This window comes from Mus caroli, unplaced genomic scaffold (assembly GCF_978045245.1).
Source record: "Mus caroli unplaced genomic scaffold, Mus_caroli_1 scaffold_3, whole genome shotgun sequence".
Classification (NCBI taxonomy): Eukaryota; Metazoa; Chordata; class Mammalia; order Rodentia; family Muridae; genus Mus; species Mus caroli.
In genome coordinates, this window is record NW_028227258.1 from 83,623,943 (window position 1) to 83,912,300 (window position 288,358).

Here is a 288,358-nt window from a genome sequence, read left to right on the forward strand (position 1 = left end):
ATTTCAAATTAATGCAGTCACCATTACATCTAACAAGCAATGAAAAGGAGCCATTTCTGTGGTTTTGTAAATATCAGTCACACACACACTGAATGGAGGATTCAATTTCTATGGCAGGTTGACACATTTCCTTGCTATTTCACAAGAGATTAATTGTGAAAATGATGACAGGATATAAGAAGTTTCCATTTTGCAGATCCCTTTATTGTTGCCTCCAATCTGAAACTCTGAAATGACTGAAGGAAACATCAGAGCACAGCACGACATATAGGCATAGGTAATAACTTCCTAAATCAGTGTCACAAAAAAGAAGGCCAACTGGCAAGTAAGACCTACTGTACTAAAGTAATGAAGGAAACTCTCAGTGCAGTTACAAGGCAGCTTGTAGAATTAGAAAAAAGTCTTTGCTGGCTACACATTCAACAGATAATTAATATCTTTTTGTTTGTTTGAAAGAAAGAGACAGGGAGATATACAGAGAGACCAAGATAGAGAAAGAGATAGAGAGAACACAAAGTTTTGTGGCAGGGAGGTGGAGGGGATTTGGGAGGTGCAACAGGAGGAGGAAACATAAAAATATATGATTTTCTTCAGTAAAAGTAATTTAAAATGTTCTACGAAGGGCTGGGGTGATATCTCAGTGGCTACAGTGCTTGCTGCGAAAGCCTGAGGCCTCAGTTTGATCCTATTTCAAAAGGATTCACTGTTGAATGCTACCAGACATTAAACACTAATAGCTCTCAAATTATTCTTTAAAATGGAAGAGAAAGGACTGATTCCAAATTAATTTTAGGAAGCCAGTATTATATGGATACCAAAGTAAGATAAAGACACAACCAAAGGTATATTAAAGCCCACTCTCCCTGATGAACTTAGACACAGGAATTCTCAACAAAATACTTGCAAACTGAACTCAAGAATGTTCATTCACCATGATCACATTGACATCATTCTGGAGGTGCAAAGTTCTTTCAGTATGCAATAAATCAGTGCTACATATTCATCACATAGTAGACTCAAGGACAAATCACATGGCTATTTCAATCTATTCAGACAAAAGCCTTTGATACAATTTAAGATCCTTTCTTGATAAAAGTCTGAGGAGAGGTGAGCAGTGCAAAGAGCATGCCTTAGGCCAATAAAGGGTTACAAGACAGCCCTACAGCAAACATCATGAGAACAACTTAACTCTTCCCACTAAGATCAGGAATAAGACAAGGTTGTCCATTCTCTCCATTTCTATAGTGCTTGAAGTTAGTTAGAGCAGTCATACAAGAAAAAGGGTAAAAAAGAATACAAGTAGGGAAAGAGGAAGTTTAGGCATCCTGTTTACAGATAATATGGTTCCATACATAAGATACACCATAGATTCCATCAAAAATTTTGATAAACATGCTTAGTAATGTGGCAGGATACATAACTAACATACAAATAATAGCAACCTTCCTATTTACCAAAGACAAACACACTGAGCAAGAAATCAGGGAAACAATAATCTCAAAATAAACCCATTTACAATAGCCTAAAATAAAAATCTGGAATAAATGTAACCTAAGAGTTTATGGACCCTTGAGGAACTGGTACCAAGCTGGAGGAAATAAGTCACTTAGTTTGAAAGTCACATCTGACACCTGTTGTGGGTTGCCCTGGTGCTGTTTGTATTCTGATGTTAAGTCTGATTTCTCAAGAGGGGTTGGCCTGATGAGGAGTAGATCCCATACTCAGGTGATTTCATGTGAACCTTCTCCCCATTTTGATTGGTCAAATAAAGGATAGAGCCTGCGACTGGGCAGTGGAAGGGAAAGGTGGGGCTGGAGATTTTAGACAGTGGGGGAAGAACAGGGAATGAAAGAGGAAAAGGATGGAGGAGGAGGAGGTGGAAGGAAGATGGAGTAGAACCACATGGTCCAGAGAAGTTGCAAGTAGCAAGGGACTTCATAGCTGGGAAATAGAGTAGTGTGGTGGTAAATCTGCCTGATCTAGGCATGCAGCTTATAAATCTTTAACTGAGTTGTATGTTTTTTCATGGGCTTATGAGGGTTGGAGTTTCATTACAACAGACACCAGTTTTCTGCATTTTCTTGCATGCTTCTCAGCAGCCCAGAAAGTAAATAACTCCTATGCACTCTCTGATGCTTTGCCTAAACACATGAGGCCAAGGGACCATGAACACAAGACCCTCTCTCTGAAACTAGGAGCCAAATTAAATCCTTCCTTAAGTTTTGTGCTTTAGTAATAGACATTCAAAGGTAGTTAGCACACAGTAAACTGGGCAAGTAGCATTTATATAGACAAAAACATAGTGGCATATTTAGGTTGGTGGATCAGATTTGGGCATTTTTTCGTTCTCATTAATTTATTTATTAACTTATTTATTTATGTTATTTATTAATTTATTTATATTATTTATTATTATTTTTTTATTTTTATTAGGTATTTTCTTCATTTACATTTTCAATGCTATCCCAAAAGTCCCCCATCCCCTCCCCTCCCCACTTCTTGGCCCTGGTGTTCCCCTGTACTGAGGCATATAAAGTTTGCAAGACCAATGGGCCTCTCTTTCCACTGATGGCCGACTAGGCTGTCTTCTGATACATATGCAGCTAGAGACGCGAGCTCCGGGGGGGGGGTGTACATTTTTCTTGTGTAGATATGATCTGATTAGTTAGCAGGCTTTGGTTGTTTGTAGCTGAGTTACTCTGATTGGTTGAGGCTTAGTTGCTTGTTATAAGAATGCACTCATGTTAGGATTCAGTTACACATATGATAAGTTGGGTTGGTGTTTTCTATGTACATAGATGATTTTTGACCAAATTGAAATGGATACATGTAATGGCCATATGACCTATCAGCTGTAGTCTTAGACATCCATTCTAGAGCAATGAAGACAAATGAACAAATAGAAATTTATCATAAGCATTTACACTAATTTGACTTATGATCTCTAAACATCTGTCAATGGCTAAATGATTAAACTGGTTTTCATTTGTACAATGGAATACTACGTAGGAATTAAAGGGAAGAGATTATTGTTGTAGTGCACATTTTAGATGAATAACCAAAGAATTCTGTTTAGTTAGATAATAAAATACTACAAACTATATGTGTGCATTTACTTATATTACATCTTTTATATGCATGTGTGTATGTATGTGTACACATGCTTATGTATGTGCATGCCAGTTTGTGCAGGTTAGTGGTCAATGTTGGATGTCTTCCTTAATTGCTTTCTAATACATATTTTGAGACAGGATTTCACATTGAATGTGGAGCTCACCAATTTAGCTATACTTAGTGGCAGCACGTTTTGGTGATCCACCTGTCTTTGCTTCCCAGGCTGTGGGATTGCATGCTTGTGTCATCACACCTGGGTGTGTGTATGCGTGCAAGAGTTCTGAACTCAGATCTTTAGGCTTGTGTCACAGGACCTTTTCCCAAATTAGCCATCTCCCAAAAGAGGGCTTCTAATTACCTTTCTGAATAACAGAATCAGCGAGAAAAGGGCTGTTGTCATAGCAGGTTAGGGATGACCGTGTCAGTGTGGATATGCAGGTCCAGTCTCTTTTGAAGTGATGCTGAAACTGTTCTGTTCCATGATTGTGGTAGTTATAGATAACTATCCACATAAGCTGCGAAGAATATACAGATGGAAGTGTATTTATAGAGACACAAAGACAAAGTTGCATATCTTAAGTCTTGTTGAAGTCTTAATAGACTCTCTGGACTGTATCAGGCTTGGCTTCCATGTGGCTGTTGTGTCTTACTATATTACTATGGTAAAGTGGGAGGTTTCTGGGTAAGGGAAGATGGGTTTCCTTGATTTTTCTAATGCAGTTACAGCATCCTGTTAATATATAATTATTTCACAATAGAACTACAAAAAACCTCATGTATTATTTCTGTCAGAGAGTACATTCTGTTGAATTCTCTAATATTAAGTAATTACTATTTTGAAGTTGTGATTATAAAATTCACTCATTTGATTTCAAAGAGATGTAATCATTATGCATAAAATGTTACATGCTAAAATATTCTGTTTATTTCTGTATTCCTCTACTTATCTACTTATTTGAGACAAGGACTTACCATGTAGCTTAGAATTTATGATTCTTCAACCTTGCTGAATGATGAGATTACAGGTATATGTCACCATGCACTGCTAGAAATTTTGTTTTTTAGATATTTTCTTTGTTTGCATTTCAATTGTTTTCCACTTTCCAGGTTTTCCTTTTGAAAACCCCTATCACATCCCCCTCCCCTGCCTCTATGAGGGTGCTCCCCTACCCATCCACCCACTCCCATCTTCTTGCCTGGGATTCCCCTACACTGGGGCATCAAACACCCTCAGGCACAAGGGCCTCTTCCTCTCACTGATGTCCTCTGTCACATATGCAACTACCCCTATGGGTCTCTCCATTTATATTCTTTGGTTGATGGTCCAGTTCCTGGGAGCTCTGTGGGTCTGGCCTGTTGATACTGTTGCCCCCTCCATGGGGCAGCTCCTTCTCCAATTCTTCCATTGGGGACTCCTCCCCATTCCCGTGTTCAGTCCAGTGGTTGGCTATGGGCATCTGCTTCTGTATTTGTCTGGCTGTGGCAGAGTATCTCAGGAGATAGCCTATCTGGTTTCCATCAGTAAGCACTTCCCAGATTCCACAACAGCATCTGGGTTTGTGGCTGTATATGGGATGGATCCCCAGGTGAGGCAGTCTTTGGATGACCTGTCCTTCAGTCTCTGCTCCACACTTTGTCTTCATATTTCCTCCTGTGAGTATTTTGTTCACCCTTCTAAGAAGCCCTGAAGCAGCCACATTTTTGTCTTCCTTCTTCTTGGGCTTCATATGGACTGTGAATTGAATCTTAGGTATTCTGAACTTTTAGACTAATATCCACTTATCAGTGAGTACATACTGTGTGTGTTCTTTTGTGACTGAGTCTCACTCAGGATGATATTTTCAAGTTCCATCCATTCACCTGAGAATTTCATGAAGTCATTGTTTTTAATAGCTGAGTAGTATTCCATTGTGTAAATGTACCCCATTTTCTGTATCCATTCCTCTGTTGAGCAACATCTGGGTTCTTTCCAACTTCTGGCTATTATAAATAAGGCTACCATGAACATAGTGGAGCATGTGCTCCTGTTATATGTTAGAGCATCTTTTAGGTATATAGCTAGGAGTAGTATAGCTGTGTCCTCAGGTAGTACTATGTCCAATTTTCTGAGGAACCTCCAGACTGATTTCCAGAGGGGTTGTGCCAGCTTGTAATCTCACCAGCAATGGAGGAGTATTCCTCTTTCTCCACATCCTTGCCAGCATCTGCTGTCACCTGAGTTTTTGATCTTAGCCATTCTGACTGGTGTGAGATGGAATCTCAGTTTTCAGGATTTTAAATGTATCATGGAGACCCTGGAACTTTTTCAACAGTAGTTTCTTTGTCACACATGAATAATGGCATATAGTTATTTCCCTTCTACTTTTTCCTAGAAGTTCAAGCTGCCAGATATCTCAAATACCATAAATGAAAAACAAAATACAAATGTAACAACCCATATATAGACTTAGGAACCCATGTGAATTTTTAGTGCATTATTTTTGAAAACATTAACTTGCTACTGTGTATTATACTGTGTATAAAGCTTTGTTTTAGTAGTATTGGTATTACCACCCCAGAAAACACCCAATTCTTTAAAACAGACTTAAATCAGTATCATGACAACAGCCAGACTATGACCTTGAATGCCACCATGTATTTTGAGAAGAGATCATTCCTTAATATCTCTGTCTTTTGTGGGTAAGGATTACTGCAGTGCCAAATCTATCAGCCTGGAAGCAATTAAGACCTTTGAACAATTTACAGATATCTCCAGGTTTTCTCTACTCTCGTTTTAGTCTTTACTTATTTTTAGAATAAGTATACAAGATATTAGATAACATTATGGTATTTTTCAGTAAAGCGAGGATTTTATTATATTTTATTTAGATTTGTCCTTTTCCCACTGCCAGCTACCCCTTACTTCACTTCTAACTTATTGCCCAAACTCTTTGCTTCTTTCTTGTCCCATACAACCTTTGTATGTGCTCTCTCCTTTCTTTTTACCTATTTTTACCTTCTCTTGGTCTCCTTTCCAGTTATATGTATATCTGTGTGTATGTGTGTGTGTGTGTGTATACATATAGTGTCTAGCCATTGAAATTTCTATGTTAATTTAGAAAAATGTATCATTTTAGAACTTGTACATTTTAGTGCACTGAATTTGACAATAGAACTGAGTTTTTAAAGTTCCAGCCTTATGATCTTGGATTATTTATATTATTTTCTTTAGTATTCTCATATGTGCGATGGGTCTTATAATATTATCTGCACTTTTTTCTCTTTCTTTTGAGTCAGAGACTTCCCCAGTTGGCTTTCAATCTCTTGAGTACTTGGAACTACACCACCATGTGTGTATGAGGGTTAGAATTGTTTAATGCAAATGTGAAATAAAACTCCAAAGTATACAGGTCTATTCAAGCAGGATATGCTATTGGCCTTTAGTGAACACTATAATTTAGTTCATATGTATTCTTTTTTTTTTTTATTTATTTTTTTAATTTAACACAAGAAAATGGTTTTAATAATGAAGCACAAGCAGAGAGCTTTTGGATTACAAGATGAGCAGAAACCAGGTCGTGATAACACTGAGTAAATTCTTAGGCAAAACCATGCTTAAAAATCTACCTCTGAACATTAATGCTAAAAAAAAAAAAACACCAAAAACCAAAAAAACAATGTATCTATTTTGACAACTTGAACCTGTTTTCTTATTTTAAAATGTGAGTTTTATTTTTTTTTCTCTTTTTTCCTTTTTTTTTCTGTATTGTTTATTGCTAAGATTTTTTTTTAATATTTTTATTACATATTTTCCTCAATTACATTTCCAATACTATCCCAAAAGTCCCCCATAGCGCCCCCCACTTCCCTACCCACCCATTCCCATTCTTTTGGCCCTGGCATTCCCCTATATTGGGGCATATAAAGTTTGCAAGTCCAATGGGCCTCTCTTTCCATTGATGGCCGACTAGGCCATCTTTCGATACATATGCAGCTAGAGACAAGAGCTCCAGGGTTCTGGTTAGTACATCATGTTAATCCTCAACATGTACATGAAACATCTTCATTAATATGGAGAATCAACTTTCATTTTTCTTTTTAAATCTGTGTACATCCAAAATTTGACAGATATGAGGCACTTAAAATATATTGAGTAAATGAAAGAATGAATTACAGGAAGAAGAATGGCCAAAGATAGAGAATTAGTCTATTTTAATTTAATTGGCATTGGGTTAAAAGAGTTAGAGCAGAAACAGAATTACAGCATCTCCTAGATGAAATAAAATAATTCTAGAAAATGATCGTCAGTACTTTTTATGGCTTCATTTTACTGATGTTGGCACAGCTGTGAACACCCATCATGACCTTCTGTCCATAAACCATGAGTGACTCTTATTGCTCCCATTTCTTAGACAATAAGATCTCATTCTTTTACCCGGCACTAAGCACTTCAAATTTAGCTTGTCATTTTACAGTTCTTTTCTGTTGGATATTTCCCATATGTGCCCGCTGCTGTCTTTGGTCAGTCTTTTGCTTCCTCTCTCAGGTACAAGCTTTGTCTCCATGATGAAATACACTCTGCAGTCTTTCTTCCTTCAACAGGTCTGTCTGTTCATTAGGCCTTTGTCTTAAAGGAGCCTCTGCAGGTGACCCTGTAAGGAGAGGGTGATTTCTTCTCCTCACGAATTCACCTTGTTTGCTTTTTAATAATGACCTTTGCCATTTTCTGTCTAACTTACAAACCTTTTGTCACTAGATTCTAGATTTAGGACTGATTTATCTTTGTATTTTTTAAGCTACCTGCTTTTAAAATATATAACAGTTTGGTTAATTTTTCTAAATTAACCTAGAAATTTCAATGGCTAGACACTATATGTATACACACACACACACACACAGAGAAAGAGAGAGAGAGAGAGAGAGAGAGAGAGAGAGAGAGAGAGAGAGAGAGAGAGAGAGAGAGAGAGAGAGAGAACTGGAAAGGAGACCAAGAGAAGGTAAAAATAGGTAAAAAGAAAGGAGAGAGCACATCCAAAGGTTGTATGGGACAAGAAAGAACTGAATCCATATGGATTTACACCCTTCACTTGTGAGAGGAGTGGATTTGTTAATTGTTATGCACAATAAGGAAAATGCAGGTGTTCCTGATTTTAGCATGCTCGTCATCATTCTGGTTCACTGACTTTGGCAAAAGTACCTTTGGAATTCTTTTGGGAAATGATAATTTCTTCAGCAAATGGTGCTGCAACTCTGGGTATCATGAAAGAAAACAAAAAGAAATAAGAAAGAAGAGAATTTAATAATTGATCCTTTGTTTTTAAGTGTAAGTGCTGAAAGTACGCTTTTAGAAGGGAAGATAGGAGGCCATCTTTCTGTTCTTCAGCTGTCGAAGGAGATATTAGACTTCACATAGAAATTGTATGTTGTGAGAGAAAGGCAATGGTACATCAGACCAGTGTTAACTAAAATTAAACTTTTGTTTTTCAAATCAGTGATAAGACTACAGAAGCGATGATCCAGAGAAATTGGAGAAAGTAGACATGCATCATTATCTAATATAGGACTTTCATTTAGTAGCTAGAAAACAGAAAATGGATACACTCTTTGAATAGATATTTCAAAACATTTATGAAAATGAGCTCAAATTTTAGTCACAGGGAAAAGCAAATTAAAAGTATCAAGAAACACCATTCTCTGTTAAATGTACACTATACAGTAGAGAACATAAGCTAGGTATGGCTATATTGGTCTGTAATTCCAGTTCTTGGGAGTTGGAAGCAGAGAGTAAAAGATATAAGCTCATCTTTGGCCACATATACAGCTGGAATCCAGCAGGACTGCAAAAAACTCGTTTACAACAGTAACAACAGCAACAACAACAACAACAAAACAGACAGGCCAAAACAAAGAAAAATAAAAAAAAAAAAAAGAAATACACATGTTCTCATTGATAGGAGAATGTAATGTAACACAGCCCACTGGAAGGTTTATCATGTCTTGACAGCTAAATGTACACTTGTCGTGTGACCTAGCAATTTTACTTGTAGGTGTCTGTGCAATGTAGGTGAAAACAAGAGCCCATGTAGGGGCTTCCATATGAATGCTGATGATAGCTTTGTTCATAATAGCTCCAAGCTGAAAACAATCTAAATGTGCACATTCGGCTGATAAATTGGTGAGGAAAATGAAGCATACCTTCACAGTGAAATATTATTTGTCAAATGAAAGGAGCGAAGAAATACTGCATGTAACAAACAGTGTTTATGAATCACAAAAACATCCTACACGAAAGACTACTTATGAAATTGCTCAATCCACAGACTTTTGGTGTGGGATTAGATGACAGAGAGAGATCACTTGCTGCTTGCTGCTGGGAGAGGAGATCTTCCACAAATGATAAATGAGCATGCTAAGACTTTGGGACGGGTGAGAACAATGCTTTAAAGCAAAGTTGCAATGTTGTTTTAAAAACTACACCATTTTATTAAAACCCATTGGCTAGTACACTGGTAATGAGTGAATTGTATGATATAAAAATGACACTTCTGGGAGGGAAAGGAAAGAAAACACAAAGGTGTAGAGATTGTTCATTTTCATTTAGTATTCACATGAAAAGTCTCTAAGGAAATAAAATTTAAGTCTAGACCTAAAACATGCTGAGGTATTAGGGCAATGAGTGCTTAATCAGGGACAGAACACAAAGAACATCTAAAAAGTACTAAATACTGAGTTTTGAATAAATGGATAATTAATTATGTTAGATTTACAAACATTAAAAAAAGTAAAAGAATTCGCTACCTATAGAAAACATTATGATTCAAATTACTTTCTGGTTTACAAATTATTGTTCTGTTGATTCTCAACCTGCTTTTCTTTCTTTCTTTCTTTCTTTCTTTTTTGTCATTTAGCTCTTTATTTTATTTATTTTTTAAATATTTTTTATTATGTATTTTCCTCAATTACATTTCCAATGCTATCCCAAAAGTCCCCCATTACCCCCCCCCCCACTCCCCTACCTACCCATTCCCACTTTTTGGCCCTGGCGTTCCCCTGTACTGGGGCATATAAAGTTTGCATGTCCAATGGGCCTCTCTTTCCAGTGATGGCTGACTAGGCCATCTTTTGATACATAAGCAGCTAGAGTCAAGAGCTCTGGGGTACTGTCAACCTGCTTTTCTATAGATTGTATTCACTGTGGTTTTGGTTTATTTACATCTAGGGCAATGCTATTATCTAGTCCTTCCAGTATAAAGCCAAAGTAAATTTCATGATCCCATCCAAGACACATTCTGTAATCAATTCTTTCTTACCTGACTTGTTCTACAAACCCTTCACCAATCTGAATGGGAATGACTTTTGTCTAATAGAGACAGATCCTTGCTGTATAACCCAGGCTGCCCTCTAGCTCATGATCTTCCTGCTTCAGCCTCCTGATGGCAATTACTTGGATTTGACTTGCTCCTTGTTGAAATGTGACTGTGATAATGGGGTATTTGTGTGGTGCCCCAATGTAGGGGAATGCCAGGGCAGGAAGGGGTGGGTGGGGGAGCACACTCATAGAGGCAGGGGAGGGGGGATGGGATAGGGGATTTCTGAAGGGGAGACCTGGAAAGGGGAAAACATTTGAAATGTAAATAAAGAAAATATCCAATAATAAAAAAGAAACAACAATAAAAAAAATCAGTAAAGAGTGGTATCCGGGGGTAGTCTTGTGGAAATAAGTTTGAACAATTTGTGTTGTCTTTCTCTCTCTCTCTCTCTCTCTCTCTCTTTTTAAAAAAATTTTTATTAGATATTTTCTTCATTTACATTTCAAATGCTATCCCCTTTCCTAGTTTCCTCTCCAAAAGTCCCCTATACCCTCCCCAACCCAACCCTGCTCCCCAACCCACCCACTCCTGCTTCCTGGTCCTGGCATTCCCCTGTACTGAGGGCATATGATCTCTGCAAGATCAAGGGCCTCTCCTCCCATTGATGGCCGACTAAGTGACCAGTCAGTGACTGTAGTGCTGAATGCTGGGTCCACAGAACCTGAAATCCTGTTTGTAGGGCCTCTTTCTTATCCAGGTTCCTCTTCTTGGATTCCCTAAAACTCAAATGGACTCAGAGCATTTTGAATGGAATGGCTGTGTAGAGTGTAGACTAGAGACAATACTCATACATGACAGAGAAAACAACTTCTGGCGAAGTTAAAGAGACTTCTAGAGCTGGGTAGGGTAGCTCACAACATGACCTTTCACAAAACCAGTACTGGGGAAACATTAGCCTCTAAATTTCCTTAGATGCCCTGTCTCTAATTTGAAGCTTGAGATTTGGAGTCTTTTTTTTTTCCCCTTAAGAGAGACAACACACCTAGTCCTAGTCGGCCATCAATGGGAGAAGAGGCCCTTGGTCTTGCAGAGATTATATGCCCCAGTACAGGGGAATGCCAGGGCCAGGAAGCAGGAGTGGGTGGGTTGGGGAACAGGGCAGGTGGGTGGGGGTATAGGGGACTTTTGGAGAGGAAACTAGGAAAGGAGATAGCATTTGAAATGTAAATGAAGAAAATATCTAATAAAAAAGAGAGAGAGAGAGACAACACAAATTGTGCAAGCTTATTTCCACAAGACTACCCCTGGATACCACTCCTTACTGATTTGTCTTGTTGTTGTTGTTGTTGTTGTTCTTTCTTTCTTTTTTATTGGATATTTTCTTTATTTACATTTCAAATGTTTTCCCCTTTCCAGGTCTCCCCTTCAGAATCCCCCTATCCCACCCCTCTCCCCTGCCTCTATGAGGATGCTCCCCCATCCCCCCACCCACCCCTGCCCTGGCATTCCCCTACATTGGGGCACCAAATACCCTCAGGCCCAAGGGTCTTTCCTCCCACTGATGTCCAACAAGGCCATCCTCTGCCACATATGCAGCCAGCACCATGGGACCTTCCAAGTGTATTCTTTAGTTGATGGTTCAGTCCCCGAGAGCTCCGGGGGTCTGGCCTGTTGACACTGCTGCTCCCTCCATGAGGCTGCAACCCCCCTCAGCTCCTTCAGTCCCTTCTCCAACTCTTCCATCAGGGACCCCACACTCAGTCCAATGGTTGTCTCTGACACCTCTGTATTTTTCAGGCTCTGGTAGAACCTCTCAGGAGACAGCTATATCAGGCTTCATCAGCAAACACTTCCGGCATCCTTTTAGCTTTCTGGGACTCTCTTGTCTTCTGTTTCCTTATGCAATTCACCTAGATTCTTCCATTTCTTGATATTTTCTTCTTTTTATCATCAGAGGCAATGTACCTCACTTCTCTTTCATTTTTGATGCTTCAACTGGGATTTGCTTCAATTAGCTTCTTTTCTCTCAAAGATGGTTCCCATGAGAAGGGTATTCTCATGCCAAGTCCTCAAAGAAAAACCTCTTGGTTCTACTATCACTTTTTAAGCCCAGTGAGCACATACATTCTAGCATATCTCTAAGAAGATATAGATTTAATATGTATAGGTCCTCCTGAAAAGGGAGGACTCTTACAGTCTCTTTTACTGTCTGCTCTTACAGTCTAGTTATGTTATGTTTCATTTTCTTAAGTGAAATTTAAATGATATCAATTCTTTTCTTCATGATTACAAATTTTGTATTAATGCTCATATGTAGATGTTTAGAGCTATACATACAATTTGTATTTCCTCTTGAATTTTATTTGGATATGGATTACTTTGAATAGGGTCAGCTTTGGCCCACTGTCCTCTTGTCTGTGAAACTATAGATAAACTAAAGATGAAGGCTTTTTATTCATGCTCCCTTTGTGTCCTGCAGACAATTTCAGATTGTAATGAAAGCTATGGGTTATTTCCTTTCATTTATTTACAAACATACAACATGTCTTTACACTATTAGGGAATTAGTATACCCTTTGGAGCCTACTCTTGAGCCTCCAGTACCATGGCTGTCCTTTAGCCTTGTAGCACAGTCACTGTAGCACAGAATATCAGCAATATGTTCTGAATCATACATTTGAAAATTTATTTTTATTCTCTATACCTTCACTATTCTTGCCACATCCTTTGAGTTCTTTTCAAAAGATGTTCTCTATACCTGCAGACTTCTGACTACTTTATTCTTGAATTATTACCATTGTTGAGAGGACTCTAAATAGAGGTTGCTGAAATCTCCTATGCAGGTTTTTTGAAATAATAAATAAAAAGAGCAATGTGACTTTTCTCTTTTAAAACCCATTAAGGGTTGAAGAAGTCATCAGGACGTGAAATGGATATCTCAGAAATTGATGTACTACAACTGGAGCTGTTATATTAATGAAAGTAAGATTATCATAGAAATGAATCATATAACCATAAACTTGTAACACACAGTGGGATCCATTAGTGTGCTAGAGGAAATGATGGGATGTTATTGAAGAGAATTAATGGACAGAAAGTGTGTGTCAAACATTCAGCTGGATTTAAAAAAAAAAAAAAAACTTGGCGGTTTTAAAATAAAAGTGATCCCTGTATCTTAAAAGTCCTCATCTGTTGTTGAAGATGATAATTCATTGATTACATTAGCTAGCACAAGTTGAAATTCATTACCATAAGCTCATTCATTTTCATTTACATTTTAATGCGTGTGAAATTTCTCCTAGTCCATAGGTGTGTATTTTTTGCCTGAGTCTGTCTTGGCAGCCGAAGAATCATCAAATTCGTTCCTCTGAAAGTAATTTAATTACCTCAAAAATTAGTTTGGTATAGAAATTGGACATAAGACATAAGATAAAAATGTTTAAAAGTTCAACATTTATGTCTCTCATCATGAATTGAAGCATCCAGTGCCAGAAATACTTTACATCTAATCAAGTTGTTGGCCAAAAGTGTCCCCATGGGAACCCTCAAACAACCCATTCCTGAGAGAAGTGGATACAAGCCCTCATCCCTAACTCAGAAGCTATCTTCAACTGATAACCGCTCACAAACAAGAAATTAGTTTTCTCCAACAGAGTCTCACTGGAGACGCAAACCATTCTTAAAGGCAGGCCTCATGCCCTGCAGCAGTAGATGGTCAACAGAAAATGAACTCAGTGGCATCTTTCGAGGTTCTTTGTCTCTTGATGTTTTGTCAGAATATTTCTTGTTGTTATCTTAAAAGTCCTTTGTGAATATATTATGATTTCTGGCCTTCTGCTTTTATGGGGCCCGATGTGCATGAAGGTATACCTTTGTGTCTCTATGCATTTCTCATGCTTTCTCTTTGGTTCTCTCTCTCTCTCTCTCTCTCTCTCTCTCTCTCTCTCTCTCTCTTTGCTTCTGTTCATTTGTTTGTTTTGTCCTATTCTGGTTTGTTTGTGTTTTAACTTATTTTATTATTATTCTTTAGAGCTGCCTATTTTCTAATAAAAGACAGAAATGGGGGATTTGGCTGGGAAGGAAGGAAAGGAGGACTTGGAGAAGTTGAGGAATCAGAATCTATTGTATGAAAAAAATCTATCTTTAATAAAAGAAAAATAGAAAAATAAAAGGTTTACATTTAGACCCAAGAGGTGTAGTTCCTGCTTGTTACCCTAGTATTCTGGAGGCTGGGGAAAGTAAACTAGCGCATGAGGAACAAAGGGAAGTCTAGGCTAGCTTGGTTTAGAGATCAATACCCTAACTCAAAAACCAAAACAAGCAAACAATGACTACAAAAATACAAAAATGAAATTCATCTGCCATTTCAGTGATTGCAGTTGGACTAGAACCACAGCTTCTTTTCTTCATTGAAGGTGAAATATTTCTTCAGATAATTATGTCCCACCTCATAAGTATCTCAGGTTGAAACCAGTGGTGAGCTGTTATAGAGATGAAGGGTTATTGGCCACCATGTAAAAACACTGGTGTAGAGTGCACTTAGCATTTTACAAATTCTATGCATATGTGTGTGCTTGATTGTATGCATGGGTACCTCATGCATGTAAAAGCCAGGGAAATTAAAGGAGGATTTGTAGGATCTACTGGAATTAGAAGCAGAGGGTATTATTTTTATTATCTGTGACTCAAACTAGAGTCTTCTGCAAGGTCAGTAAGTGCTCTTACCCAGTCATTTCTTCTAGCCTTCACTTAAGTTTTTGCCCCTTCTTAGAATTGGGAACAAAACACCCATGGAAGGAGTTACAGAGACAAACTTTGGAGCTGAGACGAAAGGATGGACCATCTAGAGACTGCCATACTTGGGGATCCATCCCATAATTAGCCTCCAAACGCTGTCACCATTGCATACACTAGCAAGATTTTGCTGAAAGGACCCTGATATAGCTGTCTCTTGTGAGACTATGCCGGGACCTAGTAAACACGGAAGTGGATGCTCACAGTCAGCTATCGGATGGAACACAGGGCCCCCAATGGAGGAGCTAGAGAAAGTACCCAAGGAGCTCAAGGGGTCTGCTACCCTATAGGTGGAACAACAATATGAACTAACCAATACCCTGGAGCTCTTGACTCTAGCTGCATATGTGTCAGAAGATGGCCTAGTCAGCCATCAGTGGAAAGAGAGCCCCATTGGTCTTGCAAAGTTTATATGCCTAAGTACAGGGGAACGCCAGGGCCAAGAAGTGGGATTGGGTGGGTAGGGGAGTGTGGGGGGGGGTATGAGGGACTTTTGGGATAGCATTGGAAATGTAATTGAGGAAAATACCTAATTAAAAAAAAAAAAAAGCTCTGAGAAGTCTTAGGTAGGAGTGCTTATTTTGCCCAACTGTAACCAGGAAATTTAAATGAAGAAATTCTCATAACATTTGAGAAGCAATAATATATCATATGACTTCATGCTGTTTCCTTGTATTCTGAAAACCAGAAAAGCTTATATATAAAGATCACCAATCATATAACTGAGCCATTGAAATTAATTAGTAAACATGAATCAGTTAATTAGTATCAAAATGTAAATTAATAAATGAAGACAAATAACTACTTGGGAAATTTTTCCTTTCAATAGATACAACTGTGATGTCTAGAAATAGAAGCTGTACATTTAATAAACGATCAGCAAGGTTTTATTAAATCCTCACATCATACATGGCGTTCAGCAAGTGGTACAGGGTCCTAATATCTTGGGCAGATGGCTTGACTTACAAAAAACAGCAATGCAATGGCCCGTTCCCTGTATAGCTCACGAGTCAGCACTGCAGTGCCTTTTACAATGCTTATGTTCAATAAACACTGGCAGACATATAAAGAAACCTAATTGAATGATAATCATCGTAATGATGATGACAAAGACCATGCACTGAACATTTTCTTTCTGGCAGAAATTAGGGCATTTCAAATTGATTACTTTACAACTTTTGAACAATTCTGACAGATAATAAATTAACAACTGATATTTATGTTAACACACACTCTGCATATTATAGTAACGGTATTGTAAACTCCTTTGTCTTTGCTCGAGGGCGAGGTGAACTAGGTAAAAGAGTTACGAAATTTGTTCAGGGATGACCATTGAGCTGAAGTACAGAGACAGAACAGTCCAGTGGCTTGTATAAAAATCAAAGGAAGTCAACGGTAAAATTGTAAAAGATGTCCGGAATTATATGTCTATGAAACCTACTGCCCTGTATTTCACGTGCTGTGGGCCGTTCATTTCCATGAGATGAGAGTCTTTTTTCATGTTATATCAGACCTTAGGGTTTTGTTTTTTGTTTTGTGTTTTGAGTGTATGTCATTTATGATGACCGCGGCTTGATTATGACTGCAGGGAGGAAGGTTCATACTCCTCCATCATACAAGAGAAGATAGGAGTGTGACATTAGCCACACTCACAGAGAGAGAGAGAGAGAAAGAATACACTGCACCAACTCTTTTCAAATTCGAACAAAATGTTCTTTTCCTGTCAAAAGCCCCTGCTCCTAACAGAAGTAAATGGGCTCTGAGCTGCTGAAGTCACTATCTCTGCCCTGTTCTCAGCCGCTGCTTTTATGTTGGAAAAATGGAAGGAAAAGAAGACTCTGTGCCTGAAAAGTCGCGGTTGGTCTCTCTGTTTTTCAAATATGACCAAAGTGAGGTAAGCAAAGTAGGGTTGCATTCTGTGAGGATGTGACAAATTATAACCGGGAGTGAGAGAGCCCTCCAGGGAGGTGTGCAGTGAAGTTGTCAACACTCTTTAAGAGGCCCAGCTGGAGGCTGCATAGACCCTGTGATCTCTGGCCTCCGATTGCCTTTTTTCCCCCTCCTTCCTTCCTGAAGCGCTAACATCAACCACAGGTGGTAAGTGACAGCCAATTATGTTCTCACTTTCAAAATTAATAGCATTAAGCAGCCCGAAAGTCTCACAGCCTTGGCCTGTGTCTGTTAACTATTAGGTCATTGCGGAGCTCAGCCTTTCCCACCAGGAACACATTAAATTTGGCTGTCCTCAAGGTGGGGTACCTGGAGAGTCAGCAACCTGCTGTGTGAAGAGTTCTTTTGCTGGGGTCATCTGCTTCCCAGGCCCGCTGGGGCTTCTGAGAATGGGCACAGGCCCATGTGACTACTGGCACAGAGCTGTGCTCACTTTCTTTGTTTCTGCCTTGGGATTCCTGAGACTGAAAGCGTAAATAGTATATTTAATTGGCTACAGGATCCCTGATGCCCAAAGGTATTTTACTTAATAAAATTGAAATATTTGTCTACAGCTTTAAATTTACATGGCAGTCAATCTTCCTACTTCTCGCAGCTGTTGACAGACGACCTGCACACGATTTCAAGACAGGGATTTGCAAGTGTGTTAGGATTACTGCAGTAAGTTTCTGATGAGCAGTGGTCTCAAGGCTTTGCCAGATCTGAGCCTGCCCATACTGAACACTTAAGGCAGATTCAGTGTCCTAGGTTATGTATTTTTAGAACGCTGGACATTTCCCACTTTTGTGTTATATAAATTCCATGTAAAGCAGGAAGTCCGCAGCAGCACGTGGAGGATAAGAGTCATCATTTGGCTGCAATAACTTTTCATTATATTTTCTCTTCTTTAATTAAAAAAAAATACAGTTCTGTAACTGTCAGGAGGAATTCTACGTTTTAGAAAACTGGCACTGAAGATGGAACCTTGAATCCCATGCATGCTGGGTAAGTATCATCTATGACTAAGCTACATAACCATATATATTATTTATTTAATTTTTTTCTTATTGTAATATAATTGCATAATTTGCTCTTCACTTTTCTACTTCCAAACCCTCCTATACACCCTTGTTTGGTCTCTTTCAACTTCGTGCCTACTTTTTCATTAATTGTTACATATATATGCATAATGTATCTAGGAATTTACATATACATTATGTTATATATATATATATATATATATATATGTAAATTCCCAAATACATTAACACACCCCGTACCATCTGTATAATGTTACTTGTGTGTATGTTTTCAGGCCTGACCATTTGGTGTTGAGTAGCTAATTGGTGTGCTCCTCCCTGGGGAAGACTGTCTCTCTTGCTTTTCAGCATTCTTTAGTGGCCTGTGGTTCTTTGTGTAGGGCTGAGACCCTGTGGTCTCATCCTCATCTGCTTTAGCGTGTCTACTGTGGTCCTTGTTCAGATCCTGTATAGACAGGCAGTCATGTTGGAGAGACTTTAGGGACATATTTCTAGGGCATATTTACTAGGAGACATGGTATCAGAACAAGTTCTCTGCTCTCTGATCCTCTGGCTCTTAATAATCTGTCTGCCCCTCCTCAGCAATGTTGGTTGAACCTTAGGTGCAGGACTTGTGTTATAGATGTATCCACTGGGACTGGGCTCCACAGTTCTGCCTTTCAGTTGCTTGTGGTTTTCAGTAATGGTTTTGGTCTGTTGCCAAGAGACTTATTTTTTGATGAGGGCTGAGGACTACACTTATTTGTGGTTATAAAGACAAATATTTAGAAAATAGTTAGGGATTATGGTAGTTTAGTAAAGTGGCACTTGCAGGTTCTCTTCCAAGATATATGACTCACAGCCAGCTTTTAAGCATTATCTTTTTGGTACATAAAAATAATAATCTTTTTCTGAGAAAGGACTTTTATTCCTTGTGGAAAAATCATTCAATATTCTTGGATAATTTAAAGAATATAGTTTATCCTGTGGAAAAACTCTTTTATATTCCAGTTTTTTAGCATGTTTATGTTCATTGATGAAGGGTTCTTAAGTCACTTGTCATGAAGGTTGTAGGGAAGCACAATTGTCATTCAGTAGATTGCCAAGAACCCCATGTTCCTACACAGTGTTCCATTGTCTGTTTTTGTGTGAAGAATTTGGCCTTTTTGCCTGGTCTGATTGATCTGAGCTCATCTCATTTCTTACTTCTCAATTACAGCCCAGCTGAGCTCTTCTTCCTCCTCCTCTTCTTGTCCTTGTCCTCTCCCTCTTTCTCTTCCCCTTCCTCCTTCTGCTCCTCTTCCTTCTCCTCCTCCCTCCTTTGGAGTGAAACAGCTAGATGCTGTGTCAGGAGTGCAGTGAACAGGTGATTTGCAAGGAGAGACTTAGGTATGCTCTGCCTTGTAACATCCCACTATTTTAACAATGCTTTGATTTAGATTATGATGTCAGAAACCCTGCCTGCCACTAAATTAACTGGAAGGATCTGGATAAAAGCCTGCTTGGACAGGGCTGTTGATTCCTGGCAAAGAGCTGAATAAAGTTTATTATAGATTTTTGTAAAATTTATTGATGTGTTATGGTATTGATGTTGATATGATAAGGTAAAAATGTTTTTGTTTGATAGTTGAATTGTCTTCTTTGAGAATCAGGAGCCACGGTGATGTTGGACAGATAACTCCCTAAAATAGCTAACCAGAAGAGTAGTGTTTTCATTTAAGTTTACTGATTAGTTTAGTTTAGCTTGTTTTCATATGCCAAAATCTTTTATGGTGAAAGCCACTTGAGCCAATCATCAGAATAAGGGACAGATCTTAGTTTAAAGGCAATCCCCTTAGTTGCTGATGCTAGTTTTAATGATTATACTTTTCTGAAACTTGGTAACATTTGTGATCTGAGCACACTATTCAGTAACTATCTATGATCTGTTTTTTGTTTTCTTAATAAGTTTTATAAAGTATAAATAAGGCCAGAGACCCAACTAATATATGAGCAGTAGCTAGTGAGAAAAACTCCTGCTGGCTTGTCTTGTTTCCTATTTCATCATGAAATGACCTTGCAAACCTTTACCTTTCAAATGTTTTGAAATTATAATTATATTCCTTTGTTTTTTTTTTCCTACTTGTTCCTAACCTTTATGAGAGCAGGGCCTCTAGTTGATTTTATAAGCTACACTCGGCACTTGTAATTCAATTCTTGTTATCCTTCATAACAAAGCAGTTATAAATAATCTTTTTACAGAAGATGTTTGCTTTTAGAAGTCACACATCATTTTCCTCAATTTTACAGCTTCCAAGCCTTCTATAGGTATCTAAAATATTCTCGGTTTTCTAGATTCTGATGATGAGTTGTAAACTGTAAGGTTTGTAATTTATCATCACTGGGCATCACTCAACGTATGGTAACATGAATGAATGAATGAATGAATGAATGAATGAATGAGTTAGCCTTGTGTTTTCCAGGGGCTAGAGGCAAAGTCGATTAAAAAACAATGTACCCCTTGACTGTCAGTACCACATTGACTTCATTTCTCCTGTTCTCAATCCTAAGTTTTGTTTTTGAAGCAGGAATCACTATCTCCCTACACCATCTACTAACAGGATCTAGCTCTTTCACTAAAACACTTAAATCCCAACTAATTGATGTTATTTCCCTGTTACTATGACAGTCATTGTTTGGGATAGGCTTAACATTCCTGTGGCAATATGTTAAGACCCTGACCTGTACCTGCTTTGGTCATATTTATCATATCTATGTCTGGAAGGTACCAGCTTTTATTTGTTACTTATACTTTACTTATTACTAGCTTTTCATTCATGAAGGTCATTTGCTTCAAATGAGCCCTCATAGCCATTTCTACTGCATCTGCCACCGTTTATCTTTACCATGACAACCTCACCTGGACCACAGCTCAGATAGAGATGCTTTGTAGCAATCCTGTTTTATTTGCCTCTTTTACCCCTTCTATTTACTTGTCTGTCACAATTCTAAATATATTTTTATTGCGTCATCTTCTCTGTGGTTGCTCTGAGAGACTATTTTTTTTAAATGGCATTACATAACTTTGTTGACTCCTTTTAAAGTTCACGATAACAATAATAACATTCACCTCTATATGTCTCCTGAACAGGAGTTTCTCTCTGGGCATTGGATTTTGTGACTCTTGGCTTTTAAATTTCTCTCTGATATCTTTCTCCTCCTTCCTTCTTTATATTATTTTCCCATCTATGAAACCTATACATATGCTCATCTATCAACTATGAGTTAAACATTCTCCTTGTCTCAAATAAAGCACACCCGGCCCATCCCTTGGGAGTGCCTGTGTTCACTGTGTGGATCCTGATCTCCCATTTCATCTCTGTTCCCTGGATCACCTCCATCCCAGTCTCACGTTTTGGAAACTCGTCTGGAACTCGCTCCCTTTCTCAATGCTGGATGATGCCAGCATTTCCTTACACATTACAGAATCAATCTTTGCATCTAGCTATTTATTGCTTATCTCTCCTATGTCTTTTTATTCTGGGGCTCTGCATGAGGAAGCAACAGCATAGGCTCCACTAGAAGCAAAAACATCAGAATTATTCCAGAAGAATTGATGAGCTACATGGGATTTTCATTGAAAGTACCTCACAATTTAATTGTTTGTAAACTCTATGTACAGCACTTATATTTTAACAACATTTGCAGACTTTTACTCTACTTTAGTGAGCGTCATTAAACATTTGCCAGCACACTACTGCTAATGTGCATCTTGTGTGCACCACAGTTAGGGAAGGAAGGCTTACTAAGCCTGTTCACAGTTCTCCTTGTCATCCTCACACCCTCTTCCCTCTTCTCAGACGTCCTAAATAACATAATCACTCAATCTGTTTAGAATGCTTGGTTACTCCTTTCCTTTTCTTCTACATCCAATCTAGTCTTGTCATCTTTACTTCAAATATAAATTACTCTCCATTTTCCCTGCTATCATTTTCATCCAGGTCACCATTACTCACTGCCTCTACCGGTGTAAACTTTGGAAACTAGACCCCATGCTTTTAGTTTTGTCGCTCTGCATTTTCATCTCACACTATTGATACTATGCAGTGATTTTTCAAAATTATAAATTAGATCATGTCACCTGCTTGCTTGAAGCACACCGACAACTGATGCCTTATTTAGCTAGGTGCTACAGGACCACAGGATATTCCTCTGGGTAGGATTTATTTTTCAGAACTGTTTCAGGTGTGCAGCATAATTTTGCTGTAGGTACAGGGCTCCCACATTCTCTTTGTCCACACTCATGCACATCTTCCTCAAGTGCACATTCCATGCCACAGTGATATAAACAACTCAGTTCATAAAATACACAGACATTACATCAACACTGAGCCTACACTTTACATCAGGATTCCTATTGGTGCAGGGATTCTATTGGTCTGGGTGCTTGACAAGGATATATAACTCACTAAGTTTGCCTCCTTGCACTCACTACTACACACCTCCCACATCTCTATTTATGGTGCCATTATCAGCACTGAATACTATTTTACCATCTGTGTGTACCAGCGTTTATCTATTTATTCACTTACTAGAGAATATCTTGGTTTCTACCAAGTTTGGGCAAATATGAACCATAGTCATAACAACATAGTGGCCATATCTTGTACTGAGAATTCAAAGAACAATAGGAATAAAATCACTATGGCTTCTGTGCTCTTCCTTAAAAGTGAATAAAATTCACAGGGGAAGACTGAGGAAAATGTGGGTAGATCACACACATGTGTAGGAAGGGAGGAGTCTTATCTTCCCAACTACCATTCTAAACAAGTATTTATGTATGTCCAAGCCATATTGCCTTGCCACATAATTGTAATTTTCTGCTCTGCATTCCAAGGGTTGTGGTCTGACAGGTTCTTCAGACATACTCGTTTTGGAAGCTTGGAACCCTGTAAGGTGATGTTAAGAAGTGGTGGGGATTGATGTGAGGTGACTAGGTCCTTGAATGGTAATGGAAAGTGTACTGTACATAGCTTTTGACACCTCAGTGCATAAAGATTTGATCTTATTTCAAAATTGGCTCTTTATTTTCTGTTGCTATAATGTAACACTAGAGGATGGGCTGTTTGTAGGTTCATTTAGGTCACATTTGTGGAGCTCCAGATGTATGGCCACATCATAGCATGACAGATGACCTTAGGGTAGGAGCATGGGTAAAGGGAAGTACAGCAAGGCAGGAAGATCGAGCCTGGGAATTTGCAAGTTCTCTTTCTGGGACAATTCACTCATGGGAGCTAATCAGGGTCCCACAAGAAGTACATTAATGTCTTCTGTGGGAAGTTGCCTTGGTGATTTAATTATCTCACACTAACTTTACTTCTTAATTTCTAATATCTATAAGTATCTTCACAATCCAATCAAGATTCCAATACAGGAAACTTTGGGGAACATATTTGAACTAACCTTACTTCTTAATTTCTAACATCTATAAGTATCTTCATAATGCAATCAAGATTCTAACACAGGAGACTCTGGGGAACATATTTGAACCATATCCACACTACAGCAGATAACTGAGACATTTAGCTTACATTTCAGGTTTACATGTCATAGTGTACAGTTGCTGGAATATATGTGAAGCATAGTGTAGTTTTGTATAAAATCATCAAATGATATCATTTTTTATTTCTACCACCAACTATTGGCAGTTCTTGTTGCCTTATATCTTCAGCTCTTGGTATTATTGGGGTTCCAGGCATTTTAGTAGGTGTGCATTTGCTTCTCCTTCTTTTGCTTTCATTTTGTGTGTGTGTGTATAAAACTTTTAAAAACTTCATGTTCCGAGCCGGAGGACAGAGACCTGCCCTGTAGAGAGCGCCATCTTGGCTCCGGGACTCCGCCGAACTTAGTCTACAGGTTAGAGTGAGGACCACAGAGGCAGACAGCTTCTGGGACAGGCGGGAGCCACAGAGCCGCTGAGGCAGCACCCTTTTGGGGCCGCAGACATCCGGCACCCTCCCAGTCGGAGGACAGTGACCTGCCCTGCAGGGAGCGCCATCTTGGCTCCGGGACTCCGCCAAGCTTAGTCTCTACAGGTCAGAGTGGGGACCACGGGGGCAGACGGCTTCTGGGACAGGCGGGAGCCACAGAACCGCTGAGGCAGCACCCTTTTGGGGCTGCAGACATCCGACACCCTCCCAGCCGGAGAACAGTGACCTGCCCTGCAGGGAGCGCCATCTTGGCTCCGGGACTCCGCCGAACTTAGTCTGTACAGGTCTGCTGACAGAGGATACTCAGAATCCCCAGAAGAACAACCTCTGAACAGAGACAACTATAACAACTCCAGAGATTACCAGATGGCGAGAGGTAAAGGTAAGAATCTTACCAACAGAAACCAAGACCACTCACCATCATCAGGACCCAGCACTCCCACTTCGCCCAGTCCAGGGCACCCCAACACACCTGAAAAACTAGACCTGGATTTAAAAGCATATCTCATGATGATGGTAGAGGACATCAAGAAGGACTTTAAAGAACTACAGGAGAACATGGCTAAAGAGTTACAAGTCCTTAAAGAAAAACAGGAAAACACAACCAAACTGGTAGAAGTCCTTAAAGAGAAACAGGAAAACACATCCAATCAGATGTGGGAAATGAACAAAACCATACTAGACCTAAAAAGGGAAGTAGACACAATAAAGAAAACCCAAAATGAGGCAACACTGGAGATAGAAACCCTAGGAAAGAAATCTGGAACCATAGATGCAAGCATCAGCAAGAGAATACAAGAGATGGAAGAGAGAATCTCAGGTGCAGAAGATTCCATAGAGAACATGGGCACAACAATCAAGGAAAATGGAAAATGCAAAAAGATCCTAACTCAAAACATCCAGGAAATACAGGACACAATGAGAAGACCAAACCTACGGATAATAGGAGTGGATGAGAATGAAGATTTTCAACTCAAAGGACCAGCAAACATCTTCAACAAAATTATAGAAGAAAACTTCCCAAATCTAAAGAAAGAGATGCCCATGAACATACAAGAAGCCTACAGAACTCCAAATAGGCTGGACCAGAAAAGAAATACCTCCCGACACATAATAATCAGAACAACAAATGCACTAAATAAAGATAGAATACTAAAAGCAGTAAGAGAAAAAGGCCAAGTAACATATAAAGGCAAGCCTATCAGAATTACACCAGATTTTTCACCAGAGACTATGAAAGCCAGAAGATCCTGGACAGATGTTATACAGACACTAAAAGAACACAAATTCCAGCCCAGGCTACTATACCCAGCCAAACTCTCAATTAACATAGATGGAGAAACCAAAGTATTCCACGACAAAACCAAATTCACACATTATCTCTCCACGAATCCAGCCCTTCAAAGGATAATAACAGAAAAAAACCAATACAAGGACAGGAACCACGCCCTAGAAACAACAAGAAGGTAATCCCTCAACAAACCTAAAAGAAGACAGCCACAAGAACAGAATGCCAACTTTAACAACAAAAATAACAGGAAACAACAATTACTTTTCCTTAATATCTCTTAATATCAATGGACTCAACTCCCCGATAAAAAGACATAGACTAACAAACTGGCTACACAAACAAGACCCAACATTTTGCTGCTTACAAGAAACTCATCTCAGAGAAAAAGATAGACACTACCTCAGAATGAAAGGCTGGAAAACAATTTTCCAAGCAAATGGTCTGAAGAAACAAGCTGGAGTAGCCATTCTAATATCAGATAAGATTGACTTCCAACCCAAAGTCATCAAAAAAGACAGGGAGGGGCACTTCATACTCATCAAAGGTAAAATCCTCCAAGAGGAACTATCAGTTCTGAATATCTATGCTCCAAATACAAAGGCAGCCTCATTCATTAAAGAAACTTTAGTAAATCTCAAAGCACACATTGCACCTCATACAATAATAGTGGGAGACTTCAACACACCACTTTCACCAATGGACAGATCATGGAAACAGAAACTAAACAGGGACACAGTGAAACTAACAGAAGTTATGGATCAAATGGATCTGGCAGATATCTACAGAACATTTTACCATAAAACAAAAGGATACACCTTCTTCTCAGCACCTCATGGTACCTTCTCCAAAATTGACCACGTAATTGGGCACAAAACAGGACTCAACAGATACAAAAACATTGAAATTGTCCCATGCATCCTATCAGATCACCATGGACTAAGGCTGATCTTCAATAACAAAATAAATAATAGAAAGCCAACCTTCACGTGGAAACTGAACAACACTCTTCTCAATGATACCTTGGTCAAGGAAGGAATAAAGAAAGAAATTAAGGACTTTTTAGAGTTCAATGAAAATGAAGCCACAACATACCCAAACTTATGGGACGCAATGAAAGCATTTCTAAGAGGAAAACTCATAGCTCTGAGTGCCTCCAAAAGGAAACTAGAAAGAGCACACATTAGCAGCTTGACAACACACCTAAAAGCACTAGAACAAAAGGAAGCAAATTCACCCAAGAGGAGTAGACGGCAGGAAATAATCAAACTCAGGGGTGAAATCAACCAAGTGGAAACAAGAAAAACTATTCAAAGAATCAACCAATCAAGGAGCTGGTTCTTTGAGAAAATCAACAAGATAGATAAACCCTTAGCCAGACTCACTAGAGGGCACAGGGAAAGCATCATAATTAACAAAATCAGAAATGAAAAAGGAGACATAACAACAGATCCTGAAGACATCCAAAACACCATCAGATCCTTCTACCAAAGGCTATACTCAACAAAACTGGAGAACCTGGATGAAATGGAGAAGTTCCTAGACAGATACCAGGTACCAAAGTTGAATCAAGATCAGGTTAATGATCTAAACAGCCCTATATCCCCCAAAGAAATAGAAGCAGTCATTAATAGTCACCCAACCAAAAAAAGCCCAGGACCAGATGGGTTTAGTGCAGAGTTCTATCAGACCTTCAAAGAAGATCTAATCCCAGTTCTTCACAAACTATTCCACAAAATAGAAACAGAAGGTACTCTACCCAACTCATTCTATGAAGCCACAATTACTCTGATACCTAAACCACAAAAAGACCCAACAAAGATAGAAAACTTCAGACCAATATCCCTTATGAATATTGATGCAAAAATCCTCAATAAAATTCTTGCTAACCGAATCCAAGAACACATCAAAACAATCATCCATCCTGACCAAGTAGGTTTCATCCCAGGGATGCAGGGATGGTTCAATATATGGAAATCCATCAACGTAATCCAGTATATAAACAAACTCAAAGACAAAAACCACATGGTCATCTCGTTAGATGCGGAAAAAGCATTTGACAAGATCCAACACCCATTCATGATAAAAGTCTTGGAAAGATCAGGAATTCAAGGCCCATACCTAAACATGATAAAAGCAATCTACAGCAAACCAGTAGCCAACATCAAAGTAAATGGTGAGAAGCTTGAAGCAATCCCTCTAAAATCAGGGACTAGACAAGGCTGTCCACTTTCTCCATACCTATTCAACATTGTACTTGAAGTCCTAGCCAGAGCAATTCGACAACAAAAGGAGATCAAAGGGATACAAATTGGAAAAGATGAAGTCAAAATATCACTTTTTGCAGATGATATGATAGTATATATAAGTGACCCTAAAAATTCCACCAGAGAACTCCTAAGCCTGATAAACAGCTTCGGTGAAGTAGCTGGATATAAAATTAACTCAAACAAATCAATGGCCTTTCTCTACACAAAGAATAAACAGGCTGAGAAAGAAATTAGGGAAACAACACCCTTCTCAATAGTCACAAATAATATAAAATATCTTGGCGTGACTCTAACTAAGGAAGTGAAAGATCTGTATAATAAAAACTTCAAGTCTCTGAAGAAAGAAATTATAGAAGATCTCAGAAGATGGAAAGATCTCCCATGCTCATGGATTGGCAGGATCAACATTGTAAAAATGGCTATCTTGCCAAAAGCAATCTACAGATTCAATGCAATCCCCATCAAAATTCCAAATCAATTCTTCAACGAATTAGAAAGTGCAATCTGCAAATTCATCTGGAATAACAAAAAACCTAGGATAGCAAAAACTCTTCTCAAGGATAAAAGAACCTCTGGTGGAATCACCATGCCGGACCTAAAGCTCTACTACAGAGCAATTGTGATAAAAACTGCATGGTACTGGTATAGTGACAGACAAATAGACCAATGGAATAGAATTGAAGACCCAGAAATGAACCCACACACCTACGGTCACTTGATCTTCGACAAGGGAGCTAAAACCATCCAGTGGAAGAAAGACAGCATTTTCAACAAATGGTGCTGGCACAACTGGTTGTTAACATGTAGAAGAATGCGAATCGATCCATTCCTATCTCCTTGTACTAAGGTCAAGTCTAAGTGGATCAAGGAACTTCACATAAAACCAGAGACACTGAAACTTATAGAGGAGAAAGTGGGGAAAAGCCTTGAAGATATGGGCACGGGGGAAAAATTCCTGAATAGAACAGTAATGGCTTGTGCTGTAAGATCGAGAATTGACAAGTGGGACCTCATGAAACTACAAAGCTTCTGCAAGGCTAAAGACACCATCAATAAGACAAAAAAACCACCAACAGATTGGGAAAGGATCTTCACCTATCCTAAATCAGATAAGGGACTAATATCCAATATATATAAAGAACTCAAGAAGGTGGACTCCAGAAAGTCAAATAACCCCATTAAAAAATGGGGCTCAGAACTGAACAAAGAATTCTCGCCTGAGGAATACCGAATGGCAGAGAAACACCTGAAAAAATGTTCAACATCCTTAATCATCAGGGAAATGCAAATCAAAACAACCCTGAGATTCCACCTCACACCAGTCAGAATGGCTAAGATCAAAAATTCAGGTGACAGCAGTTGCTGGCGAGGATGTGGAGAAAGAGGAACACTCCTCCATTGTTGGTGGGATTGCAAGCTTGTACAACCACTCTGGAAATCAGTCTGGCGGTTCCTCAGAAAATTGGACATAGTACTACTGGAGGATCCAGCAATACCTCTCCTGGGCATATATCCAGAAGATGTCCCAACCGGTAAAAAGGACACATGTTCCACTATGTTCATAGCAGCCCTATTTATAATAGCCAGAAGCTGGAAAGAACCCAGATGTCCCTCAACAGAGGAATGGATACAGAAATTATGGTACATTTACACAATGGAGTACTACTCAGCTATTAAAAAGAATGAATTTATGAAATTCCTAGCCAAATGGATGGACCTGGAGGGCATCATCTTGAGTGAAGTAACACAATCACAAAAGAACTCACACAATATGTATTCACTGATAAGTGGATATTAGCCCAAAACTTAGGATACCCAAGATTTAAGATACAATTTGCTAAACGCATGAAACTCAAGAAGAATGAAGACCAAAGTGTGGACACTGTGCACCTTCTCAGAATTGGGAACAAAACACCCAGGGAAGGAATTACAGAGACAAAGTTCGTAGCGGTGATGAGAGGATGGACCATTTAGAGACTGCCGTATCCAGGGATCCATCCCATAATCAACTTCTAAACGCTGACACCATTGCATACACTAGCAAGATTTTGCTGAAAGGACCCAAATATAGCTGTCTCTTGTGAGACGATGCTGGGGCCTAGCAAACACAGGAGTGGATGTTCACAGTCAGCTATTGGATGTATCACAGGGCTCCCAATGGAGAAGCTAGAGAAAGTACCCAAGGAGCTAAAGGGATCTGCAACCCTATTGTTGGAACAACATGATGTACTAACTAGAACCCCGGAGCTCTTTTCTCTAGCTGCATATGTATCGAAAGATGGCCTAGTCAGCCATCAATGGAAAGAGAGGCCCATTGGACTTGCAAACTTTATATGCCCCAATATAGGGGAATGCCAGGGCCAAAAGAATGGGAATGGGTGGGTAGGGAAGTTGGGGGTGCTATGGGGGACTTTTGGGATAGCATTGGAAACGTAATTGAGGAAAATATGTAATAAAAATAAAAAAAAAAAAAAACTTCATGTTCCTTTTAACATCTAATCTCTTGTTCAGTGACTCAGTTTTAATCAGGTTTTCCTATTGTTGAATGTGAAAGTTGTTTGTATGTTTTGGTCTGTTCTAGTCATTGAACATGACTTTTTTCCAATCTAGGGCCACAGACTTTTTCCCTCACCATAGTATAATGATAATAATATAAAGAACATTTTGTTTTAGAACTTGTGACATATTTATATGAATTGATAAACAATGTACTCTTTTTAATGTTTCCCTCAAAGAAAGTAATTCATTCTATTGATCTTGAACGGAATAATGGAATACATTAATTTACTATTTTACACAATCTTGACAGCAGACAATTTTTTAATTTAATTCTTATATTTTGTTTTTGTTTCAGACATGCTAAAGGGAAAATTTGTCAGAAGTTAGATTAGAGCACCTTGTATTTTTAGAGTCATGTGTTCCCTTGTAGAAATAGGAACAGGTATCACTATAGAAATGACTTGGGAACATTACAGGGAAGGGAAGGGCACCTCCTTGTCCTGTGGTGTGTGTGTGTGTGTGTGTGTGTGTGTGTGTGTGTGTGTGTGTGTGTGTGAAATGGTAAAATCCTTGCAAGTTTCTGCTGTCCTTGAATTCATGGGTTGCTGATCAGAAGAATGAGGTCTAATGCCTCTGACTATTATAGCCTTCACAATCTTGTAAGGAAAAGATTTGTTCAAATACACAGAGCCTCTCAGCATTCTTCATTTTACTCATCGTGCCCTCCCTAGTGAAACGCAACTCCAGACAGCCCTGTCAAGACCTCTCCCCTTGATAATATTCACAGAATATTCAGTAGAAAAAAATGGAAGAATTTTTTTCTTTCACTTTTGTGTATCTGGCCCCTTATTTTCCATCTACCAGATTAAACATGACCTTCTTAGAGTGAGCCTTCCCCAGAGTCCCACCCTCTATCTAAGGTTCCCCACTCCCACAATATAATCAATCCATCACTTGGTTTCCTTAGGTTTATCACTTACAAAATTCTGAAGTGGTTTTACTTGCTTACCTGTGCTTTGTTTATTTCCCATTCCTTGCCCCACATGGTGTGGCATGAGCTTTGTGAGGACAGTGACTCAGTTGTCTTTACATAAGTGTCTCCCACCTTGTTTGTAAGAGTGTATGTATGGAGTGCAGTGGGACCAGTTGTCCCAGTGAATGTTCAATGTTTGGGCATACCAAATGGCATCAGGCTGAGGGTCCTTAAGAAAGACATTTCCTGAAGAAGTAACGTTTGTGAATAAGTCTTTTGAGGCAGTTCCATGTCTGGGATAGATGGAGGTTTCTGATGAGGCAGGGGTTTTGGATGTAATTAGTCATGATAAATGCATACTTACCACTAATTACAGAGATTGCTTCTTAAGCACAGCTGACTTCCCATTATTTTCTTTTCATCCTTGAATAGGCTGCTCATTTCTCCTCTTCTCACCCCACACATTATTTCCTGTTTCTCCCAAAGCTGTTTGCAGAGTGGAAAATAACATCTTTGCTTCCTATTTCATTTATCTTTCCCAAGACATATTTAAAAATTCTACTCATTGTGGAGAGTTCGCTTACTAGCCCATATAGGGTTCACAGGTCAAAAATATAAGAATATGAAAATTAAAAATGTTCCAGATTAACAATTTACCTATAAACCACAATTATCTTGTATATATTCTTTTATCAAGGCAGCATTTTTGCTTTTAGTGCAGGGAACAGAACCCAGGGTTTTGCACATACTAGGTAAATGCTCTTCCACTGAGCAACATTCCTGGCTTGAGACAAGAATTGCACTGTGTGAGTGGGATAGGTATGTATGACCAAGTGTTCATTCACTTGGGGACTTCTAGTGAAGAGGCTTTAATATGGTGAATAACAGCTTTGGAAACAACTGGAAAGGCCAGGGCTATTGAACATCATGCATGACAGTTTGAAACACAAGCCATGAAGCCATAGAACTAGAAATAAACAGGAAATTTTCTTGACTTTGGTCCTGGATGTTATTTTTGGATGTGTTATCATAAACACAGGGAACAAAAGAATCAAAAATAGAAGGTGAGCTAAAAGTTTCTGCACCACAAAGGTAACACTCAACAAAGTGAAAAGGCCACTTACAGAGTGAGAAAAAAATCATTGTAAAACACATACAAGGTTGGGATGGAGGTGGAATATGATCTCTAAATGTTTGTGTTGGAATCTTTGCTTTCAGGGCAGTGGTGTGGAAGTGTTGGTAACTAAGTCTTGAAGCCTAGACAAATGGTCATGTGCATTATAATGTCTTTGTTAGGGCAGAGTGCTATTCTTATGGAGTGAGGGAGCTCTTGAGAAAGGGAGTTATCAGGAAAGAAAGTACTTGACTACTGGACCCTTTTGTGGCTGTCTCATTCACCTTGTTATGACTGTTTTTGCATGTGTTCTAGCTATTTGATGCCATCCACAGGAAGTCCTCACTACAGTCCAGCAGGGCCAGTGCCACATTCTTCAAGCTCCAGAACTGTGAGCCTCATAAATTTCTTCTTTTTTTCACCATCCAGATTTTTGTTATTTTGTTATTCAACAGAAAATAAAACACTATCTCTATATTATAAAGAATTAATATTTAAGCATACTATGAGCTCCTATAACTTGATGGCAGAAAGTCAAAGTAACCTTATAAAAATGGATATTTACAAATAAGATATTGCAGTGGTGGAGGTCTATGAATAGATGCCCAATGTCTACTGATTATCAAGAAGATGCAAACAACACAGTGGTAAAATATCAACTCATTCTTGGTAGCGGGCTATGTTTATGAAACCAAAAGGTAAATGTTGGTAAAGATGTGCTAGTGAAGGAAGTAGGATGTTATTGGTAGGAACTTCAGCTGTTTCTACAACTATGAGAAATAGTACAAAGAGTAACCAAAAACTTTAAAAAGGCAAAGTATTTGATCCACACATCTATCTCCAAGGTACAATAGAAGTAAAACAAAACCTTGAGCAAATATGTGCAATCCCTTGTTAATGAAGCATTATTCACAACAACCAAGATATAGAAGCAACCTAAATATCCTTTGACTGATGGGAAAGGAAACGAAGTATATTTATATGGTGGGTCATTATTTACCTAGACAAAGAAAGATATCCCAACACTTATAACAACACAGAGGAACCTAGAGGACACTGGGATAACAGAAATGAAACGGACAGAGACAAATTCTACATAATGAACCTAAAGTAGTCCAACTTACCAAAGCAGGGGGACGATGCTGGTTTCCAGGAGCAGAGGGCAGTAGAGATAGGGAGGTGTGATCAAAGGGCTTGCTTTGGTTAGACAAGAGAAGTAAGCAATTGTGCAGTAAGCTCACTATTCAACATGATGCCTTTCGATAACAAAATGTCTTTAAAATTTGATGAGATGAGAGACTCTGTGCTAAGCAGTCTTTCTTATCATGCCAATAATATACAAATAAGATAGGAAGCAACCTTTGGAGGTGGTAGACAGGCTTATGGCAGAAGGTAATCATGGTGCTTATCTTGAAACTGAAACTTATCCAGGTGCTTGTCCTCTTTTCTGAGATGGAGTTTTATATAACCCAGGATGTCCCTGAACATGCTATACGTGGCTGAAGATAACCTTGAACTCTTGGTCCTCCTGCCTCACCTCCTCAAGAGGAGAATTCCACGGGGGAGGGGACCAACATACTTTTCCTCACACCCCAATAAAGCACTTTAAAACAGTGCTTCACTAATATGGAATTTGCTTATCTTCATCGATAGGTGTCATTGCTGTTTTATAACAAATAGCAAAGAGCTATTTGAGTGGTGTTCTCAGGTGATTAAAAAAAAGAAAAAGAGTGGAGCTTTAAACTAAAATCTCTCTGTAAAACCCTCTACAGCTTGTCGAACAATATAAGGGATGTGAGCCCTATACATAGTTATTTGAAGTAATTACTCATTCACCGGCTTCTGACTGAAGGTTTAGGCAATTTTATTTTAAAAAAATAAAACTTGTATACAACACAAATGGGTCCAATGTTTTCAATTCTTTGCCTGTTCTTTGGCCTCTAGATTCATGGGTCCTCTGAGAGCCTATAGCACACACAGCCTGTTGCATTAGTGGGTCTGCCATTCAGACTGCATCTGGCAAGTGCTTCTGCCAAAGGGAATTTCAACACATGGGGGTTGCTGCAGGCTGTTAAGCTACCTATTTGTAAGAGCTTTCTGAAGTCATTTTCGTTTCATCCACATTGCCAGAGGCGGCTAATCCTTTAGTTTCTGTATTGTTTTTCTAGTCTTAGAATGACACTTTCACACAATGCCTGCCCAAAATATAGCAATCTCCTGTGATTTTTACTCTGATTCTTTCTTGGTGATGTTGCAAGAGAAGCTGGCACATGGGAAGCCTACCTACTAACATAGGAGCTGGTTTAGGTGGAGTTTGTTTCAACTAAATGGCCCAGAGTCTTTTAAGACTCGTTACATCATCTGTAGCTGTTTGCTCCAGTTTCGTGAGAAAAACTGAACTCAAGTCGATCTTTTAAGAAAAGAGTATTTTACTGCACATAACTTAATTGCATGCATGCTCTCTCTTACCCATGTGTCCAATGGTGTATGTGTAGAGGATAGAGGAGAAATTTGAGAAGTTAGTTTTTCCTTTTACTGTGTAGGGTAGAATACAGGTTTCTTTACTTCAGTAGTTGCCTTTACCAGCTGAGCCATCTCTCTAGCCCTCATCTTTAGTCATTTTTCTATATATCCACTAAGCACCCATCAACATTTCAATTTTCTTTACTTCTTTCCTCTATTCTAGATGCTTCATTCTATAAATGATAAATCCTGAGCTTTCTTTTTCAGTTCAAGGTGTCTGTGGCCTCTTAGAGCACACACTATGTAGTCAAGTAGACACTTCAAATGATGTTGACATAATGGGAGATTGGGTTATACAACATATTTATGATTATTGTGAGAATGTCTACTTTGCTGCAAGAAGAAAGGACCACCAGTATCCTACAGAGAACTGCTTCCCAAACTTTCTTGGATGTCTGAGTTACCTGAGGAGCTTGTTAAAGCACTGGCTTTAAGAGAGGTAGGGCAGGGCTGGAACTCAGTGTGCTAATGAGCCCCTGGACTGTGTTCACTGCTGTTACCCATGCTGAAGCAACCAATCACTGTAAACCTGTCAGACAGCTATTAATAGCTTAACTGGCCTTCCATCAGTGATTTGCTAGCCACCTCCAGACAACACATTTTTGTGTCTACTCAGCATGGGGCACACAGCATGGGTACTCCTCTGAGAAACAACTCAATTGTAAGTTATTGCCTTCAGTTTAGAAGACCTGTCCTTGTGGCTTCTGATTTAGGGCTCATCATTGATATCGCCATTCATTTTCTCTGTGTCATCCTCTTAATACAAATGGTACATCTCTCCTGTCAGCAGGCACTCAAGTCTGGCATTCTACATTATTGTCAGCTGTTTTGAAGGACTTTCCAAAATAAAACTTGTGAGTGTCTGACATAGCTCATGTTTTAGGTCAGATGATTCTTGAAATATCCTGCTAGATGTAAAAAAAATGTCCACAGGTATTTGAGAGTAATGTCAATGTGAACAAAGGGACTCATAGAGGCAAGTCTCATATTCAGGGCAGTTCCTACTCCTTGGGATGGATGTGCCCAATCTGTAGCTATCTTCAGAGCTTAGTGTGAAGAACTGGGAGAAAGTGCAGGGGAAGGAGTTAGCTTGGCTATAGGAAAAGAGCTCACAAAGAAAGTAACAGAATACTTGAATTATAAATACTTACATTACTGTTACCTTAAAGCGAACCAAGTACCACATAATTTGGGCATATACAATTTCCAATTAGGCAAAAGAATGCTTTTTATGATGAGTTATGAACCAATTGGAAGTCTGAGTTCTATCACTAGCCCCATCCATAATTTAGGCTATTTACTAACCCCTTACATTTTAATTTTTTTATTAAAAATATTTTCATGTGTATGAGTGTTTTGCCTGCCTGCTTGCATGTCTAAACATCACACACATTCCATGCCCAATGAGGCCAATAGAGGGTGGCAAATCCCTGGGACTGGAGTTATAGAGGCTTGTGAGTCATATTGTGGGTTCTGGGAGTGAAATCAGTGTTCTCTGGTAGGAAGGCCAGTGCTCTTAACCACTGAACCATTTATAATTCATTGTTAATAGAAGAACAAAAGCTCCCATCATGAAACTCCAGTGAGGCTTTTCCTAGCTTTAAAAAATAATTGAGTATTTTCTTACTCCTATCAATCCTTTTTTCACAGCTATCTACTAGTTAGACAGTTTTAATCTTTCCTTGTTTTGATTTTTATTACACTTTCATAATCTTTTCTTTCCTTAATTTACTTATCTTGTACTTAGGTTATAATATTTCCTTTTGAAAACATTTCATCATCCCATAGCATTTAATCAGTACTTCCTCCTTTTGTTTTTGATATAAAATTCATGAGATTGGATAATGAGTGTGTGTGTGTGTGTGTGTGTGTGTGTGCCTGTGTGTTGTGGCACAGGAGATGGATTCCTGGGCCTCATGCATGCCAGACAAGCTCTATATCATTGAACCACACCCCCGTGCTTCTTTTTGTGTTTAATGAGTTTAGATGAATTGTCTTGCATCCTCAGGAACAAGCACGTTTTTGCACAGTGAATGTAGAGGACAAAGCTGTAGTTTTCTCAGACTTACTATTTGAGGGCTTTCTCTAATGCCAGAACCAAATATAGAAAATATGGCCTTTCTCTGTGTACATGCCCTCAACCTGAGAACCCATCATTAGACTTGTTCGATTTGGACCCTTTCCAGCAGACATCTGCCTGCTGTGAATTCCTGTGGTTTGAAAGGAGACTGTTGCTGACATTTCTGTCATGCTCCAAGTCTTATACTGCCCCCTCAACATGCTCTTCCTCTGCAGACCTTCCAGTCTTACTAATTACTTCACTCAGAAGATAAGTGAAGCTTGGGAGGCTCTTAAAGTCACCGTAATTCCCCATGTCTCATGACTTTTGAAGGCTGTAAATTTATGCAGGTTTGGAATTTCTTGTTTATATTCTAGATACTCTGTTAATATTTTGTTTTTAATGATGCTTATTTATTTATTTATTTTGGTATGTGCCTCTGTGAGTGAGTGTGTGTGTGTGTGTGTATGTGCCTATGGAGGCCAGAAGAAGGAGATAAATCCCTGAAGATGAAGTTCCAGCTATTGTGAACCTTCTGATGTGAATGCTGGGAAATAAACTCTTGATCTTCAAGGCCAGCAAGGACTCTCAACTGTTCAATCATCTCCTGATCCCTTCCGTACTTACCAAAGCACAGAGTTATTTAGTATCTCTGTGATGTGTTGAAGTTCAATTTAGCTTCTATTAGATTCCAGCTACTCTGAAACATAGAGAATGTCGTTATATTGCTTAGATTTTTATGGCACAAAATCAAGAAAAAATGGTATATCATAGAAGCAAAATTTTAAAGGTTGATGGAAAAAAATGTAAAAATCCAAGAATATGCAGAATTAAGTGTACTCCTCCGGAGACTTTGCTTTACTGCCCAGCTTTCAGTGCATTGCTCAGGCTGTTGTGACTCTTCAATATTACCTAAATTGTAAAAATTTATCCCTTTATCTGAATTAGCATATGTAAATATGCAAATTTATGTATAAGTGTATACATATCTGTGATATAACTATATTTGTAAACTGTGTATTGTGGGGCAAGTTGTAGAAGAAGCAGTGTGCTTCATACTTCCAATCTTGTTTTAAACTAAGTATAATGGCATCTTTCAAATAGTCCCCCATTTCTTGCCAGGGAAAATAAGCAAGACCAAATGAACTGACCCATCTGGAAAAGGGAAAATACAGTTAGCATTTAGGAAGCATTACTTGCTTTGAAATAGGAATCAATGCACCAGCTTTTCAGAAGGCTTTATGAATCTAAACCTCATGCAAGGATGCATTTCAACTTGTTGAATATTCTTCCAATATGAGATAGATCAGCCAGTGTTGATAGAGGATGGCGACTCTATGGTATACATTACACAGGGATGAGAAAACATCACCCAAATTGTGTATTACTTTTGCAAACTGTACTGGCTGGTTTTGTGTGTCAACTTGACACAGCTGGAGTTATCACAGAGAAAGGAGCTTCAGTTGAGGAAATGCCTCCATGAGATCCAGCTGTAAGGCATTTTCTCAATTAGTGCTCAAGGGGGAAGGGCCCCTTTTGGGTGGGACCATCTCTGGTGTGGTAGTCTTGGTTCTAAAAGAGAGCAGGCTGAGCAAGCCAGGGGAAGCAAGCCAGTAAAGAACATCCCTCCATGGCTTCTGCATCAGCTCCTGCTTTCTGACCTGCTTGAGTTCCAGTTCTGACTTCCTTGGTGATGAACAGCAGTATAGAAATGTAAGCTGAATAAACCCTTTCCTCCCCAACTTGCCTCTTGGCCATGATGTTTGTGCAGTAGAAACCCTGACTAAGACACAAACCATGAATTTAAATGCAATATCTATATCTATATCTACATCTACATCTTTATCATCTAAATCTATATCTATATATCATATCTATAAATGGGAGCAGTTTAAGTGGGGACAGAGAGGGATTGGACAGAGGAGGGAATCAGAAAGGGACAATTAACACTAAGGATGTCTAAAAAAGCTAAGTTGAAACCTTCTACCTTATAATCTTCATATATATGTTTATAATACAATACACACATTTAAGAAAAAACATGGAATTCCCTTATACAGGGTCAATGTCCCTCCCAAAAGTCTTATGTTGTCAAATGAAAAGCCTTAGAGCCTGGTAAGCAGTACTTCTTGAGTTGTTGGTCAGGGTTGTCCTGGAGATCTCCAAACAATATAGGCTGATGGTTGCTCATCAGAATTTGGCAGCAATATCCTACTGCTAGAGACACTTTGGCCACAGGATATGGAGAAATCAAACTGGTACTGACATGAACTTTTCCTCCCTGCTGGATAACTTGCATAGTCTTAGAAAGTGCTGTTAAATGTGCTTTGGGACAAATGTCATCAAGAGTCTTACCCAGCTGTGAACTGTGAACTCAGTGAATTGCAATAAGAACGTGCCTGATAAGCCAAGCCTACTGCACAAACATTGTGTAACCAACCACTTTCTGATTGAATTTAAGAAGCACTCCACAAAGTTTGGAGCTGAGACGAAAGGACAGACCATCTAGAGACTGCCATATCCGGGGATCCACCCCATAATCAGCCTCCAAAAGCTGACACCATTGCATACACTAGCAAGATTTTGCTGAAAGGACCCTGATGTAGCTATCTCTTGTGAGACTATGCCAAGGCCTAGCAAACACAGAAGTGGATGCTCACAGCTAGCTATTGGATGGACCACAGGGCCCCCAATGGAGGAGCTAGAGAAAGTGCCCAAGGAGCTAAAGGGGTCTGCAACCCTATAGGTGGAACAACATTATGAACTAACCAGTACTCCCCGGAGCTCGTGTCTCTATCTGCATATGTATCAGAAGATGGCCTAGTTGGCCAACAGAGGAAAAAGAGGCCCGTTTGTCTTGCAAACTTTATATGCCTCAGTACAGGGGAACACCAGGGCCAAGAAGTGGGAGTGGGTGGGTGGGGGAGTGGGTTGGGGAGCATGTGGGGGACTTTTGGGATAGCATTGTAAATGTAAATGAAATAAATACCTAATAAAAAAAAGAAAAAAAAAAAAAGCACTCCACAGGAGTGAACTCATAAACCAGGCCAGGTCCTGTGGCTAGAGAGATCATGGGCTCTAGGGGTGAGCCTACTAATATTCTTTTGTCAAACTCAATATTAAACTACCCTCTGAATCTGTTTTTTTTTTCCCATTGTTCTCTTTACTTCTTTTTTCTTTATACTGGATATTTTCTTTATTTACATTTCAAATGATTTCCCCTTTAGAAACCTCCTATCCCTTCCCTCTCACCCTGCCTCTATGAGGGTGCTCCTCCACCTACACACCCACTACTGTTTTCCTACCCTGGTATTCCCTTACACTGGGGCATCGAACACCGTCAGACCCAAGAGCATCTTCTCCCACTGATGCCAACAAAGACATCCTCTGCAACATATGCTATCAGAGCTAGGTGTATTCTTTGGTTGGTGGACCAGTCCTCGGGAGCTCTGAGAGAGATGGTCTGGCCTGTTGAAACTGTTCAGCTGAAAATTCTCTCAGCTCCTTCAGCCCCTTCTCCAACTCCTCCATCGGGGACTCTGTACTCAGTCCAGTGGTTGGTTGCAAGCATCTGCCTCTGTATTTCTCAGGTTTGGACAAGCCTCTCAGGAGACAGCCATATTGGAACCCTGTCAGCAAGCACTTAACAGCAAACAGAATATCTTCAGGGTTTGGTATATGGGATAGCTAATATCCACTTATTAGTGAGTTCATACTATGTGTGTTTTTTGAGATTGGGTTACCTTACTCAGGATGATATTTTCAAGTTCCATCTATTTGCCTGTGAATTTCATGAAGTCCTTGTTTTTACTAGCTGAATAAATTGTGTAAATGTGCCACATTGTCAGTATCCATTTCTCTGTTAAGGGACATCTGGGTGGTTTCCAGCTTCTGGCTATTTTAAATATGGCTGCTATGAACACAGTGGAGCATTTATCCTCATTGCATGTTGGAGCATCTTCTGTGTATATGCCCAGGAGTGGTATAGCTGGATCCTCAAGTAGTACTTACTATGTTTAATTTTTTGAGGAACTGCCAGACTGATGTCCAGAGGGGTTGTACCACCTTGTAATCCCACCAGCAATGGAGGAGTGTTCCTCTTTCTCCACATCCTCGCCAGCATCTGCTGTCATCTGAATTTTTGATCTTAGCCATTCTGACTGGTGTGAGGTAGAATCCCAGGGTTGTTGTGATATGCATTTCCCTGATGACTAAGGATGTTGAAAATCTCTTTAGATGCTTCTTGGCCATTCAGTTTCCTCAGTTGAGAATTCTCTGTTTAGCTCTGTTCCCCATTTTTAATAGAGTTATTTGATTCTTTGGAGTGTAACTTCTTGAGTTCTTTTTATATATTGGATATTAGTCCTCTATCAGACTTGGGATTGGTAAAGATCTTTTCCCAATATGTTGGTTGCTGTTTTGTTCAATTGATAATGTCCTTTGCCTTACAGAAGCTTTGCAATTTTATGAGGTCTCATTTGTAGATTCTTGATCTTAGAGCATAAACCATTAGTGTTCTGTTCAGGAACTTTCTCCCTCTGCCATGTGTTCAAGGTTTTTCCACATTATTTTTTCTTCTATTAGATTCAGTGTATCTGCCTTTATGTGGAGTTCCTTGAGCTTTCTTGGGGGAGGTAAGAATGGATCAATTTGCATTTTTCTACTTGTTTCTACACCAATTGAACCAGCATCATTTGTTTAAAATGCTGTCTTTTTTTCCACTTGATGGTTTTAGCTCCTGTGTCAAAAATCAAGTGACCATAGTGTGTGGGTTCATTTCTGGGTCTTCAATTCTATTCCATTGATCTACCTGTCTGTCACTGTACCAGTACCATGCAGTTTTTATCACTATTGCTCTGTATAGTACAGCTTGAGGTCAGGGATGGTGATTCAGCCAGAAGTTCACTTAATGTTGAGAATAGTTTTCAATATACTGGGCTTTTTGCTATTCCAAATGATTTTGAGAATTGCTTTTTCTAACTCTCCGAAGAATTGAGTTGGAATTTTGATGGGGATTGCATTGAATCTGTAGATTGCTTTCAGCAAGATGGCCAATTTTACTATATTAATCCTGCCAATCCACGAGCATGGGAGATCTTTCCATCTTCTGAGCTCTTCTTTGATTTCTTTCTTCAGAGACATAAAGTTCTTATCATACAGATCTTTCACTTCCTTAGTTAGAGTCATACCAATTTTATATTATTTGTGACTATTGTGAAGGGTGTTATTTCCTCAATTTCTTCCTCAGCTTGTTTATCCTTTGTGTATAGGAAGACCACTGGTTTGTTTGAATTAATTTTATATCCAGTCACTTTGCTGAAGTTGTTTATCAGGTTTAGGAGTTCACTAGTAGAATTTTTGGGGTCACTTAAGTATACTACAATATCATCTGCAAATAATGATATTTTGACTTCTTCCTTTTTAATTTGTATCCCTTTGACTTACATTTGTTGTCTAATTGCTCTAGCTAGAACTTCAAGAACTATATTGAACAGACAGGGAGGCAGTGGGCAGCCTTGCCTAGTGCCTGATTTTAGTGGGATTGCTTCAAGTTTCTCTACATTTAGTTTGATGTTGGCTACTGGTTTGCTTTATATTGCTTTCACAATGTTTAGGTATGGGTCTTGAATTCCTGATCTTTCCAAGACTTTTAACATGAAGGGATGCAGAATTTTGAAAAATGCTTTTTCAGCATCTAATGAAATGATCATGTGTTTTTTTTTTGTTTGTTTGTTTTTTGTTTTTTTAACCTTTGAGTTTGTTTATGTGGTGGATTACATCCATGGATTTCCATATATTGAACCATGGCCGTATCCCTGGGATGCAGCCTACTTGATTGTGGTGAATGATTGTTTTGTTGTGTTCTTGGATTTGGTTTGTGAGAATTTTATTGAGTTTTTCTGCATTGATATTCATAAGGGAAACTGGTCTGAAGTTCTCTTTCTTTGGTGGGAGTTTGTGTGGTTTTGATATCAGAGTAACTGTGGCTTCTTAGAACGAATTGGGTAGTGTTCCTTCTGTTTGTATTTCATGGATTATTTTGAAGAGTATTGATATTAGGTCTTCTTTGACAGTCTGGTCGAATTATGTACTAAAGCCATCTGGTGCTGGGCTTTTTTTTTTTTTTTTTTTTTTTTGATGGCAGAATTTAATGACTGCTTCTATTTCTTTAGGGGTTATGGGACTAATTAGATGATTTATCTGATCCCGATTTAACTTTGGTATTTATTATCTGTCTAGAAAATTGTCCATTTAATCCAGATTTTCTAGTTTTGTTGAATATAGGCTTATAAATATATGATTTTTTTTGAATTTCCACAGTTTCGCTTATAACTCCCTTTAATTTCTGATTTTGTTTGGTCTCTGTGCCCTCTGATTAGTCTGGCTAAGGGCTTATCTCTGTTGTTGATTTTCTCAAAGAACCAGCTCCTGGTTTTCTTTATTCTTTGTATAGTTCTTTTGTTTATACTTGGTTGATTTCAGCCCTGAGTTTGATTATTTCTTGCCATCTACTCCTCTTAGGCATATTTGTTTCTTGTTGTTCTAGAGCTTTCAGGTGTGTTGTTAAACTGCTAGTTTATGCTCTCTCAAGTTTTTTTTTTTTTTTGATTTTTTAATTTTTATTTTTTGGAGGCACTCAGATCTATCAGTTTTCCTTTTAGCACTGCTTTCATTATCTCCCACAATTTGGGGTATGTTGTGCTTTAATTTTCATTAAAATTTAAAAGTCTTTAATTTCTTTCTTTATTTCTTCCTTGACCAAGTTATCATCGAGGAGGGAGTTGTCAAGCTTCCATATGTATGTGGGCTTTCTGTTGTTTTTGTTGTTATTGAAGACCAGACTCAATCTGTGGTGATCTGATAAGATGCATGGGATTATTTCAATCTTCTTGTATCTGTTGAGGCCTGTTTTGTGACCAATTATATAGTCAATTTTGGAGAAGGTACCATGAGGTGCTGAGAAGAAGGCATATCATTTTGTTTTAGGATGAAATGTTCAATAGACATTTATTAAACCAATTTGGTACATAACTTTTGTTAGTTTCACTGTGTCTGTTTAGTTTCTGTTTCTCTGATCTGTCCATTGATAAGATTAGGGTATTTAAGTCTCCCACTATTATTATGTGAGGTACAAAGTGTGCTTTGAGCTTTAGTAAATTTTCTTTTATGAATGTGGATGCCCTTGCATTTGGAGCATAGATGTTCAGAATTGAGAGTTCTTCTTGGCAAATTTTTCCTTTGACCAGTATGAAGTGTCCTTTCTTATGTTTTTGATAACTTTTGGTTAATAGTCGATTTTATTTGATATTACAATTGCTTGTTTCTTGGAATTATTTGCCTGGAAAAATTGTTTTTCCAGCCCCTCTCTCTGAGGTTGTGTCTGTCTTTGACACTGAGTTGTGTTTCCTGCATGTAGCAAAATGCTGGATCGTGTTTTCATATCCAGTCTGTTAGTCTATGTCTTTTAATTGGGGAACTTTGTCCATTGATGTTATGGGATATTAAGGAATAGTGATTGTTGCTTCCTGTTATTTTTGTTGTTAGAGGTGGAACTATGTTTATGTGGCTATCTTCTTTTGGGTTTGTTGAAAGATTACTTTCTTTCTTTTTCTAGGGTGTAATTTCCCTTCTTGAGTTGGCATTTTTCCTCTATAATCCTTTGTAGGGCTGGATATGAGGAAAATATTGTGTAAATTTGGTTTTGTCATGGAATGTCTTGGTTTCTCCCTGTATGATAATTGAGAGTTTTGCTGGGTATAGTAGCCTGTGCTTGCATTGTCTTCTCCTAAGGTCTGTATGACATCTGCCCAGGGTCTTCTAGCTTTCATAGTCTCTGGTGAGATGGCTGGTATAATCCTTATAGGTTTGCTTCTAAATTTACTTGTCCTTTTTCCCTTCCTACTTTTAATATTATTTCTTTGTTTTGTGCATTTGGTGTTTTGACTATTATGTGACAGGAGGAATTTCTTTTCTGGTCCAATCTATTTGGAGTTCTGTAGCCTTTTTGTATGTTCATGTGCATCTCTTTCTTTAGGTTAGGGAAGGTTTCTTCTATAATTTTGCTGAAGATATTTGCTGGCCCTTTAAGTTAGTAATCTTTACTCTCTTCTATACCTATTATCCTTAGGTTTGGTCTTCATATTTTGTCCTGGATCTCCTGGATGTTTTGGGTTAGGAGCTTTTTGCATTTTGCATTTTCTTTGACTGTTGTGTCAATGTTTTCTATGGTATCTTCTGGACCTGAGATTCTCTCTTCTATCTCTTGTATTCTGTTGGTGATGTTTGCATCTATGACTCCTGATCTTTTTCTTAGGTTTTCTATCTACAGTGTTGTCTCTCTTTGTTATTTCTTTATTTTTTCTATTTCCATTTTTAGATCCTGGATTTATTTTTCAGTTCCTTCACCTGTTTGGTTTTGTTTTCCTATAATTCTTTAAGGGATTTTTGTGTTTCCTCTTAAAGGGCTTCTACGTCTTTACCTGTGTTCTTATTTTTTCTTTAAGGTAGTTATTTATTTCCTTCTTAAAGTCCTCTATCATCATCATGAGATGCATTTTTAAATCAGACTCTTGCTTTTCTGATGTGTTGGGGTATCCACACCTCCCCCCACCCCCGTGGGAGAACTGTGTTCTAAGGATGTCAAGTAGCCTTGGTTTCTGTTTCTTATGTTCTTGCTCTTACCTCTCATCATCTGGTTATCTCTGGCGATAGATCATCCTGCCGTCTCTGACTGTGGCTTGTCCTTCCTACATGCTTGTGTGTCAGTACTCTTGGGAGATCAGTTCTCTCTGGGAGGAATTTCGGTATGGGGAAAGGTGGCACATGGCCAAGTCTGGGGTGCAGACAGAAACCAGAAGGATCCTGGAACAGGATCCTTGCTTCCTGTGTCCTGAGGGCTCTGGGAAGGTCCCTCTGAGCAGAATTGGTGGTCTTACCTGTGCTCACAGGCTTGTCTGCACTCCTGGAAGGCCACCTCTCTTGTGGTATTATTTGGGTATAGAGTGCTGTGGTACAGGATCATTTCCTGTCTCAGACAGAAACTGGAATGGAATCTGTGTTTTTATACTCATAGATTAATGCTACTCTCACTCTTTAAAGAATTTCCTTTGTGTAGTGCATGGTAGTTAAAACTTGTCAATGGTACAGAGAATAAATCATAAATGGAACATCAAAACTACATCTGCTCCATATGGAATGGATCTCCAGGTGGGGTAGTCTCTGGATGGCCTTTCCTTCAGTCTCTGCTCCACACTTTGTCTCCATATTGATGCCCCAGTGTAGGGGAATGCCAGGGCGGGAGGACAGGAATGGGTGGGTAGAGGAGCACTCTCATAGAAGCAGGGGGGATGGAATAGGGGGTTTCTGAAGGGGAGATCTGGAAAGGGGTAACCATTTGAAATGTAAGTAAAGAAAACATTCAATTCCCCCTCCCCCCCAAAACAAAATCCAACCAACAAACCAACCAACCAAAACCCACCAAAACTACATCTGCATTGCCTTTTCTGGCATCAATGGGAGGGGAGGCCCTTGGTTTTGTGGAGGCTTTATACCCCAGTGTAAGGGGATGCTAGAGTTGTCAGGTAGAAATAGGGATGGGGGGAGCACCCTCATAGAGGAAAAGGGGAGGGTATGGTACTGGGGAGTTTGTGGAGGGGAAACCAGGAAGGGGGACAATATTTGAAATGTAAATAAATATAATAAACAAACAAATAAACAAACAAAAAATGCCACATCTGCTACCTCCAAGTCTCAGGGAACATCTCAGCAGGGTAGGGAGAGGGAAGATTGAAGAAATTGGGAAAGACTGGGTGAAACAATTCCTGGACTGTGTTCATGACCTCACAGCAGCTATGGCTACTGAAATAAGATCTGTATAAGATCAAACCATGCAACATTTCAGCATGGGTTTGGGTAGGGCTCACTCTTAGCAGAAGAGCAAGTGATAGTAGATGGCTACTAGCAGGAGAGTCAGGTTTTTTTAGGGATATAGCCCATGTCAGGTTGACAAAGCATCAGAGGTAGCTTCATAGCTATGTATAGATGATATCACTAATTGGACCAAATGAGTTAAAAAAAAAAAAAAAAGGAGGACATGAATTTGAGAGGTTGACATGGAGTATCCAGAAGTACATGGATGAGGGACAGTGAAGGTTAAAATGTCAAGAGGGAGGTAGAACCTGCTGAGACCACCTCCAGTACATAGGCATGGCCTCTGGTCAAGTGATAGGGCCACCCACCCATGCACCACAAAGCTTTTAACCCAGAAATATTTCTGTCCAAAGGAAGAACAGGGACAAAAAATGGAACAGAAACTGAAGAAAGGGTCAACCAGTGACTGCCTCACCTAGGGATCTATCATGACTGCAGACACTAAACCCAAAATGTTGCCGTGGTCAAGAGGTGCTTGATGACAGGAACCTAGTGTCACTGTTCCTGGGAAGGTCTGGCTTGGAGCCAACCATCAGACTGAACTCAGGGAACCTCGTGGGGGAGATGGCCGAAGGACTGGAGAAGCAGAGGGGATTGCAACCCCATTGGAAAAACAGCACAGGCTGGTCTGACCACCCAGTTCTCCCAGAGTCTAGACCACCAACCAAGGATTGTACCTGGAGGGAACCATGGCTCCAGATACATATATAGCAGAGGATGGCCTTGCCTGACAGCAGTGGGGGAGGAGGCCCTTGTCCTGGGGAAGTTTGATGCTCCAGCATAGGGGATGCTGGAACGGTGGGGTAGGAGAGTGTGGGTGGGTGAGAGAGCACTCTCATACAGGCAAAGGGGAGGGGGGAGGGTAGATGTGGGTTGGGGGGATGCTGGAGGGGGTATCCAGGAAGTAGGATATCATTTGAGATATAAACAAATGGAATGATTAATAAAAATAATAATGGCATCCCACAATATCCAGGAGTAGGAAAGTACTGAAAAAAACATAGAGTTGCAAACATGGAATCAAAATTTTAAAATGTCCAACATATATTTTATTCATGTATGAAATTCTCAAAAGAGTAATAGTTTTAAAAGGCAACAGAGTTTATCTTCTCTCTCCCCCCCACTTAAATAGTTCCTAAAACAGGCCTTCTTATAATTTAGATTTTGATTCAATACAGACAGAAGAGGTGACATAGGCTTGGAACAGTTCCTTATTTGAAGGGTGGCCTGTGCTTGTATACAGTGTGAAGCTATCTGTCTTCTTCCTCTTCCACACAGGGCTTAACAGTGAGCATCCACACTGGGAGGGCTGTGTTTAAGTAAATGCTAAAGGGACCTTTACTGCAACTTTAGAACACTGTATTAGAATTGATCATTCCAATGATTTTAAGGGCAAGATGCCTGGCAGAGGCCCTGGAAAGCCACAAAAATTATCAGAAAACAAGCAAATCGCACAGATCTGCAGCAGAGAGGCCTGGTCTTCTGCTGAGGAGAGATAAGATTGATTGCTCCAACCTTTCACATGCTTTCTCGGGAAGAGGAATACAAAAGGAGGTGTTTGGGGGAGATTGTGTGCATGTGCAGGTGGGGACTTTCACTGAGAAGGGAAATCAGTGAGAGGACTCTAGGGAGGAGGAAGTGGCAGATGGCATACTGAGTAAACAAGGCCTCTTGTCACTTGTCACAGCCTCTGTGATTATCTCCATGCCTTGCTTGCCATAATTAGAAAAGAAAAAGAAAAAAAGGCTTTTCTCCTTTTTGGAAAAAGTTCTTATTTCTCAAACACCTGCTGTAACAAGCAGGCTGTACTTATTGATTAACATTGCATGGGTTTCCACTTCACTGCTCTTCTGTGAGATTCTTCATTGTAGTTATGTTTGTAAATTGATCACATACTCACTCAAAAACTTGACTCAATCAATCTAAATTGAGCATAATGCTATAGTATATATTTTGATTAAATGGTTATAACAAATGCTTGAGAAATAAAGGGGAGTATGGGAATATATTTTTAAAATACTACGTTTTTCAAAAAAAAAGAAACCCTAAATATTGCAGAATATAGAATCTTAAAGCTATAAAAGGAATCAGCCAGGATTTGTGTGTAGCCAGAGGACTTTGCCCTCTGGAGGAAGAATAATCTATGCACCCTAAAATTGCAATTCCACGAAGCAAGGTGATCATAAAGTTACCTGAATTGAATCAATATCTTAATTTTCAAATACATTATAAATGTCTAGGAGATATATGTTTAGGGAAATTATTTTAAAGACATATTTGTAATGCAGTCCCAAAGACATATATCAGAGTTGTCACATAAATTGTTAGATGGAAAAGTGATGATTAAATCTAGTCCAGACACTTCTTTCCATTAAATAAAGTAGGAAACATCAATTCTCGAAGTGCATTTACTTCTGTTACTTAGGAAAACTGCTGAGAAGCACATCACATAGCAGATAACAACCTGAGCCTGAGATTCTCTTGGACTTTGGGCTAAATTACAGCCTGGTCATTGCACAGCTCAGTGACTTTGTGCAAGTTCCTAAGCTGCACAGGCAACCCCCATGTTCTCTGAAAAACTGGCACAGAAGCAATTGAAGCCTCATGAAGCTTAACTGGGCTAATGCATGTGATGTATTTTATATGATACCTGGCCATACTAGCTCTTAAATAATTGCTTTGTTCTTAATATAATATTTAATAGTCTTATGGGCAGTTTACTTGCTATGCAGCATAACTTTTGTATCTTCCAAAATTGAAGCTTTACACATGGGAGATAAATTGTGTATTTCTTTTATTTTTTGAGCTTCTAATTGTATCATTTTCTCCTTCCCTTTCCTCCCTCAGAACCCTTCCATATAAATTTCTTTGCTTTCAAATTCAGGCCTCTTGTTTCACTAGTTGTTGTTACATATCTATATACATATATATTTCTAAATATATAAATACACCCTGTTCCATCTATAAATTGTTACTTGTTTGTATATTTTTAAGGATGGATATTCGGTATTGAATAACCAATTGGGTTATTCCTGGGGAGGACTATTTCTTCAACTCTCAATATTCCTTAGTGACCTGTAGTTCTTTATGTAGGATTGAGGCCTTGTGCTCTTTTCTCTCATCTATTTGGGAATGTTTATTATTGTTTTATTTGTTTAGCATGTGTTTAATCAGTCCTGTTAGTGATTCTTTCTTGGGTTAGTGTTTGACTTTCTTAGAAAGACTGTGGTGGCTTGAGTATATTTGTCCCAGGGAATGGCACTATTCTTGTTGGAGTAGGCGTGGCCTTGTTTGAGGAAGTGTGTCACTGTGGGTGTGGACTTCAAGATCCTCTTCCTAGCTGCCTATGACACAGATTTTTTCTGTTGGCCTTTACAATAAGATGTAGAAGCCTTAACTCCTCCAGCACCATGCTTGCCTAGACACTGCCATACTTCCCACCATAATGATAATGGAGTAAGCCTCTGAACCTGTAAGTCAGGCTGAATGAAATGATTTACTTCATAAGAGATTCACTTGTCATGGTGCTCTTCACAGAAATAAAAACCCTAGCAAAGACAGAAGTTGGAGCAAGACATTAATTTATGGATATAGCAGATTTTCCTAAGGAATCATTTTGTTGCTACATTTCTTTAGCAGAATACTATTATATTTCCCCCTAGATCCATGACCTCTCTAGCGTCAGGTTGTAAGCCACCTGGGAAGTACAGATATGGTGTGGGGTAAAGTGGGCATAGGAGAAAGGGGGGGGGGGAGAGCCCACGTCCAGCCAGAGCTCCTATGCGCTGGGCAGGCAGATGCAGGAGGGCTGCCAGATGCTCTCCACTCAGCCTGGGTGGGCATCTAAGCCACTGATCCCATTTGGGGTGGACAAGGGGCAGCCCCTGATACCAGGAGCCCCGGGGCAACACCCTTGGTCCCGGAGTTATAGGAGAGAGAGCAGAGGGAGAGAGGTTCCCACGTAGGTGAGAGTCCTAAGTCCAGTCCATGGCTGGAGCATAGGAAGGCCTTCCGTTGGGAGATTAGAAACGGCTCATTAGGAGAAAGCCTATCCCATTGTCCAAGCACAGTGGGCCTTGATGAACAGAGACAGTCTATGGTTTTAGAGCTTTATTGTAGAAAGTCAGGGAGAAAGAGAGAAGTTAAAAGAGAGAGAGACCATCCATGACCAAGAGGAGAGAAGGGGGAAAAGGAGAGAGAGAAGAAAGGCTAGAGTAAGAGGTTATAGAGAGAGAGTGAGGAGAGAGAGTAAGAGAGTGAGAGGAGAGAGTGAGGTGGGGCCAAACAGCCCCTCTTATCTTACTGTTGCTAGGTAACTGGGAGGAGTCTAGCCTAAAGGTCAGAAGCTTGGGACATTGCGTACATGACTACTACCCACAGCTTCTCCTGTGGGGCTGTGGGGGTGGTAACTTCGACAGGAGCAAGGAATCCAGGAGACATGAGGGAACACCTTCCGTCCCATGTAGGTGAATTATCACCACTGAGTTCTACCTGGGTTCCACCTGGGTTCCACCTTTCAACTTGACTGGAGACCAGACTGTCTGTGCATAGCCCAATGCCCCACAGTATGGGTTCCATTTCATGGAGTGAGCCTTAATTCCAATCAGGTAGTAATTGATTACATCTATAACTATTGTACCAGTATACCTTGCAGGCAAGTCACCATTATGGATGTCAGAATATGTAGTGTGTTTGGCACTAACCTTTTTCTTCTGATAACGTTCAGAGTATCTTTAAGTACCATGAACACTAGTCAGTAGGGGTGAAGGTTACAAGTAGGCAACAGCTTGTTGTCTCCAGGTTTCATGAGTTATGTAGGTGTTGTCTTTAGCAAAAGGGATTTGCTATCAGTTTGTGCAGACCAAGCAATAGCCTTGGCAATAGCATCGGTTTTGGAGGGGTTTCCATAGTGTCTCTTTGGCCAACAACTCTATTAGATGTAACTCATTTTCTGCACTGGAGGTCTCATTTAGTTTTGAGAGAAGTCCAGTTGTGGTTTTGTCTTCTCAGTTATTTGGTGATACTATTAGGCTTTCTTTCTTAAATATATATATTTTAAAGTTTTTACAGTATTAAATTTCCATACAAGCCCCAATGGCTCTTAGTTTTAGTTAAGTCTCTCCATACTTCCTTCCTCCGCACCCCCTTTTCTCTCCTATATTTGTTCCTCTTATTCCTCCCTACCATCATACCATTCATCCATGTTTTATGAAGATGCCATGACCAGAGCAACTCTTATGAAGGAAAGCATTTAATTTGGGCATGGCAGCATGTAGGCAGACATAGTGCTCAGAGTTATACATCTGATTGGCAAACAGCAGGAAGAGAGAGTGACACTGGGCCTGGTTGGAATTCTCAGACCCCAAAGCCTACTTCTAGTGATATATTTCCTCCAACAAAGCCACACTTAGCAACAAGGCCATACCTCCTATCAGTACTGCTCTATAAGGCATCTTCAGAAAAGGGAGGACTTCAAAGGATATCAACCTCCTTGATATATTAAGTTGCAGTAAGACTGGGCACATCACCTATTAAAGTTAGATGAGATTTCTAAGTAGCGGACAAGGTCCCAAAAGTAGGCAAAAAAGTCAGAGACAGCCCCTGCTCTTGCTGTTAGAAGTTCTACTTGAAGACCAAGCTATACATCTGTAACATACACATGGGCCTAGGTCTGACTCATACATTCTCCCTGGTTGATGATTCAGTCTCTGTAAGCTCCTATTGGCCAGTGTTAGTTCTGTATATTTTCTTGTGGTGTCTTTGACCCTTATGGCTCCTACTATCCTTCCTCCCCATCTTCTACAGGATTCCTCAAGCTCCATCTAATGTTTAGCCATGGCTTTCTGCATCTGTTTCCATCAGTTCCTTAGTAAAGACTCTCTGATGATGGTTGTGCTAGGCTCCTGTTTGCAAATATAGCAGAATATCCATTAATAGTGTCTCTGTCTTGGCATAGGTCTCAAGCTGGACCAGTCATTGGTTGGTTACCCCTTCAATTTCTGCTCAATATTTACCACTGCATATCATGTATGCAGCACACATTGTAGGTCAAAGGTTTTGTGGCTGAGTTGATGTCCCAATCCATCTATTGAATGTCTTTCCTTGTTACATAAGGTGACTGATTCAGGCTCCATATTCCACACTGCTAACAGTCTCAGCTAAGGTTGTCCTTTGATTCTGGGATGTTCCATTGCCCTAGGTTTCTACTTTGTCCCAGATATGCCCTCCCCTCCATTACAGTTGTCTCTTCTAGTACTCTTTTTTTCTCCCCAACCTGATCTTTCCTGTTCCCATCTCCAGTCTCTTCAACATCTACTTCCCTCCCCCATCCACCCACCATACCTATTCTATTTGCTCTTCTCGTTGAGATTCATCGATCTTTCCTTGAGTCCTCCTTGTTACTTAGCTTCTTTGGGTCTGTAGATTGGAGCATGTGTATCCTTTACTTAGCAGCTAATATTCACTTATAAGTGAGTAATACCATGTTTGTCTTTTTGGGTTTGGGTTGCCTCACTCAGACTTAGTTCCATCCATTTGTCTGCAAATTTCATGATGTCATTGTTTTTAATACCTGAGTAATACTCCACTGTGTAGATGTACAACATTTTCTTTAACCATTTATCAGTTGATGGACATCTAGGTTGTTTCCATTTTCTGGCTATTATGAATAAATTTTCTATGAACAAAATTAAGCAAATGTCCTTTTGGTATGGTGGAGCATCCTTTGGGTATATGCCCAGCAGTGGTATAGCAAAGGTCTTGAGGTAGATCTGTTCCCAATTAACTGGGAAACTGTCAAATTGATTTCCAAAGTGTCTGTACATGCTGTCTATTTTTATGTCAATACCATGTGGTTTTCATTACTATTCTTTTATAGTACAGTTTGAAATTTGGAATGATGATGCCTTGAGATATTCTCTTATTATACAGATTGTAGTAGAAATTTTGAGTTTTGTTTTTCCATATTTTGTTGAGTATTGTTCTTTCAAGCTCTGTAAAAACATGTTTGGGATTTTGATGAGAATTGCACTGAATCTGTAGATTGGCTTTGGAAAGATAGCCAGTTATTTTTTATGTTACTCCTACTGATCCATGAACAGGATGGATATTTCTATCTTCTGATATGTTCTTCATAGACTTGAAGTTAATGTCATACAAGTTTTTTACTTGCTTAGAGTAAATAGCAACATATTTTATTTTATTTGTGGCTATTATGAAGGGTGTCATTTCCCTAATTTATTTCTTAGCTCATTTATCATGTTATATAGAAGGGATACTGATTTTTGATTTTTAGTTCATTTTGTACTCAACCATTTTGCAGAAGGTGTTTTTCAGCTACAGGAATTCCCTTGGTGGATCTGGCATAGCTGCATGAGGAGAGGTATGACATAATTCTTGCACCTGGAGCATTGCCAGGCTGATGATACCCAGCATTCCTTGATGACTGCTGTTGGCCTGAAACTGGTCTGCTGTCTCTACTATTTTACTTCCAATTTTTCCTTTTGAGGAATATACTTCCACCATTACTCAGAGTTAATCATTCCATAATAAATGAAACAAATGAGGTTCTCAGGAATGAGGAATAGAGGTGGTCATGAGACTGTGGAGGAAGAGGAAAAGACCCTCCACTTGGCCTTTAGGGCCATGGGAAAGAATCTAGACAATATAACCACAGTGCCCATAAAAGCCTACATGGTTCTTTGTCAAAATAGTTAATTGCCAGACTTGGCCTTGAATTTGGAATTATGAGGACATACATAGACTCTGGTCTAATGGCTGCTGTGTTAATTTTTCAGGGTGAACATGAGGACATCAAGAATAGAGTTAAAATAGTCCCAAGGAGAAAAGATATGGATAAAAAAGAAGGAATCTATGAAAAATAAGCAAAAGATAGATGAGGGTTTTTAAATTTTTTTTTTAATAGAAGGTAGGCTTGTATATGATCTAGAAACAAATAGTATTAGAAGAAGAGTACATTAGGCTATAGAATTTCTAGGAAACAAAGCTTAGAGAATTAAAAGTTGTTATATAAGTATACAAAAAGATAGTACTTTCTTCTCTTAGCTACTTGAAGAATTGAAGATGACAATGCCTACTTTACTTGCATAGATTTAAAACCTGTAAGAAATCATTTGAACCTTGGTTGTCTGTCACCTTTCTGTTCTTACATGAAAATGATTACTAAAGACTGCTGTCTGTACTACTAGGAAACAGAAAGACCTGTGCCCAGCTACAAGTCAAGAACAGGCTGTATAAAATCTATAAGGAAATGTGGCTTTGCTTTGTGTTTAGTTTCTGTTTTAAGGAAGCAGGGGGTACAACTAATGATCCAGCATTCATAAAATTTATATATATTTAAGAATTTCTAAAAAATTATAATACTGTTCAAGGCCTTGATGATGCAACTTTAGTAAATAAATCACTGGGTCAGGCTTTCTGAAAAATGAGAAGAAAAAAGAGTGAGAAGGGAGAAGGAAAAGAATAAAAAGGGAGAATGAAGACTGAGAAGAAAGAATGATGAGAATAATTTGGCAAGGAAAGAGCACTTCAACTACCTAAGACTTCAAGTACCAGATTAAATACATACAAAAAGAGAGAACAGCCATGTCTTCTTCCTAATTTTAGTGGAATTACTTTAAGTTTCTACTCATGTTGATGTTTTTTATTTACTTGCTGTATTAACTTTATTATGTTCAGTAATGTGTCTTGTATTCCTGATCTGTCCAAGATTTTTATAGTAAAGGGGTTTTGGACTTTTTCAAAGGCTTTTTTTTTTTTTTTGCATCTAATTAGATGATCATGTGGGTTTTGTCTTTCTGATTTTTTTTTTAATATGTTGGATTGCACTGAGTAATTTCTGTTTGTTTATATGGTGGATTACAGTGATAGATTTTCATATGTTGAATTCTTCCTGCATCTCTAGGATGAAGCACACTTGATCATGATGGGTGATCTTTTGGATGAGTTCCTGGATTTGGCTTGTGAGTATTTAACTGAGTATTTTTGCATCAATGTTCATGAGGGAAATTGGTCTAACATTTTCCATCTTTATTGAGTCTTTGCTTGTTTTAGGTATTAGGGTGACTGTAGACTCATAAAGTGAATTTGACAGTGTTGATTCTGTTTTTATTTTGTGGATTAATTTGAGGAGTATTGGTATTAGCTTATCTTCGAAAGTCTGTCAGAGTTCTGGACTAATCTGGCCCAGAGACTTTTAATAACTGTTAAGCTATTTCCTTCATGGTTATTGGACTATTTGGATTGTGCATCTGATCTTGATTAGCTTTCACAAGTGATATCTATGAAGAAAATTGTCCATTTCTTTTAAAATATCCAATTTTGTTTAGTACAGGTTTGTTAAGTAATACATAAAGATTTTTTGGTTTTCCTCAGTATGTCTTGTTACTTTTCCCACTTTATTTCTGATTTTGTTATTTTGTATATTCTCTTTCTGCATTTTAGTCAGTTTGGCTAAGAGTGTGTTGATTTTCTCAACAAACCAGCTCTTAGTTTCATTGATTCTTTGCATTGTTCTCTTTGTTTCTATTTTATTGATTTTAGCCCTAAGCTTGATTATTTCCTGCCATCTACTCCTCTTTGGTGTATTTGTTCCTTTTTGTTCTACAGCTTTCAGATATACTGTTAAGTTAATAGTAGGGACTCTTTCTAACTTCTTTTGAAGATGCTTAATGTTGTGAACTTTCCTATTAGTACTACTTTAATTGTGTACCATAAGTTTGGGTGTGTTGTGCATTCATTTTCATTGAATTCTAAAAAGTCTTTAATTTTGTTCTTTCTTTCTTCCTTGTCCCAGTGGTCATTGATTAAAAAGTTGTTCAGTATATATGAGTATGTAGGCTTTTTGTTGCTTCTGTTATTGTTGAAGTTTAGCTGTAACCTATGATCGTCTGATAAGATATAGGGGATTGCTTCAATTTTCTTGTGTGTATTGAAACTTGCTTTGTGACTGAGTATATGGTCAGTTTTGGAGAAGGTTCTGAGATGGTATTTTTTTTTTTATGTTTTGGTGAAATGTTCTATAGATATATGTTAGATCCATTTGAGTCATAATATCTGTTAGTCCCATTCTTTTTTTGTTTATTTTATTTTCTGTCTTGATGACATCTCCATTGGTGAGACTGGAGTATTGAAGTCTCCCACTATTAATGTGTGGAGTTCCATAAATGATTTAAGCTTTAATAATGTTTCCTTTACAAATATGCATGTACTTGCCTTTAGAGCATAAATATTCAAAATTGGAATGCCATCTTGGTGTTTTCCTTTGATCCTAACTAAGACAGAAGTTGGTACCATTGACTGGGGTATTGCTGTGATAGGCCTGACCATGCTTTTATTTGAAAGAATGTGGATTTTTGGACTTTGGATTTGGAACTCAGTGGAATGCTTTAAATGGGATTTAATAGGTCTTCCTAGTAGGAATATGGAAGACTTTGTTGCTGGGAGTAATTTGAACTGTGTTGACCTGGCCCAAGAGATTTCAAAGGAGAAGAATTTCAGTATGTGGCATAAAGACTGTTTCTGTGGTATTTTGGTGAAGAATGTGGCTACTTTTTGCCCTAGTCTGAAAAGTCTGCCTGAGGCTAAGGTGAAGAGACTTGGATTAATTGCATTAACTGCATTGACAAAGGAAGTTTCAAAAAAGCCCAGCAGAGACTTTGTTCTCTGGTTAAGTCTCACAAAGAGAAGTTTGAACAAGCATAGCAAGCTTAGAAAAGCAAAATATAAAATATATGGTTCGAGTATTAAAGGCATATCAGGAAGTGAAATGGAGCAAAATCCTGTGTTCTAGGAAATAACAGATTCAAGGAGTGGAACCTTGGGGCAAGATCCAACCCAGCTGAATTTAGATCCAGGCATGGTGGTGCACACCTTTAATCCCATGAGAGAGGCATGCTGATCTCTGCATTCAAGGTCAATCTACAGAGCAAGATCCAGGATAGCCAAGCTTAGGCAGTGAAGGATTTAGAAATGTGATAGTACAAGGGGATCATGTTCTAGTTCTTGTAAGCAGCAGAACTCAGCAGCTTCAGCAATGTGGCTCTGGCTCTAGAGTTAAGAATGGAAGGAACTACTGGGACAATTGATGCTGGTGAGCTGGAGCTAAGACATTAGCAATGATTAAGAAGAGACCAGCATCACTGAGTTGAAATCTGGGAGTTGTTTTCTGGGAGCACACAGAAGCTGTGTTCCAGAGATAGCCAAGGTTGTACCTCCTGCCACAGCTGTACTTGGTAATGTGTAAGAGTCACCCAGGTGGTACTGGTTTTGAAGGCATGAAGATGTCATGAAGAACAACTGAGACTTGGCACTGTGAGAGGTCATGGAAGGCCATTGGAGAAGATGTAGCCTCAGCTGTAGTTTATGGCCCAGGACTGAAGGGGTCATGCAAAGGATTTGAGGCTTGGCACCATGAAGAGAACCCATGAGAGGCTATTGGTGAAGCCTAGTTGGAGTGGAATACCCCAGTGTATTGGAGATGTCAGTACCATGGGATGATCACCAAGAACAGCAATCATAGTGGAGTGGATCAACCTGAGCTTAGAGTGTTATAGAGAGCAGAGCCGGAGAAGTGATGCCAGCCCTTAGGAGGAGTCCAAAGGATCAAGTGGAATCCCAGACACTGAAAGAAGAAGCTGAAACATTGAAATTTCCTTGGAGACCCAAAGATGTTAAAGATGCCAGAGCCAGATATATGCTGAGAAAAGCTGCTAACAGGAAGTGGAAGCAGCCAAGGAGAAAACAGTTTGTTGCAGTCAACAAAGATGAAAAAGGAGTGGAGATCTGAAGACTGCTTTGACATCAGCCATGGAGATGCAGAGTTTGGAGTTTGCCTAGCTGGTTTCCTGTCTTTCTTTGGGGATTACAGTTAAGTGATTGAATGAATCTCAGAAGAGACCTTGAACTTTGGACTTCTAATACTGTTGAGACTGCTATAGACTATGAGGACTTTAAAAATTGTACTAAATGCATTTTGCATTATGCTATGTTTAAGCCCCCCCCCCATAAACTCATGTGTTTGAACAAGCCTATGGGGGCCAGGGAGTGGAATGTGATGGCTTGTATATTCTTGGGCCAGGGAGTGGCACAATTTGGAGCTGTGACCTGGTTGGAATAGGTGTGACCTGGTTGGAGTAGGTGTGTCACTGTGGGTGTGGGCTTAAGATCCTCATCCAAGTTGCCTGGAAGTCAGTCTTCCACTAGCAGTCTTTGGGTGAAGAAGTAGAACTCTCAGCTCTGCGTGTGCCATGACAGCCTGGATGCTGCCATGCTCCCACCTTGATGATAATGGACTGAACCTCTGAACTTGTAAGCTAGCTCCAATTAAATGTTGGTGTTTTTTTTTGTTTGTTTGTTTGTTTGTTTGTTTTTTTTATAAGACTTGCCTTGGTCATGGTGTCTGTTCACAGCAGTAAAACCCTAAGAGAGACCTATACTTTGAGATAATGTCAAGCTTTGTTGCTGAGGTATGTTTTTTGTATGCAGAACAATGATGGATCCTGTTTTCACATCCATTCTGCTAGTCCATGTTGTTTTATTGGGCAGTTGAGTCCATTAATATTGAGGGATATTAATGACCAATAGTTGTCAATTCCTGTTATTTTGATGTTGGTGGTGGTGGTTGTGTGTGTGTGTGTGTGTGTGTGATGCTTATGGTTCCCTTCTTTTGATTTTGCTAGTCTGAAATTATTTATTTTTATTTCCTATGTTTCCTTGGGTTTGAGTTTCTATTCTAGAATATTTTGTAGGGCTGGAGTTGTGGATAGATGTTTAATACCTTGTTTTCTCCATTTATAGTGATTGAAAGTTTTGTAGGTTATTATAGTCTTCTGACATTTGTGATCTTTTCGAATCTGTAAGACATCTTTCCATTCCCTTCTGGTTTTAAAAATCTCTATCAAGAGGTTAGGTGCAAGTCTAATAGATATGCCTTTATCTGTTACTTGTCTCTTTTTCCTTGCAGCTTTTAATATTCATTCTTTGTTCTATATATTTATTATTTTAATTATTATGTGGCAGGGGGATTTTCTTTTCTGTTCTAATCTATTTGGTGTTCTGTAAGCTTCTTTTAAGTTTACAGACATCACTATTTTTAGGTTGGGGAAATTTTCTTCTATGATTTTATGGAAAATATTTTTTTGGACCTTTGAGATAGCAAATCTTCTAATTCTTCCATTCCTATGAATTTTAGGTTTTATATGTTCACAGTGCCCCGTATTTTCTGAATGTTTTGTGTCAGGAACTTTTTAGGTTTAACATTGACTTTGACTGATGTATGACTCTTGCCTATTGTATCTTCTATGCCAAAGATACTCTTTTCAAATTTTTATACTCTGCTGGTGATGCTTTTGTCCATAGTTCCTGTTCACTTAGATTTTCTGTCTCCAGAATTCCCTCATTTTGTGTGTTTTTATTGCTTCTATTTTCATTTTCAGATCTTGAACAGTTTTATTTATTTTCTTCACCTCCAATATATTTTCCTGTATTTTAAAAAGGGATTCATTAATATCCACTTTAAATGTCTCTATTACCTTCGTAAGATAGGGTTTAGGCCTAAGTGTTTGGGACTCAGCTGTTTTGTACTATCCAGGGGTTACTGTGGTAGGCTAGCTGGGCTCTCGTGGTTGTTGGTTGTATTGTTATGCTGGCCTCTATTTATCTGGGTTTTGGAGTTATTTTAGGTTTAGGTGCTGGTTTCTGAGGTTTTTACATGGGTGTTAGATTTCTGTGTGTTTCTGTTTCCTCTTTGGCTTGAGTGGCCTAGTTCTAGTGACTAGTAAATCTTCAATTCTACTCAGGTTTCTTTGGTGTGTGTGTGTGTGTGTGTGTGTGTGTTTGTTTGTTTGTTTTGGGCCTGGATGACCTCTGGGGTTTTGGGTGCTAATGTTACCTTTGACATCCTAGAACTCTGGGCTAGCAGAGGCCTTTTGCCAAGGTTATGGGGTGGAACATAAAGCCCAAGAGATGGGGTGATTTTTACAGTTGTTGGATGTGCTCTAAAGGGAGTTGGTGAGCATAGTGAATATGGCAAGGCCTTAACTGGGGTTCCTGGTGCTGGTGTAGCCTCTGAGTAGTTTTTGTTTTCTTTAGTTATTCTATTTATGCTTTTATGTTTTGAATTATTCCCTTCATTTTATTCCATTGTTTGTGTTTTCTTAAATTTCATTAATAGATTAATTTATATCCCCTTAAAGTCCTTGATCATATTCACAATAGGTATTTTGAAGTTCTTGCTTCGGCTATATTACATTTTCCAGGGTGTACTATAGTAGGCTTACTGGGCTTTGGAGACATATTGTGTGGTTACAATTGACTATGCTTTTATGATTGTATCTAAGCAACTGGAGTTGAGATGAGGTAATTTTAGTTGTTAATATCTTAGGTCTTTGTTGGGTGCATGTTCTCTACCTTTGATGCTATTGCTCTTTCTGAAGCTGTGAGTTGCCTAGCATGAAATGTTTCTGAGTTCCTTCCAATTAAGCATGGGGAGTCTCAAGTAGAATGTCTTTATAGTTACTAGAGGCTTATACAAACCAATGGGGACAGGCTAGAAGGGATATTGTAAGGGACCACAAAAGGGAGAAAATCAGGGTCTGCCATAATGATTTGAGGCATCCCAAGGAGTGGAGTCAGAGAGGAAGAACAGGCGGTTGCAGCTGACCACCTGCAAGGATACTAGACTGAGAATGAGACTAGGTAATTAGATAGAAATGGAGTGATTGTAAAACACAGAGGAACAGGAAGTTTGATGTGAAATTGTGTCTTCATTTGCTTAAACGCATGAAACTCAAGAAGAAGGAAGACCAAAGTGTGGACACTTTGCCCCTTCTTAGAATTGGGAACAAAACACCCATGGAAGGAATTACAGAGACAAAATTTGGAGCTGTGACGAAAGGATGGGCCATCTAGTGATTGTCATATCCAGGGATCCATCCCATAATCAGCTTCCAAACACTGACAACATTGTATACACTAGCAAGATTTTGCTGAAAGGACCCAGATATAGCTGTCTCTTATGAGTCTATGCCGGGGCCTAGCAAACACAGAAGTGGATGCTCACAGTCAGCGATTGGATGTATCACAGGGCCTGCAATGGAGGAGCTAGAGAAAGTACCCAAGGAGCTAAAGGGAACTGCAATCCTATAGGTGGAACAAGAATATGAACTAACCAGTACCCAGGAGCTCTTGTCTCTAGCTGCATATGTATCAAAAGATGGCCTAGTCGGCCATCACTGGAAAGAGAGGCCCATTGGACTTGCAAACTTTACATGCCCCAGTACAGGGGAATGCCAGGGCCAAAAAGGGGGAGTGGGTGGATAGGGGAGTGGGGGTGGGTGGGTATGGGGGACTTTTGGGATAGCATTGGAAATGTAAATGAGGAAAGTACCTAATAAAAAATTTTAAAAAGTTGTGTCTTCTAGAAATGTCAGAGAAACAATATCTGTGAAGTATCATTAACATGGGCTAATAAGATCTGAAGAGTAACGACACCAATAGGCACACTAACATTGAAGGAAGAAATGCTAACATTGAAGGAAGAAAGCCCTCAAGGCCTCAATCCCAAAGAACTGTAGAAAAACAGAGAATTGTGGGAGATAGAAAAATAGTCTTCCCCAGGGAAGAGCTCCTCCAGTTGGATGTCCATTACCAAATGGTCAGCCCTGAAAATCATATATATGTATATATATATATATATATATATATATATATATATATATACATATTATACACACATATACATATTATAAGAGCAAATTGTATTTATATATTTACAAATATATGTATATGATAACAATTAAAGAAAATGAGGCCATGAATTTGAGACAAAGTGAGGAGTTATATATGAGAAAGCTTGGAGTAAGGAAGTGAAGGAAGAATAATAATGAAATTAATTTCAAAAGATTTTTAAAACAAAAATATCAAACTTTCAGTTTGTCAGACTCAGCAGCAGATGCTTTAATTTTTATTGCTGTTCTTCAATGTTAAATTACTATAATTTTTGTTTTAAATAAAATTAGTTTTAATTGACTTGTAAAATCATAAAACTGTGTACAGAATTAGGATATAGTATTGTATTAGAGTCACTGAAGGAGGGAAGGGTTTATTTTGCTATAGTCAGTCATGGTGGGAAAGTGCGGTGATTAGAGTGGCTCCAGATCTGGTGGCAAGAATGTGAGTTAGGAAGTATATATACCTGTTGCACCATGCTGCTTCCTCCTTTTATCCATTTCTATTCAGTCTGGGATTTCAGGTTGCTATCATCCACATTCAGGATGGGGTTTCCTTCCTTAGTTAAACCTTTCTGGAAACATATTCACAAATATGTCCACAGGTGTGGTCTCTCCCAAAGTGACTCCAGGTCCCATCAAGTTGATGGGAAAATTAATCATCACAGGTTTCGTGTGATGTTTTCATTTGTGTGCATATTGTGACATGATCAAATTCGAGTAGACACGTTAATGGCCCCAGACTTTATATTTTATGGCACTTAAGAGTAAATTCTGTTTATGCAGGAATCTTGGGTGGTATTTGCTAAGCAATGTGTCCCCATGCCAACTGTTATAAGTGGAAAAGATAAGTAAGGCAGAGTAAAATATTACTGAGGATTATATTACAAAATGGATATGGGTGAAGGAGAAAAGTCTCAAATGAAATTTGCAGTCAAACCAAGAAAATGGAATTTCATGGAATTATAAAATAGTAGGATTAGTACTGTGAAATTAACTTGACCTAAGTGACACATTAGGCTACACATTTGATGGTTTAGGACAAGTCGAATAATTAGTGGGTAATTAATAAGCATCTGTTTTGTGTAAAGCCCTGTAATGGCATTGGAGGGCTATGGAAAAATGCAATGAAGAATTATGATTGGAGAATAACAGTAACTAGTTATGATTATAGACAGCTGGGTTAAGAAAGATATTAAATCCTGGAAGGAAAATGAGAGAATAAAATGTAAAATGTAAAACGATTAATAGAAAGGTCAAATGTGGCTTGCTAAGGGGAAAGCTTCTTATGTAATCGAGGAGAGATAGGAAAGACTGGAGAGTGCCCATAGTATCATAGAGTAGAGACTTAGGTAGAAGTCTTCCTTGTCCTTAAATAATTTCTTCTTGATAAATACATGGCTTAAATTATTTGGAAGAAAGAAATGTACTAAAACTGTCAGCCTAGTGTACAGAAGTCAGTATTCAAATGCTGTGCCAAGAAAACAGCTCCAGGCTGCACATGTTTGTCATAAGAGAACTATTGGACTCATGATTATTGTTCACAGAGCTAGATAACCCACACAATCTGTTTCTTTGAGACAATCCTGGGGACAGTGGCACCAAGAACTATAGCTGCAGACACATTCTGTATCTAAGAGGGGATGCGTGAATGAGAATAAAGACTATGTTGGATATTTTATTTTTAAAATGCCTTAAACAAACACCACACGCTTTTGTCGCTGTGCAGTCTATATTCTAAGAATTATAAATCTCTGATGAAAGCAGAGGAGAAGTTATTTGGACAGAATTGGGGTTCAAATGGGAGTGGGAAGAAGAAACAAAGGAACTGAGGGTCATATGAGCAAAGTGCGCAATGCTGAAGCATGGCAATTTCCTAATAATTATCCACTATTTTGAGCAATGAGTACTAATAAATACTAACAAATCTAAGGGAAGAATGAGCCATTAAGTTGTAGAACAAAGGAAGGCAATCAGTCTCACTTTACCTTAGAACATTTATCTTCTGTCTAAATGATTTTAGGTGCCTCTTTGTAAAGAAGTGTATCAATGCAAATGCTTACATAAGACTAAATTCCATTGAAGTTCAGAAAAAGCTAACACTGTTCACAGTGGATTTACTCTATGCTGTGTTCAAATACAAGACTCCTGCCAAATGCGTTTGCTACCATATGGGCATCTATTAATTACCTCGCTGTAAATGTGTCCACTGTCCGCCTGGGTTTGCTAAAGTTTGCTGTGGGAGCATGACGTTTGCTGCAAATTCTGATGCTCTTAATTTTAAATATGGACCTTTTAGTGATCCAATAAATAGCGTACTGTTGAGCTTGTAGCTATTTGAAAGATAGAAATATTGATTAGGCTAGTAAAGAATTACATATCAACATCGATGAAGGTACTGAATTACATGGTTTATTATAAAGAGCAGAGGAGACTCATTAATGTTTATTTTTCCTTTTTTATTAGACATTTTCTTTATTTACATTTCAAATGTTAGCCCCTTTCCTAGTTTCCCTCTGAAAATACCCTATTCTCTCCCCCTACCCCTGCTCTCTAACCCACCCACTCCTGCTTCCTGACCCTGGCATTCCCCTATACTGGGACATAGAACCTTCAAAGGACCAAGAGCCTCTCCTCCCATTGATGACTGCCTAAACCATCCTCTGCTACATATGCAGCTAGAGCCACAATTCCCTCCATGTGTTTTCTTTGACTGATGGTTTAGTCTCAGGGAGCTCAGGAGTTACTGGTTAGTTCATATTATTATTGTTCCTCCTATGGGCCTGCAAACCCCTTCAGCTCCTTGGGTACTTTCTCTAGCTCCTCCATTGGGGACCCTAATGAGGCAAGCTTACTTTCCCTGTGCAGACAGTTCTGCCCAATTCCAGACCCATCTTTGGAGGAGATGAGTTATGGATATGAAGCATGACAAAGGAAACAGAACAGAACCCAGGATGAAGGGAAAAGAAAGATGCTAAATTGCTTGATTGTTTCTCTTAGTTCATCTTCATCATCATTATGCATCAAAGAAACAACTTAGCAGGACCAAGACTACTGAACCAATATTTATGAAATATTTTCTTCTGGATGGAAAGTGTATCATCATCTCTATTTGTTCCAGTCAGAAATACAGGAGATTTACAGGAAAAAAAAAAAAACCTAAACCCCAGTGATTTGTAGAAAACTCACCATTCTGTTAAAATCAGTATAATCAGCATATACTCATGTTTAGTACTTACAATGTGGTCTCTTGTATTAAGTATAATTAGATAAAATATTTAAAAAATCTAGAAACATTCCTTGTGAACAAAAGTGACTATCTTATTTTCAGCAAAAGAAGAAAATGGTTTTTTTTTTCTTTTTACTTTTTTGGGTACACACATTGCAAATCATTGTAAAGCAGTCAAGAGAATCAAAACATCACTCAACAGCATAGATTATTCTGTTGTTAGCAGCATTCTGAGCAGGCCCCTTAGCAATTTGCCTTATTGACCAATATTCTATTAAAAGTGATCTTTCATGAATCCAGAGATGCTGTTGTTTTTCATATCTCATGATTCTTTCCATGGTTTGGATAGAGTGTTTGCCTGACAAGCTTGAGTCTAAAATCAATTCATGTTCATGTACCTATCTGATTAATAGGAACCTATTCTAAATTAGTGGGCATGATGAAAGCATAGTATATTTGTGTATCGATAGATTGTTTAAATATCCTTACATCAATGGGTATAAGTGTTCCTCAATACACACCTCTGTGAGGAAATGGTAATCATGATAACTACTAGAGTAAATTAGTTTATGTTTAACATTGAATAGCTTGATCCCAATGAGTGTTTTCTGTTGAAGGCTTATATTAAGCAGCTTATTCGACTTGTAGACTGGAACAATGACTCATGCTTGACTGCTTTCTTTAAGACAGTGATGCTCTGAGCTGGAAAGCTCTGAGCTTGGTTTCAAACTCAGTTTTGTAAGAATTGATGCGAAACTTTCTCCAGCTAGTTAGATAACTTCTCTTTGCTTGGTTCTTCAAAACATAATATGATTCTATTAAAGGTGATAGCTTTATTGGTACAAAAAACCAAAACAAAACAAAACATAAAACAAAACAAAACAAAAAAACCAACCCTACACCTATGAAGCACCTGGAAATTAGCCATTATTTCATTTCTTTCCTATTGATTTCCAGTGAGAAAGGTATCTCCCAAATCAGGCCCCATTATTTAGTTGTTTGTTTGTTTGTTCACTTGTTTGTTTATATCTATTTTGGTTTTGTGTTTTTGTGCTTTTAAAAAGTAATTAGTTAACTTTACTCTCTGGCTGTGGTTTCCCTTCTCCACTCCACTTAGTCTTTCCCCCTTCAACCTCCCTTCTCCCTTCTACTCCCTTTTCTTTTCAATAAAGGGGAAGTGATCTTATGGATATCAACCAGCTTTGTCATATCAAGTTGCAGTAAGACTAGGTGCATCCTCTCCTATTGAGGCTGGACAAGGCAGGCCAGTTAGGAGAATGTGTCCCAAAGGCAGGTAACAGAATTAGAGGCAGACCCTGCCCCTGCTGTTAGAAGTCCCTGTTAAAGACCAAGCTACACAACTGTAACGTGTGTGCAGAGGGCCTAGGTTGGCCCCACACATAGTCTTTGGTAGGCAGTTACATCTCTCTGATCCCTATGGGCCCAGATTAGTTGAGTTTTTAGGTTTTCTCAGGTTGTCCTTGACACTCTGGCTCCTACAATCCTTCTTTCCCTGTTCTGCCCGATTTTCCAAGCTCTGCCTAATATTTGGTCTCTTCATCTCTTTCTATCAGTTTCTGAGTGAAGACTCTCTGATGATGATTATATTAGACTCATGTCTGCAAGTATACAAGAATATCCTTAACAGTGTGAGGGGTGGGCTCCATGTCATGGCATGGGACTCAAGCTGGAGCAGTCATTGGGCTTGGTAGTCCCTCAATTTCTGTTCCATGTTTTTTTCATGTATACCTTGTAGTCAGTACAAATTGTAGGTCAAGATTTTGTGGTTGTTTTGGTGTTCCAATCTCTCCAAGTCCTGTCTGATTACAGGAGATGGGGTATTTGGGCTCCATATTATCCATTGCTAGAAATTCTATTATTTATTTTGATTGTTTTCCCATGACTGTCTTGGATACTAAATAGGAACTGATACACAGAAGGTGCTTTGGGCCACCATGGGCCATTAGTTCATCCTTTTCTCCATTTCCAGAGAGTTTTCAACTTTTCATGTTATTTCTGAAATATTGAAAGAAGAATCCTTTCATTGATGCTGTATTTTCTATGTGAATTTATTGTGTTTCTTACTCTAAGTCTTAGTACTTAGACACTGTTTATCTTTCTTTTCTAATTATTCCCTTTTAAATGTTTAATTATATTTTCACAAATATTTATAATTAACACTTTAAAAGTAGGATATTATAGATGAAAAATACTCAGACTTTGCCCCCATGGGAATTCAGATTGTTTCTGGAATGTTAGCACAAGTGTCTTGTACAGAGATCTACTGATGGTGATATTCTTTAGTAAGATAACAGAGTTCTCCTCCAAGAGACACAGTGATGGTGTGCCTATATGGATTTCATTCCATTCTTGCAATCACCATCAATGTCTGTGTTTTCCTATATACCAGCATTTCCATACTAGTTCTCTGTTTTATTTTATTGCACTTGCAATGTTTTCAGGAATCCTACTTTTGATTTCTTCAATTAGAATCTTTAGAATGGGATCTTTAGTTTTTTATAAAATATTTGGTACTATAAAATTCAAAGACATATACCAAAGCCACCACTTAACTGTTTAACTGTCTCAATGTCTTCTCAATATTTCTTTGCATTGTATCCCAAATACATAGATTATGGTAACCTCCAGTTTTATGATAGTTGGAGGTAGGTTCTTTAGGGTTCAATGGAGTTATAATCTGGTAAAACTGATGTAGAAGCAGAAAAAGAGGAGGAGGAAAAGGAAAAACAAAAAGGAGACAAGGAAGGGAAGCGGGGAGAGGTCTCCTTCTCTCTTCTATGTGATATAAGAAATTGTATTTTTATAGACTAGGAAGAGTCTCTAATATAGACTGAGCCAATCAATACTTTGATCTATGAATTCTCCCTCATAGAACTGTGCAAGTAACTTTGTGCTATTTAGATCACCTCAATTATTTATGGGTTAAGTAGACCAATGTACCACACTTAAGTAAAATGCAAGTAGAAATGAAGTTTTGCTTGGGTTCATTGATGATTGCCTGACAATAACCATGCTTTCATGTCCTCACTTTCTTCAGTCTTGAACTCTTTATTATACTTCATCATATGGTCTATGTTCTCTAAGAGCATGCCCATGACTTAATATCTTCCCTCCATGTCATTGTAAACATTTCTCAGGCACACAGAAGCAGAAACATTTAGCCCTGGAGACATTATACATTAGTGTTACAGCAATGTCTACATTTATGTTTCTCTGCTTTATAAGTGATTTGTTTAAACAAGTAAATATTTATTCACTACTATAGCTACTAAACTGATATTGAGTAAATATTATTGAGTGAAACAATGGACTAGTAGATAAATGAAGATCATAAATGTTGAACACTTATTACTAAACCAGAGGTACTAATCAAAGAAAGAACAGTTTTCCAAGAGTAATAGTCTTTCTATGTTACTACTTACAAATTTATTCAGTGTTATTTATTAAATTGTTACTAGGTTGTACAGTTAGATTTATTCTATTAGGCAAAGGGGCAGTGAGTTGAAAGGAAAGAAATATTAATTGTAAATAGTTATTTTCAATAATGCATTTAAATCATTATGGGTATAAAAACATAACTATCCATTCTAAGCATAAGACCTCCCTATAAGTATTAATATGTCGCCTTTTATGTGCCGGAGAATAACAATGGTTTATATAAAACAGTTGAAAACTTTGTGCTTTCAATTATCCTGTGCAAAGGATTGATAATCATAACATAGAGCTGTAACGATGAAATACATTTAGAGTTTAAAAAGTGTGTTTTCAGAGGCACAGTTATCACCAAAGTGACTCTAGCTACAGACATAATATAATTTTAATATTTGTAGTCTTATAATAATGCAGTCAGTGGGCATAGTAATGTATGTCAAAATTGGCTCCCAAACCTAAACATGCCGTGAATTCTACTCTCATTATATAATGTATGTTATGACTAGGACTGTCAATTAAATCTGTCTATTTTATTTCTAATGAAACTGGCAACTCAGTGCCTGCATCTTAAAAGTGAAATGTTTTAGTATTTATATTAGTGACAGTTTATCAAAATTCATATTTAAAATTTTAGCTTTAAAATAATGTTGATTTTGATGATGCCTTAATAAGTTCATCTAAATCTTTGTCATGTCAAAGATGACTATTTACATACCCAGGATTCATATACACTCATATTATACTCTTTATTCAAACACACAATACTATTGCATAGGGAAGGACTTCTAACAATTATAATACTTTTCAAATTGAATAGGTATCAAAATATAATAAAAATGTATAATTTAATTCTTTCAATGTTGAATTCAACAATTGGGTTACTTTTTGCACAGGAGCCTGAACAAATCAGTAGATTCATACTCAGTGCTGTCACTAACAAAGTAGTAACCCTTGTTCTCTCCTCATGCCAATGACTGAGTTAGTGAGGGTATGTGTTCTCATCATGGGATTGACAGAGTGTGGCATAGTACCTGGAAGCTGGAAAATACCCAGAAAGTATTTTCTATGTGAATAAAGAGTGAAGAAATATGTAAGTGAAGAGTAGAGTTCAGTGGAAGAGTGTTGAGAAATTATCACTTTACACTTATGTCAGCTGGATAAGTGTGGCTTTCATCATTATTTATACAATAAGTTTTATATTAGTAACATAGCATTTTAAGCATTTGAGGTGTTATAATATACATTCTATAATTATTCAGTGACCATAGGAATTCTCTATCTGTCTCATCACTCCTTGGTGACTCCCTCTCATAAGTAGGTGTTTTCTCTTCCTCCCAAGTCCCTCACACCCTCTACCTCCCCTGAGTATTTTGTTCTCCCTTTTAAGAAGGAATGAAGCATTCACATTTTAGCATTCCTTCTTCTTGAGCTTCATATGGTCTGTGAATTTTATCTTGGGTATTCCGAGCTTTTGGGCTAATATCCACTTATCAGTGAGTGCATACCATGTGTGTTCTTTTGTGACTGGGTTACCTCACTCAGTATGATATTTTCTTTTCCTTCCTTCCTTCCTTCCTTCCTTCCTTCCTTCCTTCCTTCCTTCCTTCCTTCCTTCCTTCCTTCCTTCCTTCCGGATGATATTTTCTAGTTCCATCTATTTGCCTAAAAATATCATGAAGTCATTGTTTTAATAGCTGAATAAATATACCACATTTTCTGTATCCATCCTCTGTTGAGGAACATCTGGTTGTTTCCAGCTTCTGGATATTATAAATAGGGCTGCTGTGAACATAGTGGAGCATGTGTCCTTGTTATATGTTGGAACATCTTTTGGAGTTCCAGGGGTGGTATAGCTGGGTCCTCAGGTAGTGCTATGTCTAATTTTCTGAGGAACCTCCACACTGATTTCCAGAGTGGTTGTACCAGCTTGCAATCCCACCAACAATGGAAGAGTGTTCCTCTTTCTCCACATCCTTGACAGCATCTGCTGTCACCTGAGTTTTTGATCTTAGCCATTCCGACTGGTATAAAGTGGAGTCCAGAGGTTAGGCAAGACCCCTGGTTGGGGGATGGGGCCACTTACTCATCTCCAAATTCTTAACCCAGAAGGCCTCCTGTCTAAAGGAAATATGGGGACAAAGAGTCAAGCAGAGCCAGAAGGAAAGGCCATTCAGAGACTGACCCACATCGGGATCCATCCCATATATAGACACCATACCCAGACACTATTGCAGACTCCAAGAACTGCTTGCTGACAGGAGCCTGTTACAGCTGTCTCCCGAGAGACTCTGAAAGAGCCTGACAAATAGAGAGGCAGATGCTCCCATCCAATTATTGGACTTAGCAGTGGTCCCCAATGGAGGAGTTAGAGAAAGGACTGAAGGAGCTAAAGGGGTTTGCAACCTCATAAGAAAAACAGCAATATCAACCAACCAGACCACCCCAGAGCTCCAGGGACTAAACCACCAACCAAAGAGTACACATGGAGCAAACCATGGCTCCAGCTGCATATGTAGTAGAGGATGGCATTGTCTGGCTTCAATAGAAAGAGAAACCCTTGGTCCTGTGAAGGCTTGCTGCCACAGTGTAGGGGAATGCCAGGGCAGTGAGGCAGGAGTGGGTGGATGGGTGGGTGGGTGAGAATCCTTATAGAAGCAGGGAGAGGGGTTTGGAAAGGGGATAGCATTTGAAATGTACATATATAAAATATCTAATAAAATATATAAAATAAGTTGTGGGAAAAAACTAAGTATCAACCATCTTGTGCTGATTGTTTAATGATGATGTGTGTTCTGTGTATGTTGACTTGGGGAATAAACCATCTTCAGCCTACAGGGTCAATATCAATCCATTATGGTTTATAGCCATTTTGCTGTGTTGTTGGATTTGTTTTATTAGAACTTTGTAAAGAATTTTTATACCCATGTTGACCAGGGATGTTAGTCTGTAGTTTTCTTTCTCTGTATTATGTTTGACTTTAGTTTCAAATTAATTCTGCCCTTCTAGGATGAATATGATAGAGTTTATTCCATGTAAGCATTTTGGATATTTCTGGAAAATTGGTTTCAGTTCTTTAGAATTTTGATAGACCTGAGGAGACAGCTCAGTCTACAAAGTGCCTGCCACCAAAGTATGAAGATTGAGCTTGGTTCCATGGCACCTTTTTAAAGTAGGGTGGCAGTACATTTGTATAATGATGGGATAGTGGTGTGGAGTCAAGCAGACTCTTATACTCACTGACTATCCAACCTGACTGAATGAATGAACTGCAGGTTTTGTAAAAGACCCACCAAAAATACATAAATAAAACACAAAAAGCAACTGAGGAAAAATACCAGATGTGTACCTCTACTTTATACATCAATACATGAATATATAAATATCACACACACACACACACACACACACACACACACACACTCATAAAACAAAACAAAACAAAACAAAACAAAACAAAACAAAACAAAACAAAACAAAACAAAACAAAACAAAACAAAACACTCCAAATCTGGGCAAATTTCAGCTGTAAGGCATCCAGTGCAGTTTTCATCAAGGTGAGTGAATTTGTTACCGATTCATTTTTCCTATTCAGCATGGAGCCTTAGAATTTCTCATGTTTTTATGTTTCTATTTTGATATCATATATCTGAAATTGTAATCTTTTAGGTTTTTCAAATTGGTGGCTTATAGTTTAAACCACAGTCACACACTTTTTCTTCTGTGGCCTTTCTCGCATCTACTTTTATTCCTTTATCTGATCATGTTTTATTTGTTTGTGCTTGTCTCTCCATCTATGTAAAGGTATTCTTTTGATTGGTTTTTTGTTAAGGAACTAGCTTTCTATCCAGTTGGTCTCTGTGGTTTTTCAGCCCTAGTTTCTTTTGCTCTTCGGTAAACTCTTTTATTTCTTTTATTGAACAATGTTGTGTGTGGTTGGCAGTTATTCTTTTTTCTTTTCTTTTCTTTTTTTTTTTTTAAGAGAAATCTTTTTGGCTTTTAATGCCATCACTGATTCTTATATATTTTTTCTCTTGCTACTGCTTTTTTCCCTGCAGCTCAGAATTGGTACACTGTATTCCTGATTTTATATAATTTAAAATTTTCTTTGTTTTTAATCACTCAGTGATTATGGATGAATGTATTCTCTAATTTCATTGTAGTTGTACAATTTCCACAGTTTCTATAGCTGAAATCTAATTTTCCTGTATAGTTAGAGAGGAAAGAAAGCATGGTATGACTTTGTGTTGCAACAACTTTTGAGATGAGTTTTGTGTGGTGAGAAGAATATGTATGCTCCATCGGAGGGATGAATGCTCTGTAAATGCCTGTGGGCCTATCTGGCCTATGCTTGAACTCCAGTGTTCATTCCTCTATAGATTATTTTGTCTAGATGATATGTCCATCAGTGAAAATGAGATGTTGAACTAACCAGCTGCTATTGTTGCAAGTCTCACTATTTAGAGCTAATAATGTCTGTTTTACATAGACACTTAAACATTTGGTATGTTGTTTTCACAATGGCTGTATCCTTTTGCTGAGTTAATGACTTTGCTATTACATAATGAGTTTTTTTCTATAATACAGTTTTAGCTTTACTTAAAACCTAATTTTTTATATACCCTCTATTTTTGTTTGTTTTGGTTTCCATTTACTTAGATTATATTTTTTATAAACTTACTTTTAATCTCTATGTACAGATAATAGAATAATCAAATAGAATGATAATGTTTTTGTTATCTCTTTTAATTGTGGAAATTAATGTGACATTCATAATCAGTATTAAAAAGGAAGCCTTCAGCCTGCCATATTTTAACTTTTTTGGCTGCTTTGTGTACTGGTTGTTCTTTCTCTCTTGCTCATCATCTTGCTTTAGTGGTTTTCTGTATTAATCAGGTTTGATACTCTTGCATTTCTATTTTATCTCTTGTGCTGATAATGACTGTGTGTGTGTGTGTGTGGTTTCTACACTGTCTTTTACCTTTCAGATGCATAACCCCACAGAGCACTGGCTATAAGGCCAATTGAATGGTGATGAATCCTTTCTGGTGTCCTCATCTTTGTCCTTTGTGTTTGAAAGACAGCTTTGCTAGGTCTAGATTATTGCTTGGATCTGATCCTCTTTTTACTTTGACTGTGTCATTTCATTCTTTCTTGGTCTGTAAAGTTCTGCAACACAGTCTGCCCTTAGTGTAATGGTGGCTTCCAGATCCATAGTCCTTCTTGTTTTCAGTGTTCATTTTATTTTTGTCATAAATTTTTGACAGATTGAATAATACATGAAAGCATCCCTTTGGTTGACTCTAGTTGGAACTTTCTTAAGTTGTTGGACTTGAATGTCTGTGTCTTTTCCAAGATTTGGAGATTTTTTGGCTATTTTGTTGTTGTTGCATAAATTTTTCATACCCTTTCCCCTCTGTTTTCCTGGAACATCTACAATATGAATATTTGCTTGCATAATGGTGTTTGGTCTTTGTAAGCTTTTTCCCACTGTTTTTCTTTTCCTTCATTCCCAATTCCATTAAGTCAAAGGACTGTTTCCAAGCACAGAAATCCCTTGTGTTGCTTGAACTTGTTTGTTGAGGAACTCAATTGTGTTTCCATTTTCTTCTATTTGATATTATATTTTCAACTCCAGAATTTTTCATAAAAATGCTCTCTATATTATTCAGTATGTGTTTATTTTCTCTGATTTTGTTGAACTTTCTGTCTGTATTCTCTTGTATTTCATTGAGTTTCCTTACTTTCATGATCTTGAATTATTTTTCAGGCATTCTATTGGTATTTGAGGGGGGTACTGTTGCTAAAAAATGTATTTCCTTGAGATGTTACATTGTATCCTCTCTATGTTTGCTTCCTGCATACAGATTTGTTAATCTGGAAGCTCATGAACCTCTACCCATGCTGTACCATGTTTTTCATACCAAAGTCTTTCTCCTGGATATGTGATGTGGGTTGGAGTGTTAGTGTCAAGTTACCTTGGCTTTGGTTCCAGGTGGCCACAACAGTATAAACTTTCAGGAAGTCCTTCTGCTCTAACCAGTGTCATCATTAGCTCTTTATTTTTGTTTGTTTTGTCTTCATGTGTGAATGTGTGCATGCAGGGCATGGAGCTCAGGGTTTCATGCATGCCAGGCAAACTTTCTGCTGTTGAGATACATTCCTAGATACAAACCTTGTTGAGTTCTTGTTCACTTGATGACTTTACATGTGATTTGACTTCGTTCCAATGGCTACTCAAAAGGTAAAGGTCAAAAATCAATGTCTATTTACAGGCTACCTATATCAGTATTACAGAAATCTTAAAATCTGTTCAAATTTGTAATTTGACATAGATCTCAGAAAGAATAAACTTTGTGTTATTGATTTAGAATCTTCTTTAAAAGACACTAACTAGGTACCATAACACAGGGATTTTGCCAGATATTGGTCATGTGACAATGACTATAAATCAACTGTCATTCTTTAAGAATTTGCAAGGACAAACTTTATATGCCCCAATATAGGGGAATGCCAGGGCCAAAAGAATGGGAATGGGTGGGTAGGGAAGTGGGGGGCGCTATGGGGGACTTTTGGGATAGCATTGGAAATGTAATTGAGGAAAATATGTAATAAAAATATTAAAAATTAAAAAAAAAAGAATTTGCAAGGAGATAAAACATCTCTCAATGTAGTACCAATGCTGGAACTAGATAGGTATGTGGTCAGACTGAGTGGGCATTTTGAGTACAGTGTGGATCCCTTACAGTCTTCATTGCTTGAGTAGTTGATCTCCCTACATGGATGACTATGGTGGGGATGGAGTATAGAATAAGGAACTGTTGAAAACATGTATAAGGAACTGGCAGAAGCATTCAAAGTAAAAAATAGTGAGAGACATTTGAGTTGATGCTAAAATGACCATGCTTTGTATTCTAGGGATGTGAATATTGTAGGCAGAAAACAAAACAAAATACAAAACACTCCCCACTAGTCCCTAAAACAACAAAACCTAAACCATTAACCTATGAAATTCTAAAAGAGAACTAAGAAACAAAACAAACAAACAAATAAACATATTCTGACTAAAAGTAGGACAGTTGCAGGAACTACAGAAACCATAGGTGTGGAGACTAGACAATTGCAGCTATACAAGTAGGAGATGCTGTGGGACAGAGAAGAAAGCAGCCAGAGAAGCAAACATGGAGAAAGATGGCATTGGAGTCTTTCAGGTAGTGCAATCCATGGGATTATGGGATAGTTGCAAGTGAGAGATCCAGAACAGCTGGATATCTTAGAAAATTCAAGGGTATCTGTCTCAACCAACTGAGTGAATTTCAGCATCAGCTGCTTCTCCACTGAGGTAGATATATAGTTAGGTGATTCAAATAAGTGTGGGTGTTTAGTAAAAGCACTCTAGGACTGTAGGCTAAGGACCGGTCTGTCTTGAGATAGATATGGTAGTACATTATGAGAGATGACATGTCCAGAGTTCCACTCAGAAACAGTCTTCGAAGAACATGACAAGTAACAACGAATTCCCATGATTACTTTGCAATGCTATGATTTAAAATGCAGATCAATATCAACGGCTTGTTGTCATCTCCCCATCGACTGCTTCCTTTCAAGCTCTGGTGTTTGAGTTTGTCATCTAGATATAATTTGACTCATCTTGAGTTCTGGGAATTTTCATGTCTCAATGAGCAACTGATCTGATTCAGAATCGCCTGAAGCAGTGTGGAATCACTTCTAACTTCTCTTTTCTATCAAAGCACTCAATAGGCTATGGGAAAAGACTTTGATGTTTACTTGACAAGTTGAGAAAAATTAACACATTAGAGTTCAGCTAAACTGATTCTTACACAGAATTACCCCCATTCACACTCAACGAAAAAGAACAACTACTATAGCACCGAATATAGATACAACTAAGATGACTTGAGCAATAAGCTTGAGGGAAAAGTAATGCTGAAAATAATCTGTAAAAAAACTCTTTTACAATTATGTTATCATAGCATCAGCTATTTTGGCAAAACTGCATATTGGTGAAAATTAGGGAAGTCACTTTGAAAAACAAAACAGAACTCCATAGCACTCTCTTTTTGTTGGAAGCATTGATTTCTCTTTTGTGCTTTTCTTGAGAGCATATGAGAGTAATATTCTTAAGACCCGCAGAATGGGTTAGCAGATGGCTAACATTTCTCTCCTTAACTACTAATTATGTCAATGACTTGGTGAAGGGTGAATAGGGAAAGATTTTAAACCTTTTTTTCATGTGCCTTTCTACCAATGTAATGTTCAGACTATTCCGTTGTTTGTTTGGGGGTAGAACTATTCCAAATTTTCTGAAAAATCTCCAAATGGATTTCCAAAGTGGGTATACAAGTTTGCACTCCCACCAGCAATGAAGGGATGTTCCCCTTGCTCCACATTCCCTCCAGCATGTGTTATCCTTTGAGTTTTTGATCTTAGCCATGGCAATGGGTATAAGATGGAAGCTCAGGGTTATTTGGATTTGCATTTCCCTGATGGCTAAGGTCTTCGAACATTTTATTCAAGTGCTTCTTGGCCATTTGTGATTCCTCTGCTGAGAATTCTCTTTTTACCTCTGTACTCCATTTTAAATTAGGTTATTTGAGTTGTTGGTGTTTAACTTCTTGAGTTCTTTGTAAATTTTGGATATTAGCCCTCTATCAGTTGTAGGGTTGATGAAGATCCTTTCCCAATCTGTAGGCTGCCATTTTGTACTTTTGAAAGTGGCCTTTGCTTACAGAAGCTTTGCAGTTTCATGAGGTCCCACTTAACAATTGTTGATCTTAGATCCTGAGTCATTGGAAGTCTGTTCAGGAAATTATCTCTTGTACCAATCTATTCAAGGTTATTTCCCACTTTCTCTTCTATGAAATTCACAGCACTGGGGATATGGAACTTGAAGAGGCCACCTCCTGGAGTCAAGTAGAAACACTGGTGGAGTGATAGGGAAACATATCTATCCACAAAACTTTTGACCCCAAATTTATCCTGTCTATAAGAAATGCAGATGTGGGGGATGGAGCAGAGACTGAAGCAATAAGCAGCCTAACTTGAGACCTATTCCATGGGCAAGCACCAATCCCTAAACACTATTAATGGTACTCTGTTATGCTTACAGACAGGAGTCTAGCATGGCTACCATCTGAAAGGCTTCAACTAGCATCTGACTCAGATAGATGTAGACTCCCATAGCCAAACAGTGGATGGAGCTTGGGGACTCTTATGGAAAAACAGGAAGTAGTATTGCTGTCTCTAAGGGAATAAGAATTTCACAGAAAGACCAACAGAGTCAACTAACCTGGACCCTTTGGATTCTCAGAGACTGAACCACCAACCAAAGAACATACACTGGCTGGACATAGTCCTCCCTGCAATTACATAGCAGATGAACAGCTTGGTCTTCATATAGGTCCTGAACAACTGAAGCAGGGGCCATCCCAATAGCTGTTGCCTGCATATGGCATATGTTCTTTTAGCTGGGCTGCCTTGTCTGGCTTCAGTGAAAGATGATGTGTCTAGCTTCACAGAGACTTGGCATGTCAGGGTAGAGGGGTACCCAGTGGGGAGGAGAAGGGGAGGAGAGATGGGGGAAGGATTGTGGGAGGGGCTGACTGAGAGGGGAGTCAGTGAATGGGATGTAAAGTGAATAAGTAAAAAAAAAAGTAAAGAAAAAAGTACTCGTGTTATAAAGTTTGGGAACTGTGGAATGGATTGGTTCTCTTTTTCTGGTTACAGACAAAACCTGACAAACCTTAATATGTTATGTAGATAATATACTACCACCAAAGAAGTAGTAAAGTTTTTTTTTTGATTTTTAATATTTTTATTACATATTTTCCTCAATTACATTTCCAATGCTATCCCAAAAGTCCCCCATAGCGCCCCCCAATTCCCTACCCACCCATTCCCATTCTTTTGGCCCTGGCATTCCCCTATATTGGGGCATATAAAGTTTGCAAGTCCAATGGGCCTCTCTTTCCATTGATGGCCGACTGGGCCATCTTTCGATACATATGCAGCTAGAGACAAGAGCTCCGGGGTTCTGGTCAGTACATCATGTTGTTCCAACAATAGGGTTGCAGATCCCTTTAGCTCCTTGGGTACTTTCTCTAGCTTCTCCATTGGGAGCCCTGTGATACATCCAATAGCTGACTGTGAACATCCACTCCTGTGTTTGCTAGGCCCCGGCATCGTCTCACAAGAGACAGCTATATTTGGGTCCTTTCAGCAAAATCTTGCTAGTGTATGCAATGGTGTCAGCGTTTAGAAGCTGATTATGGGATGGATCCCTGGATACGGCAGTCTCTAAATGGTCCATCCTTTCATCACAGCTACGAACTTTGTCTCTGTAACTCCTTCCCTGGGTGTTTTGTTCCCAATTCTAAGAAGGTGCACAGTGTCCACACTTTGGTCTTCATTCTTCTTGAGTTTCATGCATTTAGCAAATTGTATCTTATATCTTGGGTATCCTAAGTTTTGGGCTAATATCCACTTATCAGTGAATACATATTGTGTGAGTTCTTTTGTGATTGTGTTACTTCACTCAAGATGATGCCCTCCAGGTCCATCCATTTGGCTAGGAATTTCATAAATTCATTCTTTTTAATAGCTGAGTAGTACTCCATTGTGTAAATGTACCATAATTTCTGTATCCATTCCTCTGTTGAGGGACATCTGGGTTCTTTCCAGCTTCTGGCTATTATAAATAGGGCTGCTATGAACATAGTGGAGCATGTGTCCTTTTTACCGGTTGGGACATCTTCTGGATATATACCCAGGAGAGGTATTGCTGGATCCTCCAGTAGTACTATGTCCAATTTTCTGAGGAACCGCCAGACTGATTTCCAGAGTGGTTGTACAAGCTTGCAATCCCACCAACAATGGAGGAGTGTTCCTCTTTCTCCACATCCTCGCCAGCATCTGCTGTCACCTGAATTTTTGATCTTAGCCATTCTGACTGGTGTGAGGTGGAATCTCAGGGTTGTTTTGATTTGCATTTCCCTGATGATTAAGGATGTTGAACATTTTTTCAGGTGTTTCTCTGCCATTCGGTATTCCTCAGGTGAGAATTCTTTGTTCAGTTCTGAGCCCCATTTTTTAATGGGGTTATTTGACTTTCTGGAGTCCACCTTCTTGAGTTCTTTATATATATTGGATATTAGTCCCTTATCTGATTTAGGATAGGTGAAGATCCTTTCCCAATCTGTTGGTGTTTTTTTTGTCTTATTGATGGTGTCTTTAGCCTTGCAGAAGCTTTGTAGTTTCATGAGGTCCCACTTGTCAATTCTCGATCTTACAGCACAAGCCATTACTGTTCTATTCAGGAATTTTTCCCCTGTGCCCATATCTTCAAGGCTTTTCCCCACTTTCTCTTCTATAAGTTTCAGTGTCTCTGGTTTTATGTGAAGTTCCTTGATCCACTTAGACTTGACCTTAGTACAAGGAGATAGGAATGGATCGATTCGCATTCTTCTACATGTTAACAACCAGTTGTGCCAGCACCATTTGTTGAAAATGCTGTCTTTCTTCCACTGGATGGTTTTAGCTCCCTTGTCGAAGATCAAGTGACCATAGGTGTGTGGGTTCATTTCTGGGTCTTCAATTCTATTCCATTGGTCTATTTGTCTGTCACTATACCAGTACCACGCAGTTTTTATCACAATTGCTCTGTAGTAGAGCTTTAGGTCCGGCATGGTGATTCCACCAGAGGTTCTTTTATCCTTGAGAAGAGTTTTTGCTATCCTAGGTTTTTTGTTATTCCAGATGAATTTGCAGATTGCACTTTCTAAGTCGTTGAAGAATTGATTTGGAATTTTGATGGGGATTGCATTGAATCTGTAGATTGCTTTTGGAAAGATAGCCATTTTTACAATGTTGATCCTGCCAATCCATGAGCATGGGAGACCTTTCCATCTTCTGAGATCTTCTATAATTTCTTTCTTCAGAGACTTGAAGTTTTTATTATACAGATCTTTCACTTCCTTAGTTAGAGTCACGCCAAGATATTTTATATTATTTGTGACTATTGAGAAGGGTGTTGTTTCCCTAATTTCTTTCTCGGCCTGTTTATTCTTTGTGTAGAGAAAGGCCATTGATTTATTTGAGTTAATTTTATATCCAGCTACTTCACCGAAGCTGTTTATCAGGCTTAGGAGTTCTCTGGTGGAATTTTTAGGGTCACTTATATATACTATCATATTATCTGCAAAAAGTGATATTTTGACTTAATATTTTCCAATTTGTATCCCTTTGATCTCCTTTTGTTGTCGAATTGCTCTGGCTAGGACTTCAAGTACAATGTTGAATAGGTATGGAGAAAGTGGACAGCCTTGTCTAGTCCCTGATTTTAGAGGGATTGCTTCAAGCTTCTCACCATTTACTTTGATGTTGGCTACTGGTTTGCTGTAGATTGCTTTTATCATGTTAATTATGGGCCTTGAATTCCTGATCTTTCCAAGACTTTTATCATGAATGGGTGTTGGATCTTGTCAAATGCTTTTTCCACATCTAACGAGATGACCATGTGGTTTTTGTCTTTGAGTTTGTTTATATACTGGATTACGTTGATGGATTTCCGTATATTGAACCATCCCTGCATCCCTGGGATGAAACCTACTTGGTCAGGATGGATGATTGTTTTGATGTGTTCTTGGATTCGGTTAGCAAGAACTTTATTGAGTATTTTTGCAGTCTGGCTAAGGGTTTATCTATCTTGTTGATTTTCTCAAAGAACCAGCTCCTTGATTGGTTGATTCTTTGAATAGTTTTTCTTGTTTCCACTTGGTTGATTTCACCCCTGAGTTTGATTATTTCCTGCCGTCTACTCCTCTTGGGTGAATTTGCTTCCTTTTGTTCTAGTGCTTTTAGGTGTGTTGTCAAGCTGCTAATGTGTGCTCTCTCTAGTTTCCTTTTGGAGGCACTCAGAGCTATGAGTTTTCCTCTTAGAAATGCTTTCATTGCGTCCCATAAGTTTGGGTATGTTGTGGCTTCATTTTCATTGAACTCTAAAAAGTCCTTAATTTCTTTCTTTATTCCTTCCTTGACCAAGGTATCATTGAGAAGAGTGTTGTTCAGTTTCCACCTGAAGGTTGGCTTTCTATTATTTATTTTGTTATTGAAGATCAGCCTTAGTCCATGGTGATCTGATAGGATGCATGGGACAATTTCAATATTTTTGTATCTGTTGAGGCCTGTTTTGTGACCAATTATGTGGTCAATTTTGGAGAAGGTACCATGAGGTGCTGAGAAGAAGGTATATCCTTTTGTTTTAGGATAGAATGTTCTGTAGATATCTGCCAGATCCATTTGATTCATTATTTCTCTTAGTTTCTCTGTGTCCCTGTTTAGTTTCTGTTTCCATGATCTGTCCATTGGTGAAAGTTGTGTGTTGAAGTCTCGCACTATTATTGTATGAGGTGCAATGTGTGCTTTGAGATTTACTAAAGTTTCTTTAATGAATGTGGCTGCCTTTGTATTTGGAGCATAGATATTCAGGATTGATAGTTCCTCTTGGAGGATTTTACCTTTGATGAGTATGAAGTGTCCCTCCCTGTCTTTTTTAATGACTTTGGGTTGGAAGTCAATCTTATCAGATATTAGAATGGCTACTCCAGCTTGTTTCTTCATGCCATTTGCTTGGAAAATTGTTTTCCAGCCTTTCATTCTGAGGTAGTGTCTATCCTTTTCTCTGAGATGAGTTTCCTGTAAGCAGCAAAATGTTGGGTCTTTTTTGTGTAGCCAGTTTGTTAGTCTATGTCTTTTTATCGGGGAGTTGAGTCCATTGATATTAAGAGATATTAAGGAAAAGTAATTGTTGTTTCCTGTTATTTTTGTTGTTAAAGTTGTCATTTTGTTCTTGTGGCTGTCTTCTTTTAGGTTTGTTGAGGGATTACCTTCTTGTTGTTTCTAGGGTGTGGTTCCTGTCCTTGTATTGGTTTTTTTCTGTTATTATCCTTTGAAGGGCTGGATTCGTGGAGAGATAATGTGTGAATTTGGTTTTGTCATGGAATCTTTGGTTTCTCCATCTATGTTAATTGAGAGTTTGGCTGGGTATAGTAGCCTGGGCTGGAATTTGTGTTCTTTTAGTGTCTGTATAACATCCATCCAGGATCTTCTGGCTTTCATAGTCTCTGGTGAAAAACCTGGTGTAATTCTGATAGGCTTGCCTTTATATGTTACTTGGCCTTTTTCTCTTACTGCTTTTAGTATTCTATCTTTATTTAGAGCATTTGTTGTTCTGATTATTATGTGTCGGGAGGTATTTCTTTTCTGGTCCAGTCTATTTGGAGTTCTGTAGGCTTCTTGTATGTTCATGGGCATCTCTTTCTTTAGATTTGGGAAGTTTTCTTCTATAATTTTGTTGAAGATGTTTGCTGGTCCTTTGAGTTGAAAATCTTCATTCTCATCCACTCCTATTATCCGTAGGTTTGGTCTTCTCATTGTGTCCTGTATTTCTTGGATGTTTTGAGTTAGGATCTTTTTGCATTTTACATTTTCCTTGATTGTTGTGCCGATGTTCTCTATGGAATCTTCTGCACCTGAGATTCTCTCTTCCATCTCTTGTATTCTGTTGCTGATGCTGGTATCTATGGTTCCAGATTTCTTTCCTAGGGTTTCTATCTCCAGTGTTGCCTCATTTTGGGTTTTCTTTATTGTGTCTACTTCCCTTTTTAGGTCTAGTATGGTTTTGTTCATTTCCATCATCTGTTTGGATGTGTTTTCCTGTTTTTCTTTAAGGACTTCTACCTGTTTGATTGTGTTATTCTGTTTTTCTTTAAGGACTTCTACCTGTTTGATTGTGTTATCCTGTTTTTCTTTAAGGACTTGTAACTCTTTAGCCATGTTCTCCTGTAATTCTTTAAGTGAGTTATTAAAGTCCTTCTTGATGTCCTCTACCATCATCATGAGATATGCTTTTAGATCCGTGTCTAGCTTTTCCGGTGTGTTGGGGTGACCTGGACTGGGCGAAGTGGGGGTGCTGGGTTCTGATGATGGTGAGTGGTCTTGGTTTCTGTTAGTAAGATTATTATGTTTACCTTTCGCCATCTGGTAATCTCTGGGGTTAGTTGTTATCGTTGTCACTGTTTAAAGATTGGAGCAGAAGCTGTGTTCCACTCACCAGCAGTCTCAAAATCCTGTGGCGGGGGTCGTGGGTAGCTGATGGTACCCTGGTGCTGGTCCAGCTGGAAGAGGCCTGTGGTCCTACTCAGGCCGGTTTTCTGCTTCCCTAACTAATGCAGTCTCTGGTCCCGCGTGCAGTTGGATTGGAGCAGAAGCTGTGTTCCACTCACCAGAAGTCTTAAGATCCTGTGGTGGGTGTTGTGGGTAGCTGGCAAGTGTCAGCCGACCCTGCGCCCCAGCTGCCCCGGTGCTTTTCTGACCGGAAGAGGCTTGTGGCCCTATGTAGGCCGGATTTCTCTCTCCCCAACCAGAGCAGTCTCAGGTCCCGCGTGATTGGACTGGAGCAGAAGCTGTGTTCCACTCACCAGCAGTCCCAAAATCCTGTGGTGGGGGTCGTGGGTAGCTGGCGGGTGTCAGGCAACCCTGCGCTCCAGCTACCCAGGTGCTGATCCAGCCGGATGAGGCCTGTGGCCCTACTCAGGCTGGTTTCTGTTTCCCTAACTAATGCAGTCTCAGGTCCCCCGCACAATTGGATTGGAGCAGAAGCTGTGCTCCACTCACCAGAAGTCTTAAGATCCTGTGGCGGGTGTTGTGGGTAGCTGGCGAGTGTCAGGTAGTGTTTGCTTGCTGGAGGAAGTACAGCTTTGATGTACAAAGCCTGGGAGCAGGCTTCCAGAGTTACAGCTCCATCCCAGTTCCCACTCCCTCTCAGCTTTGTATTTGTAGTTTAGATGTGATATCTCAGCTGCCCATTTGTGCTTCCATGGCACCCTACCATGATTGAATCTTATTCCTCTCAAGCCATAAGCCAAAGTAAACTCTTTGTTGGTTATCGTATTTTATCACAGAAACAGAAAAGTACAAATACAATTATATTGACTCAGCAACAATAGTGAAAACCCAGTATTTCTGAAATAGCCAAGGGAGTCTAGTGTCTCTCTACTCTATGAGCGTTCAGAATCTATGTGTTGGTCTTCTATATTACTTTAAAATCCACAGTGGTTTTGAAGAATATTTTCTTCTTTACAGCAAACTTGTGAGTTTTTCTCACCTTCACTTTTTTTGGTCCTCCTCTCCATCCTCTGCTGGAAAATATCCAGGAGCCAGGCGCACATCCATATGTTAACAGACTATTAATATATTCTTGTTAATATCTCACCAACGTGCCATAATTTTTTCTTTTCTAGTGGGATTTTTAAGTCCTTTGTTACAGTGTTAACTAAAAATGTAACCCTTAAATATTCCGTGGCTTGGTTATGCCATCTGGTGACGGGGAACCAGTCAATTGAAAACTTGTATGTTTGATGTGATTGCATGTTGTGCAAGTATCTAACAAATCACAAATCAGGATAAGCTTTTGTTTCCTTTGATCCCTGATTTTCTTGACTTTCCTCTTACATTATAATATATGTGCCTAGACATTAAAAAAGTTTTATATTAATATGAGGTAAGCTAGTATGTCACTTACATGTTTTCATAGTGAAATGTCTCCTACTCTTTTAGCTAAAAACTACAGGTTCTTCTGTGCACAAGTGAGATGAAGTGACTTTCAGCAGACTTGCTAGGATGATGGAAAAATCACAGAATTTCCAGGAGGGGATGCAGAAAGGTATTTTTTTCTCTCTCTTTGCGCTTGAGAAGTGACAGAATAAAAGAATCCTTGAAAAAGACATGCCGGGTAGTTCTCCCTCCCCCCACCCCTGCCACTCCATTCTCAAGCAAGAAAACAATCTGATGTTGCAAAGAGAAGGCAGCCTTTGTGACTCTGACTTGCAAACTGTGCCAGCCAGGCTATCTTTTTGTTCATTTCTCATACTCTGAGCATCTTGAAGTATCCAAGAATATTGAGACAAAGAAGAGTGGTATGATTTAATATGAAGTATTAGGAAAATATTTATGGTAGCTTAATAAATATCTACTAACTAAAGTACTTTTAGTAATGAAATTATTTATTTACTTTACATCCTGACCAAAGTTTCTCCTCTTTCCTCTCCTCCAAGTTGTATCCACCTTCCACCTCATTTACTCCTCCTCAGTTTCTCTTCACAAATGGGGAGGCCTAGCATGATATCAACCAGCCCTGGCATATCAAGTTGCAGTAAAACTAGGCTCATCCTCTGCTATTGAGGCTACATGAGGCAGCCTAGTTAGAGGAAAGGCTCCCAAAGGCAAGCATCAGAGAGAGCCGTTGATCCTGCTATTAGCAGTTCTACTTGAAGACCAAGCTACACAACTATAACATACATGCTTATGTCAGACCCATGTTGGCTCCTTGGTTAGTGGTTCTTTCTCTGTGAGACCCTATGGGGCCAGCTTAGTTAATTCAGTAGGATTTCTTGTGATATTCTTGACCCCTCCCCCAGGCTCCTACAATTCTTCCTCCCCTTTGTCTGCACGATTCACGAAGCTCTACCTAATGTTCTCTGCATCTGTTTCCATCAGTTGCTGGGAAAGCCTCTTTAACGACGATTATGCTAGACGCCTGTCTGCAAGTATAGCAGAGTATCATTAACAGTGTCAGGACTGGAACCAGTCATACTTGTCATTCTGACTCAAATATGTATTGATCATGCTCTTTTTGAAGGACATTGAGGCTATGTCCAATGACATTACATGAACAGAGTTTTTAATTTGAGACAAGGTTCCACTGTGTTCTGCTTGTGTGCATATAATTTGCTTTGCACACCAGGTTAAACTTGAACTCACACTGATCAACCTGCTTCTCCTCCAAAGTGGTAGGAATGTTGGCATGTGTCACCATGCCTGTTATTTAATGTTTTTGTGGGTTTTTTTTTTTTTTGAATTGGCAAGTGTTGTTATAAATGAGATGTCTCTAATATGTTAGATTTGGTGAGGGGAAAGAACACACTAACAGTGTGGAAATGAACAAATGAGAAAGCCCAGTTCTGACACCTCAAGCTGGACCAGTCATTGGTTGGCCCTCCCTTTTCACTCCTTTTTTTACCCCTGCACATCTTGTATGGACAAATTGTACGTCGAAGATTTTGTGGCTGGTTTCCCATCCAAAACCCTCTATTGGACATCTTGTCTGATTACTGGAAATGGCAGGTTCAGGCTCCATATTCCCCATTACTAGGAGTCTGAGCTAGGGTTGCTCTCATAGATTCCTGGGATTTTCCATTGCCCTAGGTTTCTAGCTAGTCCCAGAGATACCCCTCCCCCCATTCCAGTTTTCTCTCCCAGCAAAGTTCTAAGTTGGCATGACTGTGACAATGTGACCATTTGGTGGACTCTCTGCATCCTGCCTTATGTTTTCTGAACAATGCCCATGTGGTCTCTTCATTTATTTCAAGTTTTCATTGACACATTTCAGGCTGGCCATATTTCCCTGCATATCCACTGAGAAATGTAACAGACTGACAGGCTTCACACATCTTTGTTCATTTCCACATTGTTAGTGTGTTCTTTCCCCTCACCAAATCTAACATATTAGAGACATCTCATTTATAACACTTGCCAATTAAAAAAAAACCCCAAAACAAAACAAAACAAAACAAAAAAACCAAAAACATTAAATAACAGGCATGGTGACACATGCCAACATTCCTACCACTTTGGAGGAGAAGCAGATTGATCAGTGTGAGTTCAAGGTTAACCTGGTGTGCAAAGCAAATTATATGCACACAAGCAGTACACACTGGAACCTTGTCTCAAATTAAAAACTCTGTTCATGTAATGTCATTGGACATAGCTTCAATGTCCTTCAAAAAGAGCATGATCAATACATATTTGAGTCAGAATGACAAGTAATAAATGTGATAATGATAATGAGTCTTAACAAAAATTAGCATGTTAATCATATTCAGATGCACGCATTTTTATACTGAATTGACAGCATTATAAAAATTACAATAAATAGCTCCAGTTTTATTTTTTCATTCAGCCTTAAGTTTTATTCCACACACCCACTTAAACATAGTGAGGAACACCTTATTTGGGTCAATCCCAGTGCTCCATCCCTAGGTAAGACATTCTGGGGTAAGGATTAGTGTGGTTTTTTAGAATTGAAAGAGTGAGTACAGATGGTTTTTGGCCATGTTCAGGCATGGCCAAGTATTAGTTTCCTCACTGAAACTTCAACATTAACTCCTAAAGATCACGCTGAATCAGCTTCTGGGTCTGTCATCTATTCTACTTACACTGTGATGACATCTTTGCTTCTTCCAGGCTTTATAGGGCAGCACAGACTCATTTCGTAAATTTCACGCCTTGTTAGTGACACTTGATCCAGATAATGTATAAGCATGGTTGAGTCTAGCCATCTGTCTTGTAAAGAGTCATCCGGGCAGACAAGTTGTCCTTTTTCTTCCCCGGGTCTCATATAATGGCCACCAACATGGTTGTCTCGCTGGGACAGGCTTCTGAACCCTGCAGGACTCATATTCATTTGTGCCATCATTAATTTTTTTTTTGTTTAGTTTAAAACTTAAAAGTATATTTATTGTTAAGATATTAATAAAATAGGTTTTTTTGATATGGATGTAAGCCAGTGATCAACTTTTTTTTTTTTATTACATCTTTTCCTCAATTACATTTCCAATGCTATCCCAAAAGTCTCCCATACCCTCCCCCCTACTTCCCTACCCACCCATTCCCATTTTTTTGGCCCTAGCGTTACCCTGTACTGGGGCATATAAAGTTTGCATGTCCAATGGGCCTCTCTTTCCAGTGATGGCCGACTAGGCCATCTTTTGATACATATGCAGCTAGAGTCAAGAGCTCCGGGCTACTGGTTAGTTCATAATGTTGTTCCACCCATAGAGTTGCGGATCCCTTCAGCTCCTTGGGTACTTTCTCCAGCTCCTTCATTGGGGGCCCTGTGATCCATTCACTAGCTGACTGTAAGCATCCACTTCTGTGTTTGCCAGGCCCCAGCATAGTCTCACAAGAGACAGCTATATCTGGGTCCTTTCAGCAAAATCTTGCTAGTGAACCATCATTAATTTTTAAGTGTAATTTTTCTTCCCTGAGTCCTTTCAAGTATAAAGCTCAGAAGGATATAGGCAGTCCCCCTTTCTAGACTCCTGCTTCCTCCTTTCCTTCTCTTAAGGAAATCAGCAAAACAGAGGATGGGATTTTTGGTTAGGAAGTGTGTTGAAAAGGGAAGGAGAGAGGAGAATCACCTTGCACAGATGCATGTTTCAGAATTGTTACATTGTTGTACGAACTGTAACAATGCTTATTAAAATAACCATTTGGCATATGAAATCATAGACATAAAACATCTTAATTTTAAGTGAGTGAGGAGAAGTCTTTTAAAAAGACAATGTCCTGGAACTTAAGTTCACAAACAGAGGATCATGGAGTCTCCTGCACAGATTTTCAATCCCTAGAAACCTGCGGAAGGGCAATGCAAACTCACTGGGCTTTTGACCTCTCTTCAGCAACAAAGCTTTTCAGGGGCTCTCCAGATGAATCTTTAGAGGAAAAGTTTGCTTATGCCCTAGGGCTGGCCTTTTGTGAATAGGTCATGTGGGCATTGTAAAGAAAAGTGGAGTACAGTTCCTAAGTCCTGACAGGGTGAAAGGAATAAACAGATCTCTTGATGGAGGGTAAGGAGTTGGTGCCAGTATGTTAAAAACAAAGATATTGCTGAAGGAAGCTCTGTGCAAATTCAAGCTGCTATTCTGCTCATGTTACTTTGGAAGATGATATGCACAAAACATGCCGTGGGAACTCAAATAAAGTTAGTTTTGTTGTGTTTCCTAGGAGAGATCATTGTTTTGATTAATTATAAAAATGGCACTCCTATTAGCATTAGCTCTTCTCTCATGGCTGGTGGGGAGAAGCAGACAACTGTGGTGACGTTTGCTTTTCTTCACTTGATTGAACTCATTCTTATGTTTTCTATGGCATTCTATTTGTAATTGGAGTTAAAAAAAAAAAAAGATCCTGGTGCCAAGGACTGAGCAGAGAGCAGAACTGGAAGGCCTTTGGTGACACAGCAGTGGCTGTCAGCATTTTGGGAGTTGTCAATAGATATGCAGAAGCAGATGAGTGATAAAACCTTCTGCAAGCTGTTTGTGGTAAGACCCTCAATATAGAAGAATGCCTTTGAAAATGCGGTGAAGACTGGCCTTCTTTCTTTGAGGAAGTGAAGATATAGCTCAAATGCTCTTGGGTCTTGTGGTAAGTGTCCTTTCTGCATGCTTGGAGTGTAAGAACATTGAATCACTTAACCAACACTGAAGGAGCAGAGATACTTTTAATTTTCTTAATTGTATCAAGAGACATCATATGCTTCTTGTAGCAATTCTTTCAAAGGACATCGTGATGTCTTTTGATGAGGCATTAATGGCCATATTGAGAACCCTACAGCTATTCTAATGGAAGTCTGTGGGGTCTTAAACTGACACAAGATTATTTAATGATAACTAAAATGTGAGCTAACCAGACTTGTTATGAGTTACTTTAGTAAAGAATAGTCTGGAATCACTCTGAATTTGGTGAATGTGAACAATGGTGCATATTGCTATCATCTCATATCAGATGTGCATTAAAAGTAAATGTGTGTGTGTCTGTGTGTGTGTGTAAGTGTGTGTAGTAGGGATTGCGGTTTTTTGTGGAATGCATAATTACAAATACATGATAAGTTATTTCTCTGCCAGTAAAGTAAGCCAATTCAAGCCGTGTGTGTGTGTGTGTGTGTGTGTGTGTGTGTGTGTGTGTGTGTGTGTGTAGGTTTATTGGGGAGCTGCTCTAAAGTGGGCAAGCTCCCTATCCCCAAGGAAGAAGGCCAGGGAAATTGCCATGGGAAGGGAAAGAGAAGAAGAGAAGAGAGTAGGAAGAGAGAGAGAAAGAAACAGTGTTGTAGACGCCTGACTTGCCAGCAAGAAAGATGCCACAACAGGATCCTTCTGCAACACATTTATTGGGAGAGCATTTACTGGGAATGCGAAAGACCCCGAGCCCCAGAACTGGTGCTGCTTATATAGGCCTAGGAGAGGCATGTCTATACCTGATTGGTTATGCTTTCAGTACCTCATTAACATGCCTCAGGCCAGGCAGTGACTCGGCAAAAAACTCTTTTGCACATGCGCACATTGGTTGTTTACCCAAACTTATGGGTGGTGGCCAGCAGTAGCCAGCAGTAGCCAGCGCCATCTTGTAATGGCATATGTGGCTTCCCACAGTGTGTGTACAGAGAGAGAACGAGAGAGAGAGAGAGAGAGAGAGAGAGAGAGAGAGAGAGAGAGAGAGAGAGAGAGAGTTAAAACACTGGATTATATAGGAAAGAGCCTCTGGGGGGAAGGTCAGTGCAGCCCCTGGGCTGGAAAATTCAGGGTTGGGTGTAGTATATGGCAGGTAGAGCCTTAGGGATGCTGGGAGAACTTGGAGACCAAGTCTGCTTTTGTATGTAAAATATGTCTTTTATCCCAGGTTCTGAAACCAAACACCAGATACCTCAGGTAGAAGTATATATTATGATGCCCACAGAATGGACCAGAAGACCAAGATAACGCTTTGTGCTAAAGAATGATTTGCTATTAATAAATCTCCAAGTGACAGTTAGGAAAAACACTCTGTATATGGCCATCAAAGCACTGATAGGAGAGAGATGAAACACAGGCCCAAGAACCTTTAAAGCTGAGGTTCTCTGCTCGGTATAGAGATCCTATCAAGGAACAGATGAAACTATTTTTTTCACATTCAAGCTCCATGGATGGCACTCAGTGCCTGTGGGATTCTCATGTTTGGGGTCAGCACACTGAAGAGAATTCATGAGTGGGGTGAATAGTTGGAACCTAACAGGAGGATTATGCAAGGAGTGATAGGGAAGTCAGTTTGTCTCTGAAGCCAGGATAAGTGAGGCTTACAGAGTAGCATAAGGCAGAACATGAATGTGGTATTGTGTTCTGACAGTGCCTCTTTCCTAAGAGGTTTAGGCAGGGGAATCACTTGAACTCAGAAGTTGAAGGCCAACCTGGGACATATAGGGTCCCAGACTCTGTTCCTTGGAGGAAAGGCTAGGGATTATCCAATATTTAAGTTTTAGAGAATGTTGAACTCTGAGGATGAACTTACTTGTTTTTGCATTGATTTTAGTGTGTGCCTGGGCTGTATATTAATCTTCTGTCCTGTGTCAGTCCTCCTTCACCCTCTGCGAAATACTTGTATAATTGTTTTTTCAATGCAACTAAAACTTCAGGGCTTTCTTTGACTGAAGAATGGTATCCTTATACTTAACTTCTTGATACTCCATTCCAATGAGAAGTTAAGAAAACTAATTCTAAGCAAAAATTAAATTGGGTGTTAATTAGAATCCACTCCCTAAAAGGCAAAACACCACTCCCCCAAAACTCACCACTTGCCATCATTACTCTTTCCAGTTCATCTCTAAAATGCAGAAGTAGAATGTGGTAAGCACACGGGAACATGGTGCACACGTCAGATATCCCTGTGTTCTTATATGAAATGTACTCCTTGAATCCCAGAGATTTCTTCAGCCTCCCGGTGTTTGCTTTAGCTCTCTGTGTGTGGATGCTGTGTCGCTATATGAACTTCTTCCCCAGTCCACCTCACCCTGCCTCTCAACACACTGCACCCTTGTGGAAACTGCCTCTAGGGATTGGAACTCTGAAGTGTCAGCAAGCAAACAGTAAATGCTCTTCATAAATCTCTAAGTCAAGCCCGAGGCAAACTCACACAGAACACAAAAAGATGAATTTTATTTTAAATCATAACAGGGATCAGAAGATAGAACTTGGGATTCGGGGATGATTAAATAGAGGATTCAGTGAAGAGGTTTCACCTCTCTGGAAAATGTAAGGCAAACAGTCCTGTGGCTAACCTGAAACTCTGATGCATTTGCCAAAATAAAATAACAGAGCTGATCATGTACGGCTTTAAGGGGCAACTTGACTGAACAGTCTAGTCGGACACGCAGACAAGACAACTTGGAGTTTAGTGATGAGGTTTTCTGTCTGTCTGTTTGTTTGTTTTTAAGATGAGTTTTAATTTTTTTTTCTTAAATTCCAGAATTAGTAAGGATTCTAAAGCCAGAATTCTTACTAATTCTGGCCTTCAGATTATTATTTCTACCATTTACTTTATAATATGCACAATCACTTTGGTGTACAATATTGAAAACCAGTTTACTATAGACAATCTGTTTCAAAGTCTTAAGGGGTAAATTCAGAAAATGAATGCTATGAAGAGCCACATGATATATTCTATGAGAGGCCAGGAAATCTTAGTGCACAGACAGCTGCCTTATGCCAGTCTCTTTCTTGATCTTATCTGCTCCTCCAACCTTCCTGAAAGGTTCATTAGAACAAGCAACAACTAGTAAAAGCATTAATTAATCTTTACTCCCACATTCATAGCCTTGTGCACAGTTTTATGGTTGAAGCCTGGGCCCACCCACTCGTTCTGGAGATGTGTCTTTACTGAGCATCTATTCTTGAAGTAAGAAGTAGTACACATTGCTGAAAGAACCCATACACAAAACTACAGTTCTTTACATTCTAACTCTCCCCTTTCACATTTCAATGATATGCCTTTTTGTGTGCTGAGGAGAGAAAGTCGGCAGTGTCTAGATCTATATAGAGCAGAGAGGCAATGCGTGCTGAGTGCCAGCTTGCAGACTAGCTCAGGGACAGCTGCTTTGGATTTATAAATGATATGCTGGAAAAAGGTATGAACAGGGCACTAGGAAACACTGTGCTTAGTAACATTCCTGCTTTTCTTCTCATGAGTTAACTTCTTCATCTTGCTGGCAAGAGAGAGAGAGAGAGAGAGAGAGAGAGAGAGAGAGAGACTTGCTTCCTCCCACTCCCTACTGAGATTTGTGGTTGAAATTTAATTACAAATATCAAAAGAAATTCTGGATTTCAAAGATATTTGGCATCTAATGGGCTGCAGATATATGTGTAGCTCTTGCCTGAATTGGTTAAGTAACAAAATCACAGCGATTAGAGTGTACTTGCCCATTAATTATTAATAAAATCATCAGGATGGAGGCAATGTAACAGAACTATGAAAAAAATGTCTTGGCTATTTAGAAAAGGAGTTTTTGTCTGATTTTTGAATAAATGAATTGTTTTTAATCTTTTCCATATACTTCATTAGCGTTATGAATTGGATGAACAAGTTAGCAGACTAGCTTTGGAAGTCACTGTGTTTTGAAGGTTGAAAAGAAGTTTACTTTCAAACCTTTGACTCTTGGATGTGATGAGGCCCCTTCCTTCAGTGTTGATTCAGGTGGGATTTTGTTTAGTTCTGAATTTATTGTTGTTCACATCTAAGGAAGTAGCTAATTGCTGCTTCTCCAAATCTCAGCAAAACTGCCTGTCTAGACAGTAAGGTGCTGGCATCCTTATGCTTACTGAGATACTGTGAGCTTAATGGCCAGATGGGAAATTTTTGAGGCAGTGGCCAGGAAATCAAGATCACAGTGGTAAACGTCAAAGCAGCATGCATCATTGAAGTGCGGGTCTGGAACAGAAAAAGCAGCAGTGTCAGTCAGTAAAGGAGGCTTTCCTTTCAAAGCTTGTTTGACAGTGAGATTCTTGGCTTCTCTGAAGTGGGACAATTTATGATGATATTATTTATCATTAGCCTTCTTAATATCATATACTTGCATATGAAATGTTGCACATCACCCAGACTGGTCATATTTTGTTATGTATTTTTAACAGTAATCATTAGGAATCTGTATTTAGCCTAATAATATTAGTGTAAGGTGTGATGAATTCAAAAGTTAACATGTAACCAACAAATGATTTTCCTCTTCGCATTTTAGTTAGTTTGCTATCACTTGATACTTAAAAATTTCACATTGAAGTGTGTGATGTTTGACGGAGGTGGTGGTTGCAATAAAAGTATGCTGTGTAATCAGCAAAGAGCACTGATCTTGACCTACATATGTTACTTTTAGCCCTTTTATTCTCCCATATCCCATTTTAAGAAATCTTGGCTCAGCCTTCAACATACGTACAAAAGCCAATCATTTCTTTGACTGGTTTAGTTGTGTGTTATTCCACCCCTTGCATAGATAGTATAAGGAATTCCTACTTCCTTACTTGTCTTCATTATCCTTTGACCACCATTGCCTTCAACCAGAATGTACAGATCATCCAGATCTTGACTTCTCTTTTGTCCTTTCATCCTACTTGTCTCTCAGAGACATTAACAAAATAATATCACTACAGTCATAGGTTTACCTAGAACTTTTAAAGTTCTGGTTTGTGTTATAAAGTCAAGGATACATTATTAGGTAAATTCACAACTAATTTTCCTACTGTATTATCATTATTAATGATCTATACTTCTAGTAGTGTTCTTTCATTTATTAACCTATTTTTAAAAATATAGTCAAACCAGCTTCCACTGGATTAGCATTTATGTAATATACCTGTTTGTAAGAAGGAAAATTCTTTTTGGCTATTTCAAGCAAGATGTTTATACTAGCATAAATAATTGTGAATAGTTTTAGTGAAAACACAGGAAGGAATACTGAAGTTAGCCTGTGTTAGTAACTGTAGGAACCATCACTGTCCTTATCCTAGGAGAGCAAAGGACTTGATATTCAAAGGAGAGTCCTATGGATGTGACACTCTGACACTGGGAAAGAGGGCACCACTCAAACAACTAGAAATGCCCCATGGGATTGTTGCTCAGACCTCTAAAGATCCAGCTTCTCCTAGTTCCCAAGTGAGCCACTGAGGGACACATGAGGCTGGTTCAGAGAGAGGTGATAGAGGTGGATGGACTTGTCTGCTCAACTTGGGCCATTGAGAATAACTACAGCAAGATAGGAAGTTAGCCCTTCCTCCCCTCTCTACTGTTCTTATTGTAAAAAGTCACCGGATTCTATGTGCTAGTCTGAAAACCTAGTTTCCCAAGTCTCGTCTTGGGATCACAGAGCACAATATCAGAATTTGGAGAACTCAGATCCAAAAGATAAATAACCACATAAATGAGAGGGAGTAAAGAAACAAGTAATGTGGTCAGCACCAGAGCAAGGGTTACGGATTGAGTTCTGAGGCATATGAAGCAAGCAAGAGTTAGCCTTTCCTTTCCTTCATTAGAAGGAGATTATGCTATTTGAAGAGTCTAGCATGGTAGCTACATTTCTAGCCCAGGGATAGATTCTACCTTCTGAATGGACACATCCCTGATTACTGAAGGTATTTCTTATCTTTTCATATATGGCTTCATTTTATTGCATTGATGTCTCATGCCATCATTTCCCTTACAGGGAATAACTGCATCAACAGTGCTGTCCAAGATATGATCAATGGTGTCAAAGGCCAGAGTATACCCTGGGAGCTATTTTCCCTATGTCCACTGAATTTACTAGTTCCTAAATGTCAGTAAAGTGACAGAAATGATAAGTGCTACTTAGGTTGAATTGAGGGTGAGATTTTCACTAGTTTGCAAGTTTGAGAAAGGTCACAGAAAATAATTTTTCATATGCTCAGTAACATTTGGGTGGGATTTGGCTATTTAAGAAGGCTGGCCTTTGAGATCAGACAGAACATGGGAATGAGTGGAAATGTGCCGAGGTATATGATGGGGTAAAGGCAGTGGAGTTTAAAAGACTTTGGAGCAGATGGAGTGGGGCATGTTGGGTGAGCATGTGATGATCTTTAAGCTGCTTTTGAGAAAAGTGAGTAGAGCCAGCTGATGTAATTTATAGTTATTTACAGAGAGAAGTAGAAGCGAAGCTGTAGGACACCTGGGAGAAGAGAGCATATGGTGTGGTGGGTTGGCTTCAATATGCACACATATTTTGAAAAGCATAAGCTGTTTTATTTGATATCAATTTCTTTATTTAACAAATTTATTCATTCTTCACACTAGATTAATATGCCGTTTTTTAAGAAGCAGTTGATATGATTTCTACTGAGTTAAGAATAAGAGTGTCCCTTCTTTTGGAAGTTGTTTCCATAAGATAAGGTGTCAAACAGGTGGCACATCCTGGAGAAGTGTGATTCTATAAATCCAAGATCACAACTGTCCAGTGTCTTAAACCAACCAAACATAGGAAAGTACAGAGTAGATAGTGCATAGATGAAAGCCACATTTTAAAAGTAACAATTGGATGTGACCTACTGGTGCCTTTGGCGTATTAAAGAAAATCATTTTGCCTAGCTGTGGAACCAGAAGTTAATCAGATCTGAACTTGCCCTGCCCTCCCACTCCTGCTTGGCTTCCTGGAGTTAGGGCTGCACAATTTTCAGTCTTTTCAAGCAGTTCCATACAGTGTAAGGGATCTAGGAATCCTTAAGACCAATGTGTCACACAATGTCAACAATCTCAATCAAGTCAATTTACTATGCATGTGTGTTTGAGGAGTACTGGGGATCCAACCTGGAGCATCCTGAATGCCAGTCTCTCACTGTACTACTGAGCTATAGTCCTATATCCTAGCCCCATTCATCTGTTTTAGCCTCTGTTCCTCATATGAAATAACAAATAATTGAAGGTTTTTTTTTTTTTTTTTTTTTTTTGCCATTTCCAATAAACAACTGATGGTTTGTATAGAAACTTTTCTCTAGGATACGGACTTTGTCTAAGCTTTGGCTGGCTTCACTGGAAGATGACCAGAGCATGATTCAAGACTACCTTACCATCAGTGAAGTATTTATAGGACTGGATGCAAACAGCTAAAATTGGTGAATCTGTATTCACTTCTGAGATCACCTAAGGGAGAATGCTGGCTCTACAAAATGTCAACACAAGACCCCTGTAACTGGATATTATCTCTGAAGAAGTACAATCTGTCTAGTGAGTTTTCAACCACTGCTTATATTTCTATCTTGGACATTCAGGGTGTTAGTGACATACATGGGTTCATACACGGGTACTTGACTTATAAGCTAGAGGGTAGGAACATACAAGTCGTGTGCCTAGTTTTAGCTCCTACGGTTGTCACCTTGGCATCTGGAAATGCAGACTTGTTACTTTCAAGCTGTTACTAACTTTGCAGCTGGCTGTGTTATTTATATGAGATGACAAGACAGACTCTTCAGGACTGAAGGCTTTAATAAATTTATCAATTTACCAACTGTCTCGGGCTAAACTCTCTATGGAGAGTGGTGTTATTAATCCTCTTTTAGATAATTGATTTGTATGAGGATTTATTTTGTGTATCAGGGCAGAGTAATTCATGTTTAGTAGAGGAGCTTGGCAAGGTGGGAGAGCATGGGGCTTTAAAACAGAGACAAAGGTCCACATTTCAGTTCCACTGGGTCTGGAATGCATAGCTTGCAGAGAGAAATGCAGTAGTACCCTAAGAAAGATGTTTTTCCTATTGGAAACTTGAGCATAATAATTACTCAAACATTGTGTTGCAGTCAAACATAGTAAGACACACACCAAGATTGTTGGCATGCAGCAGACACTAATATAACAATTATTTGATACAATAGTTTTCTTCTATCTTCTGAAAACTTAGATTTTTTTCCCCTCAACTTTTTGATTCCCTCAAATCATGGAAAAATAGAGGATGTCAATGTTGGGAGTTATCAATTTCTGCATTTTTCCTTTCATTTTTTCTCACATTCAAACTCCTTTCCCTAGAGAATTGAACATCAGAAATAAACTATAGGACAGTTATAAAATTCCACTGGCATTTAATTCCATGCATATGTTTTCTGCAGTCTTGTGCTGGAAGCTATGCGCATGATCAAAAGAGAATACCCCATAACTCCTATATTGTAGCTCAGGAGTACAGCACAGGTATCATATCTTTGCACAGATGCACAACAAACAAGTCCCCTCCCCATAGCGTTCTGCACATAGGCTGATGTTCAGGTACATGATTAAGTAATCACATCAAGGAACACTGAGCATTCTGAGACTGAGAACAAATTGGAGAGACTGTTAGCTTCCTGATCAAATACCAAAGACATGAGATGTTCAGTCTATAATATTAAATTGCCAAGTTTTAAAGTATTCAAGCTAAGTCATGTATTAATATTTTGCAAGAACGTTTATCTATTGTAAGATGATTCTCCGGGCATTTGTTTTTGCTATTTTTTTAACATGCAAAGAATTATGAGGTGAAGGAATAGGACATAATGTTATTAATACAGAAAGAGAATAGACATCCTTGTATAAGAAAAGATGAATCATACATTATTGAGTGAGGGAGCTGGAAAAGGAGCTGAGAAATGAAAAAGACACTAAAGTCACCTACTATTAAAGCTACAGAAGAGTGGGAAAGCCTTTTTCAGTAGAATAAATCATAACAGGTACCTTTAAAAATAACGATGGCTATTAATTTCAACTCAGAGACCTTTAAGTTAATTACTTAAATCATTGCCACTTTCTTCCATACCCTCTTTTTTTTTCTGAAATTGCTACTGCATTCATTAAAAACATGCCAGAGTCACACAAAGTGGCTGTCAGTCATCACAACTTAGACATGGTGACCTATAACTTCAAGACAGAAGAGGTTCTGAGCAAGAAAGATCAGAATTGGAGAACACATTGCCAGCTGGCTTGGAAACTCTGGGATTGCTGGGCATCTCACTGAGAAACCGAATTAATGTGGTTAGCATACAAGAAGCCCTGGGTTTTGTGCCCAGCATTGAAACACATCTGAAGTGGACATATGCTTACCAGGCAGCCCTGATCAGCAACATGAGCACACAAACTAAGTGTGTGCACAAGTCAAAAAAGCAAAACACCAAACAGGTTCCAGGTTGAGTCAATCCTAGCTTTAAATTCCATTTCTGTCTTTTCATAGGTTTGTGATCCTTGCCAGGTGGTGGCTTATCTTTAAGGCTCACTTTAATTTTTTGGACTTTGTCAGTGTTTGCCTGTTAAATGAAATTGGGCATAAAGCATTGGAAGATGTTAGGTGATCTGTTTGAGCTGTTTCTTATTTTCTTTCCCTAGGATCATACTGAGGAGGTGGTTGGCAAATATTTTAGACAGAAAATTGAATATAAAACTCTTACAATGTGTGAGAACAAATGTCAGAAGTATAGAATATATATATGAATAATAACAAATGTTTAATATACATATAAATATAATTAATAGTAACAACAAAGGCAATAAAAAATACAAAGTCTGATACATGGAAGGAATCAATCACCATTGTTTGCTGTTTTCCTTCATCCATAAAAATGGAGATAGTATTAGATGGCCTTCAAGAACTTTTCTTAGCTCTTAAAATCTGACAATTTAATAGATTCTGTTTCTTCGCATAAGACAGCTGACTTTTGTGTGCACTTTCCTATAGAAGTACTTTGTTTCAACAGAACATTTTGTCTGGTTGTGCATCAAAAGGGGGATATAGATGCTTCTACAAGCATCTGATTTTTATATTTAATAAAGAAAAATATCTCTTTAAATCAAGAGCTCAGTTGAGAGAAAATGAACAGAGAATGTTGCGTGTAATTTTGAAAACCATGCTACGGCCTTTCCTGGGAGCTGTGACCCTGGTGCTGCTGCCCCTACTCTGGTCCCTCCCGTTCCCTTTTCTTCCTCCAGGCTTCTTTAGCTTTGCCAAGCTGGCATCACTGACTTGGCTTCTCTTGCTTACCCACCTTTGTTTCTGGAGCGGTCATGTTACCAGCCCCACCTGAGACCTTTGAATCTGAGGATAAAAAACACACACTCAGCTTTATTACTTTAAAATTTACTGGCTAGCACAATGTTAAGCACAGAATCTCCTGTCCCAAACTTATCAGTTAGCTTGCATCAGCTGGCCTCCATCGACCTCCTTGGCTATCCACCTACACAGAGACCGCTAGTTCTAGTTTCCCTGGGATCTTACATGACTGTTTTGTGCTGCTCCTTCCAAAGGCTGGCCGGAAAACCCACTGCTCTTTCCATGTCTCCTTTTCCTCCTGGTACCCATATGTCCCTTTTGCTCAGCAATTGGCTCCTGGCCTCCTTTATTGACCAATCAAAAACCAATTAGGGACCAGACCACAATATCAGCACCTCTCCCTACAAGAGAGCTGTTCTGGAGAAAATGCAAATAATACTCAGAGGTAGCAAGAAGGTTGGTGTGGGAAGCCACATGTGCCATTGCAGAGTGGCGCTGGCTACCACTGGCCACTGCCCATGATTATGGGTAAATAACCAATGTGCGCATGTGCATAAGAGGTTTTTGCGGGAGTCACTGCCTGGCCCGACGCATATTAATGAGGTACTGGTAGCATAACCAATCAGGTATGGACACGTCACTCCTAGGCCTATATAAGCAGCACCATTTCTGGGCTCAGGGTCTTTCGCCTATGCAATCAATGCTCTCCCAATAAACGTGTGCAGAAGGATCCTATTGTGGCGCCGTTCTTGCTGGTGAGACGGGCGCTCACAGGTTGGGTTGATCCTGAGGAGAGCACATTCTTGAAAATCATGCTTGAAGGCAGAAAGATAATGGCAAAGTGGAGGATCTGGGCTAGAGGAAGAGACTGCATGGAGTATGAGAAAGCAGGGGACGAGAGGGAAATGCAGAAAATAAGATAGAATATGAGCTCAAATCACTAACAGAGTGAAAAGGATGAAGGGCAGTTAGGTAGAAACAGATTTTTTTTTATTTTATATTTTATGTGTTTTTCATTTGTGAGATTTAGTTGTTCTTATTTATGTGGCTTTTCTGTGAATGTTACACATCATGGCCTATTGTCTTTGGTGGAGTCGACAGTCTGATTGGTCCAATTTCTTGTTTGTTTTGGTGTGGAACATGGGACCCAGAACCCTTTGCAGAGCAGGCACACACCCTGCAACTGAAGTATACTCTAGGGCCTGCTTTACTCACGTTTAACTTATATTATGATATCCAGCAAAAAACAGAAGTCATGCAAAAGGCTTTGCAGGGGACTAATTAATATAACTAAAAGTCACTGGTGAAGGTTCCTTTTTTGTTTTTTTTGGTCAAATTGAAGGATCAAGAAACAATGATGTCTTTTAAAGAGGAAAGACAACTATACATACTTATGTATTTGGTTCAGAATTTTAGAAGACATACATTGTTAGGGAACATGTAGATAGTTTTCAGGATGGCCCAGAAATATTAAAAATTTATCCCCCCTCGGGAAATGTACAAATATTTATGCTTATGGCTTTTTAAAAAACAAATTCAAACCAAATGCACATTAAATGATAAAATTAAATCACATTTTAAGTAGTTCGCTACTCTTTGCATGGAAATTTTCTCTATAAAATATAGTTTTAATAGCAATATCTACTCCTTTATATTTGGAAAATAATTTCTTTAGTTATCCACATATTCTGGGTAGCGACTGTTCCCTGGCATAATGAGACAATATTCCTGCTTTCCTATGGTTCTCTTTTCAAAATTCACCACAGTTTAGTTTTAATATAGTCACTAGAGTCTCCTAATGCACAGCCAAGGACAGCATAGTGCTTTTGGTCGAAGTCTGGAATGATGACAGGTGGCCTGTACTTTATGAGTATTAGTTTGGCAGTGTGTAGAGAACATATTGGTGTTTGCAAAAGAAACTTCTGAACTCTGTACAGTCTCACCGAGGAGTCTGATTTCTTCTATAGGAGATTTTAAATCTTAATCTTTTCACTTTAAAATCCCAAGTACTCCAAATAGTCTCTTCGTTGATTCTGTGATCCAGATGAAATTTGGGTCCCCAGAAACTAATCATCTTACATCCTCCTCACTAGGCCTCAGTGGCAATTAGGTGTCCCAGCACTGATCATTTAAATCAGTATTCTAGATGGCCACTGGCATACTGTGAGGGAAGTAGGGGAAGGGAAGACAGACGGACAGGACGAGGTGAAATATCTGTTACTGGCTCAACTGTCAAGCATCATTCCTCAACTTATCCAAATGGTCCTTCCTAATTTTTTATTCTGCCTGAAAATGGTGGTGCCATGTATACAACATCATGTGACTTAATTCTTTATATAGAAATACTCCATATATCTTATAGGTGTATAGTTTTAGAGACATATTCTCAGGCCTTTCCTCCCTTGGCATGTTGATGGTATGCTTGTGAGTTTGAAGCAATAGAATTTATGCTGCCTTGACCCCCCCAGCCCTGGCAAACATTTGCTTCACATATTTCAGATCATCTCATTCTTGAGACAAAATTTATTATTTTTAAATTAATAAAACAATATCATGTAATTGGTAAAGATATGCACTCAATATAAAATCTGAACAGGGATTACTTCCTAGATTTCCCTGGAAAAGGATTAGTCCATGGGGGATTATGCTAAGTGCTTTTGTTTTCTTTAGTTAAATATAGAATGATAGATTTGTTAACTTGCATGGACCACATTTTAGAAAGTCCTCATTCACCCTGTGAAAGCCCCAGGTCAATGGAGGAAACCATTCTTCCTTATCCTGTCTCTAATCTGAGGGTGAGGGAATGAGCTGTCCTTGACCCTTTTCATTTTCTTTTCTACATTTGAGCTGGTATTTGTCTTTGCATAATCTTTATAAGAAATAAACACATGTTTCTCCCTGTAAAAAAAATAACAACAAAAATAGCCCATTAATATCTGCTTGTGCTTTTTGGCTCAGAATTTCTGACTTTTTCTAAACAATGTGTTATTCTAAGATTCTGCTTAGAATAGGAGAAAAGGAGAAAAGGAAAGAAAAGGAGATCAGCTTGGGTAGGGGGAGACAGTCTCTAGGACTTGCCAGAGACCTGGTATGGGGACAGACCCCTGGAAGTCTAAGGAGGTAACGCTAGCTGAGATTCCTAGCAGTGCGGAATATATCCAGTGCCCACTTCTTGTAGCCAGGCAGGACTACCAGTGGAAGGATAAGTACAGCAACCTACTCACAAAGCCTTCAACCCAAAATATGTCCTGCTAGCAAGATGTGCAGGGACAAAGATAGAGCAGAGTCTGAGGGAATGATCAACCAATGACTGCCCCAAATTGAGACCCAACCCATGGGCAAGAACTAATAATCTCTGACACTATTAATGATACTCCATTATGCTTGCAGACAGGAACCTAGCATAACTGTCCTCTGACAAGCTCCACCCAACAGCCAATGGAAAGAGATGCAGAAACTCACATTCAAAACATTGGATTGAGCTTGGGGAGTCTTACAGAATAGTTAGGAGAAAAATTGAGGGACCCAAAGAGGACAGGGACTCCACAGGAAGACCAACAGAGTTAACTAACCTGGACACCTGGGGGCTTCTAGAGATGGAATCACCAACCAAAGAGTGAGCTTGGGCTGGACCTAGGTCCCCTGTACATATGTAGCAGATGAGCAGCTTGGTCTTCATGTAGGTTCCTCAAACTACTGGCACAGTGACTGTCCCTGAGCCTGTTGCCTGCCTGCCTGCCTGTGGATCCAGAACTCCTAAATGGACAGCTTTATTTGGCCTCCGTGGGAGAAGATGTGCCTAGTCCCGCAGCAACTTCATGTGCAGGGTGAGAGAGTATGAGGGATCTAGGAGTGATCAGCATGGGGGGATGGGAGGGTGGAGGAATGTGGGGTGGGGGTTCATGGGGGATTTGACAATGAGAGTGGGGCTTCTTCTAAGGGGAATGGGGGAAGGACTTATGTGAGGTAATACTTGGAAGAGAGGAAGGGCTGATATTGGTTTGTAAAGTGAGAAAAGAAATAAATTTAATTCAAAATTTTAATTGCTCATTTTCATAAATATTTTTGAAGTATGGCAGTTTATCATTTATATACTATGGATAATGATAAAATCAAGATAATCAGCATTTCTATTTCCTTGAACATGTAACATTTCCATTATTTTGGGAGCCTTTGGATACTGCAATTAAAAGAAAAAATATTGACCTTGCCTAGTCTTCTTTTCTATATTTGGTATTCATTTAAATATATATAAATTATACTTAATCATATTTGGTATATATTAACAACTTCTCTTTGTCTCTAGTCTATGACCACAATCCATTGTATAAACAGGCCATATTTAACTCATCTATTCATCCAATTACAATCAAGCTGGTTGATTCCATGTTTTCAGTTGTGAGCAATGCTTCAGGAAGCATAAATGTGTATTTATCTTTTGATATTTTGATGTTTTCTTACACATACACAACATAGTATGTACTGACTAGTTTTGTATCAACTTGACACAGCCTGGATTTATCACAGAGAAAGGAGCTTCAGTTGGGGAAATGCCTCCATGAGATCCAGCTGTAAGGCATTTTCTCAATTAGTGACAAGGGGGAAAGGCCCCTTGTGGGTGGGACCATCCCTGGTCTGGTAGTCTTGAGTTCTATAAGAGAGCAGGCTGAGCAAGCCAGGGGAAGCAGGCCAGTAAGGAACATTCCTCCATGGCCTCTGCATCTGCTCCTGCTTCCTGACCTGCTTGAGTTCCAGTCCTGACTTCCTTTGTTGATGAACAGCAGTGTGGAAATGTAAGCTGAATAAACCCTTTCCTCCCAAACTTGCTTCTTGGTCATGATGTTTGTGCAGGATTAGGAACCCTGACTAAGACATAGTGGGACTGTCAGATCATGTCTTTCTAGTTTTGTGCAGAAGCACTTGTGACTCCAGGCCCGTAGGCAGCAGAAAGAAATGTACAGAGGCTCCATGGAGAAAGTATCCAAGGTCCTAGCTTCTGACAGTGTTAGGCTGTTACCATAGGTCCTGCTGAAGCAAGAAATAGTGCTTTTGTATAGCATCTATAGTATGGGAACTGAGATGCATGAAGGTACCCAGGCCTGCTGAAGTAAGGACTAGTGTTTCAGCCTGGGTCACTGGCAGAGACAGTATAGCATCAGACCCCCTTCTTTATAGTTCTGTAAGTACAATCTAGGCACTGACTTTCTACCTGGCACTCTCTTGTTGGAATAGAGCCTCTGGGCTGGGATATGGTGGCCACCCAGGGTGACTTTACTTCTTTTTTTTTTTTTTTTTTTTTTGGCTTTTCGAGACAGGGTTTCTCTGTATAGCTCTGGCTGTCCTGGAACTCACTTTGTAGACCAGGCTGGCCTCGAACTCAGAAATCCGCCTGCCTCTGCCTCCCGAGTGCTGGAATTAAAGGCTTGTGCCACCACGCCCGGCTTTGACTTTACTTCTTAAGCAAAGCACTTACATAGGCACAGACAAAGCCTATGGTTGCAACATTTCTGTCCTCAGGATCACTAGACTGCAGCAAGTAGGGTGGTGAGCTCACTGGGGTTCTCTTGTTTATCTTTTCCTGGGAACATGGAGCCTCCATTGGCCAGGGAAATGTACATTTGCTGTGTCTCATTCCATGTGTCTGGAACTTTAGGGTTCCATCGCTCCCTTGTGGATTTCCAGTATTCTTCCTCTGATAACCGAATGTAGGTATTCATTTGTTGCCTCTTTTCTCCTTTAAGATGAAGCTCAGTGGAGTGGTGCATACCTCTATTTTAGTCATCTTACGTATGTAGTCTTCTCTTGATAGGCATTTCATTTGGATTGGTAAGGAGTAACTAACTTTACAAGAATCATGGCAGTGCATTCAAAAACAGCTCGATCATTTACCCTGACTTTCACTTTTTCCATATCCTTTATGCAAGGTCCCTGAGAAAGACAAGGATTCAGAATCAAGATCCTTTTAAGGTCCCATTTTTTTCCTGAGACTCCTGCACAGTTGAGGAGGCAAGGGAAGCAGCCGAGAAAGGAACATTGTGATGATGATAGATGTGAGTACACCAAACATGCTCTCTAATGATAGGTCTGGGGCATGCTAGTGTTCGTTAGTTATCTGGGGAAAAAATGATTCCCTGTACCCATTAAAGGATCTAGTCCTTAATGCTATTCACGAAAGACAAAGCAAGCTATCATGGCTTATGCAACCTAACCTGTAGCAGCCTCCTCTGCAGTGCCCCTGCTTGCTACTGGGTGTGACAAAGAAACTCTTAGTTCAGCTGGCTGTGCTGGCTCTAAACAGCACTTACAGAGGTGACACTTTCCTGTCCTAAGGGAGATCAGTCTATCTGGTAGCAGTAGATACCCTGCTGAGTTTTACTGATCAGGTTTGCTCATTGTTTTCTCAGTTCACTTCTAGTAGGCCTCTGCTATAGGATCAAATCACTGTTTCCTCTGTATTTTTACCTTATTGAAATATTCTCAGCAGAATCTCAGAAGTCTTCACACATAATAGTCATTACATGACCTTTCTTGGCATTATCAACAGGATGAGTTCAAGTGCCTATGTCCCGTGGGACCCTAGGGAGGGAACAGAAGTGCATACTCTGGAAGTGAGCAGCTCTTGGGCAGAACAGGTAACAGGCTCCAGAGACACAGGGTCTACCATCAATGTGCCAAGAGGAAAAGAAAATGTCAGAGCATATTTCTCTAAAATTAAATGTGTAGGATGATACCAAGATAAGTTCAAGTGACCTTTGAAATATTCTAATTTCACAGCTTTTGACTCGATGCATGATTTTGATTTTTGGGTTTTGTTTTTGTTTTTGTTTTTGTTTTTGTTTTTTTCAGGAAGTCTTGGTACACATGTATTACATACAATCCATGCATGAGAAAGTTGGTAGTTCAGGGTATGCACAGTTCCTATTTGGGAAGGGCAATAGAAACTAATGTTTTATTATTTTTAAAAATGATGTGAAGGCACATTTCTGCAAACAGTCTATGGTTTAGCTTCACTAGCTCCTGTGACAGTTCTGTGGTCACAGCATGCCTCACTTTTCTAAAAACATTTTATATTTTCAAAGATCAAAAATAGTAATATACTCAAATTTAAAAAAAAAATTCTTGTAGCACTTTAACATTCCTGGTTTCCCTGGAGATCTGTGGGTGCAAGAACATTCATGCTCGCAACACATTTTAAACCATATTTGTCTAAGTTGCTAGACTGTTAGTTCTACCCAAACACAAATTATTTTTTTTATTCCTAGTGAATATACCTTCTAGGTCCTCAACAATAATTTGTTATGGTAGCAAATAGTTGATTATTATTGCTATTGATCAAAAAAGAGTGCATTAGTGAAATCTGAAGTCTAGATGGTGCAAATTTCTTGCAAAGAAATAGTTGTTTATCACATTTAATTAATAAAGTAATTCTGAGGGGTTAGTAACATAGATTCATAGTAGAGGGCTTACTTAACTCACACACTGCAAATCCCTGCCTAATTCTCCATAAAATAAAATTTTAATTAAATCAGAAGAGTGACCATTAGAAATTAGGAAGTTGTGTATGTGCTTAGTTTGGTCTGAAGGGGTTGAATGTCATCAACACCAACTGTCTGCACATATGGAATTATCACCGTGAACTTCAGTGATATATACTAGTAATTCATGCTAATATTACACATATAAAAAAGAAATTGCATCTTATCCGATTTAAAATAAAATCATTTCCATTAGTTTGACATATGCAGAACGTTTTAGAATGTGAACCATATAATAAACAAAAAAAAATCACAGACATATGCATGTGTAACAGAAAATATAACTGGCACTAGAACAGTAATCTACAAGAAAGATGAAGTTAACAGAATCACTCAATTAGTATGTAGGTTAAACCAGAAATTAAAAGAAAAAGGAAAATCACAAGAAACATCCCCCCACTCACCCACTCACCTAAAACAAAACAAAGCCCATAACATTGGAAGCTTGTAGAGGCCAGAGGAGGGCACTGGAAGCCCTAGACTTGTTATTACTGAAGTTATAAGTGGTTATGGGTCTCTCAGTGTAGCTGTTGTGAATTGAACTCAGGTCTCTACAAAGTACTGCACATTTTTAACTGATGATCCAGCTCTTTGTCCATAGAGTATGTGACTTTTTTATGCTTTTTGTGTGCTTAAATTCCTTGCAAACTTCATGACCTTTTATAGGAGACACTGTCATACTAGATAGCCAGCATGCTCCTCTCTCCAGCCCTAGGAAACCTACCTATCCATTTGCTTACCTTGCCTTACTGCAGACACATGCTGGGATACTGGTATTCGAGATCTGCATCTAGGTCTGCATTTAGCTTCTACCTGGACACAGTGCAGTGAAAGTACCATGAAAGCTAGTCATCTTCTCATGTTTTCAGCCTTCATTTGAATGTGATTTGTCTCTCATTAGTGATTTTTTTCTGAGGTATATTGAAGACTTTTAATGTTGTTACCTTTATTGTTTGGTTTTTGAGTCTATCCCACACCATACCGCACCTCCACTAAACATATCCCTGGCTTCTTTTTCTTTTTTTATAAAACACATCAGATACTGACTCTGGCTACAGTGAGGTGGGGTGGCCATGCTCGTTCAGCTTTGCTTCTTAGTACAGAGACATGTTGCTTCTACTTCTTATCCTTAGGAAGAAAAGGGAAAGGGACAGAATTCTTCCCCTCACAACTCACTTTCTTACAACTTTTTCACATGCAGCAGTTTAATACTTTTCTTTTAATATTGGGTCATAGATTGTGTCACTCCCTGGTGGATGGTTTTCAAAACATAAGGTTTATGCAGCAAATGTGTAAGGTTTTAGGATGAATCAGATCATACCAGAATGGCTCTTTCAACCATGTGAGTATTCAGAAGGATGAATAAAAGCAAATTATTTTTTTGCTGTGGATTCCAATGTTATTCACAGTGTTATTCAAGAATCAGGAAAGCATAGTCACTTATGATGACATTGGCACTCTGTTTTAAAGGGAACTAAGCATTATTATTTATTTATTGGTAGGCACAGTTTGCTCTAGTCTTCCAAATAAAACACATATTTTATAAGCTATAAAAATGTACTAGCCCAGTGGAGATTTTAAGAATGAAACAAATAATTGAATAAAAAAAATAATTTCATATCTTTCAGATTAGATTTTGGGCTGTAAAAATGAAGTTACTTTATATAATACTAATGCATTTTATATGAGAAAGTGAGTGAAAAAATCTGTATATGAGCTTCAATAAGTGTATATAAGATTGTGACTGTAATATAATGATAAGTTTATTATCATCTAACTTCTGGAATTGGTTTTCTACTCAGACTTTTTATATTTCATTGCTGTTCCATCTATCTAAATGTTGACAAGGGATGCCGCCTTATATTTCTTGATTTTGTCAATGTTCTGTGTAATTTTGAGTCTTGATAATTTTGGTAGTGCTTTAGTATGTAATTTCTTTCAACTGTGTGATCAGTTATATAAAGTTTTCTAAGCAAACAATTGGTTGCATATGTATGAGAGTTGACATTTTCTTTTTAAGGGACGAGATTTTCAAAAATTGAATTTCCAAAGCCCCCAAAGTCTTTTTTTTTTTTTTTTTAAATAATTTGCTATAGACAGACAGGGTAGCACACACCTGCAATCCTTGTATGTGAGATGTTATGGCAGGAATTCTGAGTTCTAGGACAGCCTGGGATACGAAGTAAACAACAGCAGTGTAAGGAAGCAATAAACTTGGCAATGATGACTTATTGTGAACATGTAGGGGTGGGGCAGAAATGATAGAGATCTGACCATATCAGAGGGCAAAGAGACTGCCTGATCATCTGCAAATACCTGGGATCTTATTTAGTTTAGGAATTAGAGTCTTGGGAATGGGTCTTGGGAATCCTCTCAGTGATCAACACACAAAATTTCTGTAGGTCAGGTTAAACGCAATCTATATATATGTTGTTGGTGGTTCTTTTTTTTTAACCTAAAATGAATACAAACCTTCATTTCATAAATGAAGGTATAGATAATGTGTTTATGTACAATCTTAAGGTGAGAGGGTGACTTGAACAGCAATGCTCATTTCAAGGCAGGCATCAGAACTCTTCCAGTCCAGGAGTCTCTCATAGTCAAGGCTTCTTTTCCCTTTCATGCCCTGCTTCTGCCATCTACCCTAATAATATATTTACACATTCTCCAATATTTTTGAATTCTTATGAAATTGAAAAGTGTTAGTTTTGGGGCATATGGAGTTTAGTTTACACAAATGTTCTAGTCCTCTAGAGTTCTTATTCTGTTTAGGTTTATTTTTGAATTTAAGATTTGTCATGTTCTGATGTAATGGAATTTCTGGTAGGGAAATACAGCTTGATACCAAGCACACTCCTTGAGCACATGTTAACACTTGTGCCCTCCCTAATGAGTACTGCTGTCTCTCCAGGCCCTAGTCACTGTGAATAATGAGCACTGGAAAGCTTTGGCCTCCAGAGAGTATTTATCTGGATTTCTTACTCAAATGAGAGAGCTCTAGGGCAGGGCTCAGGCAGCCTTAATCTCAATATGCTCTGCCAGATTGCATTCCACAAGAGCAAATGTGTTTATGCTTATGCTATATGAAAGCAGACTTTTCATCTCCCTCTTCATGTCTAAAGTTTAATATCACCCTTCAATCTAGTTAGACAGTTGTGATCTGTTATTTTTAGCAAATCACATTAAGATATATTGGTGTTGGGCTTTAGTTTTCCACTTTTCTTTATCTATATATCTGTTTTTGGTTTATAATGAAAAAACGTTACAATTGCAGGACACATAGATTACCCATGGGTACCGAAGAGGGATCAGTTCAACTTCTGTCCTCATCAGTGTCCTCTTGCTGTGTTGAGATACCCTCGACACAGCAGATTTTAGAAAATAAAATGTTTAGTTGGAAACTTACTCAAAGTTTAAGAAGCTTAGTCCATTATCATCATGGTAGGAAGCACGATGACACGCAGGTTCTTGAGCAGTATATGATAGCTACATGCTGGCATGGGCTTTTGAAAACTCAAAACCCACCCCTCCTAACATACTTGCTCCACAAGGCCACACCTACTCCAACAAAGCCACACTTCAAATCCTTCTCAGTGTTCCACCCTGATAACTAAGCCTTCAAATGTATATATCAATTTCTTTTATAAAAGTGATCATTAATGTACTCATAAACCGAATTTTCATGTGTTGATTTAAAACATGAAAGTACTAGAATTTAAAAAAAAATACAACTTCGAATTTCTTTTCAGCTGAAAGTTTGGCTTTCAAACAACTACCACAACCAAACTAACCTACCTCATGTTTGCAGATATGTCTGTTGAAAGATCCCATGATTAAAACATCGCTAGGCCTATATGCCTCAGTGTATGAGCAGCTTCTTCCAGTATGGCTTCTGGTCTCACCATCCAGTGGCCACGAACTTGGACATGCTTTGATTTAGATTCCCATTTCTCTTGCACACTGACTTGTTAAATAAGTGCAGCATTTGCTTTTCAGCTTAGAACCTCTCAATGCTGAGACCTTTTAGAATATCATGCATGATCTTAGTCCTCTCACAGCAAAGTCCTCATGATCGTTCTTTTTCCCTGGGAAGCTTTCTTTCCCCACAGGAAAGCTTACTGTCCTGCCATTATCTTGAAAACAATATTTCTTTCTCTCAGATAATTTTCTGGTGATAGACTTTTATTTGCTATAACATGCCTTATGTTATTCATACTGTTCACATTCTAGTTATCCCTAGTGTTTGGGATGGGGTTAATCTAAGATTAGTTTACATGTCCTATTTGTTTAGTTATTACCCATAAAATGTGTGAATGAATTCACGTATTAAGTTATTCACACACATTTCTTTAGAACACCGTATGTACCAATGTAGTGCCTATAGCTGATGATACAATGATGGGCACGATGTGTGGACTACACATGGAAGGCACATACTGTCTGTTGGAGAACACAGAGCAGCACATACTCTGGCATGCAGAGGACCCAGTGCTAAGCAGGAGAGAATGTTGCTAGATACAGAAACCAGGATGATAGTTATTCTCTTCAAGGTGCAGCCATTCTGTTGGTCTATGGCAAGCTATGCTTTGGGTTTGGTTCCGTTGGCTCAACAGGCAGACAAGAATTTTACCCTATGCCCCAGGCATTTTCTTACCAGTACTCTTTTCTCACAACAGAGCGTCTCCACAAGTTTTTGCCATTTCTGTCCTTTAAAATACAGCACATTTCTAAGGCAAAAAAGTGGTACTTCAAAACGTTTTTATTTCTACTTTTATGAGGAAAAGAATTTCTGAAAATAATCTAAGTTTATCTTAGTTTGAAACTTCACAAGTGTAGCATATTATCCATAATGTCTTAAAAAGTATGATGGAAAGCCAAGGTTAGATAGTTTTAGGTTTTGGGTGGAGTAATGAGGGGAAAGAATAGCTAATAATTCTTTTTAAGACCTAAACTTCAGTGCACAATTTTGCTTGTTTACTCATTGCTTACAGGTGTGCATGGTAACATTGATAACATTCCTCTTTTCTCTGTCAAAGCACTTAGCATACAATTATTTTAATGAGGTAAATGTAATGGGGCCAAGGGACTCCTGAGAACTCATTTAACACCACATGGTGGTAGCCTGGGAAGGAACTCATGGGAGCTCATTTTAGCATCACCTGGTAGTGAAGAAGGATAAGAAAGAGTTTTAAATTGACTTTTCCTCACCCAGAATCATTCCTATGCAAATACTCTGTTGTTCAAGGGCTCCAGGAAGTATTCATCTTCAGATGGTTCACTCATGCTAAAACATTGACAGTGAAGAAAACCCTGGCTCACTGCTGACTTCCACTCATTTACTGTCATGTTAAGGACTTCCCCCATTGCTGGAGCAAAAACAACTTAAGGAAAGAAGGGCTTATTTGTCTCAGACTCTGAATCTACAGCCCACCATGGAAGGGAAGGAAAAATGGCAGCTGTGATAAGTGCTCATGTTGTATCCCTAGTCAGGAAGCAGAGAGAAATGCATGCTGGTAATAACCTGACTTTCTCCCTTTTTATTCAGACAAGAGCTCTGAGCTATGGAATGGGCCTGCTTACGTTTTGGGCAGGGCTTCCGTGCTCAGGTCAATCTTCTGGAAGCATGCTCATATATACACCCTCAGATATGCTTCCATAGTGAGTCTAAGTCCCACTAAACTGAAGGTGAAATTACCTACCACAACTATAGTGATTGTAAAAATGTCCTGATTACTTGATGAAAAATGTTTCACAATAAATGCTGTATAAATGTCTCTCAGGTTTTGGCAGTAAAATTTCCAGGTAGGGAATAAAGCTACTATTTTAGCCTGTATTAAAAATAATCATGCCAGATCCATTATGTATATTATTTATTGTAATACATTTTTTAGCTAATACTGATTTAATTTAGCTCTTGTGACACTGGGAATATGTTTTCAGTTTACCTTTTCTTAATGTAATCACCCTAAGTATGCTGTATGAAAACAGACTATTTGTGGGCAAACTCCATTCCTTTTCTGTAGCCAGGGTGTTGTATTGATCAGTGTTATTCACACTGACTTTATGTGAACAGAATAGAGGCCCTCAAAATAAACACCAGGGTCAGCAGCAGCAAACTGAAGTGACCTGTTCAAGTCCTCGAAGTTCTCATAGCAGAGTGTCACACTGTCCAGGGTGGCAAGATGCATGTCTCAGCATATCTGCATCCTGCTTGAGAATCTGCTACTTCGGCGCCATGGCAACTTGACTCACCAGTAAGCTACAGCTTCACATGGAGAAACTTTGTCGTTCCCTTGTCTTCATCCCCTGATCCCTCCTCCATCCACTACTCCATCCTTTTAATAAACATGCTTAGAATAATTTTTGAATATGGCAAACATTTGTTATAAAAATATTTGAATAATTGGTTGAAAGAGCATAAGGGTATTTGTAATCCAACACTCCAAAATGACTAAAGCTTCTATATATCATAATTCATGTTAACAGTTTATGCTGCTTTTTAAATGTAATGTTCTGCATAAATTTTCCTTTAGAGTTAGATATGAGTTTTAAATGCATTTTTGTTAACTTAATTTTTATTAGTAAGGGTTTTTTCTTTGACTAATTCTCATATGCATATAGTGTATTTTGATGACTCTCTTCTTATCTTGTACATAACTACACAATATTCTCACTATCCCAGAATCTGTTAGCTTCCAATAGTTTCACAGTGGGTCATATAGAGCCATGAATCCCTTCTTCTTCTAGAGCTGACTGTTAGGAAGTCACAATTTGTCTAGGCCTAGTTTGAGTAGTCAAGGTTATGAGTTCATGATTGCAATGGCTGTATCAAGCTTAGAAGGTGCTATTTTGCAAATGTTCTCTCATTTCCAGCTCTTACAGTGCTTCAACCTCCTCTTCCACAATGTTCCCTGACCATAAGTGCAGTAACATAAATAGCCTTATTTAAGACTGAGTCTTCAAGCATTTTTTTTTTAAATCAAAAAAACTTTGATTGCACAGCCATGGCTCTTTGTATTCATTTCTACTCAATGCAAAGAGTGGCTTGATTTTTGTTTTTGTTTTTGTTTCATTTTTTTGTTTTTGTTTTTGTTTTTGTTTTTGTTTTTGTTTTTGTTTTTTGACTGAAAGTAGGCTTTATCTGTGGGCATCCATATAGATATTGGGAAGGTGGTTTGGTGATGTGTTAATTCAGCTCAGTATCAGTCAAAAACCCCAAACTAAGACTTATAGACAAGGCCTTCAATCCAATAAAGGAGTGGCGTGTTACCCCCTGCTACACTCGCACCTATGGCTACATTATGCCTGTTTAGAATAGTATTCTAATTTATAGAGTTTACACCTGAGCAACATTGTTGATGTTCTTACACTTTCAGAATCCTGTAAAGTACCATCTGGGACCATGGAAATTAGTCATCATGGAGGAATTACCAGCTAAGTGCCAGCTTGATTTATCTACCTTGCATCCAAAGGTGTGATGTCTTCAGTAATGGGGCCCTATCAACTGATTTTGATGGGTTAACAAGATGAATGGCAAGAGCTTGTGTGGGGTCTGGAGAAGTTTTAGGTTCTCAATGACTAACAACTCCTATGGAGTTGCTACTGGGGTTTTTGTTTAGTAACCAGTTCCTTCTAAGATAGGCATTGCCTAACTATGCAGTGTATCTGCCTTCAAACTCTCTTTTATGATTTAGTTAGATTACCAGATCTACTGTATGTCCCAGCCATCCAGCTCCTGGGCATACATGCTAAGGAATTTGTGACCCATTACAGAGACATTTGCCCATCCATGTTTACAGCATCTCTATTCACTATAGGTAGAAAATGGAATCATCTCAGATTTAATTACATCTGTAATCAGCTGATGAATGGATAATGAAGAAGGGGTACATAATTATTCAGGTATAAAGAAAATTTACAAAATTTTCAGATAAATGGTTGGAACTGAAAAAAATGTTACATTTAATGAGGAAATCTAGATCCAGAACCATATATATATCAGATTTATTTATTTAATTATGCATCTTTAAATTGGGTACCTACCCATGAAAGCCAGGTGGCAGTGCGTGGGGCTTTTATACTATGAAAAGAGACAGTGGTACGTAAGCCAATAAGGGTAGAGAAGTGTTAGATTAGGGTGGAAAGGTTCAAATAGGAATGGCTGGGCATAGAGACAAAAGGGGAATGGTGTAATCCTTTAATAAAAATAAAATATGAGTAAGTTAATCAGAAACCTATTATTTGGTAAGCCAATTAAAAATGTCAAAGAGTTTGAAGGTAGATAAACATGATTTTAACTATTTATAACATAGTCTAATAAAGAAATGTTCAGAAATCTATCATTTATTTTTATATAATTCTCATATTTTCCTCGTAATTGTAGTTAACATAGCCTTAGTTATATCCAGAGTAAGCCTTCTAGAATAAGAAGTCTATTTACTTCTACTAGCTACTCTGGTACTTACACTCCATGAGACTGGTCTTCAATGGGTGTTAAATTTGCTTACTTAATATTAACAAGAATGAGGCATGGTTTGGATTTAGGCGTAGAGGGTAGTCCTTCAGGTCAGAGGATAAAGGCTTCAGGCTTTGCTTCTGTCAATAGATGGTTTCTGGCCACCTTAGGAGACATCCAGCTAACAACCACGGATGAGAAGGAGGCAACTGCATGGAAGATGTCTATTGACTTTGCCTGGAGGTGGCTTCAGTGTTTCTAGCACTCCACAATGAGGGCACAGCAAAGTAACAGGGTGTTGGGGAATGCCCTTCAGTTTGTGTGCTTAGTGGTTTTGTGCTTTTATAAGTCACAGTTCCAACCATATATAAAATTCTTGCTAATTATCCTAAAAAGAAAGAATAATTATCTAATTACACACATGGCATCCACAAAAAGAACTGCCTGTTTTGCTTGCGAACACAGATAAATTTGTGACACTGATCCTGAGGTGGAGGGAGGGTTACTTAGCACCTTATGCGAATTCTCAAGAGGAGACCAGCCTTTCTCCTGTGTGGGTAGGCCATTGTTTTTCTTTTTTTTAAATATTTTTTTTTATTCGGTATTTTCCTCATTTACAATTCCAATGCTATCCCAAAAGTCCCCCATACCCTCCCCCCCACACTCTCCTATCCACCCACTCCCACTTCTTGGCCCTGGCATCCCCCTGTACTGAAACATCTAAAGTTTGCAAGACCAATGGGGCCTCTATTTCTAATGATGGCCAACTAGGCCATCTTCTGATACATATGCATCTAGAGACATGAGCTCTGGGGGTATTGGTTAGTTTATATTGTTGTTCCACCTATAGGGTTGCAGATCCCTTTAGCTCCTTGGGCACTTTCTCTAGCTCCTCCATTGGGGGCCCTGTGATCCATCCAATAGCTGACTGTGAGCATCCACTTCTGTGTTTGCTAGGCCCCGGCGTAGCCTCACAAGAGACAGCTATATTTGGGTCCTTTCAGCAAAATCTTGCTAATGTATGCAATGGTGTCAGCTTTTGGAGGCTGATTATGGGATGGATCCCTGGGTATGGCAGTCTCTAGATGGTCCATCCTTTCATCACAGCTCCAAACTTTGTCTCTGTAACTCCTTCCATGAGTGTTTTGTTCCCATTTCTAAGAAGGAGCAAAGTGTCCACACTTTGGTCTTCATTCTTCTTCAGTTTCATGTGTTTTGAAAATTGTATCTTGTATCTTGGGTATTCTAAGTTTCTGGGCTAATATCCACTTATCAGTGAGTACATATCATATGAGCTCTTTTGTGATTGGGTCATCTACTCAGGATGATGCCCTCCAGATCCATCCATTTGCCTAGGAATTTCATAAATTCATTCTTTTTAATAGCTGAGTAGTACTCCATTGTGTAAATGTACCACATTTTCTGTATCCATTCCTCTGTTGAGGGGCATATGGGTTCTTTCCAGCTATCATATCATCTGAAATTCTTATTCTCTCTAAATGAGGAATTTGTAAAATTATCTGCTGTTCTACATAGATAAGAGCTTGCCTGAGAAATTCAAGATGTTAAGAAGTTAAGAAAAAGTATACTTGGGGTGTATTTCTAAAAGAGCACTTTGACTTTCAATTGTGTTTCTGACAGCTATGTTTCATGGAGAAGAATTTTGTTCTTATGTGATCTAGTGTAGGCCATTTTTTGGGTTACATTTTGCTCTCTTTTCTGCCATGCTTAGCACTTTTTAAATGTCTCTTCACTTCCTTTCTACCTCTGCTGGCCTTCCTCAGGCCTCCTTGCTGCTGCTTGGTTCTGAAGCCTGCTTCTTTGTTTTGTCAGTGCTCCTTTCCTGCCTGTGTCTCAGTACAAAGAGGTTGCTTGAGAGAAACATCAGAGGGGGATCTACTACATTCCTCACTATGACTCTTATTAAAATCATTAATTTGTGCTAGCAATCTCTAGTGAGTCAATACTGTACTTTATCACTTCTCTTTAAAGGTATTTTTTTATTTTTTGAATATGGCTTTAATTGAAGTAGAATTACATTCTTTTGCCTCATCCTTTCCTCCCTCCATCTCCTAGTTCCTTTTCCTTGAAACCTTTCCATTTATCCCTGTTCTCAAATTAACAGTCTCTTTTTTTTGAATATGTGTGTGCATGTACATGCACAAATATACAAATATAGTCTGCTGAGTCAAGTACAAATACAAATAGAACTTGCTAACCTGCTGAGTCCATTTTTATCGTGTATGGATATTGTTTCAAAGATGAACACACATGTACACACACAGATTTTTTAATCTTGATAAATGAAAAATGTACAGCTAATACACCAATCTCACCCCAAGTTTTTGGTTTTTGTTTGTTTTTGATTTTTTGAGTCAGGGTTTCTCTGTATAGCCTTGGCTGTCCTGGAACTTACTTTGTAGACCAGGCTGGCCTGGAACTCAGAAATTCGCCTGCCTCTGCCTCCCAAGTGCTTGGGATTAAAGGTGTACACCACCACGTCCAGCTCACAAGTTTTTCCTCAACAAAACAATGGCCTCTAAACAAGTAGGATAATAAAGAGCATTGTGGGGAATATACATGTCATGTGAATTGAGCTATTTGTACTTTAAGGTGACACTAATGTAGCTTTTCCATACACTTCATCTATATTACTTATACCATTATTCACATAGTCAAGCATCATAATGGTTAGCTTTCCAGCCAAACAGATATAGATCCATGGCTAATCTATTATGAATGTATTTCGTAGTTGGGTATTCAAATTAGGTCTCTTTCTACAAATGGCATTGTGAGGAGAGAACACCCCCCCCCCTCCCAGGCAGCTGTTCCTTGAACTGATTTCAGTATGTATGGGTAAATAGCATTTTAAACAGAAACATCTATAATAATTGAATTATAATTTTCTGTTGTGAAGTGGGTGGTAGCTGTAACTGAATCATCAAAGATCACCTCAAACAGTTTGTGACTACCCAATAATAGCAGAGTTGTGGTGACTGACTATAGGATTTTCTCATTACTGTGGAGCTGGGTCTAGTAATTTACTTACCTATTGACAAAGCCATTTGTCCACAGTCACGGACAAAGAAAAAGATTGTATTTAGAAGGCTTCGGAGCAAGAAATCCACTACTTCCTTTTATGAATACTTTTTCTATCAGGGAAATCTGTAGCCAAGGGCATTTCTTGGGATTCAATCTAAATTATAAGAACAAACAACACACACACCGTTCTTGGCTGAATTGTGGGTCCTAGTGACATGTCTCTAACTCATTCCAGCTTTTGTATACACACACACACACACACACACACACACACACACACATATATATATATATATATATATATATACACACACACATATATATATATATATATACATATTTCTCTAGAGATAAGAAAACATAGAGGATGTAATCACTATTTATAATGAGTTTAAAAGTATGAAATTAAAACTGTTTAAATTGGGGGACAAACAACACCTGTGTGAAAAAACATCTTCCTTATGTTGAGTGCATTGCTGTCAAGAGCAGCCTCCTGTGCAGACATCATTCCTACTACAAAAACAAAATGAAGCTCAGTAGCTACTGAATCACTTGCATTGCCTTTAGTCAGAAAAACCAAATAGTTCCTGTATTGCTTTTGCTTCTTAGGGGTGCTAATAAGATTCCATAGAGGCATGACTGTGTTTCTTATATGTGATATAGGGCAGACTATAAGCACTAAGTTCAATATCTGCAAGGTGTCACTTGATAAGGAACAAGTTTGGTTGTAATGTTTGTACATTAGAAGTATCTATATAAATTTAAGTTGATAATTTTTAAGGATATGACTTTTGCACTATAAGCAACAATCATTTTATTTTGCAGGCTTATTCCTTGAAATACATTGGTTAGAATAGTATGAACTTAAGGAAGTTGGAATGGATAGAAATTTTTAGATGTACATTTTTTCATATAAATTATTCCTTAAATGTATAACAAAGCTTGAAGTATTTTGTGAGATGTTTTGTGCTTCAAGTGTGAAATATTTGTTCCTATGAATATGCATTTTGGAGAGTTCAGACTGAGGCCATTGGATTACACTTGAAAGTATATCAATTTATAAAAATAGGTTATTGTGTATACCAGTACAATCTGTTCAAACTTTGTTCATAATATATTCCAATTCTTTATCTGTATCTGAGGGGCTCAAATTTTGAGTTTTACTGTGGTAATTACAGCTCAATGAAGAATGTCAATGTTATTGGATCAAAACCAGAGTTTTTTCAGTTTCTGGAAATTGGATAATAAAATTCTGAATATGAACATCTCAGTTTTAAAGTTTTGGTAATATGAGAAATGAATTTTTATAACCTATTCTAGGCAGTGTTGTATATTCCCAAAGTCTTTGGTATATGATTCTATATAATCCCTAAAACTCTCAGGAAGATGGTGGGTTTTTATCTCTGTGTTCCCACAAGGTAGACTGTTTTTATATTGTTGAAAGTTCTTAGAAATGCGATTATAGCAATTCTCATAAGACTAGAAACTTCTTAAAACCTATTCAAAAAGTTTGTCAGTCAAACCACATTTATAGTCATATTCAAAAGGGTTATGAAATGATAGGAGGATGACATATTTAAATCAAAGTTATTATTAGCCTTTTACATAGCTTTTCCAAAGCTTATTAACATTTCTAAATTAAAAAAAAAATGCTGAAAACCTGATGGCCATTCGGCCAGGGAATCGGGTGGGTGATCTTTAATATCCCTCCTCTCCTCTAATTCCAATTCCCCAATCTTATCCCCAGGCTTGCAACATCCCACCTACTGGGCCACTCCATCCTCACTTGCCCCCTTTCCAGAGTGTTGAGTAGAAGCTTCCTCCTAGATTAAAGCTTTCCATCCTACAGGAAGCTCCTTTAACAGGAAGATAAACAACTCAAAGTAGCTTCAGGAAGTCCTCTACACTGACCAGATTAACTAGGCACCTCCTTTTAAGAGTCAGTAATAAAGCTGTCAAGAATCCAAGGTATGCTCAGTCATCTATTGGATGGAACACAGGGCCCCCAATGAAGGAGCTAGAGAAAGTATCCAAGGAGCTAAAGGGATCTGCAACCCTATAGGAGGAACAACAATATGAACTAACCAGTACCCCCCAGAGCTTGTGTCTCTAGTTGCATATGTAGCAGAAGATGGCCTAGTCCGTCATCATTGGAAAGAGAGGCCCTTGGTCTTGAGAAGATTATATGCCCCAGTACATGGGAATGCCAGGGCCAGGAAGCAGAGTGGGTGGGTTGGGGAGCAGGGTGGGGGGAGGATATAGGGGACTTTCTAGAAAAAACTAGAAAAGGGGATAGCATTTAAAATGTAAATGAAGAAAACATCTAATTTAAAAAAAAAAAAAGAAAAAAAAAAGGAAACGTTCCCTGGGTCAGCTAAGTGAAAGAAGCAACTGGTGTGACCTTTGATTGCTGCTGCCCAGGAACATAGCCTGGAGCCACACTCCTGAAACGTGACTTTCTCAAGTAGAGACATACTATGAGATTAAGATACACTGAGTTATAAAGATTTTAGTCTAAAAATATTGTGGTAAATAATATTTTTGATATATTTGGTTAGATTAAATATATCAACAAAACAAAAACATAATAAAACAGCAAACTCTTCATGTTCTTAATATTTGGATAAATACTTTTACCCAATGACATCAATTAGTTATGAGTTATATTGATTTAAATGTTAAAGAATTAACTTTCAACTTTCTGTAGCACAAGGACCCCAAGTGATTCAATATGTGTCAAATTCCAATAAAAACCCAGCAATGGTCATTGGCATATTTCTGATTTTGTGGTCAGTACTATCACATTATTAGCCACTTGAAGTTCAGGGGCTACCAAGCTTCTTTGCTGTATATAATACTAGTAAGAGTTAGTATAAGCCAGGTGGGAGAAACAAAGCACTTCTCTTTTTCATCATGGTCTAAATTAGCCGTATAACAAACACACATAACCTGCCATCCTTGGGCCATTAGAGTTAAGTTGGATTAAGTTACAGGAGAAAAGTGTAATCCGTTGGCCCAGAATACATGTGTTCACTTGTTTGATATAATTCAATGACAATCCTGGTTTGATTTACTTTGAATTAGGGCTTGTCTTTGAACAGAACTGAACTGTATACTTTTTAATATGTATGTGACCTTTGGGCAAGCTGTATACCTTCTATGTGCTTTCTTCTTTTATACATTCCTTTGTGAATTTTATACCCAGGACAAAACCACCTCCCATTGTGGCATGGTGTTTGGGACTGCATTAAGTTTTCTTTATTTTCATTAACTTTTCAGTTTTCTTTGACAGTCATTAGTCATGAAGCCTGTAGCCAAGGGCCTCCTGTGCATTTTTAAGTTTCATGCTTAATTCATATGCCATTCATCTACACTTCAACTCTCCACACTTATCTGAAATGTACTTCTTTTAAATGATTGTTTTTTAACTATAAAGAAATCATCATTTATTATTGTTTCAACCTTCCTTCAAGGGAAAATACTAAAAATCGTTAGTAATAGTGATTTTTCAACTTCTGTCCTGCTGCAGCACTGCTGTGTTAATTGACTGGGTTCTAGATTGTCCCTGTGGTCTGAAATCCGTCTCTTCATTCAGTGCCAGCCCTATCCAGTGTCCACACCATTATAACTCTGACCTTCTCAGCTTCATAGCTGGATCACTTTCTTTTCCTTATTGTACACCTTGTGTATCAGTCAGCCTTTGGTTTTTGAGAAAAAAAATGCACGAACAAATGGAATTACAAGGAGGAAAGCCTTACCTTGTCTCATAGTTTTAGAAGTTTCGAGTCATTGCAATGAACATTTGCAAGCAAAGAAGAAGTGTGGGCAAAAGGGTATATCCTGGCACACCCTGTGACACTATAGCTCCCACAGAGATATTATTTTCTTGGTTAGGGGTGTAAGTGTGAAGGGTGAGTACAAGGAGAGGGTGGAGGATGAATCTGTAGGACAGGGGTGGATGATGCGTGAAATTCACAAAGAAACCAATAAAAAGTTAAACAAAAGGAAGTTCGTTTGGCTAGTGAGGAGACCATGCATCATCATGATAGGGAGGACATGATAAAGCAAAGATGCTCACTTCACAGTATCCTGGAAGTAAAGAGAGAGAGGAAGAAGACTGATTCGTACTATCTACTTTAAGGGGGTGTTCCCAATGCCTTACAGCTTTTATCTGCTGAGGTTGCCATTACCCCCACTGTGGGTTAGTGACCCAGCCAGTAGCATCAACAGTGGGAAACCACAGAGCCTCTCCAAAGGATTGCTCCTGAGCTTTTAATAAAGCATGCATTTCTTCAGCGTGGTACAAAAAGTGGTTTCATATGATCATTGGCGCATGTCTTGTAACATTGATGTTGTGTTGTACTCCCTTTTTCTTGCCAACCTACAACTGTCATTTTCTTTTCAGTTTTGGGACCACTTCAAGCACCTCCTGGCCCTTTCCAGTTGGCACAGAATAGCTCTTCTGCTTAGCACATTCTCTGTGTAACCCACTTGTTTCTCAACTTTGTGTTCTTGTCTTGAAGATCTATCCTCAGTGCCCTAAATAAAGAATATATTTCTACTTTGATTTTATTGACTTTTTGATATTTCTGTGATAGTGTTTATTATGAACTGAAATAATCTTATTTATTATTTTTTAGCTTACATTCTTTCATATCTCTATTCTTCATGAGAAGTCAAACTAGGAGTAGTATCTGCCTAGATCTAGTCTATTACTCTTTACCTAACATAGTTTCCTACATATTGCAGACATGAATATATATACATATATATATATATATATGTGTGTGTGTTTTTGCATATATGTAAATTATATATACTATATTTTATGAGAAGATGTGTCAAAAGCACAACACACAGTGATAGTAAGTGTTTAGCAAGAATGTTTTGTATTTTGTGATAAATTGAATTTGTATCTCACATTTTAGTTGGTCCTGTAGAATTAGGGAATATAAAATATTCTGTGAAAATATCACTGATTACTGCTGTTTTCCTCTTTATAGTCTGAGTTTTATTTTTTTCCAGTGAAGGTAATTTTCTCTCTTGTTTATTTTCTTGCCAAGAAAATGTTCCTGGTGATTATAAAATACTGCTGTAGAGATAGTATCAATGTTCTTCAAATAGAATAGTAGACTATAGCCTTTTAATGTGACATGTTAATTTTTAGCTAACAACAGTAGTTGGTTAGTTTAAAGATTATTAAGCTTTTATATTCACAAATTACAAAAAAGGAATCATGGAGAACAAATGTAGGAATGTGTGTATGGTCATGGAAAGAAACCAGAGTTATTGCTGATGCTAATGCAAATTAGCACAGTCAGTATGAAAATTAACAAGGTGATTCCTCAAAGAGCTGAAAATAGTCGAGTGTAGTGGCACATGCTTGTAATCTTAGCATCAGGAGTCTGTGACAGGAGGATTGAGATTTCAAACTACCATGGGATGCATGAGCAAAATGTTAAAAATAAAATGAATATTAAAAGTAGAATTTCCATATGATGTAACCATAACTCTTCTAGGGCTATCCCTCAAAAGACTCAAAGTTAGATTACTAGATTACTAGAGTAGCCACAGCATACAATGCATATGTTGACTTTAGCACTGCTTATACTGACCAAGTTATGGAATCAGCCTAGATGCCCATCAACAGATGAGTGAGTACAGAACATGCAGTGTGTGTGTGGTGGTTTGAATGGGAATAGTCCCTATAGGCTCCTATGTATGAATGCTTGATTTCCCGTCAGTAGAAATATTTGGGAAGTACTATAGAGTGTGGTCTTGTTAGAGGAGGTATGTCACTAGGGGTGGATTTTGAGGTTTCAGAAGCTCTCTCCAGGCTCAGTATCTCTGCCTCTACCTATACATCAGCATGTAAAGCTCTCTGATACTCCTCTAGGGCCAGGCCTGTCTGTTATGGCCATGATGATCATGAACTAGCTCTAAAACTGTAAGTCCCTAATTAAATGCTTTCTTTTATAAGAGTTGCCTTGGTCATGGTATCTCTTTACAGAAATAAAGCAGTAACTGCAACAAGATACACCCCCCCACCCCCCACACAGGAGTTTTATCCACTGTAAGCAAAACAAACAAACAAACAAACAAAAACAAAAAAACTGTGCCATTTTCAGGAAAAATGAATGGAACTAGAGATCATCATGTTAAGCAAAATAAATCAGACTCAGAAATATAAGTATTTCATTAATATTTGGACTAATTTGAAAAAAAAAAGAGAGTACTAGAGATTTGATAGGAGTCAGGAAGGCAGTAAAAGAAATAATAATACAGGGGGTGGGGAGTGCATTTGATCAAAAGATATACAACATACAGGTGTGACCAAGCCAGCTAAGTCAGTCAACAGTGTCTCAAGGGAGGGAGTGAGGATTGAAGAAGAAAAACAATTAGACAAAATTATAATGTGACTCCAGCCAGTACTGAGACTGAAGCAGTTTTATTCTTTGCCAGTCTGCTTTTATATCATTCTAGGTACAACTAAAGAACATGGCCAGTTTTTCGACAAAGTAATCAAGCAAAGTAGTAAACAAGGAGATCACACAAGATAGTAATGAAGAAAGGAGAAAGCAAAGAGATCACATAAAGTAGTAATTCAGCAGAGTAATAAAGAAAGCTCGTGGTCATTGTTTCTAATATTCTTATCTGAGCCTACTTCGTTGTACGAGTCCAGTGACAAATGCCAAATTTCTAGAAGCAGCACCAAGAGCTCTCAACACATGTGTGGAAATGTTATAATGAACCCGTTTACATTGTACAGTTTGCATGTGATAAAAATAGTTTCATATCCTCTCTTTTAATTCTAAAGAGAAGACATCTTTTGACCTCTGTCAAGATAGCTAAGTGATATGTGGAGAGAGCCTGTGCCTTAGTTCAAATGGCTCACGGGGTGGCAGCCTGTTGTCTTCCTCCTAGACCAAGTTTACTTGTGCTGACCTTTGCAAATCAATCCTAAGGTTTAGAAAATGCATTTCTGGCTACTTTCAATGAGTTTGAAATCCCATCTCCTCTCAACCATGCATGCTTCTACTCAGTCCAGGTGTAGATGAGGTAGCATTTCCTGTAAATAATTCTCTTTAAATGAACTCTACATTGACCACCTTAAAAAACATTCCTGGATTTCATTCTATATTAGAGAATCAAACTGATATTCCTTGGATGGGTTGAGAGAAGTTCTCAAGGAAATTCTTTCACATTCCCACTAGCAACAAGAGAACAGTCCTGCCACAGAGCACATTTCCTTTATGCAGAACTGCAGAGATCCATACTGGAGAACTAAAGATGGAGGCAGTGAGTCTTCAAGAAAGAGTGCTGTGGGACTCCAGGGAAGAAAGCTCCTAGAACTTCAAGAAGTTTGCTGTGAACTCTGTTGGGAAAGAGCATCCAGTGCAGGCACCTGTCCATTTTATCTTCCCAGTCCCTTTATATCCTTTCCTCATCATCTGCCTAGGCTAAGGGAGCCTCACTCTGTAATTCAGGTGCCTTACTTTCTCGTGTAGCACAGATCTCTTTCCACAAGAATGAAAAATAATTTTTTTCTATTTTATGACTCTTTTGCTTCCAGTTTATTTCATAATATATTTTTGAGGGCAGGAGGGAATAGGGACAACTGAGAAATCTTTTCTCCAAGCATCAACCCTATTTGTAAAAAAAAAATTCCTTCTTGCAAATATTTATTGTGCAGAAAAGATAAAACATTACCAGACTTCCCATTTACCCTTTTATTTCCTTAGAATATCATAAACTTATCTCCTAGGCAAATGGATGCTTTTGATTGAAAAAAAAAAAAAAGGAGGATCGTATAAAATAAATGCATCCATGAAGGTCTGTGATAATTACATTCATAGCAGTCTGTGTAGGCTTGCTTATATGTAAGGAATTTGCACAGATGATAATATTAGATAAAGAAGTAAAAACAGAAGATCCACTTACTCTAAGAAAATACAGAAAACTTAGAAAGATGAATGTTAAAATTCATTTCTATGCATCTTGGACTTTTTGTATATCTGCTAAGTATACAAATAATCATAAAGGAGATATACTGACCTAGGCCATGGACTAATATATGTTATTCATGAGTACACAGTGTTTAGGCTGGCAACAATGAAATTTGAAATAATCTGTTCAAGTTTCCCAACTTTGAATTCTTCAGTGTAGCATTTGCACAAGTTCTGTTCGCCCTTGATTTGCCTAGATTTAGGAGCAGCAAGGTCTGTCTAAAGACAATGCATAGTCAGCACTTAGGTAAGGGACTCAAATTTGTAGGGTTGGCTCTGCTGGTAGATACGCTGTAAGAAAATATTTCAGTTATTAAAATAAGATAGTGACTGCTGGCTGCCTTTGCCAAGAGGTTTATTATAATGGGATATGGATCTTGTTAATTAACTCAGCAAAAAGTATTAAATCTATAAGGTCCCCTGTGGATAATATAGAAGTAAAACTTTATGTGCTCCAAAAAATGTTATTAAAATCAACTTTTTGCTCAAATGTGCATAGTACTTACAACACACCCTGTATTCTATCCGTTTGAGTTAGTCGCAAGGATATAACATTTAAATTTTGATACTTTTAATTTATCTGAGATTGTAATATAATAAAGAACATATTGAATAAGAAAACTTATGAAGATGCTTGACTACTGGGGATAAGCAGGTTCTGTGCTTAGGCTTCCGGTTCATTTCTGACTGATCTATCTTCCCAGCCCAAAGCTGGCTTTAAATATATTGTAATTGTAACTTTAAAATTAATAACTTAAATAGTAATTGCATATGCTTCATTGATTGATTATGACCACTCTGTTGCTCCCAGTTTTCTTCTTACTATACCTCTGAGTATAGTCATGTGAAAATATGTAGGTATTAATCAAATATGTAGGTTTTAATCAATATTATTCAATAAACCCCAGAGAGTTGGCAAGTGATATATCTAACACATATGTTCAGCAAGTGTGCTGTAATTCTGTGTATGTATATATATATATATATATATATATATATATACATATATATATATATATATCAATAATTAAGTTTTAAAAAGGCCATGAATTTGAGAGAAGGGGTATATAGGAGCGGTGTATGAAGGAGGAAAGAGAAAAGGGAAAGGAAAATTGATGTAATTATATTATAATCACAAAACTAAACTAAAAAATAGTCCAGCAAGGAGTGATATGAAGTCAAAGTAAGTGAAGACAGGCACAAACAAGTAAAGGGTTGTATCATCCCACAGAATGTGGTCTTGGTCTTTGATCACTATGGGATGCAAACTCTTGGATTGATGAGCAAGAAAAAATATACCTTCATATATCTATATCTATATATCTATATCTATCAATGAAGACTCAGCTCTAAACCAGAGCTGCACCTCCTGTAATTTGCCCTGCCCATCTCTTGCTAAATGATTGAAAAAAATCACTTATCTTTTCTTACTGTGTGTTGTGTATCTTAAAAAGTGCCTTCTTTATTTCAAAATACTGTCTTTAGAATGCGAAACTTATTTCATTTACACTGAAAAATACAATACAAATAATTATTATTTTGGAAATAAACATGGCTATAAATGCTTCTATAAGAGCTCTGGGGATTAGAATTCTGTTTTATTTCTTTTTTTAATTTTTAATATTTTTTATTACATAATTTCCTCAATTACATTTCCAATGCTATCCCAAAAGTCCCCCATACCCTCCCCCCTACTTCCCTACCCACCCATTCCCATTTTTTTTGGCCCTGGAGTTCCCCTGTACTGGGACATATAAAGTTTGCGTGTCCAATGGGCCTCTCTTTCCAGTATTTCTTACAAATTGTTTGTTGGGCAAATTATTTGACTTTTCTTTGTGTGTGACCTTTCACATTTGTTAGGATTATCTGGAAGATTATGTATTAGGTTGGTTTACAGTTGAGGTATTGATACATACAGGTATTTAGAATAATACCAACTGCTTATTAATAGTAAAGTTACTTTCTAAGTAAAGTTTACAAATAGGAGTGTTATCTGGGTTCAGAACTAATAAGCTCTTTTATCATTATGAAAACATCACATAGTGTCCGCACCAAGATCAGGTAGCTCCAATATCATTAGATGACTTACTATATGGGACTGTTCTCAAATGTTGTTTGTCACTGACTAACAGTCACACACTATGCCACTGTGATATTTCTTGTCATTTTATTAGTCAGTCTAGATCTATCTTTCATCAAATTTGTTAAGACTAGAGCTGCCAATCCCATCCTGGTCATTGTATCTAACTTTTTGATTCAGTCTTGTTTCCATATCACTAAATAGAAAGGTAGACACACTGAGCTGAATAGGTCATTCAGAGATTCTTGCCATTATGACGTTGTTCTATGTTTCCTTATTGTTTTGTTGCTACCCATTCTGTGCATGTGAATTTCTTCAATGTGCCTACTCTTGGTTTATCATTAGATTCTTATTTTTTTTCCAGTACTGGGAATTAAATTTGAGGTCTTCTTATAAGCCAGGCAATCTCTGTGCAGCTTGATCTGAATCCCTGCCCTCCATGTTCACACTCTTGATAATAATTCTCATAGTGATTCTTTTCTGGAGATGTTTGAGATCACTTGAAAATAAAATTTATCATATTTTTGATTTCTTAACTCTGAAAATATGGTAGAAGTTTTTTTTTCCCCCAAAAGTGCAGTTGCTCCTGTTCCCTGTTCCTGCATTTCCATAAGAAAGACACCTAAGGTGCTAATGTAGGCTACTCCAACTCTAATCACCCTGTGTCACCAGGCACATGGTATACTGGTTTAGCATGCCTGTAATTCCTATGGGCATATCTTTTCTCACTAGCACAACTGGAACTAAACTGAAAATGATTCTGTTGAGCAATAGTTATAAGATTAGTTATTTGTGTCCAAACCAAACCAAACCAAAAACATAACAAAGTGAACCAAACAAAGGGATAAACAAAAATAACATACATTTAAAATTGAACCACATCTCATTTTCTTAAATGAGATGAGATTGGTGGTCTAACCATTTGTTGTGACATTCTCCACCTAAATGTAATTAAAATACAACAAAAACAAATATAGAACTCTTTTGTGTATGTGTGCTGGTCAAACACAGATTGTCAAATGCTCCAGGGCTCCAGGAGGAATTACAGGCCCATATGCAACTACAGTCTTAGGTTGAGGTTTTAGGCACCTTGAGTGAAGACTTTTTAAAGATATTTGAGAAGGTGTTTTAAATCAAATCTGTTTATAGCACTATCAAGAAACATGCAATTGTCAAGCTTAACTGAAGAAGCAGAGACATCAAACCACAAATTATCTCAGGTTGGCTTTTTCTTCTAAACTCAATTATCTTATGCCAACCATTGATGGCAAATATGTTACAAAAACAATTTTGGATTTTGGAAATTGTAGATCATGGACCCTCTCACAAAAACTGATGAGTCTTGAGTTTAAGGCATGGTATGCTAAGGTATGAGATAATGTCTAAAAGTTTCTGAATTTGAAACACACCATGCAAATGCTTTGGGCTAATTCAACTCACAGGAAGAGTTTAAGCGACATCATAAACTGAGCTAAGGTGACTGTCTTTGTGTGTTCTGATATAACAGATTTTGATGGACTTCTTAACAGCCCTGGGGATTGGGTGTCTATGATCAAAGCAATAGCAGTTTGAGCGCTTGGACTCTACTTGAATGTGGCTCTTTGTACACCACATTGTCAAGTAGCAGGAGCAGGTATGGGGCTCTTTTATAAACATGCTTATCTTTCAACAGGGAGGAACTCTAGAAAGGGGGCTCTCAACCAGTGGTTTGAGTGACCCTTACACAGGAGTTGCATATTAGATATTCACATCATAATTGAGAACAGTAGCAAAATTACAGGTATGAAGTAGCAACAAGAATGATTTTATGGTTGGGAGTACCACAACATGAGGAAGTTTGAGAACCACTGTTATAGATGTAATCACTTTTGGAAACCATGCACCTTCATTTTGGAGGCAGGTCATATAAACCAAAGCATGACTTATTTGAGAATTTGGAGACCCAGTTTCATCAACATACCTTCTTAGTTCAGGCTAACACAAAATTTCAAAATTTCAACCTCAGCTATTTCTTGTGTTTTTTTTCCTAACTCCTGGTTTTGCATCTACACTATAGCGCATATTTTTCTTCATCTAGCCATTCCTAAAGTAATAGTATTTGTTTCTGCTTTTTTTTTCCTCCTGACTGTTTGTCAAGTCTGACTCCATGATTGATTATTTAGTGCAAAAGGAGACCTCAAATACACTCCATGTTGAATTAAACTGTTTCTTTATAAACGCTTTATGCTGTGTCAATGAATAGCTTAATATGCATTGATGACATCCCATAACACTCAGCAGAAATCTATCTCACTTGACCTGTCATCTCTCTCTCTCTCTCTCTTTCTCACACACACACACACACACACACACCCCAAACATAAATGCCTCATTATCTTAACATTACCCTCTTCTATTTGCTTCTTTATTCTTATGTAACTCAAAATTATTTCTTTCAAGACAATATGCCTCATGCCCTTCTATGAGAATAGCTGTCTTTCCATGTCTTTCCTTTCTTCTACTTCTGCTTGTTGTTCTTGTTCTTGCTTTTCTATTCTGGTTCTTGTTGCTCTTAGACTTCTTGTTCTTAGTTTTTGTTCTTCCTCCTCCTTCCCCCCTTCTTCCTTTTCCTCTTCCTCCTCCTTTTCTTCTTCTATCTTCCTTCTCTCTACCTCCCTTTCCCCCCTTTCTTTTTTTTCTTCCTTCCCTCCTTCACCCTTTCTCTTCTCCTCCTCTTCTTCCTTCTCCATCTTTTCCTCCTCCTCCTTTAAAAGCTAACCTCCTGAGTTCAAGCTAAGTTTATACTCTTATTCTTTTGCATAGCATTCATGCACTTTTTCAGTTGATCACAGTTTTGATTATATATGTTTATATTTTCTATATCTCTTTTAGGCTTTGAGATCAATTATCTATATTTTTGAGTCATTTTGATGTGCTCAGTGCTTAAGATTGAGCTGACATAAGCTAGGAGCTCAAAAACATTGAATAAGTGAATAACTAATCGACAGTGACAGACATCAAGGAAAGTAGTCTCACACTCATTATCACTTTTATTCTTAAATCAACCATGTGAGGTAAACAGAACAAGTGCAATTATCTTGAGATTACAGATAAAATTCAAGTTGAAAAACAGATTAAGTGATTTGATTAAAATTACATAATATCAAGAACAATGTCTTAATCAGGTGTGACAGTGTGTGCCTGTAATATTTGTACTTGGGAGGTAGAAGCAGAGGGATCAGAAGTTCAGAAGTTTAAGGTTATTCTCAATTGCACAGAGTCCTTGAGGCCAACCTTGGCTTTGTGAAAACCTGTCTCAAAAGAAAAATAAAACAAAACAAAACAAAGTACAAAAACTCTGTCATCCATCAAACAAACGAAAAACCAAAAACCTCTAACAATAACAACCGCAAAACAGGTGGGGTTATATCTTGAAGGTTTTTTGTTTGGTTGGTTGTTTTTACTACTAGCCCATCTCTTTTTATTTCATCTTTCCAATTACTGTATATATATATACCAGTGTCCTAATGTTAATCTCAAAGCTTCCAACGGAAAAATTCATATGACATTTTTAGGTAGCTAAACTCCAAAAAAAGGAATCTTTCTCCTCATTACTTCCTGTACTATGCAGATTTTGCCAAATTTTATGAAGAGATAGAACAGAGGGAATTGACTTGAGAACTGTGATAGGTATTTATGAAGTAGAGAAAGATAGAGAATATTAGATTTGAAAAATGTTCTCAAGAAGAAACAAAGGGTCAAGAATCTGTCTGTTCTCAACAGAGAAGGAAGCATTCGTCAGAACAGAAATAAGTGCTCCTCCTTATTGTTTGTGTGGGAATTGCTTCAGAGGTCTTATTTGTCAATTAATCTATAGACTTTATCTCTCCTATTTGCTAAAACCTTAGATAAAACTGAAGAATGCAATTGCTCAAAACACATCCTGGGCAAAGATGCCAACAAGTAGAGCTATGTTTTTGATGGAAAGACTGCAGAAGTTCTCCATGCCACTGGTTTCTCCTTTCTATAAACCTAAAGGTCTTCACTAGACATTTCTTTGTCATTTCAGTTTTAATATTACTGATATGGAGCTTAAAACTGATGAGGAATGATGGAGCAGTATTTATTATTAAGCAGGTACAGAAGACTGAGATTTTTCTCAAATACACATCATTTGGTATTAAAAGGAGTCTAGCAGGTGTGTTCTGTTCTTGTCCAGAATTCACAGAAATTCACTTTCTATGTTTACAGAGTGGCTCTGAGTTTGTGTGGTGGTGGGGTTATTTGTTCACAGTCCAGTCAGGAAAGAACTTCATCACAATGTTAACCAGCTAAGAGCTCTGGCTTTGAATACTAGCTCTGGATATGTTCCTTCTGTAGTGTCAGGGGTATAGTATTCTTTCTATGCCTCATTTTATTAAATTCTACAAATCTTTTTATTAATGAGATAATGCATGTACAATGTTTATACCCCTAAGTGTAACTCTGTTGTACAAGCTATTCCTTATTTAATAAAGTTATGTATATCTTAGCATAAATTATTCACACTTTCATGTTATGATTAAATTGAGGGAGAAGAGAGAACAGCATCTACCTTGTTAGCCTGATTACACAGAAATACATTTCTAGGCTCTGATTATCATAAATTATTTTGCTCATACAGAATGGTAATGCAACTATTTTCAGCTAAGGGAGATCTGCCTTAATTGGCAACATCACCGCTCTCTCACTTTAAGAAAGATATTTTGGATACTGCATCTCTATTTCTGTGAGTCTACCTGAAGCACTTTCCCACCTAAGCCAGGATTTCCTTGGCTACTCATTCTGGTCACACTATTATGTTTGTCTGTCATGCTTCCAGGCTGGGAAGCAACAAATCCTGAGTGGAGATTGTGCACAGCTGTAAGTCCTCCCTCCCATCTTCTGTTTCTGTTCATTGCAAGTAATTGCATTGTTGAACTCAGCTGGATTGAGTCCTGTACATTGATTGGCACTGAGATTGCTCTTGGCTATATTTTTATTTTGAAAACACATTTAAAACACAAGCACATAAATTCCAACCCAAGCATTTCAGTTATTTAAAATATTTGTGTGTAGTTTCCAGAGAAAATATGCCCAGGGTTTCCTCATGATTACCTTGATGTGGTTAGAAGCTTATTGCAGATAAAATAACTTGATCTATCATTTTGCAGCAGTTGTAGAATGAGTTATTTTGTGAGGAGATGGAAAGGAGATAAAACATATATAAACACTTTAAAATTTTAAATCCACTTAATTCATGTAATACAGGTTTTGCCTACATTTATGTATGTTCAGTATGCACATGCTGAGTGACTTTGTGTCCAAATCCCTTGGGACTGGAGTTATTGTTGGTGGTGAATCACTATGTGCCTTCTGGAAACAGAACCCTAGCCTCAAATACACTTAACCATTGAGCATTCTCTCTAGCTCCAAGAAAAAGCAAGTTTAAAGAAAGTCCCATACTTCGAGTACTTAGAAAGTCAATAAAAGTGTATGGCTCAGTGATTTGGGGAGTTAGTTTTATGACTGAGAAGTTAGCTACATAATTTACAAAATCCTGATGTACTTATTGGTGTTTTTACAGCCTAATTGGACAAGAAGGTTGGAAATAACCTAGAAGAAGTGAGAGGAAGGACCAAATAAGAGATGCGAAATCAAGACTTCATCATTAACCTTTAGATGCATCAGAATTTTTTATTTTAGTATGTATCAGATAATTCAACATCTTGAAAATGGCAGATGTTCCAATAGGATTCTCAATATTCCTTTCCTAGCATAATGTATATGGCCATATGAAAAAGACTGAAGATCAATGTTTTCTATGGTATCTTCTGCACCCGATATTCTCTCCTCTATCTCTTGTATTCTATTGGTGATGCTTGAATCTATGACTCCTGATCTCTTTCGTAGGATTTCCATCAAAGCTTCTGTAAGGCAAAGGACACTGTCAATAGGCCAAAATGGCAACTAATAGATCAGGATGAGTTCTTTGCCAACCCTACATCTGATAGAGGGCTAATATCCAATATATACAAAGAACTCAAGAAGTTAGACTCCAGAGAACCAAATAACCCTATTAAAAATGGTGTAGGGAGCTAAAAAGAGAATTCTCAACTGAGGAATACCAAATGGCTGAGCAGTACCTAAAGAAATTTTCAACATCCTTAGTCATCAGAGAAATGCAACTCAAAACAACCCTGAAACCTCATACCAGTTAGAATGGCTAAGATAAAAAACTCAGTGACAGCAGATGCTGGCGAGGTTGGGGAGAAAGAAGAACACTCCTCCATTGCTGGTGGGATTGCAAGCTGGTACAACCGCGCTGGATATTAGTTTGGCAGTTCCTCAGAAAATTGGACATAGTCCTACCAGCTGTACCACTCCTGGGCATATATCCAGAAGATGCTCCAACATGTAATAAGGACACATACTCCTCTATGTTCATAGCAGCCTTATTTATAATAGCCAGAAGCTGGAAACAACCCAGGTAACCCTCAACAGAGGAATGAATACAGAAAATGTGGTACATTTACACAATGGAGTACTACTCAGCTATTAAAAACAATGAATTTATGAAATTCTTAGGCAAGGAAGATATCATCCTAAGTGAGGTAACCCAATCACAAAAGAACACATATGGCATGCACTCACTGATAAGTGGATATTAACCCAGAAACTTGGAGTACCCAATATACAGTTCACAAACCACATGAAACTCAAGAAGAAGAAAAATCAAAGTGTGGATACTTCAGTACTTCTTAGAAGGGGGAACAAAATACCCATGAGAGGAGATACAGAGACAAAATGTGGAACAGAGACTGAATGAAAGGCCATTTAGGGACTGCCCCACCTGGGGATCCATCCTATACACAGTTACCAAACCCAGACACTGTTGTGGGTGCCAACAAGTGCTTGCTGATATAGCTGACTCCTGAGTGGCTCTGCCACTGCCTGGAAAATACAGAGGTGGATACTCTTAACCATTAGACTGAGCACAGGGTCTCCAATGGAGGAGCTAGAGAAAGAACTGAAGTATCTGAAAGGGTTTGCAGTCCCATAGGAGGAACAACAATATCAACCAACCAGTACCCCCATAGCTCCCAGGGACTAAACCACCAATTAAAGAGTACACATGTAGGGACCCATGGCTCCAGCTTCATATGTAGCAGAGGATGACCTTGTCGGACATCAATGGGAGGAGAGGTCCTTGGTCCTGTGAAGGCTCGATGTCCCAGTGTAGGAGAATGCCAGGACAGAGAAGCAGGAGTGGGTGGGTTGTTAAGCAGGGGAGGTGGTGGGGAGGAATGGAATAGCCTTTTGGAGGGAAACCAAGAAAGGGCATAACATTTGAAATGTAAATAAAGAAAATATCTAATAAAAAAATTGAAGAATTAGTAAAGAATTCTTTTTATTCATTTATGTTATAAATGATATATTTATATATCATATTATAAATAATGTATATACATATATAATTTATATATATGAGCATATAATGTCGTTATCACTTTTGCCCCATATAATCACCTCCAATTTTCTTCTTGCCTTCTGTTTCCATCTCTTACCACCTCCCTTCACCGCATTGTCATCTCTTTTTTTAATTTATTTTATTTTTTTATTAGGTATTTATTTCATTTACATTTCCAATGCTATGGCAAAAGTCCCCCACCCACTCCCCCACCCACCCACTCCCACTTCTTGGCCCTGGCTTTCCCCTGTACTGAGGCAGATAAAGTTTGCACAATCAATGGGCCTTTCTTCCCAATGATGGCCGACTAGGCCATCTTCTGATACATATGCAGCTAGAGAAACGAGCTCTGGGAGGATACTGGGTAGTTCCACCTATAGGGTTGCAGATCCTTTTAGCTCCTTGGTTATTTTCTCTAGCTCCTCCATTGGGAGCCCTGTGATCCATCCAATAGCTGACTATGAGCATCTATTTCTGTATTTGCTAGACCCTGGCATAGTCTCACAAGAGACAGCTATACCAGGTTTTTTCAGCAAAATCTTGCTAGTGTATGCAATGGTGTCAGCATTTGGAGGCTGATTATGGGATGGATCCCCGGATATGGCAGTCTCTAGATGGTCCATCCTTTTTCTCAGCTCCAAACTGTGTCTCTGTAACTCCTTCCATGGGTGTTTTGCTCCCAATTCTAAGAAGGGGCAAAGTGTCCACACTTTGGTCTTTGTTCTTCTTGAGTTTCATGTGTTTCACAAATTGTATCTTATATCTTGGGTATTCTAAGTTTCTGGGCTAATATCCACTTATCAGTGAGTACATATTGTGTGAGTTCTTTTGTGATTGGGTTAACTCACTCAGGATGTTGCCCTCCAGGTCTATCCATTTGCCTAGGATAATTCATAAATTCATTCTTTTTAATAGCTGAGTAGTACTCTATTGTGTAAATGTATCACATTTTCTGTATCCATTCCTCTGTTGAGGGACACCTGGATTCTTTCCAGCTTCTGGCTATTATAAATAAGGCTGCTATGAACATAGTGGAGCATGTGTCTTTCTTACCAGTTGGAACATCTTCTGGATATATGCCCAGGAGAGGTATTGCGGGATCCTTCGGTAGTACTATGTCCAATTTTCTGAGGAACCGCCAGACTGATTTCCAGAGTGGTTGTTAAAGCTTGCAATCCCACCAACAATGGAGGAATGTTCCTCTTTCTCCACATCCTTGCCAGCATCTGCTGTCACCTAAATTTTTTATCTTAGCCATTCTGACTGGTGTGAGGTGGAATCTCAGGGTTATTTTGATTTTATCCCTCCTCCATTTACTGCTGAAGTTCTCCTTCTTCCAAATATATCTTCTATTTGCATGTCTTTTTATCTGTGTGATGATCTGATTTTAATTAAGGTTATTTGTTTAAGCATGGATGGAAAGTTATTTACTGGTGCATGCACAGCTTATCAGTGGATATACCATGAAACCCTAATGAATTATGGTTAAGTATTGTCTATAGAAGGCAGAACACCTAGTTGCTAAAAATATATAGCTAACACTTATCATGAGCAAAGTTTATACTCCTAACAGTTCATGGGTCTTTATGAATAAATTATTAGTGTGTAGTATGTTAATGGAATAGAGATAATAATGATTATCCTAATAAGCATTAATTTGAAAGGTCACTATAATACTACTTCTATGCATAATATTAAATATTTTATTAATTTAAATATTAATTAAAATATTAATTTATTTAAACTTCATTATCAACTTAAAAGATCCCACAGTTAATTAAAAAATATCTAAAATCCCATCTGTATCTGCCTCTGACCTAGAGTAAGTGTCATAGAAGAGGAAGTAACAGTCTGTAAAGGGAAGACCATGCTCCCAGAGGTTCTATACAGCTAGAGTCAGAGGTCAAAGTGAAAGATGACTGGTATCCATAAAAGATTGGCTGATAATATTTTGTATGGAAGGAAAGACCAATCTATGTCTATGTTCATAGTTCATTCATCCTGTTGTTGATTTGAAAACCACAAAGTTATGGAAAACCAAAGGTTTTGCAAGCTTAACTTTTAATAAAATAACTTCAAAAGCCAACATAGAGCTCGGTTGTTCTGAGGGATTCTCTCCTCCTTACATTTAATTTTGCAACAATCTGACAGATGATAGTATAATAACATTATGACTTAATGAATCTTCCCTAGATGATAATGGGTTTATGATAAAAGCGCTCATACCAGTGGAAAAGGTGTAATGTTATTCTTAATTATGTATATTTCTAAATCTCATTTTAAGAAATTCTGGAACTAATGTTGTAATAATAGTTGCTAATATGTCAATAAAATTAAAGAGAAAAGTGCTTTATCATTTATAAAAGTTAATTCAATATGACAAGAATTTAATTTTGCATTCAAAGGATAAAAGGAAAATTAATCAGACATGCCTGCTACAAAGTGTTGAGATGAGAAAAAGCTACATCGAGCATAAACACTTTACTCTTTGACAGTATTTTTTCATTTTCCACAATAGGCCATTCCCTAAAACATATTATGCTTGCTTATGAAAACGTTACCCTGTGTTATATATTTTAGCCTTGATGTCCTAGGGGTCACTTTTAAGGGTTATTTCACCTGGGTGGTCATTGCCTTTGGCACTTCATTTCCTTCATCTCTAGTGTTTCTTCTAAAATGATATGCAAGACATCCTTGAGGAATGGTTTGAGTGTCTCAGTGCCCACTTATTCATTTTCACATCTCAGTGACTCATATCATCTTCACTCACACATGGCCCAAAATTCTGGACTCATTTTCAATATTCTCTGGGTTGCAGTTGTGTTCCCAACAACAAAAAGTAACTTTGTTGAATAAATGTAAATGAAGTAAGATTTCTCAATTATTCTTCTCAAACCTCTTCCTCAGTATTCTTCTTTACTGGGTAGATAGGGCTGATTTTTGAATTTCAGCTTTCATGTCATTTCGTCTAGGAAGCAAACATTCTTGGAGCTGATTGTATGTTTCCCAGAAAATGTTGCATAATTACGTGCAAATATTCTTGCTGGTCTCTATACTACCAAGTTGGAATAATTTTTATTTATTTCTAAAACACAACTTGTTGAATAAATAAATATCTAATATATTTGCAGGTATAACAAACAATAGGTTCTAGGCACCATCACTGGATCCTGGCCACGAATACATAATTTTTCTGATATAAAACTATTATAGTTTAATTGACAACCAGATACGTAAATACAATTCCAGTCACATAAAGTAATATAATAGAAAATCCAATATCATCAAAATAGAAAAGGGAGAGCAAATTGAGTGTGAAAGTGTGAGCATTGTTCCATGACTAACACCTCCCTCCCAGAAAACCAAGTATACTGATAGTAACTACATCCCATGCCACATATGGACATTCATCACTTAAGACATAGATAAAGAATAGCTCTTTGGACATCACAGACAGTATGTGGAAGTTTAGTGTCTTGGGTTCACAAAATTAAATAACTGAGATATTTTTAGAGAAAATGTAGGATTTTTTCTCTATATGAAAAAGAAAATATATTTTATGTAAATGTATTGCTTCTGGCTCTTTGGAGGCTTTTGACAGTGATTCTGAGTTTGTCTTGTATGTACAGGAAAAGATGCTACAATAACATGTTCTGTAAGAACATAGATAATACCATTAAAAATGATAGTCTATCCTTAAAAGTAAAGCATTTGGCTCAAACAAACTTTACCCATAAAAAAATGATCATGAGATTTTAAGTGACTTTGTCATATGATAAATAAATGTCATGAACAGGAATAGATCACCAGTATTTTATACCAAGACTAGAAAACTTTCTTCTGAACAGTATTTCTATCCTGCTTATAATACTGTTGAGTAATGTTGACATCATAGTTCTTTTCTCAACAGTGCAGCAAAAGTGAAATGAAGACTCTCTCAATGCTTCTGGATTAGTACTGCATGGCTTTTATTTGTTCCAAACCTAGGGATTATAAAAGGTAAAATATTTTGCATGAGTTTTAACTATGAGATAAAATTATGTAATTTCTGCATTATACAAAAATAAGAAGTATATTAAAACTATTCATCTTTTTTTGAAAATTACCGATATCCAGTTACTCAAAAGCTTATAATTTATAATTTATTTATTCTCATCTGAAATGTCCATCTTTATTTTGAAAGTACATTTCTAAAGGCAGGTACGAACTTTTTTTTTAGCTTCATGATTTGGAGAAAAGAAGCATGTTTTCACTAAGCATTGATATGTAACTATGAACACTTATGTTGAGCAGGATACTTTAATAAATGTACATACTATGCAATGATGAAATCACAGTAACTGGGCATGAATCACTTAGGTTATGGACACTCAAAATGTTCTCTATTAGTTATTTTGAATGTATGATTGGCATCCATCACAATTTCCCACTCTGTTGTAAGGCATTGGCAGTTACTTCTGCTTAGCTTTAACTTCTAGCCATTATCCTCCCTCCAGTCACGTTTTCTTCTCCACTGGTTTTGCAGCTCAGTAAGCACTATTCTTTCTGACATAGGTAAGAGTATGTTGTGGGTTTTGTATGTGTTTTATTTCATACTACAAAATATTCTACATTTTACTCTATACTGTATAATATAAAATTTTCATCTTTTTATTCTTTTTTTGCCTTCTTTATTATTTCTTTCTTTTCTCGTTACAATTTTTATGAAATTAGGACCTTTGCTTTGCCTTAAAAGACACAATCCAGATCATATACCACAGTACAGGGGAATGGCAGGGCCAGGGTGCTGGTTGGGGAGCAGGGAGGGGGGAGGGCATAGGGGGCTTTGGGGATAGCATTTGAAATGTAAATTAACAAAATATCTAATAAAAATGCCTTAACAAAAGAAGGCACAATCCTAGTCTCCCAGCCTGTTAAGTGCTGGAATTATGGACATGTTTATCCATGTCTGGACATAGAAACATTCCTTTATTCAGTGGTTATTAGCTAATTTGAGTATTGCTAAAATAAATATGCTGCTATGGAAATATATTTCATTGTCCACATGACCAGAAGAGGGATAGCTGCATCATGGTAATTCTATTTCTAGACTGTGGTGGTCTGAATAAGAATAATCCCCATAGGTTAATAGATTTGAATGCTTAGTCATTAGGGAGTGGAACTACTTTAGAAAGATTAGAGGGTATAAGCTTGTTGGAATAGGTGTGGGCTTTTTGAATTTGTTGCGGCCTCCTTGGATGAAGTGTTTAGCTGGGGATAGGCTTAGAGGCTTCAAAAGCCCAAGCCAGATCCAGTGGGTACCTCTTCCTGCTGTTTGCAGTTCCAAATGTAGAACTCTTAGCTATTTATCAAGCACCATGTTGTCCTGTGTGCCCCTATGATCCTTGCCATGATGATAATGAACAATACCCTTGAAACCATAAGCAAATAATAATTAAATGCTCTCCCTTATAAGAGATGCAGTGTTCACAATGTCTCTTCATAGCAGTTGTAACACTGACTAAGGCACAGACTATTGAGAACATTCAATCCTCTTTCATGGTGTCTGTTTTATATTACCATGGACTTTATGTAGATTTATCCTTTCTCTCTTTCTTGCTAAAATTTCTTTCTGTCTCTTTCCCAATACTCACTCTGTCAAGATATGATGTTGCCTAACTTGTTTTGATTTACATTTTAATAATTAATGTTACAAACTTTTTAGGCATAATTGTTGGCCATTTGTAAGTCTTTGGGAAATTCTTTATACAAAATCATTCTCCTACTGTGATGGTTTTTATATTCTTGGATCAGGGAGTGGCACCATTTGGAGGTGTGCCCTTGTTGGAATAGGTGTGGCCCGGTTGGAGTAGGTGTGTCACTGTGTGTGTGGGCTTAAGACTCTCACCCCAGTTGCCTGGAAGGCAGTCTTCCACTAGCAGCCTTTGAATGAAGATGTAGAACTCTCAGCTCTGCCTGTGCCATGACAGCCTGGATATTGCTATGCTCCCACCTTGATGATAATGGACTGAACCTCTGAATCTGTAAGCCAGCCCCAATTAAATGTTGTCTTTTATAAGACTTGCCTTGGTCATGGTGTCTGTTCACAGCAGTAAAACCCTAACTAAGACAGAAGTTGGTACCAGGAGTGGAGTATTGCTGTGATAGGCCTTACCATGCTTTTATTTGAAAGAATGTAGATTTTGGAACTTTGGATTTGGAAAGCAGTCGAATGCTTTAAATGGGGCTTAATGGGTCATCCTAGTAGGAATATGGAAGACTTTGTTGCTGGGAATAATTTGAACTGTGTTGAACTGGCCCAAGAGATTTCAAAGGAGAAGAATTTCAGAATGTGGCATAAAGACCGTTTTTGTGGTATTTTGGTGAAGAATGTGGCTACTTTTTGCCTTTGCCTGAAAAGTCTGTCTGAGACTAAGGTGAAGAGACTCAGATTATTTGCATTTTCAAAGGAAGATTCAAAAAACCCCAGCAGAGACTTTGTTCTCTGGTTAAGTCTTATGAAGAGAAGTTTGAACAAGCATAGCAAGCTTAGAAAAGAAAAATATAAATTATACAGTTCAAGTATTAAAGGAGTACCAGGAAGTGAAATGGAACAAAATTTTGTGTTCTAGGAGATAACAGATTAAGGGTGTGGGAGCTTAGGGTAAGATCCTATCCAGCTAAATTTAGATCCAGGCATGATGGTACACACCTTTATTCCCAGGAGACAGGCATGCTGATCTCTGCATTCAAGGACAATCTGCAGAGCAAGATCCAGGAAAGCCAAGCTTAGGAAATCAAGGATTTGGAAAACATAAAGCCAGTGATAATGTAATAGTACAAGGGGGCCATGTTCTAGTTCCTGCAAGCAGCACAACTCGACAGCTTCAGCCATGTGGCTCTGGCTCTAGAGTTAAGAATGGAAAGAACTACTGGAACAATTGAAGCTGGTTAGCTGGAGCTAAGAAATTAGCAGTGATTAAGAAGAGACCAGAATCACTAAGGTGAAATCTTCTGGGAATTGTTTTCTGGGAGCACAAAGAAGCTGTGTTCCAGAGATAGCCAAGGTTGTACCTCATGCTGCAGCTGGATTTGGTAATGTGTAAGAGTCACCCAGGTGATACTTGTTTTGAAGGCATGAAGGTATCATGAAGAACAGCTGAGGGTTGGCACCGTGAGAGGTCATGGAAGGCCATTGGAGAAGGTGTAGCCTCAGCTGTAGTTGATGGCCCAGGACTGAAGGGGTCATGCAAAGAATTTGAGGCTTGGCACCATGAAGAGAACCCATGAGAGGCTATTGGTGAAGCCTAGTTGGAGTGGAATACCTCAGTGTATTGGAGATGTCACTACCATGGATGATCACCAAGAACAGCAGCCGTAGTGGAGTAGATCAACCTGATCTTAGAGTGCTACAGAGGGCAGAGCTGGAGAAGTGATGCCAGCCCTTAGGAGGAGTCCAAAAGATCAAGTGGAATTCCAGACACTGAAACAAGGAGCTGTAACACTGAAATTGCCTTATAGACTCAAAGATGTTAAAGGTGTCAGAGCCACGGGATACATGCTGAGTTAATCTGCTAACAGGGAGTGGAACTAGCCCAGGAGAAAGCAGTTTGTTGCAGTCAACAAAGATGAAAAAGGGATGGAGATCTGAAGACTGCTTTAACATCAGCCATGGAGATGCAGAGTTTGGAGTTTGCCCAGCTGGTTTCCTGCCTTGCTTTGGAGATTATAGTTAATTAGTTGGATGAATCTCAGAAGAGCCCTTGAACTTTGGACTTTTAAAATTGTTGAGACTGCTATAGACTATGAGGACATTGAAAGTTGGACTAAGTGCATTTGCATTATGCTATGTTTAAGTATGGCCCCCATAGACTCATGTTTTAGAACAAGTCTAAGAGGGCCAGGGAGTGGAATGTGATGGTTTGTATATTCTTGGACCAGGGAGTGGCACCATTTGGAGGTGTGCCCTTGTTGGAATAGGTGTGACCCGGTTGGAGTAGGTGTGTCACTGTGGGTGTGGGCTTAAGACTATCAGTTTAGTTGCCTGGAAGGCAGTCTTCCACTAGCAGCCTTTGGATGAAGATGTAGAACTATCAGCTCTGCCTGTGCCATGACAGCCTGGATACTGCCATGTTCCCACCTTGATGATAATGGACTGAACCTCTGAACCTGTAAGCCAGCCCCAATTAAATGTTGTGTTTTATAAGACTTGCCTTGGTCATGGTGTCTGTTCACAGCAGTAAAACCCTAAGACACCTATGCCTTTTGTATGTTGAGTTCTCCATATATTATTAATATTCTCTTCTGGATGTAATAAAATATAAATAGTTTCTTCTATTCTACATATTTTTGTTTACTTATTTGGCTAAAGCAAATGCTTCTTAGATTTGCCATGTTCTAGGCTGCTGCTACTCACAGAATCACATACAAGTCATTTCTTATGCTAACAATAAACCTATTGAGCAGTTTGAAGCATTTTATCTATGTTTACTTCCTATGGTTTCATATTCCGGGCATTACATTGAATTTGAATTACGTGTGTGCATGTTTTGCATGTGATGAAAGAGAGACTAGGAAGTAGGATTAAGAAAAGGTGGAAAGAACAAAATGTTGAAGTTGTGAATATGGTCAAAGTATGTGACACTCTTGTATGAAAGTGTCATGAAACTCATCCATATGTGAAGAGAATAGCAAATACTTTAACATCAAGTTTTGTGTGTAAATATATAAGTTAGGAAAGTACAGAGAACTCCATCAAATGAATGGTGCAAAGACCACAGATAGACAGCAAGCATCATTGTATTCCTGTATGGCCATGGTCTATACTTTGTAAATGTAGTGACTTTCATTTTAACTTAATTACTAGCTTAGTTTTCTTGGCTTAGAAAATAGTTGAATGATGGCGATAAATAAAAATATACCAGAAATACTCTCCCATAGAAACTGATGTTAGATGGAAAACCAGAAAAAAATAAGTGAAAAAAAAAATTCACATAGTGAGAAAGTGGGATACATATAAAATAGGCACAATGGTGTTCTCCAGAGAATTAGATGAAACACCTATAGCACCTGCAGGGGAAGCCAAGGCATAGCAAACTTTTCCCAACCTAATACTGTTCCAACATTTCAAATCTATCTTTTCTTTGTTTAGTTGTGTTGTGTGTTTAACATGCTATTTGATGTTAAAAAAAATTCAGCTTTCAATAGGTTTATATATAAAGTATTGCAGTTAAATGCCCAACCATTAACAGTTGTTTTAAAAAATCGAAATTATTCACTTTCTATAAATAATGATATAACAAGACAACGAATTCTTAGTTTAAATGTCTATATTGCTTATGTCAATGCACTTTCTCAATCTTCTCTTTGTAATTTTCAAAAACTTGATTGTATACTTCAAAGCACATGTTATAGTAATATTTACTTATTATTTATTAAATAAATAGCAAGACTTGGAGGGTGTCACCTACTGTGCAGTTTGTCTAAGATACAGAAAGAAAGCTACATCACCTGTGTACCAGATGCTCAGAGTCTGTTTGAAGATTCTTGAAACTGATCATGAGGTTGAAAAACATGCCATGCACAAGTAGAAGTAGAAATTTGAGGTTCTGGGAAAACGAAACATGAAAGGAGAGCTGAATGGCGCCTTGAGCAATCATACAATGAAGAGGAGTTTTAAGAACACACATAGAGGCACAACCCCCAAAAGTTAGCTTCATTAGGCATTGTGCTTAGTGTGTGTGTGAAGGGTAATGATCAATGAGTTTAGGGAACGTTGATCTTCCAGAATCTTGAATCACCTGTTAAGGACCTTTTGAGTTTTCCCAAAGAATATAGAAAAGTAAGGTTTAAGTTTCTCATTCTTGAACTAGATTGTCAAAAGAGGTCCTCTAAGGTATTTAGTTTGAAGTGATATGCCAGCTCTCCATGTAAGCCGCTTTGACAGCTCATCAGCAGTGTGGTCCACACAGACTACAGTCCTAGAAATTTACAACCACAAAAGCATTGTAGTCTTTGCATTGTGAAGGTTAGACCTGAATAGAATTAATGTTTCACCTTATAACAAATGAATGCTGACATTCATTTGTTCCCATGAACATGAAGGAGATCTGTGTTAACTATCTTGACTTAGCTCATTCTGATTGTTTCAACTGAATACCACAAACAGGCTAGTTTATAAACATCAGTCCAGTCCTCTCTCAGTTCTGAAGGATAAGTTGTTCAGGATCAAGGTCATGAGAGTCCATGACTGCTGAGCGCATCTAATTCATGGAGTGTAGTATGTAGCCGTGTCCCAGTCATGAGGGCTTTGCCCTTGGCTTACTTCTGGGTTAGTGTGGTCAGAGTCATCCTCTGAATCTTAGGACAATATGACCATTCAGACTTTTATTGCAGCTGAGGTTTTTTTTTTTTTTTTTTGAGGATTGGCCATTTTGTGAATCTAGCTTCTTAGATTCCATGCATTCAGGTCTCTGCTTCTACCTTTTTAATCCAGAAGCTATTTCATATCTGATTTTAAACCAATGGGTTTAAACCTTCAGAGACACACAGAAGTGTTTGTTCCATAAAAATGAAACTGAATACTTAAAAATGAAGATAAATATGGTCATTCAAATAATTTCTGCTTAACACTCCATTTCCCAAGAAGCCATGCAGGTAATAAGAACAAAGTGGAAAATGTCTTGGATCAATTAACACTGCATAGTTGACTACACATTCACAGTGGATACGCAGATGTTCCTCTGCGAATTAGCCTTCTAGTGCAGATAGAAAGATTCTCTTAAATTACATATTTAAAAAATAGATCACATGAAATTTGATTTGGAAATGAGAATTCATTGAATCATTACAATTATTAAAACTTATATAGAATGATCATTTTCTTAGATTGATCTTTAAATGTGTCCTTTATCTTAATTCTCACAATATTTTATTATTGAGTTTAGAAATTTTTTCTGCAAGTGTTTTCACTTTATGTAGTTAAAATAAAATAATGATGGGAAAACAGTGTTTCTCAAGTGTGCAACTTTGGACAAATTCAGAAAACATGAAGTTATGAAGCTTATCCTTGGAGTATATGTCTTATTTTTACAATAACATTCAGTTTTATAATATAAAGCAAAATATATGTTAAGTCATAAAACTTCTGTGATTTTAGGAACTAAAATGCTGATATTATTTGCCTTAATAACACATTAAGAACTACAGCAGAATAGAATGCACTGGGAAGATATGAGAATGAGGGGTCTCTATCATAGTAATATTGACTACTGTTCTATTGTAGTAAGATAAATGTTTTACCATATTTTTCTGAGTTTCTTTGCTACTACATGCTACTCATTAATTTGCTCCTGTAAATTTGCCTGTTGTTTACCAATCACAGAATTAGGCAGAAGCTGACTGCCACTCATAAGCAGTCAGCTGTTGCAGAAGCTAAGGATACCTACCACGCAGGATCTAGAGCCACTGCCGACATGTAAGTGGATTTCTATAGCTTATTTGGCTCATGGCTTCAGATGGTCTAGTTTTCACCTGGCTGGCCCCTTTGTTTAGACACTAGCTCCACAACTCCCTAATGATCAAAAGAGCTCCCATTAGGCTTAACTCTTCAAAGTTTCAGCATCTTCTAATAGCACCAAGCTTTTGACCTTAGAGATCATTCCAGATCAAAGTAAGCAGCAAATGTGCTTGGGAAATTTCCTGTAATCAGATTTCCATCTGCACACTGGTTTTTACAGACCTCCAACTTAAAATGAATACAAGCTAAGGAGAAGAATATGAAGAAATATGGCGAATGACGACCCTTGCTCAACTCACCTGCAGTGGGGTGGACGGTGATAGTTACCTGAGTCCTCAGAAATGAACTCCGATTTGAATGCTGCTTCATATATCATCATTGCTGTTTACTGACACATATTCTATTCACATTGTAATAGTAGGCACTGGTACATTACGTTGACATCTGTTATATTACAAATACCAAATAAATGTTGACCCACAGAGCATGTGAAATTATAACTTTATGTATTGTTATGAAAATAAGCAGCTAACAGTGTTCAGAGAATAAGAGTGAGTGTCAGGAGAGACTGGCTGCCGAGTGTGCCATTCACTCACCAGGCTTAGCATGTTAGAGCTACTCTCATTTTTCTCAACAATATTGAAGGCAAATGCTAAGCAGGTTACTGCAATTAGTTTTCTGTAAAGGTAATGACCTGCATTATATGACTCTTACTGCTGCCTTGCTATTTACTCTTCACGGCTTCTGGCTTTACCTACAACAGCAGTGTGCGTTGGCCTTGCAGACATTTATTTTGTATGGAAATTTCCATCCCTCTTCATCTTGACTAAAACTAGATTTTTTTTTTTTTTTTACCTTTGCAGTGATTCTGTCTTTCAGAGCTGCAAAATCATTTTTCTACTGTATGAACTCAAATATCTTGCTGAAAAGGCACTCTCTTATTCTCATTGTTAAAAACTCATTTTCTTTCCTATTTATCTTAATATATCTCAAAGTTACTTAAATCAGGGAATAGGAATGACTGAATGGAAAGAGCCAGTGTTCTCTGGCCTTTCTTCTGAGAGCTGGAAAATTAGGCTTGCCCTTTTCCTAGGAGACTACCTTGGAATAGCTGAGGCACGACACGGGTCTGCGAAATGAAAGATAATGTTGAGAAGAGCAGAATAGAAGACATTTTCTGTATTCTGGGAAAGAAAAGAGTTCCCACTTCTTGACCAGATAAAGATTTAAAGATCCTTAGGACGCTTGGCCAGTATGTATTTTTCCTCTTTTGTCAAAAAGTAAATGAGTGGAGCTTTAGAATTTCAGCAAAGGGGTTTCATGGACATAATGAGGTTAACAAGCTAAAAGTGGACTCTTAGGCCTAGAAAAAATAATTTAATCATGAAAGGAATTTTTAATTAAATGGAAAGCCCTTCATCCAAATAGAACAATTTACTAGGCAGAGATAAGAGTGAGAGATAGGCCTGAGAGGAGAAGATAACCCAGTGTGACGTTGCAGGGGTTTAAAAATCAAAGTGCTCATTAGAATACTTCTGTAGCCTTCAGCATCCTGGCATTGCTTCACAATAAAGAACCAACACACAGATGAGAGTGGCAACATGAAGTCATTTGCACTGGTGTAGCCTACTCTGTGAACCTGCGTATACTAGCTTTCTTGACTAGTGTCACAAACTACTACAAAGTGCCATTAAATAATAGAAAGTTATACTTGCACAACACTAGGAGCCTAAATTCTGAACCCAAATCATTGGCAGGACTGTATGCCTCTCAGGGCTCTCAGACCCTTCCCAGACTCTACCTCTCTTCTAGTAGCAGAAGGCTACACCTGGTGTTCCTTACTCTGTAGCTCCTGATTTCATTAAATGTCTCATGGATTTCAATCTCTTTCTTCTGCTCCCTCTCCATCTTCTTATAGATCTCTGTGTTTTCTCATAAGTCTTTGGATCAGGATACATTCTCATCATAATATTTCGATTGGAAGTTCCTTCTATGCAAAAACATTTCTAAGAAAAACCTTCAGATCAGGATGTACTTTCATGAAGTTTTGATTTCCTGTTCTTTCCTTTTTGGGAATATAATGCTGTTATAAATACTTTAAAATAATTAATGAGTTTTTTTAATGTAAACTTTGTCAATCTCTTCTCTAAGTTTATGTGTTTAATAATTATGTTGGAAACAAGGATAGATAGTTCTTAGACAGTTAAAATGTTGTCGATTTAGTCCAAATTTGTGTTTAACTTGTGAGGAATACCAAGAGTACTGCATGTTTTTGTTTTAGAAAACTTTTGTATGAATTGAAAATTTATGAGGACAGGCTCTGTAGGTTTTTTTTTTCACCTTTTCACAGTGTTTTGGAAGAGGGAACTTCCCTTTAGAAAATGTTCCTGTAGCAAAAATTCTTCTCAAGGATAAAAGAACCTCTGGTGGAATCACCATGCCGGACCTAAAGCTTTACTACAGAGCAATTGTGATAAAAACTGCGTGGTACTGGTATAGTGACAGACAAATAGACCAATGGAATAGAATTGAAGACCCAGAAATGAACCCACACACCTACGGTCACTTGATCTTCAACAAGGGAGCTAAAACCATCCAGTGGAAGAAAGACAGCATTTTCAACAAATGGTGCTGGCACAACTGGTTGTTAACATGTAGAAGAATGCGAATCGATCCATTCCTATCTCCTTGTACTAAGGTCAAGTCTAAGTGGATCAAGGAACTTCACATAAAACCAGAGACACTGAAACTTATAGAGGAGAAAGTGGGGAAAAGCCTTGAAGATATGGGCACAGGGGAAAAATTCTTGAATAGAACAGCAATGGCTTGTGCTATAAGATCGAGAATTGACAAGTGGGACCTCATGAAACTGCAAAGCTTCTGCAAGGCAAAAGACACCATCAATAAGACAAAAAGACCACCAACAGATTGGGAAAGGATCTTTACCTATCCTAAATCAGATAAGGGACTAATATCTAATATATATAAAGAACTCAAGAAGTTGGACTCCAGAAAGTCAAATAACCCCATTAAAAAATGGGGCTCAGAACTGAACAAAGAATTCTCACCTGAGGAATACCGAATGGCAGAGAAGCACCTGAAAAAATGTTCAACATCCTTAATCATCAGGGAAATGCAAATCAAAACAACCCTGAGATTCCACCTCACACCAGTCAGAATGGCTAAGATCAAAAATTCAGGTGACAGCAGATGCTGGCGAGGATGTGGAGAAAGAGGAACACTCCTCCATTGTTGGTGGGATTGCAAGCTTGTGCAACCACTCTGGAAATCAGTCTGGCGGTTCCTCAGAAAATTGGACATAGTACTACCGGAGGATCCAGCAATACCTCTCCTGGGCATATATCCAGAAGATGTCCCAACCGGTAAGAAGGACACATGCTCCACTATGTTCATAGCAGCCCTATTTATAATAGCCAGAAGCTGGAAAGAACCCAGATGTCCCTCAACAGAGGAATGGATACAGAAATTATGGTACATTTACACAATGGAGTACTACTCAGCTATTAAAAAGAATGAATTTATGAAATTCCTAGCCAAATGGATGGACCTGGAGGGCATCATCTTGAGTGAGGTAACACAATCACAAAGGAACTCACACAATATGTATTCACTGATAAGTGGATATTAGCCCAAAACTTAGGATACCCAGGATATAAGATACAATTTGCTAAACGCATGAAACTCAAGAAGAATGAAGACCAAAATGTGGACACTGTGCCCCTTCTTTGAATTGGGAACAAAACACCCATGGAAGGAATTACAGAGACAGAGTTTGGAGCTGTGATGAAAGGATGGACCATCTAGAGACTGCCGTATCCAGGGATCCATCCCATAATCAACTTCTAAACGTGGACACCATTGCATACACTAGCAAGATTTTGCTGAAAGGACCCAAATATAGCTGTCTCTTGTGAGACTATGCAGGGGCCTAGCAAACACAGGAGTGCATGCTTACAGTCAGCTATTGGACGTATCACAGGGCTCCCAATTGAGAAGCTAGAGAAAGTACCCAAGGAGCTAAAGGGATCTGCAACCCTATAGTTGGAACAACATGATGAACTAACCAGTACCCCGGAGCTCTTGTCTCTAGCTGCATATGTATCGAAAGATGGCCTAGTCGGCCATCAATGGAAAGAGAGGCCCATTGGACTTGCAAACGTTATATGCCCCAATATAGGGGAATGCCAAGGCCAAAAGAATGGGAATGGGTGGGTAGGGAAGTGGGGGTGCTATGGGGGACTTTTGGGATAGCATTGGAAATGTAATTGAGGAAAATATGTAATAAAAAATATTAAAAATTAAAAAAAAAAAGAAAATGTTCCACCAGATTCTCTGTAGGCAAATCTGTGAGGCATTCTTGATTAATGGTTTTTGTGCAAGGGTCCAGCCCACAATGAGCAATGTCATTCTTGAACAGGCAGACCTGAATGTTATGAGAAATCAGGCTAAGGATTTGATAGATGGCTCAATGGTTAAGAACACATGCTGCTCTTGTAGAGAACCCAGATTTTATTCCCAATACTGACATGGTAACTCACAACCACTCATAACTCGAGTTCCTGAACTCTGGGATACCAAACATGCATTTATGTGCAAGCAAAACACTGCTACACATAAAAATATAAAATAAATAAATTTTAGGTGTATAAAAAAAATCATGTTGAGTAAAATGTCATGGAGAGAAAGCTAGTAGGCAGGGTTCCTAGGTCTGGTCCGTGCTTCAGTTCTTATTTCCAAATTGCTGCTGCCTTGAGTCCCTGCCTTGGCTTTCCTTAATGTTGAACTGTGAATGGGATGTGTAAGCCAAATAAATCCTTTCCTACCAGGGTTGCTTTTAGTTATTTTTTTCTCAGTTGAAAACAAACTAGGATAAGAGATTTCTCATAACTTAAACATAGTATTCATACATAATACTTTATTTATTATGTATTAATTATCAAAATAATTAATGAACAAATATAATATTATATCAGTTGAAATTGTATTTGACTCATCTTATTATGTTTTTCTTTCCCAGCATCCAGTGCAGGCAAACCATCATGTGTGATGGCAGACTCTTCATGGACCATCTTCTCTATGATAACTTCCTAATTTCAGGAACCTAGGAAGTTTCAAAGAATCCTGGTCAGCTAATTTGTAATCATTTTGGGTTTTGCCTGTAATTTCTATTTTCATGAAGAAGCTGGAGTTTTTATACTTTTGTGAAAAGGCTAAAGAAATAAGAACCTATTTTATGAAGTCACACCAAGACTATACTTTCAACATGACTTACACAGTTTTCACCTTCATCACCTGTTACATAGTACCTGTCAGGTTTCTTCATACCATTCAGTCTTTCAGTCTCCATTACAGACTATATTACTGGTAGAAAATGGCAATTCTCACTACATATTTAAAAATTAGGGAGTTAGTCTCCATCTCTGGATGCAAGACTATCTATATTTTCTGTTGCATGCTTGTGAACTCTCAATTGTGTTTGTTGAATGCTTTGTTACATCAATATGCAGTCATTTTTCAATATTCTGTAAAAACAGTGGTCTTCATTTCCCACACTGCTCACACCGGAGCTTCTTCCTCTCATCTGCAACAGAGATGCCATTTTCTTTTTTTTTACTAGGTATTTATTTCATTTACACTTCCAATGCTATCCCAAAAGTCCCTCACCCGCTCAACCACCCACTCCTCCCCTTCCCCCCACTCCCACTTCTTGGCCCTGGCGTTCCCCTGTACTGAGGCAGATAAAGTTTGCACTACCAATGGGCCTCTCTTTCCACTGATGGCCGACTAGGCCATCTTCTGATACAAATGCAGCTAGAGACACGAGCTCTGGGGGGTACTGGGTAGTTCATATTGTTGTTCCACATATAGAGTTGCAGACCCCTTTAGCTCCTTGGGTACTTTCTCTAGCTCCCCCATTGGGGGCCCTGTGATCCATCCAGTAGCTGACTATGAGCATCCACTTCTGTGTTTGCTAGGCCCTGGCAGAGTCTCACAAGAGATAGCTATAGCTGGGTCCTTTCAGCAAAATCTTGCTAGTGTATGCAATGATGTCAGCGTTTGGAGGCTGAATATGGGATGGATCCCCGGATATGGCAGTCATTTTCTGTATTGTACTAGTCCAGGGCTTTATCACACTCTGTGTTAAACCTTAGCACCACTAAACTCACTGATTTTTTTTTATTTGATTATTTGCATATAGTAAGGTTGACTTTCTGTGATCAAGAATCATGTTTTGACAAATGCATACTGTCATGTGTCTATCATTGTTTATCACCCGAAACAATTACACCAGAGAAGAATTCCATGTGGTTTATTAAATTAAGCCCCCATCTCCACTCCAAGGTATAAGTATCCATTGATCTCTTTTATTTCTCTACAGTTTTACATTTTCCAGAGTATGTAAGTAGAGTGTTATTTCAGACTGGTGTCCCTAAATTTGCAATATATATTTAAAATTCATTCAGTTTGCATTATGAATTGATCATAGCTTTGAACAGACTACATTTTGTGACAATCTATTCTATTTGTGTTATCCATTTACTTATTTTTAAAATATAAATGAACAGTCTTGTGAGCTTCTACTTTTCATAAATATGAATAAAGATAATATAAATGCTTCTAGATTTTTTTTTTGTTTTCAAATCAGTTGTATATAACTGGAGTGTAATTTTGTGGTCAAATTTATGTTAAGCCTTATATGATGCTATCAGAGCCTTTTCAAAGTTTCTATAATAGTGCTCAGTCACAGCAGCAATGATGGAGACTCACGTGTTTCAAATATCGACATGACATTGACATTGTCACAATTTGAATTTCAATAGCTCCTGTTGGTGTCAGTGTTGTTTGATCAACATTTCCATTTAGGCAGATGATGTCTCACATGGCTACAGATGCTCCTGCTCCTGACCAGGTATTCTGTAATTTGTTAAGATTTTTCTCCCTCTGATTATTGGGTTATTTTCTTACTTTTCAACTTCAGCAGATTTTTGATTTTAACTTTTAATTTTTTGCATCTGTGATTAAATATTCTTTTTTTTAATTAGGTATTTTCTACATTTACATTTCTAGTGCTATCCCCAAAATCCCCCATACCCTCACCCCCATTCCCCTACCCACCCACTCCCACTTCTTGGCCCTGGTGTTCCCCTGTACTGAGGCATATATAGTTTGAGGCATATATAGTTTGAGGCATATATAGTTTGAGGCATATATAGTTTGCAAGACCAATGGGCCTCTCTTTCCACTGATGGCTGACTAGGCCATCTTCTGATACATATGCAGCTAGAGACACGAGCTCCGGAGTTAATTCATATTATTATTCCACCTATAGGGTTGCAGATCTTTTTTAGCCCTGGGTACTTTCTCTAGCTCCTTCATTGGGGGCCCTGTGATCCATCCAATAGCTGACTGTGAGCATCCACTTCTGTGTTTGCTAGGCCCCGGCATAGTCTCAAAAGAGACAGCTATATCAAGGACCTTTCAGCAAAATCTTGCTAATGGATGCAGTGGTGTCAGCGTTTGGAGGCTGATTATGGGATGGATCCCCAGATATGGCAGTCTCTAGATGGTCCATCCTTTTGTCTCAGGTCCAAACTGTCTCTGTAGCTCCTTCCATGGGTGTTTTGTTCTCAATTCTAAGAAGGGGCAAAGTATCCACACTTTGTTCTTAGTTTTTCTTGAGTTTCATGTGTTTCCCAAATTGTTTCTTATATCTTGGGTATTCTAAGTTTCTGGGCTAATATCCACTTATCAGTGAGTATGTATCATGTGAGTTCTTTTGTGATTTGGTTACCTCACTCAGGATGATGCCCTCCAGGTCCATCCATTTACCTAGGAATTTCATAAATTCATTATTTTTAATAGCTGTGTAGTACTTCATTGTGTAAATGTATCACAATTTCTGTATCCATTCCTCTGTTGAGGGGCATCTGGGTTCTTTCCAAATAAGGCTGCTAAGAACACAGTGCAGCATGTGTTCTTCTTACCTGTTGGAACATATTTTGTTGGAACATCTTCTGGATATATGCCCAGGAGAGGTATTGCGGGATCCTCTGGTGGTACTATGTCCAATTTTCTGAGGAACTGCCAGAGTGATCCATGTTGTACCTGGACGCCATGTTTATGTCTGAGATCAGGGCTGCTACAGGAGATCAGGTTGATGTCCCTGGTCTGTGCTGAAGTGGGAGGCCATGTTGATGTCTGTTATTTATGCTGAAGCTGGAAGCCATGTCTGTGGTCCATGCCACTGCCTGAAACCACGACCAGTGTTGCTGCCAGCTTCTCCTGGGTAAGGAGTCTTCTTTTGCAGTGGAATCAATGACTGCAGACTCAGAACTGAAAATGAGAGACATTGAAGGCTTCTGTGACTTACCTGCCCCTCAGTGTGGGAAAAAAGACTCCAGATAAAAGCTATGGAAAAGAATCATTAAAAATTAAGATAAAGATGCTGAAGTATATCTGGTACCAGGATTCAGTTATCTTTTACAGCTTCGCTACTGGGAGTTTGACCATGCTCAAATGAATATATAGGCAAAAAAAATTGGACTTGGTATATTTTTCTTTTTGAGGATGAGGGAACAAGGTTGGGGCATTGGATCTGGGAGGAATGGGAAGCAAGTATTATTGGGATAGGTTATACAAAATTCCCAAATGATTAATAAAAATATTATGTTGGGAAAATTTAAAATTCCAACTGTTTTGTAAAGAGACATCATAACCAAGGTAACTTTTTGTTTTGTTTTGTTTTGTTTTGTTTTGTTTTGTTTTGTTTTGTTTTGTTTTGTTTTGTTTTGTTTTCAAGACAGGCTTTTTCTGTATAGCTGTCCTGGAACTCACTCTGTAGACCAGGCTGGCCTCTAACTCAGAAATCCATCTGCCTCTGCCTCTGCCCCCCCAAGTGCTGGGATTAAAGGCATTCACCATCAATGCCCAGCCCAAGGTAACTCTTATAATGGACAACATTTAATTGGGGCTGGTTTCCAGGTTTAAAGATTCAGTCCAATATCATCAAGGTGGGAAACATGACAGTGTCCAGGCAGATATGATTCTGGATAAGGAGCTGAAAGTTCTACATCTTGATCTGACTGCAGCCAAGAGATAGTGTCTCACAGGCAGCTTGGAAGAAGCTATCATTCTGCACATGGCAATGCTTGAGCTTAGGACATTGAAGCCCTCATCCACAATGATACACTTCCTCCAACGAGGTTACAACTAATCCAATAAAGCCATACCTCATTTTCGATTGTAATTTCCCATGAGCCAAGCTTATTCAAACCACCACAACAGCTTAAACCAGTTTTCTTTCATTCATTGTATTTTGGGTGTTAAATTATATTTAATGACTCATTGTTACCTCAACAATTCCTCATTGTATGTCAGACTTACTGACTTTTATTTTTACACATATGTGGTTCAGCTTTGAGTTAATGTTTATGTACAGGGTGTTCCTCCCTCCCTCCATCTTCCCCTTTCTCTTCCCTCACTTCCTCTCCCTTTACTCTCTCCCTTCCTCCTTCCCTCCATTTCTATTGCTTCCTCTACATATCTCTCTTTCCTTACTTCACTTCTATCCTTTTTTTCCCTTTCAATGTGGAGAGCCAATTGTAAATTATCTCACAATTTCATCTTTTTTGTGTAATTATAAATGCTATTTAAAAATTTAATGTTCAAAAACTCCTTTCTTTCTATGCAGGAAAACAATTGACTATTGAATGTTGACCTTATACCAAATGACTTTGCTGTTTTCAGTATTTGCTCAGAGTTAAAAAAACTGACTTTTATATATTTACATAATAATATCACCTGTCAACAGATAGTTTATTTCTATCATTAACTCTGTAAAAACTTGCTTTCTATCCCCTTTTATTTATTATGCTACCTAAGAATTCTAGTACTCCATTGAATAGTGATGGGAAAAGGGAGTATCATATCTTGTTTTCAATTCTAGGTTCAGTTCAAACTTGAATCACATTCATAAGTTAACCAGTGAAGTATATCACAGAAGAGATGAAAAGAAAATATGATCATGTAAATCACTACAGAAATCTGTGTGAAAACCAGTTTCTAACTATTACTCAAACATTTAAAACAAACACCATACATTCAAGAGGCTGCTAATTACCTAATAAATGTGAGAGATTTCCTTCTTATGCATTGCTGAGCTAGATTTGACAACATAGTGTTAGGTACTTTACTGTCTATATTCACAAAGGCTAAGATTTCCTAGTAATAACCGTATCTAGTTTTAATTTTAGGACCATAGGTAGGCCATGTTTCTATTGCTGTAGCAAAATACTAAGATGACTAATTTTAAAAGAATAAAAGTTATTTCAATTCATACTTCCAGAGTTTGTGGCCAATTTATTTCATTGATCATCATGGTAGGAGATGACTGAGTAAAGGTATGTATATTTGGCATCAAGAAAAGAGGTAGGAGCCAGGCAGTGGTGGCACACACCTTTAATCCCAGCACTGGGAGGCAGAGGCAGGCAGATTTCTGAGTTCGAGGTCAGCCTGGTCTATAGAGTGAGTTCCAGGACAGCCCGGGCTACACAGAGAAACCCTGTCTTGAAAAACAAAACCAAAAAACCAAAAAACCAAAAAGAAGAAGAAGAAGAAGAAGAAGAAGAAGAAGGAGGAGGAGGAGGAGGAGGAGGAGGAGGAGGAGGAGGAGGAGGAGGAGGAGGAGGAGAGAGGTAGGGACCAGTATTCTAATAATCCTTTGCAAGGTGATGCTACCAATGGCCCTACTTCTTCCCATCAGGCCAAAGCCAACTAATGGTATAAATGGCTTCCAAGGGAATGAGAGCAGTAAGAACCAAGACTAAAAAATGGATTTTTGTGGATATTTGTCTAGGCCATAGTAGGTGCTGTGTTTTACAGATGAGTGGGGAAGTTTTATACCTATTTTTTGGAAGATTCTGTACAAATTACTATTATTTTTTTAAAAGGATAATTAAAAATTAAATTAATGAAACAATCTGGAGCTGATGATATGCTTTTTAAGACTGAAAAAATACAAATTGAATTATTTTGATGGAAGTGCAGATACTCAGTTTATCTATTTATAATTTATTGTGATTTTGTAGCTTAGAGGATTTGATCATTTCATGTAAGTAGTCAGAACCGTGGGTAGAGAGCTGTTCATTGCCTTCTGATGTCCATAGGCAGGGCAGTGGTCCTTCCAGTTCATTGCTCATAGTGGTAAATTTTGTCTTGGTTCCTTTTCTAGATTAGTGAGCTTAGATTTTTATTATTTTTATACAGATTTTCAAAGAACTGACTTAGTTTCATTGATTTTTTTTTTCTGTTTTCATTTGCTGTTTCAGTTCCATTAATTTCTGTATAACATTTCATTATTTTTCTTCTATTTGTATTAGGTTTAATTTGTTCATTACTCCTAAAGTGAATAGTTATGTCATTGAGAGCAATGGCATTTGCTCTCATACAAAGTTATTGTGAAACATTCAATGATAACATTCAGTGATATTTTCTGAAACACACTTGGGAATTGTTCTTTATTCTGGTGAGGCAAGAGAGGCAAAGTGATACCAGAAATCAGCTTCTTTTGATGTGTCAGTTTTGGGAAAATAGGGCAAACATCTGGGGAAAATACTTATATTGGTAGAGAAAACAGTACTGAGAACAAAGTAAATATATAGTCAGATAACATGGTCTATTGTGGTTTGAATACATTTTTTTTTTCATTTTGAAAATAGTGTTGAAGCTTCATCCTTGTTATGAAGATTGAAACATCACCTGACTATAGTATTTCAAGTAAATCTGCTGGGAGTGACTAATATTAGATTAATTCATAAAATTAGAGCCACAATAATTGACCATGAGGTAGGTGTGTGTGTGTGTGTGTCTGTGAGAGAGAGAGAGAATGAGAGCAGAAGGGTTACATAAATCTGTGCTTCCTGTGTGAGACCTGAACCACTCCAGCTAATCTTCTAAGAAGACCCTCACCAGACGCAGCTCCTCAACTTTTTACACTGTGGGCAAACTCTTCCTCTCTTTAACCGTCCTCTTAATTGGTTGATTGACATCACTTTTAATCTCCAGAAGATAGCTGTTTCCTGATATGATTCCTAGATAACTAGTTGCTGTTTTTTTCTTCAGAAAATTAAAATCTTGTTTAGCTTTTGATATTTCCAATGTAGACTTTCCCTTACAGGATGGTTAATCACTGCAGGGTTGACATATAATATCTCCAGGGGAGCTTCAGTTTAAAGCATTTAGATTGCTTGATGCAATATTTAGTAAGGATCACAAAGAAAACTCAGCTTTTGAGAATAAAAGACATGTTCTTTTATCTCATTATTAATAAAAGACATGTTCTTTTATCTCACTATTTACATGTGTTACTCGACCCAAAATTTAAATTTAATTTTCAGAAGCATTGGTGCTATATTGTTTTTCATCAGATAAACTGTGAAAACTAATAATATTTGGTTAATTGGATTGTAGCCGACACATTGGCTCACTCAGCCATGCTGTTGGTCATCACTGCCTGAGTAAAGTTTCATCCTCTATAACCATGTAACTTTCTTGTTTTATTTCTTCTTCATACAAGAGAAATTCAAATTTTCATTATAGTTGATTTCTTCTATTTATACTGAGTATATTTTCTTTTGTTGGTCATAAATTTAGTAAAATTTTCTCAGTCCTGAACTTCACACTTCCATTGCTTTCAGGTAAAGCATACTTGTGATCCAACAAAATGCAAAAAGGAAGCAATAAACAGGTGAAGTAGGACTCACACAACATAAAACACAACATAAAACACAACAACACACACAACATAAAAGTGTTCTCCTCCACCATTTCCTTTAAGAAAGGGGAGGCCCCCCTACATCCAGGAATATCTATGAAATGGAAACATGGGGGAAAGGTAGATGGGGGAGGGGCTGGTTGGAGTAGAGGATGTGAAAACTGTGATCAGGATAGAATACATGAAAGAAGAATGAGTGAATAAATGTTTATCCTAAAATTAAAAAAAGTAAGCTTTTCAGAAATAAAAAATAATTTCAGCAAAAACCAAACCAAACCAAACCAAACCAAACCAAACCAAACCAAATAAAAACTGCTCTCACTTTCCTATGGTTCGTCACTTTTTAGAAGCCTTTCGATCATTCTCATGGATTTGGGTGCACTTCTATAACAAGATGTCAATATTCTGCTGGGGAATGTGAAAGAAGCCACAGAGGTGGAACTAATATTAACAGATTATCATTTTTATTAATGATCTTATTCATAGAAAGCTTGTAAACTCTATCTTGGATTTCTATTGCATGTGTGACTTTTTATGACTGTTGTTTCTATAGATGGGGAAAAAATCAATGGATTAATTGGTGGATGAATAGATCAGAGAGTATAGATTGCTTGTCTCTGATAGAAAGGAAAGCTGCCTTGTTCTGAAAGCAAAGCAGTTCTGTTACGAATAAAGAAGGATTACTGTATGTCAGTGATGAAGAACACTAGTAGAAATGTACCTCTGTCTATTGTTGCCTCTGAAACTGGTCTCTCAAGCTGAGTGCATTTTCTTCTTGCTGCACAATTTGCTGAGACGAAGAAGATTTGAAAATCGACAACAGTCCATGAGATTTATCTCCTCAAATTTACCAATGAAACAAGGCAGTCCTTCAGCTTTTGTCTTGAACTATAGAAAAAAATAAACAAATAAAAACAAGTGACATTTTAGAATGGCACTTTCCTGGCTGTTGTTGCTGCTCTAGGCCATGATAAAAGCACCAGGTATCAAAATGGTAGTGCACAGATTGATGGGCTATCAATGGTGCTACTAAAAGAAAACACAGTGCAGGGAAATGAATGCTAATATTTTCTTATAATAAATGTATCCAACAACTGTGTTTGAAGCAATTGTGGGTAATTAATAACAAAGCTCTTTAAAATTAAAGAAAAATTATGTTAAGGTCATAGTACTTTAACTCACACAGATCTAAGGTTACCATTATCATTTGACTTTCTGCTTTCCCAGAATGCACAGGTGGTCCAGACAGAAGCATAATGCACAGTGAGGTTGTTGGAGGTCAGATGTAAGAATACCTGGTTGGAATAATAGTATGTTTCTGTGTAAGTTAAAAATTCATAATGATGCTGTCAGTGAAACCCAGATGTGCATGAGTCTTAGGAACGGGGTATTCTGCTATGGATCTACACCACAGCTCACTGAAATAGCTTTTATACAGTTCAATTTTCTCCTATAGGTAATGAAAACAATTTCCTGCTAGGAGAGTCTTTTGGGAGGAGACATAAACCTTGGACTTGGTATCACCTTAGGTCTTGGTCAGCATTTAAGAAAGGATGTGGTGAAGAAAAAGAAGATAATTGTCAACCATCAAGATAGATTTGTCTTTACATAAATTTGATTATTTTATTTTTAAAATAGGATAAAAAAATCCCCATAAGATGTGTTCATTTTAGGACTGACCAGTGTTTAACGAAGCCTCAAGTGTTAACTCTTTAATCTGAACTTTTTAGCATCTCGGCCTCATCTTTATTAAAGGGCTCTAAAGCAGATCCATTATAAGGAGAGCTGCCATTTCTTCAACAGCCATTAAAACTGATCAGATACACTAGAACTCTTCCTCAATATTTGCAGCAAAAACCTCTGAGAGACACTCTCCTACCAGCCAAGTCAGCTCAAAGAAACAGAAACAAGCCACAATGACTAGAAGAAGTAGAGTTCAGGGGGAGCCCCCAAAGGGGCTCAGACTACTCGAGTTACCTGAAAGAGACAGTCTCAGATGTATTGAGTTGGCTGCAAGCTGAGAAGTTCAGACAAGGTCTCCTGCTTTTGTGAGCTGTGAGCTGTCACCCATGCCAAGCAGGGCTTTTCATAATGTAGTATTCTTTGAGTCAATTTTGTCCCTGTAAGTAACCTGAATAGAACTCATTGATTAAAAAAAATAAAGAAAAAGAAAAGAAAGAAAGAAAAACAAAGCCTCACACTTTCCTATATTCTTAGCATCCTAGCTAAAATCTACTAAGTTAATAGTTAAGTCTACACATCATTAGAAAGTTAAACTCTTCCCCAGTTTTGCTTGATTGCCCTTCAAATTGACAATTTGTCTACAGATCTGCAGATGCCAGAAATGAAGGTGTCTGAAGGCTGAGGTACAATTTGCACAGTATGCTGTTGCATAAAATCATGAAGACTCTTAGGGAAGCCAGAGGTTTTCTATTCCCTGCTTCTTCTTTTCTGGAACAAATCAAATTATTTCAAACAAGCCTTTGATTACTCCACAATATGAGTTTGAGAACTTTTCTCCAAGCCCAGCCTCTCTCTGAATGACTATAATCAATCCATAGAGACCCTCATAATTTCATTTCCTCATGGCTGCTCTTCATCCATTCAAGTAAGGCAGCATTCTCAATGGGACTCTGGGATGCTAAATGTGGGAGATGGGCTCCTATTGCTGCTACCTTGTGCTTTTGGATCATCCAATTTAATAGTGATGGGCTTTACATCTGTTTCATCGAAAGGCTCTGTGCACCTCTCTTCTAGAAAGAAATTGCTATAATACTACCAATGCTCAGTGCACATAAAGGCAACACTGACTTCAGATCCTGAAGTGCTTCTGAGGGGGTTGGGTGTGTATGGCTCTGTTTATTCACATCAATTTCACAGATGGGAGTTGAGACCTGAGTACTAGTTGTTTTGTCATGAAAAAAAAATCCATGTTATAGGAACCTGGGCATTTTCAAAACCTGAATATCCCTTTGTATTTAAAGTAACTCCATATATCTGACTTCCCTAGTTCTACGTTAATGGTTTGGTGGGCCTTGACCATATGTGAAATGATATAACCTCTGGAGCAGAAAAACAGATGAGAAGGCAAATGGGCTTTTCTCAGTGTAAGGGAAATAGTGTTGCAGAATGGGCAGAAGATAATGGAGGAAACTTTTATGTCTTATGGTTATAGCTTATTAACTTAGCAGATGAATATATGAAAATGAACCAAACTTCTATCTCACTACACACGTTGAGAAAATAAAACGAAATATGTGAATCTGATATGAATCTGTTAGAAACCGGCATTGCTCAGAGTCATTATGAAGAGAGATATGGCTGCATATGTAGGAATGAGTAGGAAGGTATCTATGCATAATAAGCATATGGTATATATTATATACATGTTACAAGATCCATATACGTGCTCACATTTATTAATATATATGCACAGACATCTATATCTATATTAATTTGAGTGAATGGTTATCCTCTGTTCCCTAAATTTGATCATATTATATTTAATGTAAATACATTCTAATTTTGTATTGAAGTATTTACTATAGCCTGAAATACGGGTTCCCAACTGTAAGCAACATGGTTCTGATATTTAAAATGTATTTATACGTTGGTTACAGAAAGGGTGAGGACATCATTTGAATTGTACAGTGGGATAAGAGAAAACCTTTACTGACTTGATTAAAACCACTAGAATGCTCGGGCTATTCAACATTTATTTTAGACTCTGTCAGGTAGAAATCTGCCACTCAAGGGCTTCACTTCCTTTGCAATCTGGCCTGAAAAATCTGATGGAAAATGAAAAACCATTATGGCAACCTAGTAGCAAGTCCAATTACAAATGACTCTGGAGCCCTCAGCAATGTGACCTGACTCCAAATCGTGTTTTAGGATTGTCAGCGAGTTGGCCAGTGCTCTGCTTTCTGCCTGCTCACATGCAATTGGGAAATGGAAAGCACTTATCTGTCTTGTTGATAGTGCTGTGCTCAGTTGATAACAGTTGCTTCACAAGAGCACAAGAAGGGAGGGACATTTGCTGAAGCTATAAATTCTATCCCTGGCTGAGTAAATCACCAGTATTACAACTGGATAAATAGTTACTGGAAAGAGAGGTTTGGATAATAGAACTTTTTTTCTTGAAAGAAAAACAAAAGGAAAATAGCTCCTTCATTCACCCTTTTTGCTTAACTTGTATTGTCTTGCTCATGGAAAACTGTAGGAAAGAAAGATTGGGGAACATGGGATGGAGGAGGTCAGAGAGCCAGCACTGGCTGCACTCTTTGTGGAAGAAGAGCCTAAAGCAAACATCTGGAGCAGGTGTCATTCTGCTTACCCCTCAAGATTGCCAACATGACCAAAGAGTTTCCTGACAAACCAGAAAAAGTATTATTATTCTTACTAGATTTTCTCCAAGACTAGCCAGGCAGGCAGTTTGAGACTGGCTTGGCTATTTAGATAGGCATCAACCCCATCTCTGGCAACTTGCAACCTGTGGAGGGTGCAAGGTACAGACGTTTACAAACCATGTGACAGTGCATCTCAATCGAAGAATTGAAGGAAGGGGTTTTATGGTTTTATATATTTTTAATGAATTATAAAATATACATGAACACAAATCCACATCTGTAAATAATTGGCAGGATCTAACATGGTATTTAGAGACTGCAGACAAGGATTTTCATCTCGGTGAGCTCTGACAAGTGTTTTGCTAAAGAGCTGTCACATTCAGAAAAGCGAGGATTTTGCATCTTTTATTAGCACTTTTAATTTAGAAATCTGACAGGCACTTTGACTTATATATGAGAATGAAAATACCCAACCCAAACCTTTCTTTTCTATAATAAATCAGTGTCTACTTCTGAGGACTGTTTCATATCATTTTTTTTCAAGGAGGAACATATTAATAGCTAAGCCCCTTCTTACAGCCTAAAGTGAATGTTAATGCATTTATTTAGGGCTTTACAAGCCTGACTTTCTCTTCTTCTTCTTCTTCTTCTTCTTTTTTTTTTTAAGAAAAAGAGTTTGATGAATCCATGTGCTTCAATAGCTTGAAATTCATTAAAAGATAGAATTGTCATTTAACAGCATATCATACTAACATAATACTAATAAAAGCAGTAATTAGAAATCATATTATTCTGGAGAATTTCTTCCATTTAAAGTTATGGAATTCTTGGGCTTCTTGACATTGCTGCTGAAACAGACACTGGTGAGCTCACAAGTGCATCTCAAGTTCTATGAGATGAAGGTGTCTTGCTAAAGCCCAAAGCAGAGCTGGGACTAAAAGAACTGAGTCTTTACCCCTGGTCCTGCCTTTCTCTTCACTCAACAACACAACATCCAGCCAAGGAGCAAATCAATAATAACACCAGCTACTCTTTTTCCCTGGAGTATCAAAGAGCAACTTCACAGAGCAGTGTCTGTGGCAGCAGCTGGCTGCTTGTTGACCAAGACCTTGGCCACTTGGAGTGGAACAGCGGGACTGCTTAGGACAGTGGCCACAGAGGAATACACAGTAAATAATGAGATCAGCAGAGAGGAATGCTCTGTGAACTAGACACAGGCTGACTCTACTGTCACTACAGGCCAGCCAAGTAAATCTCCCAATTCCCCTTGGCCACAGGGAAAATGAAACATGGAGGCAGATCAAGGTGCTCTCTAGAGTTGTGGAGTTAGAAAAGTTAGTGAGAATGGCTTTTAAACCACAGGTACCACTCTGCACTGTTTTGTATTGATCTTAAATCTTAAGCTGATAATTTTAAAATTTATGTTAGGAGACTGATTAGTGTATAACTTGCCTGAGACAGAATATGATGAGTTTGAAAGCAAAACTAAGTGTAATTGAGACCAATACATAGTTTACAAATGACTTAAATAACTTTTTTTTTTTAATGACAGCAACAGGAAAAGAAACTAAGGTAGGAACTTTTATTTATTTATTTTTTACAGTAGCAGCAGTTTGAATAAGCTTCATCCCAGTACAGTATAATTCCCATGAATTATGTCCTTATATACGGTTTTAAGATCTATTGACTTCTCCAAGATGTCCTCCTTTTAGTGTTTAATTGACTTTGACAAGGTCGGTTACTCAAATTGCTGATCCTCTGTCTGCAGGTCTATGCTGTTAGATGCATTCCACCAGGAGAAACCATGCCACCTCTTCCTGGTAGCCTTCCTGGATGGCTCAGTCCCGTATATCCTGAGATGGAAAAGAATTCCCCAACATATTCATTTTAAATATCCCCATATATAATTATTTTCCTTGCAGTCTAGAAAGCACAAATTCCTTAGTTTCTATTTTAGTTACACAGGATTTAGAAAAAATTAATGCTATGTAGAAATAGAATCTATAATCTTCTTTTATATCTTGAAGTTCATGTGTACAACATTTCTCTATTTTCTTCATTCAGCATACACTCTTACCTCTGTTCCTCTGTTCCTCTTGTATAAAAACCTGGCAAGAGGATGGCACTGTGGCCCAGCAGTCCTGGGCACAGTTGAGTGGAGAACAGGACTGGAATCAGAGGGGCTTTACCTCACAGGTAGCTATTTCTCAGTACTTGAGAAAATATAAAGTTGTAGATTTAAATATCTTGAAAAATAGTTGTAGATAAGATTTTTAAAATATGTTTTTCTTTTCTGAATTGCAACTTGTATTTCTCACCTTCTATCATCTTAAATTTGCTCATTTAGACCCCAAGTGCTTGTATATACCTTAACAGTTCCTTGGTAAACAATAGATTATCTATATAAAAACTGCAAACTAAAAATACTTTGAGTTATAAACTTGGCAATTTCATATTCTGTATGCATCCATTCTTCCTGAAAAAAAATTCATCCCTATGATATTTACCAAAAAGTTATGCTTAAAAGAAGAACAATTTATATCTCATCCTATGATCTTAGTAGAATATTTGATTACATATTTTGTAGTTAAGAAGCACCGACTTATGAATTATTCAATCTAGGTTCTTATGTATTTCATCTGTATATTGATATTCTGAACTATCACAATGAAATTTAGATTTTGTCTCATTCCCTGGTTTATACACAACCTCAAGACTGAAAAAGACACACTTGGGCATTTGATTAAAATATCTAACACTTCAAAAGGGAAAATACAACCATGAAAAGTTCAGCTGCTCACTTCAAATTTGATCAGTTCGAGTAAGCAGCATGAGGCAGGGTTAGGAGCTGGAGCAGCTGGGCTCAACAGTTAGACAGTGGGAAGCATAATAATTGGGAAACTAGGCCTGTTGGTATATTTCTCTTACCTGAGCACTGAAGATGATGGAGAATTTTAATCTAGCCTTGGTTACTTGTGAAAATTGTGCCAGAACTTTTTTTTTAAAAGAAAAAGAAGAGAACAGAAATGTACACATAGTGCCTAAAGTTCTTTCAAGTTGATTTACAAAAAATAGGTCACTTATGTCTCACTACTTTTGAACTGTTCTCGAGGCTGCTGGGGCCGAATACTCCTTGGAAGTGGTGCATTCCCTGAGATTTAACCATGTCACTTTAGGAGTCCTTATGCCCTCCAGGACCTCCTTGTATATTCATTTGGGCCTCACTAAGACTGTATAAAAGATGTTACAGTTATCAAATGAGCAGCTGAGAGACAGTCCTGCTAGATTGAGAAGGGCTAACACACAGTGTCTATAGTCAGAAGTGATGAATAAGTCATGTCTCAGGACAAAGATAGCTTGACATCTGACCTTTTTCTATATGTGCTCTTGAAGGTCGGTGAGGTCTCACCATGGTTGCACAGAGATGAATTTTATCTCAATGGAGAGAATGCACAGTGACTACAAATACCCTTCATTCTCACACAGGACAGCAGGGGGTCACTGTGGTGCTTTCACATGGTTTCTTTTTAAGCAGTAGACACAGGAAATTCATAGTGGCTGTGAAGAATAAAATGTCCCCAAGGTTCTTGTATTCTGTTAATAGGACACAAGATTGGTCTGAAAATATTGTCTTCTTTCTTTTTCTTTTGTCTTTTTTTCTTTCTTTCTTGTGGGCACTTTAAAAAACATGATTGAATGGTATTCTTCAAGGGAATATTTGCATTTTTATTTATCTACTTTTGTGTCACTTTTAGATCAGTCATGAGAAAGCCTCATAAAATTTCCCTTTCTATGTGTTTGTTTGCCAGTATAATATTTCCTCAAGGTGAGTGACACCAGCAAAACTACAGGGTCCTCTAAAAAGACACAGAAAGCAAAAGATAAACACTGCACAGCCACAAACACAACCAGACGGCAGCAGGGAGCTGCAGGAAGCATGGGTGAGGGAAGGGTGCAGAAAGGAGGAGGCAACTGTTACCACAAGCCCCATGCCAGAGCGACTTGGTACAAGAAGCACAAAGGTAGTTTCTTCTGTCATTGTGGGAAAAAGGACAAAAGGGACTACAGTAATTCTGTCCCACCTGAGAGCACTTAGCAGCCTTTCTCAGTAAGGCCTCTCATAATCCTTACAAGTCGAGCCCAAGTGATGGATCCAGCTACAGCTCTTGCCTTTCAGAGAACCTGCTGCTATACCCACTCCCCAGGGATGCAGCGACTGCTGTGCTGAATCTTTCTCTCGGTAGCCTAAATGTCTGTTGCACCTCACCCTAGAGATGAGCATAACTCTGAGACTTACCATCTATAAACTATCGCTATGCTGTGCCCTACTTCCTAGGTCTGAGCTGCCATCACTGGGTCCTAAGTGGTGTTTCCATTTCTTTGTTCCACTCTCTGGGGACAGAGACCCAGCAGGAATGTACCGTTTATGGCTACACCCTGGCTTGTGTGCTCAGATGTCTGTTGACCCTGTATTTCTAAACTTCCTGAACCTGCCTCATGTCACTTCACCAGAGCCTGACTGATCCTGGCACATCCTAGAGTCCCAGATACAGGTAATATGAACCATCTGTATATATTCATGTCTTGGTTGTTGGTGCCAGCATCATATTAAGTGCACCCATACTGCAGTCCCCAAATGCTACAATAACACCTTCATGCCCTCGAGCCTAGGAGGCTGTTCTGCATTCTTGTACCTTCACTACTGCTATGAGCTCTTCTAGATTCCCGAGTCCCAGTGCCATTGACTACATGCATGATGGTGCCTGACCTGGCACAAAATAGAACCTACTCAGCTCAATCATCTGTCACTGAAGAAAAATAAGAAAGGCACCAGCAGTCTAACAGCCACTTCTGCAACTACCTGCAGCACTAGCTACTGTGAACCCACAGTTTTTGTTGGCTAAGCTCTCAAGTGGCAGATTTTCATGAAGACTGAACAGTCATACCTACACTGTAATGGGTGACGCTTTATTGTCTCTGTTACATTTATAGACTACATATGAAAGTACTTTAGCATCAGAATGATTGTGAAAGGGTCAGAAGTGTAGAAACCAAATCAGTGCCACTAGAAACAAATAAGAAATCACAATCCACCTTCTTCTGAATAAAATTATGCCACGCTTAGAAATATCAGAAATATCCAAAGATATCACTAAGTGTAGAGTCCCAAATAAGTTAAACATAGACATCAGAGAATAGAATGGCACTGCCATAGACTGGGAGAGGGTGAAGATAATGGATGTTATAACTTTCAGCTAGGAAAATAAAGTGCTGGGTTGCTCAGTGGTAGATTGCCTATATAACATGATTCAATGTCTTAGTTGCCATCTATAGGCTGTCAAAATAGGAACAAAACAAGAATCCCCTTGGTATAATTTAGAGTCCCTAGATCTCATGTAGAGCACTGTAAGAATAGTTAATGATGTTCAATATATTTGAAATTTATTGAGTGAACAGAAGTTAAAGTGTTACACACACAAATACAACTGTGTAAGGTGGTGGATATGTTGTTACTTTGTGAGAATCATGAGACAAAGTTTACTTAGATCAAAAGATCACATTTTGCATGGTACATCTATAGACTCTAAAACTTTGTAGTCATGTATTAGGCTGGACAAACATCTTAAATATACATTAGTAGGTAAGAGTTTTTATTTTAAGAAATCCTTTTCATCTGACCATTTATTTGGAACCTCTTTCTTTTTTTTTGCAATATTTTAGTTCCTTGCCTAAGATGTGCATAAAGGGGATCCACAGAGTCAGTCAGTCTGCACAGGACAAGTGGGAGCTGTCAGTTGCTAGGGATTCTGGGATGATTCCAGCAGCTTGTCTTCTCATTTTCAAAAGAAAACACGTTTTCAGCGGTTGAAGCTGGTCCTCTTAGAAAAGTAAACAAATCTGTGACTGCTCTTATAACACTCACAGATCTTGTCACAGGGGGCTAGATGCTGTTGGCAGATCATCAATTAAAGGGTGCTTCTGTGAAAACAAACGTGGGAAGTGATTGGTGTGTGGCTTTTTGTGGAGTGAAGGTGTCTCTCATTAGGTTCAGAGATGAACAGGATCCATTTCCCAAAGACTACATCTGGAGAACTGTCGTACTAGATTTTCAAGAACAAAGATTAGCTGTGACTGTCACTTTACTGCCAACTTTTCTCCACAGAGCCCTGCTGGGACTAACACCAGTTAACTCCATTTCTCTCTCATTCCTCTGCAGACATGTAGTTCATCTGCATGATTTGCATTCCTCCTACTGGAGCAATGAGCATTTGGAGTGGAATGTGACACAGCATAAACTAGACCTGTGTCTAGTATAGACAGAAGTGGCTAAATTTCACAGAGAAAGCTTGAAGTGACAATTGCTGATTATTACAATTTTGTATGTTTCAGAAGCATGGCAAATTTCTTTGATGGTTGTCGCCATATGGGAGCATTAGTAAGATGGGTTATACCAAAAGCACCAGAAAGACTGATCTTAATTCTGATATCAACAGTGCAGAAGCAGGGACATCAAAAAGTAACCACAAGGACCATAAAGTGGCATCAGTGAACCCAACAGATCAAAGTGGATGGTTGTAGCAAGTTTGAATGCCTTGGAAAGGAGCCTCTTGTAAAAGCTTTGATAGTATAGCCTTAGACTACTCCAGCTTACTTCACCACATGAAAAGGGGATGTACAAACCCACAGACACTGTCAATTTCTTTGCAGACGTTCTTTAGGTTATGACATATTCCCTCTCAATAAGCAGATTATCAATGCAAAATATCCTAAATTAAAAGTTAACATACCCCACCTGAGCTTATTACAAACAACTTTGTCACAGGTATTCTCTGAACCATTACTTTCATGCCTCTGTTTATGGTGCTGATTAGAAGCCATAGTTCACTCCTGCTGCCATGCAGTGTGAGATGGCACTGTACTGAATTTCACTATCCTTAGGAATGTTTCTAAGTCAATTTGTGAAATTCATGATCTTTATTAGATATTTCTTTGCACCATTGTAAATTTGGAAAATTACAAAATGAGTGATATTAAGTGAAATGGCATGTATGCAGGCACACTTGTCACAAATTGGGTTTAACTTACCAATTAGGGACAATAGGAGCTTATGGTAATAAATAATATTTTAATACAAGGTTATTATAGTAATGAATAGAAAGACTATTTAAAAGGTGGGGTGATTTTGCTCATAGAATTTTTCCATTTAGTGTTTGCAGACTGCAGGAGCCTCAAACAATAGAAAGTGAAGCTTGTGTGGGAGTTTCAGAATTGCTGTACTCCTGTTGTCTAAGAAAGTCACTGAAGCAGAGATTCGAAGTCATGTCAGCAAAGAAGTACTTGAGACTTTGTAATCTGTAGATTTTTCACACCCTAGTCATTCAAGTCTTCTATGTCTGCACTAGAAAGATGAATGTTTCAAGCCACACATAAGAAGTTAGAGTTACTCATCGGAGATTTAGAATACTAAAGCAGCTTACAGATATCTGTTACAGCCTTATGATTTCAGTAAGCTTGCACACTTAGAGAATTTGAAGTGATCTAAGATAAAACTGCATATTTGGTATAAGTTTTATCAAAGAAATAACATCCACAACAACAACAACAACAACAACAAGACAATTGCATGTATCATAATTGAGGAAGCTATATATTTCACTTTGGTTATCTTTCACAAGTGGTTTTAATTTGCTAAAATATTTTTGATTTAAAAACAAAACTAAATTAAATTTATTCAGTATATGATTCCCTAAGATAATGTATTTAATTGCTTTACTTTAGTACTGGTCCTTTTGAAAACAGTTTTAAAATTTTGTTTCTGTGTAGTCAATAATTACATTATTAAAACTACTTTAACTTGAAACTATATAAAGTCTTTATAGAGTATTACTTAGGAAAGTCATTTTAATAACTACTATCAAAATTACTGAGAAGGCCCAAGTACAGTAATTTACTTGTTCAGTGAGATTTAATCAAATCTATTACTTGGGTACCCTGGGCAGTTGAATGTGTAAATATTTACAGAGTGATAAACTTTGTAGAAGGAATCTTTTAATACAGAGATATTATATGTAGTGACACTGCAGCTCTGCCAGAGCTAATCTAGGTGAATGATGATATGTTTCACAAGGGACAATGAGACTAAGGCAAAGACAAAAGTGACCTGAAAAGCCTTTTCTTCAGTTGTTTAGCCTTACACCTACTTATATTTTTGGAGGTAATTATGATCTTCAATACCTCAGTGTTTAAAAATACACAGTAAAAGCTGTAGGACATTGGTAAAGATTTCTTTATAAGAAATCTTAGGCCCTTCTGCCTGGTCCTTGCTGCTGGGGCATACCCCTAGTTGGTCTGCTCCCCTGAAGACTCCATATCCTGATACATCCTAGAGGACACTTTGCATTCAGAGAAGTTGGTAAGAAACCTCCCCACCACACCCTGAGTTCCAGAGCTGCTGCTGGGAGCCTGGTGCACTCAGGACCCATCACCGACCAAAACCCTGCTCTCTCAAATACCACTCCCCTTCTTTCCATCCCACCCACCCCTTTTGCCTGGTCCTTGCTGCTGCGGCAGACCCCTAGTTGGTCGGCTCCCATGAAGACTCCATATCATAATCCATCCTAGAGAACCCTCTGCACTCAGAGCAGTTGAGAAATTGAGGATCCTCTGCACTCAGAGCAGTTGAGGATCCACTGTCCACAGAGAAGTTGATGATCTGCTATGCTCAGCACAGTTGGACAACAGCTTGACTGCTCCACGGAAGACCCAATGGTCTGAAGGCCTCCCCAGGAGATCTACTGCAGCCAGGGTAACAGATACACAACAGCTTCTCTGCCCCTGTGAAGAACCCCCAGTTGGAAGGCCCTAGAGGTGATCTTATACAGCCAGGGTTGCAAGCCTACCAGGAAACCTGAAGCAACCCAGGGACAAAAGAGGCAGATTCTATAGAGTCACCCAGATCAACAAACACCAGGGATATCCAGATAGTGAAAGGCCATAAGCAACAGAAGTCAAAATATGTGGGCATCATCAGAACCCAGTTCTCCCACCAAAGCAAGCCCTGAATATAAGGAGGATATCAATAACTCACTGAAAAAAAATACAGGAAAACACAGGTAAAGAGGTGAAGGAATTGAATAAAATGAACCAAGAACTAAAAGTGGAAGTAGAAATAACAAAGAAAACAAAAATGATTTCCAGAATGGTTGTACAAACTTGCAATCCTACCAGCAATGGAGGAGTGTTCCTCTTTCTCCACATCCAGTATCTTCTGTCACCTGAATTTTTGATCTTAGCCATTCTGACTGGTGTGAGGTGGAATCTCAGGGTTGTTTTGTTTGCATTTCCCTGATGATTAAGAATATTGAACATTTTTTCAGGTGCTTCTCAGTTACTTGGTATTCCTCAGTTGAGAATTCCTTGTTTAGCTCTGTGCCCCATTTTCCAATGGGGTTATTTGATTTTCTAGAGTCCATCTTTTTGAGTTCTTTCTATATATTGAAATTAGTCCCATATCAGATTTAGGGTTGATAAAAATTCTTTCCCAATCTGTTGGTGGCCTTTTTGTCTTATCGATAGTGTCTTTTGCCTTACAGAAGTTTTACAATTTTATGAGGTTCCATTTGTCGATTCTCGATCTTACAGCACAATCCATTACTGTTCTGTTCAAGAATGCTATATGGGGAAAAGCAATATGAACTAACCAGGAACTCCTGAGCTCATGTCTCTATCTGCATATGTAGCAGAATATGGCCTAATTGGCCATCATTGGGAGGAGAAGCCATTGGTCTTGCAAAGATTATATGCCCCAATACAGGGGAATGCCAGGGCCAGGAAGCAGGAGTGGGTGGGTTGGGGAGCAGGGCAAGGGAAGTGTATAAGGGACTTTCGGGATAGCATTTGAATTGTAAATGAAGAAAATATGTGATAAAAAATAGTTTAAAAATAAAAAAATTAAAAACACAAATGGAGGCAAACTGTGAATGAAAAAACCTAGGAAAGAGGTGAAGAATTAAAGATGTAAGTATTACCAACAGAGTACAAGAGACAGAAGAGAGAATTTCAGGTGTAGAAGAGATTTACACAACTGTCAAAGAAAATTAATAAAGAAACAAACAAAAAAACCAAAACCAACCAACCAAACAAAAAATAAAAAGCTTCTAACCTAAAACATAAAGGAAATTTGGGACACAATGAAAAGACCAAATCTAAAAATAATTGGAATAGAGGAGAATGAAAATTCCCAGCTCAAAGGACCCAAAAATGTCTTCACTAAGATCATAGAAGAAAACTTCCCCAACCTAAAGAAAGAGATGGACATAAAGGTACAAGAAGTGTATAGAATACCAAATAAATTGGACCAGAAAAGAAAATCTTCTCGTCACATAATTATCAAAACACTAAATGCATAGAGCAAAGAAAGAATATTAAAAGCTATAAGGGAAAAGGGCCAAGAAACATACAAACATAGACCTATCAGAATTATATCAGACTTCTCAATAGAGACTGTGAAAGCCAGAAGAGCCTGGTGAGAGATCATGCAGACTCTAAGAGAACACAAATGCCAGCCCAGGATACTATACCTAGCAAACACTCAGTCAACATAGATGGAGAAAACGAATATTCCAGGACAAAACCAAAATCAAACAGTATCTATCTACCAACCCAGCCCTACAGAGGATACTGGGAGGGAAACTCCAACACAAGGAAGATACCTGCATCAAAGAAAGGACAATGTATTAAGCACCTCACAACTAAGTCAAAATCAGACAGCCACAATCACATAAAACCAACTACAAAAACAAACATATCAGGAAGCACCTGTCATTTCTCTTTAATATCTCTCAATATTAATGGACTCAACTAACCTATAAAAAGATAGAAGCTAACAGACTGGATACACAAACAAGATCCAGCATTTTGCTGCATACAAGAAACACATCTCAACAACAATGACAGGCACTATCTTAGAGTAAAAGGATGGATAATGGTCTTCAAGCAAATGGTCCCAGGAATAAGCAGGAGTTGCCATCCTAATATCTAATAAAATAGACTTTCAAGAAAAAGTAATCAAATGTGATGAAGAAGGACACTTCATATTCATCAAGGGAAAAGTCCACCAAGAGAAAGTCTCAATTTTGAACATTTATACCCCAAATGTAAAAGCACCCAAATTCAAAAAAGAAACTTTACTAAAACTCAAGACACATGAACCCACACAATAATAGTGGGAGATTTCAACACCCCACTCTTACCAATGGACAGGTCATTGAAACAGAAACTAAACTGAGACACAGTGAAACTAAAAGAGGTTATGAACCAAATGAGTTTGACAGATATCTATAGAAGATTTCACCCTAAAACACAATATTACACCTTATGCTCAGCACCTCAGGGACCTTCTCCAAAATCAACAATATAATTGGTCAGAAAACAACACTCAACAGATACAAGAAGATTGATATAATACCATGCATCCTATCAGATCACTATAGCCTAAGGCTGCTCTTCAATAACAGCAAAAACTACAGAAAGCCCACATACACATGGAAACTGAACAACTCTTTACTCAGTGATAACTTGGTCAAGGAATAAAGAAAGAAAGAAATTAAAGACTTCCTAGAATTTAATGAAAATGTTGACACATCATATCCAAACTTAAGGGAAACAATTAAAGCAGTGCTAAGGGGGAAGTTCATAGCACTAAGTGCTGTGGTAAAGAAACTGGAGAGATCTCACATCGAAATCCCAACACAATTCCTCAAAGACATGGAAAGAGTAATTCTCAAATTCATCTGGAAAGGCAAAAAAATCCAGAATAAAAAAAAAAAAAACAATTCTTAACAATAAAAGAATGGCTAGGGGACTCACCATCCCTGACTTCAAGCTTTACTACAGAGCAATAGTGATAAAAACTGCATGGTATTGGTACAGAGACAGACCTTTTGATCAATGGAATAGAACTGAAGACCCAGAAATAAAACCACACACTTAACATTGCTTGATTTTTGATCAAAAACACAAAAAATATACAATGGAAAAAAAGAAAGCATCTTCAATAAATGGTGCTGGTCTAACTGGATGTCTGTACGTAGAAAATGAAAATAGGCCCATATTTGTCACCTTATACAAAGCTCAAGTCCAAATGGTTCAAAGACCTCAACATAAAACCAGATACACTGAATCTAATAGAAGAGAAACTGGGAAGGAGCCTTGAACTCATTGGCACATGGGAAAATTTCCTAAACTTCAATAGCTCATGCTCTAAGACCAGAATTGATAAATGGGACCTCATGAATCTGGAAAGATTCTGTAAGTCAAAGGACATAGTCAATAAGACAAATGGGCATATCCAAAATAGATAAAAAATTCAAGAAGTTAATCACCAAAAAACCAAGCAACCCAATCAAAAAATGGGGTACAGAACTAAACTGAGAATTTACAACTGAGGAATCTCAAATGGCTGAGAAGCACCTAAAGAAATATTCAAAGTAGTGATTGTAGAAATGCAAATCTAAACAACCTTGAGATTCCACCTTATATCAATCAAAATGGTTAAGATCAAAACCTCAGGTGACAACATATGTTGGAGAGGATGTGAAGAAGAACACTCCTCCATTGCTGGTGGGACTGCAAGCTGGAACAATGACTCTTTAAATCAATCTGGAGGTTCCTCAGAAAATTGGAAATAGATCTACCTGAAGACCCAGCTCTACCACTCTTGGGAATATTCCCAAAAGATGCCCTACCATGCCACAGAGGCACAAGTTTCACTATGTTCATAGCAGCCTTATTTGTGATAGGCAGAAGCTGGAAACAACCTAGATGTCCCATGACAGAAGAATGGATACAGAAAATTGTTCATTTACACAATGGAGTACTACTGAGCTATTAAGAACAAGGACATTCTGCCAGGAATAGTGGGAGGCATAGGCAGGCTGATTTCTGAGTTTGAGGCCAGCCTGGTCTACAAAGTGAGTTCCAGGATAGCCAGGGCTATACAAAGAAACTCTGTCTCAAAAAAACAAAAAAACAAAACAAAAAAACCCAAAGAACAAAAAACAAAAACAAAACCAAAACCAAAAAACAAACAAAAAAAAAAAACAAAAAAAAAAAACCAAAAAACCACAAAAACAAGGACATCCCGAGTTTTGCAGGCAAATGGCTGGATCTAGAAAATATCATTCTGAGTGAGGTAACTCAGATTCCAAAGGACATGCATAGTGTGTACTCACTAATATGTGGATATTAGCCAAAAAAAAAAAAACAAAAAACAAAAACAAAAAAAAACCCAGAATACCCATAATATAGTCCACAGAACTCAAAAAAACTCAAGAAGCTAAAGTGTTCAAGTGAGGACACCTTAGTCCCACTTTAGCAAGAGAAAAAAAGCAATCACAAGTAGGGAGGGAGAGAGGGACTTGGGAGGAAAAGTTGATGGTGCAGGGGGAGTGAGGAGGAGAGGAGAACCTGATCTGGTATTGGGTGAGGGAAAAGGACGGAAGCCCTGAGGGCCAGCAGAAAAAATGGAAACAGGCAACCTCAGGAAACAGGAGGTCGAGGGGGCCCTCCAGAATGCACCAGAGACTTGAGAGGTGAGAGACTCTCAGGACTCAAACTGAAGGACCTTAAATAAAATGTCCCACAGTGTGGAGAGGGAACTTATAGAGCCCACCTCCAGCAGGAAGACAGAACATCAAGTGAGGGATGGGGTTGCCATCAGATAGTCACACCTCTGACCCATAATTGTTTCTGTCTGAAAGATTTACAGGGATGGAAGTGGAAAGAAACGTGAGGAAAAGAAGATCCAGTGACAGGCCCAAAGTGGGATCCAGCTCAAGGGGAGGTCCTAAAGTCTGAGGCTATGGAGAGTTCACAAAAAGGGATCTATCCTGACTGCCCTCCAAAAGACCCAACAAGCAACTGAAAGAGTCAGATGCAGATATTTACACCCAACTAATGGAAAGAACAGCTGACCCTTCTTGTTGAATTAGGGAAGGCTGAAAGAAGCTGAGGATGATCGTGTTGGAGGACCAGCAGTCTTAATTAATCTGGACCCCTGAGAACTTTCAAACACTGGACCACCAAACAGAAAGCATACACCAGCTGATATGAAGCCCCCAACACACATACAGTAAAAGACTTCAAGGTCTGTGTTCATTCAGAGATGATGCACCTAACTTTCTAGAGACTGGAGGCCCCAGAGAGTTTAGAGGTCAGGTGGGGTGGGGCACAAGGGCATCCACATGGAGACAGGTGCGGTGGGGAGGAGTTGTGGGATGTGGAGCAGTTGGAGGATAGGTGGGAGGGGGCGGGGAATGGAATATGGTATGTAAAAAAAAAACGAATTAAAAATAAAATTAAATAAAAAAAAGAGACCTTGGAATTCATGAATGACACCCAATTTACAGAACTTTCAGTTTTATAGTTGCTGTGGCACATTTTCCAGACAAGAAACTGCCAAATACGAAGATATCTTTATTTCGTAAATAACTTAGTTATCTGGCTTTAAGCTATCAATCATGTCCTTAATTTAATTGAATGAAGAGCTTTCTTTTAATATTAGGACAAAATTAAACTTTATATCTACCTAGTTTGGACAACTCTTTTCAGCACTGTCTTTTAGTGCAGCTTCCCTCTTGAACCTGAAGTCCTGAGCAATATTTACAGCCCCCAAATCTGTCATCCAGTACAATCTTCAGAAACTGGTTTGGTTTATTCCTGTTTTGCAACTCACCTGTCTGTAGGAAATACTGTGCAGGGAATCAGAACTGCAAAAGCAATTGCTGACAGCAGATGCCTTTCCAATCTCACGGAAGGCTGAAAGAGGCTCACTTTCTTCCAACAAGATGTGGATCTGATAGGTTGGTGAGGTCTCTTTTAGCTCTGCTGTTTATTCTTTCCCTGGACCTACTGCTCATATTTGAAGAACAACATGACATACAGGTTTTCCTTGCAGTTCAATAGAAGAATAGGGCAGCAATCGTCTCATTTTCAGATGGATAGCATTTGCAGTTAGAGCCACACAATAGTGAATGTTATAGTGTACAATACCCTTTGTTCTGGTAGCTTTGGCTTGTAGGTAGTACACTGTCTGTTGAAAATCATCTTCTTTCACATAACAGCCTTCTACAGCTTGGCTTAAAGTCAATGATAGCAAGGCAACAGAGATAAGGGAAAAGTATCATACAAACTCTAAATTGGTTTTCTGAAGTCTGAGGAGACTTGTCTCTGACCATGGATAAGCAGATATGAGTCAGGTGCATAAGTGATCCTTGGGGTAAAAGTCACTCAACAATCTGTAAGTCATGGTTGCTTATCTATATGATGGTATCCATTTTTCAATTAATGAGTGGGTTAAGTATGATTATCAAATTAATTAATTGGTTTGGACAGTTTCTTGCATGTGTTAATTAATTATTGTTAGTTATCATGCTTTCTTTTGAATTTTCTAGTGACATCCATCTCAACTTTGTCAGAGTAGTAGAACATAGTTTTAAAAGCCTTTCTCTTACCTTTTCTACCCATTTGTCCCTTTTAGATTTCTTATTCTTGCAAGTTACAGTTCATTCTGCACATAGAATGCTTGATGAGCTAGGCAATATTAATAACACTGCTTCTTATTCACCAACTCATCAAAATATATCAGACTGATTAAAGAGAAAGAAGACATGGATAAAATGACAGACTACACATTAAATTTTAATCACTACAGGTTCATCAAAGACATGTAACTGACATCCTGAAATGGGATTCTATTTCAGCCAGAGAGATAGAAGTGTTGTTTAGAATGTAACATGAAATCATGCAGCTATTGATGGGAGTGGGGAAACGAGAGCAGGAAGAACACAAGCTTTCTGCTTCCTGGCACAACCTTTTAGACCTTTCAATCCTAAGACAAACTGGGATGCTGTTTTAAATAATAATGCATTTGGAATAAAATGCAGGAGAAACTTAAAAAAAAAAAAGCCTACCCAGGGGAGAGCTGTTTAATGTCCTAATTTAACTGAACAAAGGTCCCACAGAATATTTGGTGGAAGGCAAATTGAAATGACCCCCATCTGTCAGAGGGAAGAAAAATGATGATTTTAAAGTACCAAATGTTTAGTATAGAAATGCTAGCCTATTGGTGATTGTGAAATTGTTCACTTTTGTTTTGCTGTTTCATGGTTCCTTCTGCGAAAACACATTGGTCAGAATTAGACATAAAGCTGTTTTAATGCCAGTCAGAAAGTGTTCCCATACCTCAGCACAGGATCTAGTGGAACCCACAATTTGCACTCATCGGCCTGCCTTATCTTTTAAATGTGGGAATTCAGAAATTCCATAAATTGTAAATTGCCCTCAGAATATCTGCTGTTTAGAAAAGAAGGGGAGTAGAGAAACATCCGAAAATCCATTTTGAAGTGAATTACCAACGCCTGTGAATCCTATCAGGCTCAACACATTCTCACATTTTTCTGAACCTCTTATTCTTTTAAATATTTTAAGAAAAGAGTAAGAAATCTTTTCCTGCCTATAATTTGATCCTTTATATCTGTGTTTCATTTGTAACTTATTGCTTTCATTTTTAATGATAAATATATATGCATATTTATAACTAACTCTCAAACAGAACTCTGTAGGAGCAATGTCTTTTTTATTGTAAATATTTTATTGCAAATGTTACAAAAACTTTGTATATCAACTAAGTAAAAAATACTTAAAACAACTCATTTATTTAATTACTTACACAGTAAACTATTTTGCGCCAGCATTGTTTCTAGGCATAATGGACAGAATAAGAGAGAGAGAGAGAGAGAGAGAGAGAGAGAGAGAGAGAGAGAGAGAGAGAGAGAGAGAGAGAGAGATTGTTTTCTTGTTATGCTTTTGCAATGACTTTGATATAAGCAAGTGGTTCAGAATGCTAGAAAAAGTATGTATTTATATATTCATAAGAGATGGAGAGGAAGCTGAAGGGTAGGCCACTAAGCTACAATTTACTGAAGAATGTTTAGTCTTTGTACTAAATGTATTGAGCACTTGCTAAAGATTAAATTTCAAGCTTATTCATGATAATTATATGAACAATAGGTCCCAGCCTATGAAAATTGGAGTAATAAACCCAAATTGGAAGATGTTAAGATGAACATTTTTTAAAAAATAGCATTTGCTATAGGGCAGTGGTCACATTAAAGGAGATGTATTTAAAACTACTTTTATCCACTTAACAGTGAGTACATAGCATGTGAGTTCTTTTGTGATTGGGTTACCTCACTCAGGATGATGCCCTTCAGGTCCATCCATTTGCCTAGGAATTTCATAAATTCATTCTTTTTAATAGCTGAGTAGTACTCCATTGTGTAAATGTACCACATTTTCTGTATCCATTCCTCTGTTGAGGGGCATCGGGGTTCTTTCCAACTTCTGGCTATTACAAATAAGGCTGCTATGAACATAGTTGAGCATGTGTCCTTCTTACCGGTTGGAACATCTTCTAGATATATGCCCAGGAGAGGTATTGTGGGATCCTCCTGTAGTACTATGTCTGATTTTCTGAGGAACTGCCAGACTGAAACTTAGAATACCCAAGATACAAGATACAATTTGCGAAACACATGAAATTCAAGAAGAATGAAGATGAAAGTGTGGACACTTTGCTCCTTCTTAGAATTGGGAATAAAACACCCATGGAAGGAGTTACAGAGACAAAGATTGGAGCTGAAACAAAAGGATGGACTATCTAGAGACTGCCATACCTGGGGATCCATCCCATAATCAGCCCCTAAACACTGACACCATTGCACACACTAGCAAGATGTTGCTGAAAGGACCCTGATATAGCTGTCTCTTATGAGGCTCTGCTGGGGCCTAGCAAACACATAAGTGGATGGTCACAGTCAGCTATTGGATGGATCACAGGGCCCCCAATGGAGGAGCTAGAGAAAGTACCCAAGGAGCTAAAGAGGTTTGCAATCCTATAGGTGGAACAACAAAATGAACTAACCAGTACCCTCGGAGCTTGTGTATCTAGCTGCATATGTATCAGAAGATGATCTAGTCGGCCATCAGGGGAAAGAGAGGCCCATTGGTCTTGCAAACTTTATATGCCTCAGTACATGGGAATGCCAGGGCCAAGAAGTGGGAGTGGGGGGCAGGGTTTGGGGGACTTTTGGGGTATCATTGGAAATGTAAATGAAGAAAATACCTAAATAAAAAATAATAATAAAAAATAAAACTACTTTTATTAAGGCTGGATAAAGTTCAGTCATTCAATTAATGTATTGAAGAAAGTGCTGTAAGAATTTAGACTGACACTGAGGTTAACTCCATGTACAGCTAGATAGACACTTGACTAGAAAAGAAATGCAGAACAGAAAGGAAGGCCTAAGAAGGCAAAGAACATTCAACTAAAAGCCAAATAAGCTTGCTGTGTATGTATGAATGGTAGGTGAATATCACTGGGCTTAAGGTGTTTGGGTCCAGGAGTTGCCCGGCAAACCACAGAAACACTGATTTCAGTCAGACATGGATGGTTTGTTGAACACACACCCTGAGAGTGATTGATCAAGAATGTAGCTCAGAATTCATAGGCTGTGGCTCCAACCCTGAACATTCTTTTATGTCAGCTTATAAAGACCAAAACTGCAAAACCACAATGAGCTCATACACAGATGCTGGAAGTGCTGTCCAGTGGCTGGTCCTGACTCAAGCAATTTTAGACATTACAGTTCATATTGACCTTTCATTTGATGGGTCCTAGGTGAAATTTATAGTTGTGAAATTTCTTAAGATTAACAAACCTCATAACATACAGTACATAGCAAGGTCTGTGGTCAGCATGACCCTGGTTTGAGTCAAATTATTTTTCTGTGACAATGACTGGCAGGCATATTACAGCAACAATATAAAATAGCTTGCAGAAATAGAACAAAATGACTACAGCTATGCTAGCTGGGCAGACCTCAACAGTCATCATTAAGATTGTATATCTCACTCATATGAATGTCTTCCCCGCCTATCAATGCACAGTATGCTGGGTAAGTGGACAAAGTGCTAAGCCAATATCAAAATACCTCCCAAGTGTGTGAATTATCCCAAGGTAGTTCACCAGACCCAAAGTGTCATGTCAATCATGGCTAGAAATTGCATTCTAAGATTGCTACTGTCAAAGTATAAGAATCAGGAGGAAAAACACTTGAACAACCATCACCATCACAGTGGCAATTGGTCCTGATAAAAGAAGGCCGAAGCAGAAGGAAAGATGTAATCACTGAACTGTTGTGAACATTATTTTGTTCAAACTGTAAAGGTGTCTTTGGGGGTTTATCATATTTTTTATGTTAAAAAAGGAGGTTCTTCTAGCTAAACAATTTAACTGAAATAACACTAGAGGTGACTCGAGATCTTAGAGAGTTGCCTTCTATCAGAATAGTATGACATAATAGGAGTGATTGACAGTGTGGGCAAATACCACTTCATAAGCATTGTGTACAAAGTATAGTGAGCTTTACACACTACACCAATCCTCTTAACATTCCTAAAGGAAAGAAGTTAAGTCTGATTTAATGAGACAAAACTACTGAGGCATGGAAGGATTGAATAATTTGATTGTTATTATATAGATTATAAGAATGGTGAAATATCTGTTTAATTCTAGATGTTTTTAAAATGATATATGCATATTATCAATGTAAATTTGATATGCATGCTTGTCAGTGGGTTTATACATTCATGAAGATGCTCTTGAAGTTCAGAAAATGGTGTCAGAACCTCAGAGCTTCAGTTACAGGCCTTAAACCATGTGACTTGGGTCCTGGGAGTAGAATATGTCATTTACCAGGGAAGTCCTGAGCCTTAACTGATGAGACATCATTCCAGTCTCTTGGAGTTCATGCTCTTACCCATTATCCTACTGTTTCTGCCTTTTCATTTGCTAGAAAAAGGGCAAGAATTGACAGGGTAACTTTATGATCCAATGTGTTCACCAAATGTCCTTACTTTAAGCACTCTGCAGACGTCAGGTACTACAATGATTTAACTTGTCATTATCTGTTCTCATCTATTCCTACTTGTCATTTCCTCAAAATATTCTTATCACATTTAAATTAGATAAACACATCTTATAGCGATGTTCTGAACATTAGCTAGAAGCTCCTCTGAAGCTCACTAGAAACTACTGTTTTGATAAATTTCTATTTGGCTTCTGCACATGAAAGAAATGCATGCTATATGGTTGTAACAATCCAAAAATGATATGTGTGCTGGGTAGAGTACTCCCCCCAACTTAGCACTAGATAGAGTTATCAGGGAATAATGAACCTCCACTGAGAATATGTCTCCATCAGATTGGCCTGTAGGCAAGTCTGTGATAATTAATGATTAATGAGAGGAGGAACTGTCCACTGTGGGAAGTGCCACCCCTAGACTAGAGGTTCTGGGTTGTATAAGAAAGCAGATTGAGAAAGCCAAAGGGGCCAATCATTAAGCAGCATTCCTGAATGAACTTTTTAAAAAAAATTTAATTTTATATGTAATTCATTTTTTGTACTCCACATTCCATCCCCCCCTCCCCATCCACGCTCCAACTGCTCCACATTCTACAGCTCCTCCCCACACCACTCTGTCTCTACGTGGATGCCCTTACCCCCTACCCCACCTGACCCCTAAACTCCCTGGGACCTCCAGTCTCTTGAGGGTTAGGTGCATTATCTCTGAATGAACACAGACCTGGAAGTCCTCTACTGTATGCGTGTTGGGGGCTTCATATCAGCTGGTGTATGCTGCCTGTTTGGTGGTCCAGTGTTTGAAAGTTCTCAGGGGTCCAGATTAATTAAGACTGCTGCTCCTCCTACAGGATTGCCCTTCTCCTCAGCTTCTTTCAGTCTTCCCTAATTCAACAACAAGGTTGAGTTGGTTTTGTCCATTGGTTGAGTGCAAATATCTGCATCAGACTCTTTCAGCTGATTGTTGTGTCTTTCAGAGGGCAGTCATGATAGATTCCTTTTTGTGAGCTCTCCATAACCTCAGTAACAGTGTCAGGCCTGGGAACCTCCCCTTGAGCTGGATCGTACTGTGGGCCTGTCGATGGACCTTCTTTTCCTCAGGCTGCTCTTTATTTCCATCCATGTAATTCTTTCAGACAGGAACAATTATGAGTCAGAGATGTGACTGTGGGGTGGCAACCCCATCTCTCACTTGATGCTATGTCTTTCTGCTGGAGGTGGGCTCTATAAGTTCCCTCTCCCTACTGTTGGCCATTTCATCAATGGTCCCTCCCTGTGAGTCCTGGGAGTCTCTCACCTCCCAGGTCTCAACTCTTATTTGGCTCCTGCCTCCAGGCCCCTGCCTTAAGTTCTTGCCCAGTTTCCTGGATGATGAACTACAAACTGTAATCCAAAGAAACCCTTTCCTGTTCCAGCTGATTTCGGTCATGGAGTTTAATTCAGTTGACTTTAGCATTGTCATTAGGCTTTATTGTTGGGATGAGTAGGGTTCATTCAAAATTCGAGTTAACATTTCAATTAGGAAAATGATGTAGCTCAGGAAAACCATTATATTAGAACAAAGCATAAGAATATTAAAAATGTGGAACAATGGTATTGTTACAGATTGAATCATCTTAGTTATTTGCCAATCAAACCAAACTGAGGTGTCCTAAAGATAGGAAAAGAAAGAAAATCAATAATTCTGAGTACTTGGAGTCTAAAATTATTCTTTCTCTTCTGGACATAGGTAAGAATTGCCCTGTCCCACACACAATGACCTTTAGGTCATCAATAAATTTGATATAAATCACTATGCATTGTGGAGAGCCATGAGCAACCGCCATTACAAGATGGCGCCGACCTCCGCAGCGCCTTGTGCCACTTAAACAAAGAACAGGCAGTGTGTGCATGTGCAAGAGTGAATTTGTGCCAAGTCACAGCCCATCCCGGGGCGTCATAGTGACGTGATGAGCAAGCAACCAATCACTAGCAGACATGTCACCTTAAGGCGTAGAAAAGGAGCACCATTTTGGAGCTCAGAGTCTTCCTCATCAAGCTGTTACAATAAAGCATTGCTGCAGAAGGATCTGGTGTTCCGTGTGTGTTCTTGCTGGCGAGACGATAGCATGGGACAATGCATAGTAGCCACCTGTGATAAGCATCAAGGATCTGAAGATTTGAAAACCTAAATATAAGTAAAAAATCCCACTCACAAAAGAACTCACATGATATGTATTCACTGATAAGTGGATATTAGCCCAGAAACTTAGAATACCCAAGATACAAGATACAATTTGCAAAACACTTGAAACTCAAGAAGAAAGAAGACCGAAGTGTGGACACTTTGCCCCTTCTTAGAATTGGGAACAAAACACCCATGGAAGGAGTTACAGAGACAAATTTGGAGTTGAGACGAAAGAATGGACCATCTAGAGACTGCCATACCTGGGGATCCATCCCATAATCAGCCTCCAAATGCTGACACCATTGCATACACCAAGATTTTGCTGAAAGGACCCTGATATAGCTGTCTCTTGTGAGCATATGCTGGGGCCTAGCAAACACAGAAGTGGATCCTCACAGTCAGCTATTGGATGGAACACAGGGCCTCCAATGGAGGAGCTAGAGAAAGTACCCAAGGAGCTAAAGGAGTCTGCAACCCTATAGGTGGAACAACAATATGAACTAATCAGTACCCCCTGGAGCTCGTGTCTCTAGTTGCTTATGTATCAGAAGATGGCCTAGTTGGCCATCATCGGGAAGAGAGGCCCCTTGGTCTTACAAACTTTATATGCCTCAGTACAGGGAACGCCAGGGCCAAGAAGAGGGAGTGGGTGGGTAGGGGAGTGAGTGGGAGGGGAGGGTCTGGGGGACTTTTGGGATAGCATTTGAAATGTAAATGAAGAAAATACCTAATTAAAAGAAATAAATTAAAAAAAGTCCATGAATGAATTTAGAATAACTGAACTACCTCATATGTTTAGAAAGCATCACACCTGTACTTGCCAAGCTATAATGCTTCTGTGCCAACGTGTTTGTGAGAAATATTTCACCACTGTTACCAACAACACAAGAAAGAAAAAAAAAACACTCAGTGTTTTAGGTGCTCAAAACATTGAAAGTTTTGTTTTAGGGCAAATTTTCACTCTCACTATCAATTTCTGCCCCTGTTGCATTGTATTCTTTACCTTCTCATTGTATTCAAGTTCAATTATTTTAGTTAGACATGAAATATGTCAAATATACTGGATAGCCTATTATTTAGCATATTCTAACTGTAGTGGATAAAATTAAGTGTTACTTATAGATTATGAGTTGAGGACATTTCCAGGTGATAGAACATTGTGATTCCTAAAGTTCCACAGACAGTGACAAAAGGACAGATGACCTTTTCCTTGTGTAATGGAGGTAGAGATGATACAGCAGTTTCAGGATTTTATGAATGTCACACAATAAAGTTTAAATAAATTTTGTATTGAAATCAGAACTTTTAGCATTGAAACTCTATCTCTACTGGACCAGAAAGATTTAACTGGTCACAAAAACTGAATTCAATTAAGTATCAACTGTACTATATTTTAGTCATTTCTGTAACAGATTTTTCACAAAGTTAGCAGCTTAATACACCATCTATTTGCTGTATCTGTTTCCCTGGGCCATGTCTGGCACAGCATAGCTCAGCTGCTCCTCTGCAGGGTGTCATAAGGCTTAAGTCAAGGTTTGGGCCTGAAAGCTGTAGGGATGAATCTAATTCCAAGTTTCTCCAGGTTAATGGCAAATTTCTGTTCCTGAAACTCTGGGACTGAAGTCCCCTTTCTTTGCCAGCTGCCAGCCAGGGAGCCATTCTTAACTTATAGGATTCCTGAAGGACTTACAGATCTTCATCCAAGCTACCAAGACTGGGTTATGTCTTTCACAGACTGAAGGCTCTCAGACACTCTTGTTCTGCTCATCCCCTGGTTTTCCTTTTAAGATTTGGTAGAAATGCTGTTAAGGGCTCATGGGTTACACTGGCTTCTTACACACGGTCCAAATGCATATGTTTCTATAGGAAGCTGAACAGTAATTTCACTTCTATCTTTGTATTCCCCTCCACATTATTGGGTAAGAATTTGATTGAATAATGAAGGGCCTAGGAATTCAGGTGTAATTTTTTAATGTTTATGAGACATAAACAGTTTTGTTTTATGTAGGCAATTGTGAGAATGTATAAGAAATAATCTAAAATAATACCAATTTTTATTAACACATACTTATTATGTGTTAATAATTATAGGTTCTCTTTAAGACTTCCATACAAGCCTATAGCATGTATCAATCATGTCTACCTTCCTCCCCCCAACACTTATAAAACTATCAATTCCACCTCCAATATGACATTGGATAGCTACCAATATGATTTATTAACTATCAATTCCACCTCCAATATGACATTTTTAGCTTCTATTTATCAAGAGCATGCAATACTTGCCTTGCTGTGGCTGATTTATTCTACTATTTCCATAAATTTTGCTGCAAAGGATGAATTGCATCCTTTGATATGACTCTTGTATTTGTATTTAAAATTGTCTTTATCCACTTTCCTGTTTACAGGCCTGTATAATGGTGATTCAATACTTTAACTACTGTAAATGGGACTGTGGTATCTTTTCTGAGTAATACTTGAATCCTATGGTAGTTGTATCTTTAGTGTTTTGAACATTGTCTTTAGTGCCTGTACTAATTTACATTTTCCCCAAACCATAAGCAAGAGGAGTTTCTTTTTCGCGCTATTGTTACCATTCCCCAATTTTCCCTATTGCCAATTATCAATAAATTTTTAGAAGAAAAGCAGTTTTATATTCTTTTGCAATTTGAGGGCTGCAAACATATCAAAGCAGCAAACAACTTAATAATATATTCCCATCTCCACCATCCACTGTATCCTAATAATATATGCCCATCCCCACCATCCACTGTATCCTAATAATATATGCCCATCTCCACCATTCACTGCATCCTAATAATATATGTCCATCCCCACCATTCACTGCATCCTAATAATATATGCCCATCCCCACCATTCACTGCATCCTAATAATATATGCCCATCTCCACCATTCACTGCATCCTAATAATATATGCCCATCCCACCATCCACTGTATCCTAATAATATATGCCCATCCCCACCATCCACTGTATCCTAATAATATATGCCCATCTCCACCATTCACTGCATCCTAATAATATATGCCCATCCCCACCATTCACTGTATCCTGACTAATTTGGCCATACTCTGTTTTGTGTAACTAATGACTCAACATATAGTAGAAGAAAGTAACACATTTCATCATATGATATGGCAGGCCTTAAAAGATAAACACAGTTTTTAAACATAAAAAAATTAAAACAGACAAATTGATCAATGGAATAAAATTGAACAGCCAGACATAGATCCATACATGTATGGACAATTGACTTTTGAGAAAGAAGGTAGAGTTATGCACTGGGGAAAACTTCAACATATCCAACAAATGATGGTGGTCAAAGTGGATAGCTACATGTAGAGGACCGCAAATAGATCATACTCATCATCCTGTGCAAATTCAACTACAAGTGGATTAAGAACCTCAACATTAGTCTAGCTACATTGGATCTGATAGAGAAAAGATAGTGAGTTAAATTAACTGACAGAAACAAAGACTTCCTGAACAGAATGTGGTTACTGCAGCAAACACTAAGACTGACTTATAAGCTAGCTATTGTTTTCATTTGAACATTAATCATGACATTAGGAGGTATGATGTGATGGCTAGTCCAGGTTGTCAACTTGACAACATCTGGATTTATAGTCTAAGCAGCAAGATACACCTTTGAGGGATTTTTCGTAATTAAAACATTTGAAGTGGAAAGGCTCTCGTTTAATCTGAACATTTTCAGTTGATAAGATACACCTTTATTTCAGAAATGTTGAGGTGAGAAGGTCCACTTTTAATTTGGGCCACACATTCTTGCTGGCTGCCTTTATAAATAACGCAGAAGAAGGAAGCTTGCTCTCTTTGCCTGTTTGCTGACCACTTTATTCCTTCACTGACTTTAGAACTTACTTTTTGGGATTATAGCCTATACTAAAGACCAGCTGAGACATTCAGCCATGTGGACTGAATAACTACTAGACTCTTGAATTTTCCACTGGTAGACAGACATTCCTGGAGTTCCTGGATGACAGCTGTAAACCATTGCAATTTTGTATCTGAGTGTGTGCACATACATGCACACATGTTTTATTCTATTAGTTCTGTTTCTCTAGAGCAACCTGACTAATACACCACTTAAAACATATTTATGTTGTTTCTTGTGTCCTAGATATTTTGAAGTGAATGCAATGACTAAGACTGAGCAAATATATATGCAGAATAGGATGTCAGCCCTTTGATCTCACATTGAAAGAAGTGATAAACCCTAGGTTGTACTGTAGATTAGGTTTAGGTGTTTGAAAATTGTCCACACTGATTTCCATAGAGGCTCCACCAGGTAGACTCATGCCAGTGAATGAGGGGGTCTTCCTTTTTTTACATCCTCTCCAGCATTTATTGTTGGCTATTTTCTTGATATTTCAGCCATTCAGGCTAGGCCAAGATGAAATCTAGAGTTGTTTTTATTTGCATTTCCCTAATTGCAGATGATAAACAGTTTCAAGATATTTATTAGTGTTGGGGATTTGGTTTAATGCTTATATTATGTTAATTGTGTTTCCAAATTGCACAAGAATCCTGCATGTAAGACACTGAATGTCTCTGCCCCCAGTTGTGTCAGCTGGCTGGGAATAGAGGCAGAGGTGGGACTTTAGGATTAGACGGCAAGGGGACTGAGAGAAGGAGGAGTTAGAACAGCCATGCCAGGAAAGTAGAAAGACCATGCCTGAGAAGTGCAGGATGGAGCTGGGGAAGAGTAGCCTCAGGGGTCTCCCCATTGGGTCTAAGGCAACAAAGATGGAATATAGGTGTTAGTAAGTAAGTCTTCAGAATATTGGAGGGAATGTGTGTTAGCCATGTGGCTGTTTGGAAATGGCCCATCCATTGAGCTGAGTATGTGTGTTTCATTCAGGAATCCAGAGTACTGGGGCAGGTAGTGAGGGGCTCATGCTGTCCCTGCTGGGCAATTTGAGTAACATTAATCACCCGCAGCAGCATATTCATCATTTTAATTTCTTATTTTGAGATCACGTTCAGATCCATAGCTAACTTTTTAATAGTTAAACTTTTTTTTTGCCTTTTTTTTCAGTTCTTTGAATATTCTCATCTATCATCTTAGAATCTTGTCATTGCAACAAATGGAGATCTTTACAAAACACCACAACTAATCTAAATACAAAGAGCACCTGATTATGGGGTTAACTGCAACTCAAATCCTGTATATAAGGTTCATGGAACATTGAAGAAGATGTGGCAGTAAGATTGAAAGAACCAGTGAGGCAGGAAATCTTCTATGCAGTTTTGTTTGCTATAAATTAGAGGGAAGTTACTCTCATGATACTTCAACACTTTGGCTGCCTAAACAGAACCTTCAAACTAATGTATATGCTATCGTGGAAGGGGAAACTTATAACGTTCTACCTGTATACAAAGAACCACAGAAAAGTAGAGACTAAAGACTGATAAAGAACAAGAGAGAAAAAATTAGTCATCCCTAGAGAAGAGAAACTTAATTGGTTATCCAATATGAAGTGGTTAGCTCTGAAATTATATACATACAAGCAACACCTAAGTAAACAGACTCTTCAGATTGTTTTTATATAACTATGCATTTGTACATATACTTCATAACAATTAATGAAAACAAGATCAAGAATTTGAGAGGGAGTAAGTGGGATATAGGATTGGGATTGAGGGGAGCAGTGAGGTGAAAAATAAATGATATAATTAGATTTTAATTAAAAATGAAAGTATATATTTAAAGATAAACACCAGCATAAAATTTTTATGTGAAGTTATTGTACATGGTATTATACTGTCTTTCAATATGCCAGAGGTTATCAAAGGAAATGTCCTGTGCCATTTATAGGATACTTCTTGAACTGGTGGGGAACAGTTTCCAAAGCATTACCTAACCACCTCAGGACATTGCTATTTATCTTAGTTGCAGAATAGAATTTAAGAGTGAGACCTTAATGCTGAAGATACCACACATGTAGATCATAGACATAAAGAAATTAAGTTGCTACTTACCAGAAAATGTTCTCTTTGCTGGGGCAGTTTTATAGTACAGAAAGGTACTATGGAGCCTGCTCATGGAGAAAACTCATCAGTAGATTTATACAGCTGTAACTCAATGAATGAAAAAAATGAGCCTAATTAAATATACCTGTATGTGTGTAATAATGACATGGATATTTTATGGTTAACCAATAGCTTCCTGATTAAATTTAAGGTGTCTTCCAACATGAAAAATATTCATGACATGTACTGTGTCTGGCCAAGAACCCATGGCTGGGGATATCATAGGCCCAAAGCAAGCCCCTATTACTTTTACTTTGCTAAATGGAAATTGAACAAAATGGTCTTTAAATATGCATCTCTATACCCACAGTTTGGGGTAGTTCTCAGTCTTCACCAATGAAGCATCACAGTGCAGTGAAACTGGGTAAGAGCAGAGACTCGCGACTTGTAAACATGCACAGAACAAGTGTCTATGGAATGCTCAACCATAATAATCAGGATGTCAAAAAAAAAAAGAAAAGAAAAAAAATAAAAAGAAAAAGAAAAGGAGAAAGAAAAAGAGAAAGAAAAAGAAAAAAAACTCCTCTAAAAGCTCAGGAACCGTTCCAGAAGAGGGAGAGGGAAGAGTATGAGAACCAGGACCTGGGGACATATGGGGCAAAACCTTGTCTTCTGAAAACAAGCAGGGCTTTTGCACTTTTTAACACATGGCAGCTATAGATACCTGCATGATTTTATGAATAAACTAGTTAATAGTGCATCATAGATTAGGAGAGGTAGATAAGCCCCAGTCATGGCTGAGAAGCTACTGAGAGTTGATGACTGCTGGAAGAAGGAAAATCAGTTTTCTTTGGATATGGTCCCTGATAGGATTAATATGTTCCAATTGGGTGACCCCATACTAATCAGTGTATTGATTCTCCTAGGTAGATACAGTCTCTCTCTCTCTCTCTCTCTCTCTCTCTCTCTCTCTCTCTCTCTCTCTCACACACACACACACACACACACACACTCAGAGAGAGAGAGAGAGAGAGAGAGAGAGAGAAAGTTGAAGTTGAAAAGAAGATGTGGGGTGGATACAGGAGGAGGTAACAGGGAGAGTGGGGTGATGAATGACATTGCAACATATTGTGATGTGTATAAAATTCTCAAAGAAAACTTAAAATATTAAAGAAAATTGTTTCTTCCAAACATCTTATAACAATGACAAAATTAATATAAATGTTATTTCTATAAAACATAAAATTCAAACAGAATAGTGTTTCAAAAAAGGAAGACAAAATAGGAAATTGAAAAAAGAGAGGATTTAAATAGCTATTCTGTTTTGTTGTTGAGAGATGTACAGTTACCCTTCTGTATGCTTTGAGAGTTCAATGACATATGATCTCTGTGTGTGTGTGTTTTAACATCTTTTTATTAGATGTTTTCTTCATTTACATTTCAAATGTTATCCTGAAAGTCCCCTACCCACCCCTCTGCCCTGCTCCCCAACCCACCCACTCCTTCTTCTTGGCCCTGGCATTCCCCTGTGTGTTACACCTGGGGATTTACCATAGAAATAAGCTCTTGAAGGTTTACATGACTGCATGATTTCCTGATGACCTAGTTCAGTCATTGGGGAGCATTTCATTTCTCTTCTAGGCATGACCCTAGAGGTGGAATGGCACTTGTTCTTAGAGGCTTTGGTGTGGTAACCACTTGGGTACTCTGGGCACACTCATGTTGTCATCTGATTTCTCTCAGTTGTCATTTAGCTGGTCTCTTTATTGTCTTGGCTACTGCTTCCTGGTGCTGCAGTAATCTCTGCTGCTAACACATGTATCTTCTGTTGTTTTTATTCTTGTATCTATACCCATCTTTATCTGTTTTTCCCATTCCAAAAAGTTTTTATTTTACCCAAACTTCTTCAGTGTACTGGCTAGCTTTCATTGTCTCCACATCTCATCCACAGAATTTCATATTCTGTTACTGAAAGTCGCCTGCCTGCTCTCACTGATCTCCTTAAGGATCTCATGTAAGATTTCATTCTATCTCCCTGAGATGCACTGTAACATTTCGGATTCTCCCTTCTCCCTTGAATGCCACAATTTCTTTAGGTTCTCCTTTCATATCTTTTATCCTCAGCAAGTCTCTCAAGCTGGAGGTTATAAATTTTTAGTTATTTACTGTTTATGTCTATGGTGGTCAGTTGCAAATTGTTATCTCTCACCAAGATGGCCCTTCTCAAGCTCTAAGCCACTTATCCCATCTTCTACTAGATATCCCTTCTTCCACATCTTGGGTTCTCTGAAAGCAGATGCAGACAGGTCAATAATTAACAATGCTATAAATGTAAGAAAGTAGGAAAAATTTGGCAGAGAGAAATGCTTGACCTTGGGCAAGTTGGCAAAGTCTCAGGTAATGTGATGCCCAGGAACTATACATGTGAAATATCCTGAGCTATTTTATCATTATCGGGGTCTTGGAGCCCCACTTTGCTACCCAGTACATGCAGTCCACCTAGAAGTGTGACTCTTGTTCTCTATAGCTGAGCAGTCTCTGAAGAATAGTGGTTCCATACTACCTCTGATGACACATCCCTTGTTTCTGATCAGCCATTCCTTCTCCACGTCAGATGTTATCCTGAATGGGACTTCACTTACAAATATTCATTCCCATGTTCCTGATGTCATCCAAGGTTTTCATTGTTTTGGGGTTAGAATTCATTTAAATGCCTCTAACTTAATTCAATTAACTTTAATTGAAATCCTATTAAATGGCCATTTCTACTAAATATACATGGGGATTTATCATTTGAAATAAAACTCACATTTTAAATAAATAATCACATGTAATGACTTGGAAAGTCAAAAGATTTCCCCCCTGTCTCATATTGCAAGTATAAACTGAAGTCTCTGCATTGTAAGTTAGTTTTTCTCTACTATGGCAGAGGTTAGCCAAACAGCCATCTTGGACAGTTCTAACAGGTCTTTGAGGTAGGGAGGAGGGAGTATATGACCCCAGTGATTAGATGTGGAGGTGACTGTAGGGGTAGAACCTATTAATAGTGTTTTTGAGTAGAAGCTGTAAAACAACATCCTTTAATTGGTTTCATCAGCAATAAAATTGACATATTGAAATTAATTAGCTTCTTTCTTAAGCTTTAGTTCTCAAATAGTTTAAATGTGAGCCTAGGGAAAGCATTATACTTTGACATTCTCTAATTCTGCTATCTAATATCTGAGGTGGAGAAAAATGTTCTGTAGGATCCTGAGAAAATAGTAGTAGGTTGTGATGTCTTTATAAAAGGTTATCAGGGGGCACCTCACTGATCATGTGATTCTTTTAGTAGAAACATACTTGATGTGAGCCAAATTTATTGACTGAAGAAAATTTATGTGGTTTTACCCACTTGTCTTTTTTCTTCCCTCTCCACCTCCATTGTTCAGTGGTTTATTACTTTTTTCTTCTGTGTGTCTGCTTAGTTTTCAGCCTGTTCTTCTGTTTCATATTTACACCCACACAGATATTATCAAGTTTGGTTGGCATTACTGAAGATCTAAGAATCACCTCATACAGCCTCTGAAGAGCTGGTTATCCATTCTCTTCAATATTCCTCAGTTTTAACTGTCAACTTGACACAGCCTTGAATCACTTTGGAAGAGTGTCTCAGTGATGGATTGTCCACATCAGATTGGCTTGTGGGTATGTCTGTGAGGGATTTTCTTGATTGTCTTCTTTAATGTGAGAAGTCCCACCCTACATGCCCACAGCTTCTTCTGATAACAGCCTAGATAAAAGAATAAGGAAGACTGAACATGCTGTTTGTTTGTTTGTTTGTTTGTTTGATTGATTGATTGATTGATTTTACATTTCTTGGCCTTCACTGTCACTGGGGAGTTTATTTACCTTGTTGCTGTTGCTGCTGATTCCTTCCCTGATACTGTAACCATCTTTCTGATAGTTTCCTATGTGGACTGAACACCAGCAGCTCTTCAGAAATCCTACAGGCTGTTAGTATCACATTAGGACTGCTGAGATGCTGTTTCGGATTGTTGGCCTTTGTTGGATTACCTACTCTGAGTCTATTCTGTAAGATAAGCTAAACATTCCCTGTTACTCTATATTTATTCTATTGGTTCTGTTCCTTTAGAGAATGCTAATACAATTCAGAGGCTTTTCCTTCCACAAAGTGATGGTCCTGTCCTTTGTCCACACTGGCTGTTAAACTCTAGCATTTTGAGAAGTGCATGGGGACATGGCTACTTTTTATTTTCCTTGAATATCAAACTTCTGCTTTATTTTTTCTCTCCCAAGAACTGTTGTCTCTGGATAATTTTGTGTTCTGTTTCTGTGTATCCTCCTTTAAAATTATTTCCCAAAGATGATTATCCTCAATCAAAAGTTGTGAGTCTCATGGGACAGAAGAGTGAATTCTGAGACTTTCATGTCCTGCTCATTTAAAAAACTATTCTGATAGAGCCTTTCTGGAATATATAAGTTCCAAGGCAAACTCAAGGCAAACCATGATGTTCTATATAGATGTATGTTCCACTTTTCTACCTTTTATGGCTATACAAGGACTCTCTGAAAAACCCAATTATACTATGGTTTCTTAGATGAGCCTGAAAGATCAGCTAGTAGATGAATTACCAGCCATTCCATCTAGCCATACATTCAACACATTATGCCCTAACAGACAGAGGTCCTGAATTTGAACCAAAACCTCTTATATTCTTGAACTGTAGAAAGATGCATTTCTTTCTGAGCAGAGTAACAACAGTCTAAAAGAGAGGCAGAAACTACAGTTCAATTCTTTTGACATGTGTTGTCTACACAACAACAGTACTATTAACATGTTAGTGATCTTTGAAGACCAGATGAGGATCCATGCCTGAATATGACCAACCTGTGCATCTGGGTGACTTTTAATTAAATAAGAGTCGCACATATTTTGTCTCACCCTTCCAATTAACTGTCATGATTCTTTATCTGTCATACTTTATAAAAATTAGTTAGGCATTTACCATGTGTGAGTTTCATTTGTACAAGAGCTATCTTTGCATTCTGCTCCTCCATATTGAGTGGCAGTACTTCTAGATGTAGTTTTTGTTCTTATATTTTCATACATGTTCTAATCGTAATCACTCCAGACTGGAGGATGTAAAGAGAAAGAGTCTGTGGAGAAACACATTTATGTGGAAGCCATCAGACAAGGGATTCATAATACAGGTAGAGAACTGACTGGTTTATCCAGTTTTATAAAGCCCTGCTTTACAAAGAAATAGGACTAAATATCTTGGTTTATTTCAATTCTATTTTTTTTCTGAGTCAAAACAAGATCTTTCAGCAAAAACTTGCTCTATGTCGCCTAAATGTCACCTGTTTTTAGCTTTCTTCATAAAAGATCTTGCCCTTTGAGAGCATGAGGAGATTAATATTGCTCTTGGGAAATTAACTCTGGGAATAGTTTTGTGCACGTTGATCTCAGATTACAGGTACCCTGCTAGAGCAATCTTCTTAAAGTATCTGTGTGCTTAAAATTCACACAGGAAACTGTCTTCCTTTTTTTTAAATTTTCTTTTTTTTTTTTGGTTTTTTATTAGATATTTTCTTTATATACATTTCAAATGCTATCCCGAAAGTTTCTTATACCCTCCCCCCACCCTGCTCCCCTACCCACCCACTCCTGCTTCTTGGCCCTGGCATTCCCCTGTACTGGGGCATATAAAGTTTGCAATACCAAGGGGCTTCTCTTCCCTGTGATGGCCAACTAGGCCATCTTCTGCTATCTATGCAGCTAGAGATACGAGCTCTGGGGGTACTGGTTAGTTCATATTGTTGTTCCATCTATAGGGTTGCAGACCCCTTTAGCTCCCTGGGTGCTTTCTCTAGCTTCTCCATTGGGGGCCCTGTGTTCCATCTTATAGATGACTGTGAGCATCCACTTCTGTATTTACCAGGCACTGGTATAGCCTCATATGAGACAGCTATTACAGGGTTCCTTCATCAAAATCTTTCTGGCATATGCAATAGTGTCTGGTGGCTGATTATGGGATGGATCCCCTGGTGGGGTAGTCTCTGGATAGTCCATCCTTTCTTCTTAGCTCCAAACTTTGTCTCTGTAACTCCTTTCATGGGTATTTTGTTCTCTATTCTCAAGAGGAATGAAGTATCCACATGTTGGTCTTCCCTCTTCTTGATTTTCTTGTGTTTTGCAAATTGTATCTTGGGTGGAAACTGTCTTCCTTATTCCTGAAAAGAAGCAAAACTTTACTGAAGGAGCTCTAGCCATGCCCACGTGAGACCATTCAAGTAATATAAGTAAGGGCATGATGATGACCGAAGTGAAATATATTCTTTGTGTTTATCATAAAAATCTACTTAAATTGTGACTCTCTTCCGGAATCTATGATGTAAATTCAATAACACCAAGTAAGGTTTGTTCTTATTTTTGGATCTGACACTAATACTTAAAATAGAACCATTGACTTAAACCATTTCTCTGTCTTTGCTAAATTATTATAAGAGACATTTTATGCCATTAAAGTCCATGAATACGCATGTTGCCTACATGTGCACATCTACTTACATACATTGACATGCATACCAGAAAATCTTAAAGTGTATTAATTTGTTAGTAGCTAAGCCCTTTAGCTTGATTCAACTAATTTTGGGAAACATGTCTTGGTATTCTAGATCCTTCAGTAGCTGATTGAATCACGGCCCCGAGGTTCTGTAATTATGCAGTTACGCTGGTACTGTGCCGACAGAGTTCTGAGAAGCAATGTTATTGTCTATAACACAAACAGATCCCCGGGGAGAGTTACATGCACACACCTACATTATAAATCAAATTTGACTCATACTTCCTTTGAAGCTAGAGAAAAGGATTTATAAGCTGTGATAGGCATTTTCTCTTCTTGGAATGTGATTCCTTTTCCACATTTGAGAATGAGTGTAATATGTCTTCACAGCATCTGAATCCATTCTGGCTCATGTCAGATTGGATGATATTGTTCATTAGTTTTTAATGTCAGTTAAGAGGCATTGTCTGCAGATAGCAAACGAGGCATTCTTCTTTCTTCTATGACTTACCTGAAAGTTAATTCAGTGTTGCTTTTTCAAAATTTATGAGTTGAAACTTACAAAGAAAAATATTAAATGATAAAGCCTTTGTCAGAATTAAACAAACACAAATCTCTTTGGATCCAAGGTGCTCAGATTTTTAGATATGAGAAATATTATCAGTAAGTGGGAATGAAAACACCAGATGCCCTCTAAGACAAATATCTTTATGGTGCCACATAAGACAGGATAGTGGAAAGTGCAGAGGAGGATTAGAGGAAGTCCTGCTGCTCTGGGAATTATCAAATATTTTGACAGTTAATACTCCTCATATTTGCCTAACTGTTATTTGTGTATCCCATTCTTTACCTTGAAAGTTGGTTTTGGTACTATGCTTACTCTTTGTTAGTCTATAAGTGATTGGAGGGAAGTCAGGGATAATTATATATATATATATATATTTTTCCCTTACCATAGCTTGGCATACAGATTAGTGCAAAAAGTTACTTAAGATTACTGACTAATTGATCTTTCTTTAGTCAAATTGATACTTGCCCTCTTCGGTGAGTTAATTGAAATCTACTTGACAGTAAATACACTCCAAAGTTGGGACAATTTCATAAGAACATTAATACACTTGAAGGTAAAAAATGAAATTAAAGATTTTATAGTAAGAGAGCTACTTATAGTTTTGTTCAAGCAGAACCAATTCCAGTTTGTTACAGTCTTAGTGTCTAGAATATAAGAAAGAGAATTCATCTTAGAAACAGGAAGCAACAGTCTTGATAGTAAGTGGTCATGAGATAGTAATGCAGGAATGAAAAACTCATGAGGTCCAGGGCAGGTCATCCATCTTGGGAGGTTGAGTCAGCCTCTCCCAGTGAGCTGGGAGTGTTGGATGGTACCGATGAGTGACGTGATTGTACTCTTGCATGAGAGGCTGGTTAGAAATCTATTGTTCATTTTCCCCTTCTTATCCATGCTAAAAAAATATCTCATAAGAACCTCTGATGGAGAAGTAATCAATATACATAAAATGCAATAAAAGCTCCTGTGATTGGTGGCTAGCAAAGTAATATGACTGAACTTTGTCTTAGTTCCTCAATGTATTTAAAGTGTCTTGCCAGCATGGGTGACATTTGAAAGCAGAGTTTAAGCCAAGTTAATGCTTCAATATATTGCTATCAAGGGATGGAACTAGAGGCTGAATACCATGACCTATATTTGTATAGAATTTTTGCAGTGTTAGCAAACTGTAAATTTTATTTTATGGTAAACTACCATGAAATTCTGCAGGAAGAAAAGTTTCATTTTCTCTTGTATGGTAAAACTAAGCCTGTAATACCACACTTCCAAATTCTGTGAGCCCTTGCCTTCTCTTGCTGTTTAAATATTTATACTTAATGTTTCTAAGGTAAATTAAACATCAATACACTCCAAAGTTGAGACTATTTCATAAGAACATTAATACACTTGAAGGTGAAAGATGAATTTAAAGATTTTATAGTAAGAGAGCTACTTATTGTTTTGTCCAAGCTGAATCAATTTCAGTTTGTTACACTCTTAATGTCGAGAATGTAAGAAAGAGAATTCATCTTAGAAGCAGGAAGCAACAGTCTTATACGTATTGCCTGCTTTTAGTACTTTATATCAATTCTACTCACTTTTAAGACTATAATGGCTGTATTTTCCACCGTATCTCCCTTTTTTGTGGCTTTTAAAGACAGAAAAGGATCACAATGTGACTTCCTTCTATTTGTGAAATTCCTCAGATACAACATTATTTACATTTTTTTTCTGAATCTGAATTTTTAAGATTATAGGATAATGTGGGGTCCGTTCTTACAGAAGCATAATAACACTACAAAGAGAAGAAGAGAATAATGGGTTTATTTTGACAAAATAACCTAAAATTAAAATGAGAGATCTAAATCCAGACAACTGAAATTCTTTGCCCATCTTTAATATACTGGTTGTCATTAGTGTTTATTGACCCAGCGTAAAGATAAGGTTTTTGTCTTTAGGTAGCTCAGAATACTAAATATAAATAAAATATTTGTTTTCATAGACTCAAATGTAGATGAGATTAATTGTTTTATGTAGACAAAAATGGTGACACAGAAAGATGAGAACTAAGAAAATTATAATGTATGTATTTTTTATTATATCAAAAATATCTAAAGAAGCTAACTTTATAAAGAGTGGGGACTTATTTGCCCATAGTTTTGGAATCTTTTGTGTACACTTGTGTGGTCTCATTTTTGCTAGGGATTGCATGCATGTGAATAGTAACTGAAGCTTGTGAAATGACAAGAAAGAGGAAGAGAAAGCTGGATTGGACCAAACTTGGGCATTTATAATGACCCTAGCAGTGAATCAGGTAAGATCCTTTCTAGAGCATTTCTCTGATCCTTTGGACCATTCCTAGGGCCCACTTTTTAAATGTCTCCATCTTCAACATGCCACCTTGGAGGCCAAAGTTTTAATTACTATGAGTTTGTCAGGGTCTTTGAAATGACACACAAATCATAGCAAGTTATTGTAAAGTCTTTAGGAATATTTATAACTTCAGTAAAGGTAAACTTTTATGATTTTGAATAAAGAAATCCTAAGCATTAAGGGTATGTGCTTTTATAGTGCAAAAATCCATGTGAGTCTCATGCACATTGCTCAGAGCTATTTAGTTTGAGAACGTAAAATTCACTGCTCAGTAAAAGTAACTTGAAGATGAAGCAAAATATAAAAATACCCATTCCCTTTGTTCAGTTTCTTCTTGGATTAATTTTAGATTTCTGGTATTTGAGATAAAGACATGGATATATGCTGAACATAAGTAAATAATGGATATATATATATATATATATATATTCAAATTGTCTTTGTTTAGACAACTAAACAAAGTATCTCCTTCATCAACTTATAGGCAAACTATCATATTTTGAAATGTTTAGGGTAATTTTCAATATTGAAATTTTTATTTCCTCTAAAGATTTATCAACACAATGAAAAAGAGTTATTCTTATTTATATTTATTGTTCTGTCAGTATATATCCTAACTGATATATATGTATATATAGTTTAAAATATATATCTACTATAAATAATGTTTTATAAGTATTTAGAAAAAGAATAAAATATGTATTATTTTTTACTGTTATATTGATAATTGACATTATCAGGAAATATTTATGTGCTAATACTTAGGGCAGTTTAGAGAGACTAAATTTCATGAGAACTCCGCAAATATGTCAGAATTTCTTGTACAGTGAAACAACAGTCAGGGATTAACATATTCCCTCTCACAATCATGAACTTGTCTCCAAACATGTTCTAGCTTAGATCATTAATCTTGAGGCATGCAGGGGCCTATCTTCTGGGGCAAACATGTTGACTTTTGTCACATATTTCATAACTTCTTTATGTAAGCTGTATGCAATTGTTCACTGTTCTTTTTATAGTCACTGAAAATAATATTGAGTTTGACAAAGACTGTTTATTTAGTGTATGGCGTATATATGGGCCATATTCACTCTCCCCTTTTCTCTCTCCTCAGTCATCACTACATCCCTCTTGACATGCCACTACTGTCTCCTTCCTTCCCCTATACCTCCTTCTGCTTTCATATATTTTATGCATATTCTGTATATGTGCATTGTATTATATCTCTATAAATAATTTTAGGATCCACAAATTTGAGGCAATATGTAGTAGTTGTCATTCATTGTCTGGCTTATTTTAATTAGTATGATTATGAGTTAGAAATTTCAAGGATGTAGTGGAGAGCTTTTAAGTTTGGTTGCTCTATGAGGAAGAATGCCAGTGGGTCTTGGGAAGGACTAGTAGAAGCCATCTGTTTCCTGGAAGGGAAATAGCAGATTGCTTAAATGAACTCTTTGGTTCTCAGAAAGACCTTGGTTCTCCCCTATTAGTCCTGACTCTATAACTTTGTGCTCAGAGGCTTTGGTTAGAGAGACAACAAGAGTTTGAAGAAGGGAGATAATCCTTTGGCTACTGCTTACAAGCACTTAATTGGCGAACCAGATCTGCTCATGATTCCCAGGAGCTGAGTAGGTGAGCATTTCCCTGACTAATAACACTTATACTTCACTCTTATATGCCAGTGCTGAATTCTGTGGGAACACGGGAAGAACACTGAAATATTTGAATTAGGATCCTTGCTTTAACATTTCCTGAAGGGTCAAAGGAAAGATGAGTAGGTTCCCTGGGGGAATGCTTGCATGGACAACAAAGGAACAGAGTCTGGGTAGTATAACTATAAACCTTTCAGAGTCCAAAGAACAGCCTTGGCTGGGTATCAGAATTAGGCAGACACCATCTCAAGATTGCTTATGTGAAGATCTGACTCTATCCAGTGACTTGGACAGAAAACTCTTCTACTCCTGACCTAGTGTCCTCTGACTCTCTGGTCAGAGTCTGTGTGTCCCGGGTGGTTTCTAGACCTGACAAGAAGAAGCTTGGTTTTTCTGTGTAGATTTAGAAACAGATATGGGGGCCCAAATACTGTCTGAAGATTTTAGCTATTGAAACTAAAACTAAAGGGTTATATTGATGGCTTTCAATTACCAACACTGACCAGCATTCAGTTATAAACAAGGAAATGGAAGCTTTTGGGCACAAAAATATGTTTCCTACTAAGTTGTATGCTTTTTTAGGGGACACACAATATTTTTTTTCTAAAAAAAAAAAGATATTCTCTGCTGTATCATGTTTGCACCAGTATTTGTTGATTAAAGCCATAGCTAGATTGATTCCTAAATCAGATCGTGAGATAAATACAGTCTCAGTGTTCACTGCTAATAGCTATTTTTTAAAGCTGTGCCAACCTTTGTTTTGTAGAAAATAGATTTATGAGATACTGAAGTATTGCGATCATCTTATACTAATATTGTGTACCCCCAAATTAATCCAGGGAGTCATCCACATTTCATAGATGATTTATGGGCATTGGAGAGAGATCTTCAACCTTGTTGAGTAATGACATATCAGGTAAAGTATGTGATGACTGTGTTGGGAAGGGTGGACTTGCTTTTCCACTTCTTACCAGAAGATGCTAGACCCATGTTTCATAGTAAATACTGGATGATAGACAATGTACTAAAATCTGTTTGCTTTGCATTTTGTCTTACTTCGTGTTTTGTTTTGGTTTTGTTTGTTTGTTTGTTTGTTTTTTCAAGTCAGGGTTTCTCTGTGTAGCCTGGGCTGTCCTGGAACTCACTCTGTAGACCAGGCTGGCCTCGAACTCAGAAATCAGCCTGCCTCTGCCTCCAAGTGCTAGGATTAAAGGTGTGCTCCACTTTGTCTTACTTCATGAAATGCTATGGTAACATTGGTTTTCAGTTTTGAATCTCTAAAAGATAATTTCATTAACCAGTAATGATCCCTAGTTGAGAGTATGTTACCAGCTTATTCTATACCTAAAAATTGTTAAAAATACTCTGCTAATTTCTTCTTTGATTTTAATGTTGCAGTAGGTGCATTTTTATTAGACTGGAGTAAATTAAAAATTTTGTTTATTGGTAGCCATTGTAAATAGCTATTTAAAAGTGCCTATTCCAAAGCATTTCTTACTTCAATTTTCTTATCCAAATTCAATAAGTTTGATTAGGCATTGCATGAATAATTAATTATAATACATGAATTTATTATTTAAAGGTGTGTCCACTGTTGGCATTTAAATGATAAGTTCTCAAAACTTTATTTGTAAAAGTAATCCAATCTAATACTTGGGGTGAAAATGCAGTTTCTGAAGGAGTTTGGAATGGAGATTCACTACCACACCGTTTGAAACAACTGGGAAGAAGACCAAAAGGTTTTTTGTCGTTGTTTGTTTGTTTAGAAATAAACAAAACCAGAAATTAAGCAAAATCGGGTCTCATCTAGCTTTCATCTGGAGAAAACTCTCAGAGCATAGTTTATTTAGCTTATCCATCCTCATTCATCTCCTTTACTAAATTGATTGACTATCATTACATGGTAGAATTTAAAAATCAATGCTGGGCTGGATTACCTGTGGCCTTTATCTCTCCCTGAGTTCTATGTGTCTTGTTAAGTGCCCAGAAGCCATGATGCCAGGGCCTGCTGCTCTGAGCATCCCTTCTGAAGAGTTTCCTTAGCCCCCACTCTTTCCTTCTCTGGCTGTGCAACAGAGGTAAGGTGACAATGACATTTGCCTCCCAGAGTTGCTATGGAACCCATGTGAGACATTTCACTAAAAGTACATAGAAAAGGGTTTCCTCTGCTTGTCTTACTCTTTCTCCACTCATGACTCATTCACCTGAGAAATGTTTGCAAGACCCCAGGAATATAGCTCTCTCTATATAATAGATGTTCAGATCCAACATTTGCAGAAGATAAGGCATAAAGACATTAATTATATAAATATAATTTCTCAATTTATAAAAGATGCAGATATATTTACATAGTAATTTCCAAATGAATATTGAATATATCCTATTGGGTCTGGAACATTTTTCAGAGTTGAATAATATTTTGACTTTATTGTGATCAATGCTGAGAACACATTTCACATAAATATATAGCACAAAATGACCAAAATATGTTTGGGTTCATTCCAGCTGTTACTGATAAATTTGTTGTAAACCAAAATGAAAATTCACTGGGCAGAGTTTGGTGGCATATGCCTTTACTTCTAACATTTGTGAAACAGAGAAGGTAGATCTCTGTGAGTTAGAGAACAGTTTGGTGGATTCCAAGCAAGCCAGGTCTACATAGCAAGATCCTGTCTTAAAGAAAAAAATATTGGTGGTGTATTATTATTATTATTATTATTATTATTATTATTATTATTATTATAGTGTTAGGTATATATGTGCAAGCACATGAATGTCTCAGATAGATAGTGGAGTGCAGAGGGCAGAAATTGGTTCTCTTCTCCCAGTCTGGGTTCTGAGATTAAACTCTCAGATCATCAGGGTTACATGTCAAGCAATTTAGTTGACTGTCAGAAAGTAACTAACAGTTTTTTTTAGATTTATTTTATGTGTCTGAGTGTTTTGCATGTATGTATGTATGTATGTATGTATGTATGTTATGTATAAGCCTAGTGCTTTAGTCTTTAGATCCTCCAGAATTGAATTTGTAGATATTTGCTAACCAAAATGTGAGCCATGGATGCTGAACCCAAGGTGTGAGAGAGTAACAAATGTTCCTATCCACTAAGCACCAGACAGCAATTTTTAAAACCAAACTTTCCACAATGCCATTCAATGACAGGCGGATATGTAACATCGTGAGAACGAATAAAAAATGTAATGCTTTATTTTAATAAGTGAGTTTTTATGTTTCAATAAGAGTAACTTTACACAGCAAAGGTCCTGTGGCCCATAACATATGATAGTGTTAAATATTTGTCTGAGTGTTTCAGATAGTATTTTAATTCTGTATGGTGTGATTGCAAGCTCACGATAAGATGTTGTATTTTCAGAACCAAGGTTGCAACAGAGGCATAAGCTCTCTTATGTTGCTGCATAAGAGCTGCTTAGAGATTCAGCTTATGTAACTTTGAGTTACTATTTTCTTTTGGTCATTGTTCATTTATAAACCCTTTACAGGGACTGAAGTTTTTGTGACCTCCACATTCAGTTATATGGTCATACATGCTTAAGAAAATGGGCTCTCTGTGGTCACCATTACTTATTACCTATTGCCACAATGACACAGGTTTGCTAAGCAGCAGCCAATTTGCACATTTTGTATTGTAGTTGGAAATAACAGATAAAGTGAGAGAAAGCTGGAGTGATCCCAGTGCTCAAACATGCATACTTTCTCCTGCTGTCAGAAATGAAGTTTCTGCTGAGGATTAAGTACACGATGTGGGTTCTTACGGAGGCAGCTTTGCTGCTGTGATGAACCATCACAGACATCAATATACCCACGGAAGCTAATCCTGACCTCTGCTTACCAACCCCTGATGCTCTGAGCTTTTATCCCAGATCTCAAATATTGCCTACTTTTTTTTTCTCTCCCTTTAAAGTCAATAAAACCTTCAACGATCTTTAAAGCTATAGATTTAGGCTGCAAATCCATTCATTCCAGTTTCTATGTTTTGAAAATTTAAAAGATAACCACAACATCACATCTACAATGTATTCATGCATTCCAATTAACATGGTCCCAGTACATTCAGGTTTCTATACTATTGAATTCTAACATAATTTTCTATTTGTTGAAAAGTTCTTAAATGAGCACTTTATATCATTTCTTCCCTTCCTTTTCATCCCCCAACTCCTTCCATATCTCTCGCTCTAAAACATATTTCTCTCTCTCTCTCTCTCTCTCTCTCTCTATATATATATATATATATATATATATATATATATATATATACATACACTAATATATGCATGAATGTACATAGCATCCATTTAGTGCTGTTCATATATACACATGTTTAGGAATGACCAGGTGAGATTGGTTAATCAATTAGGGGTATCCCTGGATTGGACTATATTCCATTTATCATCAACCAATGATTACCTATAGCTTTTCATCTAAAGATAGGGAGCTGTAAACTTTAACTGTCCATATCAGCATGCACTATGCAGGCTTTGTTTAGGCAACCATATTGTTAAGATTTACTGTCTATAACATATTATCTTATAGCAGGCATTCTGGTTTTCTGACTCTTAAAATATTTCCACCCCTTCTTCCACAATATTTCCTAAGCCTTGGGTGTAGAGGTTGTGTTATAGATGTATTGATTGCATCTGGGCACCTGAAGGTCACTTCGTCAGAAATTAAAAACTAAATTTGTAAGTTCTTTATTGAAATGAAGTGGAAAATTATAACATCACCCAAACTCATTTTACTAAGTATACAACATTAAGGTTTATTCTGAGATTTGAAAAGCATCGTCTAGATATCATATCACAACAACCTCTTTCAGCATCATCATCTGCATTTTCTAAATGCTGAAACTGTAGTTTAGAGACATAAGCAGCATGTTCTGGGATACAAAGGTTCAAAGCTAGTTAGTTATGAAATTAGGATTCAAAAAAAGCCACTGGTCAATTAACTGGAGAAAATCTTGTAAAGATTTCTCTCTGTGCTTTTAAAAAGTATCTCTTAGAATAGAAGAAGCCTTTTGTCATCTTTTCATAGGCTTTCTCAAGGGTTTGGAGACTTTTTTGAAATGTAAACATCAAAAGAGGGAGCATCCCTGTTGCTATTATGAAAATACAGAGTATAGCTGTCAGATATCTTAGTGTTTGCGTCCCCACCCCATAAAGGCAATTAGCTTATATAGCGGGCCCTGCCAACTACTAAGTCAAGTCAGAAGGAACTACTAATGCATAACCAAGAGAGTTCCCAGCTTTTGCTAGAGAAATTGTTTTGTTCATTTCAGAAAATATAACAGGCTGCATGTGTGCCAGCTCTATGAAAAGTGGGTGCGATTCCTTTCTGTCTTTGCTGTTTCTCAGCAGGTTGTTTGTGATCTAAAGCACAGTCCAGTTTATTTGTTGCCTCTGAATCTGGAGATTCTTAGGTAAGAACTCTGCGGATTAGTTTTATGATTTTGTCCTTCTAACATATGTGAAAACAAGTGGATATATAATTCTACAATAGAGGGGCTTTCATTCTCCCAAAATGGTCATGGTCACTCATGTACACACATACATAGGCACATGCACACACACACAGACTCACACACACAGACACACATGCATACAGCACACAAATAATTAATTGGATTTAAAAGTTGATACTTTCAAGCAATAATCTGACACGAATGATCTCCATTTATTGATTCAAATTTAATGATCAAGTCAAAGTTGGGAATGGTTACAGGGGCAGCTGCTATGTGTACCAGATGAATGGAAAGATTCTTATAAAATTGACCATTGAGAAACAGCTTCTTGGCTGTGGGTTTTAATATGTGTATCTAGTAACAAGAGTATGAGGTAAGCTTAAAGGTGATTGCCCTGATTTTTCTAAAGTGTCCTGGGAGAACAGGTTAGGAGAAGTCAGGTGACCTACTCAAGAGGAAGTGGCATTGTTCTTGTCAAAGTCACCATTGATTTTCTCTCAAGTTTCTGCAAGGACTCACAGGATAAATTTCTATCTGGTCAAAAAAGTAGGATCGGGGGTTGGAGGGTTCTCAGATGGACTTCTATGACTTAGAAATACACTCTTGTAAGGGGAAAGCAGACTAACAGAGTAACTGGTTTTCTTTAAATAATTCTTGGAGTTGCTTAAGACCAGAATGGTTTAGAAAACATGAACCAATCAAGTACAAAATTGGTTTTAGATGTCTAAGAAGAAAAGCTCTGTGGTAGCACTGGGATTCAGGAAGGACAACATCTTCCAAGTTATACATGTGATATGTCAGTATGTAGTCTGTTCTGTGATTTCATGTATTTACATATTGATAGAAAGATTGTCAAATTTGATGGGCTAAATAAACTATTAGTTCTTTGAAATCTGAAGCACAAATTAGTTGATAATCATTTTTTTTTTTCTGTACAAAGTCAGAGTTGTATCTGTGGGGATTTTCATCAAGGCTACATGGATTTTTAATCTCAAATATTTTAAAGCTGCTATTCATGGCAATCTTAGACATAATATGTGTTCATTCACAGAAGATACAGATAACAGTAATTTTTCGTAAGCCACCCATGCCATTCGCATCTGAGAAGAGTTCGTACTGTCTATTGTCACAACTGCTAGAGCATCCCCATCACCTTTAGGTCAAAGATACATTTTCATAAAGAGCCAAAAATCTCAGTTGCAAGATATAATGGGAAGTAACAGCTGGGAAGATATTGTTGATGTCTACTGGGTAATCAAAATGAGGTTTCAAGATAAGCACACAAAATGAAATACATATTTATTTGAGAGCTCACAGTGCTCCAACGAGCTCTGAGGGGCTGTCAGGTAAATAGCAGCTCGAGTGGAATGAGGATATGGAATGATGTGTGACAGGCACAGGAAGCTTTGGCTTCAGTCTCTGGGCTGATCGCCTCACACTCTCATGTGAGTTACAGTCTGCTTCCTCTGCCTGTGCACTGAAGTTCTGTCCTTTTCATGTTATTGCTACTGGGGGGATCAAGTGATTTGTGCATGTTAAATCTTAACCCATTGAGGAGAAGCAGGGAAGAAGGGAAATCTCCTTGGTGGATATGGACTGCTAACTGGGTAAGCCGAAACTGTCAGACATGAAGCCACAAAGGGAAATGCAAAATGCACCAATCTATCATCTTGTAAGTTTGCTCTCCTTTCTCTCTTTCTTCTTTAGAACTATAGAAAGTTTGAGTATGTATAAAACACAAAGGCCATCTGCTAAACTCATCATACCAAATAAGGTCTTTAAAAGAGTATTCACTGGAGCAGCATGGGACAATGGTGACATACAGTTATAGCTCCAGCTAATTAGAGGATCGAAGCAGGAGACTTACTTGATTTTAAGAGTCTACAACCATCCTAGGAAATGCAAACACACTAAAGCATGAATCTAGCATCACAGAGGTAAATTCATGAAAGGGTTGCAAGCTAAAGACAGATAAAGCTTGACGGAGAAACTAGGACTAGCTAAAAAAAAAAAAAAAAAAAGGTGGAAGATACCTTTCTGGTTTATGTTCTCTAGGGAAATGGAAACAAACTGTCCAAATGCAAAGATGAATATGTAAGATACATTGACACCTTATAAACAGCTAAATTAAAAAAAAAATCCCTGGAGAAAGTGGTGATTCTTATTTAACAGAAAGAGGTGCACTGTTGTGGAGGAGTTCAACAGTAACCGGTTTGGAGAAAAGATAGGAAACACGTGGTGACTCTCAAGGCATTCTGGGGACTGGGTAGACTGGTAGACTGGGAGGGATACCATCCACTGGGCTGGGGGACTCAGGTGTATGAGGAGATTCTGGAATGGCATTATTTTTTTATTACTTTTGCTATATTGGAACAACTTAAGGATGTATAAGCATGAATGTCTAGTAGGGAACGAGAGGTGAGACCTAAGGACATAAACTGAAATCTGACCTGAGACATATTAAACTTTTGGGTTTAGATGCTAACTCAAATGAGCAGATTTCATGAGATAATCCAGGAAGAATGAGTACTTTCAGCAAGGAAATGGAGAGGGGATAAGGATCCTGTGAATTCCATCTCTAATACTCAATGTTCAGAGAGAAGCCTAGGATCTAAGGGAGATAATGAGACAGACTTGGCATAGGTGGTGAAGGACAGTACAATGGCAGAAAGTTTATGGAATGAGATGCAGAAAACTGAGGTGATTTGTCAGCACACATCATTGGCAAGGAATTAATGGAAGGAAGGGAGAAGGAAGGATTTGACGATGGAAATGAGGTTGAGTAGAAGAAGACAATGTAGGAAATAGAACAGCAGTTGACATAGGCCAGACAGTGTTCCTTTGTGGAACACCAGGGTTTACAGAAGCAGAAAAGAGTAATGACTTAGGATAGACTCTAGTACCAACAGTCAGAGACAGAGTTGAGAAGTATGGGAAGGTTTTCCTGAACTGTGTTGAGGTAACTAAGATCCTGGAATCACCCCCTCCTTATATGAATTACAGCTGTGCAGTTGCTAAGAATGCAATCTAGGACAGCCCTAACTCAATCAGAGTGTCAGTTATACTTAACACACCACAGTACTGGTTTCCAATATAGAAATCATTGCTATTTTTATATGACTATTTATGATAGTGTGCTTTAGAACTCAGGGGATGAGTATAAGGTTGGGAGTGATTAAAATAATTTTTATGACAAGTATCACCAGTCTCCTCAATTTCACCAAAACTTCTAACTTTGATTGATTTATTGTATTGATCCAGAATAACTGAGCAGGTGACGAGTTGGAAATCTACAAATGCCTGAAGTCAGAGTTTTATAGAAAGTGGTTAATGAAAGATCAAGAAGTGGTTAATCAAACATCAATATATGTTGGAGAATATATGTGGGCTGGGACTTTTAAGGCACTTCTTCTCCCTCTCCCTCTCCCTCTCCCTCTCCCTCTCCCTCTCCCTCTCCCCCTCCCCCTCCCCCTCCCCCTCCCCCTCCCCCTCCCCCTCCGTCTCCCCCTCCCCCTCCGTCTCCCCCTCCCCCTCCCCCTCCGTCTCCCCCTCCCCCTCCGTCTCCCCCTCCCCCTCCTCCTCCTCCTCCTCCTCCTCCTTCTCCTTCTCCTTCTCTTCTCCTTCTCTTCATTTACAGAAATGTTGGATAGATCTGATCTATTCAGGATCCAGATGTGATTAAAAAGTCAGGTAAGCCCAGTAACAGACAGCAAATTAAAACACAGGGAGTTTGCTGATGAGAAGACAAGGAACACTTTTGAACATTCTTGACAAATAAGTCCCTGAAAGATAGAAATTGAAAACTAGGATAGTCAATAGAACCCCAGAGAAAGCTATTATAGAACAAGACAACAGTGATTCCATCCTGAGGATACAGGGCAGCTATGAATATGGAAGGGAGAAAGACAGTGAATGGCTAGCAAAAAGGATTTAAGAATAGTGAAAAATAAGTGTTATATTTCATTTGCATGGACACATGAGCTACAGATCAGTGTTCTAAATGAATGGTAGAAGGCGATGACCCCGAGAGACAGTGAATGGTGGAGGATTAGAAGGATTTTTAAATGAAGGGGGTTGGTGGCATCAGTGAGAGTATATTGAAGACTAGGACAAGCCAGGTGCTTTCTTACTGGGGAGAGCTTTGCTCCTTTCCAGTCGGAACTTGGTGGCATAATGTAGGGGAGGGGTGTGTACTACAGAAGTACAAATATGAGAACAACAGTTTTCCTTAAAGAAGCTATTCCTACTTGATGTCACCAGTGGTCGTTGAGCTGTATATATCAATACCAGTCTTGTGTTTCCTAGGTCACTGCAGGCCCAGACTCCCACCAAGATGGAACTTTGATTGGCTATTACTGCCCTTACTTGCATGGTAGTGATAACATACCTGGGGATTAGATAAAGAGTAGCTCAGTTCATGCTGACCTCTCAGATCTGTGCATCAGAAAACTTGGGCTGTGCTCCTTTGTATGGCTCAAATTACATGCCTGCAAACGGTACACAAAGAAACACTCTCTAACCAATAAAATAGTTTTCTCAAATAGTGTCCCCCACAACCCATTGCCTTATGCTGAAATTGATACTCTAGTTAATGCTCAGCCTGCTTCTTTCCTGTATTATCCTTCAGGGTATCCACTACCACAGAGGCTGGCCACCTAATCCACTATAATATTCTATTTTTTTCTCATCCTCTATTCTTTCTGAATCTCATTTCTTCCGATTTCCCATGGGAATTTCTAGTATCATCCCACTGACAGAACAAGCTAACATATTACAGGGAAAATGAATCCAAGAGAAGTCCCATAATACCAGATCCTGGCTTTCAATTTATTCCAATAGAAAAAAAGCTGGATCACATAGAAGGGACTCAAAATGGAGACAATTAAGATGAATTTACATTTTGTATTCCAGATTGTATGAAGAACCCAGAGGGACAAAAGTGGACCCGGGAATGAAATGCAACTTTCTTTAGAGATAGGTGAAGGTGTGCTACTCTCACCCCATCCCGGTAGAAGGATGAGTTGTGGTTTTCCATGACTCTAAGTCAATTGCTTAGGTTCCCAGAAGGGCATTTAGGACCTTTGCTCATTTTGAGTACAGTATGTAAGGTTTTGGTGCTAGACTATGTCTTCTTTGATTTGCTAATGGTTTGCATGGTATGTAACAGGGACAATGCCCTCACAGAATTGTGGAGGAAAAGCTTGGTTTTCTATGAACCAAACAATTAGCATGCTAGAAGGCTGGATTATGGCATTAGTAGTAGCTTTAACCTGAAAGGCAGATAGTGTTCTCAGTAGCTTAAAAGAGGACTTCAGTTATGTGGCAGAAGAGAGTGAAGGAAGTCACAGTTGATGGAGAGAGAGAGAAAGGGTTACTTCGGCATAAAGAGAGTTCCACGGGTTAAAGGAAACAATAGCAAGTGACTTCGAGGGCAAAATGATTTAAATGTGGCAGGAACAACAGTTTTATGAGAATACAGCAATACCACTGGGGGCAGAGGAAGGGTGGGCATATTTTTTCAGACTTTATTTCCTTCCTATCAGCTCCCTATTTACACAGTTAGGGATCCCAGCCAGCCAGTCAGATGCTCCACTCCTAAGCCCCTGTCATTCTCTCCAGTGATTTCCAGGCTGATGGTAGGGGAAAGGCAAAGTTGAAATGGTGATTATGGTTGACAGATGCTGGACACTTCAGGTGAAGTACTGTGATTCTACCTCTCACTGACTGAAGGGAATCAAAGGATTTCCCATTGTCCTAGAGACTAGCGGACAGACTAGAAATAAGGGGTTAAGAGTTCATTTTATCTGCAATACAGATACTCACAAGTCCTGCATGGAAAAAGCAATCCAGTTCTTTTTTTTTTTTTTTTTTTGACCCTTGTAATTCCTCCTTTCAGTGTAATTGGTACAGCCTTTTCTTGACATTCATTAATTCATATTTATTCCTGGTAATAGGAGATTAAAGGTCTCCAACCACAGTTAATTAAAGTCATATAAATATCCAGGTAAGATGCATGTAGCTAAAATTAACCCTGGAGATCACTATCAATAGCAAGTAGTTAACTCCTTTCTAGTTTTGACTTTTAATTATAGCAACCTAAGAATATTCTCAGTTATCATCTTTAGATGTGAGCTTAATTCTGAAAATGACTCTGACTTTTGACTTGGGAAGCTCCAAACTCAGGAATGTTAAAATATTGTGATGCTTCCCCATCCCTCCCATTTAACTGTTCCTTCTGCCTTGTTGATGTGCTTCACCTCCACTCTCGGATGTATTTCCTTCATCTCCTCTGGTCTCACTGTGTTTGCTTTCCCAACAGCTGTTCTTTCTACTTCTTCCTGTCATCCATTCTCTAAACATGTCTAACTCAGGAGGATTGGATTGCAGGGAGCTCCTGTCAGTGCTGAAGGACTGGCTGACTTCCAGGATGGTCTCGTTGGTAAACTTGTCGGACCATTACATGCTGATTATGGGTTATTGATGATGCCCGTGAAACTGCTTAGGAGACCAGATGTAGCATCTCTGAACTGCCAAAGCCTGGCAGCTGGTTAGGATCCCGAACACCCCCCTGAGCTCCTTTGCACCATGTGACCACTTAAGTGAGGCCTTCTTGATCTTGAGCAGGAGGACACACAGCCCTTGGCTGAGTTTCTTATCAGTCTCCAGGTACTTTGTTGCACCTACTTAAAAATTACAGTAAGTCTGTGTATTCATTAGTGCTTTTTATCTTACTATAATATAAAAATGTGCATTTTAAATTTTCTTTTTTATGAGGATGCATTTGTTACATCTATGTGTGTGTGTATGTGTGTGTGCACATATGGTGGTCAGAGCTTAATGCTGGGTATCTTCCTGTAAGGGTCTCCACCTTATTTTTTTTATGACAGAGTCTCTCACTGGATCCAGGGTTCATGGATTTTACTAGACTGGCTAGATTGTGAGCTCGTGCATCCTTTTGCCTCTGCCTCCCAGACCTGGATTGCAGATGCACACCATTATTCCCACCATTTTATGTGGGTGCTGCGGATCTGAACCCAGGTACCCTGTAAGTATAGCAAGCGCTTTACCAACTGATCTGTCTTCAGGCCTATAAAGATATTACTTTCTAAGTAAATTATTAAAGTTTAATGCCGTCTAGTAAAAGGTTACGATTTTAAATCCTTGAGTGTTTGAGGTATGGTGCTTGATGGTGGGGTTTTATGAATTAAGCATGGCGTTATGTTTAGTAGATTTGATTTAGTCCCAAAATGCCACACAAATTATAATCACAAATCTTCTCATTTTAGTGAGATATTCTTTGAAATTTTAATCTATTTTTTATTTTGACTTCCATCTTACGGTAATGTTTGAGGCAGTTATCATTTGTACCTCGAGCTGGGCTAGAAGGCACAATCATGCCTAGGCCAGCCAAGGGCTGGGATCACAACAATGCGCTCCCACACCCACATCTGACTTAATTTTAAGAGTGTTGTAATTCCAAAGTCCTTGGGTATACAAAAGCTGTGTATGTGATTCTATTATCAAAATACTTACCATGAGTTATTTGTAGTGTTCAGTACTTTACCAGTAGAAGTCAGCACTAAGTTTACATCTGAAATTGATGATTCTGACTATTTAAGGATTAATACATGAGCAGAGAAATACTTACTATTCAACGTCTACTTATCATGCCGTGCTTGTCCTGTATTGTATCAGCTAATCCTGTATTGTATCAGCTAGGAAATCCAGTAAGACTTCACCAGTAAGACTCCAAGACTTCAGGAATGCAGTGCCTCTGAACCACAAATCTAGGTGGTGTTTGCAGTAAATCATCTCCTGACCACTAGATGGGGCTGTGAAACCTTTTGCTTCATTAACAGTTCTTGTAAACATTTGCTTTCCTTGAAGAGAAAAAAAAAATTATCCACATTTCTAAGGAGACTATTTTTCCCTTCTATTTTAAGCCCATCTTCTATTGATGGGTGAAAATGCCCCATATTCTCTGTATAATGACAAAACACCATTACAGTAATGATGTGGAAATGTGATCATTATATTGTGTCCTAGGAAGGAAATAGATATGTTGCCAAGGTCACCTTACACTTAATTCAGACTCACCACTAATGACAATTGTCCATCAGGGCGACATGCTCACATATTTTGCTTCCTTTCTTTTCCCCTTCATTGGTCCAAGACTCACTTATTAACTTCATCTGTTTGGACTGTAGCACATAGCTTATATCTAGGACTTAGGAGGCTATGGCAGTGTGATTTTATTTGGAGCGAGTCTATAAACCACTAATAGCATGGCAAGTACAAATAATAATTTTTCTTCTCATTTTCTAGTTCCCGTGAAGACTCTGACAGTATGCTGGTCCCTGTGCCTCTGGAAGAATTCCTCCTGAACAGTGATTGTATGTGCAGGGCTGAGAAGGATTGCACTATTATGATACTAAGTGCTCACCTTTACCTTTCCTTTTAGAGGAAAAGTTATTTCAGTCTAATTTAGTAGCAATTATTTCGCTATTTTAGCTTTAGCCTTAAATTTAATAAGCAAAAAAAAAAAAATCAATTTTCCCAAATATTTTATTTTACTCACCTGCAGAGAGCTATTTCTACTATCTACTATAATATTAGCCATTCAATAAGTAATTATTAGATGTATTAAAGATTCATGAATTATTGAGAATGCAATATAACCTCATTTGTTTCATATGATTGCCTAGGATCTACTGTATTAAAATATCACAAAACCTCAAAATAATTACATTTAAAATTTCATGTACCCTATTCTTTGAGAATATATTTCAGAAGCTGTCATTATAATTTAAACTTTTAGAGTGTATGGGGTTCAGCTCACAATGTGTAACTGAATAAAAATGTTCTTATGTAAAAATAATAAATGAAAAAAATGAAAGATTATGCCCTTCCTACATGGACAAAGACAAAATAAGAGAGTCATCCTCGATTGGAGTAATTTTAAATAATTAAAAAAATACATTTTCAGACAACATTGCAAAATAAAGAGAAGAATTTTAGTTAATGTTGGGAAACATTGGTGAAGAAAGGATAATTGGAAGGATTTATATTTTAAACTAGACTCTTTGGTAAAGCAAGATTCTAGCTTTTATAATGAGACAGTACTGGCGAACCACAGAAAATGAATCGCCCATTAATCTTTGTTGGCATTCAAGCCAACAATAAAAATACAGTAGCTAGAATGGGTCAATTTGACTTTGTGGAGTAAACATCACCTCCATTCCCCTCCAGTCTGTAAAGACTTTCGAAGAAACAGGATGATACCTAGGCTAGCAGAGAGGAAACACATTCAGTATTCATGCTTCATTTGTAGAATGAAATTAGCATATTTCCTTGATTTTTTTTTTGGCAACAAGAAAAATTCACAACAGAAAAGTCAGAAAATGCAAAAATTACAAATGAGTAAGTGATAATTACTCAAAATCTCATCACTCAGCAAAAACAGCTAAGAGGTGGGATATATGTGACTTTATATTTTAGAACTGTAAATACTAACTATAACTTGATTTTTCACTTTCTCCTGACATCTTGTTCTGTATGGAACAAAGAACTACAACAGTCATATTTTACAGTATTGAATGAATGAGTTTATTAACTATAGAGCAAGCCGAAGTATAAGAATAAAAGAAAAATATCTATAGGTAGATGATAGCAAAGTAGGAGCTTAAAACATTATTCAGAGATTGTCTTGGGAAGCCCCATTAAGGATGTCAGCTAGAGTTACCAATAAGGGAATCCAGGACAAAGCACAATGTTCCCAGGGATGAAATTTCCAAGTCAGTAAACAGATAGAAACCATAAGGTCACACCATCAAATCAGGGTTCCAAAACCAGCAGGAATGAATAGGAAACGTGATGCCATCAGCTGAAGTTCTTGACTGTGTTTTCTCTCCATAGATGCGTTTCTTCCCCATAGTGAGGCTTCTGGCTTCTCTTTCCCACTGTTAGCACTTTTATATAATGGGACAAGAGTAGAACTTCTGTTGCAAATGGTTTACCATTCAGCTGTTTTCTGGGGCACGATGCTGATCACTTCAATTTCCTTAGCTGCTTACTGTTTTCCCCTCTACAGAACCAGGGGACAAATCTGGCAGAACAAGGTTATTTGGGGGGACACTCGACATAAGCATGCCAATTTAAGGCACATTACATATACATGCATAGAAGTTTTTAAGATCTCATTAACTAACCTCCTCAAATACAATTTTAATAATTGAGTAGAACTCTATTGGACAGATATATACAGGAACATAATTTGGGCTTTGGGTGATTTCTTCATTTTGATCCATTGTAATAAATGTTACAATGTTTTTGTTGATGCTGTTGAACTTAATATATTGCATCAATTTTCTCAGAATAAAGTGTTATACATTGTCTTCTGATGCCTGCTTGGTTTTTGTGGCTCCACATATTGTTCTGCGTCTCTGCAAGGGGTGTCAGGATGCTGATCTCATGCTAGCCCACAAAAAGAAGAGCCGTGGCTGGAACTGGGAGTCAACAGCCCATGCTTCTCTTTGGAGTGTCAGACAGCACTAACATGCCAGACTGGAAGGGGGTCAGCAGGGTCTGGGACAAATGTTGTGGTTCCTGGTCTCCTCTCTGGGCGCCCAGGTGGTGATGGTGGACTGCCTGAGGAGGAAATGAGGAAGGAGTGTCTATAGTGTTCCTCTCAGGGCATTTGCACACCAGGCAGGAAGGGGAAAGCAGAGCTTGAGATGAGCAGAGTCTCATCTGATTGGGGGCTGATTGCCAAGTACCAGAGGGAATAAAGAAGAGAAAAGCCTTCTTTGGGAGTCTTAGGCATGGCTCTTCCTCCTGTCAATCTTTAATGAAGCAGCTCTCTGAAATGATCCTTGCTTGTTCATATTGCTTTATTGGAGTAGATATGGACGCATATATTTTATTTGGGATGAACCAAGGATTATATACCTTGGGGCAAGGTGTGAGAATATCCAGGAAGGGAAGATTATTGGCTGAAGACTCAAGGCTATCTAGATATCCTATTGCATGGAGAAGAACTCCAGGTGCTATACTGAGTGCCTGTGGTCCTCTCAGTTACCTGTCATGGTTATGTGTTCCAGACCAGGTACAGGGACAGTTAGGAATTGGCTCTACTCCTGTCATTCTCAAATCTCTGAGATTCTCGAGGTTTGAGTTCACCTATCCTTACCAGTTCTTATGTCTGTCTGGTAGCAGGGTCCCACATGCCCTACAAGTATAATGTGTAAAACAGTAATGAAGCCTTTCATTGACAAAGCACAAGGCAAAGGATAAAAAGAGTGAAGGCTGTGTTCAGTTTACAATGTCAGTTAACGACAATTTTTCTCTGTTTACTTTTTGTCTGGATGACCTAACTTTCTGTAAGAATGGGGTATTAAAATCTTCTAATTAGTGCATGAGGTTTGATATGTGAGTTATGTTGTAGTAAAGTTTCTTTTACAAAACTGGGTGCACTTGTGTTTGAGGCATAGATGTTAAAAATTATAATGTCTTCTTGGTGTATTTTTCCTTTGATGAGTATGAAGTGTTCTTCCCTATCTCTTTTGATTAGTTTTGGTTTGAAGTCTATTTCGTTACATATTCAAATGGGTATACCAGCTTGTTTCTTAGGTCCATTTGCTTGAGATACCTCTTTCTATCTTTTTACCATGCAGTGATATCTATTCTTGAAGTTAAGACATGTTTCTTGGATCCAGCAGAAGGAAATATCCTGCTTTCCCATCCATTCTGCTAGTCTGTGTCTTTTTATTGGACAATTGAGACCATTGATGTTGAGATATATCAATGACTAGCATTTGTTAATTTCTGTTATTTTGTTGTTGTTGTTGTTGTTGTTAATGGTGGTGGTGGTGGTGGTGGTCTCTCTGTGTGTGTGTTTGTGTGCCTATGCTTCTCTTCTTTCTCTTTACTGGTCTAAGATTTTGTATTCCCTGTGTTTTCTTTGGCATTGTTAATGTCATTCAGTTGGAGATTTCCTTCTAGCATCTTCATGAGGCTAGATTTGTAGATAAATATTGCTTAAATTTGATGTATTAGTTAGGGTTCTCTAGAGTCACAGAACTTATGAAATGAATACACACACACACACACACATACACACACACACACACATATTGGAATGTCTTATAGGCTACAGTATAACTAATCTAACAATGGCCTGCTGTAAATAAGAACCTCTAGAATCTAGTAATTTCTCAGTCCCACAAGGCTAAGTGTTTCATCTGGTCTTCTGTATAAGATGGAATCCTAAACAGTAGTCTCCTATAGATGTGTTGGCAAGTAATCGAATGCAGGTAAAGAAGAACGAACCTTCTTTCTTCCACCGTCCTTATTTAAGCCTCCAGCAAAACATATATGGCCCAGAGTAAAGATGTGCCTCATGATCTGGATAAAAAGCTTGTGTCTTCCAGCCTTAAGATCTGAGTCAGGAGCTGTCTTCTACATTTCTAGGTAGCAGTTTATTCCAGATACTGTCAAGTTGAGAACATGGAATAGCCATCATATTTGGATTGTTTATTTTTCACAACTATTGTAATTGCAAACATTTCTGGATTCAGTTGTGTGGGCTGACCGTGGTTTCTTAGAATCTATAGCACATCTTTCCATATATGTCAAGTCAGGTGTAATTCTAATAGGTCTTTCTCTACATGTTACTTCATCTTTTTGCCTTGCAGCTTTTAATATTCTTTCTTTACATTTAGTGCTTTATTTCATACATAGTGAAGAAAAATTTTTTTCTGATAGTTTTCTGTGCCTTTACTTAGCTTTCTCCTCCTCCTCCTCTTCCTCCTCCTCCTCCTTCTCCTCTCCTCCTCCTCCTCCTCCTCCTCCTATTTGTATATTTTTTTGTCTTTTCACAGTGCTCCAGATGTCCTGGATTATTTATTTATTTATTTATTTAGGTCCTGGAGCTTTTAGATTTGACATTTCTGTTTTAACATCTATATTCATTTTTTCTATAGTGTTTTCAATACCTGAGATTATTCTCTTTTATGGCTCATATTCTAGTGAGGTGTCCTCTGTGATTCCTGTTCAAGCTCCTAATTTTTTATTTCTAGTTTTCCCTTGGTTTTTTGTCTTTTATTATTGATTCTATTTCCACTTTCAGGACTTGAACTGTTTTTTGTTTTGTTTTATTTGTTTTGTTTTATGTTTTGGCTTTTGTTTTTACATGTCCTTCTACTCTTGTGTTTTCAATAAATTCTTTAATTGTTTTCTTTTATTTGTTTTCTTTTTAAGGACTTCTATCATCTTCACATAGTTGTATTTAAGGTCATTTCCTCATGCTTCAGCTATGATGTAATACTCAAGTCCGATTGTGGCTGGATTACTGTGTTTTGTGGTTTTGTTGTTGTTTTTTGTTTTCTTTGTTTTGTTTGTTTGTTTGTTTTGGGGGGTTGGTTTTTTGAGATAGGGTTTCTCTGTATAGCCCTGGCTGTCCTGGATCTCACTTTGTAGACCAGGCTGGCCTTGAACTCAGAAATCCGCCCGCCTCTGCCTCCCGAGTGCTGGGATTAAAGGCATGTACCACCATGCCCAGCTAAGATTACTGGGTTTTTTGTGGAGACATATTGTCTTGGCTGTTCTTGATTGTGTTTTCACACTGATGTCTCCTTCTCTGGTCTTGGTTTAAAAGGTTGTAATCTAGGTGCTAATGTCTCTTCTTGTCTTTGTTGGGTTGACATTTTTCCTTTGTGTTTTCCTCTCTGTTTCTTAGAGTAATGCTATAGATATGTGTTTTTTGGTAGGCAATTCTTCTGGATTCCTAAGCTAAGTATGGTTTCTAGTCATTGTTTCAGGTAAAATGTGTTTGTAAGTATTGGCAGCTGACAATTAGGAATGGGAGTGGTCTGGGTGTGGTCACTGGGTCTCTAGGATAGAAGAAAGTGGGATATTCTACCAGGATCTACTTAATTACCTGTGAATGGGGTCAGAGAATAAAGAGAGGGAACAACAGAATGTTTGCCTCAGCTATGGGAATGAGACTGGGAATTGGGCCTGTGGTTATTTTCCTTGATTCCCTGGTCAGAGAGGCCTGTGGGTTCCTAGAGAGTGCCTGCTGGGCTTGTGGTTAGAATAAAGCACTGAGTAGAGGGAGGGAGGTTAGGAGTAGGTTTTTTTCATGATGGGAAGGAAGCCTGCAGCAGGTGTTATGCTGAAGAGCTGGGGATTAAACTGGGAGACTGGATTTGTAGGAGCAGAGTTAAGAGATGAAGATCTGTCCTTAGCCTCTCTGCTTCCCTGTCCAGAGTAGCCTAAAGATTTCCAGAGCCTGAAGAGTTTTTGAATGTGCCTTTTGTTCTTACTTCAGGACAGCTTCAAACTTGTAAATATATTGCAAGGATAGCATACAAGGTGAACACTTACAGTCAAGTTCTGTAGATGATAACACTCTGCCACACTTGATGGCTCTGGATCCGCTACTTGAGTGCCTATTTTTCCCCGTCTGCACCTATCTAAAATTTGCAGGATTTCACCTAATTGATGAAACATTTTATTTTACTTATTCTGTGTGTTGTTTTAATAGCCATCTCTCTTTATAACTACTGGTGTTTTTAGTTGGACACCTAGTTAAAGCAGAATCTTCCTGAACAACACCTTGGATTTAGCTAGGGGGCATGTTGAAGGTAGATTTCACTCTCTTCAACAAACTTTTATCCCATGTTTAAAGTGTCCATTCAGGATTTTTGCGGAAAATAATCACCATTTTCTGTACACACATTTGTGTGCCTATGCACTTGAATGCACATGTGCATACACACACACACACACACACACAGACACACACACAGACAGATACACACGCACACACAAACACACAGACACACAGACACACAGACACACACACACACACACGCACACACAGACACACACACACAGATACACACACACACTAATGATGGTATTCAGCAGTCGTGTTATATAAAATATCAGTTAACAATATGTGCTATGTTCTTCAACCCTCAGCAAATTTACTGAGTAAAAATACTTTATATAGTTTCAGTGTCAATTTTTTGACACTTCCCATCATGCTTTATTGTCCAGGGCATTGATCTGAGTCCCTGAATCTGCCATTTCTCTAAACCTTGACTCCTACTAGTGAGGATCGTTTTTTAGAGAACAGAGTATCCTAATGCAGGTGGGTGGTTGACACTCGGGCTCCTGTATCACCCTGCTCACTTGGCTAACTGACTAAATTAGAAAAAAAAAATTTCTCTCTCACACAAAATGTCCTCTCAACTGTAAGTTCATCTAACTTTCTATGATTTTAATGAGACTCAACATCTGCCTCAACTGTTTGTTGATTTGTAATCCCCTTTTTCTGATAGTAGAAAACCGGGCATTTCATTTGTTTCTTTTTTCAATACATCTCTGGTAAATCAATCTTAATACACCTCAGAATGTCTGCCTCAAACTCTGATCTCTTTGTCTCTGTCTCTGTCTCTGTCTCTCCTTGTGTCTCTTTCTCTCTCCCTCTCTCTCTCCCTCCCTCACTCCTTCTTCCTCTCCTTCATCCTCTTTCCCTCCTTCCTTTCATCTCCTATATCTATACTTAGCAATAGTTTGTTCTGAGCAATATTGATGCTGTATTTCCAATGTGACAGTATTTAAAGATGGTAAGCCATCAAAGAGACCATTTGGTCATTAAGAATGACTAGTGGCTTTTCCTCTGATTAAGTTCTTGCTTGGTGGGGAGAGGACCAGCCATTGTGGAAATGAGGTAATTCTGCTTTCAATCACCTGGTCCAGTTCTGTTTCCAATGCAGGGATCTGCTTGTTTTATACCATAAACTGAGACTGCAGGATGCCATCAGAAGTAATCAGTGCTGGGGTCATGCTCTTGAACTTTACAATCTTCAAGTGCATCACCTATGTGAATTTTTCCTAATAAATTATCAAGTCTTAGATATTCTGATATAGTGGTAGAGAAAGGACCCTATTTGTATGTAGTTCAACAGGTGTAACCAAATCTCCCACTAACTCCAATAAGTTTTGGAGAAGGTAAAGGACAAAGAGAAGAATGGAAATGAAAGTGCATCAGACCTTTCTGATTCTGTCACAGCAAGACAGAAGAATGGTAAAAAGAGAGGATGGCTAACTAATTTGATTTGAGAGAAAAACAAAAACAAAAACAACCCTCCTCCCCCCCAAACCCCCCCCAAAATAAACTTCACTTTCAGCTTTCTTTCAATCATTTGAAAACAGACATATTGCCAAAGAAACTTAAGTCAAGTCCTTGATTGATGTACACACACACACACACACACACACACACACACACACACACTTATGTCATATGAAATCATCTTAGAACTCACAGTTTATCTCCAATCACAAATTTTCCTTTATGATTTGATTATAGCCTCAGATGAAATTCTCAAAGAATAAAAAAGAACCTAAAACATGAAAAAGGAAGAAAAAAAAAAAACCTCTAGGGAACGATAGCTGGTATATCTAGATTCATCCTTAATTCATTTGGATGTGGTCAATTTTGCTTAGATTATATTCAAATATTAATGTTAGCTATCTGGGTTACAGACTTTTGATTTTTCTGACTTGTATTCAGGAAGGGATATACACATCAAAGATGTTCATGAGACATAAAAGATATCTAGAGCATTTCATTTAATTTCCACCTAAAAGAACATAAAATTAAAGTCACCTTCTATGTGTATTAATAAATGATGACTCAGAATTAGGGGCTAATGATTGAATCACCCCACTTTTGACCACTTAGCATGGATGTGTACCAAATTCTTCACAGGCCCTGGGGATTGATGAAATGGCACATAATATGAAACACAAGTATCATGGTAAAAGCCCAGTGCTGTTTTAGGCTTATTGCAAACTGGCATGAGCTACACCAAAGAAAGAAATGTGCTCTGCAATCAAATTGAGTTATTTGACATCAATTTAAAATGCCACAATGAATAAGATGTGAGCTCATGTGGATTATCGCTCCCTTCTGTTTAATTACAATGCTTCTGTCTCAGAAGAGCTTATATCTTCTAGCATTGATTAGTCACATCATAAAAGAGAATGGATGCGGTGCAGTGGGACTGTCACATGACTTTAAAATTGGCAACTTTATTCACCAAATATTTACTAAATGCTTGCTATGTTTTGGGTGATTTTGTATTTCCTTGAAGTATAGTCATGGGTGAGATACAGGTGACTGATGAATATATTTTTTCCTTCATACAGATTCCCTTGGAGTAAAGGCAGACAAAAACACACTAATTGTATCATGTATATATATAAAATACTTGAAATAATACTAAATGATTGGGGGGAATGGTGGTGGGAAGGAGGTGAGAGTCCAACAAGTTCTCAATATAGATGCAGTTAATTCTAGGTTCATCTGAAATGTTCCATGTTAGAACTGAAAGGATTTGTGAACTGTCCAGGATGACTCTGTTCTTTTGTCTTTAATACTTTATTTTTAAAGCCAGAAAAGGCTGGACAGATGTTATACAGACATGAAGAGAACACAAATTTCAGCCCAGGCTACTATACCCAGCCAAACTGTATTTTACCATAGATGGAGAAACCAAAGTATTCCACAACAAAACCAAATTCACACATTATCTTTCCACAAATCCAGCCCTTCAAAGGATAACAACAGTAAACAAACAAACAAACAAACAAACAAAAACAATACAGGTACGGAAACCACATCCTAGAAAAAGGAAGAAGTTAATCTCTCAACAAACTTAAAAGAAGACAGCCACAAGAAAAAAATGCCAAATTTAACAACAAAATAACAGGAAGCAACAATTACCTTTTCTTAATATCTCTTAATATCAATGGGCTCAACTCCCCAATAAAAAGACATAGCCTAACAGACTGGCTACACAAACAGGACCAAACATTTTGCTGCTAACAGGAAACTCATCTCAGAGAAAAAGATAGACATTACCTCAGAATGAAAGGCTGGAAAACAATTTTCCAAGCAAATGGTCTGAAGAAACAAGCTGGAGTAGCCATTCTAATATCTAATAAAATCGACTTCCAACCCAAAGTCATCAAAAAAGACAAGGAGGGGCACTTCATACTCATCAAAGGTAAAATCCTCCAAGATGAACTATCAATTCTGAATATCTGTGCTACAAATACAAGGGCATCCACATTCATTAAAGAAACTTTAGTAAAGCTCAAAGCACACATTGCACCTCACACAATAATAGTGGGAGACTTCAACACACCACTTTCACCAGTGGACAGATCATGGAAACATAAACTAAATAGGGACACAGTGAAACTAACAGAAGTTATGAAACAAATGGATCTGACAGATATCTACAGAACATTCTATCCTAAAACAAAAGGATATAACTTCTTCTCAGCACCTCATGGTACCTTCTCCAAAATTGACCACATAATTGGTCACAAAAACGAGCCTCAACAGATACAAAAATATTGAAATTGTCCCATGCATCCTATCAGATCACCATGGACTAAGGCTGATCTTCAATAACAAAATAAATAATAGAAAGCCAACATTCACGTGGAAACTGAACAACACTCTTCTCAATGATACCTTGGTCAAGGAAGGAATAAAGAAAGAAATTAAGGACTTTTGGAGTTTAATGAAAATGAAGCCACAACATACCCAAATTTATGAGACACAATGAAAGCATTTCTAAGAGGAAAACTCATAGCTCTGAGTGCCTCCAAAAAGAAACTAGAGAGAGCACACATTAGCAGCTTGACAACACACCTAAAAGCTCTAGAACAAAAGGAAGCAAATTCACCCAAGAGGTGTAGATGGCAGGAAATAATTAAACTCAGGGGCGAAATCGACCAAGTGGAAAAAAGAAGAACTATTCAAAGAATCAACCAATCGAGGAGCTGGTTCTTTGAGAAAATCAACAAGATAAATAAAACCTTAGCCAGACTCACTAAAGGGCACAGGGAAAGCATTCTAATTAACAAAATCAGAAATGAAAAGGGAGACATAACAACAGATCCTCAAGAAACACAAAACACCATCAGATCCTTCTACAAAAGGCTATACTCAACAAAACTGGAGAACCTGGATAGAATGGAGAAGTTTCTAGACAGATACCAGGTACCAAAGTTAAATCAAGATAAGGTTAATGATTTAAACAGTCGTATATCCCCTAAAGAAATAGAAGCAGTCATTAATAGTCTCCAAACCAAAAAAACCCAGGACCAGATGCGTTTGGTGCAGAGTTCTATCAGACCTTCAAAGAAGATCTAATCCCAGTTCTTTGCAAACTATTCCACAAAATAGAAACAGAAGGTACCCTACCCAATTCATTCTATGAAGCCACAATTACTCTGATACCTAAACCAAAAAAGTCCCAACAAAGATAGAGAACTTCAGATCAATTTCCCTTATGAATATCGATGAAAAAATCCTCAATAAAGTTCTCGCTAACCTAATCCAAGAACACATCAAAACAACCATCCATCCTGACCAAGTACGTTTCATCCCAGGGATGCAGGGATTGTTCAATATATGGAAATCCATTAACGTAATCCAGTATATAAACAAACTCAAAGACAAAAACCACATGATCATCTCCTTAGATGCAGAGAAAGCATTTGACAAAATCCAACACCCATTCATGATAAAAGACTTGGAAGGATCAGGAATTCAAGGCCCCTAACTAACCACGATAAAAGCAATCTACAGCAAACCAGTATCCAACATCAAATTAAATGGTGAGAAGCTGGAAGCAATCCTACTAAAATCAGGGACTAAACAAGGCTGTCCACTCTCTCCCTACCTATTCAACTTTGTACTTGAAGTCCTAGCCAGAGCAATTCGACAACAAATGGAGATCAAGGGGATACAAATTGGAAAAGAAGAAGTCAAAATATCACTTTTTGCAGATGATATGAGAGTATATATAAGTGACCCTAAAAATTCTACCAGAGAACTCCTAAACCTGATAAACAGCTTCGGTGAAGTAGCTGGATATAATATTAACTCAAGCAACTCAATGGCCTTTCTCTACACAAAGAATTAACAGGCTGAGAAAGAAATTAGGGAAACAACACCCTTCTCAATAGTCACAAATAATATAAAATACCTTGGCATGACTCTAAATAAGAAAGTGAAAGATCTGTATGATAACAACTTCAAGTCTCTGAAGAAAGAAATTAAAGAAGATCTCAGAAGAAGGAAAGATCTCCCATGCTCATGGATTGGCAGGATCAACATTGGAAAAATGGCTATCTTGCCAAAAGCAATCTACAGATTCAATGCAATCCCCATCAAAATTCCAACTCAATTCTTCAACGAATTAGAAAGAGCAATCTGCAAATTCATCTGGAATATCAAAAAACCTAGGATAGCAAAAACTCTTCACAAGGATAAAAGAACCTCTGGTGGAATCACCATGCCTGACCTAAAGCTCTACTACAGAGCAATTGTGATAAAAACTGCATGGTACTGGTATAGCAACAGACAAGTAGATTTATGGAACAGAATTGAAAACCCAGAGATGAACCCACACACCTATGGTCATTTGATCTTTTACAAGGGAGCTAAAACCATCCAGTGGAAAAAAGACAGCATTTTCAACAAATGGTACTGGCACAACAGGTGGTTTTTCTGTAGAAGAATGCGAATTGATCCATTCCTATCTCCTTGTACTAAGGTCAAATCTAAGTGGATTAAGGAACTCCACATAAAACCAGAGACACTGAAACTTATAGAGGAGAAAGTAGGGAAAAGCCTTGAAGATATGGGTACAGGGGAAAAGTTCCTGAATAGAACAGCAATGGCTTGTGCAGTAAGATCTAGAATCGATAAATAGGACCTCATAAAGTTGTAAAGCTTCTGCAAGGCAAAAGACACCTTCAATAAGACAAAAAGTCAACCAACAGATTGGGAAAGGATCTTTACCTATCCTAAATCAGATAGGGGATTAATATCCAACATATATAAAGAACTCAAGAAGGTGGGCTCCAGAAAATAAAATAAGCCCATTATAAAATGGGGCTCAGAGCTGAACAAAGAATTCTCACCTGAGGAATACTGAATGGCAGAGAAGCACCTGAAAAAATGTTCAACATCCTTAATCATCAAGGAAATGTAAATCAAAAGAACCCTAAGATTCCACCTCACACCAGTCAGAATGGCTAAAGTCAAATATTCAGGTGACATCAGATGCTGGTAGGATGTGGAGAAAGAGGAACACTCCTCCATTGTTGGTAGGATTGCAAGCTTGTACAACTGCTCTGGAAATCAGTCTGGCAGTTCCTCAGAAAATTGGACATAGTACTACTGGAGGATCCAGCAATACCTCTCCTGGGCATATATCCAGAAGATTTTCTAACCAATAAGAAGGACACATGCTAAACTATGTTCATAGCAGCCTTCTTTATAATAGCCAGAAGCTGGAAATAACCCAGATGCCCCTCAACAGAGGAATGGATACAGAAAATGTGGTACATTTACACAATGGAGTACTACTCAGCTATTAAAAAGAATGAATTTTTGAAATTCCTAGGCAAATGGATGGACCTGGAGGGCATCATTCTGAGTGAGCTAACCAAATCACAAAGGAAGTCACACAATATGAACTCACTGATAAGTGGATATTAGCCCAGAAACTTAGGATACCCAAGATATAAGATACAATTTGCTAAACGCATGAAACTCAAGAAGAACGAAGACCAAAGTGTGGACACTTTGCCCCTTCTTAGAATTGGGGAAAAAACCACCCATGGAAGGAGTTACAGAGACAATGTTCGTAGCTGTGACGAAAGGATGGACCATCTAGAGACTGCCATATCTGCGCATCCATCCCATAATCAGCTTCCAAATGCTGATACCATTGCACACACTAGCAAGATTTTGCTGAAAGGACCCAGATATAGCTGTCTCTTGTGAGACTATGCCAGGGCCTAGCAAACACAGAAGTGGATGCTCACAGTCAGCTATTGGATGGATCACAGGGCCCCCAATTGAGGAGCTAGAGAAAGTACCCAAGGAGCTAAAGGGATCTGCAACCCTATCAACTTTATGAACTAACAAGTACCCCTGAGCTCTTGACTCTAGCTGCATAAGTATCAAAAGATGGCCTAGTCAGCCATCACTGGAAAGAGAGTCCCATTGGACTTGCAAACTTTATATGCCCCAGTACAGGGGAATGCCAGGGCCAAAAAGTGGGAGTGGGTGAGTAGGGAAGTGTGGGGGGGGGAGGGTATGGGGGACTTTTGGGATAGCATTGGAAATGTAAATGAGGAAAATACCTAATAAAAAAAATTAGCTTACAAAGAAGCAGGTTTCCCCGTGGGCCTTACACATTTCATGTTGCATTCTCTCCATTTTGATTACCTCTGGCAACATTGTGATTACTCCCATCTTGCATTGCTTTTCCTGCCCCTTTCTTTTGAAGCCTCTATTTGTTTTATTGGAAATAGTTCTTGCTTTTAATACATTACATCCTGATAATGGTTCCTCTCCTCAAAGTTTTCCCAAAGTCTCTCCTCTTCCTCATGAACCCCATCAACGCAACTCTCCTTTCCTCTCTCAGTAGAGTACAAATAGTTACTAAATAATTAAATAAAATAAAACAAAAAACAAACCATTATGAGACACAATAATCAAGCAAACAGAAGAAAAGGAAACAAAGAAAAAGATGAGAAAGACACACAGACATAGATGTCTCATAAGACATGTTCACACGCACTGAAGTCTGACAACATATTTGCAAGAGACCCGAAAGTAAATAATAATAAAAGAAGTAAATAATAATAATAAAAGAATAAAAAGGCCTGACATCAGCATCAGAAAGAGAACCTTTAAAAATATCATTGAGCTCATTTCTTTGTTGGACATATACTGTCAGGTTTACATCCTACCCTTACTTATGCTTTGTGTATCAAATGAGACTGAATTGGAAAAATCTCAGTTTTTATTTGTGAACAATTATCAATTGGAGATAGCTTCTGGGTTAGGGATGGAGTCTTGTGTTCACTATTCCTCTAAGTTGTAGGTCCCCATCTGTGCAGGCCCTGTGCATGCTGTCTCAGTCTTTGTGATATCATATGTGTTTTAGTCTTGCTGTGTTTAGAAGCCATGTTTCCTTGGTGCCCTCCATCTCTCTGCCTCTTCCAGTCTTTCTGCCTCCTTTTCCACTGGGTTCTGTGGGATATCTAAGGGGAAGGATGGAGACAACCCATTTAGGACTGGCTGTTCTTTCTCTCTAGTTTTATGTGTTCTTTTAAAGTTATGAAGTAACCAGTACCCCCCAGAGCTGTGTCTCTAGCTGCATATGTAGCAGAGTTGGCCATCAATGTGAGGAGAGGCCCTTGGTCTTGCAAAGATCATATGCCCCAGTACAAGGGAACGCCAGGGCCAGGAAGCAGGAGTGGGTGGGTTGGTGAGCAGGGTGGGAGGATGGTATAGGGGACTTTAGGAATAGCATTTGAAATGTAAATGAAGAAAATATCTAATCAAAAAAATTAAGTTTCCTACTTTTTACCTGTATTTATATTCTCTAGAATCAGCTGGGATCTGTACATGAGGAAGAACATATGACGTTTGACTTTCCAACCCGAGTAACCTTCTCTAATATAATGCTTTCCAGATCCTTTAGTTTTCCTCAGAATTTCATAATTCCATTTGTGTTTCTTGCTAGATAAAATTCCACTGTACATAGGTATCAACTGTTTATTATCCACTGATGTGTCGATAAACATTTGGGCTGACTGCAGTTTTACTGACATTCATTAATTGTGCATGTTAATGGGAGTTTCTGTGATATTTAACGCAAGAATGGAGCATGCAGTAGACATATCTGCTTCTGGTTCTTTTTTGCAAATGTTGAGTCTGAATTTCACAAAAGTAGTGATTTTCCACTTCTCTTCTCTTCTCTTCTCTTCTCTTCTCTTCTCTTCTCTTCTCTTCTCTTCTCTTCTCTTCTCTTCTCTTCTCTTCTCTTCTCTTCTCTTCTCTTCTCTTCTCTTTTCTCTTCTCTTTCTCTTCTCTTCTCTTCTCTTCAGCCTTTTCTTTGTGATTTTACAATATGCACCCCAGTCTTGTTCATCTCCCTGCTCTCTCATATCCACCTTTCACTTTTGCAAACTTTCCCCCCAAGTAACACATGTATACATGCACACACACACCCACACACACACATACACACACACACTACCACCACCAACAACAAGAGCATCCCAAAGCATAGGGATCATCTCATCGGGAAGCTATAGGATGTCAGAGTGTGTCTCATTGTATATCCCTTTGTTCACACATCTTCACTTGCAAATGTTCATTGCAGTTAATCATTGGTCTGGTTCAAGATCAGTGTCTTCTGTTACACCATTAATATTGGATCCTCACTTGGCTTCCTATCAATTATCCCATTGTTGCCCCATGTCATGGCAATTATGCAGCTTCGGAACAGCAGGATTGGCCCTTTCGTGTACCCAACTATTTGCAGATAATGTAGACTTTGGGGTGGGCCAATTCAGAGACATGAATCTGGGCCTGGATGCTAGCTGAGTTGGTCAGCCTTCTGGATCTTTCTTATTTGCACCATGAGGGTGAGTTCTCCAGCACTGAGCCAGCTAGACCACCCAATGCTGCCATCAGCAGGAGACAGGGTCAGCTCCTGTATTCATACCCTTGGGGCTGGCTCACCTGCACCCACACCTGCAAAGCCAGCTTCACTGTGCTATCCAGGCATGGTTCTGGCCCAACTCTTCCAAGAGCTTCAGCCTGTAAGGGACTGGGCCAGCTTTTACACCCTCTGAGCTCACCTTCACCAGGGCCAGCTCTAGAATGATTCCCAGACAAGGGTCAGGACCTGTTGTCCTGTGCTGGAGCCTGTGAGGGCCAGGGCCAGCATACTTGCTCTCATAACCCTAGGGCTGGTTCTTCCTTCTGTCACAAGTGGTGAGGCACAGGGAGGGAGGGCATCACCCTCATGCTACCTGATGACAGACAATTGGCCAGACCAACTTTCCATTGCTCTGTCCTCAGGGATTCCTTATCTGCTCCCCATCCATGAGGACCAATACTCCTGTGTTGCCCACAAGAGATACAGGATCCTTTCTTCTGGCTGCTCCAGCTGTAAGGCAATGGACAGGACCAGTTCATCTCTCCCTTGACTACCCCCAAACCCTTCCAGAGGCCACTTCTCTTGACTGCCACAAGTGTGTGTGTGTGTGTGTGTGTGTGTGTGTGTGTGTGTGTGTGTGTGTGTGTATCTTCCCCATACTCATACCACCTCCTAGCAGATGAGCATCAGGGCCAGCTCTCCAGTGCTCTCACCTTACAGACTGGCTCACTCATGATCATTTGACAAGGGCCAGGCTTACTTGTGCTTCCCAGGCAAGGTGCGGGGCCAGTTCTTCTGCTGTCATGGCCCCAGGGCCAGCTCTCCTGACTATAGTGGGTACTGAAAGGCAAGAGGGGGCATTATTACCCTCATACCCATACCACCTCAGGGGAGGCAGGAGGAAGAGCCTGCTCACCCACACACTAGTCACCAGGGCCAGATTCACTGTGGTGCCTGGGCAAGGTGGAGGGCCTGCTTTCCTGAATGCTGCTGCTAGTGAGAGATGGAGCCAGTTCTATAGACTGCTGCTTCTGGTGAGAGCAGGGGTCACTTATGCACAGATCCTGGATATCCACATGGTCCCTAACAGCTGCCCCAAACAGCTATTCCCATATACTCTAGTAGTAATATGAACTACGGACATAAACACTGATCCTTGCTGCTGCATAGTAACAGACCCAGACATGGCCCTCAGCACGGACTACACTATGGCTGCAGGTGGCAGGGCTCACCACTCACAACAGAATATTTCTCTCCACCTTCAGGTCTACAGTTCCATCTCTCTTCATACTACTCAATCTGTTCCACCTTTCTTTCTCTCCCATCTGACCACCACATACTGGCACACTGTGCTGGTTCTTGCTGCAGGCTGGCCACACGGCTGGAGGAGCCCTGGGTGACACCCTCTCTTCATGCTACATGGATTGTGGGAAGCAGGTGTCTATGGCTTCCCTGTGCCTTGTGCTGGAGGGAAAGTCTGTGGGTGGCATGGCAGTTGGCAGGTTTCTGCCTTCTTCCTGCTGCATGGCACTATCTAGATTTGATTTGATTTGATTTTTTATGAGTCCTAAGCATGAGACAGCACTGGCCACTAAGCCAAGGATCAAGCTAGGATGAACAAAGGATTGCCATCTGCTATGCTTCTAACTGATATAAGAGCACCACCAACAAAGTGTCTCCACAACCATTGCCATGGGGTTTCCTTTCCTTTTTACCATCTTTGCTTAGATCTTTCATTCACCAGCAAGATACACAGATTTCTTATAAAGGAGTACCATAGAGATATTTAGCTCTTTTAGGATGGAGACTGCTTTCATGGTTTTAAATTTAGTGTCTAAGGTTCATTTATCATGAAAAAATAATGTCTTTGCCTTGCTTTAAATGATAAGGAGAGATATACAATTACTTCTTATATATTTTTTGACAACGAAGTTTTAAATTACAATAAAACACAAGCTATTCTTTATTTCCACCTCACTCTGTGTCTGATACCTGTTTCTTAAGAGAACGTCATTTCCACATACATAATAAATATTCTTGTACTTGTTCTTTTCCAGTTTTCATACCTAAAAGTTTCACTGACTATTGGACTACTGGAACAGCAGGAATTAAAACATATACATGTGTGTGTATGTTTGTGTGTGTGTGTGTGTGTTAGTGTTTTCTTGATAACTGAGAAGATTTATGATAATCACTATGTGGTCAGTTTCTGGCTTAAACATCCCGAATTGATAGGACTACAAATGACAAAGCCCTTGAGCTTTGTGATGTATGGTAGTACATGCTTCTTTTCTTGATATGCCTAGGTTTATTGTTCGCTATGATTTTTTTCTTAAGGGTTACTTGGTCATATTCAATCTTCATTACTCCCTATTTAAGATTCTTTGTTGCTCATTTCTTATTTTCTAATCAATGAGTATCACATGTAAGAAATATCGCTTTTTTAATGAATAGACTATAAAAATTAGGATGATTTAATGCTATTTACATATACTAAAATAATAATGGTAGGTTCTCCCCTAAGGTCTATGACCTATATAGCCATATGGTTCTTGACTCTACAATGGTCCTGATCTTGTGAAAGAGAACTGCAATTCTGTCAGAAACAGAATGTTTACTCCCACCATGTTTGTACCAGTGAGTATGTGTTTCCAAGGCACGTCACTTTGTAATTCACAGGGTTTACCTATTGATAAGATTCATGATGACTTGATGACTTTTATTTTCTGGTAATATGCGTAGCATCTCCTAATAACTTTGAAAACTAACCAGTAAGTATGAAGCTTCCAGGTTTAGTAGCAGATTGACAAATTCACTCTCTATATCTCAAGTACATGGTGCCTTAAGCAATAAAGTTTTACTGCTACATTTTTTAGAGTAACCAAGAGCATTGGCAATAACCTGTAATGTTTGGGAATCTATGGAACCTCACAGGCTGTACTGGCTATTTTTGTGTCAACTTGACACAGCTGGAGTTATCACAGAGAAAGGAGCTTCAGTTGAGGAAATGGCTCCATGAGATCCAACTATAAGGCATTTTCTCAATTAGTGATCAAGGGGGAAAGGCCCCTTGTGGGTGGGACCATCTCTGGGCTGGTAGTCTTGGGTTCTATAAGAGAGCAGGCTGAGCAAGCCAGGGGAAGCAAGCCAGTAAAGAACATCCCTCCATGGCCTCTGCATCAGCTCCTGCTTTCTGACCTGCTTGAGTTCCAGTCCTGACTTCCTTTGGTGATGAACAGTAGTATGGAAGTGTAAGCCAAATAAACCCTTTCCTCCCCAACTTGCTTCTTGGTCATGATGTTTGTGCAGGAATAGAAACCCTGACTAAGACACAGGCCAATGGTTCTAAATCATCAACCATTATACCCACAGATTAATGCATCTCTTAACCTTAAGCAGAGAAGCAGCTATTTGCAATATATGGTGACTAACAAAGAAACACCAAACTGGCCAAAGTTTAGACAATAAAAGACTATGGAGTTCTTGGGTCTAAATGAGACATCAATATCACATTCCATTTACAAAGGCTCAGGGATCACTAGGGAAGAGGTGGAAAAATGGCTGTAAGGGGCAGTGAATGACTACACAGAAACAGTATCCTCCAGATAGAGCAGGACAGCGGCCCACATGAACTCACAGTGCCTGTGGCAGCATGTATAACTCCCATGTGAGCACAATGCAAACAAAATATCACCATGAGTAGGGTAGATAGAGAGTTGTGCTTCTAGCCAAGGAGCTTTTGGTGATTGATTGATGCTGGGAGAGAGAATTCCCAGGTAAGTTGACCAGTGGAAGGCCCCATATCCAAAAACAGATGGGCAACACAAATTAAACTAGATGGAGAAAGGAAATAAAATTGGATGGGTTGTAAAGAGGGGATAGATCTTGAAGGAGTTTGCAGATGAAGGATGAATATGAACACAATGCATTGTATGAAATTCTCAATGACCTAATAAAACAAAATTAACATGGGAACATTAAAATTTTGGCTTGACAAAAAGTGGCATGTCATATTATGGAAGCTTTTGGTTTTGGTTTTGGTTTTTTGACATCTATCTTGATTGAAATGATACCTTCATCTCTTTTCCTAGTAACCCAGAGTCAATTGCCTTTGTGAAAACCTTGTATTTCCAAGTGATCACAAGGTGGGGGCAGGGGGAGTGGACAACGTACCTGTCTTCCATTACTTCTGGCAGCCTCTGAGGAGGAGTAAATAGATAATGTTGAGAAAGTGCAAGGCTTTTACTTATGCTAGTGCCATGCAACTGCACACCTCTTCTCCCAGTGGTGCTCACTGAGGGCACTCACAGAATGCAATTAAGCCTCTTAAGCCTCCCCAGAAAGCCTTTACTTTAATTTTTATCTCAAATTTATTTTGTCTCTTCAATTGTGAAACAGTGTTTATTTGGATGTTGAATTAAGTAAAGAAAACACAATTTTGATCCTATTTTGATGTATAGATGTATTAATTTGGATTATCTCCACAAATTAAGAGTTATAGGTTGTAATTGTGTCACTTGATTACAAGTATTTCCACTGTTATCTCTTCTGGAAAAATGAAAAGGCAGCTTTTACCACAATCTCTTTTGCCTGTGTACTCAGAAGAATTTTATCATATTGGGCTGAGTTAGGATTTTGTGAATACACTGAAGACTCTGGTGCTTATTTCCCAGTTAAGGCTGTACCCATTGTGACTGTAAATTACAGCAACAGAGTCACAACTTTTGAGCTTTACCCATGCATGTAGCTTTGGTTTTGTTGTGTTTGACATTATAAACTGTTCATATTAGGAAGAAGGAATCATGAATTTGAAAGAGAGAGAGTATTAAGCATACATGGGAGGGTTTGGAAGAAGGAGAAGGAAAAGAAATAGTATGCAATTAAAATCTCAAAAATTGTTCATTAATACATTAAAAACAAAATAAAGAATGATGAAAATTTCATTTTGTGTATCAGTTGCATGGTGTGACTGGGCTGTGGCAGGACTGTGGCAGAAGATCTCCTTCTTTTCTATGTCACTGATTCTGGCATGCTTACCTTGTTCTTAGTAAAGAGATAGTATATAGATAGATAGTTAGTGTGCATAAGAGGGTTACATTTGAACTCTGATGGTCTAAAAATCTTTACTTAATTTTCAATTTGCTTTGATAGTCATATGTTCATTTTTAGTAAGTTTTATCCAGAATTTTTTTCCAATAGTGGCTAATCATATATATCAAAGTAGTTCAGTGTGATATGTTCTTATACTCGTATGTATAGCCTTGTTATAGTCAACCTTCTCTTCTGCATGATTATATGGCTCTACACACAACTTCCTTTACTTCCTAGTGATGATTATTCTGCTTGTAAGTTCCCTATAGGAAGGAGAAGTAGCCATACTTTTCTTTCTGTGTCTGATTTATTTCACATAACAAAACATCCACCAGTTGCATCAATTTCCCTGCAAATAACAAGGTTTCATTTTTCCCCATTTTGTTTATTTCACAATTTCTTTATTCATCTGTTGACAGGTACCTAGCCTGATTTCGCATCTTAGAAATTGTAAAAATTTAATAGCAGAAGTCATTTCAACTGGCTCTATCTGTGGCATGTTTTGAAGCAGCTTGTGATATTAGAACTACATGCATGCATACATGGAGACACACACACATACATACATGCAAGGAAACAAGCCTGCACATATGCATGCTGACACACACTTGCATCTCTGTTCTCTCACTTGACATGTTGTTCATTGCCTGTCATATGTCTTTTAAGTGTGGCAGTTATTTATTCGTTGCTCAGAAATAATTTAATATTTCATTTTCCTCTTTTTTTTCCTAAAAAAGAACTCTTTTTATGGAATATCAAACTTACTGTAAAAATCTCCTTGAGAGGGCTTTAGTCATTATTTCTTACTTTTCCTTGCAATTTCTCACAAATTTTAGTTAAAGAATAAGTTGACAATTCCCATAACCTTACTGTGTTTTCGTTCAATGCTGTAATTCAAGGCTTTATTTATTTATTTATTTATTTATTTATTTATTTATTTATTTTTGACCAAACATTTTTGTTTTAAGAACAGCTATGAAATAACCAGTCAAAGACTTTTCTCTTAGATGCTGTGCTGTTCTTTTAATTGAACTTTCTTCACCCATAGGTGCCTTCCTTAATTCCCTCAGTAGCTTCTCCTTCCTTTGTGTTCTTATGCTGAATTATCTCAGTTCCTCTCAGTAATCATAAAGCCTGTTTTCAAATCTGTGAAAATCACTCTTTTCTTATCTATTCTTAAGCCTAATGCTCTAACATCCTCTTGGAATCTCTTCTCATGGACTTTATTGTGGTGGGAGCAACAGAAGTCTAACTCGTTTGATGCACTTGCTCCAAATGTCAGTGTCTATGGATCTTCTTTTGAGTCTAGTTAGTTTTCCTAGCAAATATTCTTTGTATTTCCTGCCACTGATGGTGTCTTTTATTGATTTTGGATTAAATGTTAAAGGGGGACTACCACTTTTACTGTCTGAGTCAATTTTTATTTCATACAAGTTATGAATACAGAATACTTCTGCCTACCAGAAACCCACCATGCTGTCTTTAGAGAGTAGATGTATTGTCTTCTTTTTAGGGTGGTGAAAGTTGGGGACCAGCTGGCTGCTTTGAATGGCTGTGGGTTGCCTGCTCATCCAATTCATAACTGTAGAAATTACCAAACCATTCTCTAGAATTGAAATCACCTCAAAATCTGCCTGAAGAGGATCTGAGAGTTCAGGTTTCTCCAGTTATGTAAGCTAGCCGGTGATATACTAGTTGCACTACTGATTTAAAATTTCCTTGATGCATTTATTTACTACCATTTAATGGAATTTGAACTTACATATTTATGACTCTTTTTATTCCTTTACTTTATTATCAAGAAAGGGTCTCTGACTGCCTCAGGTCTTCTTTTCTTGTCTGTGATTATTGCAGATTTGAAAAAGTCAGCTTCAAACAACTTAGTATAATTAAATGTTTTAATCATCAAATTTGTTAAATTATTTTTATAAAAAAGAAAAACTTTTAGAATTACTTATGTGATTGGAGACATACTACACAAAAACAAAATTCATTTGATGTCTCTATGTTGTAATAAAAAAACAAATCAATGTCTTCTGTTGAAAACAAACTATGTAATACCCATGATATAAAATATAAACTCCATATTATTACTGTTTTTGAGTTGCTAAAATTTTCAATTTGCATTAATATTAAATATTTCAAAAGTTAATTCTCAAAAAAATCTTTTAAGACTCTTCGGGAATAAAATGCGTCCCGGCATTCATAAAAACAAATTTAGCTGAATGTTCAATCATGGTACTTTTTATTAGGTATTATTGAAACAAATCCCATTATCCAGTATTTCTTATACATTATTTACAAAAGTTCTGTACAGCAATAATAATACTAAATTCTAAATGTATATTTGTGAACCTAGCTCCAGGGGGATGTGATGCCCCAGGGCCTCTGTACATACCCACCTACAGATGCATAATTAAAATAATTAAAATAAATCTTTAAAAATACTTTTGTGAAATAATGCAAAAAAAGTAAGTTTTATTTTGCATCTAGCCATACCTGAGCTCTGATCATGCTGCTTCTGTTCTTGGATAAACATCTTTTTTATTCAGTTCATACAAGAAATGATCATACTAGTAAAGAGTCAGTCTTTTGTCAAAAATTCAGTATATCCACTTGTGTAATGTTGAAGATAGTAAAAATTCTTGCTGTAAGTCTGAGGAACTAGGTTAGGTTGACCCTGTGTTAATGGGGAAGGACAGAACCAATTCCACAACGTTGGTCTATGACCTACATACTGATCCATGTCAGTCTCTGGTTTTGCCATAGCTGACTTCAAATATTTCAGTTTACAACATTGTACCCTCTGCCTTTGAGACAGAGGAGTATTCATTACTCAGTTTGCCTATATTCTTATTTTCATGGAATGCTACCAAATAGATTGCTGGATAGTAAACATTTATGATTTTGAAGAAAGTCTATGATTGCTATCTAATCAAAGATTTATCTGTGTTACTGAAAAAAATTTAAGTTGGCCTTTGTTTTTCTAAATGAGGTAGTTACCTGCAGGAGAGTTGAGTTGATGATTTAATTTCATTCTGTAAATATATGTATGAAAGGAAACCCAATTAAATTTCATAATCCCAATGAGGAATAAAGCTGATTTCAAAAGTTGGGTCCTTGTTTATCCTCCTAGCCCCATGCTCCTCGAAATAAGATCAGACTCATAATAAACATACAAATATTTTGGCCATGTAGAAAAGCTCAACTCTAACTAAATATAACTTCAAAAATCCAATTTATTTTAACCTACATTCTGCCATGTGGCTAGTTATCTTGGTTCAAGTACCATAAGTCCATCTGGTCACTTCTTCCTGGAAAATCTCCTCCCTAGCACTCTTCCAGAATCCTTTGTGCCTCTCAGATGTCCCAGCTCCCATTTTCCTGCCTAAGCTATATGCTCTAGACCTTTTAATTGACAGGTGATGCATCCATACAATAAACAAAATATTCTTTCTGCAATGAAGAATTAAAAAAATATTCATGATGTGTTCAAGTAGAGAGAATATGAGTAGACAGAGATTGATTGAAAGATAACTGTGGTCTCGTCAAATTGTTTGATAGGCAAGATCATTTGAATAGAAGAGAAATGACTCAAACTCAGTCCTGAAGACCACTTTATGTAAAGAGATAAATTATTGCAGTTGTACCTTACAATCCACATGTACTCTGTAGTGGGTATACACACAAATAAATAAATGTAGCAAAAGGGGTAATTGTTTGATAGAGGACATGGATAAAAGCTAATTAGTAAAGTTCTCTATAAGTAACTTCAAACATTTCTTGCACAGACAGAGGAAGTTTGATGAGTGTTTAACAGAGTGCCATTGTCATCAACTCTATATATCTTTGTTTAAGTCTCATCTAGACAGCCTGAAAAATTTTTGATGTTATCAAACAGTTTTTAAAATACAGAGCACAAAAACCAAAATAAGAAAATAAAACAAAATAAGTAAGTCTCTAGTTAGAAATCTAGTAATCTTTACGAAAACAAGGATCATTTACAAGATCAAGGGGAATGTTTGTAGCTGATTGTCAGCCTTGAGTCTGGAGTAGTAGGAAGTACCCAGCCAAAGTATGACCTATTATTGGCTTTTTGACTGTATGAGACATGCTTGAGTTTTGGGGTCTTTCTTTCTTTCTTTCTTTCTTTCTTTCTTTCTTTCTTTCTTTCTTTCTTTCTTTCTTTCTTTCTTTCTTTCTTTCTTTCTTTCTTCCTTCCTTCCTTCCTTCCTTCCTTCCTTCCTTTCTTCATTTTTCTGTTTTGTTTTGCTTTGTCCTTTGGGCTGTGCTAAAATAACAAAAGGCTTATCTTGTATGGACATTGTTTTCCATTTGTGATGGAGATTTTAGCAAATGACAGTACCAAGACAAGATAATTAAGACTATGGATGCTCTTACTACAATTGTATGTATAATTTTACATGTTGTGGTTGATAAATTTAGAATTGAGTGTGAATTAAATATAAGTTATGTTTTTCATGACCTAGAGTTGTTTGGCAACTCCCTAAGTATTATTTTTCCATTTTTGTTTGTTCTCACTATTTGTTGCTCAGTGGTTAAGAGCACTGACTGCTCTTCTAAAGGTCCTGAGTGCAATTCCCAGCAACCACATGGTGGCTCACAACCATCTGTAATGGGATCTGATGCCCTCTTCTGGTGTGTCTGAAGACAGCTACAATGTGCTCATATACATAAAATAAATAAATCTTTTAAAATTACCCCACCTAGGGATCCATCCCATAATCAGCCACCAAACACAGACACTATTGCATATGCCAGCAAGATTTTGCTGAAAGGACTCTGATATAGCTGTCTCTTATAAGGCTGTGCCAGTGCCTGGCAAACACAGAAGTGGATGCTCACAGTCACCTATTGGATGCAACACAGGGCCCCCAATGGAGAAGCTAGGGAAAGTACCCAAAGAGCTGAAGGGATCTGCAACCCTATAGGTGGAACAACAATATGAACTAACTAGTACCCCCAGAGCTCACATCTCTAGCTGCATATGTAGCAGAAGATGGTCTAGTCGGCTGTCATTGGGAAGAGAGGCCCCTTAGTCTTGCAAACTTTATATGCCCCAGTACAGGGGAATGCCAGGGCCAAGAAGTGGGAGTGGGTGCGTAGGGGAGCAGGGCGGGGGAGGGTATCGGGGACTTTCAGGATAGCATTTGAATTGTAAATGTAGAAAATATCTAAATAAAAAAAATACATAGAATTTTCTTTGTATCTCTAGCATTGGTAAAGTTGAGTTTCATCTTCAGATTAAGTTTTCTAAAATGGCTTATCTATTTATAGTTTAATGCTGCAATGTAAATTTGAGAATTTAAATAATTAGTGTTTAAACTCTATAAAATGACTGTATTCACATGTGAATTTTAAAGTGCCCATTTTCTTTCTATTTGCCTCAGAAATGTAGAATATAGATTTTTAGTTGCCTAACAGAATGTATATTGTATTTTTGTTAGCTCTCAATATTTCAGAGTTTTGCTTAATTCCCATATTTTGGTCTTTCCTGTGTGTTATGTGCATACATGAGACAAGAATAATGAGTGATCTCTTCTTTGTTCCTCTAAGTCAGTGTCTTTCATTAAACCTGAAACTTGCCCTTTTGGTCAGTAAGGCTGGCCAATGAGCTCCTGGGATCTGGCAATCTCTGCCTTCCAACACTGTGGTTACAGTCATGCAAATCATCCCTGTATTTTAGGATGTATGTGTGCTTGAGATATAAACTCAGGTCTTCATATACATACAAGAAATGTTTGTAGTCATTGAGCCATTTCCTGAATTCCAATAATGATGTACTTTCAAGATTTCTTTTTTTTTTTTTTATTTTTAAAAATTTATTCTTGGATCACAGGGCCCCCAATGGAGGAGCGAGAGAAAGTATCCAAGGAGCTAGAGAGATCTGCAACCCTGTAGGTGCAACAACATTATGAACTAACCAGTACCCCAGAGCTCTTGACTCTAGCTGCATATGTATCAAAAGATGGCCTAGTAGGCCATCACTAGAAAGAGAGGCCCATTGGACAAGCAAACTTTATATGCCCCAGTACAGGGGAACGCCAGGGCCAAAAAGTGGGAATGGATGGGTAGGGAAGTTGTGGGGAGGGTATGGGGGACTTTTGGGATAACATTGGAAATGTAATTGAGGAAAATACGTAATTAAAAAAATTCAAAAAATTAAAAAATAAAAAGGTGTGTGAAGGGTAAAAAAAAAATATTCTTTTATCTTTTTTTTTTTTTTACAGTCCACACTTTATCCACATCCTGGTCCACCCTCTGACAGTTCTACATCCCATCCCCCCTGCCCAGTCTCCAAGAAGACGTCCCCATCATCCACCTACCCAGACACCTAAACTCCCTGGGGCCTCCAGTCTCTTGAAGGTCAGGTGCATCTTCTCTGACAGAATCCAGACCCAGCAGTCCTCTGCTGTATATGTATTGGGGGCCTCATATTAGCTGGTATATGATCTCAGGTTGGTGGTCCAGTGTTTGTGAGATCTCAGGGGTCCAGGTTAGTTGAGACTGCTGGTCCTCCTACAGGGTCTGCCTCCTCCTCAGCTTTCCCCAGCTTTTCCTTAATTCAACTGCAGGGCTCAGCAGCTTCTATCTATTAGTTGGGTGTAAATATTTGCATCGGACTCTTTCAGCTGCATGTTGGATCTTTCAGAGGGCAGTCATGATAGGTTCCTTTTTGTGAGTACTCCATAGCCACAGTAATAGAGCCTTTTTGTTTTGTTTTTGTTTTTTTCTAGACAGGGTTTCTCTGTATAGCCCTGGCTGTCCTGGAACTCACCAGGCTGGCCTCGAACTCAGAAATTTGCCTGCCTCTGCCTCCCAAGAGCTGGGTTTAAAGGCATGAGCCACCATTCCTGGCTACTAATAGAGCCTTATTGTCAATAAGGACAGCCAGGCCTATACAGAGAAACCCTGTAACAGCTTACAGTCCCACCAGCAATGGAGGAGTGTTCCTCTTCACATCCTCTCCAACATGTGTTGTCACCTGAGGTTTTTATCTTAGCCATTCTGATTGATGTAAGGTGGAATCTCAGGGTTGTTTAGATCTGCATTTCTATGATCACTAAGGACTTTAAATATTTCTCTAGGTGCTTCCCAGCCATTTGAGATTCCTCGGTTGTAAATTCTCAGTTTAGTTCTATACCCCATTTTTTGATGGGTTGCCCTGCATGCCACAGCATCCTGGGAGGTCTTCAGACTGAGGTGTCTTCAGGGGAACAGACAAGCTGGTGATCAGTTTCTCAGTTGCCCTGTGTGCAGCAGATCTCCTGGGATGCCTTGGACTGTGGTGTCAGTTGCAGGACTACTCTGAGTGCAGTGGATCTTCTGGGATGGCTCAGGATATGGTGTCTTCTGGAGAGCAGACTGGCTAGTAGTCTGCCCCAGCAGAAATGACCAGGCAGAAGGGGAGTGGTATTTGGGGGAGGGGGGTTGGTGAGTGATGGGTTCCAAGTCCACTGGGTTCCCAGACGCAACTCTGGGATTTCAGTGCGGGGGGGGGGGGTCGGGGAGAGGTACTTATCAACTGCTGTGAGTGCAGTGGATCCTCTAGGATGGCTCGGGATATGGTGTCTTCAGGGGGGCAGACTAGCTAGCAGTCTGCCCCAGCAGAAAAGACCAGGCAGAAGGATATTCTTGTATATTGATGAGCATCTCCTTCTTTAGGGAAAATATTTATATCTTTATTGAAAATATTTTTAGTAATTCTGGACTGGGTTTTTGTCTCCTTTATCTATTCTTATTATTCATAGATGTGATCTTTTCAGTCTGTGATAGATTTCCTGGATATTTTGTGTTCTTTCTTTTTTAATTTAACATCTTTGACCGAAATATCCATTTCTTCTACATTTTCATCAACACTTGAGATTCTCTGTTCTATGACTTATATTCTCTTTGTGAGGCTTCTATCTAAAGTGTCCTAAATATTTAATTTGATTTTTAAAATGTCATTTGTTTTCCCTTTAGTGATTCTGATTTTACTTTCATGTCTAAATTGTTTTCATTATTTGTTTGTGCTTTTACAAACTTCATTATGGTATTCATTTATATCCTGTTTAGGTTACTTAAGAATTTTCATAATTGTTATATTGAGGTCCTTGTCGCCAGCTACATTGTATTTCTCAGAGCCTCCTATAGTAGTGATATTGGGTTCTTGTGGGGACAAGTTTTCTTGACTGTTAACATTTATAATTTTGTGTTGGTGCCTAGGCATCTTGAGTTAGAATATCTGAGGTGATTCTAGGCTTTGTTATATGATCTTGTTCTTGTTGTATGAGCTTTTTGTTCCTTAGTTTCTGTTGCCCTCTCTGAGTCGTAGGAAAGATTGCTATGTGTTGCCTAGTAGAGAGTATTTCTGCAGGTTGTTGGCTGATGAAAGGTAATAGGCATGGGCTAAGAGAATATGCTGAGAGGGACTTCAAGTAAAAGCTAAGGAGAAAGCTGTCCATTCTGAGAATCATAGAGTAGTCTGGTAGAAAGACAGGATCCTGACAGTAGGCTGCAGCAAGTCAAATAATAACTTGAAGAGACAGGAATAAAAGAGCTAGGGGCATCGTGAGTCTAAAACAAGACTTGTGAGTTCCCAGTTAATCAAGTTATGGTGGGGTGAGACTGGGGCTGTCCTAATAGAAGAAGTGAACTTTAGGGTGAACCTGAGACCCTCCCAGATGTGGCCACTGGGAATTTCAGGGAGAAAGTGTTTTTTTTTTCTCTGTGTGGGTTTTTGTTGTTGTTGTTTGTTTGTTTGTTTGTACTGAGAATCACACAGGAATGGGTGTTGTGTTAGCAGGGGGAGTCACGAGGGTCCGCAGGAAGAGGGGAATCTGGATCCGTAGCAGATTCTTTAGGGAATGGGGTGGTATAAGGAGAAGCAACTGCATGTAGTCTGCTACAGGGTTAGTGATGAGAATCTATACTTAAGATTTTAAATTAAACTCTTCATAAATGTAAGGTTTTTAATGAATCAAAATAGAAGATCTAAGAATTTTAGACTTGTAGTTAAATGAATAAAATGGCATGTCTTAATTTGGCACAAAGATTGATTTTCCACTAAACTGTAAATCACTGTATGTCTTGTTGACTAAACTAAGCCACCACTGCTGTGATTCAATATTGCATGACTGTGTGAGAGACACTGAACACAACATGTACTGTACACAACACCATGGCTGTACACAAGTTCCACATACTGGAAATGAGTATGAGGTAAATTTAAGTTGAAATAGATCTATTAGTTTTAAGTTGTTGTAGTCATCTTACCACAGTGATTCAAGGGGTATCCCAAAGGGAAAAGAACTTTACAGTGCACAAGAAAAACAAAAAACCACAATGTCATGTATGCATAGCAGTAATTTTTTTCTTTTGATAATATCAGTCCTACTCTTTATAAGCCTACATTCTATATTACTGATTTTTTTCCTGCATACTTTTTTTCATAGAACAATCCCAACCATGCAGATTTAGTCTGTACATTGTTCCATTTCTGCTCCAAAGTTATCTTAATATTTTCTTGATATAATCATTCATTGATTTAAATCAATAATTGCTGAGTATTTCACATAATCATTGCCTTATGCTTAGAGTGTGCAATAGTAAACAAAAGTTGTTTTATTCTAGTTATTGTAATATGTTGTAAAAATAATATAAATATGTTACCAATAATTCAATTACACTAAAAAGTAAAGGAAGCATTATTGTCAGTGTTGATGTGAAGATGTAGTGTGTATGTGTGTGTGTGTGTTTTAATAAGCCTATAATTCATGCCAGGAATAGTGGCATATTCCAGTAATCCAGCCCTCTGGGGATAAAGGCTATGGAATCAGGAGTAGTTGAAATCTAGTTTGAGTTGTGGATAGTGATATTGAGGTGAGAATCATTATGTTACATGAGACTGCCTTTCAAGAAAACAAAAGGAAATTTAACCAACAACAAAAGAGGTAGTCGTGAAAGCCTTCATTGAAAGTTTCTCTTTTCTCTTGCACAATTTGATGAGCTTGTTGTAGCATTCATTTCGTCTTGGAATCTCCATTTTGTTGTTCTCCATTCCTGTTTTACTTTTCCTTAGTCTTTCTCTGTATCTGTGTAACTTCCTGTGCATCCATCTCTATGTACGTATAATCTGTCTGCCTCACTTTCTTGATACGTTTCGTTTACTGTCCTAATTAGAACACAAACTCCATGAGAACAGGGTCTTGGAGCATTGTGTTCCCTGTTGTATGCTAGATCATAGACAGTGCTTATGCAATGAAATGCTTGCTCACACTCCATGAATGACTGAATGAAGAGTGAAGGAGAGCTTCTTGGGCACAGGAAAGGTGCTGAGCCTGGTAAATTAAATGAGCAATCTAGAGCTCAGTGTACCAAGTGCAGAGTGACTTTGAAGAACAATAATAGCAGACAAATGTGAAAGCTAGTTATTAGAAGTGGTGGCAATCAGTGTTGAGCCCTTAAGATGATGTATCATAACTTTGGCTCTTGCATTGAGTGACACATACAGCAATTTGCAGGGGTCAATTCAGTGGGGAGACCTCCCATTTATTTTTACTGGATCACTCAATTATTACATTGAGAATTGACTGAAGAACCCAGAATGAAAGTAAAAAGACCAGTTAGGAGTTTGATAACATATTTTCAGTTAAGTACCTAAGGGTACTACAGCCTCACTGTCTGGAATACTAATTTTTCCTTTTATCTGGATCAGGGTAAATGAAAGTAAATATAAAGATTTATTTTACGTAAATTAAAATGAGGAAAGAATGATCTCTAAGATGGTGTGACTTGCTTAAGTCATGTTCATGAAAGCAGTTTATATTAATTACTCTTGATAAGCCAGGATTTGAAATGGCAGTAAATGTAAATGTAACTAGAAGTCCTTTTAAATAATGCATAAAGGTTCTGGGATAAGAAGTTTTTTTTTTTTTTTTTTTTTTTTTCTTCTAGCCAAACTCAAGCTAATTTCCCTCAGCCAAACAATACTTTCACCATGACTCTCAGTTACAGTGTCAAGTACTAAAGCAGACTAAACATGTGATGGCTTTCTTTGAACAAGAAGCTGATAAGAGAGCAAAAGAAACCAATGCAAAGGCAGAAGAGTTCAATTTAGAGAAAGTTTGGTTTGTGAAGAGAAAAATGACTGAAGATTATGGAGTATAATATAAAAAGAAAACTCCATGGAGTAATGGAAAGTGATTCTAATAATGTACAGTGTGAAGACTCAAGCAAGATTCAAAGTCCCCAGGGCAAGACTTGGCCTTATCACCAAATACTGAGTAAGGCAGAACAGAGATTCAGCTATATGGCAAAAGATACAATCAAGAAGCAAATGCTGCTATATGGGATAATCTTGGGCAGCCATTGTTAGCCTTCTTTATGCTGCTACCCTTGACCTCATATTGAGATGATCCTCAACCATAAAATTATTTTTGTTGTTATTTTATTTTTATTGATTTATTTATTTTAATTTTATTATTTTTATTAGATATTTTCTTTATATACATTTCAAATTTCAAATGCTATCCCGAAAGACCCCACACACACACACCACACACCCCATTCCCCTACCCACCAGCTCCCACTTCTTGGCCCTGGCATTCCCCTGTACTGAGGCAGATAAAGTTTGCACGACCAAGGGGCCTCTCTTTCCAATGATGGCCTACGAGGCCATCTTCTGCTACATATGCAGCTAGAGACACGAGACCTGGGGATACTGGTTAGTTCATATTGTTGTTCCACCTATAGAGTTGCAGACCCATTTAGCTCCTTGGGTACTTTCTCTAGCTCCTACATTGGGGGCTCTGTGATCCATCCAATAGCTGACTGTGAGCATCAACTTCTGTGTTTGCTAGGCCCCAGCATAGGCTCACAAGAGACAGATATATCAGGGTCCTTTCAGCAAAATGTTGCTAGTGTATGCAATGGTGTCACCATTTGGAGGCTGATTATAGGATGGATCCCCGAGTATGGCAGTCTCTAGATGGTCCATCCTTTCGTCTCAGTTCCAAACTTTGTCTCTGTAACTCCTTCCACGGGGTTTTGTTCCCAATTCTGAGAGGGGGGCAAAGTGTCCACACTTTGGTATTCATTCTTCTTGAGTTTCATGTGTTTTGCAAATTGTATCTTATATCTTGGGTATCCTAAGTTTCTTGGCTAATATCCACTTATCAGGGAATGCATATCATGTGAGTTATTTTGTGATTGAGTTACCTCACTCAGGATGATGCCCTCCAGGTCCATCCATTTGCCTAGGAATTTCATAAATTCATTCTTTTTAATAGCTGAGTAGTACTCCATTGTGTAAATGTACCACATTTTCTGTATCCATTCCTCTGTTGAGGGGCATCTGGGTTCTTTCCAGCTTCTGGCTATTATAAATAAGGCTGCTATGAACATAGTGGAGCATGTGTCCTTCTTACCGGTTGGGACATCTTCTGGATGTATGCCCAGGAGAGGTATTGCTGGATCCTCCGGTAGTACTATGTCCAAATTTCTGAAGAACCTCCAGACTGATTTCTAGAGTGGTTGTACTGGCTTACAATCCTACCGAAAATGAAGGAGTGTTCCTATTTCTCCACATCCTCACCAGCATCTGCTGTCATCTGAATTTTTGAACTTACCCATTCTGACTGGTGTGAGGTGGAATCTCAGGGTTGTTTTGATTTTCATTTCCCTGATGATTAAGGATGCTAAACATTTTTTCAGGTGCTTCTCAGCCATTTGGTATTCCTCAGGTGAGAATTCTTTGTTTAGCTCTGAGACCCATTTTTTAATGGGGTTATTTGATTTTCTGGACTACACCTTCTTGAATTCGTTATATACATTGGATATTAATTCCCTACCTAATTTAGGTGCCTTTTTGTCTTATTGATGGTGTCTTTGCCTTACAGAAGCTTTGCAATTTTATGAGGTCCCATTCTCGGTCTTACAGCACAGTCCATTGCTGTTCCATTCAGGATTTTTCCCCTCTGCCCATATCATCTAGGCTTTTCCCCACTTTCTCCTCTGTAAGTTTCACTGTCTCTGGTTTTATGTGGAGTTCCTTGATCCACATAGATTTGACCTTAAGACAAGGAGATAGAAATGGATCAATTTGCTTTCTTCTACATGATAATCGCCAGTTGTGACAGCACCATTTGTTGAAAATGCTGTCTTTTTTCCACTGGATGGTTTTAGCTCCCTAGTCAAAGATCAAGTGACCATAGGTCTGTGGGTTCATTTCTGCGTCTTCAATTCTATTCCACTGATCTACTTGTCTGTTGCTATACCAGTACCATGCAGTATTTATCGCAATTGCTCTGTAGTACAGCTTTAGGTCAGGCATGGTGGTTCCACCAGAGGTTCTTTTATCCTTGAGAAGAGTTTTTGCTATCCTAGGTTTTTTGTTATTCTAGATGACTTTGCAGATTGTCTTTTCTAATTCGCTGAAGAATTGAGTTGGAATTTTGATCGGGATTGCATTGAATCTGTAGATTGCTTTTGGCAAGATAACCATTTTTACTATATTGATCCTGCCAATCCATGAGCATGGAAGATCTTTCCATCTTCTGAGATCTTCTTTAATTTCTTTCTTTCTTAAGAGACTTGAAGTTCTTATCATACAGATCTTTCACTTCCTTAGGTAGGGTCATGCCAAGGTATTTTATGATATTGTGACTATTGTGAAGGGTGTTGTTTCTCTAATTTCTTTCTCCGCCTGATTATCCTTTGTGTAGAGAAAGGCCATTGACTTGTTTGAGTTAATTTTATATCCAGCTACTCCACCATAGCTGTTTATCAGGTTTAGGAGTTCTCTGGTGGAATTTTTAGGGTCACTTATATATACTATAATATCATCGGCAAAAAGTCATATTGACTTCTTCCTTTCCAATTTGCATCCACTTGATCTCCTTTTGTTGTCAAATTGCTCTAGTGAGGACTTCAAGTACTATGTTGAATAGGTAGGAAGAAAGTGGGCAAGCTTGTCTAGTCCCTGATTTTAGTGAGATTGCTTCCAGATTCTCACCATTTACTTTGATGTTGGCTACTGGTTTGCTGTAGATTGCTTTTATCATGATTAGGTATGTTTGAATTTGTGACCTTTCCAACACTTTTATCATGAATGGGTGTTGGATTTTTTCAAATGCTTTCTCCACATCTAATGAGATGATCATGTCTTTTTGTCTTTGAGTTTGTTTATATAGTGGATTACGTTGATGGATTTCGGTATATTAAACCATCCCTGCATCCCTGGAATGAAACCTACTTGGTCAGGATGGATGTTTTGATGGATGGTTTTACTTGGTTTTGATGGATGTTTTGTTTTGATGTGTTCTTGGATTCGGTTAGCAAGAACTTTATTTCATATTTTTGCATCGATATTCATCAGGGTAATTGGTCTGAAGTTCTCTATCTTTGATGGGTGTCTCTGTGGTTTAGGTATCAGAGTAATTGTGGGTTCATAGAATGAATTGTGTAGAGTACCTTCTGCTTCTATTTTGTGGAATAGATTGTGAAGAACTGGAATTAGATCTTCTTTGAAGGTCTGATAGAACTCTGCACTAAACCCATCTGGTCGTGGCATTTTTTTTTTTGGTTGGGAGACTATTACGGACTGCTTCTATTACTTTAGGGGATACAGGACTGTATAGATCATTAACCTGATACTGATTTAACTTTATTACCTCGTATCTGTCTAGAAACTTGTCCATTTTTTCCAGGTTTTTAGTTTTGTTGAGTATAGCCTTTTGTAGAATCATTTGATGGTATTTTGGATTTCTTTAGGATCCGTTGTTATGTCTCCCCTTTCATTTCTGATTTTGTTAATTAGGATGCTGTCCCTGTGCCCTCTAGTGAGTCTGGGTATGGTTTTATCTATCTTGTTGATTTTCTCAAAGAACCAGCTCCTCATTTGGTTGATTCTTTGTATAGTTCTTGTTTCCACTTGGTTGATTTCACCCCTGAGTTTGATTATTTCCTGCAGTCTACTCCTCTTGGGTGAATTTGCTTCCTTTTGTTCTAGAGCTTTTAGGTGTGTTGTCAAGCTGCTAGTGTGTGCTCTCTCTAGTTTCTTTTTGGAGGCACTCTGAGCTATGAGTTTTCTGCTTAGAAATGCTTTCTTTGTGTCCCATAAGTTTGTTTATGTTGTGGCTTCATTTTCATTAAATTCTAAAAAGTCTTTAATTTCCTTCTTTATTCCTTCTTTGACCAAGGTATCATTGAGAACTGTGTTGTTCAGTTTCCATGTGAATGTGGGTTTTCTATTATTTATTTTGTTAATGAAGATCAGCCTTAGTCCATGGTGATCTGATAGGATGCATGGGACAATTTCAATATTTTTGTATCTGTTGAGTCCTGTTTTGTGACCCATTATATGGTCAATTTGGAAGAAGGTACCATGAGGTGCAGAGAAGAAGGTATATCCTTTTGTTTTAGGATAAAGTGTTCTGTAGATATCTGTTAAATCCATTTGTTTCATAACTTCTGTTAGTTTCACTGTGTCCCTGTTTAGTTTCTCTTTTCACGATCTGTCCATTGATGAAATTGGTGTGTTGATCTCTCCCACTATCATTCTGTGAGGTGCAATGTGTGCTTTGAGCTTTACTAATGTTTCTTTAATGAATGTTGCTGCCTTTGCGTTTGGAGCATAGATATTCAGAATTGAGAGTTCCTCTTGGAGGATTTTACATTTGATGAGTATGAAGTGTCCCTCCTTATCTTTTTTGATGACTTTGGGTTGGAAGTTGATTTTATTAGATATGAGAATGGCTGCTCCATCTTGTTTCTTCAGAACAGTTGCTTGGAAAATTGTTTTCCAGCCTTTCATTCTGAGGTACTATCTGTCTTTTTCCCTGACATAGGTTTTCTGTAAGCAGCAGAATGTTGAGTCCTGATTGTGTAGCCAGTCTGTTAGTCTATGTCTTTTTATTGGGGAATTAAGTCCATTGATATTAAGAGATATTAAGGAAAAGTAATAGTTGCTTCCTTTTATTTTTGTTGCTCGAGTTGGCATTCTGTTTTTGTGGCTGTCTTCTTTTAGATTTATAGATGGATTACTTTCTTCCTTTTTCTAGGGTGTGTTTTCTGTCCTTGTGTTGGTCTTTTTCTGTCATTGTCCTTTGAAGGGCTGGATTCATGGAAAGATAATGTGTGAATTTGGTTTTGTCTTGGAAACTTTGATTTCTCCATCTATGGTAATTGAGAGTTTGGCTGGGTATACTAGCCTGGGCTGGCATATGTGTTCTCTTAGTGTCTGTATAACATCTGTCCAGGATCTTCGGGCTATAATAGTCTCTGGTGAAAAGTCTGGTGTAATTCTGTTAGGCCTGCCTTTATATGTTACTTGACCTTTTTCCCTTACTGCTTTTAATATTTTATCTTTATTTAGTGTTTTTTTTATTCTGATTATTATGTGTCGGGAGGAATTTTTTTTCTGGTCCAGTCTATTTGGTGTTCTGTAGGCTTCTTGTATGTTCATGGGCATGTCTTTCTTTAGGTTTGGGAAGTTTTCTTCTATAATTTTGTTGAAGATGTTTGCTGGTCCTTTGAGTTGAAAATCTTCATTCTCATCTACTCCTATTATCCTTAGGTTTGGCCTTCTCATTGTGTCCTCTATTTCCTGGATGTTTTGAGTTAGGATCTTTTTGAATTTTGCATTTTCTTTGATTGTTGTGCTGATGTTCTCTATGGAATCTTCTGCACCTGAGATTCTCTCTTCCATCTCTTGTATTCTGTTGCTGATGCTCACATCTATGGTTCCAGATTTCTTTTCTAGGGTTTCTATCTCCAGCATTGCCCCACTTTCGATTTTCTTTATTGTGTCTACTTCCCTTTTTAGGTCTAGTATGGTTTTCTTCATTTCTGTCACCTGTTTGTATGGGTTTTCCTGTTTTTCTTTAAGGACTTCCACCTCTTTGGTTGTGTTTTCCTGTTTTTCCTTGAGGACTTGTAACTGTTTAGCAGTGTTCTCCTGTATTTCTTTAATTGAATTATTTAAGTCCTTCTCGATGTCCTCTACCATCATCATGAGATGTGCTTTTAAATTCTGGTCTAGGTTTTCGGGTGTGTTGGGGTGACCAGAACTGGGAGAGGTGGGAATGCTGAAATTTGATGATGGTGAGTGGTCTTGGTTTTTGTTAGTAAGATTCTTTTGTTTGCCTTTTGCCCTCTGATAATCTTTGGAGTTAGTTGTTATAGTTGTCTCTGGTTAGAGCTTGTTTCTCTAGAGATTCTGTTAGCCTCTATCAGCAGACCTGGGAGACTAGCTCTTTCCTGAGTTTCAGTGGTCAGAGCATTCTCTGCAGGCAAACTCTCCTCTTGCAGGGAAGGTGAACAGTCATCTGGTGTTTGGACCTGCCTCCTGGCAGAAGATGAAGGCCTGAAACATTTCCTGTCCCAGAAGCTTTTAGCTTCTGTTGTCCATACTCTCACATGTGCACACTAGTCTCAGAGGGATCCGGGAATCAAGATGGCTCCCTTAGGTGCTCTGGCAAAACTCTTCCGGGTGGGGCGGACACCTCTCCTCTGACAGGGAAGGTGCCTGGATGTCTGGAGCCCAAAAAGGGGTCTGCCTCAGAAGCTGTCCTCTAGGGACCTTGGGGGTGTCTGCAGACTCAGCACCCAAGGTGACCTGGTGCTGGTGCAGACCAGAAGGTATTGTGACCCTGATCAATCTAGGTTTTCTGCTTCCCTAATGCTGTTTCAGGTCTTGCCAGTTTGGAATGGAACAGAAGTTGTGTTCCCCTTACCAGTGATCTCTGTTACTCCACGATGCACTGATGCCCGACACTGAGAACTACTCCTCTGCCCAAGGGCTTCTGTCATAAGAGTTGTAACACTTGGGAAGAGGTCTGCTTTCCCAAAATGCCACCTGAAGCTCCTCCACACTCCTCACTGGGTAGTCAGCTTCTCATAGGCCCAGCACGACCAACTCAGTGCTAGGCATCAGGGCATCGTGGAGTAACAGAGATGACACAGTGGAGACAGAGGTGGAGCCAAATGCAGCAGTGGAAGTAGCCTGAAATGACTTCCCTTCCCTGCTCCTACTCGCTCCCCTTTGCATGAACTCTTGCACCTGGCTGGGCCAGAGGTCTCCTTGGAATGCCTCTGATACACAGGCCCACAAGAGTGCTTAAACACTGTTTGAAGAGACTGGGGTAGGGAGGATAGCTCAAAGGGAGTGTGCTGTTATGAAACTTCCTGAAAGTTTGACCTAACTGTTAATATTAGTGGTGTTGAAAAATAAAGTGTACCTAATGAAGTGCCTTAAATAGAGCTAAGTGGATTTGATTAAGGGTATTTTTTAATTAGAATATTGAAAACATTGATTTTTTATTAGATGTTTTCTTCATTTACATTTCAAATTCTATCCCGAAAGTCTCCTATACCCTGCCACTTCCCTGCACACCCACTTCTGATTCCTGGCCCTGGCATTCCCCTATACTAGGGCATATAATCTTTGCAAGATCAAGGGCCTCTCATCCCATTGATGACTGACTTGGTCATCCTCTGCTACATATGCAAGTAAAGACACAAGTTCTGGAGGGTACTGGTTAATTCATATTGTTGTTCCTCCTACAGGGTTGAAGACCCCTTTAGCTCCTTGGGTACTTTCTCTAGCTCCTTCACTGGGGGCCCTGTGTTCCATCCAGTTTTTAAAAGAATGAAGACATAGTCAGTACTCCTAATAAATGAGATGAGAACTTTCTAGAGTCATATGTAAAATTATTTAATATTTCAAACATACCAAAATAACTTACAAGACTCACACTGAAAAATGCACTCATTTTTTTTTTTGGATCCATTTTCCTGTTATCTTTATGGTCTACCTATAACCATCAATAATTTTTGAGGTATTAAAGTTCCAGGCACATCTGTCAAACACAACAGGAGAATGCTTTCTTACTGCTATTTATTGTACTTACAATGGGATGTAAATATTGAAAACATAGTTAGAAATATGACACTCAGACTAATTCCAGGTACTGGTAATTCAACATGTTGCCATAGAAAATCTAAACTCTAAATTCAGAGACAAATTAGCCCCTGACCAACTCATGCAAACAATTTCTAACCATTTAGCATATTGAGGCAGACAAGGGTTACTTTATTCACTTGAAGCTAGGGCTATCCCCAAAGGCTCAGGCCACACTGGGTAGTTTATTTAACCTTTGGATGCTGGGAACTGAATAACTAAGTTAGTCTTAATTATCCTAATGATCTGGATGTAATTGCTTAATAATTTAATATTGTTAATTTTAAGTCCCTAATATTCTCTAGGAATTGTTTATTCAATTAGTCAACAACAGCTCCTCCCCCTTCACTGTAAGTTGTTATGAAGGTGAAAATGTCATATTGGTCAGGATGCATTTGAGGACTTAGTTCATAAGTGTTGACCTCATGTTGGCTAATGTCACTGGTGCAATTTCTGAAATTTCTTCTAATTCTGTAATGCCTGCTTCTACCACCGCCATACTGGCACAATTACCACCAATAGCTGCAAATCCTAGAACAAAAGACCAAGGGTATCGTGTAGTCATATACAAGTCAACAGCCACATTAAGAATAATCTCAAGGCTAGAGATTTAGCTCAGTTTTACCGTAATTGCCTCTCAGGAACAAGGCCTTTGGTTTGATCCCAGCATAGGGAGCATTCAATGAAACAAGCAAATTACCAACATAAATGAAGAAACACTTCACTATTTTCCCGAAATTAGAACAACAACAGCACAATCACTTCTCTTTTTCCCTTAAAATTAAGGAAATGATAATATTTGGACAGGACAACAATCTGAAGCACACTAATTTTAAAAAGGAAATGGTCAGCCCTGAAAACATACATACATGTAACATCATACAGACTAAGCATGTATATATGCAATAACAATAAAAACAGAGGCTGTGGGTTTGAAATAAGCAATGGACAATATATTAGGAGTGCTTTTAGCAATGAGAGTGGAGGGAGAAATATCATCATGGCATAATCTCAAAGTGAAAAAGAAAATGTGCAACCACTGTTGTCTTCCAGAGAAGAAAAGATCTTTCTTTTGATGAAGGAAAATAGAGTGTTTTTTTTTTTTTAAATATGAGCCACGATTATAGTGTAAGCATAATGAATAGGCATCATTGGCTTTGGGTTAGTCAGTTTATAGCAAGACAGGGAAACTAGATGAACATTGCAAGATGACCATTTTTCTAAGGTACTTGTACAAAGAAAATGAGTGTCTCAATGACCATGAATTTGTCAAGAAATAGTAGAGGATAAAGGGTCTAAACCACACACACACACACACACACACACACACACACACACACACACACACACACACACACACACACACACGGCTGTCCAATGCTTCTTATACTTCACTTGAAGATTTTATGCACTGCTAATTTATTCATTGAGTTCTGTCCTAAATGCTTCAGTGGAATAAGACTGCTTTCCTCAAGGGCAGGAAAAATGCCGCAGGGTTTTCAAATCAGAACTCGTGTTAATATTCCTAAGAGCAAAGGCTTGTCTGCTGAGACAGTGAGATTAACTCTGCATGTTCTGCTGTCCCTCACCTGTTTTGGGGGCATTAACACAAAATGTGTTTTGTTGACTCATGATGTGCCATATTAGTTAAATTAAACATCAAACATCTGTCTCATTTTAGGATTCCAACATGAGCATGTTGGCAGTCTCAGTAAAACTTGAGCTATTAAAGGCCCTCAATCAGAGAGAAGGATGGAGAGGCTGTAATGGCAAGCTCAGCAAGCAATTACATCAAAGGATTTAAAATCTATTTCAGTAATGCCTTCTGGATAATGACATTGATCTCTGCACTACCCTGCAGATTCCCTGGCTTGCTGAGCTGGGTTCTGCAGGCACCAATGGTTGGAAAGGCACCATTCACCACTACTTTTTATGTGGACATAGTTCAGTTCTCCTGAATCCACCTACACAGCTATTTCTATAAAGCTAATAGACCTTTATCCATCAAGCCAAATTTCATGCAATGTAAACGATCCTTTGTTCTATTCTGTCCCTCCAACTTTGACAAAATTGTCGAAGCAATGAGATGATAATACTACCTTTTATGCTCAGACTTTTCTTACCCTAAAGAAAATAATATGCATAGGTATATTAACCAGTCAATTTGTGCTTTTAACTTTCTCTTTGTGTTTTAATATTCACTCAATTTACTTAGCATTAAGGGATGATAAAACGCAATGTAATTATTGCAGATGAAGTTGTCTTGAATTAAAAGAAAATTTAAGTGTAACCCTCCCTCATCCCTCCTTGCTTCTTCAGGTTTTACGTTTTCAGGGAGGAGGGTTATTCCTTTGGGAATACTGTGCATTACCTGTAGATTATGCTTTTAATGCTGGCTACATTTTCTTTAAGTAATTGTTATATCACAAAAGTGTAGCATATGTGCAGCTAATTTTATGCTTAAATTTGTTTTCAAACTGCTATCTAGTTTGTGAAAATTATTCATGTTTTCTATTTCAATAGAAGTAAAAATTGAAATTGAATTTCACATGGAGACCACATATATTTACTCCCATATGAAGAGATCATGAATATGAGATCATTTGGTCATGTATTTTTAATTTATTTATCTTCCCTTCTAGCACCTCCTGCATATCATAATCTCCAGTCTGCCTTTTCTCACTGGTAAAATAAATCTGTAGTATAGGATTTCTGTGCATCATATGTACCAATGTCTGTCCAACAGACACAATAAACATAATCTAGGTACCATCTCCTGTCAGTTGTACACTCAATCTCTCTCCATTTCATAGTCAGATAGTTTGAGAGTATTTAAAAAATACCATTTCCATTTCCCATCTTCAGCTTACTATAATCTCAACTTCAGCTTCCAGGATGATTAATGTAGGTCCATTGCCTCCTTAATCCCACAGAAATGGAGTCCACTAGTAGCTATTGAATGTACTGAGGCAAAGTTCATACTCATCCATTCCAGTGTGCTGGACCACATCATGAGCTGTGAATGGACTTAAACTTTTAGTGTTCTGTTTATGAGGAGGTTAATAACCGAGTCACAATCCTAACCTGTGTGAGGCAGCAGAGTGCCTAGTTCGAACTAAGTAACTATATTGTACATATTGTGTGAAAGCCAAACACCGACCTGCCTTCATCCAAAGATAAAGTTATGTATTTTGTAGGAGCAATAATAACACACACTCAGGGGACTGAAGAAATGTCTCCAGTGAACAACATGGACCACAAAAGAAAAGGTGCAGTTTTACTCTAAACTCCAGATGCATGGGCTATTTGGGAGAATTTCCCATGGGATAACTGACATGTATATTTTGTGGGGTGAAGTGTATGCAATATAATCATTCTTTTTAATGAGTGTATGTATTTACTCTGGGTGTGCACATATACGTATGCAAGTGTGCATGAATTGCTGTATTTTTATGTGGAGACCAAAAAAACTACTTTGGTTGTCATTTTGAGAAATGATACCCACCTCCTTTTAAGACAGGGTTGCTCAATGTTCTGCATTTTATCAATTAGAATATTAGAATAGACTGGCTGGCCACTGAGCCAAATATCATCCTGTTTGTCTCAACTTCTGTAGCACAGAAATTACAAGACTGGTTGGGCATTTAACCAAATTATTCCCCTGTTTGTCTCAAATTCTGTAGCATATGGGTTACAAGTCTGTGCTACCATCTCAAGCTTTCTTTCTTTCTTTCTTTCTTTCTTTCTTTCTTTCTTTCTTTCTTTCTTTCTTTCTTTCTTTCTTTCTTTCCACATGGGTTTCAGGGATGGAACTCAGTTCAGGGATGGAACTGAGGCCCTCATGGTTGTGAGGCTAACAACCAAGCTATGTCCCCAGGCCCAGCATAATATTTTGCTATACAAAAACATAGTAAAATGATTATGGCCATCTAATAAATTAATGTACACAGTTTATTTTATTTTTTGGTAAATATTATAAAAGCATCTGAAATCTATGCTTGGCAAATTAACAACATCCGATGGAATATTATTAAGTATATTTATCCTGCTGAATACTAAGCCTCTACAATTATTCATTCTAAGCAACTGAAGTCTGTATCCAGGGGTGAGGGGTGAGTGGTGTAGGATTGGGGGCAAGGGGTGAGGGGTCAGGGGACAGGGATTAGAGACATGTTTTTTTGTTGTTTGCTTGATTTTTAGATACAGCATTCAGTAAGTCATTTTTCTGAAATAGTTTGTAGGGGGAATAATAAGAGCTATTGGCTGAGGGTAGAGTAAAAAGGAGTGGAAGCTAAGACCGAAAAAACAAAAAAACTAACTTAAATCAGGTTGTTTATTCAATTTATTTCCCTCCTGATTGTCAGTTTCTCCGTTCTTGCTGTGTTCAAATCATCCCTACCTAAGGAATCCCCATTGCTTGCTGTAGTGAATAAATGGTCCAGATCATGTTCCTTGAAGTTCCAGCACCGTAAGTGATCCCAGCTTGGAATGATAAGCATGCCAGTCTGGCAGATGCTGTAATGGCACAACTATTTCAGAAATATCCTGTTCTCACTAAGGGGATGGACAATATAAGTGTCTGCTACTAATAGGTAAAAGTATATAATTAAAAACATGAGATTCACTTCAACTTATCTGTAGATCAGTATAAGGGTGCAAAATATTGGTAATGATAAATATATACCAAACAGACAAAATCTTCTTGCTAGGTCTACCTTCTAATTTCACAAAATAAGAATAGAATCCATCAGGCTTATGGCATGCACAATTAAAGACTCACAGGCAAAAAGGTACTAATACTAAAGGACTGTGGTAGTCAAAATCAAACCCTGTGGAAGTTAAACTAGTTCATAGAAAGCTAACTGCTGACATAGTTTCAATTAGTATATGTTGTAGATTGCATAATGCTATTTCAGGCATGGGCTATAAAAAATTGCTGAGCTGAAAATAATGAAGGACAATTTGAATAATGGTAACATCACTGTTTCCCATCTAATATTTATACCATATTTGCTATGCTGCATTCATCCTCATTGCCATTAAACTGCAGCAGGAGCAGGGAATAGCTTTAGTGCTTTCCTGTGATATATCTGCTCTGTCATTTGGAGAAAGTAAGTTCCATTTCAGTGACGGAATTAGAATTCTATCCCTGTACTAAAGAGAGAAATGTGTGTGTTCAATCTAATGGTGCTGAAATGCTAAAGAATAGCCATTGAGCTTCCATTCTTTGCTGGATTGAAGTTTTTTTTTTATTAACACCAGAGAGCTGTGGAGTGATATTCCCAACTGCAGAAAAGAGACAAGTGAAGGGTCTCTTCACTTGTATTAACTCATTCATGGAGCTGTCAGAAAATATTCAATATTAATAATTCATAGTTTGACCAAAATATAAGGAAAAGTATTTTAAGTTTGGAAACTGATATATCTTACATTATTATTATTATTTATATAATATGAATTCATAAAACATAGATGAAATTTGTACTTAAGGACAACACAGTTGGAATATAGCATATGTGTTCTTATTGATTATCATAATAATTATTGTATGGCTTTCACAAATTATTAATCTCTAAAACTTTTTTTGTTGTTGTTGTTGCTTTTTTGAGACAGGGTTTCTCTGTATAGGCCTGGCTCTCCTGGAGCTCACTCTGTAGATCAGGCTGACCTCAAACCCAGACATCTGCCTGCTTCTTCCTCCCAAGTGCTTGGTAAAGGCATGCACCATCACTGCTTGGTTAAACCTTCTTATTGAGCACACACACTCTCTCTATATGTGCTTTGTAAAATTTCCATGCACAAAAAAGTTTTACTTATTGTCATTTTCAATACCATCTACTATACTACATGAAAATACATGGCCAATATTAAAAAAAGACACTTTAAAAAGAAAATAACAGTTTTCTATGATAATGAAATAGGAATCTATTCATTCAGTTATTTAAAAACTATGAATAAAGATTTAGATGGCAACAGTAAGTATTTGAATATTAAATGTACTGTCATGTATCTGCCTTTCCTTTCTATGTGTAGGCTCTTTTGGAAAACACAAATATTCTCAAGTAGGAAGAAAGGATAGCATGACTCAGATTTCTATCATTAATGCAGTGATACAATTTGTCAAAGTTGTGATGGAATGAGTACTGCATTTATGTTACATGCTGACAGTTTTCTCAATGGCATATTAAAATGTTATTTGGGCATATATTCTATGTACATGGTAATGAATTTATAAAGATCTTTTTCAATTCAAGTCTGTCACTTTGATCATATCAACTTCACTCTACCCTTTTTTCCTGCTCATCTTTCCTTTCCTTAGGATTGCTATCTATCTATCTATCTATCTATCTATCTATCTATCTATCTATCTATCTATCTATCTATCATCTACCTACTCACCTATCATCTGCCTATTGAAATAACAACATATATTGATGTAAAAGAGATAGAATTATTGTGTGAGAGAAATACAGGTCTAAAGAGTAATAGAAGCACCTACACAGTGTATGTGGGTATCTGTACATTATGTATAATCCACATATAATTTACTATTGACATTTTAAATTTAATATAGTTATCACCAATTCCACCAAATTTTATCTTTCTTTATGACTGAGTAAAACTCCATTTCAAAGAAGTGCCATCTTTTCTTTTTCTATTCATCTGCTGATGGACACAGAGGCTGTTTGCATATTTTGGCTATTGATATATTGCTGTAAGAAAAATGGTTGTGCAGAGATCTCTGTGGTTACCTCACTTAAGCATTAGTTGCGTGTATTATCAAACAGGAGTGATGCACATAGTGATGGATAAGTCTATGTCTACTTATGTGGTTATTTTTGTTTGTTTTAAGAATCTTTATTCTCGTTTTCAGAGAGGCCATTATATTCTCACAGCAGGGTCTAATAGTTCCTTTCCTCTCACAATTTGTCTAACAATTTTGTTATTTTCTTAATGCTATCCATTCTGAGTGGAGTGGGAGGAAATCTTAATATAGTTTTAATTTGTGTTTCTTTATTGTCTGACAATGTCAAACATTTATTTTCTTCCTGTGGAAAAGTATCCTTTACCTTTCTCCATAGTCCATTTATTTCAGTTTTGTTCCTTTTAATTTGCTTTAGGCAACATTTCATTATATAGTTCATGCTAGGGTAGAACACTAAGATTCTCCTGTCTCAGTTAATAAGTGCTGGCATTAGAGGCACATGCTGGCATTAGAGGCACAAGCATTATAGCCAAATTAATTCTGTTAAATATAAAATGTGTTACTTTGGGCTAATGTTAGGCATGGCAAAGGTAGACCTATCAGAATTAAACCAGACTTCTCAATAGAGCCTATGAGAGACAGAAGAGCCTGGTCAGAGATCATGCAGACTCTAAGAGAACACAAATGCCAGCACAGGCTACTATGCCCAGTAAAACACTCAATCAACATAGATGGAGAAAACAAAATATTCCAGAACAAAACCAAATTCAAAAAGTATCTATGTACCAATTCAGCCATACAGAGGACCATAGAAGGAAAACTCCAGACAAAGAAGGTAGCTACACCAAAGAAAAGACAAGATATTAAATATCACACAACAAAGCCAAAAGGGGAGAACCACAAGCACATAAAGCCATCTACAAAAACAAACATATCAGGAACTAACAGTCATCTGTATTTAATATCTCTCAATATTAATGGACTCCTATAAAAAGACATAAGCTAACAGATTGTATATACAAACAAGATCCAGCATTTTGCTGCATACGAGTAACACACCTCAATAATAAGAACAGACACTATCTCCAAGTAAAAGTATGGAAAAAGGTCTTCCAAGCAAATGGTCCCAGGAAACAAGCAGGAGTTGCCACCCTAATATCCAACAAAATAGACTTTCAACCAAAAGTTGTCATGTGTAATGAGGAAGGACACTTCATATTCATCAAGGGAAAAATACACCAAGAGAAGTCTCAATTCTGAACATCTATGCCCCAAATGCAAGGGCACCCATATCCATAAAAGAAATTTTACTGAAGCTCAAAACACACGTTGAACCCCATACAATAATAGTGGAAGACTTCAACACCCCACTCTCACCAATGGACAGGTTATTAAAACAGAAACTAAACAGAGACAGTGAAATTGATAGAGGTTAATCACCAAATGGATTTAATAGATATCTACAGAAGAGTTCACCCTAAAACAGAAGAAGAATATACCTTCTTTTCTTATTTCTTAAGATCTTGCCATCTGTGAAGAAGGTTGGTGAGATAATAATAGAGGTGCTCTTTTAATTTGGATGGGTTTCATACTTCCTTATGACTGAAATAAAGATAGGAAATATTTTGGAAAAGATAATTTGTAGAAATCATGCTTGGGCCAGCAGTTACCACTGAGGAGTTTGCCTAGTGGTGGCCTCTAGTTTAGGTTCTTTTCTATTTTCTGAGCTATTGGAAAATTTGGAACCCCACGACAGCCACAGCCAATAGCTATTCTCTCTTCAACATAAAATTATTTAATCAGTGATCCAAATCAAGTTGGAAAAAATAGATTTTTTTTAAATCATGGGTTAAATGTAATGTTTTGCTTATTTTTATTCAAACTGTTTCATCTTTGACAACAAGTAATTCCCACAAGGAGGTTCATTTTCTTTTGACAAGCCCCCATCATGATTTATTAATTTAAACCTATTGAAGATTTTGCTTAAGTTTAGACCCTCATACAGAGCTTTTCAGAGAACCTTCAATGTAGGAGCACCATCCCCTCCTCTGCTCTCTTCTATTAGAGGATAGCATCTAGAGAAAAGTATATGGATGGTAGATGTATAGCCTCATTGCTATAGGCTGGGTACTGTTTCCTTTTTCTCTAAGCGTAGGCAAGCATACATATGTAGCTATGCTAACTCATTAATATGCCCACAACTATATTCCTTTATTCATCTGATTATGTATATAGTAATTAACCTGACATCATACTGATTTCCTCTGAATTCTATACCATTAAACATTGTTTAGCCTATTTCACACATTAGTAACACTATTGTTGAAATGCTGGAAATTCATTGGATGTTTTCTTTGCGTCAGAGTTCTTTTGTAGTTTATGAGAATTCCATCTTATATTGTAATTGTGTGTAGAGATTTTTATAGTTTTAAAATTGTTTCCTATCATTTGAGGCTGTTTGGATAGCTTAATTACTAGGTAACATGTACAGTCTTCTGTCATCTGGGAATGAACTCCTTTGTGTTTGGGCTGGCCTGTGGCTCTCATGTCCAGGTTTGAGTCTGGGAGGCAGCCTGGAGCTGAAAGAGAAGAGGGGACCTAGGCGGGTCGAGAAATAATGGAACCAAGACATGCTAGTCTGCTCAAGGTTCAAATGTTTAATGGCAGACATGCTTTATAAAAGGGGGGGAGGCCCATTCCTTTCAATTCATCCTTGGAGCCCAGCTGCAGGTGACCACATGAAGGATAGGATGTAGTCTCCAGAATAGCTAGGCCAACTCCCAGCAGGTAGCAGCAGGGACAATAGCTGAACAATAGAGTGATCTAGGGAGGCAGGCTCCATCCTAGGTAATGTCCTTAGTGGCAGCAAAGTCAAGGTCTGGTTCAGCCAGCTTCAGGTTGATGGAGGGAGGGGGGAGGTTACACCTTTGTATTTTATTATCTGACACAGATACAGCCTAGTGAAATGCTATGGCATGTACTGTAGTGCTAGGTATGGAATGCAAAACCACATGTAATAAACTGGACTTTAACTACTAGGCTTTAACTATTCTCACCCTTAGGGAAAATTTTAATGTCATCATTCTTCTACACAGGTAAATAGATTTTATAGTTATCCTGAACATGTCGAGTTCAATGGCATTTCACTTCTTCCTCCTGTGTGGGAAATCATTAGTTGGGTAAATTGTAAATTCTTAATAATTATTGGGATTAAAAAACATTTTATGTTGAAAACATTACCATGATTCCTTTTCCATATTGCTTATTTTATATATTGAGCACAACTTGTATTTATTTTCTGTCCATAATTCACTTGCCATCAGGATAACTGATACTTCTAAAAGATGGAATCTCATTATTTGCAATCACTGATGAATGCCCTACCCTGCCCCTGCCCCCAGCCTCAAGTATATTTATCTTAACACCATAGGTAATATAGTGGTAAGCAGTTTTACACTTGGAGATTTAATATTGTCTTTCCTCATGTAGTCTCAGAAATTGTGAGTTAATAAGATTTATTATTTCTTAGCAATTAAAATCTTTTGTATGGTTTCTAATATTTCTGTCCTGATTTGTCTTTCTACAACTATTCCTATATTAAAGATTTTTTTTACAACTTTCTACTTTTGTCACTTTTTCATATTCTATTTTATGAAAATTTATTGTAGGCTTCTAATAAAGTTTCTTTAATTTTGCTTTCATTGATTATGAGAAATATTGAAAGCTTGAATCATTTAAAGGTTCATAGATAGAGTCTCTTAAAATATCATCTGAGTTCACTCTCAGTAAAATTGAAAATTTATACTACTGTAAAAGAAAAGATGTGACTCTCAACCTTTATAATTTACTATTATATAGTGATAAAAAGTATTTTTATATATTTGTATTTTTGCCCTTTTCAAGACTGAATAGATGTTTTATTCAGAAAAAAATCTAAAAACTGTCCTGACAAATTTAAATATATTTCACTGCAATAATATGGAAACCAAAAAGTGTATGTATGTTTGTTTCTATGAAATATTTTCTAAAAGAAGCATGTGCTATATTCTGAACTTAAATATCTATGAAATTTTGAATTTTTGCTTAATATTTTAACCAAAATTTAAGATTTTATACATATAAATCACTGTACTGTGATCAGAATTTACCACTGCCTTTCTCCCCTTTACCCAGGTAGCATAGCAATAGCCCCGAGCTATCTCTATACTATATGTAAGCAAGTATCTATATTTAATAGTATATACATATATACACTTGGGTTTGATATATGACTGAATACATACAATGTATTGTAATTCTTTCCCTATTTACTTCTCTTGTTTGATTCTATACATTTGATCTTTATCTCTATTTCTTAGTGATCCTTTTCTTTTTCATATCATTTGCGTGTATGTGTGTGTATTTGTGTGTGTATGCATATACATGAAGAATACATACTATATTAAATTTTAAATATGATAGAAGCTGTAGAGATGTTGTACAGTTGTGAAGAGCACTTATATTGAATTATATAATTATATAATGATCAATTATTACAGTGAACTGAAAAGGACCTGTATTCAATTTATAGCACCTACACAGCTGTTCATAACCATCTGTAACTTCAGCTCCGGGGAATACAACATCTTCTTCTGGCCTCCTCACATAGCAGGTGCAGAGACAAATATGCAGACAAAACATCCCATCACATAAAATAAAATAATAGACAAAAATACCCCAGTCTAGATACTGCATAGCACAAAACACATATATTATTCATTTGTCTTAAGTTCTATTTAATTGAACATGATGATCTCCAGTTTTCTTTATTTTACCATATAGTGATTAATTTTATTTTTCTTAACATCTGAATGGAAATCTGTTTATATACAACACTTTGTTGATGAGCATCTACACTTGTTCCATGTCTTGATTGTTGTGAATATAAAAACAAATATCCAAGTACCTCTGTAGAATTGTGGTATAGATTCCTTTGGATATCTATGAAGTGATGGCATATCTGGATGATACAGTAGTTCTAGTTTTAAATTTTTAAGATCCTTCCATGCTGATTTAGATAGTGGCTGCATCACATATCTTTCTCCATTTACTTCTCAGTTGCTTTGATAAATACTATGACCAAAAGGAACTTGGGGAAGAGTTTATTTTAGCTTACAGCTTACAACCCATCATTGACAAGACCCCAGAGCAGGGGCTCAAGGTAGTATCTGAAACAAAGACCATGGAGGAACACTCTTTGTGGCTTGGCTGACTTGCCCTTTTATACAATCCAGGACTACTTGACCAGGTATCATGTACAGTAGGCTGAATCCTCCCACATAATCAATCAAGATAAAAACCCCACAGACATGCTCACAGTATGATCTGATGGAGACCATTTCTATATTGAGGTTTCTTCTTCCTAGGTGAGTCTAGTATGTTAATAACAAGCAGCACTCTAGCTTATTCTTACCACCAGCCGTATACAAGAGCCCCCTTTCATTCACATCATCACTAACATTCACTGCTACTAGTTTACTTCCTCAGGGCAATTCTTATTGGGATAAGGCAGATCCCAAACATGCTTTTAATTTGCAAGTCTGTGATGAATAAGAATATGAAAAGAATGTACACATATTAATTAATAATTGATATTTATTGTTCTGAGAACTGCTTTTTAAAACTCATTTGTCTGTTAATTGGTAGAATAATTTGGGTTTGGGGTGTATAGTTTACTGAGTTCTTTATAGTCCAGATTATTAATCTCTGTCATATAGATAGTTTCAGAGACTTTCTCCTATCCTGTAGGATTCTCAACTGAAGTAACTACTTCCTTTGCTCTGAAGAACTTTGTTATTTCATGAAATCTTGTCTTCCAAATCAGTAAATACTTTTCTGAGAACTTGCAGTCCTGTACATACATTCATGCCTGGCTCTGTTGTTTAACGATCTTTCTTCCTGCTCTCCTCCAGTGACCCCAGTTTCAGCTGACGCATTCACTTCTTTAGACCATGTTGAACTGATTTCTATATAGATGCCCTCGTTTTACTTATTTTATTGAAATAAAGTACCCTGACAAAGCCAACGTAGGAAGAAGTGGTTTATTTTTCATTAAATTCAAGGTTATAACCCATCAGTGTGGGGTAGCCAAGAAGCAGGAGCCTGAGACAGCTGGTCAGGTCACATGACTATCAGAGCCAAGAGCAGACAGAAATGAATGTATGTATGTTCACTTGCTTGCTTGTTTGTACTTGGCTACCACTACACTTATAAGTTCCAGAATTGAGTGTCACTCACAGTGATCTGGACCACTGTATGTTAATTAAAAATCAAGAAAATACTCCACACAATGTCCTAAGACCAATCTGACCTAAACAACCTCTCTTTGATGTACCATGATTTTTAGAACTGCAATGACTAAGAGGAGATTGTCAATCATCTCATTCCTGATGAGAGGCAATTGCTTTCAGGTTTCCACAGTTTTGTACAATGTTGGCTAAAGGTTTGTTGTATACAAACAAAAATAAATAAATAGATGTATAAATAAATGTTTAAATAGATGGTCCTTCCATTCCTACCTATTTCTAGAAATTCTATTTAGAAGGTATATTAACTTTTACAATGGCTATTTCTGTAGCTATTGAGGTTATCATGTGGTTAAGGACATGGAATCATTATGTTCTCATATTTGTTAATGCATTACATGCATTACATTGAGTTGTATATGTTGTCCCATCCCTAAATTTGTACTATGAAATCAACTTTTCCATAGTGTACGATCTTTTTAATGTGCTTTTGAACTCTGTGCATTTTATTACGAAAGATTGCAGACATGTGCGTCAGGGAAGCTGGTTAGTTTTCTTCTTGGTGTCATTATTTGGTTCTAGTACCAGGATGGCTCTTGTTTTATAGAGTACACTTAGTAGCTTGTTTCTTATTCGATTTTATGGGACAATTTGGGGAATGTTACTGTCAGTTCCTATCTAGTGGTAGCACTAGGGAGAATCTATCTTATCTTCTGGTTTGTTTGTTTTTTCAGCAGTGCTCTTTATTGCTGTTTTCTATAAATATGTTGGCCCTGCTTATATCTATTAAGTTCTATTTTGGGAGGTAACTATGTAGTTAAGAATTTATGTATTTTTTCTATATTTTTCAGGATATTCTTATAATACAAGTTTTTCAAAGTATTACCAGATGATTCTGACATTCATCAGTATGTCTCACGATGTCATATTTCATCTCTAATTTTCTTAGTTTCTGCTTTTCCACATTTGTTTTGACTAGATTTTTCTTAACATTGTTTTCCTTGTCTAAGAACCAACTCTTTAATTCATTAGGCTCTATTTCATCATTTTCTGGAATAATATTAATATGCCTTTCCTACTTCTTTTGTATTAAGATTAATCTTTTGGGGGGGTTGTTTTTTGTTTGTTTGTTTGTTTGTTTGTTTCGAGATAGTGTTTCTCTGTGTAGCCCTGACTGTCCTGGAACTCACTCTGTAGACCAGGCTGGCCTTGAACTCAGAAATCTGCCTGCCTCTCCCTCCCAGATGCTTGGATTAAAGGTGTGCACCACCACTGCCCGGCTAATCTTGTTTTTCTAATACCTGGAGATATACTGTTAACTTCTTTATTTGAGGTCATTTTTATTTCAATATAAGTATTCTTAGTGTATTAGTCAGGGTTCTCTAGAGTCACAGAACTTATGGGTAGTCTCTAGACAGTAATGGAATTTATTATGACTTACAGTCTGCAGTCCAACTTCCAACAATGGTCAGTAGCAGCTGTGAATGTAAGATCTAGCAGTTGCTCAGACCTATATGGCAAACAGGCGAAGGAGAGAGGGAGAAAGAGCATTTTCCTTCTTCCAATGTCCTTATGTAGGTCTCTAGCAGAAGGTGTAGCCCAGATTAAAGGTGTGTGCCACCACATCTTTAATCCCAGATGACCTTGAACTCAGAGATCTCCCTGTCTTAATCTTCTGGAATTCATATCCACTATGTCTCAACATCTCCATGCCAAGATCCAGGTCAGAAACTTCTATCTCCCAGTCTCCAGATTAGGATCACTGGTGAGCCTTCCAATTCTGGATTGTAGTTCATCCCAGATATAGTCAAGTTGACAACCAGGAATATCTACTACACTTAGCTGTATATAACCTTTCCCTTTGCAACTGACTTTGCTATATATCTCAAGAGGTCTGATAGTGTATGGTTTAGGTTCATTTTATTTTAGGAATGTTCAAGTTTTCTGAATAATTACTTCAATGGTCCAGTGGTGATCAAGGAATAGCCTCTGTGGTTTACCTGGCTATTAATTTATATTGTCTTCCACTACGATATGAAAAGACACCCAAAATTATGATTTTAAAATATTTAATAACAAGTATTTTGGGTCAAAACACCATTTCAGAAACCTTTTCATGGGCTACTGAGAAGTGTCTCTTCTATATCTGTTGATTTCATGTTCTCTAGATTCATGCTAAGGCCACTTGATATGTAGTTTAGCTTAAACTGTGAGGCTTCTTCATTGGTTTTCAGGCTGGATGACATATGAACTATTAATGGCATTAAGAACGATCTGCTCTTTTACAGCCATTGTTTATGTAATTGTTATTCTTAATTCTTTTTTGAAATATGTAAATTTGATTTTTAATTTTTTTAAATTGGTTATTTTATTTATTTACATTTCAAATGTTATTCCCCTTCCCAGTTTTCCTTCCACAAAACCCCTATCCCATACTCCCAACCTCTGCTTCTATGAGGGTGCTTTCCTACCATCCACCCACTCCTGCCTCACTGCCCAAGCATTCCCCTACAGCGGGGCATGGAGCCTTCACAGAAGTAAGGGCTTCTTCTCTCATTGAAGCCAAATAAGGCCATCCTCTGCTACATATGCTGCTGGAGCCATGGGTCTCTCTATGTGCATTCTTACTCAGCTATTAAAAACAATGACTTAATGAAATTCACAGACAAATGGATGGAACTAGAAAATATCATCCTGTGTGAGGTAACCCAGTCACAAAAGAACACACATGGTATATACTCACTGATAAGTGGATATTAGGAAAAAAAGCTCAGAATACCCACAGTACAATTCATAGACCACATGAAACTCAAGAAGAAGGAAGACCAAAATGTGGATGCTTCAGTCCTACTTAGAAGGGGAAACAAAGTAACTCATGGTGGGAGGGGGCTTGGAGGAAGAAAAGAGGGGAAGGGAGAAAAAGGGGCAGGCTTAAGTGTGTGAGAAGATAGAGGAGATGTACAGAGGGTCAGGAAATTGAACAGAGGTGTGTAGCAATGGGAAACTGAGAGTAACTACCAGAAACTGAGAGTTCCTACCCAAATGCCAGGAAAGCAAGAGGCTCCCAGAACCCAACAGGATGACATTAGTTGAAATACCCACAAAGGATAGGAGAACCTATAGAGGCCATATCCAGAGGTTAGGCATGGTCCCTGGTTGAGGAAGGGAGCCACCCACCCATCTCAAAATTTTTAACCTAGAATTGCTCATATCTAAAGGAGATACAGGAACAAAGAGTGGAGCAAAGACTGAAAGAAAGACCATACAGAGACTGCCCCACCTGAGGATCCATCCTACCCACATGCAGCCACAAAACCCAGACACTATTGCTGATGCCAAGAAGTGCTTGCTGACAGAAGTCTGATAGAGCTGTCTTCCTGAGAGGCTTTGCCAGAAACTGACCAATACAGATAAAGATGCTTCCAGCCAACCATTGCACTGAATAGGAAGATCCCAATAGAGGAGTTAGGAGAAGGACTGAAGGAGATAAAAGGGTTTGCAACCCCATAGGAAGAACAAAAATATCAAACTACCAGATCCCCCAGAACTCCCAAGGACTAAACCACCAATCAAAATAATTGTCATTCTTAATGTGGGGCATGCATGCACTCATGTGTACCTTTCTACCCCTCTCTCTCTCTCTCTCTCTCTCTCTCTGTCTGTCTCTCTCTGTCTCTCTCTCTCTCTGTCTCTCTGTCTCTCTCTCTCTCTCTCTCTCACACACACACACACACACAAAGTGTTCATATGTGCAGAACAGTTGCTAAAATTGCTATAAGATTTTCCCCTTAATAAATAAGATGTCTAATGGCTGCCGTTTGCTTTCTGACTAATTTTAGTTTCAGTTCTAGCCTTCAGATGTCACATTCTTGATATCATCTTGTTTTCATCTTCCATTTACTTATCATTTCCATTCTCTAATTCTCTCAGCTAGTTTATATTGAATAATCAAAGTTTTGAGGTGTTTGTTTTTCTAATATTTATAATTTGATTGTTTTCTGTTAATGGTTTTTGGTTGCCCTAGCTTGATGGTCAGTTTAATTGCTTTAAGGTTTATTTTAATATGTTCTTACTTTTCTCTCAAATTTAGCTTTTCAATTAAAATAAAATTATTTGGAAATTATTAATTTAAGTGCTTGAGACATACCATTCCATGCTTTCCTGTTTTAAAAGCTGTGTAAGAGTTTTTGATATTATATTGGTGTACTTGGCTATGTGGATAGGTTGTCACTTTTTAAAAACAGAATTTAATTTTTTTCCTATGTACTTTTAATAATTTAACCATACTTTATAGTCTAATTTATATCCAGTCATGTTTTTTGGAGTTCTTGATTCCTATTATAAAATTATATTTCATTGTTCTTGATGTTCGAATACCACTTATTTCTTTTTTCCTTTGTTGATATCTGCCTGTAGGTTGCTTAAAAGAAAAAGACCAGCTGTAAAGGGCAGCAGATTTTGTGCCAGAGCTATAGAATCAAGATGATACTGGATGGGCATTAAAGTATAGATTCCTTCAATGATGGATCTACTTGTGATTTCTCATTGTAGTACTAGAATGATATGAAACCAATGTTCATTTACTTCAAGCTATTTTAAAAATTTTTATATTTACAGAAAAAAAATATGGCATTGCATCCTGTTGTAAAGTTGGGCAGCAGCAGGAGCCAGTCAGTAATGTGTTCATAAGTCTAGTGCACATGATGCTACTGGTCTACAATGTTTGTTGGGTTAAGTGTATTAAATGGATTTTTGTCTTCATAAATTTTGAAGTAATTAAGTTTTACCAGAAAACAATCCCATCTGAAATCAAGATGCCTCCATATTAAATTGAAAATATGGAACATGATTGCTTACATTCCTGAATGATATGAAAATATCTTTTAAAGATACCAGTGAAAAATATTTTTTTTGCAGGTGAAACTTTAACTTACTCCACTCTTAGTCATGTTGCCCATTGAGAGACCTTGGGGCAGATAATTAGCTAAGCATTTTATGATTTCTCATCCTCAAAAATCTTGAGAAATTAAATGCTTGTTGTGTTAGAATACCAGGACCAGTGAAACTTAATGCATCAGGTAAGTAGGAACCATGGTGAAAAGTGCAATCTTCCTTTCGTATACAGGACAGTCAGAAATGAGGTTTGACTATTAAGGTCATGCCATTTATTGTTTAGTCTGCTGTGGCAGTAATAAGAATGGGGGAAATAAAAGGGCAAAGCAGAGTGGATGAAGATTCGGTGGTAGGTACTGCAGCTTAGGTGAAAGATGGTGAGGCCTTGAACAGAGTCAGACTTGAGAAATATTATTTGAAAAAAAGGTTAAGCAAACTGTGAACAAGATTAGCTGTGAGAAGATGAAGACTATTGTGATGGGCATTGTCTCCTGCTCAGCTGAATGGGAACTGGAATTTGATGAGAATGTGGAGGGAAAGTTGCTCTTTTTCCATGACAAGCCATGTGTCCTCAATTACCACTTATAGGGAAGGGTTCTAAATACCTTGCATTCTTAGGTTTCCAGATACAGCAGCCTCGCATAAACTCAGTTGCCAAACTATGCACCTAGTGATATAGAGTAGTCTCAGCAGCTATTCAAAGGAACTATCATTCAAGAGCAGGTAGCAAGAACAAATGGAATCATGATGGGTAATTCACGAAAGCTCAGAAATCAACCAAGACAGCAAATATCTTAGATTATTCCCTTTGCAACGCTGTGAACTACTGCAACATTGCAATCTGAGGTTTTACACCTCCCGGGTTAGACTGAAGGAATAGTGTTTTCTATGGAACTCAAGCACTGAAACACATTTTATTCTAAGAGTGATGAAGCCATGTGAAGGGTTGTTATAGACAGGTGTACTCCATAAATAAAGACCCAGGCAATGATACAGGGTCCTTGAATACTCTCCCTCATGTGGGTCCCAGTAATGCTTCACAGTGAATTTATTTCTAATCTGTACTATTACTCTCCTTTGAATATAGTATTGGTGCAAGTTTGCAGTCTGTGTAAACCTTTTATTTGACTCTGAAATAAGATTTCAAGAGCCTGGAAAAACCTCGCCTTAACTCTGAGCACTATTCCTTTTTTAAAATTAGTAGGTATTATTTTTAAACAGTAATGTTTCATTGTGGTATTACTTTGAAAATATTCAATCTCCTGCCTATTTTCTCTTTTCTTTTCCTTTTCTCTTTTCTTTTTTTAATTCACTAAATTATTCACTTTACATCCTGATCATGGCTTGCCCTCCATCCAGTCCTGACAGTCTCCTTTCCCCTCCTCCTGCCTTTCTTCTGAGAGAAAGGTAGGCCTCCCATCCACATTAACCTACCTTGATATATTAACTTGCAGTAGGACGAGGCACATCTTATCCTATTGAGCCTAGACACTGTAGCCCAGTTATGTGAAAGGAGTCCAAAGGTAGGCAACAGAGTCAGAGACAGCCCCTGTTTTAGTTGTTAGGGGTCCCACATGAAGACAAAGCTGTACATCTGCTACATATGTATGGGGGGACTAGGTCCATCCCATGCATGTTGTTCTGTTGATGATTCAGGCTCTCTGAGCCTTTATGAACCAAGGTTAGTTAACTCTGTAGATATTCTTGTGATGTTCTTGATTTGCCTGTCTCCTTTAATCCTTCTTCCCCTCTTTCACAAGATTCCACAAGCTCTAACTAATGTTGGCTATGGGTCTCTGCATCTGTTTCCATCAGCTACTGGGTGAAGCTTCTCAGGTATCACTTATGCTTTTCTGCAAGTATAAGTGAATGTCATTAACAGCTTCAAGGGTGTTTCTCTCTCTCTCTCTCTCTCTCTCTCTCTCTCTCTCTCTCTCTTGACATGGGTCTCAAGTTGGGCCATTCATTGGCTGGCCATTTCTTTAATTTCTGCTCTATCTTTACCACTGAACATCTTGTAGGCAGCATATATTGTGTGTTGAAGGTTTTGTGGGTGGGTTGGTATTGCCACCCCTTCATTGGAAGTCTTGCGTGGTTATAAGAAGTGGCCATTTCAAGTTCCATATTTCCTATTTCTAGGAGTCTTCGCTAAGCTCACCCTCATAGGTTCCTGGGAATTTCCCTTGTTCTAGGTTTCTAGTTCATCCCAGAAATGCACCCCCAACAATCCTAGTTCTCTCTCCCATTGGCCTCCCCACACTTGATCTCTACTATTACTCCCTTTCCTAATACATTCTCTCACCCAGTTCCTTCCCTCTGTCCATCTCCATGTCTATTTTATTTCCCTTTCTCAGTGAAATTCAAGCACCCTCCTTTAAGCCCTCCTTGTTATTTAGCTTCTTTCTGTCTGTTGATTATAGGTTATCCTGTATTTTATCTGCTCACTTTTATTATCTCAGGTTCTAGAATAGTAAGCAGGTTATAGGATTATGAAGACCATTTGAAGACATGACCCCCCCCCCCGACCACTCCCATGAAAATAGGAAATTCATAATGACTCCAGTGGAGACACACTAGCTAGTACCTCACCTACTCTGCTCACCTACTCTGCTCACCTTGTAACATTCCTTTGCAAGTTCAAATCACCAGGGTGGCTTCCATTGACTCAAACTTGGCCAAGATTTTGCTGAAGTTACATATGTAATTCAACATAGGAATCTCCAAACTCTGAGTCAGGGCTGGGAGTACAGTCATTGTGAAGCCTGGAACAAGGGTGGAGTGGTGAGGATACACCCCCAAAGTAGCCCAGCACCCAAAGCACATGGACCATGTAGCCTAGCCATCCTTAACTCCTTCCTTCTCCTAACTATTTTGAATTTTGTTGATGCTAAGCGTAGAAACTGAGATCACTGAGTCCAAGCATAGTCACAGATGCTTTTCTCCAGGAAAATAAGACCTCTCAAGAACAACAACAAAGACACCTAAAAAAATATGAATCGCTATGTTATTGGATGGGCCAAAAGATGAGAAGACCCATCTGAAATCTGGGTCACACATTCTGGTGGAAATATATATAAGGAACATGGATACAAGAAACTGACTTTCTGCTTGCCCTCACTCTTGCTAGCAAGTTCATTCCTTCACAAATATTAGAGCCTACTTCTTCCATTTTCTAGAATATACTTAAGACTAGCGAGTCATTCAGCTTAATGGACAGACACACCTATATATACATACACACATATTTATTCTAACTTTCATTTCACTGGTGAATGCTGACTGTGTGTGTGTGTGTGTGTGTGTGTGTGTGTGTGATGTGTATGTGTGTCTTTTCATGGGAAGATGAACAAACTGTCTGTATTCCTCCTCAGTTTGGATCCTTTTATCAACCTTTGACCCAGAGAAGGGAAGGTATATAGGGAATTGCCCAGTGTGAAACTGGAACATTTTTGCAGCTTCCTTGTCTCTCTATATCCATGAGAATTTTCATCAAATGCTTATGACAATTATCTATGGAATTATTTTCTGAATTTAGAAAGGCAGAGAAAGCAAGAAGGCAGGAGCCACAGTTATGCTTCTCTTGTCTGAAACATCATTGTGGAATAAAGAACACTGACAGGGAGTCCTTAACTTTCCCACACCCTAAATAGAGTGATGATAGTTTCTAGCAGAGGTGGGTATTCTATGCAAGGAAAGATACTTGGATACATTCCACTAAGGTTGCTAGGTCTCTGTTGTCTTCACACATATGATATTTCTCAGGAGAAAGCAATATGTTTCTGACAGGAAATAGCCTACGAGATCAGCTATACTTACCTAATCCTGACAGGGCTAGCTTAGTCTTATTTGTTGTGACTTTATTGTATTTTTTGTAGCTTTTGGCTTGGGTTTTCTTTTCAGCTTCCTAAAACTGTATCAGCTAAGTTACTCAAATAGTGGAGTCCTACTTACCAGCAAGAAATACAAAGCAGTGAAGGAATGAATTATCTGAATGGCACAACTGTAAAGGTTTTGTGCGTCCACTTTTACTTCTCTAGCTGGCAATCCACTTTCTCTGATTGTATTCATCACAGCAAAGGGGAATCACAACTGAAGAGGAGGATAAGGCTCTGCAGGCCAACTCTGCAGAGATAGGCCTTAGACGGAAAGTGAATACTGAGCTCTTGCTGCAGATCATAGTATGAAAAGGTAAAGAGAATTCTTTGGCAGACATCTTTCAGTACAGAAGGTAGAAACTTATAAGCATAAATAAGCAACATGGGATAGTATAGAGATATGTTGAGGTTTGGTCTTTTGCTATGTATTATAATGATAAATTCTGGCCCCCAAGGCCCAGTTGCTCCCAGGTATGAGAGAATATGCACACACACACACACACACACAGAGAGAGAGAGAGAAGTGATGCTATTTAACCTTGCTATGTAACTTAGTAAAAGTTATCCCTGATTAATGAATAAAGATGCCTACAGCCTGAGCAGAAGAGAGATAGGTGAGGTTTGGGTTTCCAGGCTTGGGGTATGAGAAGGTCCAACCATGAGGGAGAATAAAACAAGGAAGAGGAGGAGGAGGAGGAGGAGGAGCAGGAGGGTGGAGAGAGGAGAAGATGCCATGGGATAAGTGAATCATGAAAACATGGCTGTAAGGGCTGGCTGATTGGAGTTAAGGGCTGCCAGATGGGACATGGGAAGTTATGATTGACTGTTATTGGTGGGGAAGTAAATTCTAATAGCATAGAGGGTAGATACATGCCCAGTTCTAATGCATTAAAATTATTATAAATATAAAAGTTATGTGTCTTTTATCTGGGAACTGAATGATCAAAGGGGGTAGAAACCCTGATTTGAGATTAAATTTATATTATAAGAGAGATCAAAGAGGCTAGTATGTACTTCTTACTGGACAGGATGTCTTAAGGGCAGTACTCAGTATGACTTGAATCAGCTCAGGTAGTTAATAATGTTGGGAGAGAGAGTTCATAATTATGGTTGGGTTATAGATAAGTGGTGAAGATATGTGCTGTGTCATGCTTGCTGAGTATCTGATATCCTGAGATTGGCTGGAGTCACAGCCTATATGTTGGGAGGCAGATGAAAGAGAAGATATAGAACCGAGGGCAATATAGGAGTTCATTCTGAAGAATAGAGGAAGGTCAGGTAAGCATAAAGGTGGGACTTTTGAATAGAGTCAGTGACAGGAGAAAAGCTCAGGGGTAAGGACATTGAGGGAAACCTTGGAAAAATTACACCAAGCACCACCAGTGACTTCCACAGAGACAAAAAAGAGCAGGGTCAGTGGGAGGGATGAAAGAAACATGTGACAATTGCAAAGGTTCAATATCAAAGAAAACTCTAAAGACCTAAGTAAATAAAGAAAAACAATTATGGACAAGAAAGGTCAGTGAAAATGTAGGAGAGTGTGTCCCATAGTGCCACAAGTCAAAGCAAGAAGCTAGAAAGGCTCCCACAAAGAAAACAATAGAGATTGTTTTCATGAAGTGTTCACTAGGTAGTACTGGCTCATTAAACAAGAATCAGAGTCATTTGGGAAGCCAAATGTAAAAAGGAGATGAACACATCCCATGGGACCCATGAAAGGTAGAAAGCCAGTGTCAGGAGACTTACGGTCCTTCTTAGATCAGATCTTCTGCAGGAGTTCAGAAATATGCCAGCAACTGAGGCTTCCTCACTTATCAGCTGAAGGAGACCAGAGCAAGATACAGCCAGGAGAAGAACTGAGAGTGAAGCACTGGGGAGGATGCCATGGCATTCCTTTGGTTCTCACCCTATAACTTTGATCCACTTTACCTTCTGTATGTGTTTCCTCAACCCATTTTAACCTCAGGCTACATTGGAATACAGGCTTAAAAGAAGGATCTGAAAAGATAGCAGGCATTCATAATGACTTTTAGGAGAATAATCATGCCAAGTGAAACTGTGGCACCTTCATGAAGAACTAGAAAACTAGAGAATGAATAATGTGTAGATGCAGACTTCAAGGGATAAAAAAAATAGGAGAAATGCATCTTTTGGGGGCTGGACTGCTAAATACCCATCAACTAGTTCTCAAGCACAGATGTAAAATGAGAGCAATTTTAAGGGGCTGAAGAGACAACACAGAGGTTTAGACCACTGGCTGCTCCCTGGGAGGACTTGAGTTTGATGACTAGCCCTTACATGGCAGCTCATAACATCTCTGTAGATACAGTTTTAGGGGATCCTATGTTCTCTTCTGAATATGTGTGCTTTCAGACATAGAATACACATGTGATTGAAAGACATTCATGGAGATTTTATGTATATGTGTGTATATATATATCATATAATAAATAATAATAAAAATTAGCTATTATAATAATTATTTTATTAAATATATAATATTATATATAATAAAATAATTAAAAACACCAATATCTAGGTATATCTCTATATAGTATTTCATCATCCAGAAAGTTCTTTCATAGCCACTGTTTTACAGAATGCATGGGAATTGTGTTCTCCTTGTGCCTAAACGAGGAGCCAAGTGTGGGTAAATTAAATGGTCTGTCATGCTGGCCAGTCTCCAAAACTAATGATTCACCCTCCAGCACCCTTGCATCCTGTCTCACTGTGGTCAGTGTCCGCAGCCCAGCTCTTTGAGAGGGTGGGGCTGGCAAACCAGATGCAAAGCAAACTCCGGCTTCCTTTTGCACCCTTTGCTATGCCAGCACGGTTTTATAGGAGCTTTGTCTAGATTTTGCTAGCTATGGGATTATGGTTACAGTCGTTAAGAAACAAAGACTCTGCTTTATCCTTGAGGAATTTATGTAGGAGATTCAGTGGCCTTTAATGTTCCAGCTTTGGTATTAATGACAATTACTTTTAAGAAAAGAACGAAAAGCTGACCCTACTATCTTTTCTTTATGGAATTATTCATTATTCGCAAATTGGGCTTTCTGTATTGAAAATAATGGATTCTATTTTTTTATAATCATAAGTAAAAAATCATATATTTTCCTGTTTCCAAAAATAAAATAATTTTTAATCCATGATTTAAAATTTTGTTTCCAGTTCTTTTCCTCTTTTCCTGAGGAAAGTGTGGAGTCTTACTCACTCAGGGATCTTTAGGTAGGTTTGTGGGCTGTAGGAAGTGAGCAAAGGCTGCCTTCCTCCACCAGTCAGATTGAATATAGTTCAGGGATATCTCCAAGGAAAAGTGTGAGGGATTTTGTTCTGAGTTCATAATAATCTAATCCCTGATCACTGAAACATTGTCCGAACTGCAGCAATGAGCACAAATACTTGAGATATTGTCATGGAGATTGCGTTTTCTTTGGGTAGATGTTCTGTGAAATTCAGAAAAATAATGGGAGTTCTACACAAACATCTGCCGTATCCAATTGTTCCCCAGAAAGGATGTTCTCTTTTGTCTTGAGGAATCTAATTTTAGGTGTTAATCTTTTCTTTTCTTTTCTTTCTTTCTTTTTTCCCCAGCATAATCGAGTTTAAAATGGAAAGAGAAGCATAAAAAGAAGAGTTAGTCTTTCCTGGATGCTTTAATCAGGGTTCTCCAGGGAGACAGAACTAACAGGTTTGTTTTAAGGAAATGGCTCATATCATTACCGGGGCAACCAGATGTCATAATTTCAAAGCTGGCTTGTACTTTGGATTCTGAGGCCTTCAAGAGAAGTTGACACTACAATCCTTAATCCAAAGGTTCTTTGAAAAAAAGAAGTCATTTTATTTGAGGACTTCAGTTTGGCTTTTAATATGAAGACGAGCTGATTGAATGAGAGTAGTCTATTTTATACTAAACACATTGATTTAATTTCTAATTGTTTGAAAATATCCTCATAATAGCAGCAAAACCACAAACTGAATCTCAAAGCCTAGTAAAGTGGAGACATAAAATCCACCTCTATACCTGCGACTGAGCCTGTGGTTTTCTCGTGCTATGTATAGCTGTATTTTTTTTTAAGTTTTGCTAAAATTGATTTTCTTGTAAGTAAGAGAAAAAAAATCTCCACAGTGACTAAAAAGGAGTTAAACATTATTGCTCATGAAATAAAGGTATATGCCAACCATGAGAGTTTCTTCAGAATAAAAGGGTGTTCTGTACTAGCAGAAACATTTCCAACTGAAAATACAGTCTTAGCCCTGTAATGTGACCAGTTTCCTCAAGGCCCAGCCACTGTGACATCTCGATCATAATGGACCTTAACCTGGGACCATGAGCCTGATGAACTCTTTGTCTCTTAAATTGCTTCTGTCCGAGTATTTTACAACAGCAACAGAAAAGAAGTAAAGGCAAAAGATTTCATCTGGCCATATGTGGTGACACACTCCTTTAATCCCAGCACTTGGGGGACAGTGGCAGCCAGATTTCTGAGTTCGAGGTCAGCCTGGTCTACAGAGTGAGTTCCAGGACAGCTAGGGCTACACAGCAAAACCCTGTTTCAAAAAACAAACAAACAAAAGATTTCATTCAATCAAACAAGAAATTCATGTCACCAGACAGATTCATTGATAAATTTTATTAAACAAAGCAGTTATAGATATCAAATTTAGAAATTTCTTACAGAGATTAGAAGAAAAGTAATGTTTCCAAATATAAAACATTTTTTAATCTTGACTAGTGTTTTGGGATAAAAATTTATATAACTGTGTACATAATAACAATTTCAATATAATTAAATCACATATAAACACAAAACACACTTTACATTTTAAATTTAAAGGAGTATAAAGATCATTAATCTAGAGCAGGAACATATCTTCATATAAAATGTTATGATTTCTCAACTACAGTTTTAACTGGAATTTAGAGAAAAGTATATACATTTAGAAGACCATCAACAATTGAGAGCAAAGAACATTGTATTAACCTAAGCCTGTGTTCTATTACATTTCTTCTGTTGTATCAAGGGTGAGTATCACACCAGGCTGGTTATTCCATATTAATTACTGCCATTGAGATAATTTTTCATAGGCATTCTCAGGGCGCTATTCTCTCATGTTATTCTATATTGTTTCAAAGTACTATTAACACTAATCATTGCATATTTAAGCCTAGATTTATTTTCTTTAATAGAAGTGCACTCCATTAATCCTAGCACTCAAAAGATAGGGGCTGAGATAATTAGTACTCTCGGAGTTCATTGCCAGCCTGGGCTACACAGGGAGTCCCAGATAAGCTGGTCTGTATAATAAAACCCTGTCTCAAGAAAAGAAAAAGGAAAAAAAAATAAAAATAACAGACTAATTTATTGTTATTTACTAACCAGTGATAGTTTTTGTTAATAAGTAATATTCATAATCAATATATATTGACTACTAAACATATTGCTATAAACTTTTGATAAGGAAGGCCTTATTATTGTTAATGTCTATGTGATCAGTAGTTACGTCTCTTTTGCTTTGGTAGCTTGTGTACATGGCAACCAAATCTAGTTATGAGTCTTGTTGTACTGTTGCATGTTCTTGCTATTTTTATAATAGTTCTAATTAGAGCCTAGAGTGCTAAAATTCTCAAAATTATAATATAGATTGCCAATTTCTTTTTATATTTTCCAGATTTGCTTTACATATTTTCAATCTGTTAGGATAATAAATATTTATGTTTAATGTAATATTGTTGGTAAATTCATCTTTTTACCATAATGTCTCTTTAGCTGTGCTATATCAATTTTATTTGATCTTTCAATTTTACTATTGATGTGTGTGCCTGTATGCTCAGTTTTATATATATGTGTGTGTGTGTGTGTGTGTGCACGTGAAGTGGTATGAGGTCAATGTTGCATATCTCTTCTATTACTTTTGTGTCTTATTTTGTGACACAAGGTCTCTTATTATACCTGAATTTTACCAGTTTGACTAATTTATGCTTAGAGGTTCACATTGCCATACCTGCCTTCTTATGTGTTTCCTGGGAATATGAACTAAGAACCTTATACTTGTGGGGCAAATTCTTTACTAACTGAGCTGTCTCAGTCTCTTCATTTAGTCATAGTCTCACTAAGCTGTTAGGCTAGCCTGGGATGCTATCTTAGACTGGTCCCAAATTTGCAATCCTAATATCTTAATCTCCTGAGGGCTAGAATTGTGAGTTGTATCACTATGCCTGGTGTACAGCCTTATATTTTAAAGTTATCACAACTGGAGAATATGACAAATAGAATATGGGGATATCTAGAAAACAGTTGATGAACTTAGGGGTGAACAGAAAAAAAATAAGCATTTAGAATACTAAGCATGTGAGTTGTTACTGTAAGCCATCAATGATGAGTGTGGTAGAACAAGCCATGGCTAAAGCATGGGTCCTCAAGTAGCTAAGGGTCTTTATCATGCTACACAACTCATTATAAACTTTCATTTAAAATGAGTGTGTCACAAAGAATAAACAGGCTGAGAAAGAAATTAGGGAGAAAACACCCTTCTCAATAGTCACAAATAATATTAAATATCTTGGCGTGACTCTAACTAAGGAAGTGAAAGATCTGTATAATAAAAACTTCAAGTCTCTGAAGAAAGAAATTATAGAAGATCTCAGAAGATGGAAAGATCTCCCATGCTCATGGATTGGCAGGATCAACATTGTAAAAATGGCTATCTTGCCAAAAGCAATCTACAGATTCAATGCAATCCCCATCAAAATTCCAACTCAATTCTTCAACGAATTAGAAAGTGCAATCTGCAAATTCATCTGGAATAACAAAAAACCTAGGATAGCAAAAACTCTTCTCAAGGATAAAAGAACCTCTGGTGGAATCACCATGCCTGACCTAAAGCTTTACTATAGAGCAATTGTGATAAAAACTGCATGGTACTGGTATAGTGACAGACAAGTAGACCAATGGAATAGAATTGAAGACCCAGAAATGAACCCACACACCTGTGGTCACTTGATCTTCGACAAGGGAGCTAAAACCATCCAGTGGAAGAAAGACAGCATTTTCAACAAATGGTGCTGGCACAACTGGTTGTTATCATGTAGAAGAATTCGAATCGATCCATTCCT

The 288,358-nt window shown here is 38.1% G+C and overlaps 2 long non-coding RNA genes across 18 annotated transcripts; both read left to right on the forward strand.

Moving 5' to 3' along the window:
• The first annotated feature begins 17,683 nt into the window (after positions 1–17,683).
• Positions 17,684–157,445, forward strand: LOC147005611 (uncharacterized). 17 transcript variants are annotated; one of them, XR_015046719.1, is made up of 8 exons: positions 17,684–17,807; positions 18,054–18,131; positions 55,694–55,751; positions 85,831–85,936; positions 115,773–115,868; positions 116,214–116,298; positions 148,810–148,902; positions 153,983–157,445. It is a non-coding gene; the product is annotated as an uncharacterized LOC147005611 (long non-coding RNA). The 17 variants fall into 17 exon arrangements; XR_015046729.1 differs by lacking the exon at positions 85,831–85,936 and adding an exon at positions 106,786–106,911; XR_015046725.1 differs by lacking the exon at positions 153,983–157,445 and adding an exon at positions 149,165–149,712.
• Positions 157,446–205,253: 47,808 nt separating this feature from the next.
• Positions 205,254–217,617, forward strand: LOC147005612 (uncharacterized). Its single transcript, XR_015046735.1, has 4 exons — positions 205,254–205,365; positions 206,225–206,301; positions 210,756–210,820; positions 217,182–217,617. It is a non-coding gene; the product is annotated as an uncharacterized LOC147005612 (long non-coding RNA).
• Positions 217,618–288,358: the final 70,741 nt, after the last annotated feature.